Source organism: Typopeltis vanoorti, chromosome 15, assembly GCF_054136105.1.
Source record: "Typopeltis vanoorti isolate ZY-2024b chromosome 15, IOZ_Tvanoo_1.0, whole genome shotgun sequence".
Taxonomy (NCBI): domain Eukaryota; kingdom Metazoa; phylum Arthropoda; class Arachnida; order Uropygi; family Thelyphonidae; genus Typopeltis; species Typopeltis vanoorti.
Genome location: NC_143563.1, coordinates 63,400,606 through 63,644,398, shown reverse-complemented (window position 1 = coordinate 63,644,398; position 243,793 = coordinate 63,400,606). Strand labels below are relative to the sequence as shown.

The 243,793-nt window shown below is 35.3% G+C and overlaps 2 protein-coding genes across 4 annotated transcripts; one reads left to right on the top strand and one right to left on the bottom strand.

The window, feature by feature from the left end:
• Positions 1-2,264: 2,264 nt before the first annotated feature.
• Positions 2,265-105,938, top strand: DPCoAC (dephosphocoenzyme A carrier). Of its 3 annotated transcripts, none has more exons than XM_090405863.1 (8): positions 2,265-2,293; positions 27,313-27,431; positions 38,221-38,323; positions 58,709-58,817; positions 68,045-68,234; positions 87,370-87,486; positions 94,028-94,179; positions 104,461-105,938. In XM_090405863.1, the coding sequence occupies exons 2-8, from the start codon at positions 27,406-27,408 to the stop codon at positions 104,772-104,774; spliced, it is 1,011 nt and encodes a 336-aa protein (XP_090261989.1). In that variant the 5' UTR covers positions 2,265-2,293; positions 27,313-27,405; the 3' UTR covers positions 104,775-105,938. The 3 variants fall into 3 exon arrangements, with proteins under 3 accessions (XP_090261989.1, XP_090261990.1, XP_090261988.1); XM_090405864.1 differs by having other exon boundaries at positions 2,280-2,388; positions 38,221-38,290; XM_090405862.1 differs by having other exon boundaries at positions 2,280-2,388.
• An 836-nt stretch (positions 105,939-106,774) lies between these two features.
• On the bottom strand, positions 106,775-200,678 carry LOC150098817 (uncharacterized). Its single transcript, XM_090405759.1, has 7 exons — positions 200,603-200,678; positions 193,680-194,630; positions 179,589-179,668; positions 151,330-151,436; positions 146,566-146,834; positions 110,481-110,635; positions 106,775-107,985 (listed from the first exon to the last, which is right to left on the bottom strand). Exons 1-7 carry the CDS (start codon positions 200,676-200,678, stop codon positions 107,827-107,829), a joined length of 1,797 nt encoding a protein of 598 aa, XP_090261885.1. The 3' UTR covers positions 106,775-107,826.
• Between the last annotated feature and the right edge of the window lie 43,115 nt (positions 200,679-243,793).

Sequence of the window (243,793 nt, the reverse complement as noted above, 5' to 3'; positions counted from 1 at the left end):
CCAGGGATCGACTAACTCGGGAACTAGTCGAAAAAAAGTTCAGATGTCCTCTATCGACGACTAGATTTGAACCCCAAATCTTTCTTCGTGCGGTCAAGCTACGTAAGTGCAAACGGCAGGCACTTCTACTGAGCTACACAGGCTACTGTGGATAGCTTCTCAAATTCTGTTGTGGCATAGATGCTTGTGAATATTTTATTTATTTAATATACGAGGGAGCCTGTGTAGCTCAGTGGAAGTGGCGTTTGCACTAGAACGTTTTCTATGTTTTTTTTTTTTTAGACCGGTTCCCGAGTTAATCGATCTCTGGCACGGGAAAGCGGGTTTTTTCCTCCTGGAAACTCGGGTTTTTCATACCGTGTACAGACAAATCGGCCTTCAGAAAACACGCATTACAGACAAAAATATTGTTGTTGGTGATGATGGCGTTGATAGTAATAGTGTCGTTGTTGGAGAATTAAGTAGTGGTGGAGAGGATGTTTGTATTTATTTAGCGAAGTGGAGTAGTGTACCCTCCCATGATGAGTCCTTGGACTCCCTAGAGGTGTCACGTAATCTAACTGATCATATTTACTGAAATTCGATATTCGAATCCATATAAAAATTGGGCCAATCTATCGTTTCAATGGGACTATTTTATTTTTATTTTATATTTCATTTATTTTTTAAAATATGTAGTGCAATAACACTAGCTAGATGGCCAGACTAATTTCCTGTTGGTTAATTGAAATCATTTTTGAAGATATTAATGTTTATGGCTATAAACATTAATGGTATTTTAAAGACATAAATTAAGAAAAATAATTAAATTAAGATTAATTAAGAAAGATTAAGAAAATAGCCATAAATATTAATATAAATTTTAGAGGAGTAACATGGAATATTTCTAGAAATAATATTTACATTTTTGAAATGCTGCCTTTAACAAAACGCGAAAGATATCGATTCCTTTTTTTTTTACATGTATTTCAGAGCTAAGAAATATTGCTTTATCATCATATTTTGTAGAATATTCAGTGACCAATGATTTCTATAATCAAAACTTACGTTTATTTCGCAAATCAGTCATCCTATAATGCTATGATTGAAAAGAATGGGGCAGCAAATTACAAAAGCTGAATTTTTATGGGAAAAATTTACAGTTTTTACAAACTGTTGAACATTTAATTTCGATTATGATTTTGAAACGTATCGTGGGCATTATTATATTAAAAATTTTAAAAACAAAACCGCCATTATATTACATTGAAACTATGTCAAGCGAATACAGTAGTTCCGAAAAAAAGTGTGATTGTATAGATGTCCTTATGGATCTTCAACAGATGAGCAGATTGTCCATTTATTTAATTTTAAACAAGCATTATTAAAATTCCGGGAACTCATAATCTCGGTGCTCTTCTAGCTCTGATCGTTTAACTAATCATCTGTGTACTGTACGTAGATCGTCCGCTGCAGTGTTCAGTCTTTTTTCGCATTATGAATGCTACATGTAGATACATATATTACAGAATATTGTAATATAATTGCGCGTTATACTGCAGTGCAATTTTTTAAAATTGTATTCACAAACTGTATTATACATATTCGAAATGTGGACTTATTTTCTTTCCAAATTTTCTTAATGAATTTCAAGCATTATCTTTGCCTGTATTCAATATTCCAATGAAATATTGAGACAATATTAATATATTAAGTACAAGCGTGTGCTCGGTATTCACATAAGCAAAGATTTCTTAATATATTTTTTCGTCATCCTTGATTCCCAACTAAATTCGTCCCAACGAGAAAGGCAGCATTATATCGTAATCCTATGTCTTTAGCCAGTCTTTTTCAGTATACGGTCTTAGCCTGAATTTTCTCGTAGAAAAAACGAATTCTTCAGCATATCCTTCAAAATGCATTCTTTGAGGATATTTTGTGAATCAAATCATGTATGTGCTGTACGTAAATCGCCCTCTGCAGTGTTCAGTCTTTTTTGACATTGCTACATGTAGATACATATATTACAGAATATTGTAATATAATTGCGCATTATACTGCAGTGCAATTTTTTTTAAATTATATCCACAAATATGCAATTATTTAAAGTATCCTTTTCGGTTTCTTTATCCTAAATTTTGATTTCCCTCATAAGTTCACTGCTGAACTTACCAGTGTCAACAACCTTCTTTTCGAAGTTTGGTTATAAATATTCTTGTCGCTAGATGGCACTACCTGATGAAACTGTATTGTACAGTTATGTGCGAGTTTTCTGCAGAGTTGGATTTAAATAGCTGTAGGGAGGATTTTTGCTGTAAGTACTTCGCTATTTGGAAAACGTTAGTATGAGAGGTGATTAATGTCGCGGCTTATTTGATTATCAAGCCTGCTTAATGATATTATTGAAAGGTGAGATTATTATATGTTGTTTTCTTTATTTTAACTGTTGCATATTATGACGTGTTTGCGCACATGGATTAGTGGCAACAGATTCAGAAAATGCGACTTCAGGAGAAAGTTTTTGCACTCTGATTTTATATTTCGTATAAAGAGGTTGTTTAAATGAGCCGCTTTAAAAGGTTGATTTGTATTCTTCTGTAATTGCTGTTTATGTAATTATTCTTCAACAGGATATGTTGCCATTTCTCTGTTTGATCAAGATAAGTGTAACCCGAGCTCTCTCCCCCCCCCCCAGTTTCGAAATGCCGTATCCTATCATCCGAGGAAAGTAATGGATTTCGCCTTGACGAAGTTACGGAATCACGTTATTTTAATACAATTAAGCCTTTTAAAAATAATGCCTATCATGGAAATTGCGCAATACTCGGTGTTTAACTGATTTAAGTTTGCTTCCGGGAACAGTTTTGCATGTGTTTAAGCTTTGGAAAATTAGTTTAAAGAGAACATTTATTCATCTTAATTTTTTAATAAAATAAAAAAAAATAGGCATGGCGACATTTACTAACGAAGGAAATAACTGATTTAAAAACAACAGCAAAAAAAAAAAAAAAATTAAATTTCTTTCAAAATAATAGATTCCGAATCTGAAGCAACACAACATCCTTTTTTTTAGAATGTAAATTTCGTCCCTGAACATTTTATAACCTGATGTTACATTATCCATGTTTACTTATGTATGATTTGAAATCTGGAAAAAAAAAAATAAACTAACAAAATAAACTTTTGGTTACAAGTGTCAGACTCGCCCCTCAATGAGTCTTTGGACTCCCTGGAGGTGTCATATAATAATAATTTTGCCAAAAGCGTGTGATTGACAAAACATGGCAAAAAGTATAATACACCTCCTTCATTCTAATGCAAAGATATGAAAAGGTCAGTCAGTGACTGCATAAAGAATAAAATAAAATTCGTATTCGCCAAAAGAGTGTAAGGTGCATTTTTTTTTAGTCCAAACGTTATAGAATTTTTGGACTAAAAAAATATTCTAGAAAAACATTCCAAACATTACCAAACATTCTAGAAGATACAAAGTGGTGTTCTGCACCTCAACTTATTTAAACATATTCAAGTGTTCAATGCGGTCAGTTTTTCCAAGTTCTGAGAGCTTCAAAAAAATCGTCAGCTATCAGGTGGAAGAAATTAGGAGATAGTTTTTTCCTGTCATTAACTGGAATCTAATTTTCTGCAGACCTGGTGTTACAATGAGGTTATGCAGTTTTTTTTTTAAGGAAATCTGATGCTACATTGATATTGAACTGATCTCTGATCTGATCCTGTGGCTTCCTCTCTTGAGAGGGTTGCAGCTGATTAGTAGGGAGATAGTGATGCAAGGTAGTTTCCATCTCTTTTCTTGCCGTATTTATCACTGTAGCCTGTGTGTTCACGGGTCCTATTTGCCTGCTTGCGGGATGAAAAACCCCAGATTAACTGACAGAAAAAGCCCTACTGTCCATGCCCAAGACCAGCTAACTTGGTTATGGCTGAGGAAGATCCTTAAGCTCCTCACGTCGTCGACAGGAATCGAACCTAGGACACTCCTTCCCCAGGCATATGGTTGCGAAGCGCAAAGACATTAGTCTAACCATGCAGATGATATTGAACTGAATAGTCATATTTATCTGGTATAGATTCTAAATAAACCTAAGTAATTTGGCATAGTATGTAGATGGAGAATTAAGTAGTGCAGGTTGTGAGGAATTGCAAAAAAAATGCAATATTAGCACATGGTAAAAAAATTTGTTGAAAAACAAAAAAGAGCAGATATTTGATGTTGTTTACTTGTTTTTAATGGTAGAGGATATTTATCAAGACCATCAATGCAAGCACTGAATGAAAAGTAAGAAATTTTTTTAAGAAACAGGATTGGGCAAAAATTTATTAGCTTTTGTAAGAGACTAGAAAGTACAATGAAAGTATCCTGATTTTAACCATTTAAGGATCTGCTTGGATGTGTTGATGTCCTTGCAGCTATTTCAGGCTTAGTATAAAAACAGAAACTTAAAATAAGTTGTAATCCAAGTTAATTGCAATATCATCATCATCCCATAGTCCACAAAGGACTGTAGAGTAGATATTAGGAAATGTTCCTTACAGAAATATTCTGCACAGTCCTTCATCGACACTTTGCTTTCAGCTGTGTAAGTGAAGTGCTGGTCAAACTTTTTATATTGTCTATCCAGTTTATTCTAGGTCTGCCGCTTTTTTGAGTTTCTGCACTAAATCCTTCAAGAACTTGCATTAATAGACTATTTGATCTGCTAATATGGCCAAGCCTCATAGGCTGTTTCCTTCGAATCTTAGTTATGATGTTCTCTTGGACTGGCAAAAGAATTGATTCTTTGTCTTTCTTCAAAATTTGCATGTGATCAGTGTATGATATCTTTATGAGTCATCTATAGCAGTGCTTCCCAAACTTATGGATGCCAGAGTTCCCTTCGGAAAACTTAAAATATTTCACAGCCCCCATCGGAAAAAAATCGTAATATAGACATATATTATTATAATATTTATTGTATTTATATTCAATACAATTTATATTCAATACAATTTATATTCAAGATTTTGCATTTGTAATCTTTTTTTTATGTGTTTATTATCAATATGTTTGAAATGAAACTTATATGAATAAGCATATATTTACTGATATTCATTAATCACCAAAATACGCAAGAAGCAAAATTTGTGAACCAACACCAATGTGCGATTTTTTTTTTTCCATTAAAATATAAAAAAGAACAAAAAAGAAATAATAAATAATAAAAATTAAATACGTTTCTTTTAAGATTAAAAAAAAATCTACTTAGTCTTAAAACATTTTAAATTTGTTTTCATTATTTCATGGTTTCCCCCTCAACAATACGGCCTACAGTTTAGGAAGCACTGGTCTATAGCAGCTCACAAATTTAGTACATCCATGTGTTGATAATGACTTTATACATTCCATTAAGCCTCCAGCATCCAGCATGACTTGTATAAGGAATTAGCTAGTATGTCAATAAGGCATAATCGGTTTGTAATTGTAAGCTTGTTATCTGTCCATAGTGGTTTTAGTTTTTGTAGTGCTGTTGTTGCTTTTGCAATTTTTATTCTAATATTCTGTTTTGATCTGCTATCTTTATTAAAGATTTTGCCTAGGTATTTAAACTGATGAATTTCTATAGGTGTATCCTCAAGTAGGATTTTTTCAGTTTCTACTATAGCACTTCTTCTTGGTCAGAAGCACAGATAAGAAATTAGAGTAAGTGGAATGAGGAATTAGTTTCCATGCCAGCAAGAATTATTTCAGTGATATTTCCACTGCAGATGTTTGGATCAGAAAACTTATAACCAAGAAATGAGTGCTTACCATGCCAGACAACACATGGATGAGTGACAGTGATTCAACGTTGCTCCTTGAGAGAAGAAATCAACATGAAATTGTAGTCTGGGTTGCCTAGAGAATTATTGATATATGGAGAATTTCAGTCAATTTGTGCAAATTCTGATCTCAATAGTGTCTTTCTCACACCACTACTCAGTCCCTCTAAGTCCATCTAGCAGTAAATAGGCAGCAAGATTATTAATACTTAATCTGGATGCCTCATCTAAGCAGTTGATGTGGAGAAATCTGTTTTAACCACGTCGCCGTCAATATGGATATAATACATCACTCCTCTACACTTCGTATCCATCATATATTTCAATGTGATATCAATGGTATTACAATTTTAATATGCACTTCGCATCCATGGTAACCTGGACGTATATATACGTCCTGGCCGGTTAGGTGGTTAAAGGCTATATCCTTTAAAAGAAAAAGTTGTATTGCATATTGAAAGAAATGGGGAGGGAAGGAAGGTAGTCAATTTGGTCTTTACTCTTGAATCTAAACTTTGCTTTTGGCCACTTTCATTAAACACAATGATGGTATTACACTGGGCATACCACATAGCAAAGTCTAATACTATAAGGCTTTTCCTTTGAGTGATAGGACACAGCACAAGAACTCCTGCCTACTTTAGTTCATTTCTCAATAGTTTCCTCTAGTATCTGTTCTAATGTTTGTTGGTCAGGGGATATATTCCACTCTACTAACATGCTTATCTATTTCTTTATGTTGGAATCAGCATTTTAGACTTTGATGTTTACTCCTAGGAACCACAGTCATGCAGTTTATCTTGGCTAATTTTGAGACGAGCATTGTTACCTTTTTGAGCTTAATCAGATTGTTAGCATAATTTGCATCCTTTCAAATTTTGAATATGCATATTTTTAATTTGTAATATTGGAATCTCTCTAATCTGTGGAAGTAGATTAAGCATAATTGTTTTAAGACAGCTTTATTAATCAATAAATGAATAATATTTTATATTCAGCACTATTTGTAAAGCAAAACCAGAGAGTTTTTTTTCTATTCGTGAATTAACCACGTCACCATCAATATGGATAAAATACATCACTCTTCTACACTTCATATCCTTCATATTTCAATGTAATATCAATGGTATTACAATTTTAATATGCACTTCGCATCCATGGTAACCCAGACGTATATACACGTCATGGCCGGTTGGGTGGTTAATAAACCAAGCATTTCTTAGGGATAACAGAATATATTTTAAATTACTTAAATTTCAGTGTTGTCATAACTTGCAAAAATTACACTATAATTCCAAAAAATATTTCATATTCTTCTGAAATTATGAAACAAAATTTATGTTTAATGGTAAACTACAACCTCTCCCCCCTCCAATCTGAAAAATTCAAGATATTCTTAGGACATATTCTGTCATCATAATTTCAGCCTTTGTTATAATGCAATGGTTGTGATCCATTTTTTTATAAAAGAATGGAGGGTCAGAGCAAGATACTTCAGTAAGTATCTAGCTCTGATAAGTATGTTAGCACAATTGGCAGAATATTACTATTGCATGCTGAGCAATTATTATGGAGGGAAAACTTCAAGAATGGGGATATAGAATAGAGGAAAGATGTGACTTATACAATTACTAAGGAATAATTATTTGAAACAGCATGTGCATGGAGGGGACCCAAGATTTGAGAGTGCTGGATCTGGTAATAGCATCACAAGATACACTGGCTGCAAAGAAGTCAATGAACACCATAGTGTGAGGAACAAACAGCCATGGCACCCACATCAATAAGATGTAGGACCTCCTTTTGCTGTGATGATTGTCACAATCCTTCAGGGCATACTTTCCGCAATTGTACTATAGCAATCAATTGGAATTTTGGACCATTCTTCCTGTAAGCATGTAATGAAGTCCTGGACTGTTGTGGGGCAAATGCCCCTTGATCTCACCTGATGCACCAGTTCACTCACACAGATGTTTAATAGGGTTGAGATCAGGCCTCTATGGAGGCCAGTCAAATGTAATGACATTCATGTCCACAAACCATGCAGTTAACAGCAACAGCCTTATAACACAGTGCATTTTCTTGCTGAAAGAGAATTGTCAGTTCCATAGAAATGCCACAAAGTTGAAAGAATTACATTGTCAAAATATTCAGATAACTTTTGGAGTTCAATGTTTATGGCATTACAAACAAAAGTCTGAGGCCAAATCAGAAAAAACAGGACCATATCATCACATCGCTACCTCTGAATTTCATAGTTGGGATTACGCACTCTGGTAAGAGATGTTCACCGGAAATCAAGCTCCCAAATCTCTCTGAACATGCTCTTTGCACCACAGAAGGTGATAATGCATGTTGATTCAGGTAATGTGGATCTTGCATATTGCAGTCCTACCATGGAAACCCATGTTGTGAGCTTCAGTTCTGAATGTTTTTTTCAGATTCATGTTCAAGTCATGTTCCCATTTGCATTGAACAAATGGGAGTTTTTACATAGTCTTGGAAAGTTTTTCCACTTGGTTATGTTATAAATTAAAGATGCCAGGAAATTATATTCTTTTGAAACTGGTCTGGATAGTGACCCTTCCCATAATGCATAGCAATATACAAGTGCAAGCAAACTTTGTTTGCTTGCACTTGGATAAAGGATGAAACCAAGAATATAATTTCTTGGCATCTTTAATTTATAAGGCATGATATGATGAGCTCTGTGTATGACAGAAAGGGCCTCCTAGATGGGTCTGTGATTACATGGTGTCTTAGGATATTAATAATAAGGTGCAATGTACATCTTTTTTTTGTTCTTCATCTACACTCGCAATGTTGTTGGTTACAGTAATTTTTTATCCTATGTTTCTGGGGAAAAAAAGTTCTCCAAAAAGATTCATACAAATCCAACTTAAATCATACTCTTAAAGCATAGGGGTTTGACTCTGGTCAACCATGAGCTCAGCTTCACTTTTAATTCTTTAAATTCAATATCGCAGTTACCATCCAAAAAAACTTATTACTACTTAGTTGTCTCCATGGAGCCCACCCTAACATTCACACAATACCTAACAAGAAATATAACTGGCAAAGCACTCACAATCTATTTGGCAACCCATTCTTTTGCCACATTTGCAAATATGCCTTCTAAACTCCATCTCTCCACATGGATAGGCTTATGTGTTCATCAGACATGTTGTAATAGGTTTCATGGTATAATAAGAACACAGATGGTTAAGAAAATAACTATTTATTAACTTAAAGCTAATATTTTGCTGGTATTATATCCAGCATCTTCAGAGCACACAACACAAAGTTTGTTACAAATGTAAGACAACCACAATCCGGTGTAACAGTGGGGGCTAGTATAAGTGATTGCAGTGTGCAACACAAGACTAAAGTCCTAGTATGGTGCCATCTAGGTTAAAAAAAAAAAAAAATTCAAATTGAAAAAATATAAATTAAAAAATATTAATTTGGTCTTAGGATGACTGTCTCCCAAATCTTTGGCAGATTTATACAGCCATACTTGTTAAGGTTTGGAATATGTTTTAAGGCTTCTGTTGATTCCAGGAATAACCTCTCTGACTTGTAGAAGCTTCTGTGCATTACTTTTCTTTCTTTCCAATTGATCCTGTGTGTAGGGGTATCCAAAGCATGGTCTGCCAGACCCGATTTACCATAGCGAAAGTGTCGGATATATTTTTTGTGTTCACTGAGGCGGATGTCCACATTTCTTCCTGTCTGTCCGTAGTAGGCTTGATGGCAAGAACAGGGCACTTCATAGACATACTATCACGCCTACTATGGACAGACAGGAAGAAATGTGGACATCCGCCTCAGTGAACACAAAAAATATATCCGACACTTTCGCTATGGTAAATCGGGTCTGGCAGACCATGCTTTGGATACCCCTACACACAGGATCAATTGGAAAGAAACAAAAGTAATGCACAGAAGCTTCTACAAGTCAGAGAGGTTGTTCCTGGAATCAACAGAAGCCTTAAAACCTACTCCAAACCTTAACAAGTATGGCTGTATAAATCTACCAAAGATTTGGGAGGCAGTCATCCTAAGACCAAATTAATATTTTTTAATTTATATTTTTTCAATTTGAATTTTTTTTTTTTTTTTTTTTTTTTAACCTAGATGGCGCCATATTAGGACTTTAGTCTTGTGTTGCATGCTGCAATCACTTATACTAGCCCCCACTGTTACACCGGATTGTGGTTGTCTTACATTTGTAACAAACTTTGTGTTGTGTGCTCTGAAGATGCTGGATATAATACCAGCAAAATATTAGCTTTAAGTTAATAGTTATTTTCTTAACCATCTGTGTTCTTATTATACCGTGAAACCTATTACAACATCTCTCCACAATCACTTCCATATCTGTAGCCATTACACAGCTTGTAATCTAATTTAATCTTTTCATCCTAAACCTTATGTGCCAAGTATAAGGTTTAGGATGAAAAGATTAAACCTTATGTACCAAGTATAAGGTTTAATCTTTTCATCCTAAACCTTATACTTGGCACATAAAACTGGCAGCCAGATACTGTCAGTCTCTTTAAACCTGCGGGATCCCTACACCACTTCTTTTTTTTTTTTTTTTTTAACTATTGTGCTACCCAGTTTTGCATCCTCTTCAGCAAATGGATATTTTCTGTTAAATCATTTCCTATTTCACTCAGGTACAAATTAAATACAAAGCCAAATACAGAGCTCTCTGGCACATAGCTAGTCACTTGCTTTCTCTTGGATTCAACCCCCTCCCCAAATACTGCTATTTGATGTCTGTTCATCAGTCATCCTCTGGTTCCAGCTTCATATTCCCATTTGCTTCAGTTGATGTAATAGAGTACTAAGTGGTATATTGTTCAGTGCTTTTGCAAAATCCAGCAGCAGCAGGATCATGTAGCCATTTGCTTTATCCAATTCAAATGTCACTTTATTATAAAAAGTAGTAAATTACTAAGACAGGACATGCCTTCACAGAATCATGCTTCTCCCCACTATAGGATATCATATTCCCATCCACCCATTCCTGAATTTTGTCTTTGATCATCCTCTGTAGTAAATTAACCACCAATTCTGAGATACCGATTGGTATTTAATTTGCTATGTATCTTGGGACCTCCTTTATGCCATGAAACTATATTGTTCTCTACTCTTGGGACCGTAACAAAGTGGAGACTTAGCCTTGTCGAAGTACTGCCAATGGCTTTGCAAATATGGTAAATGAATTGGAAATACTCAGGATATTGCAGGATCTAAGTACCTCCAAGTCATCTGCATCTATTCTCACATCACTTCCTCTCATCTGGCAGTGCAGTATCTCCACATCGATGGTGCACACTTGCGAAGTGATTACTCAATAACTACTTTTGTTAACTTTTTTTTTTTTTGCTATCAGCACTTAGTTACCTTTTTATAGTTATTCTTTCTTTTACTTGTCATGTAGTGATAAACTCTTTGGGATTTCATTTGTCAGTGTAATTTTGTCATTCTTACCATATTTGGTCACCATTTTGATTGTGCTTTATACTGCTCATGAGCTTGCTGATCACCTTTTTCATTATATAACTTCCACAAATTTTTGCAGCTTCTGCTTGACGCTGTTCATTCATTAAACACACACCTGATTTATCCTCTTAACCAGATATGCAGTCTGATGCTCTCTGAAACATCCCTTGATCATCCATGCACTGCCAACATCTTTCCCTTGCAAATTATTATGCCATGGTTTGTTTTTTAATCATCTGAATTGAAGACTATTTGTCAACCTCTCGGGTTAAACCACATGATCACTTCCCATTTGGAGATGATGTGGCTGGCTGTGTTGACAGATCCTCTCATGCTATCACTAGATCTGGTACCCACAAACTCCTGATTCTCCTCCATCACATACTGTCTCAGGTAATTTTCTGAGTAGCTATATAAATCCCCTTTCTTTCCTTCCGTGTGATCTTTCTTCCTCCAGTCTATCCCCCATTGCTGAGCCCCTTGATTATTCACCCTGCTGATTTGTGCTAATTTTCTGGTCTGTGTGTGTGTGTGTGCATGCATCTATCCACATCTTCTTTGCACCCCTGGCCTGTAGTAGCAACATGCTATATATTTTGTTGATTTTTATCTTGTAATAGATAGGTGTCAGAAGTGCACTTGAGGCTATCTCCAGCAGAATCCTTTTTTGGCTGCATTTCTGTTATTACACCCCCCCCACACACACACACATACACATGCTGTTTTGTTACTGAAAATATTATTATTGTACAAGCACTTCCATAATCCAAAGACTTATTGTGTGTGGGGGGGGGACAAACTATCTACATAATCTATCATACCATAATCATAATATATCATATAATCTAAAGACAAAGCACTCACAACTGACTGACAACCTCTCGGTTAATTCACAGTCCATTAATTCACAGCTCTTCTAAGCGAAAAATCTAGTCCTTATGCCCCTGCTAACCACACCTTGACTCAACTTCCAGATCTGACCTCTTGTTCTGCCTTCTCTAGCTGTGTGCTGCAACATTTTCCTATACATTAATCCTATAAAAACCCTTTAAGTGACTTGCATGTTTCTATCATATCTCCCTCCCTTTTTTCACCACACGCCCTCAGTCTGTCCTCATGAGGCACATTCCATTCCACAGATGACTTACCATCTTTGTTGCTTGCCTCTGAATTCTCTCCACCACTTCCTCATAGTAATTCAGCTGTGGTGTGTATCAAGGGCTTATAAAGAGAAATACCTTCCTTATCTCTACTTGTTAGTGTGTTCATTTCCCAAATAATCTTATGAGTAACCTTAGTAATATGCCCTCTAAACTTCAACTCTCTGTCTGCCCCACTCTCCAGATCCCCAGCTTCATCTATTTCCTGAAGTACAGTTCCATCATTGTGGTACAGAGCTTGTAATTGATTTATTCTAAAATGCATGCACATTTCTCTGCATTATACTGATACCTGTTATCTTTTGCCCATACTGATAGCCTATTTTGATCATGCTATAAGCTTTCCACATTACCTTCATTAATTATTATTCTAGTCAATTTTGCACCATCAGCAAACAGATTATTTCTTATATCATTTATGTACAAGTTAAACAGTAGTGGTTCTAGCACAGAACCTGAACCTTGTCACTCCATTAATCACCTGGATTCTGCTCCTCCATATACCACTTTTTAATATCTGTCCAGCAGCCACCCTCTTATCCAAATAACAAGTGTCATACCCATCCCTCTTTGTTCTAATTTGTGTAATAGTTCTATGTGGTATTCTCCCAAATGCCTTTGCAGAACATTGTGTAGTCATTTCCCTTTTCCAACTCAGCTGTCACTCTATTATTAGTGAATTAGTAAGGCATGAACGATCCTTCACAAAGCCATGTTGTCCCTCATAGAGTATCATACTAGATCCATCCATTCTTGAATTCTTTTTTTTTTTTTTTTTTTGACCAATTTTTTTCAGTACTTTTACCATCACTCCTGAGATACTAATTGGTCTATAATTTGCTACTGCAGGTCTTAAAACCTCTCTTATGCAAAGGAATTATTTTGCCCTCTTTCCACTCCCTTGGAACTCTACCAGAACTGAGACTTAAATTAAAGAACCTAGTCCAAGGCATTGCCAGTTCCCTTGCACATTTTCGTAAAACGTGAGCTGATATTCCATCTAATCCCACAGCTGTGTTTACATTGAGATTTTATAATATCCTAAGAACCTCCAATTCATCCACCTCTTCCTACATCATTCTGTCATATGTCACAGCGGTAACTTCATATGGATGATATACCCTTGCAAAGTGGTCACTCAATCTATTACTATATCCCTTTATATTCTATTCCTGTATCATCCTTCAACCAGATTTCACTAAAGCCTAATATTTCGGGCCAAGTATAGAACTATGGCAAAAACTCCCGCTTATTCCGTATGCTTCTGGTATTAGTATACATAAACTCAGTTTTATGAGAAGCAATAAAATGATTGCGGCAGCAGACCTGTAATGCTTGTCAATAATAAAGGTCTGCTGACTGACGTTTGTTTTGCTAAGTCACTGTAGCACATCTTAATATTCCCAGAGGTCATTAGCTTGTTAAGCCGTGTTCCTATTTAAAGAATGACTCAAAGTACGCAGAAAAGCTCAACGACACTGGCTTTTCAGTATTGGAAGGCAAGTTGCATGAACGACTTCCTATTAGTATTAGTCATAATATTTACTACGTGTGGAATGTTTTGAATAGTTGGAGATAAGGATATTAAAATGGTTATTTAAATTACCATGTGAGACTTATTGCGCGATAGGCCTGTTAGCTTTATGTAAACAGCTTATGCGGTGCTTTTGGGGAACTGATGAGAGAGATTACTTATTTCAGTTGACAGTAGCGAGTTATTTTGGGAAGTAATGTCATAAATATATATTGCATTTTGTTGGGTTTGAATGGAATTTTATACGTAAGTATTGTTAAATGGTTTCCCGTCGTTTAAGCATGCACGTAAATAGCACCAGTAAAATATATGTTGGGAGATGATATGCATAATCTGGATTAAAAAAAAAAAAAGAATTGCGAATCAACGGGAACCAAGAAGAATTGAAACTTGGGGGCTTTCTTGGCTGCATGATCCGGTAAGAAAGACGATCAGAAAGAATCCAATAGGGGAAGTCAACAGTGCTACTCAACAATCGGGTCTGAGCGAAGCCAAGTCGCATTTATTTTTGCAGCCAGTTGCCTGTAAACAACTTTCCGATGTCACTGCACCCCCCCCTACTTAATTAAAATGGTGTCAGAACTGATAAGGTTAGCAGTGAATAATAATATGCGGAGGGGGATGACCATTCTAATTTTCGTAGTGCATGAGATTTAAATTTATGGTTTTGCAAGATAAACGAAAGAAGTTTAAATAAAATAAAAATTGGTGTTGCCGCATCTTATGTTTTCGGCGCTATTAAAACGAGTTTAAGACGTAAGCTGCTGATTATCACCCTTATCTTTTTTTCGCATGTTTAATTCTCGCCCATCCAGGGAAGTAAAGATTATACTAAATGGACTGGCAGAATTTTGATGAATCCAATAAGAATAAGGATTTAAATGATTTTCGGAGGAAGAATTACGTTGGGTGTTACATAATTGAAATAATTATTTAATTATGAATTGCATAATTAATGGTTATTCACTTCAAAATTTCTTTGAACAAATGGGTAGGCCATAAGAAGTTACACCAATAGAGAAATTATAGCCAAATCAGAAAGTTTCTGCATAGTTTTTGTACTATAACGAACACAGGACAAATGTAAGAAATTAATTTATAAAATTTTCATTACATCTTTAATCAGTGACCAGTAATTTAATTGTACTGGTGCATTGCATTATAATATTATTATGGATAGCAAACTGACTCTGCAAGCTGAAAATAACACTAAAGAATTCTATTATTGTGTGGCAAGTAAAAGAAAGAATGAATGTGAAAGAAAACTACTCAATGTAATGATATGCGGAAGACAGATGCAGAAGTCATTCAACCGAGTGTCCATTTTGCTAAGAGTTATCAACTAAGTGTAGGTAAGTAACATTGAGCTCAATGCTACCTCTTCACTGGATGAAAAAAAAAAAAAACTTATATGAGGAGGAAGAGAATAGAGCTGTTGCATAAACTGAATAAGAATTTGACAATAGGGACTAATGGGATATCAGCATGGATGCTATGCCTGTTCAGCTGAACTGGCTACACCTTTGACCAGACTGTATAATTTTAGTCTCAGGACAGAATATTCCACAAGAGTGAAAAGAATGTGCGATAATCCTATTTCATGAGGGTGATGCAAAGACTGATGTGTCAAACTTACCTGTCAGTATCTCTGGAGTGGTTTTGAAGATTTTGGAAAAGTTGGTAGAAGTTTGCTTACAGAAATGGGTTGACAGTGAATCTGTACTTTGCAAGAACAGCATGGATTTATTAAGGGAGTTTGAGCAATTTATTCACATTGTATAATATTACCCTTGAATTAGATAAGCAGAATGGATACACCATGATACTTTTGGACTTTGCTTAGACTTAACAGTATGTGGCATGGAAAACTGTTGCCTAAATTGGAGGAGCATATGAGATTGGATTATAAATTAATAGTTGAATAAAAGGAACCATGAGAACTGAAAATTTTAATATAATATATAGTGGAGCTAACAGAGACTAAAGAGCACAAGCAGGTGTTATGATTTGGATTCATAATTCCCTTTCAAAACAGCTAAAATATTATAAATTATGGAATGAACAAATAATAGAAGCTAGAATAAAAATAGAGGTTATTTAACAATAATTGGTTTATATTGAATTTTATAATCAATTACAAAATATATATAATAAAATAAATAAAAATTATTATGTAATATTGGTAGGAGACTTAAATGCAAGAATTGGAAACACAAAAATTAATAATATAGGAATATATGGAGAACATACTCTAAATAGGGATGGTAAAAAACTGATAGACTTTGTAGTTTATAATAACCTTAAAATAATATTCTTTCTATAAACATAGACATGCATAAATGTACTTGGGCAGCAAGAGGATGAAAATCAATATTAGATTCATTTATCTTAAATGAAAAGACCAAGTTCTCTTTGGATATTAGAGTTTACAGAAGATATGAAATAAGTAGTGACCACTTCCTCATGAAAATAAAATTAAGGTTACCACCTAAATGGCTACAAATAACAAGAACAGAAAGAAAATTTTAAATATTTGTTTATAAAACTAGATTATTAAATGATACAAATATACAATGGCTATATGAACAAAGAAAATTAACCAATATTTAGATAAAATAAAACAAAATTAAGAAATAGAAATATAATGGCTTAATATAAAAACAATCCTAAATACAGCAGCAAATGAAAGCTTAGGAAAGACAAAAAAATTTAATAAAAAGAAAAAACTGAAGTTATGGGACGATACAATTAAAGAAATCAAAATGAAAAAAAAACAAGCGTGTCATAAATGATTAAGCATAAAATATTACAAGATGGAATAGAATATAAAAGAATGAGCCATAGCTTAAGAGAAAAGTCAGAAAAAGACATAGAGAATCATGGAACAAATTTGTTTCTAATTTAGAACATGATTTCTATAAAATAAGACCCTATGTACTTAAATGTTTCAAAATCTTATATACATAGGGTCTTATTTTATAGAAATCACATTCTAAATAATGATACTAAAAGTGTAAAATTAAACACTGAATTGAAGTTAGAATTTCTAAATTACAGAATTGTGGAGTTAATAACAGATAAATATTTCAATAAAGATAACTGGCAAACATTTAATGAAAAGGAAATAACTAAAAAAGAATTGGAAATCAGCTGAAAGAAACAAGAAATGGAAAATCACTGGGAAAGGATGTTAGGTTTAGAATTATATAAATATGAAGGAATAAGGTTCAAAGAAAGACTGTTTTATTTTTAAATAAAATCTATTCAACAAGTAACCCACCAGTAGAATTTTAAAAAAAGCAATAATGATCCCTATCTTTAAAAACGCTAGTAGAAATGACCCTAAAAATTATAGAGGTATAAGTGTCCTAAATTTCTGTTACAAAATATATAGCAGAATTTAAATAACAAACTAATAAAATATTCTGAAAGCTTTATTTATTATTATTATTATACAGGCCTCCATGGAGTCAAAAGACTCATCGTGGGAGGTCCTTCCTAAGAAACACAAAGTCTATCAAGACTCATCGAGGGGAGGTTCCCCCCTAAGAAACACAGTCTATCATGCCACTCATTGACCGTTCTCACTCTCATCACCCCCCCCCCCTCTCTCTTTACTGAATGAAAAATCTCCTTCACATGAATCTGGTAATAACTCCTTACCAATATATCTCAACCGTATCCCCTTTTTACTATTCATGAAGCTCTGCAAATTGTATTCTCTGAACTCATCATCATATCCCAGATTCTAAAGAGCTGATGCTTACTTAATGAATGTTCTCTGATTTCATTTTCGATTCATTACAGAACAAATTCCCTCCAGATATCATGGTACTCTTTGCACATGCATTATGTTCTGGTTATTTTGTATGGCAAAACACTTTCTACATACAAAAAGAAGGCACAGCCATCGGCTCACCATTATCCCCCCCCCCATTGCTAACTTTTACATGGAACATTTTGAGCAACTTGCTTTAGGTTCCTCCCCTTTAAAACCTAAAGTCTGACTTGGATACGTTGACGATGTTTTCGCGATCTGATCCCATGGTCACTAGACACATTCCTTAGCCACCTAAACAAACAACACAAACACATATAGTTCACAATTGAGATCGAAAAACAGAACACACTTCTGTTTCTAGATACACTTGTCACACGTCTTCCTTCTGGCAATCTTTCTTTCATGGTTTACCGAAAACCAACACATACTATCCAATATATACACATAAACTCCTACCACCACTACCCAACACAAAAATTAGGTGTCATCAATACTCTAAAAAACCGGGCTCTGAAAATCTGCTCCAGTGAACAGGCACTGAAAGATGAATTTAAAGTGATCAGCAATACTTTCCAAAAAAAATGGGTACAGCCAAAACACTATTAGCAAAATTCTCTACGAAACCTCAATAAAAAAAAAACAAAGACAAACCAGACTACAACAAAACTATAACCATTCCCTACATTAAAGGGACTTCAGACCAAATAAACAGAGTACTACAAAAATACAACCTCAAAGCCACCTTTATTTAAACCCTCTGCAAAATTAAAAAGCTTATTCAACTCATCCAAAGACACCCCCCCCCCCCGCTGGCCCACCCTGGAGTATACCGTATCCATCGCACCTGTAACATACCATATATAGGAGAAACAGGTCTCATAATTCTTATCAGACAAAAAGAACATAAACGACACATTAAATATAATAATTATGGTGAAGCTGGCCTTTCTGATCATGCCCTGTGAACACCTTACATAGAATTGACTGGAAAAGCACTAGTTGTCTACACCAAAACATGGTATGAACGCAAATTTAAGGAGGCCTGTGAGATCATTATCAACCACCCCAATCTGATTAATAATGAAGGTCTAAAAGCCACATACATATGGAAGGCATATATTCGATCCATGGAACCTTCCTCTCTAAGAACAACTATAAACAGGACTGTAGTAAATCCATGATCCTAAATCAAAAATAACAATTGTAATACTAAAGATAGGACATCATTGTTACTGAAAGAAAACTATCTATAAGAAAAAATGTTTATTCATGTTATTTTAAATTAAATCTAGTTTGATGTAATTTATAAATAATTTTTTTTTTTTTTCACTAGAGGTCATGTCAGTAGAATAACGTGTGATCAAATCATTGTTTCTCTAGCTTATGGTTTGTAATGTAACTCAGCTTGTCTTGTATATTTGTGTATGCTCCAGATGATAATCTTGATATGAAGATCGAAACTTCGGGATAATAAAAATAGTTAGTTATAACATGGTTGTAAAATCCATAATTTCGAAAATGAATGCTGATCACCGTGTAACACTAAAAGAAAGGAAAAGAATGTGTTCTCTGAATTTTAAGATATCCCCATCTCGAAAAACCACGTTACTAGATCTGTATACAGTAATCCACATAACTTACTTGCTATTTTGTTAGTTATCCTCATTGCTATGATCTGACATGTCTTCAGTTTTAGCAGTGCAACCTCTGAACTTCACCCATCCACCACCACTCCCAGATTTATCTCCTCATTCTCCTTCAAAAGTTCCTCATTAATTGTATACTTTGCATCCCATTCTTCCCTACAAAATTTCAAGACCTTACACTCACCCACCCACTTGCACAGTCTATTCAGATCTTGTAGTTCGCCACCACATTGGCTCTATTCCTCATAGTTTTTCTCAACTCTGCTTGTCTCCACATATGCATGTTTCAATTAACATTGAATTATTCCATTGTTCCTTCCTGATTTATATTAATATAAACCAGGAAGGTTTAAGACAATTTTCCTTATTTCAGAAAGCATTAGAACAGAGATTCACTGCTATTTGTAGTCTTTCCATTAAAAGTTGCAGACTGGGTTTTGCTTCATTGAACTTTGAGTGGTAGAAACTACATGCTGAGCAAGACAGTGTCATGTATTTAATATAATCTTTACATTCTAAGTAAACAAATGTTTACCTCCTTGTTTGACTAGAGTAAGAGGCCACATGATTAAGGTACCTGGTAAAGTCCATGTGGTAGTTTACCATAATGCCAATGTGACCTTTTACTTAGATAAAACAGGTTATCAGTGTAATTCTTAAAATTACATTGATACCCCCATTGATCTTTTAATTGTTAATGTAATTCTTAAAATTAAAAAAAAAAAAAAAATCAAGCATTATATTAGATACAAAAAGATCTTGCAGATAGCACGAAACATACTAAAGCAAGTCCTTCACAAAGCTGACCTTGAATCTAAAGATCATAAAGAGCTGTGAAACTCTGCTCAAAAACAAATTTGGTAATGATTGCCTAAAATTGGAGTAATTTAAGGCAGTTGTTACTTTTTCTAAGAAGAGCTCCATGGCTCTTTGAATGTAAAAATTACAAACACCATTGCTATTAATTTTTTTATTTAATAATTTGACATGACATTTGTCCTATTGGACACCTAATGACATATCTGACTTCGTTTACTCCCTACAAAGTGATTCATGTTTTGAGTGTTATACTTCAGATATTCTCTTCCACTATTTCTGTGTGTTGAACCAGTGTGCTTTGATACTAGTCTGCAAAATATAATTTAAACTCACTTCATCCTGAGTTTTAATATTCTTTATTCAGTTGTGGTTTTTCCCATTGCTTATATTTTCTTAATACTAATAAAGTAAGTGTGATTTATTTATTCATGTAATAGGAATTCAATTTTAATAAGAAAGAAGTTAATATAACATAGAAACAATCCACTTTAATTTACACTTTAAAAATGTGTAAAATTAAAAGCTTTGTATGGTAAATACTATTATAGGATCAGTGAGATCGATTTGCTTAACTGATATGTTTGGTAATAAACGAATGTAAGCAAGCAGTAGTGTATACATTTCAAAGTTTTACATGGTTTTAAAATATTATGCACAAATAAATGCTATGTAGAACATATGCAATAGAATTGCATATGTTCTACATAGACTATGAGAAATAAAGGAAACAGATTGATGTGCAGTTGCTTGATCATTTGAAAGGGAGAAAAATAACAGTGTCAGATTATATTCCTAAGATTAGGAGGATAAAGTAGTGATGAAATAGATGATACATAAAATTATGCAGGATCTATTTCACCTGAGAAAGATGTTATGGAGGAAATATAAAGAACTGAGTACCTCTCAGCAGCATGAGGAGTATAAGGTACATGCTAGGAAAGTGGGATGTTGTGAGGAAGGAGAAATTGGAATATAATAATACAGGATGGAAGCTCACATGAAAATTCTTGATATTCAATTGTAAAATTTTTGCTTATGTTTTATAAAGAAATAGGACGGCAAGTAATCATCTATTTCGTACAGATTAAAAAAAAAAAATTGAAAAAAATAGAAACAAAGTCACCATAGAAGCTCCTAAGTAAGGTAGCAGAAATGGTTAACATTTTTCTGATTAAAAGTAAATATCTAAATGTATTTAATAATTAGCAGATTGAAAAGGTATTAATCTTCATAAGCGAGATAAATGCAGGCTTTTTGGATCTATTTAAGTTTAAACAGTGGGATAATGTTTCACAAGTTTATTTATAAAGATATTCCATAAGGAACTGGCTAAGAGATTAGGAAAGATTATGAAAGATAGTACTTTTTTAATTATATATGCTACATTGCACAATTTTTGAAGATATTACATCGGATAATGGCAATGATGTGGAGGACCCTGACATGCAGAAATAGAGATTATGATGCCATTGTATAATGTCTTGATCAGTCCTCATATGGATTATTGCACAGATTTGGCCACAGAGTTTCATGGTGATGAGATATGTTGGAAAGGGTCTAGAGAAGATTCACAAAGTGGTCAGTGGTCTTTGTAATATGGAGTACAAAGACAGATTGAGAGAATGTAAGCTGCAAAGCCTTGTGAATCGGAGGACGAGAGGTGGGGATTATGATTGAGACATATAAGCTAGTCGGGAGTTATCAGGTTGACATGGAAGAGACTTCCCATAGAATGGGAGAGGGGGGAAGCAATAAGGTCATTGCTGGAAACTGTAAGGAGGGTGTGAGGAGAAGGTTCTTTGCATGGAGAGTTGTCTGGCTCCCACTAAGACCTCAATTAAGGTCAAAACTGGTCTGGGTAGTGGCCTTTCCCATAAAGCATCACATTGTACACACCCAAAAGGATGTGTGCTTTGCATTATGGGATACTAAGGCAGTTAATGCTAACTTAGTACTCTATATATACTGATAGCCTAGTTGCGAAGAAACTTCATGCACAGACTTTGCTTGTACTTGAATAGGATATTAAACAGGAATATAATTTCTTGGCATTTTAGTAAGTGGAAAGCATTGCTTAAGTGTGTCTTGAATGTAGACACATTGAATCGGTTTAAGGCATGGTTGGATGAGCATTGTGAGCAATAGCGTATGCTTCCCACGATGAGTCTCTGACTCCATGGAGGACAGATGATGATGATAATATTTATACTTATTTTTAAGTTAGGAAAGTGTTGATCATTTCTGTTAGCTTACTTAGCTACCATGGTTGCACATTTAAAATTTTTTATTATTTGTACTTGCTGTTCCATTTCTGCACTGAAGATGCCTGTCAAACAGGTGAAAATTTTGCAATTGAATATCAAGAATTTTCACATAAGCTTGTCTTATATTATTAATAGTATGGCATATGAAAAGAAATTGACTGAAGCAGTAAAGCAAAGTCCTAGGTAATCTAATTATGTTGTTAGTAGAAGAAAGGGTAAATATGGAAGATTAATTTTAGTTGCTGAATGTAAGAAAACAAAGTCTGTACAGACTGTTTTCTTGCACTTAGATAAAGAATTAAACAAGAATATAATTTCTTGTCATTTTTAATTCAATTTATAGCCAAGTGAAAAAACTTTCTACATTCAGCTCTAATTCAGAGTATTTTAATAAGGTGTGACACCTTTCCACTCTGTGCGTGTCTTTAATTATATGGCCTCTCTCACCTATGAAAGGACTGCAGGTGGGCTAAGGATTTTTTTGCTTTTTTATTGTTGTGTGTGTTTGTATTTTTTAACTTATTTTTGTAGTCTGTAAATCCTGTTCTAAAGACCAGACATAGAACTTTGTCACTTCAGCCTCCAAAATGTGGGGTAGTGGTTTCACACTGGGCATTGAAATTTATCTCTCATTTAAAGATGATCACAAACATCCATGCACATGGTAGATTTGAACCTGCAGCCTGTTGAAGAGTGGATAAGCTAACCACTTGGTCAACTAGGCTAGTAGATATGGGATATATATGACTTCTGCATTACTTCAACTGTGGTATCTCTTCTGTGTGTGACTCCCACTGATGAGACCTCAGTTAAGGTTGAAACTGGTCTGGATAATGGCCTTTCCCATAATGCATCGCATTATACACACCCAAAAGGATGTGTGCTTTGCATTATTATTATTACCACCCTAAGACCTTATGGAGTCAAAGACTCATCTGGGAGGTCCTTTTATCTCTCTCTCACACACACACACACACACAGCTCATGATACCATGTTTTAAACGCATTCAAACTCTTTGCAGATACCACATTCACAGGCAAGGCATTCCAATCATTCACAACTCTGCACGAAAAAAACCTGCCTCTCACTCCCCTACTCACAACCTCTTTATACAGTTTCCAGGGATGACCTCTGGATTGCTATTCTCTGTAAAACTTCTCCAGCATTGATCCTATAACAACCCCTTACAACTTGTAGGTCTCTATCATATCTCCTCTCTTCCCCCCCTTGTCTACCAGATTCTGCAAATTACATCCTCTCAATCTTTCCTCATATTCTACATTCCAGAGGTCAGAAACAACCTTAGTAAGTCTCCTTTGGACCCTTTCCAAAATCTCTTCGTCCTTCTGAAAACCCGGTGACCAAATCTGGGCACAATAGTCCATGTGTGGCCTAATCAAAGCCTTATACAACGGAACAAGAATCTCCCTACTTTTACACATCAGTGTCCTCCGCATCATTCCCAGAAGCCTTTGTGTTGTCCACAATTTTGGCGATGTGTCCCCTAAATTTTAGATCCTTATCCACTATCACCCCCAGATCTCTTATTTCCTCTACCTCCAACAATATATTCTCACCAAGCATAAATTCTGCATCCTATCTTTGTTTTCCAAATTTTAAAACCTTACATTTTGCAACATTGAATTCACATCCCCATTTCCGTGCCCAATCACTCAATCTATTCAAGTCTTCCTGTAAGGCCACAACATCTTCACTACACTTCATGGTTTGTCCCAACTTTGCATCATCTGCAAACAACTGAATATCTCCATCCAAATCTTCACCTATATCATTAATATAATGGACCTAAAACAGACCCCTGAGGCACTCCACTAGTGACTTTCCTTTTCCTGTGTATCGTTCCCCCATAGACAACTTGTTGATACCTATCAGATAGCCAGTCTCCAATCCAATGCACCAATCTAATATCCAACCCCATCTGCTCTAGTTTGACTGTCAACCTATCATGAGGTACTCTGTCAAAAGCCTTTGCAAAATCCAAGTATATTACTGTGTATCCTTTTCCTCTGTCCAAGGAAGCAGTCACTTTATTGTAATAAGTAATTAGATTACTAAAACATGACCTTTAGCAAATCCACGCTGTCCATCAAAGATAATACCATTGTTATCAACCCAACTCTGAATTCTAGTTCTCACAAGCCTCTCCAACAACTTAACCACAACACCTGACACACAGATAGCCTATAGTTTGATGCCTGAGTTCGATCACCTCCTTTATGAAGTGGCATTATGGGATACTAAGACAATTATTGTTAATTTAGTACTCTCTATATACAGATAGCTTAGTTGTGAAGAAGCTTCATGCACAGACTTTGCTTGCACTTGAAAAGGTATTAAACAGGAATATAATTTCTTGGCATTTTGAACTTGGTTGCTGGAGAGAGAATGTAGTTCTCATCTGCTGCAGATCTGGTGAAAATGCTTAGTGAGTCTTTTGTTAGTGTATTTTATTTGGGGGGGGGGAGTAGGAATGGTGTTGAATAAAAATAAAAAAGAAGACTTCTCAGTTTAAGAATGGGAAGTGTTGAGAATTAAGTAACTTTGATGTTAATAAGGCTGTGTGACTAGATGGAATATCACTACATATTTTGGGAACTGCAAAAGAGCTGGCGGTGCCTTTGACTTAGTTGTTCAACAGAAGTCTGGCAATAGGAACAGTTCCAGAAGAGTGGGAAGAAGGAGTTAGAGACAGAATACAAACTTGGATTGATGAGAATGGAAATATTTAGAGAACAAGTTTTGTTAGGTGGGAAGTCTTGCTTTAGTAACCTGGTTAGTTACATTTTATAATATGGTGACTAAAGTATTTGGAGGAGATGATTATATGGAGACTTATCTGGATTTTATTCAAGTATTTGATAATTCCACAAACTGCCAAATACTTTAGCAAAATTGAACTGCTGTTGAAATTGAGCAGGATGGGGATGAATAAGTAGTCAGTTGTTTGCTGATGCTAAATTAGGAAGAGCAATGTCAAAGTTTTGATGCGATGATGATGTTGAAAGGGAATTTTAATAGGTTGGTGCTTTAAGCTGAAAATTAGGGTGTAACTTCAATATATTAAAGTGTAAAGTTATGCATTTTAGCCAAAGATGGAATGCAGTTTATCATATAGGAGGAACTTTGCTTCTGGAGGCAGAGGATATCAGTGATCTGGGGGATCTTGGTAGATAAAAAACTGAAGTTTTAGAGGACATGTTGCAAAAATTACCCTGAAAATTGATGATATAATGCAGAGACCCCTGATGAGTTCAGATAAGGAGGTGATTAGTTCCATTGTATAAGGCACTAATCAGACCACATCTGGATTTCTGTGTAGATCTGATCACCTACTTCAGCACTTCCCAAACTGTGGGCCACAGCCCCTTTGGGGGGCCATAGGTTTTGTTGAGGGGACCATGAAATAATGAAAACAAATTAAAAATGTTTTAAGACTAAGTAGATTTTTTTAATCTTAAAAGAAAAGTATATAATTTTAATTATTTCTTTTTTGTTATTTTTTATATTTTAATGGAAAAAAAATCACACATTGGTGCGGGTTCACAAATTTTTGCTTCCTGCGTTCGGCGCTTAATGAATATTAGTAAATATGTGCTTATTCATATAAGTTTCATTTCAAAGCAGAAATCTAAGAAATGCAGTTCCAAATATTGACTTTTTGTGTAGCAGTATTGAAACATCCATCACATTAAATTATTATTAAACATTATTTAAATTAAGGGGATATAAAATCCCACATTGTTTTAAAACCGAATAATTCATGGCGATATAAACATTAAATAATGTTTATATCGCCGAAATGAAGCCTGTTGGCTCTTTATATTTAAGTTATTATTAAACTTTTATGTTTTTAATTCTTTCTTTATCACTAATCGTTTTATGCTTCATGTGCTTTTACTGCAAATGTACAATAACAGTATATCTAGCTATATAAAAAATATGAGATAATGTGCCATGTGAAATGTGTGTGTAAGATGGTAAAAATGTAATATTTGCATTTGATTTTTGCAATATTCGCTGTGTATGTTTTGTATTGAATATAAATACAATAAATGTTATATATGTCTATATTAAGATTTTTTTTTCGAGGGGGGGGGGCGTGAAATATTTTAATTTTTCCAAAGGGGGCTCTGGCATCCAGAAGTTTGGGAAGCACTGACCTATTTATTGCCAATAGTGAAGAGAGAGTGAGTGTGTGCAGAGGGAAATAAGACCATCTCAAGAGTCTGGAATATGGTGTGCAGAGCTTAATAGATAGGAGGAGAGGTGACATGATTGTGATGTGTAAGTTATTAAGAAGGACCTATCAGAATCAGGAAGTATTGCCTAGGGTATTGGATGATGGGAGAATGAGATCATCCCCTGAAAACTGTACAAAGGTCATGTAAGTAAGGAGATCATTTGCATGGCAAATGGTGAATAACTGGAATACATTGTTAGAGTAGGTGGTGAATGCTCCAATGCTTAATGTCTTCAAGGCAATGTACAATAGATGTTGTGGTTTGTGTTTGATCTCCTGTAATAAGTAGTACTAATTTTCCAGTTGAAGGGTATAGTCTATTATTTTTCTATTTGTGCTGCATATATGCTAGAATAACATCAACCTTTAATATTACAACAGGTAATATTAAAGGTTGATGTCTTTAAATATAATATCTTTAAAAAAATAAGTTTATATTATATTTTACTTTGTACAAATCTTATTATTGTACCTTTCTTTTTAGTAGTGTTGGCAGTGATTGGAAATAGAGTAAAATTATTATTTGTGTGTTTCAGAACAAAGATGTACTGAAATGGTTTTCTTGAACAGTTCTTTAAGAAGAATACTGAACCAGCAAGTAACATCAGCGTTTAATATTACACAGAATTATGGCTGGTCCAATTATGCAGAGAAGGTTTGTAGATTTTTAAAAAATGTTGATACACTTAGTTACACTAAAAAAATTAGACTGCACTTCTCTTCTGGCTTGGCTATCAAAGAAATCCAGTTTTAATTAAATTATTGAAATTATCTGGGCAAAATAATCGGTGTAGGTTATTGAAGGGGTGGAGTGAAAATTTTGATTTTTGCCACATTCTTATTTCATGTAAAGTTTTTATATGAAATAAGAATGGCACTTGTAATTATAGAATATATATTTCACTTGGGCTTGATTTATTTTACAGGCTGGTTGCCAAAAATCTGACAGTAAGTGAATAATGGGAGAGAAAGTTGTGATGTGCTAAGTTCTTGATAGATCTACAAGCAGTTTATTGACTAGAAAATGATAGTGTTATCAACTAGGTCCAAAGTAAAACTTAGCAATTTCATTGTGAGTGCTGTTAGTGAACTTTATAGTATTTACAAATTATACATGATTAAGTAAATAAATTTACTTAATCAATGGATTACTTAATGGATTAAATAACAGCTGGCACCTAAAAAAATTTTTTTATGGCTATACATATTAATTTCTAGTCATCTTTAAAGAATCTCTGCAGTTCTCAATCACCATAGCTGTATAGAAATACCGTGTACTTCAAGCAATAATAATAATAATAATAAAAGAGGCTAATCAGTGGAATGCTTGCATGGAAGGACAAGTCTTAGATGCCTTGTTATATTCAGAATATATATAGGTTGTCAAAAGCACTACAAGAGAAATGTTTCTCCTTCATGCAGTAATGATTGGGATTAATCAGTCAACTTTATCCAGATATCTTTTTAATGTCTCCTTAGATTCCATATCACAGGGCCTCGAGAGGTGTGCTTTAGGCATCACAATATCTACTGCTTCATAAACTACTACTATCTTACCTCGTGAAAAGGAAGGGGAAGCTGCTACTGATTTTTATTTGTAACTTCCAGGAATGCTTCATTGTTCCTTTTTACCTTCTGCAAAATCTTCCACATTTTATATCCAGTAAATGCTTTAACTTATGTCTCAACTATGCTACTCTTCTATCTTCCAAACTCTGTAGATTATTTTTGCAATCTATCATAATTGTTCCACATTCCTGATGTCATTTTTGTTACATATTCGGATAACTTTATAAATTTTCTCTATCCTCTTGAAAATCCAGATCGTAGTCCAGATTTAGCCTGATCATGGCTTTGCATTGTTAGAGTACACACACACACAATTTTTGTGTTTTTTTACTATTGTAGTAATTCTTTGGATTATCTTTGCATTCTTCATTGTATATGTATTAAAAGAAAAATTATAGAGACAACTACAGTCTTACAGTAACAATTTTAAAATATTTGATGTTTTGACTTAAATGTTAAGGCCATCATCAGGAACACATTGTTCAACAATTGGTTGTAGCCTGATCTCTGCTGCAGGATAGAGGAAAAAATAAGACAGAACATTGAGCAAAAATGAAAAATCAATAAATACAACTTCTATTGCTCTTAGTTTTGTTATTGAGTTTTTTGTTTGAAGAACAGTGATTTAGTATTGTTCTGTGATCTCATTCTGCTAATTCTATATTAAATATCTAGTTATTTTGGTAATTGCTGGAGTTCTATACCTTTTCTTTTATTATTCTTGTTACCAGATCTTATGTTAGTTGCTGATAGGCCATTCCTTGTCTTTGGGACTTTTATCCATCATTCTTGTTGAGGTTGGGATGATGGATTAATATCTTAGTCTTCTTTGAATTTTTGTTTATACCAGCTTTATTAGTGTGATATAAGGACCTTTCCAATGAATTGTGTTTCAATGCATAATTAGAAAGGCCTCATTTTCAATAATTGAAAATTTGTGTCATTATGTTTTTTTCTTCTTTGTATTGTGTATTCTATGTAGTTTGCCAGAAACATACTGGTTGTGGTAGTATACTAATATGGGAATTATTCCTATTTGAATATACCTTGACCACTAATTCTTACTCGAGGATTGTTTTGGACCAGGGATTGTTTTGTAAGATGGAGTCAGGTAGTATTGTCCTACATGGTGACAATGTAGTACAATGAACCTGGACTCTTCCATTAAGACCAATGGCTTGAAAGTTCCTGTGTCTGACATTATGCAAGCATGGTTTGAAGAGCATATCGGTATATCCAATCATCCCCTGGTCACCTAATTTTTCCTGATTTGAATCCCATCAAACATTTGTGGGATTATGCAGAATGCAGTATCCACCAGCCAGTGCATTGCTCAGTTGCTGACCTCTGGTATGTTATTCTGTCTAGTTGGTCTAGTGGAGTCAGTGCCAAGATGGTTTCAAGTGATTATCTTTGGCCTAACACACTAACTACTAAGTGGGTAGTAATAACAACATTCTGGCTCATAAATGTAGGTGCATTGGATTTGGTGTACACCAAATGCAGTGCACCAAATATACAAACTGAATAACCTAACTTTGTATGTTTGAATGAGCCCTTAATATTGTATTTTGGTAGCATTTCTGTTTTGGATATTTGCTAAATTTCATGTAATTTTAGTCTTTGAATCAGTAACCAACCTGCAAAGAATGACCATAGTAGCAACCAGCCACCAACAAGCCATGTTAAGAGTAGCCAGCACCAACTCAACCTGTATTGCCACATCCTCAACAATGGCGAACTTTTGTTTCTTTCCAAAAAGCCTGACCTATGTAATTGCATTAAGCTTAGTCAAACTTGCTTTGCTTTTATCTACTGCATTGAGAGAGGTCTAAAATTGCTTCATACCAGTGTAGCTGATAAAATAAGATTTGGAAAATCCTACATTGCTATTTAGTGATTTTACTATTGTTTAGAATGTCACTAAAATGGAAATAGTAGCCATTAAATCTCTAAAAACTAACAAATATTACCTAAGCCAACAAAGGCAATGGTACCACTTTTCTAAACCACACAACCTATCTTAACCAGTAAAAAAAATTTTAAGACTTAAATGAAGTGTTTGTGGTATTAGACAGCCCTTATTTTACTGGCCTAGTTGGCTGGGTGGTTAGCATATCTACTCTGCAACACCAACGGGCTGCATCTTTGAATTCTGATATTGATGTTTGTCTTAAAGTGGAAGCCTGAAGTGACTTGAAAACAGTTCTATGTTTGATCTCTAGAGCAAGGTTGTTGGATTATGTAATAAATAAAATACATAAAATTAATAATGATTGATAATAAATTAATATCAATATCATCACTCAGAATCTAAGTCTAATTCTTTAAGGCTTAGATTCTGGAAAAAAAAAAAAAAAAACTCATGGTGAGCATTGTAAAATTGTCCCATCTTCCTTTTTATATTAGGCGTAATGGTCTCTCTCAGCCAAGTGCTTGGCATCATAGAAACTGGATTATTGCTCATGGTAGGGTGGTTGATCCTGTCTACATTGTCTGTAAATTGCATATGTTCTTCTGGCTAGTTCATGTTTTGTAAGATGAAAAGCCCAAGTTGTCTTGAGGGGAAACCCTGCCAGCTCCATATGAGACTGGCTAACTCACCTATATTCTTAAAGCCCTTAGAAATTTTCTTCACTTCATAGATGGATTCAAATCTATGTCTTTCTAACCAAAGGACATTGTCAATACCAATTGAGCTACAAAGGGTCTTTGTAAATGTATCTAGTCATGTAAAATTTATGGGACAAAAAAAGCACCTTAAATGTATCCATTCATGTAAAATTTTTTCTAATAGGAAATCTGATGTAACCTTGCATCACTAAATGCAAGACTACATACTGCTCACTAGACTGTCCATAAACTTATATTTGGTTCCATTAATCATGCCTCACCTAGCCTATAGTCTAGACTTGGCCCCAAGTTTTTTGTAATCTTTTTTGGAGCTGTTGAAAAAAATATATCCAGAATCAAGGTGGATAAAAAGAAGACTAGAATATCAGTGACTGGTATCCTTTAAGGTTTGTCTATGCAATTAAGCATTATTTCTGGTTTTTATCTAGAAACATATATTACTTCTTACCTTGTGCTATTTGTATGGTTCTAGAAGGGATAATGCTGGGTATAGAAACAGTGGCATCTATATGCTTTATACTAATGCCAGGAGTATCCGGAATAAGGGAGAGGAATTGGTGGCGCAGATAGCATCAGCCTGGCCAAAAATTATTGCGATCACTGAGATGTGGTTGACAGAAGGGGATATAACAACAGGAATAGAAGTTGCTGGGTATAGCATTTTTCGTCAAGATAGGAGGGGAAAGCGTGGTGGTGGGGTACTGCTTATGATAAGTGATGACCTATGTCCTCTAAGAGTGGAGGCTTTCGAAGGCAGTGAGACAAATGATTTTGAGAGCGTATGGTGTGAGGTAGAGGTAGGCAAGACAGGATATTTAGTGGGGTGTTGCTACAGACCCAGGAGCACAGAGGATAGGGACCAGGAGATGTTTAGACAGCTAAGTTTGGCAAGTGCAAGAAGAATGATTGTTATGGGAGATTTTAACTACAGTAATATAAACTGGAGAGAGGAAGATGCATGTAGCAATAGGGGAATGGAATTTCTAGAATTCTTGAGGGACAAATGTCTTAGGCAACATGTAACAGAGGGAACAAGAGGTTCAAGGGATTTGGTTATAGCATCAGAAGAGTTGATAATAACTGAATTGACATCTCTCCCACCAGTTGCAGAGAGTGACCATATGGTTTTGACTTGGAAAATGAATAGACATGCAGGAGTATCAAAGAGATGGGAATTTATGTGGAATTATAATGCAGGTGATTATAATAGTCTTAGACGTCGACTTAGGGAAGTTTCATGGAGGGAGGAATTGGAAGGCCAGGATATCATTAGTGCGTGGGAAATTGTGAAAGAATATTTGTTAGCAGCAATGGTAAGTTGTATACCACGAGTGAAGAAGAGGACACAATTTGAGTAAAGTGGATGACAAACAATATTAAACAGGAATTGCATGCGAAAAAGAGGCTATGGAAGAGATATAAGGAGACAGGTGAAGAAGAGATGCATGAAGAATATAAGACACAGGCCAGAAGAGTGACTAGTGTGGTAAGGAAAGCGAAACTGGAATATGAGAGGAGATTGGCCCTAAGATCCAAAGAAAATCCTAGAGAATTTTTTAGCTATGTGGCCAGTAGGAGGAGAAATGACTGTGGAAGAATGATATTGTGGGATAAAAATGGGAATAGAGTGACTGATGCAGAGGACATAGTAGAATTGTTCAATGAACATTTTATTGGAGTATTTCATCCTAGAGGAGTCAGTTTTAATGCTAGAAGGATAGGGCTGGTTCGAGGTTTAGAGGTACAGGAGGAGAGTGTGTTTCAGATACTGAGTACTCTGGATGTCAGTAAACCTGTGGGACTGGATGGTATTTCACCACGAGTTTTGAGAGAATGTGCTAGGGAACTGACAGTGCCTTTAACCTGACTTTTCAATGAAAGTCTGGCTTCGGCAAAGGTGCCCAGGGAATGGAAGGAAGGTAAGATAGTGCCATTGCATAAGGGTGGTAACAGACTGGAAGTGTCTAATTATAGGCCAGTCTGTGTATCATCAGTAGTTGTTAAGATCTTGGAGAAAGTAGTGAGGGACCGTATTCAGCATTGGGCAGATGAGGGTAATGTTATCTGTGAGAGTCAACATGGATTTGACAGGGTGCCACATGATAAGCTGATATTTAAGTTGCAGCACATTGGTCTGGATGTCAGATTGGTCAACTGGATTGAGGATTGGCTGTCTGATCAGAGTTGTGTATGGTGGAGCAGTTTCAAGGAGGCAGAGGGTTACAAGTGGGGTCCCACAGGGCTCAGTACTAGGACCTATATTGTTTAACCTTTATATCAATGACATTGCCAGTGGATTGCAAGGGGATATTCAGTTGTTTGCGGATGATGCGAAGCTGGGAAGGATTATTAGTAATAGTGCAGATGTGGTAGCCCTGCAAGAGGATTTAAATAAGCTAGATAGATGGGCAAATGAATGGGGGTGTCAGTTTAATGCAGCAAAATGTAAGGTCTTGAGGTTTGGGAAACATTGATGGGATGTTGCATACTCTATGGGGTGAGTTATACTGAAGGAAGTTGGGGAGACAAGATATCTGGGGTTGATGATTGATAGAAACCTGAAGTTTAGGGGACATATTGCAAAGGTGGTGAGGGTAACACAGAGGATTGCTGCAATTATGAGAAGGACACTGACCTGCAGAGATAAGAGGGCTATCATTCCGTTGTATAAGTCTCTGATCAGACCACACTTGGATTACTGTTCTCAGATTTGGTCTCCAGGATTTGAAGGGGATAAATTAACTGTGGAAAAGATACAAAGACGGATGACAAAGATGGTTTCAGGACTGTACAAGGATAGTTATGAGGATCAGCTGAGGATATGTGGACTGCAGAGTTTGGTGGATAGAAGGAGAGGTGATATGATTGAGACCTTTAAACTGTTGAGAGGTGGTTACAGGGTTGACACTGGGGAGTTCTTTCACTTGGTTGAACAGTGGGAAGGAGTGATGACAAGAGGCCATCCCTGGAAGTTACGAAAGGAAACTGTGAGCAAGAGGGTGAGAAGTGGTTTCTTTGCGTGGAGGGTGGTTGAACCGTGGAATGCATTACCTGACGGAGTGGTGGTGGAGGCAAGAACTGTCAATGAGTTTAAGGAGTGGTATGATAGACTTTGTTTTTCTTAGGGGGGACCTTCCCTTGATGAGTCTTGACAGACTTTATGTTCTTAGGAAGGACCTCCCACGATGAGTCTTTTGACTCCATGGAGGCCTGAATAATAATAATAATTTACTAGACTTGGCATTTAATGGAATCTGAATATGATTTATGAACTTGTTCACAATAACTGATGCCTACTCCTCCTGAAGGATATTGTAGTGCAATAGCAAGTATGTTGTAATAGGTTTCACGGTATAATAAGAACACAGATGGTTAAGAAAATAACTATTTATTAACTTAAAAGCTAATATTTTGCTGGTATTATATCCAGCATCTTCAGAGCACACAACACAAAGTTTGTTACAAAGGCAAGACAACCATGATCCGGTGTAACAGTGGGGCTAGTAAAAGTGATTGCAGCGTGAAACACAAGACTAAGGTCCTAATATGGTGCCATCTAGGTTAAAAAAAATAAATAAATAAATAAATAAAAATAAAAAAAGTTCAAAGTTTTGAAATAGTAGTCCAAATGATAACACAGATGGTTAAGAAAATATCTATTTATTAACTTGTCTTGCCTTTGTAACAAACTTTGTGTTGTGTGCTCTGAAGATGCTGGATATAATACCAGCGAAATATTAGCTTTTAAGTTAATTAATAGCTATTTTCTTAACTGTCTGTGTTCTTATTATACTGTGAAACATATTGCAACATATCTGACGAACACATAAGCCTATCCACGCAGTAGCAAGTAGTTAGTCACATCTTCATTTGACCTGATGTGATGAATGGCTCTGAATATCAAAGATAATGTCTGATTCTACTTTAAGTGTAGGGTAGTTGCCAGTAATAACAAGGATAATTACTTTCGGCATAATTAAACGTTTTTATGATCTAAGAACTTGCAAAAACTCTTGTTTTTGCAAGTTCTAATGTTGGTGTATGTGCTGTATTACTTTATTTCAGATCAGTACTAATAACCAATACATATGAAGTTCATTTATCTTATGTACTGGGCTTCTATAAGGCCTAAGTAGAACCAACATGAAGGTATAAACAGAGAACTTTATCTCCTTATACACATAGGTGGCAGATGAGATTTGTTGTCCCATGTAATCCAACTACCTTTTTTGGTTACTTCAGGCTTCCAAATAAGCAATGTTTACATTTAGAAGAAAAGATCCTTCTTGTTCTTTCAGCTTGTAATTTTCAGTTATATTAGTCATCTCAGAAATTGTGACATCTCTTTTTGAGAACACAGCTTTAAAATGGTTGTTCTGTGAGTGAGGAGCTACTAGATTTTATACTGGACCAAAATAACACTTCAGGAAGCTGTTAAGTCATCTAACAAATCTTACTACCACAGTTGTTGTACCAAGTGCACATGAAGAGGTCTTCCCAACCATTCTGAACTATTAATTTTCCTTTCTTTAAATGTTGATTTTTCTCCATTATACCTTCTTAACAGTGAGGTCATCTTTAGAATTTTAAGATTCAAAACCAGTTACCTTTTCTTTTCAACTACAGATCCAACAGGGGTAGAGAATACATGGCATTGACTATCACCAATGATAATCTTCTGCAAATTATTGATTGCCTATCAGAATACTAGGTAATTCCTCATCAGTAATCTATTATGTATTTTTCCTTTATATTTGACATTGAAAGATGGTAAATCTATAGTACATTAGCAATGTTCATAGACTAAGGTGTTCTGTTTTTATTAATTCTATTTTTTTTGTGTATTTTTGCATAATCTGAATCCAGTGATCAGCAGAATCTTCTTGCTTATGTCATACCTCTGCACAGATGTCATGGAAAACTTTTGAGAAATCTTAAGTGGTGGTGCTCTTAATTGTTTTTGGATGGTGTTTGGCACAAAAGCTTATGTCAAACTTCTAACTTCTGCCAACCTTTGTGGATTGATCTATTGTTTGGATCCTTACTCTGTGCAACTATACTAATGTTCTGTAAAGCACTGTTCTTTTTCTTTCACCTACTCTAGTGACCTTTACATCAGTGATCAAAAGTTCATTTTGTCAGCATCAATCCTTATTAATTTGAAGTTTTAAATGAGTTCAAATGATAGGATATTTTTACTTTGCCAGGAATAGCATATTATGAACAGATTTAGATTGCTGATGATTCATTGGGGTAGTCTGTGTTGGATTCTGAATGAAGAGAAATTTAAATTATTAATACTCTCCTCAGAATCCAACATAATCCACCATGGCAAAGGCTACATTTGTAAATATTATTTAATGTAAATCACTTGTTTATAATTTAATATTCATATAATTACCTTTAATTTTATCTAATATTTAATTATTTAATCAAGAACGTATGTATTAATAGTAGAAAAACTCTGTGATAAAATATTATTAAGCTATTTTATTTATTACTATGTTAATATTATAAGAATTTGTATTTGATAAATTAACTGCGTATTATTTGAAATGTAAATATTCCTTATTTATTCCTGTTTGTGAAAGTTTAACGTTATGCAATAGCTCAATTTTATTATTTTGTTTTGTTGTCATGGAAACATATGTAAGTGAGCAAGTTTTGGAACACCACGTGAGGTTTATTGAAAAGAGTTTTAAAAAGAATGACGTGAGCAATTTAGGGGGGAAAAGAGATATATAAGCGACGAACGCTGGAATAATTAATTAATTAGGAATTAGGAGCATTAGAGATTTATTAGAGAGAGATTGGCATTAGGTTGGAATCAGGCATTCGGAGCATTCGGCAATCACAGTGCGATAATAGCGAGTCGGCAAGTCACTCAAGCAACTAAATAAAGTCTACAAGTTGAGAAGCAGTTAGCTAATATGTTTCTGAATAACAAATAAAGCAACGGAAGATAGCTGAGTGACTACTGAATGACTAGCAATATTTTAGTTGAGATTTATTTTCAGGGCCGACCTTTCAAGGATACACTGAAACGTGAAGCATAGTAAAAAGTAACTAGAGAATAAATAGAGGCAACAGAGTTGTGTTTAATGATAGCGGTGTTTAGAATTATAGTGCCTAAAGAATTATTTGAATGCCGGAGGAATGAACATCTGTACATATAAAACCCCAAGTTAAAGAATTATTGTGTATTGCCCTATTAACAATATGTATTATTGTTAAAAGTGTTTACAGTTATAAAAAGTGTTTGTGTGTATGTTGATGAAGGAAGAAAATTAACGGTAAGATTATTCCAACTTTAATATTTCTGTTCAGTGAAGTGTGTGAGTTTCATCTTAGAATTCCCTGATGGTAACAGTAACTATCGTGGAGAATTAAAAGAAGCACAAAATTAAAAGTGTCTGTTTATGAAGAGGTATTACTGCAATTTTTATTGTATTTGGAACTTAAAGAACTATGAAAAGACTGTGATATAGTGATAACAGATTTATCTTGTCAGAGTTTGATTGTACTTATCGGAGAAGCTGAAGTGATTGTGATATCTTAATTACTGATTTGAAGTTAAGTGTAAAATTTATGATTTTAAAATTAAATGTTTGTTTTTGTTAATGAAAAGTTGTATTTTGCCTGAATCTCTTTTACTGCACCATTCATAAAATATTCGAACCAAAGCGGGAAAATTAAGTAAGTTAAATATACTCGGCCAGTATATATAATAACATCATATAAAAGAGGATAGTTGTGAGTTGGTTTTTCTTCAATTCTTGAACTAATTCAGATATAGAGTGGCGCAGTCTATAAATATAAATTTTCTCTATATTGAATTGAAAATCAACTAGCAACTTATAATTTTGTTTAAGAACATCATAGTGACTAACATGTCGGATCCAAAGTATAAATTAAGAAGTAGGATCCAACATCTGTAAGGAAATTAATTATTAGAATAAATTTCTGGAAACTGGGAGGGAAATACTTTTCTTGACAGGTATTTTGAAAATATTAATGTAGCATTACTGGTATATTTTCATCTGGTGCTTACATATTTTTTTGTTTTATTGGTTAGGATATAGAATAATAAAGGGCATTTTGCTCTTGAGGATTCTAATGTTGGTGTATGTGCTTTATTACTTTGTTTCAGATCAGTACTAATAACCAATACATATGAAGTTCATTTATTCATATGTACTGGGCTTCTTTAAGGCCTAAGTAGATTATATTTCTTCCTGTAGGGATGATCTACCCCCAGCTGCAGGACATCTTGCTACGTCTATAGGACATACTTCAAAATTGGCTATGGCTGTAAGTGAAACTACTGAAAATAAAAGAAAATGGGTAAAATATTTTTCAGATCATTTGGCAGTAATATTTATACTTAACTAATCCATTTTTTTTAAAAAATTAATATTCTTTTTCAGTTATCTAGAAATTCATTCTAGAAAATCTTTTCTAGATCTGAACTTCTGTAGTAATCATTACACATATGACCTGTTGTTTAAATAAAAATTAAACCATGTATATTTCCATTATATTTGACTCCTACTCATTTAAAGATGAAAAATCTATAGTACATTAGCACTGTTGGTAGGATAAGGTGTTCTGTTTTTATTAATTTTATAATATGTTTTCTAGAGCAGGATTTCTAGATTATGTAAATATACAAAAAATATTTATTATAAACATTATTATAAAATTAATAATAGTAATATTATTATCAATTTTATAATAATATTATATAATAATTTTATAATAATAATTATAATAAAAATATTATTATAAAAAATAACTCTTTTTCAAGCTACTTTAGGCTGGTACTAATAAATGGCAGTAGCCTCACACTGGGTGACGAAATTCATCTCCCATCTAATGCAACATTTCCTTTAGAATTTTGTCTGGTGTTCTTTGGTAAACACAATATAATTAATAAGAATTTTTTGCCTACAGAATAGAGAAACACTTCTAACACAATATATCACAGATACATATATTTCATAGAAAGTAGTAATGATGTAGCTCCTTAATTCAGCTAATCTTTAAAAGCTCAAATTTTATTTAATACTCAAAGTATAAAATTGTATTTCAAAATTAAGTTCAGTATAAATTCTCTTTAAATTTCAGATATATAACCAAATATAATTTGAAAGTGGATTCAATATCCACTTAAATTGAATAATTTGAAACTCCAAGTTTTCTTTTTTTAATTCATGTCCAAGCTTTAAGATGTATAAGCATTATTTAACCAAGTTGCCATTGTCTACACAATAAATGTGGAATATGTTCATAATCTGCATTTTGTCAGAAATTCTAGATTTTCCCTTTCTGTACTGCTAGTGTGAATAGCCTTCCTCTTGGCATATATAATTCCAGATGTACTATAAAACTTATTTTCCTAATTTCTCATATATCTTAAAGTAAAAATCTCACTGGTATTTGGACTAATCTCAGCTTATTCTTTTCAGTTTCTCTTTCACCTTGAGCATACATGAATCTTTCTTAGAATGCTCATTTAGAAAATTAATTCCTCTCTCTTATGGAGATGACAGGATTTCTCCTCCTGGGAAGGGGTGGGGACTTTTCATCTCACAACCAGCTAACTTACCCAGAATAATGCAATTAACAGAAATAATCAGATCAGATTACTATGTCAATGGAACTGAACTGCAGTAAATTGATGCTGGGGGATTTGGGTGATTGTGATGAAGTTTAGAGGGCATATTGTAAAGGTGGCCACATCAGTACATCAGATTATGGAGTTAGATAATAGTAATTCCTCTATCCTTGCTCGTCATCATGTTCTTTATAAAGCTTAAATAAGGGCACATTTGGACTGCTGTGCACAGATCTGGTTGCCTGGATTCCAAGGGGATAAGGAAGTGGTAGAGAGGATTCAGAGATAAATGTCTAAGATTTGGCAGATCTGTGGAATAAACTTGAAGGTTTCTGGGCTTCAAAAACTAGCTGATAGTCAAAAAAAAGAGGGGACATGATAGAAACATGAGTCATTCTTCTTTTCAGCCATTTTCTGTCCACTGCTGGACAAAGGCCTCATCCAGTTCTTTCCACCTTTCTCTGTTCATGGCAATGGTTGACCAATTTTTCCCAACAAATTTTGACAGTTCATCACTCCACCTTCTTTTAGGATGTCCTTGGCCTCGTTTCCCTTCTTTTGGAATCCAGTTCATTACTATAGTGGTCCATTGCGCATCTTCTCTTCTGGATAGATGTCCGACCCATTTCCATTTTAGTCGCTTATGGTGAAGAATGATGTCAGTGATGTGAATCTAGCTTCTTATCCAGGTGAATGATATATGCACGTAAACACAGGAAAGATATTTAATTAACCAAATATTTCGGTCTGGAAATAGCAGACCATCCTCAGTGGTATTACAAGAACAGTTTTAAAAAATAAATACAAGCTAGAATACTAACAATAGATCGTTAAAAATAGAACACGCCGCGTGATGTTATATCACTAAGTATGAAACGGAATATTATGAAGTAGAGACATGATTGGAAAAAAAAAAAAAATTAATGAGTAATCTTGATTAGACTTTCCCAGATTTTTGATATAGAAATACAGTCCAGGACTCGCCTCTTGCATAGATCTGGTTATAGGTTTGAACATTTGTTCAAGGAAAGCGTAGAGGCCTTGCTCCATCGTCCTAACCTGAATCGTAATGACTGTATTTCTATATCAAAAATCTGGGAAAGTCTAATCAAGATTACTCAATAATAATTTTTTTTTTTTTTTTAATCATATCTCTACATCATAATATTCCGTTTCATACTTAGTGATATAACATCACGCGCCATGTTTCTATTTTTAACGATCTATTGTTAGTATTCTAGCTTGTATTTATTTTTTAAAACTGTTCTTGTAATACCACTGAGGATGGTCTGCTATTTCCAGACTGAAATATTTTGTTAATTAAATATCTTTCTTGTGTTACGTGCATATATCATTCAGTCTTATGTCACAAGTATCCTTAAAACAGCAAATTCTTATCCAGGTTGTTTCACTTATCTTTTAATGTGATGCCTGGCATCAACCTCTCCATTTTTCTTCGAGTTTGCTTTTAGCTACCAAATTTCACAACCATATGTGATGACTGGAAGTATACACTGGTTAAATGTCTTCCTTTTTAAACAGAGTGGGACATCATTGTTTTAAAAAATGCTTTTCAATTTTTTGAATGCACCCCCAGGCAAAGTTGAACTCTCCTATTTATTTCCTTTTGGAGTCCACAGTTTAGATCAGTGAGATGACCTAAGTATGTATATGAAGAAACTCTTTCCAAGAAATTGTTTTCTATTTACAAAATGATTAAACATGATTTTAGTTTTTTCTCTGTCTATTTTTAGACCGACTTTTCTGCTTTTATGATATAGGTCTTCTATCATTATATTAAGGTCCTCTGGAGTGTTTGCAAAAATTATGATATCATCTGCATATCTTAGGTGTGTTAAGTTTCTGTTATTAATTTTTATACCAAGGTTTGTCCAGTTTATATTATTAAATATTTCTTGTAAGACTGCTGTAAAGATTTTTAGTGATAGTCTCCTTGTCAGACACCTTTTTCAATTGATATTTTATTGCTACTTGTGTGAAGTTGGATTGTTGCAGTGTGGTATATTTCCTGGAGGAGGTCCATATATTCTCCAGGAACTCCCTAATTCTGGAATGCTTTGATTATTGCATTAGTTTTGATGGAATCGAATGCTTTTTCATAATCAATAAAGACTAAACAGAGAGGCAATTGGTATTCTTCTGCTTTTTCTATTATTTGTTTTACTGCATGAATATGATCAATTGTGTTAAAGCCTTTACAGAATCCTGCTTGTTCTACTGGTTGATTTGAGTAGTTAGAGTAAGAGGGGGTTAACCTGTTTGGTATTACTTTCGTGAAAATTTTGTATGGATTGGAGAGAATACTAATTGGTCTATAGCTCTTTACTTCTTCTTTGTCCCCTTTTTTAAATAACAGTATCAGAGTAGTATTTTTCCAGTTTTCTGATAATGCCCCTCTTTTAGGCATAGATTTAGTAAGTTTGTGACATGGTGAAGGATATTATTTCTTCCCCATTTAATTAATTCTGTGTAAATTAGATCTTCACCAGGACATTTTTCATTTGTTTTAATGATTGTTTTATTTCATCTGAAGTGAATGGGGGGATGAATTCTATATGCGATGGAGAAGAGTTATTTATATTTGATTTATCTATTGAAGGATCACAATAGAGTTCTTTATAAAATTCTTCTAGCCTGCTTAGGATTTGTTCTTGGTTCCTTATTATAGTTCCATTCTTGTCTTTTATTGCAGTTATTTGACTTTTGCCAACTGATAAATGTTTTCTTAGTATTTTCATATTTTTATTGTTTTTTCAAAATTTTGGGTTATTTGGTTTGGGATGATGAGTTATTAAAGGGTTAAATAAGATTTACACTGAAAACTTTGCAATACTAGTAGGAAGGGAGTGCTCCCAGAAAGTGAGTGTAGTCGACAAGTTTTAGTAGATTTTTTGCTTGGAGGATGGAATGGTTTGCCAGAGATAGCTGTGGGTGTCTTGTAGGTGAATGTGTTCACACAATGCTTCTGTATAAGCATTGTGTGAACAGTGATAGTGGATTTCCTATAATCATTCTTTGACTCTTTTGATGATGCATGAGAAATATTATTATACAGGCCTCATAGACTTAGTTACTTCGGTCATAATCCCATACAACCCTAACCTCTATTTCTCACATTGTTTTTATTTCCTTTTTTTTTATAAATGGATATGAGACCTCTATTCCAAATTATCTGAAATTTAATCTTATGGCCATGCCTTCTGAATTATGTAATATAACCACTATAACATCTGCATGTGAATATCATCCAAGAAGGGTTCTAAACCTATAATCTCTGGAAGCTACTCTAGACCAAGTAAAAGGTCTTTGATAAGCATAGTGGTAATCTTAATTTGAGTAGTGAAATTCATCTTCCAAAAGAAAGACATTTACAAACATCCATACCCATAGCGATAAATGTGTAATTCAAATCCATAGCTGTTGAGAAGAGATCATCTTTCTGGCCAACCACTCTGAAAAGCATTTTAATACTTTTGAATTTCAGATGCCATATCTTTTCTACCTCCAAGACTGACATGTCATGACAGCACATGGATATTTTCCACTGTTTTGTCACTACTGTGATTTAATTTTTCAAAGTAATTCTCTGGGATATCTATAAGGTTTTATATTGCATATATTAACTGTTTGTGGTACAGTGGAACCTCGGTTGTCAAACATAATTTGTTCCTAAAGGCTGTTTGGGAACCGATTTGTTTGAAAACTGAAATCATTTTCCCATACGAATTAATGTAAAATGGATTAATCCGTTCCTGAACCCCAGATGATTGGTTATTTAAACCTTCATAACAGTACTTTATGCATAAAATCATATTCAAAAACAATGAAAATGCATAAAATCTTACACAAAAATAATAAACACAATAAATAGATAAGATAAAGACAAAAATTTATTATGTTTGATATGATTTCTTTTTTCACCTCTATTATGGTTCTAACAATCTTTCTTTTCACTTTGCTGCTATCACCATCCTTCTTCGGTTCCATGGTGGCTTATTTAATAATGATTAATGAAAAAAACAACAAAACACAAAGAAAATCAAGAAAAGGAACTGCAAATTTGAGCAGGTGTTGGCACTGAGCAGAGGCTGCCGCATAAGTGACACTCTCCCGCCTTACATCTCAGTCCACGGAACACGTGGTTGCCGGTTTGCCTGTTACCGAGATTCTGTTCAGAAACCGGTGCGTTTTTTGTTGGGGAACCGATTTATTTGAGATGTGAGTCGTTCGACAACAGAGATTCCACTGTAGTTTCTTTATGCATGTTTTTCAGTTGTATCCAGAATTTAGTTATCTGGGTATCTAACATTTCAGTTGTATCCAGAATTTGGGTATCTAACATTTATATTAGAAATTATGGACTTTACAACCGTGTTATAAATAACTTTTAATTTCCCGATGTTTCATTCTTCATATTAAGACCATCATCTGAAGCATATACAAATATACAGGACAAGCTGAGTTACATTACACACAGTAAGCTAGAGAAACAATGATTTGATCATAGGTTATTCTACTGGCATGACCTCTAGTGAGAAAAAAAAAAGAAATTTAAATTATTTAGAAACCACATCAAGATAAATTCTATTTATGATAACATGAATAAACATTCTTTCTTATAGTTTTCTTTCAGTAACAATGATATCCTATTTTTAGCATTACAATTGTTATTTTTGATTTAGGATCCTGCATTAACTACAGTCCTGTTTATAGTTATTCTTAGAGAGGAGGTTCTGTGGGTCGAATATGTGCCTTCCATAAGTTTGGGATTTTTAGATCATCATTATTCAGATTGGGGTGGTTGATAATAATCTCACAGGCTTCCTTAAATTTGCATTCATACCATGTTTTGGTGTGATGTAAACAACTGGTGTTTTTCTGGTCAATTCTGTGTAAGGTGTTCAGGGCATGATCAGAAAGGCCAGCTTCACCATAATTATTATATTTAATGTGTCGTTTATGTTCTTTTTGTCTGATAAGAATTGTGCGTCCTGTTTCCCCTATATATGGTATGTTACAGGTGCAATAAATATGATATAGTGGAGGGAGTGGATCTTTGGATGAGTCGAGTAAGCTTTTTAATTTTGCAGGAGGTTTAAAGGTGTCTTTGAGGTTGTATTTTTGTATTATTCTGTTTATTTTATCTGATGTCCCTTTAATGTAAGGAATAGTTATAATTTTATTGTAGTCTGGTTTGTCTTTGTTTTTTATTGAGGTCTTGTAGAGAATTTTGTTAATAGTGTTTTGGCTGTACCCATTTTTTTGAAAAAAGTATTGCTGATAATAACTTTAAATTCATCTTTCATTACATGTTCACTGGAGCAGATTTTCAGAGCCCTGTTTTTTAGAGTATTAATGACAGCTAGTTTTTGTGTTGGATGGTGGTGGTGGTAGGAGTTTGTTTATATATTGGCCAGTATGTGTTAATTTCTGGTAAAGTGAAGGAAAGATTGCCAGAAGGAAGACGTGTGACAAGTGTATCTAGAAACAGAAGTGTGTTCTGTTTTTCAATCTCAATTGTGAACTGTTTGTGTTGTTTGTTTAGTTGGCTGAGGAATGTGTCTAGTGTCTGGCGGCTATGGGACAAGATCGCGAAAACATCGTCAACGTATCTAAGCCAGACTTTGGGTTTTAAAGGAGAGGAATCTAAAGCATGTTGTTCAAAAGTTAGCAATGGGGGGGGGGAAATAATGGCGAGCCCATGGCTGTGCCTTCTTTTTGTAAGTAGAAAGTGTTTTGTCATACGAAATAACCAGAACATAATAAATGCGCAAAGAGCGCTGTGATATCTGGAGGGAATTTGTTCTGTAAAAGAAGGATTGTGTCATTGATTGAGACATTCGTAAAGAGGGCAGAGACGTCAAAACTGACTAATAAATCATCTTTTTCTAATGTAATGTCTTTGATAATGTTTATGAAGTGTTGTGTGTTTCTGATATAGGAGGGGGAATGACCCACCAAGTCCTTGAGTGTTGCTGCTAATTTATTGGCTAAGTGATAATTCCGACTATCGGCTAGAGTGGTGTGTTTTCTTTGTGTATTTTCGGTAGCCCTTAAATTCTTGGGGAACGAGTGTAGTGCGGAAATAGTTTTTTGACCATATCTTCGGGCCATGTGGTAATTGACTTAAGTAGTTTCTCTGTTTTCTTTTTTATTCTATTGGTTATGTTGTAGTTAACGAGTTGGTATGTATTATTGTCCGAGACTAGCAGATTCATTTTTTCTAAATAAGTGGTTCGGTTTAAAATAACAGGAGCACTTCCTTTATCAGCTCTAGTTATTACGCTGTTTGGATTTGATTTTAATGATTATTATTATTATTATTGTTCCGGGAAACTCCAAGGAGTCGACAGACTCATCGAGGGAGGCCCTAACATCATGTCAAGAACAACTATTCAACATTCACACAGTATCTATCATACCTTGCCTTGAACTCATTCATGGTCGTAGCACCCACAACAGACTCTGGAAGCTTATTCCACTCATTCAACACTCTCCAAGTAAAAACCTAGCTCTAACACCCTTGTCAACCACGCTCTTGCCCAGCTTCCATGCATGGCCCTTAGTCCTCCCACCACCAGTCATATTTTCAAAAATATCTTCTGGATCAATCTTATAAAAACCCTTCAGTAATTTGAATGTCTCAATCATATCACCCTTCCTTCGCCTATCGTCCAATTTCTGCAACCCACAAATCTTCAACCTATTCTCATAAGGTTCATTCCACAGACCTGCTATCATCTTAGTCACTCGTCTCTGGACCCTCTCCACTTCCTCCTCATCACGAAGAAACCCTGGTGCCCATAACTGGGTACAGAAGTCCAGATGGGATCTTATCAAGGCTCGATACAGAGGAACAACAACTTGTTTGTCTCTGCATGTTAAAGTATTTTTCAGAAGCCAAGTGATTTGGTGAGCTGTTTTAGTCACTTTTGCAATGTGCCCCCTAAACTTCAACTACCTATCCACCAGCACTCCCAAATCCCTGGCCTCATCAATCTCCTGGAGTACGGTTCCACCAATGCGATATACTGCTGCTATTCTTTTCACCCTAAAGTGCATAACCTTACACTTTGCCACATTAAATTGACATCCATTTTCCCTAGCCCAGTCCTCCAAACTATCCAAATCATCTTGTAAAATTTTGACATCCTGTGCACTCACAATTGCTCTACCCAACTTTGCATCATCAGCAAACAAGTGAACACTTCCTCTCAAATCCTTTCCAATATCATTAATGAACAAATTGAAAAGCAGTGGTCCAAGAACAGAGCCCTGTGGCACTCCACTAGTCACAAGACGTCTTTTAGACTCCACTCCTGAATAAACCACTCTCTGGTATCTCTCCTTCAACCACCCTCCTATCCATCTCACCAACCCTATATCTATCCCCATCTGCTCCAGTTTACTGATTAGCGTTCCATGTGGTATCCTATCAAAGGCCTTTGCAAGGTCCAGTAGTATCACTGTAAACCCATTACCCCTATCCAGTTCAGCCGTCACTGTGTTATAAAATGTGAGCAAGTTACTGAGGCATGATCTACCCTTCACAAAACCATGTTGTCCCCCATACAGTATCCCATTTTCATCTATCCAATCCTGTATTCTTTTCTTGACTAATTTCTCTAAGACCTTGACAATGATTCCTGATATGCTAATCGGTCGGTAATTTACAACAGCAGTCTTGGAACCACCTTTATGCAGTGGAACTATTTTCCCCTCTTTCCACCCGCTCCGGACTAACCCAGACCCGAGACTCAAATTAAACAAAATGGTCAAGGGTACTGACAATTCTTTAGCTGCTTCTCGTACAACACGAGCTGGTATACCATCCAATCCCACAGATGTATTGACATTGAGGTTATGCAATAGACTACTCATCTCCACTTCATTCACCACAATTCCCATATAATCTACTGGTTTATTCGTTTCTGCAATGTCACCACCTGGATGATATATTCTTGCAAAGTGCTCACTCAGTAACTCAACTATCTCAACTGATTCAGATACCTACCTACCTACCATCGGCATTCTTTAAAATCATTCTGCCATGTACATTTTTTGTTGTTGAATTTCAGAAGTTGAATTTCACAGCAAAAGACCAATTAAATGAACCATATTGCTCGAGACACACAAACTCTGGTTGTCGTGAATACTGTGCACTATTTAAGTTTGTACTCTGTGTGTGTTCAGAGATGGTATGGTTCCGGTTTAATTCTAGTAGTATTTTATTGGGTTCGAGGTTATATCGTAGTGAGTAGTGTTCATGCAAGCTCCTGATAAGATAAGTATTATTTTCAGTTATCGTTAATAAAATTACTTAATATTGCATAGTTTTGTTTACCTTGTGTATTTTAGTGCATCTGTTTGTGTGTTTTTGGTGTGTTATAACCTATAATTTGATAAAACACGTTGCAAATAAGTATGGCATCTGTACGAAGGAAAATGGCGGCCAGTAATGATGGTTCGCCATCTTTATCAAAGAACGGTAGTATAAAAGAAATGAGTCAGTGTACTAGCTGTGAAATGTATGCTTTGCGGAGTGCAGTCAGAGTGTGGTTAGAAGATAATAAAGGATTGAATGTGTGTAGAAAATGTAGGGAGAATGAGGAATTGAAATGTATTTCGGATCGTGAGTGTGATATTTTCATTAATAATCGCCCTCCTTCCACTCATTTCTTCTATTTGCTTGTGCATACTGTCACCACTATCTTTTCCATCACCTGGTCTATAGCAGCACCCAATTGTATATTTAGTTCTGCTAGCCACAATCTCACACCAAATGGCCTCAAATGTGCTCTTTTCTCTATCCTGCAATTCAACTTCTATTCTCCTTGGCTGTAGCTCATCAGCTATCATCAACAATACTCCTCCCCCCATTTTATTCTCACTGTCATTCCTGAACACACTATACCCATCACATTCAGTCCCACTGGCTATATCATCTACAGTCAGCCATGTCTCACTAATACCAATAACCTGTGGTCTGGAAGTGCCAACCATGGCCAAAAACTCTTCCTTCTTGTTCCTAATACTCCTAGTATTAGTGTACATGAATTTAAGACCCCCATTAGCCCAACCCTACCTTGATGCCTTATATTAACTATCCCACTCTGGTTTGTTGTCCTTATTTGCTCTGGCATATTATATTCATTCTTACATTCAACTGCCTCCCTAAGGACTGTATATCTACTCCCCCCCCCCCTTAACAAATCTAGTTTCCCTGAATTGGCACATCCACTACATTCAGCAACACTTTCTCAAGTCTTCTTACACCGTAACCATTCAAATGCAAGCCATTCATCTTATACAGATCCTTTCGCCCATCAAACTCACTCCACACATCCACAAATTCCACACCACTCGTCATACATAACCCACGCATAAAGTCATTCGCAATTATGACCCTCCTTTTAAACATTTCACTGTCATACCGTGGCAAAAGACTAATCATTCTAACTCTCTCACTCTTTTCTTTTGCTACCTCAAACAATTCATTCAGGTCTTCTATCATTTCCATTTTATCTCCTTTCAAATCATTCTACCTGCCACAACAATCATTTCTTTCACCCTTTCCTTTTGCTCTCTAATAGACTCAGTTACATCCTTTATGGTCGCGCCAGGTTGGTACGATTTTGTCAAATCCTCTACTAACACACCTCGTACTAACGAGTCTCCATACAGCACTCTATCCTTCATTTTGTTCATGTTCACATTCATACGTCTATTTTTCCTGACATACCTTTTATTATTGGTTGGTTCATTCAGTCGACTTTTGTTCATGCACTCTAGCTGCTGTTTTGCCCTTTCTATCGCACCATTCAACAACGCGATCTCACTCAATGCATCTATCTCATCTTTTTTTATTCTCTGGGAAATCATTAACACTATCATTCACACTTTCTATATCACACTCTCACAATTCTCATGTACAACCTTGCCGTTTCTTGTCATATCCCTATTTTCTTCATTCTGAAGTTTGACAAAAATTACTTGCTACATATCTAAAAAAAACTGTTTAGGATTCTCTTTAGCCTGCATGGCCAATGTTCTTTCGTAATCCTTTTTTTGCTTTTCTTACCACACTCGTCACCCTTCTGGCCTGCGCTTTATACCGTTTTGTGCCTGCCAGTCATGATTTTACTGCTGTTAATTCGTGTTTTGTTAAGTTGCTTGTTATTGTTTTGTTATGATTTAAAATGTTGGCAGTTTCTAAACTAATTTTGTTTGCTATGTTCTTTGGGATGAATCTTAAGCCTTTTTCAATATTACAAATAAATTCCAGTTTGTTTATCGATCTGGGTGCTACGGCAAAATTTAGACCTTTGTTAAGTACTGAGAGTTCATATTTGTTTAAAGCGTGGTTGGATAGATTCGCTACATTACCGTTACCTGCAGGCGATTGGTGACTCCTGTTGTTTCTTGCTTCTGGCTGGTTGTTATCGTTCATCGTGGAGAAATTGGAATATGGCCGTTCGTTTTGTCGATCTTTTAGTCTATGAAATTTGGAAATTAGGTTTTCTTTCTTCATTTGAAGGATATGGTTTGCCGTGTTGTCCGTAATCTTTTCCAGGATCATCCCGATATCTGTGTTTAAGTAGCTTTGAAAGTTCAGATTTTAAATTTTGTAGCTGGTTTTGAGTAACGGCTAAGTTCTTTCTAGTAGCCTGGATCTGTTCTCTGAGTAGTGCTTTCTTCATGCAGCGGTATATTCGTTGTGCCTTTTGTTGAGGTGAATTTTTTCTTTAGTTTGATGCAATTCGGAATGATATTGCTGTCCCTACACCGTTTTAAAAAAAGCCAGTCGATTGATCAAACCAGAAACATGAATCTTCAGCTTACCATATTGATTGCATTGCTGGTGGGGCGAATCTCCATGAATTATCATAACACTTTCTTTTAGTGTTGCACGTTGATCAGCATTCATATTAGAAATTATGGACTTTACAATCTTGTTATAAATAACTCTTTTAATTTCCCGACGTTTTGATCTTCATATTAAGATCATCATCTGGAGCATATACAAATATACAGGACAAGCTGAGTTACATTACATGCAGTAAGCTAGAGAAACAATGATTTGATCAGGGGTTATTCTACTGGCATGACCTCTAGTGAAAAAAAAAAATTAAATTATTTAGAAACTACATCAAGCTAAATTCTATTTATGATAACATGAATAAACATTCATGTATAAACAGGACTGTAGTTAATCCAGGATCCTAAATCAAAAATAACAATTGTAATGCTAAAAATAGAACATTATTGTTACTGAAAGAAAACTATCTATAAGAAAGAATGTTTATTCATGTTATCATAAATAGAATTTAGCTTGATGTAGTTTCTAAATAATTATTTTATTTTTTATTTTTTCACTAGAGGTCATGCCAGTAGAATAATCTATGATCAAATCATTGTTTCTCTAGCTTACTGTATGTAATGTAACTCGGCTTGTCCTATATATTTGTATATGCTCCAGATGATGATCTTGATGTGAAGATCGAAACGTCGGGAAATTAAAAGAGTTATTTATAACACGGTTGTCAAGTCCATAATTTCTAATATGAATACTGATCACCATGCAGCACTAAAAGAAAGGGTATCTAACATTTGGTTTGTGTTTTCAACTTTCACTTTTTTTCGAATAATATTTCAGTTTGGAATATTTATTTGGAATAATATTTCAGTTTGGAATATTTATTTGGAATAATATTTCAGTTTGGAATATTTATTTGGAATAATATTTCAGTTTAGTCATAGTTGATTCAACTGCATCTTTAAATTCAGGAACAGATATGAAATTTCCTATAAAAAAGGGAGTTAGGGAGATGTCATTTCACCTAAATTACTTATAGCAACCCTAGAAGAAATTTTTAAAAACCTGGATTGAAAAAATAGAGGAACTGAATTGAATGGACAAAGTAAAAAGAAAGGAATATAAATATACACAAGAACAAAATAACAATAATGTATAATTAATACTTTACCAAAAAGCCAGTACAAATTAAACACCAGGAAATTGATACAATAACCTCCTATGTTTACCTAGGGCAAAAGATCACAGAGGGTGACTAAAGAAGAAATTATACATAGAATTAAACTTGGTTGGATAGCTTTTGGAAAACATCATGAAGCACTCAAAGGAAACATCTCAATTTGCCCTAAAAAAAAAAAAATATTTGACAGTTGTATGCTTCCAGTCATGATGTATGGAAGTGAAATGGATTTTGGCTAAAAAATTGACCAACAAGAGCTCAGTCTAGGGTGAGAGACAACAGCCATTAAAAGATTCAAATGGTAGTGGGCAGGTCATAATGTAAGAAGTAGCACTCAAAAATGGACAAAGGTGATATTGAATGGTATCCTAGAGATGGAAAGAGAGCTACAGGAAAACCAAAGAGATGGTGAGAGGATGAGATTAAAGAGATGGCAGGAAGCTTAGTGGCATAGAAAGGCTGAAGATAAGAATGAATGCAGGACTTTGGGGGGGGGGGAAACTTTTCAACAGTAAACAGAAAATGGCTGATGATGATGAGTTTGAAGACAGGTAGCAAATTACAGATCAGTCATTATCTCAGGAGTGGTTAGGATACTAAAGAAATTGGTAAAAGGCAGAAATTAGGAATGAGTTGACTGGAATAGGATTCTCTGGGAGAAGGCATGGTTTGTGAAGGATAGGTCTTGCCTTAGTAACTTACTCACTTTTTATAATCAAGTAATGAGTTAGATAAAAGAAATAGCTACACAATGATACTGCTGGGCTTGGCAAAAGCATTTGACAGGATTCACATGGAACTGTTTCATAAATTGGAGTAAATGGTAATAAATATAAGCTGAGAAATAATGAATAAGTGATTGCTTATTGGACTGACATCAAAGAATAATCCATGGTGCAAGGGGGGGGGAATTGATTTCAGATGAAGGTGGGGAACTATTAGTGCTGTATCTCAGAGCTCTGTACTTGGACTACTGCTATTTAGTTTGTATAACAGTGATATGAGAAATCGTTTAAAGGGAAATATCCAGTTGTTTGTTGATGCAAAACTGGGAACAGTGATAGTTACCGAAGATGATACATAGCAATCCTCAGGATGACTTGATCAGTGTGAATAAAGGATAATAGTTGCCAATTTAATGTAGCAAAGTGTAAGATCATGCACTTTGAGATGAAGAGGTCACAAGCTATAGATTTCAATGATGGCAGTGAACTGTAGAAAAATTGAAGTCAAGGATATTAGGATAATTGCAGATAAAATTTAGATGGCATATTACAAAAGTGGCCAAAATAGCTTATTGGGTTGCCTTTGTTGAACACACAAGGGATAAATTTGAAGGTCTGTAGGTTACAAAGCCTAGGTTGATAAACAGAAAAGAGGAGATATGAAAATATAAGTTTATTAAAGAGGTTTATATGATTTGACACACTTTTTCACTGCATAGTAGGAAGGGTAAGAACAAGTGATCTTCTTGGCATTTAAAAGTAGTTAGCAAGGTTATCAGGAAATTTTTTCCTTGGAACATGGAGTGAGCCAAAGACAACTGGGTGTTTCATTGGTGAAAAATTTCAATGAGCAGTATGATAGGTGTTGTTAATGATTTATGGTTTTAATGGTGCAAGGATAGCAAAGGTTATAGCAGTATACAAGATACGACAATCACAAACATCCATGCCTGTAGTGGAATTCAAACTGTGATCTGTTTGAATTCCACTGGTTGGAGAGGTGGGGGGGGGGGTACTCAGCTAACCAGGCTAGTGATAATCTCTAGGCCTGTCATGATGAGACTATGGAGATGCTTGAGAAAATAATTCCATATCTAAGAATTGTTAGTCTTTTTTTTTAAAAAAAACACTTTCTCTATATGTTTTACTTTTCAGCATTGATGCTCATTTTATTATAACTGAGCACTTTATGATCATATTATCATAACTGAGCATTGATGCTTGCTCAGTCACTTCTTATTTCAGATTCTCTACACTTTTGTATCCTGAACTGGCCTGAATACCGTATTTACTTGGATATAACTTGCACTTTTTTCCCCCAAATTTAAAGTTAAAAAATCAAGGTGCAAGATATGTGCGGGGATTGTCGGAAATAAAGTTTTTCAGGAAAATATTAAATTAATGTTTATAATTAAATTCTCAATAGTCATAATTTACGATTGCTCACATTATTTATAAAATGAATGCATTTAAATTTTAACTAACATTATTTATACGATCAGCTGCTCACCTTCATCACATGATATTTGAATCTTTAGTGACAATGCTTCTGTAATTAAATTAAAACAGTTTTATTATTGTTTGTCCTTTTATCATTTTGGAATCATAAGATCATCATGATTCCATCTGTAGTAATTGCAAACATGATTGCCCATCACTGCTTTTCACTTCCAGTTGTGCACATCATGTTTTTTCATCTTTTTGTTATTGTTTGCAGCATGTTGGAATTGAGAGGCGATCAGCATTGGCTGTTTGTGATAACACAGTTATTGCTCTTCCTAATTTGAATCATATAGCGATGAAAATCCATCACTTTATCCTCAAAATCTTTCAGCATTCTTTGACAAAGGTATGTCCTTTGATGAAGGGGAAACACTTTTCCTTTTCATGAATGTATGTGAGGTATATGTGAAACTTTAATTTCTTTTTTCTTAAAGTAAAATCAGGGGTGTGAGATATACGCAAGGGTGAGTTATATTCGAGTAAATACAGTATGTTGCACTCAGCTATAACATGATCAATAATTGATACAGCAGATGTCATTTGCTTCTTGTGTGTGAGAAATGTCTACTACTCTTTAGTTCCAGTTTCTCCATAGGCCATTCCTTTGTGCTGTTCTTTATTTCCAATAAATCTTAAACTGCCAAAATGAGCTCTGACCAGCAATTAAACTGTGTATGTGTGAGAGAGAGAGACAATTTAATTTCCAGAATGGTCACATAGTGTTGCCCATTTGGTGATTTGGTTGGAGTCAAGTGAGTAATTGTCATTGTACACGTTTTAACTAATGCTTGCATAAACCTCAAGCTTGATAGAGCCATATGCTAGTTGGTTATTGCAAAAACAATAGAGATCTGCATGTAAACTTTGAAAAAAAAATGTGTGATCGAAATTGGAGCTGCATGTTAACATCAAATTTTGTGTGAAAATTGGCAAAACTGCTACTGAAATGTTGGAGCTGTTGAAAGTGGCATATGGTGTGGATGTTCTGAAAAAAGTAAAGTGTCTTTGAGTGGCATAAGAGATTCAAAGGTGGGTGAGAAGAAGTGAACGATGACCCCAGAAGTGGGCAGCCAAAAACAAAAATGATGGATGCAAATATGAACAGAGTGCGAGATTTGGTTTGGTCTGACATACAATTAAGTGTGCGATTAATGACTGATGAATTGCAAAATAATCGAGAAACGGGGTAATTTTAACTGTAGAATTGGGTATGCAAAAGATTTCTGCGAAGTTTATGCCGTGGATCTTGACAGACAAACAGAAGCAGTGGTGGCTTCAAATTGCGACTGATCTTTCTGCACATATTTCCAAGAGTAATTACAGGTGACGAAACCTGGTGATCGTACTGCTTCCAGTATGATCCCAAAACAAACTCCAGAGCATGCAGTGGAAAACCCCAAGTTTACCATGTCCAAAAAAAGTACACGTCACATTTGCAGTTCAAGACCATGCTGGTGTGTTTCTTTGATCGCAAGTGGATAGTCCACTATGAATTCACTGAACACGGAAAAACGGTCAATCAACAATGCTATTTAGATGTGCTGAAAAGATTACGAGATTCTGTTCGGAAAAAAAGACCTGAATTGTGATCTGACAAGTGGATCATTCATCACGACAATGCACCAAGCCATAGCACGCTCATCATTAGAGAGTTTCTGGCCAAAAAATCGATTACCGAATTAGGTCATCCTGCTTATTCACCCAACTTAGCTCCCTGTGATTTCTGGCTATTTCCAAAATTAAAGACTGCGCTAAAAGGACAAATTTTCTGACATCGCTGATATCCAACATAATGTGATAAAGGAACTCGTGTATTCTGGAAAAAGAGTTCCAGGCCTGTTTCCAAAAATGTGAACACCATCTAAACCAGTGTATAAATGCACAAAGGGACTACTTTGAAGGCAACAGTAGCTACTAATGTATAGTTCTGAACATAGGTTTTTTACAGGTGCATTCCTGGAATTAAATTATCACACCTCATATATATATATATATATATATATATATATATATATATATATATATATATATATATTTATAAAACTAAATTTAACTGACTAGAACCCGAGAAAGTATGACAAAAACCTTTAATACATCACAACTAGTTTCATCGGTGCTCCGACTTCTTCAGGTGAGAAATAAAAACATAAGATATAAAATAACACGGTAAAAAATGAACTTTACAGCTTAATAAAAAGCAGAATAATAACAGTCATATTTGAATAGGTGACCGCGTGCTACCGTTGGCATGAGTAGAATGTGTGCGACAGCTAATTTTTGAGCGCCAGTACTGGATTACTGCGCTATGGGAATCAGGTAGATTGTAGCTAAGATTATTGTTTAAATGTGAAGGGTCCAGAACTATTTCTTTTGATTCGATGATTCTTCTTTCGAATTCATCCTTGCAAATATATAAATTAGTAGTGCGTTCCCAATCAACTTCATGTGGCTGTTCTTCAAGGTTAGAGTTTGCCGAGAAAAGGACATGACTGGAAAGGGCGCTCGCTCGTGCTCTACTGTAGGAGATGTCACGTCTATGTTCCTCAAGACGAAGTGAAACAGATTTGTCTCTCTGGCCAAAATAAGGTCGACCACAGTTGCACAAAACTTTATAAACACCAGGAAAATGCAGATGGTTTTTTCTAGAAGATTTTGAAGAGAAAGCTATTTCCTCAGCTACTTTGAAACCTAAACTGTGGTTACGTTACATTGATGACGTCTTCCTTATTTGGGGACATAGTTTAGAGGAACTGCAAAACTTCCTAAACCATTTAAATAACCAACATCAAAACATTAAATTCACATCTGAACTAGAGATTAACGGCGTTCTCCCCTTCTTGGATCTAAAGATCAGTAGATTTCCTAACTGTCTTAAATTTTCTATTTTTAGAAAAACCACCCACACTGATAGATATTTACATGGTTCTTCTCATCACTTCCCACCTCAGAAACTGGGCATCATCTCCACCCTCGCCCATCGAGCAAGATGTCTCATTTCCACAGAAGAAGACCTTCAAACAGAGCTTAACTTCCTGAAAAACACCTTCTTAAATAATGGATATTCGTCTCGTAACATCACTAAATGTTTGAGACCACGCCAACATCCTCGACAAGAAGATGACTCCAACCCTATCACTCATATACAGTTACCTTTTATCAGCACTCTTACCCTAAAACTAGCTAAGATTTTGAAAAAATTCAACATAAAGACCGACTATACTACGCTGCCAAAACTTCGTTCTTTTCTGAGTCGACCAAAACCAAAACACAACCATCTGCATTTTCCTGGTGTTTATAAAGTTTTGTGCAACTGTGGTCGACCTTATTTTGGCCAGACAGACAAATCTGTTTCACTTCGTCTTGAGGAACATAGACGTGACATCTCCTACAGTAGAGCACGAGCGAGCGCCCTTTCCAGTCATGTCCTTTTCTCGGCAAACTCTAACCTTGAAGAACAGCCACGTGAAGTTGATTGGGAACGCACTACTAATTTATATATTTGCAAGGATGAATTCGAAAGAAGAATCATCGAATCAAAAGAAATAGTTCTGGACCCTTCACATTTAAACAATAATCTTAGCTACAATCTACCTGATTCCCATAGCGCAGTAATCCAGTACTGGCGCTCAAAAATTAGCTGTCGCACACATTCTACTCATGCCAATGGTAGCACGCGGTCACCTATTCAAATATGACTGTTATTATTCTGCTTTTTATTAAGCTGTAAAGTTCATTTTTTACCGTGTTATTTTATATCTTATGTTTTTATTTCTCACCTGAAGAAGTCGGAGCACCGATGAAACTAGTTGTGATGTATTAAAGGTTTTAGTCATACTTTCTCGGGTTCTAGTCAGTTAAATTTAGTTTTATAAATGTATACATCCCGAGTAAATCCTAATTTCAACTATATATATATATATATATATATATATATATATTCCTGGAGCTCTCATTATCCAGTAATGCTGTTGGGGTGGGAAGTTTTTCTCCCATATAACAAACATAATGATGAACAGTGTTTACAGACAGTAATATTCAGAATCCTGCTGTCATTCTGACAGCAGATAACTGGGATGTCAGTGGTGTAGCCCATTACGTAGTTGTTTGGCTGATTGGAGCACTTATAAATCTTATTCTACTTTTGATATTTTTTTATTTACATATGCTGGAGTAAAATATGGATGAACAGAATGGAATAATTTATTGTAAAATTATGATATACTATCCAGTGTAGTGAAAAATATGCTACAACTATCATCATGATTCTAGTCATGTAAAAATAATTATTGAAATATTAAAATTCATTCTCTTATAGAGAATGAATTTTAATATTTGAATGAAATTTCACATTTTTTCATTCTCTATAAGAGAATGAAAAAATGTGAAACTTAAGTTTCACAATCGATCCAAGTGTTTGTAAGAATACAGTCATTTGCATTGGAGTTGTCTTGTTATTGCATTATTTTATTTCATATAATAATTCACATGCCAGCTGAGAGTCCACTCATAAAAAAATAAAACTTTCTGACATTGCTGAGGATTATTATCGGTTTAAAGTTGTTTCTGCTTGGTCTCTGAGAACCAACAGTTCAAAATGGTAATCAGCCCAGTGAAACCTTAATCAAATGTATTAAAGGCAAACATATTTGCTAAGAAGCCAAGCAGAGTTTGTAGTCTTTAAGTAGTGCAATAACAAGGCAACTCTGAAACTGACCAGAGAACTAAAAGTTCTCTGGTCACTTTCAACTATTTGGCTGCGAAAGAATAATGGATTTTAATATCTTTTTAATTCGATTGCTTTGATACAAATTGAAACATTCGATGCACTCATCAATAATAGTATTTTTTTTCCTTAATTTTTTATTAGATTTTAACTAGAGATAAAGTTTTGACTTCATTAATTGCTGGAGCTATGGCAGGTGCTTTGGCTAAGACAACAATTGCTCCTCTTGATAGGACTAAAATCAATTTCCAGAGTAAGTATAAGAAATTGAATTTGTTTGATTGTTAATTTGTGCACTTTTTTATTTAGCATAAATTAATTTCTGAAGAAATTATGCAAATAAAGTATTGACTAATATTTCTGCTTTCCAGCCTGTAGGCTGAGTTTTAATCTCACTGTGGCATGGGTAATTATTTGTCTTCAGTTTACCCTGAAATAGCTTGCAAAAGTTTACAAAAAATTCAGACTTGAAAATAAAATCTTCAAGTTCGAGCACTGTCTGGCATTCTGGCATAATGGGTTTACAGTGATACTGCTGGATCTGGCTAAGGCATTTGACAGGATACCACATGGAATTCTAATCCGTAAACTACAACATATGGGAATGGATATAGGGTTGGTGAGATGGATAGGTGGGTGGTTGATGGAGAGATATCAGAGAGTAGTTTATTCAGGAGTAGAGTCCAAAAGATGGCCTGTGACTAGTGGTGTACCGCAGGGTTCTGTTCTTGGACCACTGCTGTTTAATTTGTTCATGAACGATATAGGGAAGGATCTAAGAGGAACAGTTCATTTGTTCGCTGATGATGCAAAGTTAGGTAGGGCAATAGTGAATGCAGAAGATGTTAAAATCTTGCAGGAAGACTTGGATAGATTGGAGTTGTGGGCTAAGGAGAATGGATGTCAATTTAATGTGACAAAATGTAAGGTTATGCATTTTGGGGTGAAAAGATTAGCAGCAGTATACCACATTGGTGGAACTGTACTCCAGGAGATTGATGAGGCCAGGGACTTGGGAGTGTTGGTGGATAGGGAGATGAAGTTTAGGGGGCACATTGCAAAAGTGGCTAAATCAGCTCATCGACTCACTTGGTTTTGAAAAATACTTTGATGAGCAGAGACAAGCAAGTTATTGTACCTCTGTATCGAGCCTTGATAAGACCTCATCTCGACTACTGTGCCCAGATTTGGTCACCTAGGTTTCTTCTTGATGGGGAGGAAGTGGAGAGGATCCAGAGGCGGGTGACCAAGATGATAGCAGGTCTGTGGAATGAACCTTATGAGAACAGGTTGAAGATTTGTGGGTTGCAGAAATTAGTCGATAGAAGGAAAAGGGGAGATATGATTGAGACATCCAAATTGCTAAAGGGTTTCTATAGGATTAATTCAGAGGATATTTTTGAGATCAGGACTGGTGGTGGGAGAACTAGGGGACACCTATGGAAGCTGGGTAAGAGTGTGGTTAGCAGGGGTGTTAGAGCTGGATTCTTTACTTTTAGAGTGGTAAATGAGTGGAATAAGCTGCCAGAGTCTGTTGTGGGTGCTATGGTGAGTGAGTTCGAGACAAGGTATGATAGATACTGTGAGAATGTCGTATAGTTGTGTGGACATGATGTCTAAGGCCTCCCTCGATGTGTCTAAGGACTCCCTGGAATCGCCCATAATAATAATTCCTCCTTTAATGGCGTCTAGAAAAAACTGCACAATGTTTCTTCTTCAAAATTAACTTTTTTCTCTCCTTTACAAAGGATTTCCAAGGAAAAGTTATCAAACACTTAAAAATCAACTCGCTGTACTATTCTCTAAAACAGCTGATAAATGATTATTGCACTAATGGAATCATTAATATTTGATAAACATTTCTCTTCCTATATGAGAAACTTCATTTATTAATTCATAGTGAAGAATTTATGGAGACACAACACACGTGTTAGAATAATTACTTTACTTAACATTAATCAAGTAACAATCGACGTTTCAACCTCTATATTAAGGTCATCATCAGGAAAACATAAATATGTACGATATACAACTACATACCACTGCACTATACAAAAGTAAAATCAATCTAAATGTTTGTTAATCATTTATCCTAGCCTGACTTCTGATGAGAGAAAAAAATGGAACTACATTAAACAGTTTCTGCAGTCCTTTTGTATTGAGATTTTCTTCTGTCTGGGGTTGTTCTGGTTGCTATATGGGTTGAAGATGGGTTCTCCACATTCTTGGAATAATTAATCTGTCATTTCTGTTTAGATTTGGATGATGATTCAGCATTTCACAAGCTTCTTTGAATATTCTTTCAAACCAGGTTTTGGTACAGTGTAGGACTTAGTGCCTTTCCAGTCAAATCTGTGGCATGTTTAGAGTGGAGTGTGGAGTTCATTTATTAAGTTCCAATGTTCTTATGAATTTTTTCCACAACTGTTGTTCCATTTACTTTTGTAACTTAACAGCTAACTAACTTTCAAAACATCTTTCTTTCTGAAAGACTGCTACTAATGAATCTTTTTCACTGGTTCCAAAAATGCTTCCCTATCTTAACATATCTGTATCTCTCTCTCTCTCTCTCTCTCTCTCTCTCTCTCTCTCATAGCTCTAGTCAGCTGTTTTCCAATTACCGTGTTTTCACTTGTGCGTGCTCCAGTGTGCACAATACTTCGCTTTCTGCTTCAATCATGAAGTGAGACAAGATGCTACCATTACATGTTTCTTCACAGTTCTTTTTTATGTGATTCCCACTCCAAAGATACATTAGTACTGTGAATGGATTAAGGATTTTTGTTTTGTATTTTTATTTATTTTTTACATAGTCCACAAACTCTGCTCTAGAGACCAAACATGGAACTTTTCAAGCCACTTCAGGCCTCCAGTAAGGTTTCAAGGTTAAAGTTGGCCAAGTTAGGTGACAAGGATCAGCACATTGAAGTTCCTTCCTCTTGTTTATGTTTTATCCTTCCATGTGAAGTAACCAGATGTTGAACCACTTATTTTGAACACCACCTGTAAGAAAGAATCCTCTCTCTTGATCCAAAACCAACAATTTGACTGTGGTAAATTGATGGCTTTGCAGTTCGGAGCCATACAGAACCAGAACTCTACTCATTTCCACAAAAAATCAAACCCCAAATCCTCCTATTAAGAATCTAGAACTAGAAAAAGAATCATCAAAAGGTATTTCCTTTCTAGATATACGCATCCAACATAAGCAAGATGGATCCATTTCCACTTCTATCAAAAAAAACAATTTTTTGTTATATCCACAATACATCAGCCCACCATTCATCTCAAAAATATGGCATCACAAAATCCATAGTATCAATGCCCACAACATTTGTTCTTCCGATGATACTCTAAAACAAGAACTGAAAACTATCAAACAGCATTAATAAATAGCTATAATTCAAGAATAATTCAAAAGATGATTAACAACTCTCCTTTGCAGCAACCCAGGCAAGAAGCCCATGGGAATCCTGTACCATATATTAAAGGCATCTCTGAACAGGTGGCAAAAATTATGAAAAAATATAACTCATTGCAACCTATAAGCCCATCTATCAAATTCATAATCTGCTACCTTTTCCAAAAGACAAACTCTCACCACATGTTACCTGGCATGTATAAAGTACTGTGTTCATCCAACTTGTTTCACTATGAACCAACAAGAAGATCTGTCAGTAAACCTATCTCTAAACATCAAGACCACATCTGGCTTATTAAACCTCACAAATCTGTCCTGACAAAGCATGAGGATTGAAAACATGGGTCACAGGATCTGATGAGAAAACACCAAGCTAACTACATAGATCCATACATGAACATGAACGTTTATTCAATGAAAATGCTGAAGCCCTACTTCATCCACCTAACTTCAATGTGACTGTATATATAGAGATATTTCGATTTAATGCAAGCTCTCTGTTTCTTTATTCAAATTTCTTATCCTATAAGAAATTTGCTCCCTATAAGGACAGACTTTGTCTGTCCTTATAGACTGGAATCTGGGTGACCAGATGTGGTTATTAAAGTGGCATAATAATCTCCTTATCCCTATTTGTCAGTGTCTTTTCCCATCCAGGTAATTTGAGGTATTTTGGCCATACTTGCAGTATGTCCTTTAAACTTCAACTTCCTGTCTGCATTAACTATCCCAAATCTCTGGCTTCAATTTCCTAGTCCAGTCCCATCACTATAGTATGCAGCTTGTAATCTCATCTTCCAAAGTTCATCACCTAACAGTTTGCCACATTAAACTGGCAGCCATTCTTTGTCCATACTGCCAGTCTATTTTGGCTGACTTTCATAGAAATGCTGGAGTTCAGTTTTATTTCTTGACAAATATTTTGTTTCATCAGAGATTAAAATATTCTGCAAAGAAAATTAAAATTTGCCAGCTTCTGAGTTTCAATGGGTGGTACATCATTTGAAAAATAATCATTACAGATGATTATGATTGCACTTCTAAAGAATTATAGGCAATATAGATGCATGTGCTCTGTGTACAAGTCTTTTGATAATACCTGTCTTCTGATCCCTTTCTGGTTAAATAATGGTTAAATGAAACTATCATTCAGAAAATTGATAGTTATCATCCATCAACCAATTGTGTGAGAATTTCCACACTCCCCCCAATAAAGGAATGCCTAAGCAGATAGCATGGATTATTTGCAAATTCAATCTATATGCTTCCTTCAAAACAGCTTGAAGCTATTTTCTTTCTTAACATTTACCAATGACAAATTACCACCTCTCCTTACCATGTCTATTAAGCACTCTGTTCATGTCAGCTTTGTTACTTTGGAGTGTTAGTATTCTTTTTGTCTGTAGGTAGTGTAGCTATTGGCTAAATTGGCCACAGAGAAAACTATTTGCTTTAATAATACTACACTCACTACAGAACTCTGACAAACACAAAACATAATGTTTTTAGCCAATGGCTACACCAGATTAAAGAAGAAAATGGTTATACCAGATAAAAAGAATACTATCCCCTCTCCAAACATAGATTACAGCAAAATCCATCATAATGCCATGTGTTTGTGACTACTCTCAAAAAGTGATCATGATCTTAAAGCACAGCCTTGTGACTACTTACATATTGCATCAAGTTAGCATCTCTTACCTGCTTTACTAAAGAGCAGCTGCAACCTCTGGATTTACAATGAGCCTACCAGGTACTCATACTATGGCCCAGCAGGCAAGACAGTCAATATCAGCACACCCAGACTACATCTATTTCTGCTACTGCAGATGCTTAGGTTTGCCAGGTCCATACTCTGGATACAAAATCCAATGGGAAAAAAGTCACTATGTTCCATCGAAGCAAATATAAATTTAAGAGGATTTTACTCGAATCTGCTTCTGTTCTAAACAATTGCATCAAACTATCTCTCATGTGGGAAACTTGTCTGCAGACAATCAGCCCAATGGCCAAGAATATCCAACCAAAGCCAATGGTGACGGTTTTAGGATTATAGGCCTACCTGTATTTCTCCTGTTATCTTTTATTGAAGTGTGCCTTCATGCATGTGGTGATATAGTCCAACCACAGAAGTGAGAGCTATCATTGTCAAACTGCCAAGAAGAGTCAATTCATGTTGAAGGGGAGAAAGAAATAAGGCGATATACGAATTGGTCACCAACACGAGAAATCAGGTGCTTTATATGTACAATTTTCCAACTTCTATATATTCAAACTATATATTCAAACTAAACTACCATGATCCTAAAAGAGAAGTTAATTTTCCGAAGTGTAATAATAAACACTCGTCCCACAATACGGATTGATTACCCTATTATCGGAACGGATTCTCCTTCTTTTGACATGCACAGAAGTGTTGAAGGGTCTCGTATCTGTGGGTGTACTATTGTACAAGTGTATTAATCCATTGAAGATGTCAATTTAACTTTGGTGAAATATTAGAAATAACTAAATTTTTAGTTTAAGTTTTTAATTTCCTGAACCATCAAGTGGAATGGGAGGAGAAAGATTAATAAAGTCTGATGTCGGGAAGAAGCTCCAAATCTAGATGAATCGATGCTGTTAAGTATGTTAGAATTATCTACACATAAACACAAGAAGTATTATTTATTAAATATACTGCTAAATATTTCAGTTTGAAACTAACAAACTCATCAGTGTCCTGAACATTTTTTACAAGGTAGAATGCAAACAATTGAATTATTCAAAATAGTACTAGCTGCGTGATGTTAAATTGCTAATAGCATTATGCTTCACTGAAGAAAAGGTTAATCATAAAAGTGATTATAAAATAATTGTATAATTTATATTATCATCAAAAAAAATTTTTTTTTTAAATAATTTATAATATCAAACTAAACAGATCATTAGATAGATGAATATCCAGTGGTTTCTTAATCTTCCATCTTTGTAAATATCATTATTGGCCTTAATTAAAAAAATAAATAAAATAATTTTATTTTTTTTATTTTATCCCATATTTTTGACAAGGATTGGTAGTCATGCTGATTCGAGTTAAGGTGGTATTCCATATAACACATTCATATTTTTATTTTATTTATTTTTTTTAATCAAGGCCAATAATTTTTATCAAGATGGAAGATCCTAAGAAATGACTGGAAACTACATCTCTCTAATGATCTGTTTAGTTTGATATTATAAATTAATTTTTTTGGGGTGATAATATAAATTATATATCATATATCGGCATATAAGACTACTCTCAAATACTACAGAAAACCCCTCGAAATCATGAGTTGTCTTATATGGCAAGTATAAAAAAGGAAGCTTAATTTCTTGGATGAACATTTAGGTAGTTACAATGGTTTTGTTCAAGAAGACGTCTAGTGGTTGCAATATAAAAGTTAAACCACCTGGTATAACAGCAATTTTTGTGTTATTTTTTTCTAGAAGACTTTTAGTATTCTCAGTTAAATAACTATAAAACATAACCCATTCTAATAAACTGCATTTCTTCATTATACCTGGTTGCGTGTTCCAGGCATTATTTATCCATAATTTCACACCTTTTTCGTCCATCCTTTTTCGTGAAAATGTACAAAAACATCTGAAGGAAATTTTATCTTAGGTTTAGTTTTACGTTTGAAGATGATCATTGGCTTTAACTTGGTTCCATCAGCCAAACATGACAACACAACCGTAAACCTTATTTTTTCATGACCTGTACTTCGAACTAGCACACTCTTACTACCTTTAGACTCCACTGTTTTATTGCTTATCATATCCAAGCTCATAGGAGTTTCATCCATATTTCCAATATTTGACAATAGAAATTTATGTTCTTGTCTCAACTGAATAATAAATTTATGGAAACTGGTAAGTTTGTGGTCAAGAATTGCTGGTAGTTTTTGAGCAATTTTCATTTTTTGTCATATTACCAGAATTTGTCTGTTTATAAAACGATTACACCATCCTGAAGTAGCTTGAAATTCTATACTTTCATCCGGATTCAATCTTGACCATTTTAATGCATGTGCTCTAATCATATTTCTTGTAACAAGATAACCATTCTGCCTTTGTTTGGATACCTATTCTGCAACATGATTTTCCAGTTGCGGCCATTGGGTGAGCCCCATTCTCATTGCACATTTTTTCTTTGGCAATTTTTTAAAAATATCTTCTTTCTTCCTCCATTATCTTACCATCTTCTCGGTTATGTCAAACTTTCTTGCAGCAGCACAGTTATTAGTTTGCTTTGCCATTTCAATTACTCTTATTTTAAATTGAGCTTCATACTTAGTTTTGTTGCTGGTTCCATGATTTTAAATAACAATTTTAATACTCGTAGACAGGCTTATACATTGGTTATGCATTTCTAAATCACTTAGGAAATTGAAACAACGTAGATCCGAATATAAATTAAATTATACTTTAATAAATATTTCCGATATTTCGGCAACATCACGTTGCCATTTTCAAAAGGAACTTACAAAAAGGCACGTGCACGCAGGCACTACAACACAGTAACTGACAATGACGCTATCATTCTTCTAGAAGTCCTGATGGTGCCCTCTAGCGGGCTAAGTAGGTATTCTTGGCCGTTGGGCTGATGTATGCCTCCCAAATTTGGGGCAGTCGCATACAACCAAATTTGTTGAGGTTTAGAGAGTTTCTTAGGGCTGAGGCTGATTCCATAAATAGTCTTTTGAATTTGTATTTGCTACGGTGTATTACTGTAGCTTTCTTCCGCCGTATTCTGTGGCGTGTATCCAGAGCATGGTCTGCAAGACTAGAATGGCTGTACTTGTGAAACCGGATGTAGTCCTTGTGTTCAGAAATTCTGATATTCGCTGTCCTGCCTGTTTGGCCAAAGTACGACAGTTTACAACCGCAAGGGACCTGGTATACACCAGGTAGGTCTAGGGGAAGTGGTTGGTCTTTGGTGGAGCAGATAAGGGATGCCAATTTTCTGTAAGGCCTGTAACAGGAGGTGAGGTCATGTTTTTTTAAAATTTTGATAATTTTTTCCAAGGTGCCTCGGATGTAGGGAATGGTGATGGATTTAGAGTAATCTTTGTTGTGTGTGTGGGGGGGGGAACAATTTTAATAATCCTAAAATTTAAAAAAAAAATGCAAAATTAATAATATTTAAAATTGGGGCTAATCACTTTTAATTAGGTTAATTCGTGTAAATGCTAAATCCATGCTATGTAAAAAAGTAACAGATATGCATAGATGTAAAAATAACAGATATAACAACAATACCTAACGTTGCATTAATACAAGAAAGAAGAAATTGGGGGGGTCGTCTTATACGCCGACATATATGGTAATAATTATTTTATAATCACTTCTATGGTTAACCTTTTCTTCAGTAAAGCATAATGCTGTTAGTGATTTAACATCATGTGGCTCATACTATTTTGAATGATTCAATTGTTTGCATTCTACCTTATAAAAAAATGTTGTTCAGGCCACTGATGGTAGTTTGCTAGTTTCAGACTGAAATATTTGGCAGTATATTTAATAAATAATGCTTGGGTTTATTTGTAGATAATTTATGATATTATGGCACAAGTTTCCCTCAAAACTAAGTATGTTAGACTAAAATGTCGACACATTAATTTAAAGGAAAATTGTCAATAGTAATAATGTAAGCTACTGTACACACACCCCTTGAGAGTACATATGAGGAATTGATAATGAAAGTATAAGTCAAATTTGAAGTCTTCACACTACTTCCCCTTCTGTGCATCAATGGTATTTTCTCAATTAAAGGAACTGTTGTACAAAATGTTTCATCTATTCATTCAGTTCTTAGATGGTAAACATATCTTGTCATCAACCTGGATTTTAAAAATATCTTCAGAAATGTTTTTAAAAGATATAAAAATTTTGTGGAATTGCAAGATTGAAAGACTAATTTTGCATTCAAAAACCTTTTTTATTTTTTTTAAATCAGTTAATTCAGTTCAGAATGAACATATTTATACTAATATCTATTACTGAAATATTTTACTATCTTTTTTTTTTTTTAGTACAAAATAAGCATTTTTCCTTCCAAGAGGCTATTCGTTTTTTGATTAACAGTTATCGTAATATGGGATTACTTAGTTTGTGGCGTGGAAATTCTGCTACTATGGCCCGTATTATACCCTATGCAGCTATTCAGTACTCTTCTCATGAACAGTGGAAGCATGTGTTGCATGTAGACACAAATGAACGAAGGTTGGTTTAAATTTTGTAATTAGTCTGTATTATAAAGTGTTTTTTACATTAATCTCTAAAGAAAGCTACAACTTGAATTTAGTTATGTTTTTGACAACTTATACAGAATTTTCTTCTGATGCACTTTCTTCCACAACAAACTGTAGTTCTGTGATCTTAAATTTTTCTTCCAGGTGACAGTGTATAATAGCTTTTACTGTGCTCTCAACACAGTTATTAGTGGCATCAATAGATTAACCCATTGATGACACTAATAGTTCTCATGACATGATTATATGTCATGTCATGACATGATTATATGGGGGGGGAGATCCCTGTTGGCTTCAAAATGTTTCTTCAAAACGTTTTGGTTTTTTGTTCTGCAAATAATTTTAGGTATGCTTTTTTGAAGCTGACAGGTGATGCCACTATTGCTGTTTCCCAAAATTTTAGTACTTGCATACCCCTTTTTAAAATTATAGTAACACCAGAGTGTACCCTCTTTTCTCTCAGGCAAAGATAGTTTAGAAGTTATAGTAATATTTCACTCAAACATGAATAATTACGAAAGTATTTGTTTTTCAACGTTTGCATTATTATTATAATGTTAAAATATTACATTAATTACAAACATATGAAACTTTTTTAAATTATTAAATACTAGTTCAGTTACACAAATCCAGTTTACATACATACATACATACAGTAGACTTAGAGAAGAGATTCAATGAAATTGAACTCTAGTGGAGAGTCTGAACTACATGGAATGAAGTTGTGCCTCAACCAGACATGGCCCAAATGGAGGTCAGTCAATACATGCCACGAAACACATTTTATTTAAAAGTTCCTTTAGATTTTTTAATTATTGAAAAATGAATTATATCATAGACCGTGACGTTCTATTTTCATGTTGTGTTCTAATTTACCATCTTGTTTCGAGTCACTCTTATAAATAAAATAACTAATTGCGAATTGATCACCGATCCAAAAGTAGGGAAATTTATAATTATACTGCGCCACCCTATTTTTAGATTAGTCTATATAAAATAGTAGGACCAATTCTTAATTAAGTTAGCAGTCTCCTCATTTATTTAGGCCGAATTATTTACTATTCCACTTGGGGTTCCTGCAAGATTCGAATATTTATGAACGGTGCAATAAAAAGGAATTCAGGCAAATACAATATTTAGATTAACAAAATAAAACATTTAATATATGATATATATATAACAAATACAAGAATTCTGCTTTAAAATGAAACAATACAATTAACTTAATACATCTTGCTAAGTCACTCATGCCAATTCAATGTTCTAAACTTTCACATACAATTCACAGCTTCAATAACACAAGCTTTCTTAACTCAAGTTAATAAAACGAAACTTCTTATTTAATCAGTCTCCACATATCCACCAGCTGTACTTAATATTTAAATTCACAGGAAACACTAATCAAGGTAGACAATATTCCAAGCAATCTTATTTCGGACCTTGAACTTCGAAGATATGTTAATGTTAGAATAAACAAACAAATATGACTACTCTTACCAGATACAATCTTCAATACATCAATTAATTGTGAGCACACTTATGAATTAACTTATTTACGTTAGCGGAACACATTAATAAAAATTCTCCAACGATTTAACTGAACTACTGTTAATTGCGCTTCACTACTCAAGAAAAACACATCAATAAGGCACTGATATCTTTCCTTGTTTACTTTTCTCAAACTAGTTAATTCAATATAATTCTTCTCAGGGCAACATAGAATTAAGACATAATCCTAGACTAACTGGAACTAATCAGAATTTTCCATTGAATGTCCAGTTCTTTATTTATCCGGATACGGCATTAATTTTCCTTTTTAACACAGCTGACTTCACTTGCAGCTAAGTATATGATTCACTATGTTTTGGCTCACTTCTAAACACTATTCTCATGAATTTCTGCCCTAGAGAACTTATAATTTTCTTCCACTTCTTTTGCTTGTATCTTACCTTCCTTCCCGCTCCGCAAAAACTTCCTCTCTTCCTTCTAATTAAAAATCTTCTCTCTATAATATCTTTTGTTCTCCTTTCCGTCCGAAGGTCACGCTCTATTCGACTCGTGCTTGTTTATTTCATGCGTCTCCATGACAACAAATAAATGCAAACATTTCGCTAATGTAATACAATGCTCTACTACTACATGAGTGATTACATAACGTTAAATTTTCACAAATAAGAATAAACAGAATATTTGAGTTACTTAATCAGCTTTTTCATTACGTATAGAATTAATTATAATAATGCTTTTCGTTACATCATATATATATTTTAGTTATCATAAATTCTACACATATTATTGTTTAATAAATTAATAGTAGGTTAAGTTTAGAATAAATATTTAAATAGTAATCCTTAATTAAGGAATAATAAATAATTTTTATACAAATCATGATTAATATATAATAAGCAATGTTAAATGTGAATGAAAAAAATTAATTACACAACATAGTTTCATTCACAATTTAACAAATTATATCATAGACTTGCATTTATCTGTGATGTACAGTGACAAAAATATAGAAGTAAAAAAAAAAAAAAAAAAAAAAAAAGTGCCTCATACCCCATAAAGACCTTTTGTGTACCTGTGGGGATATGTATACCACACTTTGTATGTAACCCATAGACAGCCACTGTTGTGAATGTTACTGTAGCAAAAAATCAACATTTGTTTACTAATACTATAATAGTTTCATGAGTTTATATTAACTGCTTTTCAAAGCATGTTAGCATGGGATATTGAAAGCAGTAATTGAAAATTGGCATATAGCCATGAATTGTATTATGAATCAAAGCTGATGGTCTAGATTCTTAGTTCATAGTTGTTACTAGTAGTACCTTGTGCCTTCAAATATGGTTACCTTGCTTCAGAGCAGATGAAGGGACAACTGAAAAGATATCAGTCAGAGGCAGCTAAGATGATATCTGACCTATGAAATTGTGCATGAAAAGACTGCATGAATGTGCTTTTCAGGGCTTGAGTTATAGATGGAACCAGAAATATGATAAACATAAGTAGTTCTTAAAGTATAGATACCAGTGACATTTTAAACACTTAGATGTGTTTGACTAAAATACTGCTAGTTTAGTGCTTTCACTAATTACCCTCTTATCCCATATAAATTTATTTCCCACCATTTTTCAGCATTGCTTATTCTGTTTCTATCTCCATATTTAATTTCCTATCTTCACTAAAAATTATTCCTAAATAGCTGAAATATTTGACTTCTATAGGTTCTCCATTTAAGATGCAGTAGATATTTTTCTATGTTCCTTCCTGTCTTTCTTTTAGTTTTCTTTATTACTAATTTTCATACTAAATTTGTTACTATTATTATTATGTGACACCTCCAGGGAGTCGAAGGACTCATCATTTGAAATAAATGTAAAAGTAAAATAACTGAAATTAACATCTCCAATTTTGATATCATATCAAATTTAATTCTAGTGCAATTCATGTGTTTACTCTTGTCTTAGATTCTTAGATCTGCTGACTTACAACTTAAATATAGACCATATAATGTTCTAAGAGATATCCAGTTTTGCACCATAAGTTTCCACCTTATCATATGCTTTTTCCAGATCTACAAAACTTAAATATAAACTCTTGTTAGAGTTTGTATTTAAGTAAAAATCAGATCCTGATCCACCCTTATTTTTTTATTTATTTATTTATTTTTTTTTTTTTTTATGTTGAGTGCATATGGGTAGTGGGTTGGTAAAGGAGAAACTTGTTTAATTTGATTTAAAAGCCTGTATATTGTATTCCTTGAGAAACACATAAGGGGAAAGATTGTTCCACAATACAGCAGTAGCAGGGATGGAGGAGGAAAAGAAACTTTTTCTTTGGGTTTCAAGGTGTGCTGTGAAAGGATTATTATTTCGGGCAACTCCAAGGAGTCCACAGACTCATTGAGGGAGGCCCTAATATCATGTCAAGAACAACTATTCAACATTCACACAGTATCTATCATACTTCACCTTGAACTCATTTACAATCATGGCACCCACAACAGACTCTGGCAGCTTATTCCACTCATTCACCACTCTTCAAGTGAAAAACCTAGCTCTAACACCCTTGCTAACCATATTCTTGCCCAGCTTCCATGTATGGCTCTAGTCCTCCTACCACCAGTCCTATTCTCAAAAATATCTTCTGGATTAATCCTGTAGAAACCCTTCAGTAATTTGAATGTCTTAATCATATCACCCCTTTTCCACCTATCAACCAATTTTTGCAACCCATAAATCTTAAACCTGTTCTCATAAGGCTCGTTCCACAAACCTGCTATCATCTTGGTCACTTGTCTCTGGATCCTCTCCACCTCCTCCCCATCAAGAAGAAACTCTGGCACCCATATCTGAGCACAGCAGTCTAGATGGGGTCTTATCAAGGCTCAATATAGAGGAACAATAACTTGTTTGTCTCTGCTTGTTAAAGTATTTTTCAGCAACCAAGTGATTTGATGAGCTGATTTAGCCACTTTTGCAATGTGCCCCCTAAACTTCAACTCCCTATCCACCAAACACTCCCAAATCCCTGGCCTCATCAATCTCCTGGAGTACGGTTCCACCAATGTGATATACTGCTGCTAATCTTTTCACTCCAAAATGCATAACCTTACACTTTGCCACATTAAATTGATATCCATTTTCCCTAGCCCAGTCCTCCAAATCATCCTGCAAAATTTTGACATCCTGTGCACTCACAATTGCTCTACCCAACTTTGCATCATCAGCAAACAAGTGAACACTTCCTCTCAGATCCTTTCCTATATCGTTAATGAACAAATCGAAAGTAGTGGTCCAAGAACAGAACCCTGCGGCACACCACTAGTCACAGTCCTCATCTTTTGGACTCCATTCCTGAATAAACCACTCTCTGGTATCTCTCCATCAACCACCCTCCTATCCATCTCACCAACCCTAGATCCATCCCCATCTGCTCCAGTTTACTGATTAGAGTTCCATGTGGTATCCTGTCAAAGGCCTTGGTAAGGTCAAGTAGAATCACTGTAAACCCATTACCCTTATCCAGTTCAGCTGTCACTGTGTTATAAAATGTGAGCAAGTTACTGAGGCATGATCTACCCTTCATAAAACCATGTTGTCCCCCATACAGTATCCCATTTTCATCTATCCAATCCTGTATTCTTCTCTTGACTAATTTCTCCAAGACAATGACAACGATTCCTGTTATGCTAATCAGTCGGTAATTTACAACAGCAGTCTTTGGAACCTCCTTTATGCAGTGGAACTTTTTTCCCCTCTTTCCACCCCCTCAGGACTAACCCAGACCCGAGACTCAAATTAAACAAAATGGTCAAGGGTACTTGACCATTTTGTTTAATATTTTGACAATTCTTTAGCCACTTCACGTACGACACGAGCTGATATACCTTCCAATCCCACAGATGTATTGACATTGAGGTTTTGCAATAGACTCACCCCACTTCATTCACCACAATTCCCGTATAATCTTTTGGTTCATTTCTGCAATGTCACCACCTGGAAGATATATTCTTGCAAAGTGCTTGCTCAGTAATTCAACTATATCAACTGATTTGGTTATCTCCCTACCATCGGCAATCTTTAAAATCATTCTGCCATATACGTTTTTTCTTTTACTTGCAACATATCGAAAAAACTGTTTAGGATTCTCTTTATCCTGCATGGGCAATGTTCTTTCATAATCCTTTTTTGCTTTTCTTACCACACTCGTTACCCTTCTGGTCTGCGCTTTATACCGTTCATGTGCCTGTCGGTCACCTTTCTCCTTAAATTCCCTCCATAGTTGTTTCTTTTTTTTGCAGCTCAAGCTTAATGGTGTTATTCATCCATTTAACCCCTACTTGGTTTATTATTCGGACTCTAGGTATACAGTCAGCCATTGCTTCATGCAAACACTTCTTGACTGCCTTCAATGCACTATCAACTTCTAGCCCTTGCAGTTGTGAACCAATCAATCTCCTAAGCTTGTCATACTTACCAGCCTGATAATTCCACATGTACCCTGTCTTAATTATAAATTCCAGACCTTTAGCCACCTCCCAGGTCAAGACCCTATGATCACTCTCACCAATTGGTGGCAACTTGGTCATATTCGTTACAGCCAAATTCTCAGATGCAATTACCAGGTCAAGCACTCTCTGACCCCTAGTATTTTCCATTACATGCTGTCGCAGATAGTTATCCCTTAATAACTGCATAAAATCCAATTCCTTCCTCCCATGTGTCCTCTCCTCCTTCCAATCAATGTTACCATAGTTGAAATCTCCCATAATAATTACACTCCTTCCACTCATTTGTTCTATTTGCTTATGCATACTATCTCCACCATCTATTCCATCACTTGGTCTATAGCAGCACCCAACTGTATATTTAGTTCTGCTAGTTTCGATCTCACACCAAATAGCCTCAAATGTGCTCTTTTCTCTATCCTGCAGTTTCACTTCTATTCTTCTTGGCTGTAGCTCATCAGCTATGATCAATAACACTCCTTCCCCCATTTTATTCTCCCTGTCACTTCTGAACACACCATACCCCTCACATTCAATCCCACTAGCTGTGTCATCTTCTGTCAGCCATGTTTCGCTAATGCCAATAACCTGTGGTCTGGAAGTGCTAACCAAGGCCAAAAATTCTTCCTTCTTGTTCCTAATACTTCTGGCATTTGTATACATGAATTGCAGAAGCCGATTTGTCCCATCCCTCTTTTGATGCCTTATACTAATATCCCATTCTTATTTGTGGTCTTTCCTACTCGCTTGGGCATATTACACACATTCACATACTCAACTGTCTCCCTGAAATCTGCATGTCTACCCCCCCCCCTAATAACTCTAGTTTCCCCTGATTCTACACATTCACTTCCACTACACTCGACAACACCTTTTCAAATCTCCGTACACCAAACCCATTCAAATGTAAACCATCCATTTTATATAAATCCTTTCGCCCATCGAACTCATTCTACACATCCACAAATTCCACACCACTCATCAAACATAATTCACGCATAGTCATTAGTAATTATGGCCCTCCTTCTATACTCTTCACTGTCATACCGTGGCAACAGACTCTCCATCCTAACTCTCACTCTTCTCTTTTGCTACCTCAAGCAATTCCTTCACATCCTCACTCATAGCCTTTTTGTTTCCTTTCGGTTATCACTATCAATTCTTTCACCCACTGTTTTTGCATTCTAATTGACTCACTTACATTCTTAACATTCGCACCAAGTTGGTATGATTTTGTTAAACTCTCAACTAACACACCTCTTACTCAGGAATCTCCATGCAACACATGCTCTTTCATTTTGTTTACACTCACTATCATATCCTTATTTTTTCTATCATACTTTGCCAATTATTAGTTAGTACGCTTGGTAAACATTTTTGCCAACGCTCCAGCTGCCGATTTGCCCTATGTATCGTTCCGCATAATAAAGCGATCTCACTCATTGCGTCAGTGTCATCATTTTTATTCTCCGATGATTCATTCAATCGTTCTGTATGTTTACCTTCATTCTCACTTTCAATGCCACTCTCACAGCTATCAGGTACTACCTCGCAAATATCACCATTCATACCTCGAATATCACTGTTATCTAGATTCTTACTTTCATCAACGATATCACTCGCACGACCTGAAGCACTCTTTAAATCCTCATTCTTTACACTTTTTGCATACATTCACTCCACTATCGTTGTTTAACCAGACTCCAACCGCTCTCCTCAATGCATACATTTCGCAAATGGTACACTGAATCAAATCCTTTAAATTAAGATTTTTAGATAAATATGGCAACCTGGACACCATCTTTGTATTCCTCTTTATGGGAGCCATCTGCATAGATAATCGTATCTATCAATTTACTATTAAAATACTCAAAAAACACACAAAAATCACCCAGACTTGCTAAAATACTAAAAGTAAACAGTACTATGTAAATACTATGCAAATTCATCAATTTTTACTAAAAATATCACTTATCTGTTCAGGAGCTATCCACAAACACGACATACCATATAGCCCTCTAGTGGCTATCAAAGGATGTTGGGCATCAGCTGCACATGTTCCAACAGACTTAGTATTGAGTAGGGGAATCATTGATGTTGTTTCAGATGAACATTTGCCATGGAAATATTTATAGAATACACATATTGCAGAAATGCCTGTGCAAAAGTGGGAGTGAGTTGGTAAGAGGCGGGTTATTAATCAATCTAATTGTCCCTCTCTGTATTGAGTCAAGCATTTTGCAAGAACTCTTAGGGGACCCACTCCAAATATGAGAGCAGTATTCAATAGCTGAGTGCATTTGTATAAGGTTAACAGCTGTTCAGAGGTGAAGTAATGTTTTGAGTGAAAGAGAAATCCTAGTCTTTTAGAAGCTGAGGATGCAATGGTTGCGATGTGTTTATGTCAGAAGAGGCTTGATATCAGGGTTATTCCAAGAAGAGAATCCTCATCTTATCAAGAAATTTGAGTGTTGTTAAAGAAGACAGAATTGGGTTTACTAGCATAGAAATTGATGTGGTTATCTTGAACCCATTGGAGGATGGCTTGGAGATCAGAATTGAGGGCAGTGATGCTGATGTTCTTGCAGGTTGAGGTGATTTGTGTAAAGTAAGGTTAATCCAGTGAAAGGGAGGAGTGCAATGTGTTGTCATCTGCAAAACTGTATTGGGTTGGAGGTCAACTGAAGTAGGTCACTGATATATAGAAGGAAGAAGGTGGTGAGAGAACAGAACCTTGTAAAAACCCATCTACAAGATTCTGTTCTCTCACCAACCAGCTTGCTTCCTAAGTTTCTCTTTTATAATTTTTCTTAGTCTCTGCTTAAGTATACTTGTATACATTTTTCCCTTAAGCTCACTCTTGTAATTCTTGCATTCAGTGTTATTTTGTACTTTTGGATATGGGAACTGAGGTCAAATTCCGTTCATCTGAAATTTGACCTTGAGATCATGCTGCTTAATATTAAATGTTATTAAAATTGGAATTGTTAATTAAATTTTGCAAACATTGCAGAATGAAAATTTGAATAGCATTATATCATGATCATTTTCTGGGATATGGCTTTTTGAGGTATGTAGCACATTAATAAGTCCAAAATAGTACAATTGACTCCTTATGATTAACTTGTAGGACCACAGAAATAATTTGCTATAGTGAATTTCTTTCAGAGGATTGTATCTGAATCTTTAGTTAGAACTTCTAATTAGTTTGTTATAGTGGTGTTTGTTAATAACAAGTTGAATATATTTCATGACTACTACTTCTCTCTCTAGTCCTAAATGGACCATTGGGCCACTCATGGCTGGTAGGTGATATTCTTTGTTAGCCTCCTCCGATCATCTCAGTCTCTTGCTCTTGATCTCAGTTGAGAAAGGGAGGATTTGTCCATTTTTTTGATGTTATCAGTCCATTTTAATCAAGGTCGGCCCCTAACCCTTGATCCTGGAATGATTCCTTCTAGTGCTTGCTTTGGAATGTCATTAGCCCTCTCCACATGTCCGAACCATTTCATCTGTCTTCTTCTGATGACTCTCAGAATATTTTCCCTTTTTCTCCAATCTATTGAATCAATCAGTTTTCAAACATTTTCATTGGTTTTGTGAGTGGTATGGGGAATTTTCAAAGGTTTTCTGTAAGTTTTCATTTCAAAAGACAGGAGTCTCCTCTCATCTTCCCTCAATAAAGTCCAGGCCTCATAACCATACAAGAGAATAGAATTCACCAAGGTGTCAATCAGCTTATTCTGGTTGTGATTGCTATTCTGTTATCTCCCCATAATGGTTTTAACTTCTGTAGGGCCACGGTTGCCTTAGCAATTCAGTATTTAATGTCGGTTTTTGAGCTACCATCTTGACTCAACGTGCTTCCTAGATAAGTGAACTTGTTTACATTCTCAATTTGTTTATTGACAATTTGTATCTTTAAGAATTCAATGTCTGATTTTGAGGTTATCATTGTTTTTGTTTTTTGTAGGTTTATGTATAATCCATATTTTTTTAATATTCTGAAAATGCGGCTAGTTATCTCTTGTAATTGTTCTTCACTTTCTGCCAGAAGATCGATATCGTCTACAAAATGTAAGTTATTTATTCTTAGTCTGCCAACTACTATTCCAGTGTCATATTCATGAAGAGCTTCATCTATGACATATTCCAGAAAACAATTAAAAAGAAGAGGGGACAAGATGCATCCCTGTCTTACCTCCCCTCTGCTGTAATTTTTAATTTCAATTCTCATATCAGATGAGGAATAAAGAGATTTAATAATTCTAATGATTTTGTTGTCAATACCATAATGTTCTAAAATTTTCTATAATTCTTGTGCCATATTGAGTCAAAAGCTTTTTGAAGATCTAAAAAGTTGTGACAGATTATTTTGATATGTTCTATGTATTTTCACCTAGTATGTGTATTGTAAAAATATGGTTGATTGTACTTCTGGACTTCCAGAAACCTGCTTGTTCATCTGATAGTCTGCTTTCTATTTTCTTTTCGATTCTTGACAATAGCATTTTTAACAGGATTTTGCATGGATGACTAATGAGGCTTATTGTTCTATAGTTGCTACGTTTATTGCTGTTTCCCTTTTTAGGAAGAGGTACAAGGACAGAAGTCTGCCAATCAGAAGGCCAAATCTCTGTGTTCCAACATCCTGGAATAAATTTAGCAAGGTGTCTATGATGATGTCACCTCCTTTGCATATCAGTTCCATTGTAACACCATCAATTCCTGGTGATTTTCCTATTTTTGAGGAGCTAACTGCTGCAATGATTTCTTCTTTTAATATCGGGTAATCTCCTTCCTCCAAACCTCCTGGCAAAATTCCGTCCAAAATATCGTCAGTCAGTTAAGGGTCCTTTTGAAAAAGCTTGGTTGTGTAACATTTCCATCTATCAACTATTTTCTGGTTATTTGTGATAGGAGTTCCATCTTCTTCTTCTATGTTCCAATTAATTGCAGTAAAAGGTTTGGTAACTTATTGATAATTTCAAAAGCACTTTTAGGATTATTTCTATTTAAGTCCTCTTCTATATTTTTGCATATTCATCTAGTATCCATAAGTTTCTAGCATGTTTGATTTCTTTTTTTAATAATCTTAGTAATATTTTTATACTGTTCTCTATTATCACTGCTATTAATATGAGATTTCAAATATCTTCTTTCCAAATAGGTCTAAAATATTTTTAGTTATCCATGGTTTATTGGCTATCCTTTTGTATCCAAGAATTTCATCAGCTGTCTCAGTTATCTTTTGTGAGAAGTATTTGGTTTTAGATTCAATATTATTATATTCCTTGAAGCTTGTGTCAAAAATTTGTTTTAATTTGTATTTATATAGTGTATTTATTTGAGGGTTTTTTAATTTCATGACTAGTACTTCTAAATAACTTTATTCTAGATTGTTCTATTAATTTCCAGGTCTGATTTGTTTCAGCTCTTACATATATATAAATTTATTTATGTATCTTCAAAAGTGCTTCTAATATTAAGTGCTAGAAACATTATTTTTGCTTGAAATAATTCCATTCTATTTAAAACTGCAGTTGTAGATCAAGCTCTACTTGAATATTAACATCAAGGTCTATCCTGATATTCAAATTTTATGCACTTCTATCATTGATGCCATCTTGTCCCATTCCTAATTTTCTGAGGTCCATTTTAAAATTGGTTTGGATGCTTCTTGTCTCTATACTCATAGTTTGATCTTTTGACTGATTTTTCTCTTTCTCCATACAATCTTATTCTGCTGGTGATCAGGAATATCATCATCATCAAATTCCTGACATATACCCTCAAGGGGTGTACAGGATATGATAGTACTACATGAAAAATTTACATCATTACTAACTTCCTATCTACAATTTTCCTCCAAATCAGTCTGTTACTTGTCAAGACTCCAACATTATCAGATCTTATATTTCTCTCATCTAAGGCACTTTGTACCGTATCAATCCACCTATATCTTGGTCTTCCTCTGGGTCGTTTTCCTGCCAACCTGGCAGAGAACACTTGTTTTGCAAATCTTTCCTTGCCCATTCTTTTTAGATGACCATACCACCAGAGATTAGCACTGCTAACGCATTCCTGGATGCTGACAATGTCAAGTAATTTCCTAATATCCTTGTTTTTAATATGATATTATCATTGATGCCATCTGTTCATGCCACTAATCTTTCTCAGGACTTGCATATCTGCGGTCTCTAGCCTTTGGTCAAGTATTTTACTTCTGACCCAGCTCTCAGATCCCTAAGTTAAAACTGGTTTGAACACTGTCTTGTATACAGCTAATTTAGTGTTCTGACTAAATTCTCTCTTATTCAATTGACTTCCTACCATACCAGCTTTGTTGATTCTGTTGTCTATTTCCAAATTCAATTTACCATCTTCACTAAAAATCGTGCCTAAGTAGCTGAAATGTTTTACTTGTTCCACAGGTTCTCCGTTCACAACGCAGTTGACATTTTCAACGATTCTGCCTATTTTCATTGTCTTTGTCTTTTTATTGCTGACCTTCATTCCATATCTATTACAACAGTTATTCAATTTAGTCAGAGAATCTTGCAGACTTGTAGTGGATTTATTTAGAAGTATAACATCGTCCACACAAAGCAAAGAGTTGACATTAACATCTCCAATTTTGATATCATGTTTAATACCACTTTCCTTCATAATGTGATCCATATAGATAATGAATAACAGAGGGGATAATGTACATCCTTGTCTCACACCAGATTTAACATTAAACCATGAGAATATAACAAAGATCTTATATAGATCTTTGTTATATTCCCATGCTTTCTCAACTATTTGTCGTAAAGTAAAAATCTGATCCTGACAGCCTCTATTTGGCCTGAATCCAGCTTGTTCTTCACCAAGCTTTTCTTTCGCAATTCTTCTCAACCGTTTCTCAAGTATACTTGCATATATTTTGCCAGGAACACTCAGTAATGAAATGTCCCTGTAATTCTCACATTCAGTTTTATTTCCCTTTTTATATATGGGTACAATGAGAGCTCTACTCCAATCATCAGGAATTCGTCCCTCTGTCCAGGCTTTCTGAACTATGCAGTACAGCCACTGTAAGACTTTTATATCACCATACTTCAGCATTTCTGGTTGAATATCATCTACTCCTTCTGCCTTTCCACATTTCAGGCCTTTGATGGCTTTTTCTACTTCAAGTATGGATATGTACTCCTGACTGCATGCCTGGTCAGTGTTTTTTACCACTGTGCTGTCATCACTGCTTCTTTCATTTAGCAGATTTTTAAATAATTACTCCATACTTCAAGGATATCTTTTTCTCCCGTTTTCATGCCCCCTTTATCATCTCTAACTCCTTTTACAGTACTCTTTCCTCCATTTCTAAGCTTCTTCAACAACCTCCAGAATATTTTGCCACCTTCTTGATATTTATTTTCTATGTTCTTGATACTTATTTTCTATGCCAAAGTCCTCCCATGACTTTTGTTTAGCCAGTTTTACACAGTGTTTAGCTTTCTTACCTTTGTCTCTGTATTCTCTAAGAGCACAAGCGGACTTATTTGCCAGGAACTTTTGATATGCTTTCTTCTTTTCCTTCACTGCTTCTTTAACTTCTTGTGTCCACGATGGAGTTCTGATTTTTCTATCCTTGCAGATTACCTCACCACATGCCTCTCTGGCTAAATCAATCGGGGTTTTCTTCAAGGCTTGCCACTGAATCTCCAAGGTTTGGTTCCTGTTCTCAAACTGTTTCATTTTTTCTTCAATAATGTTTGTGTATTTTAGTCTACAGTTCAATCTGAGAGCTGCTCAACTTTTATTCGCTTTAAAACTTTCTTACATGTTATTCTTTTCAATATGATATTCAATTTTATCCTGCTCAAGACTAAATAGTGATCACTTCCAATTTCAAATCCTCTGTGCACTCTGTTGTCCTGCACCACTGGGAAAACATCACTATCAACAATAACATAGTCAATGAGACTTTTCTTCTTCTCTCCATGTGAATTTGTGCACAGTTTTATGTTGGAACATGGTGTTAGTAATAACCAGTCCATGTTTAGAGCAGAAATCCAACAGGTATTTGCCATTATTATTAGCTTTACTCTTTTCTCCAAATTTTCCCAAAATATTTTTGTATGTCTCACAATCATTTCCTACTCTGCTATTTAAATCCCCAATAAGGACCAACTTTTCCTTTTTCATTGTGTCAGTTGCTTTTTCTAAAGCCTCAAAAAATTCCTCCACTTCTACCTTAGTAGAACCTTCTGTGGGACCATAGGCACAAATAAGTCTTTGTCCCGTTCCCCATTCTCATATTTGCCCACATTACTCTACTTGAGACTGACTGCCATTCAAGAAGATTAGCCTCGTATTTTGTGTTGAATACTATGGCTACTCCTTCTTTTCCTTGATTGTCATTGCCTAAATATAACATTTTGTATTTATTGCTCAGAAAGATCTCGCCAGATTTTATCTTTTTTGTTTCAGTCACTCCTATTATATCGATCTGGTACTTATCTAATTCCTCAGCTAGCTCCATTTCTTTGCCATTCAGGCTTCTTATGTTGATAGTACCGATCTTTAACTCTGGTGATGTTGATTTGGGGTGTGTTTTCAGATTTTTTTCAGGAATATGGAAATGGTAATTATATTGTGGAAAGGAGTAGGCCAGAATCACCTGTCATCTCAGTTGGCACATCTTTATAATGCTAATAGATACTAAACTGAGAATGTCTAGATGAAAGATTTTCTGTAGTAAACTTGGATGAAGTTATGGTATGAGTTACCAAGCAGAACTGACATGAATAATGTATTTGGAAAGGGTCAGTAAAGAAAAGGTCAGTGGTATTAATAAGATGGCAAGTAGATGAACTCTGTTAGGTTGTTGCTAATTCAGATATTTTGCCATCCCTATCAACTTGATCATTGGAATTGGAGAAGGGAAGCTGAGTGGAGATTGAAATGCAGGAAAAGATGACCTTACTGTTTAGGTATTTTTACTTCAGAAAATCAAGTTTTAAAGATAAGTAGCCAGAGATTAGAGTAGTTATCAGAATATGAAGAGCAATAGTGACATCAAATGAATGTAATTAATTTTGGTAGGGAAATTTTGAGCCAGTAAATAAAATGGTAGGATTCAGGGTTTAAGCATTCTCTGAAATGAGACATCACTTCTGATGAATGCAAAATGGCACCCCTTGTGATAGAAGGAATTGTCTTAGGTGTTTAAAAGCAGTGGAAGTGGACAGTAATTGAGGTTGTCAGCTGAGGTACTGTTAAGAATAAAGTCTGGTTTGGATAAGTGTGAGTTAACGAAATAAAATAAGTAAATTCTTCTTGTAAGATTGTGTGTGTACATTTACAAATATTGAAATAATGCATAAATAACATCATAATTCGTGATTTGTATTTTGCTCCCTATGCTGCAGCCATTTATGGATTTATCCATTGTCTCCATGGTAGGCACAGATTAATGAGTGATAAACCATTTATCTTCCCAGTGTTCACTCTGTGCTCTTCTCCTTGTAGGAGGAATACTTAATAATTAGTTCTGTTTTTTAAATTAGTCATTTTCTTTATTGTATTTAAATGTATTTTATTTTAATCTGTCTGAATAAATGGTTGCTTGACTCTTCTTCTTTGTCTAGTATGTTAATTTTTACTTGTTAGATATTTATCTGAGCATTGATTACTGCACTTCCCCACCCCATACACACACTGCGAGAAGATGGAATTTGTTTCACATCTTTTTCCATTAGAGCATATACCTGCCTAATCACTTCCTGCATCCTCTCACGATCCAAGAAGCCATCACGCTTGTCTTCTTCCTATTGCATGGTTCATAACAATGGTTCTTCAGCAATTCATTCTTCCTAATTTCATGTGCTTTTTCCAGTCTTTTTAACCTTAGTTCAAATCTCGCTCGTCTTATTTGTCTAGCCATCACATAGTCTCCCTCAGTCCCTAGGCAAATAGCAACATCCTGTTAAATACTATGCTTTCTCTTGTATTTATCATATAACCTTAATCTGTTTAGATTTCCTCTTTGACAAGACAATTCACCTGTCATCAAGAATTGGAACACCATATTTATTCTGTTCCTGTCAAGTCATCCTCCTCTGTTAGCCACATTTCACGTATGCTTATAATTTTGGATTACTGATTCCATTCCACAACCGATCTAAATATTTCTAATAATATTTCTAATAATCATAAATATGCATAATGGGCTTTATAGGTGGCTTGTATAACATATTCATTGAATTGTGATTAGACTAAATCAAAAATTGATTCAGACACAAAACATAAATATTCTCAAAAAAAAAAAAGTATATGCTATACAAAACCACCTTTTGAATCTATTATAAAATTAGTTATTACTTTGATCTCCCAAAAGGACCTGTACCAGCAAAATATTTATGTATAAGGTTTTTATGCAATTTTTGCAAAACTTATATGGAACAAACCAGAAGATAAGTAGAAATTTGCTTCAGAAAAATAACATTTATCATGTTGCCAGAATTGTTCTTTTTTAACTACAGAAATGAGACAGACTGGAATAACTAACATTTGTATCTTTTTCAGAAGTATTTAAGAGGACATTAGTATATGTATAGATTGTCACATTTGCCACTATTCTTGGTTGAGTGGATGGTCTCCACTTCTAGCCTATAGGCTGTAGTTTCAAATCCCACTTTGGCATGGATGTTTGTAATGGTAATTTTCACTGCCTGATATGAGACCATGACTAGAAGTATAAAGTGGCTTGAAAAAAAAAAAAAAAACATATTTAGTCTTTATGGTGATACACATTTCCTCTTGGCTACAAAGTAAATTATACTTCATTTTATTATTCTTTTTAGTCTTTTACCCAAGTGTAAGCAGACGGTTTGTACAACAAGGTTACTTGTGTAGCTGTAGACTTCACATCAGTATCATAATGCACAGCACTCTTTCTGGCGTGCTTGCGCACACAATATATATGTATATATATGTATGTATAATAAATTTTTTAACTTGGGGATATTGTATATTAGGATAACCAAGTTATTTTATAAACTTGGCTATTTTAACTCCTAATCCCAAGTATGCAAACAATTAAGTTTACACCTTAAACAAAGTTCAAGTCTAAAGATGGTACAACACCAGGGAAACTCATTGTAAAGGTGGGTAAAGCTCTGATCACTATTCTTAGTATTTTCCCATAATATAAAGCACATCTCACTAGAAGATGTATACTGCAATGCATTATGGGTGGGATCACTACCCAGACCGGTTTCAACCTTTTTTGTGCTCTCCTCAGTGAGTAACTAGACCCTAAATAATAAGGTTATAGTAATACAGAGCCTTATCAACTTTACCTATAGAAGTTGCAACAAGGTGTTTTTATTTTTAATAAAAATCTCTGGAGGAGATATAGATGTAATAAATTTTTTAATTTGGGGATATTGTATATTAGGATAACCAAGTTATTTTATAAACTTGGTTATTTTAACTCCTAATCCCAAGTATGCAAATAATTAAGTTTGCACCTGAAACAAAGTTCAAGTCTAAAGATGGTACAACACCAGGGCAACTCATTGTAAAGGTGGGTAAAGCTCTGATCACTATTCTTAGTATTTTCCCATAATATAAAGCACATCTCACTAGAAGATGTATACTGCAATGCATTATGGGTATTTGCAGTATGTTTCAAAACTGAATGTATGGTGTTATACATTATGGTGGAAGGTCACTGTATAACATCATACATCACCTAGGAGATGTGCTTTTACATTATGGGAAATACTAAGAATAGTGATCAGATCTTTACCCACCTTTGCTACGAGTTGCCCTTGTGTGTACTACGTGCTTTGGCTTACGCTAGTATCCGCTGATACTTTATAGTTTACTGTATTTGGCATGAAACTCTTTTTGATTCTGATCTTTGAGTTTCTTATTTGGTTTTGAAACAATGTGGGATTTAATATCCCCTTAATTTAAATAATGTTACATCACCAAAATGAAGCCTATTGGCTCTTTATTTAAGTAGTCTATAACCATATTATTAAAATACTGTAAATCAGAGATAGTTGTAGGAAGTTTTTTTTTTTCACTTGTCAAGTATGATTTATTTTGAAACAAAATGAAAAACTTTTTACAAATGTCTGATCCAGAGTATTTTAATGATATGGTGATATACCGTGTTACCACATGTATAGAGAAAATGTCTGCATTAATTCATCCTCAGTATCTTCTTAGGTCTAGTTCGCAACTGATTAAAACCTTTATTGATGTCTCAGTACTTGACCACTCAACTTGAGTAAAGGATTAAACAAGAATATAATTTCTTTTACATATAATTTACTTTGTTTGGGATTAGATAGTATATGCATGGATTTTTGTTACTTGTTCTTGGATGTTTAAATATATTTTCTGTGTAATTCTCTGTACTTAACAGCATCTAAAGATAATGAAAAATTATGGCAAAATATACATACATACATACACCAAAAAAGTTGGATAATGTCTCAGAAGTGAACTGGAGTATTATTCTAAAAAGTAATTTAATAGACATTTTAGATGCATGAAATATAGGATGTCTAATCAAAATATCATTATACATTCTCCAAGAACCTACTCTAGCTGAGCTAATAGTTACACTGACCTGCTCATAAAAGGCTATGGTCCTGAAACAGCACATTTCTTATTTGATCTTGCTCATAGCCAGAAGTTGCTGTCAGCCTTTAACTGTAATTCTGTTGATTGTTGATTTCAGGATGTCTCGGTAGCCTAAATTTAGCGACAATAATATAAAACCACTGGTAAAACTTTGCTGTGATAAAATCTTCAGACTGATTTTGTGTTGCTGCTGTTTTAAAAAGGTTCTGTTTTCAGATAACATTTTAGAAATGTATAGTCTTGTTCTTTAAGTGCCAACAGTGTATTGCATAACAACATAGATTGTAGTGTCTGAACTTCTCAGACAATAAACTGTTGCCATGTGTTTTTTTCTTCCTCTCCTTTTTGTCCATACTATTATTAATGAATTATGAAATTTTTGTCCATACTATTAAGTTTAATGAATTTATCAGCTCAAATCTTAGTGTCAATTCTTTTATAGGAAAGTTTATCCAGGAAGAACTTTTTTAGCAGGCTCATTAGCTGGAGTAACTTCAAGCACGTGTACATATCCATTGGATCTTGCAAGAGCTCGTATGGCAGTTACTCATAAGGAAATGTAAGAATGGAAAATTTTCTAATATTTAGGATAAATTTAAGAAATCAGTTTAGTATAACAGCTGTAGAGAATGTGCTCCTTGGTTGTTTCCTTAAAATCATGAGGACATATTTGAGAGACTGCAATATTTTACACATACACCATAGGAAGCTAATGTATTGTTGTAATTTATATTATTCTACATAATTACCAGAAATACTGTGGTCAGTACACTAATATTACTTATGTATTTTGAAATGTGGGATCTTTTTGTTGGATCTTTGCAATTTCCTAGGATGTTTCCTGAAAAATGATGGTACTTCAGAACAATCCAAGAGTTCATTACTTAATTATATCAACTGTTTTCTTCTGAATTGTTATATTATTTCAACATTGCCTATTATGAAACAAAGTGTTGTTTCACAATAGGCAGTGTAAAATTCGATGCAGCAGAAGTTCCTTTAATTTAGCATTGATTTTTATAGAGGTCATTCGTATTGTAAATAACTGTAGAATACTCATTGCAAAAAAATTTTGTAAACCTTTGTGGGTATCTGGAAAATGCAACAGCGCAAAACTGCTTGCGGATTGTGCATGTTATTTAATTCTCAGAATTGTAGAGATGACCTATTTTTGAAGTGTTTATGCCCCGAGCGAAAGGAATTAGAGGATTATGTATATGAAAGTGAACAATGGATTGAAGGTCATGGCCGCTAATGTCAGAACGTTCGCAGGATATTTGGGGGGGGGGTTCCACAGTTATTGTTGCCACGAAAAATACCGCAGTAATCGAATCCACGATAGTCGGGATAAATAATGCGTGTAAAATGGGTGATCAATGCCAAGGATTTTTCAAATCTATTAATTAAATTTTATATATATCAAGTAAAAAAGAATTGTGTTAAATGTATTTAGTAAAAAATGAAGGTTCATTAAGAAAAACAAGATTATTCTTTAATTTTTATTTATATATGAGAAGTACATACAATTATTCTTCCTTGGATAAAAATTGGTGTAGAATTGTCTGGTGGAATTTTTTCTTTCTTTTTTCTTCGTATAAAACTCGGTAGCAATGGATGGAATTTTCAATTTCCCGACGAACTTTCAGTGATTGTTTGAGATTAGGATCGCCGTTCAAGATTTTTTTCTTTAAAATTTTCAGCAATTCTAAACATTTCGTCCATTTCTTTGAGGGTAAATTCTTTCGGTGCCAAGTCAATTTGTTCATCATTATCATCGACTTGAGCATCGTAAGCACATTCTCTCTCGTGGTTAATTAGGTCTTCATCATCCAGCTCCTTATGTGACTGAAGCAGGTCCTGAACATCATCTTTTTCAATTTCTTTTAGTCCTAGATCGAAGCCAAGCTTAGTTATGTCATTGATAACACGGGTTACTTCATTTTCAAATCCTTGAAAATCATTTGCACAATGAGGAATAATCTTTTGCCATGCCACTCTCAGGTTGCCAGACGTTACTTCACTCCATGCTTCCTTGACATTCTCAATGCAATTTTTGATATTGAATGCCTTCCAGAATTCTGTCAAAGTCATAGCTTCATCTCCTGTAGTCGTTTCTATTGCTTGTGAAAAAGTTCTTCGTAGGTAATATGCCTTAAAGGATGCGATTACACGTTGATCCATTGGCGAGATGATGGAAGTGGTATTAGGTGGTAAATAAATAACTTTTACATTTTTGCACAAATCATTCAGTGCTATTGAATGACTAGGTGCATTATCTAATATCAACAAGATTTTAAAATCAAGATTTAATGACTTGCAGTTACTTTTCAGCTTCAGGACAAAAACAGTTTTTAAACCTCAGAAATAGTTTTCATCATCCAAGCTTTTCTGTTGAATCTCCAATGAACAGGGAGAAAATTTTTATCTAAACTTCTAAGCGGGCGAGGATTTTGTGAACGATAAATAAAGAGAGGTTTCATCTTGTAATCTCCAGCAGCATTGCCACATAGTAAAAGTGTTACATGCTCCTTCAAAACCTTGTAGCCAGGCTGTGATTTTTCATTTTTTTCTAAAAATGTTTTAGTGGGCATTTTTTCCCATAATAAACCTGTTTCATCAGCATTAAATATCTGATCATCAGTATAATTTCCTTCTTCAATGATATGTTGCAATTCACCAGGAAAACTAGCTGCTGCTTTTTCATCGGCACTTGCAATTTCACCTTGTACATGAATGCTCAATCGCTTTTTGAACCAATCAAACCACCCTGAACTTGCAGAGAAAGTTTTTACCACTACTGACGCCGAATCATTTTCACTTTCTAATTGTTTTCTTTTTAAAGTTTCAAACAAATTCAATGCTTTTGTTTTTATAGTCATTTGACTAAGAAGAATTCTCTTTTGGTTACAATCTTCTATCCACACTGGCAATAGCATTTCCATTTCAATCATAAGATGGCTTCTGTTTCTCGTTGTTTGGGACACAAACGAGGTCGATGTACTTTGTCCTAGTTGCTTATGGTTTGCAGCGTGGTTTAAAATATGGTGAACAGTTGATTCATTTAGACCACACTCTCTTGCCATTTTGACTTTGGTTATGCCTGCTTCATGCTTATTTATCATATGCAACTTATCTTCTAAGCTGATCACTCTACGTTTCTTCTTGATAGCTGTAGACTTGAAATCATCCTTATTTCTTTTAGCATTCATTGTAGGGGTAAATAACAAGAGAAATAAATATCCACATGTACTTCAGGCAAGGACAGATAGTTACTGCTAAGTGGTGAGAAGGCGCCGTCGGATAAAAACGAAGCGCTACAAGAGAGCAATACCTGGAGAGTGGCGACTCAAACTGGTTGCATATGTAGTAGGCTACATCTCGCGGCCGTGATAATTCGAATTTGGAGCGCAATAATTGGAATTTTGGTATCAAGTTATAAACCGTGATAATAGACGTATTCCTGTAGTTTTAAACTGGTCTGTGTAGTGACCCTTCTCATAATGCATAGTAATATACAAATCTGGAAGGAAATGTGCTTTGTATTATGTGATACTAAGTTAATAAATGCAAACATGTACGTATATTGTTAAAGATCATAAACAAGTAGCCTAGTCATGGAGATCATCACATGCAAACTTTGTTTGCTTACACTTGTGTAGAGATTAAACAAGAATATTTCTTTAAGTATAATTCACTTCATAACCAAATGAAAAAAACTTTCTATATATGGCATCTGTTAGTGTTTCATGATTGGACAGAAACCCAATGATGTACTGCTGGCATAAATTTATACTGTTCTCTTAGACCTATAAATTAAAGAAATATTGCATAATATACAGTTGAAGTTTAAGTAAAAGTTATGAAATTTATTTGCATACAGCTAATTTTGTGTTTGAAAGATTCTTTATCCATAAGGTAAAAATTTTTAATTTTAATCACCTAAATTTTTTTAGCGTATGTGTGATTCATTATGACATTGATTTAAGCTAATGTAACCTTTCAAAATTTAAACATTAATTGCAGATTTTTATAATTTTGTGCTCTTCTATTCTTTTCTTAGGTTTTTCTGTTACTTTTTTTTTTTTTTTTTTTTTACATTTACATTTGTATTTTTTCATGTGGTCATTTTGTGCTTTTCTATCCCTTTAACCTTTGCTGTAATTTTATTTATATATATATATAGATAGATAGATACTGCATTGCTTAACTTAATTTTTATATATATTATTTACTAATTTATCTTTGACTATTAATGTATTGCTGTAACTGTTGACCTTGTATACTGCTATGACCTTTGCTGTTCTAGGCCAATAAACCATAAACCACCCACCAAATCTCTGCCATTTCCTTATCATCATCATGCGTATCAAGGATTTAGGCCTAGCATGGCCTGTTCTGGCCTTAGAAGTCATCGTTAATGAGGATGTCTTTTCTTTTTCCTAATGGCCATTTCCTTATGTTTCCCACAATTTTCTTTTGTTATTTCCTGCCATTTCTTTTGTCTTCTGATTGTGATTCATTTGTTAGGAAATTCAGTTTGCTGTTTAAAAAGTGAACTTAAAGTAGCATTGGTTCTATGATACTTGGCTAGGATTTTTTCCATAGTAAGATTGCATTATGGTAATTTAATTGGCTTTTTTTTTTTTTTTTTAACTGTGTTTAAGAATTCCATACTGCATCATTTAGTTTGTATTTAAGTTACTTTGTCATTAATAACACAGTGGTATTAGATCTTATTTTCTTGGTGCTGTTGAATGTCATCGAGTTATGACTTGCTCTGCTTAATGTTTCAAATTAAATGCATTTTAATGCCCTGAGGCCGGCCTGGCTGGCCAAGTAGTTAGCATATCCACTCTCCAGCCAATAGGCTGCGGGTTCGAATCCCGCATAGGCATGGATGTTTGTGATTGTCTTCCACCTTCATACCTTCACCCCAGTATAGATACACTCTCCCAATATGGACTGGGTCACCATGGGAGCAGTAGACTCAAACCTCCAGCAATGGGAGAGGCTTTCACCCTACAGTGGGTAGAAAAATAGGCTGTTCATCATCATGTTACACACATCATTCCAGTAGAGTAGCATTTGCTGTATAGTGTCTGATACAGTAAAAATGTGGAACAACTCTCTGATGTGAACTGTAGACTCAAACAAACGTTATTGGGAAAAAAATGAAAGTTTGAAAATAAGAACAAAACCTTACTGAGTGAATGGCAAAATCTGAATAAAAGAGCAGCATTAAAAATGTAATCACAACTTCTTGACTAGTATACATGGGCCTGAAAATATAAAAAAGCTAAGTTATATGTAAAATTAACTAAACAAAAGTTATGAGATGATTTTAAAAAGAATGTAGAAGATAAATATCATGAGTCACAATGTTTGAGGTTCATAAGATAGCTTCCTGTTGTGGAGCTCTTTCAAAGATCAGAAAGATATAAAAGTGTATAAAAACTGAAGCCAGTTATTGTAACACCTCCACTATTGTTATATTTTTCCTCTGTAAATTGTGTTCTGTGCTTGTTTATAAATTATTGTGGGGGAAAAAAAAGGTCATTAATGGACAGTAGAAGCACAATACATTAGCCTCTTCTGGACATTCTGCCTGACTTCTGTGGCACATTATGAACAAAGGCATGCTGCAAAGTTAGCAAGCATTCCTACTGCAAAATATCTTTCCAGGTGGAGGAAATGCAGACCCACAAGGAAATAGGTAACCTTCACTGCATAGTGATTAGAGACCTGAATGATGGATATCATGTTTAGTATCTAGTGCAGGGGTCTTGGCTTCCTTTTTCCTCTTTCAGGAAGTGTGAATAATGCCTTTCAAAAAGGCATTAACAAAACAAATACTGTGAAAATCCAGAACCTTCTCCATTTGAGGACACAGCCAATAAAGCAGTACATGATGGTAACATCAGGTCCATTTCCTGATTAGCTGATACATAATCCTGTTGCCATCTACTTTCCACACCATGCACGAGGAACTCAAAGTAGAGTGGACTATGACATCTAGTCCCCTGTTTCTCTCACTAATGTAACCTCAATAAAGGTCAAAGCAGTGTGGGTAGTGAATCTTCCAGAATGCATAGCATTAGAACACACCTCCCAAAAAAGGATGTGCTCTACATTGGAGTATACTAGAACACTTGATATGAAGTCAGTTGCTGCCTGTATAGAAGTAACCTAGTAATGAAGATATTTCACATGCAAACTTTTGCTTGCTCATGCATGGGTGGGTAAAATGACAATGAAAACAAGAATATAATTTCTTGTTTTATTATTATTGCCAATTTGCATAGAGTAAATAGCTAAGCTTAGTATCTCCCTATTTGCATATAAGATTTAATATCACATTTCCCCTTAATATATATCTATACTAGATTAACAGTGAAGATAGTACAATTCTGTCTAACTCTTGAACAATTAAAACATCTTCCTGTATACACCTCAATTCGAACTGCTAAGTAGTAACTAATATGAATTATTGTGTTATCCAAAACAAAAACCTCAAACACTCGTCCCTTTTTTTTTTTTGTCTGTTTGCCAATCTAAGTGCAAAATATGAGATAGATCAGGATTGTATGAAATAAATTTATAACTGCAAACATATATCATTTCATCCATTGTGACTCAAGAAAATTTCTTTCCAAGCATGGTCATGAACTGGTATATCTGTTAATTTATTTTTTAGAATGAGCTTATTCATGACTACATACTTCTAAACATTGTCACTCTTTACTTTTCACAGTGACTTTTCCATTAATAAGTTGATCTTTCATGGAATTGGAAAATGCCCTTTCTCATCCCTCTGTGGTTGAAAAGCTGACAAATATCATTTTCGTAGTTGCAAACAAAGATAAACGTAAAAACTTTTAGGAGAAATTTCTTCTCTGTTTCCTCAAACATTTCATAATTTTGCCTGATAAAAAATGCTATGCATTTAACATTTTTACTGTGTTCAGTTTTAAATACTTCATTTGCTTTTATTTATAACTTTCCTAGTAAATAATATATCATAAGGTTGAGAGTAATGTTACTTTTATTTATATAAATTTGAAAACTAAATTTTCAGCATGTTTCATTTTATTTCTCCATAGGTATAACAGTTTGTCTCAAGTTTTTATTAAAATTTGGAAGAAAGAAGGTCCTTTGGCATTGTTTCGAGGTTATACGCCAACAGTGTTAGGAGTTATTCCATATGCAGGAACTAGTTTTTTCACTTATGAAACCCTAAAAAGATTGCATTATGGTAATTTAATTGGCTTTTTTTTTAACTGTGTTTAAGAATTCCATACTGCATCATTTAGTTTGTATTTAAGTTACTTTGTCATTAATAACACAGTGGTATTAGATCTTATTTTCTTGGTGCTGTTGAATGTCATTGAGTTATGACTTGCTCTGCTTAATGTTTCAAATTAAATGCATTTTAATGCCCTGAGATAGGTAATATTCAGTTTGACTTATATGAAAAAAAAATTTTTTTTAGTGAAGTTAATGATCATCTCAATTCATCTACTTTTTCCATGTAAGAGCTTCCTGGATCAATTTTTCTATATTAAGAAAATGGGCTATGCTAGCACTTCAGGTCTTTGAAACTCATATTTTTATTTTAAACAGTATTACATCCTATGGGTGTACATCTTGCATTCCAGTTATTGACATTAGAGCCTGTATTACTTGGTTTAGCCAAATTTTTTACATATCAGTTTAGTGCCACATTGTCACATCAGACTGAAAACTTTCATAATGTGGTCTACTCTGAAGGTCATGAAAATATTTCCATGCTTTAAGTGAAGCTTGAACTGTCCACATATCTTGTATGTCACATTTGAATTTATAAGATTGATGTGCTGTAAGTTTTGCAACCTTTTATATGGGGGGGTTTGATGATAAATAAGACTTCAGACTGCATGTGGGAGGTCCACATAACCATTATCTGCACAATATATCATACATCTCCTTAAACTTACTTGCTGACAAAGCACTTGACTCCTACATGACAACCAATTCCACATATTCGCCACTCTCCCAGCAAAAATATCTAGTCCTTGCTAGCCATGCCCTTACACAACTTCCATGGGTTGGCTCCTTGGTCTCTTTTTTGTTATATATTGAAAAATTTCATCTTTATGAAGCTTATAAAACCCTCATAACTTATGTCTATTATCCCCTCTTTTCTGCTTGTTAACCAAATTCTGTAGTCTAAAAAAATCTTGAGTTGTATTCATAGGGTGCATTCATTGTACAGATTATCAGTCACCATATAGGTCACTTGTCTCTGGAGCATTTTATCACCCTCAAGAAATCAACAACCAGCTCTGTGCATGGCCATGTCAAGGCCTTATATGAGAAAGATAATGACCTTAACTCTACTTGTTGGTGCCTTTAACGTCCAAGTGCTTGTAACATTGATGTTATTTCCCCCTTTGAATTTCAATTCATGTCCATCACTCCCTAACCTCATCAGTTTCCTTTGCCCAAACTATTTAATTGTCTTGTGGTATTTCTAAATAACATTTATCAACTGTTACCCTCTGTAGTTTTGCATTACCAACAAAGAACTGGTATTTAGACTCAAATTATTCTCAATGTCATGAGTGTACAAATTAAATGTCAGTGGTCCAAGTACAAGCTCTACTGCATACCAGCGATTACCTATCTTCTCTTTCTGGATTCTGCTCTCTATCCATGATCCCTGTTGTCCCTCTCACTATCTTCACATCTAATCCTACTTGCTTCAGATTACATAGTAAGGTTCTGCATAATATCCTGCCAAATACATTTGTAGTTTAGTAATATCATCATATAGTCATTTCCTTTATCTTACTTGTCACTTTATTACAAGTAAATTATTCTGCTCTTAACAAACTTTTCTAATACTTTAATTACCACTTCCACTCCTGAGATACTGACTGGTCTGTGATTTTTGTGTTATCTTGATTTTCCACTCCCTTGCTTTGGGACCCTGCCAGTTTTCTTTCACTTTCTCATAAGACCTCTTCTGATCCCATGGCTGTATTCATATTGAGATTTCTTAATATTCCATACACCTCCATTCTTCCTTTTACTCACCATATAAGAAAAGAACTCTCTGGATTTCCCTCCAGTCTGCTCAGCTAATTATAGTTAAACACTGCCATGTGGCTGCAACATTGCTTAAATTGCAATAAATCAGATTTAGAATGTTAGAGATGGACTTTGGAGCAGATAATCTTACTACAGTTGGTTTTCATTAGATCAATGATCGGGGGACATCCTGGTGAATGCTATGGGGTAGGACTGCATCAATCTATCTGGAAAGTATGATAGCTGAAATGGGATAATCTGGGAGTGTTTCTCATGGTATGGATTATCCCATACCATGAGAAATACTGGTTTGTATCAGTATTACTATTCTGGACAATGCTGCACTTAGGAATTTCTGTGGTGAAATGTCATACTGTTTTAGCAAGACCCATCACATGGCTCTACTGTGACTTGGAATGGAATAGCCTAATCATCCTTTGAGGTACATCACTGATGGTCTCATGCAAAGAATGGGGGTTAATTTTTCATGAAAATTGTCCAAGTACATAGAAAGTATATCACAAAACATATAGGTAGGTTGCTACATCTTATTAAAAAGTGATATTTTGATCTTTGTGCTTTTCTCAGGTGTTTCAGTACTTCTAAGAATATATAGTTCTCTTTGAAATTGGAGAATGACCTCCTGCATGTGCAGTATGACTGGGATATGCACATGTAAGCAACAAGTATTAGTCATTAAATGTTACATTTAGCATCCCATAAATGTATAACTTCAAATAAATTGTAGCAATCAATATCCATTGTAGAACAACAAAATTATACAACACAATAACCACAGTAATAAACTTTAATGAGCGTACAGATATTTCATTATTGGAAACCTACATTTATTGGCAGATACATTCATCAAATGTCTACTCATCACATCTCCCAAAAAATTGATGTTATCAAGTCATTAATTAATGGAACACAGTATGTACTTCTCTCCCTCAAGTTTAAAACAAGAACTTCTCATTATCAGAACTCTAATGGGAGTAAATGGTAACAGCCCTCATCAAATCTAACAGATAATTTACTATGTTCCAAAACACCTAAGGATTCTTCGACAGATTGCAGGGTTCCAATCCTTTATATTTCTGGTATCTCTGAACCTATTTGTACAATTTTGAAGAAGTTTCACCTTAATCCCACATTTTCTTATCAACAAAATTTCTCATCTGTTACCATATATAAAAGACTGTTGCCTCTATCTTTAAATGATATTTATCAGTTCCCTTGTGAATGTTATTTGACATACTTTGTGCAGACAAGCCATTCTCTGTGTGGGGAAATAACATCATTGTTACATTAAATACATGAAACCTCAAAAGTATGGTTTGGTACAGCATAGTATTGACATTAAGTGCAGTATCCTGTGGGATGAAGCTAGTCTTCTTCTACATAGAAACAGTCTTAAATATGCATGGCTTTTCAAAGAAAGTTGCGAAGGCCTTTTACATTAGCCTAACCTGAATCAGAACGATCGTATCTCTCTGCCCTAAAAGTTTGGTAGCTTTTCATTTTACGTAAACATCAAAAATGGTTTTATTTATTAATATATTGATATCTAACTTGCGGTAACCATTTTTAATTTAAATTGATTGTTGTATGTACTTGTATTCCTGTTCGATTTTCTTGTTTCCACACACCGATATATCTTTATTTTCAGTACAAAATATTTGGACTTTCATTAAAGTTTATTACTGTGGTTATGTGTAATTTTGCTGCTTTATAGTTATGCCACAGATACCTTTTAAAGATTAGATCCATTGTAGAAGTTAAAATGTACATCTTATTATAAATGTTATTAGATTTTGATTTAAATTCATGTTTTTCTCCATCTTTGGCCACTGTAGTTGTGCTTAGTTATAAATTTATTTGTTCATACAAACGATCTGTTTTGAAATCTTAGAGCTGTGTTAGCAAATTTTATTAGAAACAATGGATTCACTATTGTACTTCCTTACATTATAAAAATAATTGAATAAACTTACCTCAGTGTGTAACCTTATGAAATGAAGAACTCCCATAATTTCTGGTCATTTCATGGTATATATATTTAAAAATAATAAGCCTGCCTGTATCATAATTTATCATATAAAAACGAGTGATGGTAGTAACAAACAACATTTGGACTCAAGCAAAACTGTTTTATTGAATTCCTAAGCATTTGCACAACAGAAAATGATAATGGAAGATGCATGTAACAGCTGTTTAAAAGCAAACAAGAAAAAAAAAATTCCTTTAGTCTCTATGACAATTCATTGGAATTATTAAAGAAATAAGTTATTTTAAAGAATGCCGATGGTAGGGAGGTAACTGAATCAGTTGAGATAGTTGAGTTACTGAGTGAGCACTTTGCAAAAGTATATCATCCAGGTGGTGACATTGCAGAAACGAATAAACCAGTAGATTATACGGGAATTATGGTTAATGAAGTGGAGGTGAGTAGTCTATTGCATAACCTCAATGTCAATACATCTGTGGGATTGGATGGTATACCAGCTCGTGTTGTACGAGAAGCAGCTAAAGAATTGTCAGTACCCTTGACCATTTTGTTTAATTTGAGTCTCGGGTCTGGGTTAGTCCCGAGCGGGTGGAAAGAGGGGAAAATAGTTCCACTGCATAAAGGTGGTTCCAAGACTGCTGTTGTAAATTACCGACCGATTAGCATATCAGGAATCATTGTCAAGGTCTTAGAGAAAATAGTCAAGAGGAAAATACAAGATTGGATAGAAGAAAATGGAATACTGTATCGGGGACAGCATGGTTTTGTGAAGGGTAGGTCATGCCTCAGTAACTTGCTCACGTATTATAACACAGTGACGGCTGAACTGGATAAGGGTAATGGGTTTACGGTGATTCTACTGGACCTTGCCAAGGCCTTTGACAGGATTCCACATGGAATTCTAATCAGTAAATTGCAGCATATGGGAATGGACATAGGGTTGGTGAGATGGATAGGAGGGTGGTTGACGGAGAGATATCAGAGAGTGGTTTACTCGGGAGTAGAGTCCACAAGACGGCCTGTGACTAGTGGTGTGCCACAAGGATCTGTTCTTGAACCACTGCTGTTTAATTTGTTCATAAATGATATAGGAAATGATCTGAGAGGAACTGTTCATTTGTTTGCGGATGATGCGAAGTTGGGTAGGGCAATAGTGAATGCAGATGACGTCAAAATTTTGCAGGATGATTTGGATAGATTGGAGGTCTGGGCTAAGGAGAATGGATGTCAGTTTAATGTGGCAAAATGTAAGGTTATGCATTTTGGGGTGAAAAGATTGGCGGCAGTTTACTGCATTGGTGGAACCGTGCTCCAGGAAATTGATGAGGCACGAGATTTAGGAGTGTTGGTAGATAAGGAATTGAAATTTAGGGGACACATTGCAAAAGTGACCAAAACAGCTCATCAAATCACTTGGTTGCTGAAGAATACGTTGACAAGCAGAGACAAGCAGGTTATTGTTCCTCTGTATCGAGCCTTGATAAGACCCCATCTAGACTACTGTGCTCAGATTTGGTCACCTAGGTTTCTTGATGGGGAGGAGGTGGAGAGGATCCAGAGGCGAGTGACCAAGATGATAGCAGGTCTGTGGAATGAACCATATGAGAACAGGTTGAGGATTTGTGGGTTGCAAAAATTGGTTGATAGGCGGAGAAGGGGAGATATGATTGAGACATTCAAATTACTGAAGGGTTTCTATAAAATTAATTCAGAAGATATTTTTGAGAACAGGGCTGGTTGTGGGAGGACTATGGGACATCCATGGAAACTGGGCAAAAGTGTGGTTAGTAAAGGTGTTAGAGCTGGGTTCTTTACTTTTAGAGTAGTGAATGAGTGGAATGCGCTCCCTGAGTCTGTGGTGGATGCTGTGACAGTGAATGAGTTTAAGGCGAGGTATGATAGATACTGTATGAATGTGAAATAGTTGTGATGAATATGATTTGGGGCCTCCCTCGATGAGTCTAATGACTCCCTGGAGTTGCCCGTAATAATAGTAATAATACATCGTAATTGAAAGATGTCGCTTTGTGTGTTTGGTATGCCTAGTAATTTCGATTTAGCACGTGGAGTTGTTAAAAATATTTCAGATTTAAAGTAATAAGAAATGGCATACTTAGCAGTTTAACTAATAAACAGTTTTAATATAATTTAATCTAATATGTTGTATTGTTTGCATGCGAAATATTATTTTCTTTCGTTAACGTAGATAAAGATCGAGATGCACTATCAACTTATACTCTTCTGTCAATTAGCAGTTTGAGGTTTTTTTGTCGTTAATGCAATTTTAGTTGTTACTGCAGAAAAGAATGTGTTCTTTTCAAGAGTATGATGAAAGTACGCTTCCCATTTGTGAATGTAGAAATTTAAGAACTTCCAAAATCTCGTAAGTATTTTAATATTAATGCCAGTATCAGTCAAGAGGTTACATATAGATGTCAACAAAACCACGTGATAACAAGTAACAAAGCATGCAATGAATTGTGTGTATATGTATGAATGCAGTATCGGTCGAGAGGTTATAGATGTCAACAAAACCACTCGGTAACACGTATTAAAGCATGAAATTGGTTGTGTGTGTACACACAACCACGCACTATATATATATATATATATATATATATATATAGCAGGTCTATGAAATGAACTTATGAAAATAAGTTGAAGATTTGTGGGTTGCAAAAATTGGTTGATAGGCGGAAAAAGGGTGATATGATTGAGACATTCAAATTACTGAAGAGTTTCTATAAGATTAATTCAGAGGATATTTTTGAGAACAGGACTAGTGGTGGGAGGACTAGGGGCCATCCATGGAAACTGGGCAAGAGGGTGGTTAGCAAGGGTGTTAGAGCTAGGTTTTTAACTTGGAGAGTGGTGAATGAGTGGAATAAGCTGCCAGAGTCTGTTGTGGGTGCCATGACTGTGAATGAGTTCAAGGTGAAGTATGATAGATACTGTGTGAATGTTGAATAGTTATTCTTGACATGATGTTAGGGCCTCCCTCGATGAGTCTAAGGACTCCTTGGAGTTGCCCGTAATAATAATAAAAAAGTTGAATAGAAGGGTCCAGTTTAAAAGGAATTGTTCCTTGTTTACAATTAAAGAGATAAACAAATTTGAAAAAATTGCTCTGTTGTGGAACATTTAAAGAACTCTGCAAATAAATAGGATAAAAGAAATTGAAATATTTTAGAAAAGCTAAACAAACTGTCTTTTACAAATAGAAGTGGATATAATAAAGCTATTTAGTAAGAATGAATTTTTCTGTTAATTTTCAGAATCTTATTTTAATGAAACTGTAAGAATTCATCTCAAACAAAGATTTGTTTGATATTGCAGGCATGCATATGAAGTATCCATATGTGACTGACAAAATTGTCATGCAGTTGATTTGGATTAAATCCAAAAATGCTTTGGGGTACAGCTGATGCTGAGTGAAATTCTGAATGTTATTGGAAGTATGGTATAGAAAGAAATGTATTACCTTCAATAGAAATACTGAAAATGTTTCAGTAAGTATATAGTAACAAAAGCAAGAACCTATTAGGGTGAACAGTTCAGTATAATTTATTTGGACAAGAATTATTGAAGCCTTTTGGATCTGGGGAGTGACAAGCATCCTATCAGTGATTATTTCTGGTGATTTCAGATGCTGATTTCCTTACATCAAAAAGAATTCATTTGGAAGTTCTGTTATGACCTAATCTGTTTGTTTCTGGGCATTGTTGATTGGAATAGAAGAAACTAATTTGTGCCTGTTATGTTGTATGAGGACTGCCATTCTTCATGCATATATAATATGAAAAAATATGGAGAAAAAATGATTAATTATTGGGAACAAACTTCTAGCTTGAGCTTATAGACAGGATGAATCTATCTGATATTTCACTAAAGCTTGAACAACTGCTCATGATGAACAGGCAATAGCATGTTAGAAACAGTTGAAATTGTAATGGACACAAGAACTAATTTGGCAACTTCTAATGTTGGATAAATAAGTTTTTACAGTTGTTTGGGTGGGAATTGATTTTAAAATGATGCTCCTAAATTTTAAGTAAATGCAGCCATGCTTACTGATATCAGGAGAGTTTCATTTGCAGTTGCTGACTCTAACAGTAGTCTGACTTGTAACTATTTTGGTATAGTATGTTAGTTTCCTTCCATCTATTCAAGCAGTTTGTCTAAAAACATTTCATAATCAGTATTCTCTACATTCTCTGGCCTATAACAGCCTGTGAATTGCAACTTCATACAAATTCAAAATCTGCACATGTATTATCAACTTCCACATTTTATGGACACAATGCTTCTGCAATTATTAATTCCCCCCCCCTTCTTTTCACCTTCTTATCCTTCCAGAAAAATTGTATATCCTTCCATTTCTCTTCCTGACATTGCATCATCCTTGACAACCAAGTTTCACTTCTACCAATTATTTTTGGACACACTGACTTAATTCATGCAACAAACTCAGCTCTCTTGTATGAATAAGTGCAAGGATCACTGTACTTTAGAGCATAAAGATGACTGTATACTGTAATGGAGGAAATGTATTTCAGGAAGTGGATGAGATTCAGGATTGCAGAGGGGGGGGGATTAATGTTTTGGGCTGAAGTTCAGAGGGAGCATGTATTGTAAAGACTGTATATTATGCTGCTGCTATGATCAGAAGTATGTTGACAAGTAGGGATAAAGAGGTGGACTATTGTGCTCAGATTTGGTCACTCTTTTTGAGATTTGGAAACAGTATAGAGGATCCAGAGATGACTGACTGAGGCAATATCAGCACTGCAATGTTGGTTTATATAGAGGTTGAAGTGATGTAAATTGCATTTAGTGCATAGGAGCATAATAGGCAAGAGATGTTTGTCAGTAATGGGATTTTATTAGATTAATACTGAGTAGTAATGTGAGAGGGAAACACGAGACCATTCCTGGAAATTGCATGAGAAATACTTACGTGCAGAGTGGTAGGTAAGTGGAACTCATTTCACAATGCATTTTGGCAATGAGTTTAAGTTTCAATATGATAATGCTAATTAGTGTGTGTGTGTGTGTGTGTGTGTTCGCATGTACTGACTTCATGAAGGTTGTTGCAATAATAAATAGGTTACTAGTGTTTTACCAGTAACTTATGGCCTACTGTTAGTAACACAGCAACTTATTCTCAGAATAAGCAATGGAGTAAGATGTCATTGTATTTTTTAGCAATAACCTGAAATTGTACCATGGAAAAATGCAATATGCACGACATTGTTATATAAATACTAGGTTGTGTCTTATATTGGAAAAAAAAAATTATTGCATGTTTAGGGGTTGGTGGCATGTCAAAGTTTGTGCATTGAAATAGCATAAGAAAAAAAAGTAGCCCATTTTACAGCCTAGAAGGTTTCAGCAATCTGGGTAAAGGCAATAATAATGCAAAGTTTGAAAAACGTGTGTTGTTGACAGTCAAAGGCATGTGTGGAGAATGGGAAAATTTTGCAGAGAGAGCAAGAACAAATTTGGATCCATTAATAAAGAAAAATGAGTGGAAAGAAAGATCTCTCTACTGCTAAAGCCTTGGAAATGATTAAAATTCCAGAAGACAAGGAATTCCTGTTGGCACAGAGAAGGTTGCAGAGGGAAAATGGGAATCATGGATAAGACACTTGCAAAGAAAGAAGCTGCAGAGAAGCAAGAAGAAAATTTAGAGAACTTTAGCTGGTTTCCACAGACAAGTTGGATGTGTTTGTCATCTGAAAATAAGGGAAATGATTCTTGTAATGAACAAGTTAAGCAATCAACTGCCAGATCGGGGCCAAAATGTGGAAGAAAAATTGTGGATGGTAGTTTGGCAGCTAGCCTTGACAGTTGACTACAGTGTTGGTTGGAAGTTTTGGTTCGGAGGATTGGAAAACACTAATTGTGCTAATTCCATCAATTAAGAATTTAGGCCATAATCCTGCAGGATGAAAATCAGTCCCTCCTTCAATTGCTAACAGCATATAAAATAGAAAGAAAATCGCCAGGGGTCTAAAAGCAGCTATTCATTTCATGTCTTCATTTTTCTTATTGCGAAAATAAACATGAGCAGGTGTCTCACAAAACTTCAAAACATTTAAAATTTGCTATTTTTAAGAAGTACCTGCAATTGACATAAAAATAAGTGCTTATTTTTGATATGCACAACACTTTCATTCTAGTTTTTTCTTGTTAACCTCAGTTTATTAAAGCTGTCAAAAAGTTGGATATCAATACCATACATGATATTTGCATTTTGTAAGAATACTGAAATTCATAGTGTAGTAAAACTATACCCATAGTTCTTTTACAGTGGAAAATATATGTGCATTAAGTCTTATGAACCTTGTAATAAATTCATTTATCAAATTTTAACATGCCAATATATATATATATATATATAAATAAAACTGCAATTCTTTTTCTCTTAAGACTTCAATGTAATTTTTGTTTCAGAGTATACAGGTAGAAACCAACCATATCCATTTGAACGAATGATATTTGGAGCATTAGCTGGGTTGTTTGGACAGTCTGCTTCCTATCCTTTAGATATTGTCAGAAGGCGTATGCAAACTTCACAACTTACTGGAAATGCATACCGTTCTATTCGAAGCACTCTGGTGAAAGTATTAAGAGAGGAAGGTATTATTGGTGGTCTCTACAAAGGATTGAGTCTTAACTGGGTGAAAGGACCAATTGCTGTTGGAATTAGTTTCACAACATTTGACATTATGCAGAATTTTCTGAGGCAGCTTTCCTTTTTTAGTTAGCAAAATAAAAATTCAAAGAAACTAGAAAATAAGAATTCTGTGCCTGTCAGTTATAATCAAAGGGTGCTTTCTCAGCAGTATTTGAGCTGATCATTAGTGCAACTTCATTGTACAGAAGCAATGTTATTTATCCTTGTCGTCGTTGTGATATGACTAATGTGCATCATTAGGATAAATTAAAAAGGCTGTAGAGAATTAGAGCAGCACTAATTACAATAGAAAGACATTTATATATGTGAATGAGAGCATTATTTTTTATTTTATACCCATTTTTTCTGAAGTCTCCTGGGCATTTGTAAACGTTTGTAATAGTAAATACTTTTTTTTTTTAATTATTAGAATTCCTAAACCATAAGGAAGTGTAATATCATTCCTTAGTGATAAAGTATTTTTAACATATTCTTAATAAAATAAATACAAAGATAAATATATTTTATGATATTTGCAATAGTTATATATTTCCCAATTCATATGAGTTTCAGCAATGTTACTCACAATGATTGATTTTTAGATAAGAACCTTGAGAAGACATTCAGCTGTGATTTGTTATATAATTGATTTACTACTAAATGTGGGTTTAGGTTCAGTTCCCATGGCTGATAATTTATCTGAATAGTAAAAATTAATTTTTGGAATTCCTAATACTCTTTTGATAAATCCATCATAGAAAATCATTAGGGTTTATTTGCAAAATCCAAATATTTTGTAATGAAATTTAAATTTTTTAACTTTCACAATTTTTTATAAAAAAAAACTAAAAAAAAAACCTAAACATTTCTGAAGTTTTCTCAAAAAAGCAATAAAGAACTTTATAAGAAAAAATGGGAGGAAAAAAGATACAAAAGTTGAATGATTTTGCTTGACTTATTTGATTTGTATTTGATTTAAAATCTTAAAGAATATACTTTATTTTGGAAAAGTTCTCCATTCATTCTTGTATTTTATTATACAAATCATGCATATTCACTGTAGCAAAATAAATATTTACATACTAAAGCATTAGCTACAGCAATGTACAGTAAAATATCGTATGAACGATTTAGATAAGTCGAATTTAAAAGCACAGGGTTGCTTTAATATGTATAGATTACAGATGTTTTATTGTAGAGTGTAAATTCTAGGGGTGGGTGGGTGTAAATAAAATTATCTTTTGTTTTCAAGTTATGGTGGTGTATTTAATATAGCAAATTTAGTGAAATCCTTTTGCTTCAAATATTTGTGGAATATGTACTAGTATTCTGGCATTCATTTTTTTTTAAAACATTTATTATGAATTCACATAGCTGTCATCTTAAACATGCTGTATCCCATGGAAACAATTACACCTGAAAGTGACATTCAATGGATGTATCAATATTGGCAGAAAAACAACTTAACCTTTTTTTGTTCACTTTAACTGAATGGTGATCAGCTTAATAAATAAACAAATAGCTGTTTGAGATAAACAGTATATTCACCATTATTCAACTACATTTCAATCTTGTATTAATTCATCTCAGGAGTGTATACATGGAGAAAATAACATTGCACTATGGTAAGCTTTTATGAGGCTGAATTCATGTAAATTAGCCTAATTGCTTGTGGAAGATAAACAACAAAAACCAATATGATATGATAGAGAAATTGGTTTGATATCTAGGATTAACAGTTCAGTCTTATTGTAATCTGCCATGGTGCAATCTTGTATACCTGTGCTCTACAGGACAATTTTGATATAAAAGTTGATATATAGTTATTAAATTAATTAAACCATAGTTGTTCCCAGAAGTCTGTTATAATGAAACACCAGCTCATAGGAGTATTATCCAAAAGTTTTGAAAATTTGTCTTCATTGAATTTTCACATTGTCTTGTTTAGAGCTTTTCTTGTAAGGAAAGTGATAAAGTTATGTTTAATGCTCAAGATTTTGTCATTGATTAGAATGAATGGAGAAAAAAATATTCAATAGCTTGAACCTCACCATATTTAGTCAGACATATCTACAAAGCTTTTAAGCCAGAATACTGTGAAGATCACTAATTTTTAAAAAAATTAGACCAATGACTTCTTTAAAACTGTCTTTGTTTGGGATAGCTCCTCTCATTTAAGTCACAAGTACTGAAGTTGTCAGCTACATTTCAACAGATTCCACTTCTTCAAAGTGGAATCTGCACTAGCTTGGCATGCCAACAGAAACTGTCAGATTATTCTGTGCAAAATGATCAAAACAAGCTTAGAATTATCCTTTTTTAAAAAAAAAAAAAACTGCTTGGCAGATTCTAGGGAAGAATAATTATATTAAATTGTTACCTGTATTATTTTGAGTCTGAACACAAGTTCAATGAATCAAGCTAGGTGAAGCAGCACTTCTAGTCTCAAAAGGTGGTCAAATTCAAGAACAAATCATGTTGCATCTTTGCTATAAAATTCTAGTTCATTTCAAGTCTGAGTGTTTATTAACATAATCTATTCTCATCTAGAGTACATGCTCTTCTGCCCTGCTTTCACCTGAAAGCATGCATTTTTCTAACAAGAGAACATCAGATTGCACACATCCAATTTAAATGCAAGAGTGGAAAAAATCAAGGAGCTAGAGATAGACCTTCTCTCCTAACCAACACACACGCTCCAGATGTATTATTTTATCGCTTGTTCTGAACAGGAGCTTCCTTGATGGATGTGTTGAAGCCAAATGTTGTTTGGTATCATGAATTAGACTACTGATGGAAAAAATGCCATCATAAAACTGCTAAAACAGAACTATTAAACAGTTATTCTTGATTTGTATAGGTGTATTACATGAGACCTATAGAGAGATTTTTTAAATTAAATAGAAAAACGGCTGCATGACTAAATATCCTATGGGAAAGGAATATAGTTAATTTGTCTAATCAGTAGTCCACTAAAATATCAAATACACATATTACGTGTTTGTCAGTTTTGGCTTTGGCACAAGGGTCAGCATCTTGATACCACTTTCTTCTTGTTTTGTATAGCTTAATTCTGATCAGATCCAAGATCAGCATATGGTACTGGATATCTATTTTGAAATAGTTTTGCCATGTATAGCTGTTTAGGTTATGTTTTCGAGAATCCAGTCCTTATATTCAGATATTCTGGTACAAACTCCTGGCATGTTTGGTTCAGCACATCCGATACCCCATGAAATGATACCTGCTAGAAACCACCGGCCATCTTCACCTTGGATTTGGAGTGGACCGCCAGAATCACCCTTTAAAAAAATAGAAATAATTGTTAGAGAATTTAGAAAACATTTGTGTAATGAATTTTGAAACCAGGAAGTTAACTTATCAAGTAGGCTTTACTTTCTGCAGCATAAGTGTGTAATAATACCCAAATAGTATTTTAAAAAAATAAAAATTACTAGATGAAGTTTAGATATGGAAAAATAAAGTGGAATAGTTAAATGAAATGAGATTCAAGTATTACATTTTAAATTATTGGATTCTTTAAGATTGCAGAGCAAAGTGGAATATGTATTGCTTTGTGCTATTTTAAAAAAATAATTTTCTATATATAAAATAGAAACAATAAATGTAAAAGAAAAGGCTTAATTTGTCTTAAACTATTAATAAGATATTTTTAAGCAAAACTGCCTAACAGATCTGAAAATTAACTTAAAATAATTTTTACTGAGTGATTTGATGGGGTTTAACTTCTCCCCTCTGTCCATTTTTTTTTTATTTTAAGAAATATAAAAAAATCTTGAGGAAAGTTCCACTTACAATTTTTTTGCAATATACAGTATACCTACATTTGAATAAATGGATAACAGTGGTGCAGCAACAGATTTGTTGGTGATTGAATATAACAAAAAAAAAAAAAAAGAGAGGAAAGAGCCTATAAACAAAAGAAACAGGGCCCACAGAACTGATATCAGACGGGGAATTTAAAAATCTGGTTTTACATCACATTTGATTTTTTCCTTTTTGAGTAACAAATTCTGTAAGTTATGTTCAATTAGGAAATTCTCCATTAAATATGCAAAAAGGAAAGCTAACAATGGAAATACCCGGAAGGTTCAGGATGAAAGAATGCAAACTTTTATCTAAATTGGGAATATTGGGATGACTGTTACAAGAACTCAAAAGTAGACTATAAGACAAAATGGTATTGAAAAGAGGTTTTTAGATTTTACCCACAATGAGAGGTTATGTAAAACAACTCCCTGCTACAGAAACTAATTGGTAGCCCATGGCATAAGGTTCCTGAGTTGTTGAAAGTTAATGATCGCAAGAATTTCTAGGTCTTTAGATTTAAAAAAGTATGCTGTATGAATGAAGAGAAGCGCAAAAATAGTAAACAACTTTTTTGTACTAATCAGAAGAAAATATTGTAAATATAAAAATTAGCATCTTCCCTTTGACACATGATTATCTGCAGAAATTTTCTATCATATTCTGTTATATTAATATCCATTCATTTATCTTTATTACTGAATTCTTCTGAAATCAGTTTAATAGTAGTTTTGGCTGGAGTACAGTGTATTATGTCAAACTTTATCATACATGACTGCATTTGAAAAAAAAAAAAAACATCAAAAGTTCATACACTTCATCCATATTAGCTATTTGTGAAAGTTCAAGATTGTCTTGTTTTCTAGCATTTATGATGAATCTGAAACTCAATTTCATTTTCGAATTTGTCTGGCATTTTTTGTGCATTTGTTTTTGCATGCATTCATAAATCTAATGCACCATGATGGTGACCCTGTAAATCTATGATATTTCTCCAAATTAAGTGGATATTGAATCCAACATTATTTCTTAGTCGAATAAGAAATTCAAAGATAGAAAATCTAAGCGTTCATGCCGAATATAGAAAACTATAAAAATTCGGCGAGTCCAAGCATAAGCCAACAGTAGTACATGCTTTGATCGCTGTCCTTAGTATTTTCCCATAATGTAAAACACATCTTCTAAATTCACTTCGTCGAAGTGAAGCCTATTGGCTCTTTATCTCAGTAATTCATTAGTGCACCTTTTGGCGACTCGTACAATAAAGAAACGCATCTCCTAGGAGATGTGTTTTACATTATGGGAAAATACTAAGGACAACAATTGAAGCTTACTCCACCTTTACTACAAGTTGCCCCAGCATGTATCACCTATTGGCTTACGATTGGACTCGCTGAATTTTTATAGTTTTCTATATTCGGCATGAAACTTTTAGATTTTCTATCTTTGAGTTTCTTATTCGGCTAAAAAATGATTCAATATCCATTTACTTTGCCGAAGTGAAGCCTATTGGCTCTTTATCTCAGTAATATGATATTTCTTTCTGTTGCCATTTTGCTCATTGAGTAATCATTTCTGCAGATAAGCAGCAACCTGATCTTTAATCCATTATCCAAGTTTTTAATTAATTTTCAATTTCTGGCCATTTTGCCAGTTTTCTGTGGAGATTGTGTTTTTTTAGAATTTGCTTCTTTAATTGCTACTCTTGTTTCCTCCAAATTCGTTACCATTTTTCTGTAGGCGGAAGCCCAAAGTGCTGCTCTGTTGCCATACTCGTATGTTTGGTAGAATCTATGGGTTGTAAAAAAAAAAAATTTAAATACAATAATGTAATAGATTAAATGCATGACCATTAATGACTAACTATTCAAACTGATCGCGCTCCTTAACTGTGCATACATAAAAAAAACATCGGTGTATATATTGAAGGCAAAAAATATGGTAAATTTTATTTTATGAATATTCTAACCTGACATGAGTCTCTTCCACCTTCTGCAAAACCTGCACACAGAAAGATATCTGGTATATATTCATTTCTTCCAGCTGCTAAAAACATGCTTTTGCATTTATCATTGCTGAGAATTGGTACTTGAACTTCTTGGAGAACAGAAGGTAGAATTCCTCCTGAAAAAGAAAATTTTTTAATTTGCAATGAATGTTATAACCTTATGGAGTTATGGTATTAAAAAATATTCTTTTGCCATATTCTTAAGATTTTAATTCTACTTGAATTATGATTTTTTTTATTCATTGATACATATGGAAATTTGATAATCATTTGATCAGAGTTTCACAGATTATTTCATAATCTGTAACATAAAAAATAATTTCCCAAAATAACGTTCGGTATCAGCTATCATTTAGTTAACCCAATATGAGCCAGTGTTTTTAATCGTGGAGTAAAATTAAAAATGAGACCGATGACATGTAATTAACATTAGTCACACAGTATATATACTAACTACATGAGGTGTCAAATTACGTGAAAAGTAACAAGTGTAGAATGAGAAAGATATAAAATAGTAAAAAAACCTCCAAAATGTAATTCAGAACACAAACGAATAAGATTACTTAATCATTTCAGGCAATTTCAATGCTAGAATTGGATCAAATTCATTTAAAAATTTAATAGGTAATCAAGGAGAAAATAACATAAGTAACAATGGAAGAAAACCCAGGAAATTTGTGGCCTATAATAGTTTAAAGAAGCTGTTGAAAATCACCAAACATAAATATACATGGGAAGCCAGAGGATATAAAAGCATCATTGACTATATAATAGTGGGTGAAAAACTAAAAAAGTTGGTAAGAAAGTGCAGAGTATACAGAGGATGCAATATTGACTCAGACCACTATTTATTAATCAGTACTATTAAGATCCCAAAACCAGAGAACAACTGAAATAAAAACAATACAAGAACACAAAAGCAGGAGCAATTTAAGATAGAACTGTTACAGCAAGATAGTATCAAAGAAGACTACGAATCATACAAAGAAAATAAATGAAGATACAGATAATGAATGGCAAAACATTAAACAAATAGTAAAACAAGCAGTATACGAAGCCATAGGAACAAAACTGTGAAGAAAAAAGGAAAGAACCCAAAAATAGAATCTTTAATAAGAAAGAAAAAAGAAATCTACCTTAAATGGTTAAACGACAGAACCATAGGAAATGAAATAGAATACAAAAGAAATCAGAAGACAAGACTGGGAAAAATTTGTATCAAGATTAGAGCATGACATAATGCCCGCCTGGTTGGCCGAGTGGTTAGCGTCTCCGATCTCCAGCCAAAAGGCTGTGGGTTCGAATCCCACCGTGGGCATGGATGTTTGTAATTGTCTGTGAAAATACTAGTGGTGGTGGTCGGCAGTAGATGCCGTTGGTGTGGTGTGGTGCGGCTCGTTGTAGAGTAAGCCCTCCCTGGAGATGTTTAATAATAATAAATGGACCTCAACTAAAGACCTATAAAATCAAATGTAGGATAATCTACATTTAGAAGGCCCCTCCACAAAAGAATGGGCCAATCACTAAATCCAGCTTCTAAACAACAATAAGTCAAGAAACAGATGAACCAAAACGGTTAAATGATCTAAAGAAAATACTGGAAAAACTAAAAAAATAGAAAAGCTACAGGAGAAGATGGAATAAATTCAGAACTATACACATACAGCTCTAAACCATTTTAATTGTGATTAATCAAATTTCTAAAACAATATAGGAAGAAGGAAAGAAAGGATTGTGGAAACTACAGAGGAATATCCTTATTAAATACATCTATAATTAAAAGTAAATTAACATCATGGGCCAAGGAAATTATTGGAGAAAAACAATGCAGCTTTAGGAAAGGAAGATCCTGCACAGATCCCACTCAAACAAATTCTATGAACCTGCCAACATATATGGCCTTCATAGATTATGAGAAAGCATATGATCAAATCAACATACTGTATGAATTAAAAGCTCCACCTCAAAGCACAATAGCAAATGTAATGGAAGGAAGCAAAATTAATAATGAAACTACTGAAAAAATTAATACCAATAGAGGTTTTATTTTCATTCAAGAAAATGGATTATCACCACTACTCTTCAATATATATATATATGGAAAAAATTTCAAGAGAATGGAGGAAAAACAAAGAATATTAACCAGCCTTTTGTATGCTGAAAACTAAGACTAATTACAGAAAAATCTACACGTGTTGAATAGAACATTATGACATGAAAATCTCATTTAAGGAAATTACAACGTACTAGGATATACATTAAAATAAATTTTAATATATTTCAATATTTCGGCAATGTTACGTTGCCATTTTCAAGAACTTAAGTACAAGACACGTGCCCACAGGCACAACAAAACAGTAAGTGAGGAAGAAGTAGGACACTATTATTTTCTAAAGTCCTGACTGTGCCCTCTAGTGGGCAGTGTTGGTATTCTTGGGCTGAAGGTCTTCTGATGTAAGTTTCCCAAATTTGAGGAAGTTCATGCAACCAAATTTGTTGAGGTTTGGATTGTTTCTTAGGGTTGAAGCTGATTCCATGAAAAGCCTTTCATATCTGTATTATCCTGGCTTTCTTCCACCGTATTCTATGGCAGGTATCCAGCGCATAGTCAGCAAGACCAGAGTGGCTGTATTGGTGAAAACAGATGTAGTCCTTGTGTTCTGAAATTCTGATATTTGCTGTCCTGCCTGTTTGGCCAAAGTAGGACAGCTTACAGCTGCAAGGGACCTGGTATACACCAGGTAGGTCTGGGGGGGGGGTCTTTAGTAGAGCGGATAAGGTATGCCAATTTTTTATATGGTCTGTAACGAGAAGTTATGTTTTTTGTGATTTTTTCCGAGGTGCCTCAGATGTAGGGTATGGTGATGGATTTAGAGTAATCCTTGTTGTGAGGGGGTTTGTTTATTGGTTTCAATATTTTTTGGATTTTTTTTTTTGGGGGGGGGGGGGTGGCCATTGGCTGAGAAAGTGTTGAGAATGTGGTTTAGTTCTGTGGTTAGGGCATTGTCATTCGAGCAGATAAGTTTAGCCCTGTTGTGTAGTGTCTTAATGACTCCATATTGTTGTGGGGGGAATTGTTGGTGAATGTATCTGCCTGTATGGGTGGGTTTTCTATATACTGAGAAAACCAAGGTTCCATCAGGCTGGCGGGTGACTAGTGTCTAAGAAAGGAATGCAGTTGTTTTCAAAAACAGGGCTAAACTTATCTGCTCGAATGACAATGCCCTAACCACAGAACTAAACCACATTCTCAACACTTTCTCAGCCAATGGCTAACCCCCCCCCCCCCAAAAAAAAAAAAAATCCAAAAAATATTGAAACCAATAAACCACAACCTCCCCCCCCCCCTCACAACAAGTCCTGATTGTGCCCGCTAGAGGGCACAATCAGGACTTTAGGAGAAAATAATAGCGTCCTACTTCTTCCTCACTTACTGTTTTGTTGTGCCTGCGTGCACGTGTCTTGTACTTAAGTTCTTGAAAATGGCAACTTGACGTTGCCGAAATATTGAAATTTATTTTAATGCATATCCTAGTACGTTGTAATTTCCTTAAATTATATAGTGAAAATGCATAACCAATGTCTAAGCCTTTCCACGAGAATGAAAATCTCAATAAAACAAAATCAATAGCATTTCCAGGTAAAGAAATGAAAAGATGCAAACTAGTCATCCACAACAAAGTAATAGAACAAGTGAACAAATTTAAATATCTAGGAAGTTACATAAGCCCCAATGGAGAAATCGACATTGTATATAAAAAGCAAAAATTCTTAGTAGTCATTGGAACTTTGAATCTGCAAACAGATGTCTGGAACAACCCCAATAAAACTATATAAAATAATAGCCAAACCAATTCTGAAATAGGCAGTGAAACATGGACTTGGGGAGAAGAGATAAAATACAAGTGGAAGCTGCAGGCTATAAAAGAATAGACAAGAAATAAAACAGTTATCCATAATTAACATAACAGAAAACATCACAAACCATAGAAAGAACTGGAAAAACCCCATAGAAAGAATGAATGAGAACAGATGGCCAAATATTGCTTGGAAATATAAACCAAAGGGACACCGATCAAGAAGACCCAGGCGATGGGCAGAAGACTGTTTAAACGTTACAGGCAAACAATTGCGTAATACGGGAATCCAAGAAGAAGATAAAATAGTTACTGCAAGATAGAAGCAAAGAGTATAAAATATATTCGGTATTAAGGTTGTGCAGGAAGAATGGCTTGCAGTTTGTAAATGTATGGAGTGAGTTTGATAAACAAAGATTTATGTTTGATTAGTCTGCACTTGAATGAATGTGGAGTTAGATATACAAAGAAAGGTTTGTGGGATGACAAAATGGAAGTGTAAAATAAGGTAAACTAGGACTGCGGGAGGGAAAGGTGAATGAATGGGACAGTAATTAAAAGATGCAAGAATAGTTATGGACTTGAAGGAATAATTTAGTTCACATATTTAGTTGGTGAATTGAGTAGGGGAGACAGAGGTGTAGAGCAGTGCCCTCCCTCGATGAGTCCTTCGACTCCCTGGAGGTGTCAAATAATGATAACATCTATACCAAAAGCATTAGGGCATTGCTTAGTTTGACTTTGCCAAAAATTATTGGCATTAACAAGACGCATGTGGGAGGGGTGCATTTATTTTTACTTACTCCCTCACATTCAGTGTTTTAAGTTAATTTCAACACAAAAAGAAAACAAACAACTCTGAATCTAACTTGTACACAAATTTGTGTCCTAAGATATCACATAAACAGATTCCGAATTAATCCAATAACCATTAAGAGATCTCTTTATTCTCTTTTTATGCGGATTTGAAGTTATGGGGTGCACGCCCACACCTTTCGACACTTCTGTGCATGTCAAAAGAAGGAGAATCCATTCCGATAATAGGGTAATCCAGCGTTTCCCAAACTTTTCCTATGACGGAGAAACTTCACAAATCCTGAAATTTTCATGCAACACTTTGGTTATTTTTTAATGTATTCATTAACATTAATAATTGATCATCTACTCTATAATATATAAAATGATGAGCTTTTTTTGTCAAGTTATTTGAAACTCGGGCTACCCTGAGTGTCGAGTCATCAGAATTCAAGGAGAACCACCGGCCTACCACTCCGCAACTCGTGGGTGGGGGGGGGTACCGCAGGCGCCAGGGGGGGAAACCCCCTCCCTCCTTTCGCGTCTCAAAATGCGAGTCATCAGAATTCAAGGAAAACCGGCCTACTACCAGTCCGGAACTCGGGTGGGGGACGTCATATGCGTCGGGGGGATCCCCCCTAGTTAATAATTAAATTTGGCCCAATGGAGGAAAAAAAACACCAAAGAAAAGCCGTATCTTTGGCAATGAAAATTGCAATTTTAGATCGCTTAGCTAAAGGAGAGGGTTATACGGTGATCGGTAAACAGTTTAATTTAGGCGAATCTACTATAAGAGCAATTAAAAAGAATGAAGTCGCAATAAGAAAATCTGTCAAAACTAAGTACCAAATTATCGTATTCAAGAGATGCTTTATTAGAAAACATGGAACGAGCGCTCATAATTCGGAATGAAGAATTAACTCAAAGAAGAATTCCTATAAGTAGTTATTTAATTAAACAAAAAGCTCTTCGGTTTTATGAACAGATGAAGCAATTGGAGCCTTCTACTTCCGCTTCCCAGGCTGATAAATAATTTTCGGCTAGCAGATGGTAAACCGGGTTTTTAAAAAGGAATGTACTTCATAACGTAAAGATTACAGGCGAGATTGCAGCAGCCAAAAATTTTCAAGAGAAGTTAGCCAAATTTATTGAAGATGGTGGATATTGTCCCGATCAAGTGTTTAACGCTAACGAAACAGTATTGTTTTGGAAGAAAATGCCTAGTCGAACTTACATCGCAAAGTCTGAGAAAAAAGCAAGCAAAGATCGAGTAACGTTGTTACTTTGTAGCAATGCATCAGGAGACCGAATGTTGAAAACCCCCTCCTAGTAAATTGATTTCTAAGACCACGTGCTCTAAAAGGCAAAGATCTAAAACAGCTGCCTGTATATTGGATGGCTAATACAAAGGCCTGGGTAATAACTGCTGTATTTACTGAATGGTTCAATAATTGCTTTGTACCAGAAGTGGAAACATAAATTAAGCAAAAAGCTCTCAATTTTAAAGTTTTATTAATTGTTGACAATGCACCAACTCAACCGCATTTAGAACATCCAAATGTGCAGGTAGTGTTTTTTCCACCCAATACAACAAGCATTATTCAGCCATTAGATCAAGGCATAATTGCTACTTTTAAAAAATATTACGTTAAGCACACTTTTCAATCTATATTGAATAAACTAGAAAATGAATCATTAACAGTAACTGACGTTTGGGAAAAAAAATTTCAATATTTTGGACTGCTTAAATCATGTTGCATTCTGCTATCGAAGAAATAGGACCACAAATTTTAAATACTTGCTGGAAAACAGCTTGGCCTGGATGTATTGCAACCATTTACATTGGCACATGAAATTGGTGGAGAAGGTTTTGATACATTTAGCCAGAACGATGTAGACGAATTGCTTGTGGATAATGCCTTAAGTGACGATGATATTATTGGATATCGATTAACTTTAGATATCATCGAAAATCCAGAAAACGATAGTGAAGCGGAAGAAAAACCTGTTCCCCTCACTGCAAATATAATTCGAGAAGGTCTTGAACTGTGCAATAAATTGGAAAATCATTTTCTTGTTGATGACACAAATTCTGAACGAACCTTTAAATTAATTCCAACATGAGCTGAAGAACTGTACGTCTGGATCAAAAATTAGTGAAATCATCATTGCAAAGTTTAATCACCGATTACATTGTCAGAAGAAAAAAAATCTCTGGTGATGAAAGTGATTTTGCACCAGTTCGCAAATGTTGCCGAATATTGTTTAATAGCGATGATAATTCTGACAAAATGTTTAAAATTTTTTTTTTTTACTTTTCAATAAAATCAAATGAATAAAACTTTAAAACAAACTTAGGCATTCTTATTTTTGAATTTTCATAAACTTTTTTATGCGATTTTAGAAAATTATGGAACGTATCCCGATTTTTCATATGCGGTTTTCTGTTGAACGTATCTACCACATAAAAAGAGACCCGACTGTGTATATATAAATAACATATACAGTAATATACAACATAAAACTCAGTATAACTTACACAAATGCCAGTGTATTCTTCACATCACATCCCATCCCAAACATGAAAAACGCTAATTACACAACTTCCCTTCAATTATACAATATAAGCCAAAAGTTATTATCCTATATGGACAAAACTAATGGAATTTGTTTCTGCTTCCTATAAAAACTTTTATTCCTTCTTGAATGAAATACAAAGAAAAATAGCGGCAGAACGTTCATGGAATGAACGTTCTGCCGCTATTTTTCTTCGTATTTCATTCTGCCACTATTTTAATTTGTAGCGGCAGAATGACGAATAAAAGAGGGGTGAAGTGAAAAACAATGTGGTTTTATTGCTTCCACCTTTCCTCAGATTTGAAGTGAACATGTGTTGTCCACATTTCAACCAATTGCTTGTTTATTGATTTTTATTGTTGAAGGTTTTCCTCCTTCAACCAAGGCTCAATATATCTTCAGAAGTACTAAGTAATACTTAGACAAAACGTCTTTTGAGTTAACTCCAGTATTTATATATTTTTCGGAAATCGCGCGAAAAGCAAACTGACAATTGAGTTGAAATGCTAACTCTCTTCAACCGAATTCCAATAATATGTGAAACTGCCATAACAGCATTCATTATATATATATATATATATATATATCTTTGTTTTAACACTTTCGATTGAATTTTATTGCTGCCGAGCGAACTCACACAATCTAATTAATAACAATGGATTTTAGTACTGTGTTTGCCAGTGCAACATATGGTTTAGCTTGAGTCTATATATATATATATATACAGCATCGTTTCTCTATGAGGAGACATGTGATTCATTAATTACTGTCATTTTTATTCCAGTTGTGTCTAATTACACTAAGTGTTGAGAAATATATTACACAGACTGCTTATACCTTATTCACTGACATAATAAAAGTACTTGTTATTCTTGCCTCTGCAATATAGTGGCTATTGGTGGAGGGCGTGTTGTTTACCACGGAAGCAAGTTACTATCGCCCTGCTCTGAACGTGTTTCAGCTTTTTTCATTTGCCAGGTATATGCGAAACGTTTTAATTTCTTTTTTCGAAAAGTAAACTCAGGGGTGAGAGTTATATGCGAGTAAGTATACGGTATTTCAATTATGGATAAGTAGATCGGTACGTCCTTTAAACGGAAAAATATCTCGGATGACAGTGATAATACAAAACGAGTTTGTAATGACAGTTTGTGTGTAGTTTCTGAAGAGAAAGAGGCCTGTAACGAATCCACAGAAACACAGAATTCCCATCAGTTGCAATGCGATAATATTAATACGCTGAACGAAAGGAAATATTTGCTGATTCGCTGGACACTCGACCAGTGGATCGCATTTAAAGATAAATACAGTTGGTTATTTTGTAGGAACATTTTTCTGTTTTGTGACTTCTCTCCCTTTACGGTAATTATGCCTACATTCAGGGCCGGCGGAAGCGAGCATGGGAGCGCTGCTGCCAGGGAACGGTTCATAAGTTAATTTTTAAGAAACAATTTTTATCATAAAAACAAAAAAATCTTAGAATGATCAATATTAAAATAAATGAGGCCGTATACACCGAATAAAAATTTAAAAAAAAAAAAAATTATATTGCCGCCTCTTTGATCAGCCGGCTGTTTACAGTTTTGCAGCCAGAGCAGGCTAAATGCTTGCCTGCAGAATGTTGTGTCTACTGCAGGCTATCTAAAGTGAAACGGTGAACAGTTTTTATGCGCAGAAACGAATTTTCGTACAAAACATTTGTTGCTAGTTAACCAGTCATGTGGTATGCATCTCAGTAGGCTACTGACAGTAGCGCAGTGCAGACTATTATTTCGTCTCTGTGTCGTGTTGTATAATAATTTCCTGTGGGTATAAAACAGAAATGGAATCAAAAATATAAAAAAAAGTTATCCGGTGCACAAAATCATAAGCGTCACGCTGCGAAAGAAGCGGATATTAAGAAACAAACTGGGACTCTTAATAAATTTGTTAAAATATTAAAATATTCTGATGCAGATTGTAACCAACTCGATACATCAGAAATCAGAGTTGAAGAACAGTGCACATCATCCAGTTTGCATGAAGGTACTATTGCAACTATTGAACAAGATAATTGAACATGATTTAAGTGAAAAATAGTTAGGATTTAGTCAACTACAACAAGATTTGGTTGTAATTGACCACGAAACTAACACATTGTTAGTCTCTGTGAATTTAGAAGATCCAGGTGAACGAGGAAATATTGATGAAAAATGACGAGTTGTTTTAATTGAAATGGGGCCTGTTCAAAATAAAAATATAATATATCCCAGAAATACATACGGTCGTAAATTTGGCGACACGTATTATAATAGAAAAATGGAAAACGGGAGCTCGTGCCAAGAACATGGTTCATTTATTCTGAAACTTTAAATTCTGTTTTTTGCTTTTGTTGCACCTACTGAATCACCCACTGAGTCTTGTAGAAGGTTATAACGATTGGAGAAATGTAAATACAACTTGACATAGACATGAGACTAGTTTAACTCACATGAAAAATTTCTTTAAATGGAAGGAACTTGATAAAAATTAAAAAAAAAAAAAAAACTACTGTTGTTTTCCAGACTCAAAGCATGTATGAAAAGGAAAAGAAACATTGGACGAGTGTTTTAGAACGCTTGATTGAAATTATAAAAAATTCCTTGGTAGCCGAAATTTAGCTTTTCGCGGATCATCTGATAAATTATATGAAAGAAATAACGGCAATTTTTTAAAATTAGTCGAACTGTTTGGGAAATTTGATCCCGTTATGGAAAATCATGTTGAAAGGGCCCTACAACGAAACAATAGAGTACACTATTTGAGTAAAGACAGTCAAAATGAAATATTGGAAACTTTAAGTAATGCAATCAGGAATACAATTTTATTATCAATTCTAAAATCTAAATATTATTCCATAATTTTAGACTGCACACCCGATGCAAGTAAAACAGAACAAATGACCATTATTGTTCGCTTTGTTTCTTGTGACAATGGAATTGTCAAGATCAGGAAAACGTTTTAGGTTTTGCAGATATATCAGATTCCACAGGACGTGGTGTTTATGTGCAACAATAATGGAACAACTGGAAAAACTGAACATTCCCATTGAAGACATGAGAGGTCAAGGGTATGACAATGGGGCAAATATGGGCTCCAAAATTTGCTTTTGAACAAAAATCCTTTAGCTTTTTACGTGCCATGTGCTGCTCATACTCTAAATTTAATCATTTACGATACAGCCAAAGTGAAACAGCCATCAGAAACGCGATGGGATAGTAAAATTAATGCAATCTGCCCTCTATGATATCAGTTAGGAGAAATTTACGATGCACTTTTTGAAATTTTAAATAATGAAAATTTTAATAAAGAAACTCAGCATGAAGCACAAACATTATGTGCTAAAATAAAGGCTACAAATTTATTTGGTCTCTTATAACTTGGTATGATTTACTTAACAGAATAAACCCTGTGAGTAAAATGCTTCAAGCAAAAATATGAACATTACACTTGCTTTAGAATCTATCGAAAACTTAAAAATATTCTTACAAGAGTATCGATCAGATACAAATTTTAAAGAAGTTCTAAAAATGGTAAATTAACTGCGTGAAGAGGTGGATGGAGAACAAGAATTTAAAACTGGTATGGAAGTTCGACGACGAAAGAAGACACGGCAATTTGACTACAACCTCATGACGAAACGCCACAATCGCCAGAAGATAAATTTAGAGTGAATGTGTTTTATACACTTCTAGACGTGCAATGTGTTCGTTAATAGAACGTTTTGAACAACTAAAAGATATGATAATTTCAATTTCTTGTATATATTACTACAAATTAATAACGAAGATTTAGAGATTCTCTTGAAGGACTGCGACAATAAAGACGTAAATGCAATAGAACTACAGTATATGACGAGTTATGTGCTTTCCGGGATATTTTTCGAATGGATAATTTAAATATTCAAAAGCCCTTTCGATAGTCGTAATTTTATTGTGTCCAATAATTTATCTTTCCCTAACTTTTGAATTGCTTTAAGAATACTATTAACCTTACCTGTTAGTGTAGCGAGCGGTGAACGTTGCTTTTCCAAGTTGAAATTGATTAAAACCTACTTAAGAACAAGTATGTCACAAAAAAAGGCTTGTTAGTTTGGCGTTAATAGCTTTTGAAAATGATATATGTGCGGAATTAGACGTTAAGACCATTATTTCTAATTTTGTGAATATGAAATCAAAAACCTTAAAATTTTAATTAAAAAAATTTCAAGTATATTTATGTAATTTAATTTATTTTCTGTTATTGTGTAAAGATATTATTTTTTGAGTACTTATATTAAATGTTCTAGTTATTTCTGAATTATTTTATTATTTTCTCATCTATCTTGAGTTTCTTTTAATTTCCTAAAAAATAGTTCTACTTATAAAAATTATTACAAGTTACTAAGCATTTAGTAACTTGTAAAATACAAGAATTTTTTAAACTTTAGTTCAAATAAATTTTAACTTTAATTAAAATTCATTTTAATGTTGTTAGCGATTCGGGTCGGTGAGAAGGCTATAATCCCTGTATCATTATGTTCAACGATTAAAGTGAAGTGGCTTTATCAAAATTTGCTTTAACTTTTGAGAATTTTTTGAATATACGGGTTTTTAACGACTATCCTGCCTACTCAACACCCCCGGTTCGTTATATTTAGCGAACCAACGTGTGGCTGTTCTGTCAAAATTTATTTAAGAAATTTCGAATAATTTAAATTTTTATTATCGTAAAAGAACCACACACTCCCGGATCGTTACAGGAGCGCTTAGATAGAAATTGCATGCGGGCGTCAAAGACCCTAGCGCCGGCTCTGCCTACATTATTGTATTATTATTATTCAACAATTGTTTACAGGTTTGAATGTGTATATAAAGTCAATATCAACAGTAGCCTGATTACGAACGCGTGATGAAAGGGACGGGGAGGTTTGGAGCTTCCCCGTATAGTATTCAAAAGGTAAATACAATTGGTTAATTTGTATAGGGCCCCAAAACTTATTAGTTTAGAATTTAACCACTGGGAAAGGGTTTGTGTCCACCTCAAATCTCTGAAACAGAATTTGGAAACATTTTCCGAATAACTTTTGATAGAAATTTCTGTGATTTCACGATCCATTTCGGGTTTGCAGTCACGAGAACGACCTTTCGTTATCGAAAAAAAGAGCAGCTAATTTGAGCTTTCAAGTGACAGTGGGCTTAAAATGAAATTCCGTGATCGCGGTTTGGCTCGATTCAAGATCTCGCCTTCAGTGAGAAGTGAATTTCCCGAATTATTTGAACAAGTCGAAAATCGTCATGCAGTTTTCTACAACCTATCTTTGCGAGAAACGATTTTCATCGCTCCTTCAAATAAAAACAAAATACAGAATTCATCTTAGTGTGTGTGCCGATCTTCGACTGAAGTTGACCAATATTGAGCCAGATATCCAGCAACTCTGCAAGGTCGAGAAGCTCATCCATCTCATTAAAAGTAAATAATTATATCATTTTATTTATTTGTTTAATAAAAATTAAAACTATGTTTTAATTTTTATCCACAATATTTAATTTTTTATCTATATATCCAGCCTAGTTGGCCGACTCTTCAACCAAAAGGCTGCAAATTCGAATTCCGTATTGGGCATGGATGTTTGTGATTGTCTGTGAAAATACTAGTGGCAGTGGTCGGCGGTAGATAGCATTGGTGTAGATGATGATTGTAGTTGTGGTTGGTGAAGACGGAGAGTTGTAGAGTAGGTGCCCTTCCTCGATATGTCTTTGGACTACCTGGAAATGTTATGTAATAATAATATCGACAAGCTTTATATGTTCATTGTGCATCACATAGTTTGAATTTGGCACTTGGAAATGCTATATCTGTGACAAATAAGCAATTGCATTGGCATAATTGAAAAGGTAAACAATTTCTTCAATACCCCTAAAAGACAGGCCGTCCTTGTTGTTTATAATATTATTATCTTTTAAGATTTATAATATCTTTATTTAGCTTGCAAAAAATATTTGCGTTGCACCTTACCATTGTCTAAAATAATGCAAAAATCTGACAGTGACCTCTTAATTGCCCTAAATTTTGTTGATGTTGTGGCTCAATTAAATACCGTTCGTGAAACACCAGATTCTTCATTTAAAGATATTTACGATGAAGCATGGATAAAAGCCAATAAGTTTAATATTGACATTAAAAAGCCAAGGACTTCATCAAAACAAACATTAAGGTCCAATGTTCCAGCCGATTCTGTAGAAGAGTATTTCAGGAGCACCATTTCATTCCATTTACTGACCAAATATTGACCCAACTTCATTAACGTTTCACTCGGCACCGCAACATTTTGAAATATATTTTTTTTCTCTTCTACCAAATGGAAAAGATGCTCCACCAGCAAGTGCAATGGAAGATTTTCGTCAATTGAATGAATTTTATGCCGGTGATTTGCCTTGTACAAATCCAGCAATTTTGAACGCCGAATTCAAGTCGTGGTATAAGAAATTTGAAAACCCGTTTGCAATAACTCCATGCAAAAATGACGTTGATGCAGTTTCAAAGTGTGACAAAATGATATATCCTAACATCTGTAACTTATTAAAAATATTTGCAATGCTTCCGGTAACAACATGTCAGTGAAAGGTCATTTTCTAACTTACGCCTTTTAAAAACCTATTTAAGATCTACAATAACACAGTTACGATTGAACGGACTGGCTTTGCTACACACACACACACACACACACACACACACACACACACACAGAGAGATTAATGTAACCACGATTGAAATAATTCAAGAGCTTTGTAAAAAGAAAAGAAAACTGGATTTTATTCTTTAAATACATTTTTATAATTACCTAATGAATTTTATTTAATGAATGAAATTTAACGAATTTTAGTTGAACGGATAAAAATATTTTTAATGCAAATTCATTGTATTAAAAATATTTTTATCCGTTCAACTCGCCCCCCCCCACCCCAAGATTAAATCCTGGGTGCGCCACTGACTTGGCCCATTTCTATATGAACTGGAGAGCAATAAAATTCCTTTCAGCTTTAACTGGAATGAATCCTATATGGATTAATGACTACAAAAACTTCACTTATCTCTCTTGAAAGGATATCCTCTCTGTCTTCCATTTTCTTCTTCTTCAGCACTACAGCCCCATGTAGGGCCTTGGCCTCCCATTTTTGGATCTCATAACTCACTACAAGGTGGGGTCGTTACCCCCATGCTTAACCATGTGTAATTGTCTGTGACGTGCTGCGTTCTTAAGACTGGTTTGCCTGCTTTGCAGAAGGAAAAACCCTGCAGTCCACGTCCGACTAACTTGGCTATGTCTGAGAAAGATCCTCAAGCTCCTCATGTCAGCGACAAGAATCGAACGCAGGACACTCCTTTCACAGGCATATGGTTGCTGAGCGCCTAATTACTTGACTAAGCGCACGGACTTCTGTCTTCCATTTAACTCTTCTAAATTTTTTCATCTTCATATATTGAAGAAACAGAAACTTGTGCTATCTTCCATACCTAATTTCCCTTATAGCTGAACACCTAGCAATGTTCCATAATATTCATTGTGGAGCATGCTCCGAAATACAGTAGAGTAACTTCTGCTCCATTCCACTATTGTGCATGCACCACTATTACTACTCTCAGCATTTTACTTGAAATTATAAGAGTTCTTTTTTAAAGTACAGGAAAGTTAATTTGATTATAATTTCAAAATGAAACTATATTTATTCCTTTCACAATTTTTTATGCACTGAGGTAAGCTCGTTTAATGACATCTGAAAATACAGCAATAACTTTCACCTCCCTCATGTCAACATATTTTGTAAACATTTGTGTAGATAACAAGCACTAATTTATATTACATCTAAGCAAGACTTTAGTAGCCAAAGACAAAAATAATATCTCAATGTCTTGCTCATGACATTCAAAAAACAAAACATATGTTTAAAAGGATTGCTGTCGCAAATGGAAATAAACTTGACCAAGTTTTAAGACTGGATGTCATTATATATAAGAAGAAATGAACAGCAAGAATTCCATACATAATGAATGTATAATTCTATACAGGAAGAATTCTACTTATAATGTGGATACTCTTATTGGAGATGACAAGTTAATAAATCTAGATAAGGAGTTGGAAGGTATTAAATGGGATATAATTGGAATACGTGATCATAGATGTAAAGGAAATACAATCCAAGATCTAAACAATGGGCATTTATTAATAAGTGGAAAACGAGATGAAAGCAAACATGGCATTAGTTTTTTGTATAACAATAAGATGTAAAATTTATATCAGAAAGAATTTTTCCAAAGAATTTTATAAGACTAAATAGAAGATATACCCTAAGAATAGTGCAAATTTATCTACCTCCAGGTAGCTACACAGATGAAGAAGTACAACATGTTTATGACCAAATACATCATCTTCTAGAAAATAGCAAATATTATTTTAAAATTTTGATGGGAGATTTCAAAGGTAAGAAAAATCCAAATGAAGCATCTGTGAGAATTAATAGTACTGGCACTAGAAATGAAAGGAGAGAAATGTTAGTGGAATTTGCAGAAGAAAAAAAATCTAAACTTAATGAATACTTTTTTCAAAAAGAAACCTCAAAACAAATGAACCTGGAGACGTCCAAATGGAACTAACAAGAATGAAATTGATTATACAAGGTAGCCATAATTAAAGAGGAGGTGTTAAGAGCCCTGTAGTGAAAAATATTGGACGATATTCGACCAAACTTGGTGTAAGTACACTCGAACATGGGATTTTGATTTACAAAAGATAAAAAATAGTATAAAATTCTACCACCAGAGGACAATTGGTGGTATACGTGATTTAGGATTAATTAAACAGTAATGACTAGAAGAGAGAGGCAACAAATCAATTTTCGTGTTCATATCATATATAAATTACAGATGTGACTCAATACGTTCTCCTTTCAGATGTTCTAAGAAATGCATTCTGTGAATGACATTTTCTACAGATCTGCATTGATTTGCCTCACATGCTGCATTATTCTGTCTTTCATGGTTGCTAAATCAGGAACATGTCCTTCATACAGCATGCGTTTTAGATGGCCCCACAACCAAAACTCACAGGGGTTGAGATCAGGTGAACGAGAGGGCCATGCTGTGGGAAATGCACGACTAATCACTGTTCTGTGAAGTGTTTTTTTCGTAACATTCGCTGTGCTGGCAATCCAATATGAGGTAGTGCTCTTTAAAATAATTAAAGGAGGAGGTGTGTAGAGTCCTGTAGTGAAAAATGTATTGGACAAAATTCAATCAAACTTGGTGTAAGTATACTCTGAAAGATGGGGTTTTGATTTACAGGGGAAAAAAAAGTACAAAATTCTGCCACAGCAGACAATTGGCACTAGAATCGCATGATATTTGCATAGTCTCATTGTTTCTACTGATGAGTTGGTGTATACAAGGAAGAGAGAAACGAATTCGAATCACAAGACTGAAGTGTTACAGATCTCATCTTACTGAAATGTACGTTGTTGGTCAAGCTCGTGCCGCGATTCGAGAATTACAGCGTTTGAAGGATAGGAGAAAGATCCAATGACAATAACAAATCCTAGAAAAATGATTTTATGATTTGAAAATAGCAGATCTTTAGTAGTGAGGCAAGGACGAGGGTGCAAATTAATTATTCCTCAACAAGTTGACGAAGTTGCAACTGCCATCGTAGAACACAGAGTGAATAACGCACAAGGGCGTAGCAGTGCTAGGGCAACATTAAGGCAACTGGACATGTCACACTCAACTGTGTGGAAAATCCTGCATCAAATGCTGAGGTTTTTCTCCTACAAGATCTCTCATACTCAAGCTTTGCTTCATGGTGATGCGGAAACTTGACTGCAGTTTGCCTTGACATTCTTAGCTCCAATGGCGGTGGATAATGTATAGCCATGGAAAATCTTGTGGAGTTACAAGGCACATTTTTATCTGAACAGTAGTGTTAACTCACACAATTGCCATATTAGGACTGTGAATAGCCCTCGTATTCCATCAGACCCCTTTATACTCACCGAAAGTCGCAGTGCGGTATGGTTTCACTGCATCGTTTATTATCGATCTGTACTTTTTTGAAGAACTTCGCCCAACAATACTAGTGACTTGTACCATCTCTGCTATCAGGTATTGAGAGCTGTGCAATGCTGTTGTTCTGCAACTTCAGCAGCGAAGATGCCTTGACTCTACCATATTCATGCAGGATGGAGCACTACCTCATACTGGATTGCCAGTACAGTGAATGTTACAAAAACACCAGAACACAGAGCGATTAGTCGTTTACCTGATCTTAAACCCTGTGACTTTGGGTTGTGGGACCATCTGAAAAGCATGGTGTATGAAGGACATGTTCCTGATGTAACAACCTTGAAAGACAGAATAATGCACGTGAGGCAAATCAATGCAAATCTATTGCATTCCACTGTAGAAAATGTTATTCACAGAATGCATTTATTAGACCACCTGAAAGGAGGACATACTGAACCATATCTAAGTTATGTGAACACGAAAATTGAAAATTAGAACATGGGACTCTGAACAGTTCTTCTTTAATTATGGCCACCCTGTACTTCAGAACAAAAACAAATTGAAAAAACTCAAAGACAGATTGAAATAGTGAAGTCCTACAAATATCCTGAACAAATCATTACAGACAACCATAAACTGGATAATAAAATTTCAACTAGAATAACAGCAGGAAGGAAAGTTTTTAACCATTATAGAGAGATATTTAAAAGCAATTTATCAAACTGCCTAAAAAAAGATCTACAACCAGTGTGTACTCTCAACAATGACCTGTGGTAGTGAAACCAGGAATATGACTAAAAGACACATAGAGAAACTGAAGACAACACAAAGAAACATGGAAAGAGCCATTTTAGAATTAACCTGGTTCGATAAAAAGAATAATCCTTGGATAAGAAAGCAAACAAAGGTAATGGACATTGTTTTAGTAATCAAAGGTAACAATGGTTACCTTTTATTAATTTTATTACAACAGATGGACACCAAGAACTGGTTATTGGAAACCAGGTAGGCAAGTAGTAAGATAGGATGATGAGATAAGATGTTATGGGCATTTATGGTGAAGAAATGCAGAAGACCGGTTAAAATGGAAGAAGCATGGAGAGGCATTTGTCCAGCAGTGGACTGAAGAAAGCTGATAACGATGATGCTACACTTGGTTGAAGGAGGATAGAATGTAAAGATATAATGCTTTGATGAAGAGGATGGAGAGAGTGGTATTGCTGATGTTAGCGGAGGACATGCAACCAACAAGAGCAGACAGGTGAGAGGCAATACATTTGAGGCTATATGGTGTGAGATAGAAGCCAAGGGGACAAAATACAGTCGGTTTTGTTACAGGCTGAGGGTGCATAAAAAAGATGCAAATAGCATGTGTCAGCAAATTACCTCAATGAATACAGAAAAAGTAATTATTATGGGAACTTCAAGCATGCATTGGAAATGTTAAATCTTGAATGAAAGGTTTAAATTGTCAAAAAACATTTCATTTGGGATTTAACTAGGATACAAATAAATTTTCCTAAAGAAGTATTTGTATACAGGTGTAAATGAAATTGTAAATAACGTATTAGTCCTTTGTTTTGTAAATTCCTCTGTTTTGCTATATTGTTAACTGTCCCATGTATAACCGAAAGGAACTGGATTTTTGTGAGAATTATATTAGAACAGGAAAGCTTAGATCGAAGTTCACATTGAAGTAATCGGCTTAAAGACATGACCCGAGGCAGTCGCGAGGTCCGAGGTGCACGCGAGACATCCACGTGGAGAAGATAAGTACCGAGTGCAAGGGACTTAGGTGCCGAGCGGAATCAGTGACGTAAGGGGAGAGCAGAAACGTGGGGTATAAGAAACTTAGCAGCGCGGACTTGAGGCTTTTTTTCTCTTCATCTCCCTTTGGCTTTCGGGTACCGGTAGAAGTGGCACTCAGCGGCGGTCCAAGTCCAGGCATATCTACGGTACAGCTAGACAGTCAGTGAAAACCGAAACTTCATGCCGAATCACGAGGATCTGTCGAGGCAGAGCAGTCTCGCCCACATCGGCAAGAGGGTGATACATGTCACTAGATCAGTGTTTCTCAAAGTGTGGTAAGCGGACCCCCCCGGGGGGTTCTCGAAAGGTCTTCAGGGGGTTCGTGGCAATTTTCGGCTATACATCATTAACGCATGGAATAATATTTAAGTTTGAGATCGTAAAACATTCCTATTGTATCACTGAATAAGGTACAGAGACATCTGCAGGCTGTGTAATAAGTTTCTCAACAAACATTGTAATTAGCAATTAGGACTGGGATAAAAACGGAACTAATGAATCGCATGACCCTCCCACATAAAATGCTGTATAGTAGACAATCAAAACCATATGGTGCACCGGCAACATATGGTTTTGTTTGAGTGAACGTGTTAAAACTAAGAAATATATAGCGAATGTGTTTCAGATGTTATGGAATTCGGTTGAAGGGAATTAGCATTTCAACTGAACTGTCGGCTTGTCTTTGTCAATTAGTAGCGCGATCTTTTGTTAATACCGCACCAATCATGTGAACGTCTTCACAGCTGCTTTATCTCTACTGGCCTGCCATTGCTATCTGTTTCGAGTTCTGCTTTCACTAGCCATTTGTTGAAGGACTGTTTGTTAAATACGGTAATATTTTTAGCCTTTCAAATTCTTAAGTATGAATCACTGGTTAAAGACTGGATTTTTAAAATGCCCAAAAGAGAGGAACATAGTACATACAAGTAGCTGTCAGCAACAAGAAAATGTTGATATTGTATCTGGATCAAGTGAAATTGACATCTCTAAAGAACCAACTAGGAAGAAGATGAGAAAACTTCGTAAGTACGATATAAATTACTTGAAATGTGGATTTTCATCGACGGGAAATGAAGAGGAACCTATTCCATTATGTGTAATTTGCGGTGAAACTTTAAAAAATGAAAGCATGAAACCATGTAATTTAAATCGCCATTTTGAATCGAAACATAATGAACGCAAGGACAAACCTGTCGAATGTTTTCAAAATAAACTAAAAAATTTAAAAGAATCTCAAAAAGTGATGTCGATCGTGTCATGTGGTGAAAACAAGGCTTTAGAAGCTTCATATCGTGTGTCGCTATTAGTAGCAAAAAGTGGTGCAGCGGAAACAATTGGTGAAACTTTGGTCAAGCCTGCAGCAAAAATGATAGCGGAAATTATGATCGGAGATAATGCAAAAAGATCTTTTGATCGGATTTGCCTTTCAAATAGTACCGTTCATCGAAGAATCACCGAAATGGCTGAAAATATAAAACAAACACTGTTATCCGATATACGTAAGAGTCGTTATTATGCGTTACAGGTAGATGATTCCACCGACATTACACATTTTGCAAATCTTCTAGTGTTCGTTAAGTACGAAAAAAATCAAAAAATTCATGACGACCTTTTATATTGCCAACCCTTGCCAGAACATACGAAAGGAGAAGAAATATTCAACATATAAATACCTTTATGCATGAAAACAAGCTTGATTGGAAAAGTTGTGTTGAACTAAGCACGGACGAAGCGAAATCCGTGGTCGGATCTAAAAGAAGGGCTTGTTTCAAGGATTCTTCTTTTCCATACCGATGTTCGTTGACTTTCTCGTGGAAAAGTCCTTACTCATTTATTTGAACTTCGGAATGAACTACAAGTGTTTCTTGATGAAAAGTTTGAATTAAAAAAGCATTTACATAATTGGAAATGGCTCATTCAAGTAGCATACCTGGCAGATATATTTACTGTATTAAATAGTCTTAATTTATCTTTACAAGGCAAGGAAATTTCTATATTTCATGTCCAAGACAAACTGAACACCACGTTGGCAAAAATGAAGTTATGTCAAAAGCGGGTTGGTAATGGAGAATTTGACCCGTTTCCATCGCTTCATGAATTGTTCGCAAGTTCAAATGAACAAATTGATGATGATGTAAAAATTACAATCATGCAGCATTTAAAAAGCTTACAAATGAATCTAGCAAATATTTCCCTGAATTGAACATTAATGTTGAGTGGATAAGATACCCTTTCAATAAAAACAAATATATGCCAAAGAGTCTATCGTCAATATAAGAACAACAACTTTTAGAACTAACTTCTGATGGTTTCCTAAAAAATAAATACAGCGAGAATACGTTATCATCATTTTGGCTACAAATACAGAATGAATTTCCTGAATTAACAGATAAAGCTCTAAAGTTCATTTTTCTATTTCCAATTTCATATCTGTGCGAAGTTGGATTTTCGGCCCTTGTAGATATTAAGACGAAGAAGAGGAATCGCATTATAGATGTCGAACCGCATCTGAGATTGAAATTAACAACTATAGAGCCAAATTTTGCTGAAATTTTATCTCACCATAAGCAATTTCACTCCTCTCATTGAGGATAAATTATTTCAAGTAAATAAAACTTTATAGTATCTTTATAAAGTTTGTACTATTAAAAATAAATCATATTTCTTGTTTACATGAACATATAAATTCAAATAAAATAGATATTTAATTTTTTAATATTTTTAATTAATTAATTTTAATTTATTTGTTTTAATTAATTAATTAGGGGGTACTTCGTAATAATGAAAATTTAAGAAGGGGTCTATGATCCCACAAAAGGTTCTACTAAGGTAGAAGTGTTGGAATTTTTTGAGGCTTTAGAAAAAGCAACTGGCACAAACTGAAAAGTTAGTCCTTGTTGGGGATCTAAATAGCAGAGTAGGAAATGATTGTCAGACATGCAAAAATATTTTGGGAAAATTTGGAGAAAAGAGCAAAGCTAATAATAATGGCAAATATCTGTTGGATTTCCGCTCAGGACATGGACTGGTTATTACTAACACCATGTTCCAACATAAAAATGTGCACAAATTCACATGGAGAGAAGAGGCTAGGAATAAGAAAAGTCTCATTGACTATGTTACTGTTGATAGTGATGTTTTCTCCCTGGTGCAGGACACCAGAGTGTACAGAGGATTTGAAATTGGAAGTGATCACTATTTAGTCTTGAGCAGGATAAAACTGAATTTCATATTGAAAAGAATAACATGTAAGAAAGTTTTAAAGCGAATAAAAGTTGAGCAGCTCTCAGATGTGAACTGTAGACTAAAATACACAATAATTATTGAAGAAAAAATGAAAGAGTTTGAGAGTAGGAACCAAACCTTGGAGATTCAGTGGCAAACCCTGAAGAAATTATTGATAGATTCAGCCAGAGAGGCATGTGGTGAGGTAATCTGCAAGGATAGAAAAATCAGAACTCCATGGTGGACAGGAAGTTAAAGAGGCAGTGAAGGAAAAGAAGAAAGCATATCAAAAGTTCCTGGCAAATAAGTCAGCTTGTGCTCTTAGAGAATACAGAGACAAATGTAAGAAAGCTAAACACTGTGTAAAACTAGCTAAACAAAAGTCATGGGAAGACTTTGGCAAGAACATAGAAAATAAATATCAAGAAGGTGGCAAAATATTCTGGAGGTTGTTGAAGAAGCTTAGGAATGGAGGAAAGAGTGCTGTAAAAGGAGTTAGAGATGATAAAGGTGAAATGAAAACTGGAGAAAAACATATCCTTGAAGTATGGAGTAATTACTTCGAAAATTGCTAAATGAAATAATCAGTGGCAGCACAGTGGTAAAAAACGCTGACCAGGCATGCAATCAGGAATATATATCCATTCTTGAAGTAGAAAAAGCCATCAAAACCTAAAATGTGGAAAGGCAGCTGGAGTACATGCTATTTGACCAGAAATGCTCAAGTATGGTGGTATAAAAGTCTTATAGTGGCTGCACTGCATAGTTCAGAAAGCCTGGACAGAGGAACAAATTCCAGACGATTGGAGTAGAGCTCTCATTGTACCCATATATAAAAAGGGAAATAAAGCTGAATGTCAGGATTACACAGGTATTTCTCTACTGAGTGTCCCTGGTAAAATTTATGCAAGTATACTTGAAAAACAGTTGAGAAGGATTGTGGAAGAGAAGTTTGGTAAAGAACAAGTTGAATTGAATTCAGGCCAAATAGAGGCTGTCAGGATAAGATTTTCACTTTACGACAAATAGAGCAGAAATCATGGGAATATAACAAAGATCTATACTTAAGTTTTGTCAATTTGGAAAAGTCATATGACAAGGTGCCAAGAGAGAAGCTATTCGAAACGCTATGGTTATATGGGGCATTATATCAAGCAACACTTAGTCTTTATTTGAGTTGTAAGTCAGCAGTTAGAACTGAAGGAAGTACAGGAAGATGGTTTAATGTTAAATCTGGTGTGAGACAAGGATGTACATTATCCTCTCTGTTATTCATTATCTATATGGATCACATTATGAAGGAAAGTGGTATTAAACAGGATATCAAAATTGGAGATGTTAATGTCAGCTCTTTGCTTTATGCGGACGATGTTATACTTCTAAATAAATCCGCTACAAGTCTGTAAGATTCTCTGACTAAATTGAATAACTGTTGTAATAGATATGGTATGAAGGTCAGCAATAAAAAGACAAAGACAACGAAAATAGGCAGAATCATTGAAAATGTGAACTGTGTTGTGAATGGAGAATCTGTGGAACAAGTAAAACATTTCAGCTACTTAGGTACGATTTTTAGTGAAGATGGTAAATTAAATATGGAAACAGACAACAGAATCAACAAAGCTGGTATGGTAGGAAGTCAATTGAATAAATTCATATGGAATAAGAGAGAAATTAGTCGGAACACTAAATTAGCTGTATACAAGACAGTTCAAACTAGTTTTAACTTGTTGAAAGTTTATTTTTCACTTGGGTAGAGTATAATAAATTTAGTTTAATCCTTTATCCAAGTGTGAGCAAACAAAGTTTGCACGTGAAAGTATCTTCAAGACTGGGGTTAGGTAGCACAACACGAGGGCACTCCATGCAAAGGTGGAGCAAGCTACCAACATTCCTATCTCAGCATCTCCCATAATGCAAAACCCATCTCCTTGAGGATATGTCTAATGTTATGCATTAAGGGAAGGGCCACAACCCAGACTAGTTTCGACCTTTATTGAGGTCGAATGGGAGTTCATGTCTCTCATCATAGGCCTTTGGAGAATAAAGCATGCTGAGGGTCAGCAAACAGTAAGAGAGGAGAATAATGAAAGATAGAGTAGGATAGTAGGAGGTAAAAGAGGCCTCAGTCAACCTGTTTAGCCTTATATGGCTAATTGGTCTGTGACACATATTCTCAATTTATCTGTTAAAAAAAAAAAAAGAAATTTAACCATAAAAATTTTGACTAAAGTTCACTTATAAATTTATCCTTAATAATTTCGTAAGTTATCTATGAAGGAGATCCATTGACCTTTTTTGAAAACAATATTTTCAGTTAGAACATTTTTTTTTTTTTTTTTTTTTTATAAATTACATAAAAATTAAAGAACTTAAGGTCTGGTCAGTTGAGCTGAAAGGGAATAAAATAAGGAACTTACAGACCTGGTACCACTGGGACATAGAATGCGGTAGAAGACTGGCCCAGGAGATGCCGCTCACAAGGAGCAGCACCGCCTCGCAGTAAGCCTTCGCAGCCCGGGTTCTCAGATCTACCCCCTTATTTGGAGTAAAGGAAACCGTGCCAGCGAAAGCTTTGTGGCGAGGAAGAACAGAGTGGTTGTTACTTTTCCTAGGGAGAGTTAGGTGGAGTTTTGGAGATACTAAAGAAATATACAGGGCTTGATTCGTCCCTGTATAAGAAAGCATATTTTTGGTGGTTTGCAGTATTTGTTCACAAATTTAAATAAAGAAACCTTTCCTTATTCCTGCGTACATTAAATTTGCGTCCCGTACCTGGGAATTTTTTCCGTACCTTCCAGATGTGATACTTTAAGACGTTAATTAAAAAAGTGGCGAATTTTTGAGTCTTGTTAACTGGTGGCGGGAATTGCAGGTGTATGACCTCTTCTAGTGATAGCATCGGGATTCCCAGTGCTGTGCTCAGTCTTTGCCAGACGCGTTGGGCTGGTGGGCAAAAATAAAAGAAATGCTCCACCGTTTCCACGTCCCCGGCAGACATCACAAAAGGGATCGCACGGACTGGGTACGTACCTAGATTTAACCTGTTTCACCGGGAGCTACCCATAAGCTATTCGCCAGCCAGATCCCGATGAAAAGGCTGTCCCCAGCTATTCCTGATGTTTTTAAAGAGAATTTCATTGTTTGTCCCGAGGTTTGGTGTATCACGCCTGGAGAGTTGGAAGAAATCCCAGTATACTGCTTTCGGTTTGTGTGTGAGGATTTCTGTTCCTTTGTCTCTAAGTACTGTGAGTGATTTTACTAGTGTGCGGTACCACTTGGGCACAACCCTTGCACGGAGTCCAGCATAGTCTGTGGTTCCAAAGAGGGGGAGGAAAAGTCCTATAAAATATCTAATTAGGAGGCCTGAAATGTGGTTCGAGTTTAAGGCCTTCCGTACGGTTTTGAATGTATTTGCATAAAGCAAGCTTTTGAGATCAGGCAGAGCATACCCCCTTCCTCATGTTTTAGTTGCAGGTATTGTTTTTTAACCTCATGTTTTTTTTCATTCCAGAAGAAATCTATGAGTTTTTTGGATAATTGGTTCTTGTAGCAGTGTGATGCCTGTGATATTGACTGTGTGCATCAGCATTGGGATAATGATTGTTTTTATCACTGTGGCTCTGCCATAAAAGGAGAAAAAGGTCGGTTTGAATAGACTTATCTTTTCCGTACTTATTTCCTGTAATTTTTTAACTGGTAAAGCTAGCGACTCAGAAAAGGGAACTCCTAGTATTGTTAGCGGCTGCGTATGCAGCGCTAAACCGTAGGGAAGTCTGGTGTTATGGAAATTTCCAAAATTTTTGATTTTGGTTTTTTGGGCATTAACTCGGAGACCACTGACTATGCTGAAGTTTTGCAGTATGTCAAGATAGATGCAGATGGACTCAGAGTCTCTGAGTGTGGCCACTACATCATCTGCATATGCTACTATTTTGTACTGTTTGGAGACTTGGGGCAGTGGAATATCATTAATTGCAGGGGTGTTCTCTATTCTTTTGATGAGGGGTTCTAATGCTAGGGAAAAGAGAAGGGGACTTAGTGGACAGCCTTGCCTAACCCCTCTCTTTATACGGATTGGTTCTGTCAGAAACTCATTAATAGACAGTTGTGTCGAGGCCTCCGCGTACATATGTTTAATTGTACGCCGAAGTCTCGGGCCTATGCCTACTTTTTTTCGGGTGTCCTGTAAGTTCGTGTGGCTGACGCTGTCGAACGCTTTTTCCAGGTCGGTGGAGAGAAGTGCCAGGGGGTATTTTTTTTCCTTGGCCAGTCTGATTAGGTCTCTTAGCAGGAAGAGATTAAATTCCATAGATCTACCTGGGATTCCATAGACCTGTGAACTTGTTATTATGTTTTCTATTCTGCCCTTAATGCGTGTACAGATAATTTTTGCAAAAAGTTTATAGTCTAGGTTAGTTAAGGAGATGGGACGCCAGTTATTTGATAAGGTCCGATCTCGGTCTTTTTTGGGGATAAAGATTGTATAGCTCTTAGCGAATTCCTCGGGGATGTTTCCCGAAGTGAGGAATTCGTTAAAGATCTTTACTAGTGCTGGCAGTACAAGGTCCCAGATAGATCTATAGAATTCTATCCCCAGTCCGTCTGGCCCTGGGGTCTTTTTTGTCTTCATCGTTTTGCATGTGGCTTTTATTTCAGCTGCAGTTATCGGCCTGTCATGTAGGGTGCTAAGATGCTCGGGAAAACGTTTGACGTCCCACTCACTGAAGTCATCCGTGCCCTGCTGGTCAGCGAAGATGCCGAGATACTGCTGGTGAAAGTGACGGAGTATTTCATGGGTTGAATTTAGAATCTGGCCTTTCTCCTCGATCTGGTAAATCGTTCTTTCATCGTTTGCTGCCACCCGTTGTTGATTGTAGAATGCAGCGGAGGGTGTTTCCAAATTTCTGAGATAGAGTCTCGTGCGAAAGTCGCGGTCATCGACTCTACTCTGCCGCTCTTGCTGCAGCTCTATTTCTACCTGTCTGATAAGATGTCCGCAGGGAACTCCGCTCCGTTCGCTTGACCAGTACCAGCCGAGTTCCCTCAGCCGTTTACGTTGTTGGTAGACCCTTTCGCGCCCACATTTTTGAAACAGTTCCTTAGCCTGCCACTTAAAGTGCAGCCAGTTTTCCCAGTTGATGTTTGTTCATTCATCACAGAGTTTCTGTAGCTGGTCGCTAAAGAGACTGGGATAGGTAGGAGGAAGCCTCCAAGGACCTCTGGCTGTTTCCATAACCTCTGGGAGTGTAATTTTTAAAATGACCAATTTGTGGTCTGTTGACATGTTGTGTGCTGTGGTGTGACGTGTCCTTCCAAGTTTTGGGACACGTACACCCTATCTAGTCTCGTCGATATCTGGCTGCGGCACCATGCTGTTTCTACCTTCGATGGGTTATTCCTCCTTCAGACATCAACGAGGTCTTTTCAGTGCGAGCCAGGCCCAAGTGGAGATACCAGGCAGAAGCATTAGCAGGTCATCTCTACCTATAGGAGTTGCCAAATGGTGTGCCACCCTTTTTTTAATAAATTACTCTGGATTTAGAGAAAGATGTTGAAAGTTTATTTTTCACTTGGTTAGAGTATAATAAATTTAGTTTAATCCTTTATCCAAGTGTGAGCAAACAAAGTTTGCGCCTGAAAGTATCTTCAGGACTGGGGTAAGGTAGTACAACACCAGCGCACTCCATGTTGGTAGCTTGCTCCACCTTTGCATGGAGTGTCCTGGTGTTGTACCACCTTACCCCAGTCCTGAAGATACTTTCAGGACTGGGGTAAGGTGGTACTAAATTGTAAAGTGGTACTAAAAAAAAAGGGTAAGGTGGTACTAAATACTAAAACTAAATTTATTATCCACTAACAACTTTCAACATTTTTCTCTAAATCCAGAGTAATTTATTAAAAAAAGGGTGGCACACCATTTGGCAACTCCTATAGGTAGAGATGACCTGCTAATGCTTCTGCCTGGTATCTCCACTTGGGCCTGGCTCCCACTGAAGAGACCTCAGTAAAGGTCAAAACTAGTCTGGGTTGTGGCCCTTCCCTTAATGCATAACATTAGACATATCTGCAAGGAGATGGGTTTTGCATTATGGGAGATACTGAGATAGGAGTTTTGGTAGCTTGCTCCACCTTTGCATGGAGTGCCCTGGTGTTGTACCACCTTACCCCAGTCCTGAAGTTACTTTCAGGTGCAAACTTTGTTTGCTCACACTTGGATAAAGGATTAAACTAAATTGATTATAGTTTTAACTTATGGATCTGAGAGCTGGGTCAGAAGTAAAACACTTGACCAAAGACTAGAGACTGCAGATAATGAGAGTCCTGAGAAAGATTAGAGGTGTGAACAGATGGCATCAATGGCAATATCATATTAAAAACGAGAATATTAGGAAAGAACTTGACATTGTCAGCATCCAGGAATGCGTTAGCAGAGCTAATCTCAGGTGGTATGGTCACTTAAACAGAATGAGCGAGGAAAGATTAGCAAAACAAGTTTTCTCTGCCAAGTTGGCAGGATACCGACCCAGAGGAAGACCAAGATATAGGTGGATTGATACGGTACAAAGTGCCTTAGACAATAGAAATATAAGATCTGGTAATGTTGGAGTCTTGACAAGTAACAAACTGATTTGGAGGAAAATTGTAGATAAGAAGTTAGTAATGATGTAAATTTTTCATGTAGTACTATCATATCCTGTACACCCCTTGAGGGTACATGGCAGGAATTTAATGATGATGATGATGAAGTTAGTAATTATGTAAATTTTTTATGTAGTACTATCATATCCTGCACATCCCCTTGAGGGTGCATGTCAGGAATTTGATGATGATGATATGCTCTCTCTCGCCATTCAGATCTGTTCCCAGCCATATCTTTCAGAATTTCCAGTCGCATTCTAGTTGCTTCTTTAACTCCATCCACCCATCTAATTCTTGGTCTCCTGCTTCCATCAACTTTAGCAAGCATCATCATCATCTTCTCCAGACTGTCATTTGCTTGTATAATATGCCCAAAGTATGTCAATTTTTGGTTGATGATAATAGCTTCAAGGGAGCAATATTGCTTTATTCTGTCTATCACTGATTTATTGGTTTGCTTTGCAGTCCATGGTATCCTTAGTGCATCTCCAACCTCATAATTCAAATGCATCTATCTTCCTTCTTTCACTCTTTTTCAGGGTCCAATTTTCACATCCGTATAGTACCACAGGGAATACCATTGTATTCACAATTCTGAATTTTGTTGCGAGACGAATATCTTTTTTTTTAGAGATCTTGCTTAAATTGTTCGACACTACTGACTTGGATTCTCCCTTGAGCAGTGGCATTATTTTTCCTTCTATCCTTTTCTAGTACAGTTTCTGTTGCCAGACTTCTGTTGAACACCCAAATCAAGGGCACTGCCAGCTCTTTCACACATTCTCATAATAAATCAGTGAGATTCCCAATCTCACTGATTTATTAACATCAAGGTTATTGAAAATTCAAAACACTCCCTATTTATTTTTGAACTGTCATTTTTTTGTATTACTTCCTATTGTTATTCAATGCTACTACTAATTACTCTCCCACACACATGAAATATTCATTGAACATTTCCATTACATCTTTAGCAGATGTGACCCAATTTCCATTTTCAGCAACTGGTCAGTCTTCCATATTCACCCTTTCTTCTACTAACAACATAACTGTAGAATTCTGTAGGGTTTGCTTTACTGCTTCGGATAATTTCCTTTCATATGTCAATTTCTTTTTCTTCACTATATTATCACCTTCCTAGCCTGCACCTTATACTCCTCATGCTACTATTCTTTATATCTCCTCTGTAACATTCTCTTTCTTAAAGGCTCCATAATTCATCCATTTTATCCCTACTTTATTTATCCTCCTAACCTCAGGGATACAATCTGACATTGTCATAAGTAATTGATTCCGGAACAAGTCCAGGCACTGCTGATTTATTTCTCTTTCTCTCAAATGAACAAACCACTGCACATCACCAATCTTTTTCTTTAATTTATCATAGTGCCCTATTCTGTAACTCCACACACACACACACACACACACCCCTCTCTCTTTCTCTCTAATTCTGTGAACCATAGCCACAACTCACATCAAAACCACATGATCATTCTCCCTAACTGGTGGCATCATGGTAACATCTCCTAAGTGTTGCTTCAACACTAAGGAGATGTTACTACTACCAAGACCTAAATGTTGGTAGTAGAGGTTCGGTGTAGTTGTGGAAACGGAGAGTTGTAAAGTAGATGTCCTCCCACGATAAGTCTTCAGACTCCTTGGAGGTGTCACGAATAATAATAAGTGTTGCTTCAACTACATGTTGCATAAGGTAGTTGTCCCTAAGTAGTTCAAGAATTCAATCTCTTTACTCACATATGCTATTTCCTGCATCCAGTCAATGCTTCCATTGTTAATATCGCCAATTATTATCACCCTCCTGTTACTACCAGTCTCATCTGTCTGACCATTTCAGAATCGTCTCCCTCTGCTATTCCTGATCTATAGCAACATCCCACTAAATAACCTAAAATATAAAATATCTCAATTCCTCACCAAATAGCCTCAAAGCCATTATCATTGTTGCTTTCTTCAAATTCCACATAGAGAGGACAAAACTGTTCTGAAATCATTAGTAATACCCCTATCTTCTCTCTTATCTTTTCTGTCTCTTCAAAAAATGCTATAACCATCATATTCTATTCTATTCCTGTGAATAAATCATTCTACATTAACTACGTCTCACCAACTGACTAACTGTATCCAGGCTATCAACTCTCCACACTTATTCCTAATACTCCTTGCACTGGTGTATTTGCACAATAACTCTCCCCAATCCTCCTTCTTTCCTTACCTCATCATTTGAGTCCTTTGACTCTGCCATTCCCTGTGAGGCCATCCCTGCAACATTATCTTGTCTTACTTTGTCCTTTATCTCACATCAATTCTGGTATCTTGTACTCACAGTCCCACTTCTGATTTTGCTGATTTTCAGAAAAAATTTAGACAGTGGGACTGTCTAGATTTTCCCTGACTGGCTGCATATCCTCCTCCTCTCATCAATAATCTACCCAGCTTCACACTACTACTGCTCTCACTTAAATACAGACCATCTGTAGCAAACAAATAGAAAAAAACTATTATCATACTTTGGTGGCACACTCATAGTTCTCTGATACTCTTCCTCTTCACTGTCTCTAGCAACACTCGCAAATCCTATGCTACCTCATTCACACTTCCTCACAAATCATTTGTTCTTACCAGCACAGTCAACTCCTGTGCATTTCCTCTCCTTTTCACAGTCATTCTTCTTATTGTTGCTCCTCTCAGATTTACTTTTGACACCTGCTCCATTTTCACATCTTTCACCAAGGAGTCCTCCATACAGCACTACACTACTTGACACTGTAATCATTCATCTCTGACTCACCTGCCACAGGCACCTTTCTTCTTACACTTCCAACTATCACTCTCTTCTCGCAATGCAGAAGTCATATAAGAAGTAGAAAAAACAAGTATCCCCTTTTATTAAATATTCTGGATGAAAGATAGCTGTGAAAAGTTTTTCCAATTGGTGGGTCTGGTTCCCACTGTCTCAATAAGCAATGCAACTCTGGGTTGTGACCCCTCCTATAATGTTTTTGCATTATATGATACTAAGACAATTGATATGAAGTCAATGGTCTCTATATACAAGTACACTAGTCACGGAGTTGCTTTATGCTTACACTTGGATATGGGATTAAAATAAGAATATAATTTCTTGTCATGTATAAAATATATACATGTATATATCATGCAGTACAGTCCATCAATGTAATGCACACTTGTGATCTGCGGTCAAAGTTTGTAATTTCAATATAGTATATATACACCCTCTGTCCAAAAAGAAACCAAACTTTTGATAGAAAATAAAACACAGGCCAATTATAATTATTCAAATCATTTATTTCAATCAATTTACTCTCCTTCAGCTTTGATCCAGCGTTTTGCATGGTCAATTAATTCATTAAATGAGTTTTTTTATATCGTTTTTGGGATACTGTTGAGGGTCATGGTTACTACCGTTAGAACGTTTTCAATGGTGTCGTATCGCTTTCCTTTCATCGGCAAATGAAGTCAGGGGAAGAGAAAGAAGTCGCAGGGTGCTAAATCAGGTGATTATGATGAGTGATCCAACACACAAACTTGGTTTTTGCTCAAAAACTGTCTTGCAATGTTCAAATGATGAGATAGTGCAAATCGCATCAATTTACAAAGAGCCAAACTTTCAGTCAAAATGTTGTGCACAGTTGAATTTGGAATCCCTAATTCATCTTCAATCAATCTCACGGATGATTTCGGGTTTTCTTTCATGAAATCACACATTTTTTGGATGTTAACTTCGCTCAGTACAGTTTTTAGACGGCCCGGCTTTTCGTCATCCACAAGCATCACACAACCACTTTGAAATTGCTTAAATCACTCATAAACTTGAATACAGGATAAGCATTCATCACTGTATGCTTTTTGAAGCATTTGATGCGTTTCGGTAAAACTTTTAGAAAGTTTAACAGAATTGCAGCTCTCTGTTTGAAACTCATTTTCTCACCGTTCGTCAAAACACGCTGTCACTCTTGGCACTATAACGTGGCTTCTAATGAGGCAAATGTTATAAACAGTTGACACAACACTAATGAAGGTTGCCGCTTTCAACAGCAAAAAGATACAACAGGTGGAGCCACTAGTTTCTTCTATTTTTGAAAAGTTCGGTTTCTTTTTGGACAGAGGGTGTATAGGCCTCAATGGAGTTTACAAGGCTCATTGTGGGAAGCCCACCCTAGAAAACACAGTCTATCATACTACTCTATCAGGCAACGCATTCCATGGTTCAACCACCCTCCACATAAATAAATCACACCTTACCTTCTTGCTCACAACTTCCTTTTGTAACTTCCAGGGATAGCCCCCTTGTCCTCGCTCCTTTCTCCCCTGTTCCACCAAATGAAAAACTCCCCAGTGTCAACCCTGTACACTAGTCACGGAGTTGCTTTATGCAACTCCGTGACTAGTGTACAGGGTTACTAGTGTAACTAGTTTAACTTTTAAACTGTTGAGAGGTAGTTACTAGTGTAACTACCTCTCAACAGTTTAAAAGTCTCAATCATATCACCTCTCCTTCTATCTACCAAACTCTGCAGTCCGCATTCCCTCAGCCTATCCTAATAACTAACACTGTACAGTCCTAATACCATCTTTGTTATCTGCCTCTGCACTCTTTCCATGGTTAATTTATCCTCTTCAAATCTGCAGGACCAAATTTCAGCACAACAGTTCAGGTGTAGTATGATCAGGGCTTTATACAATGGAATGACAACTCTTTTATCTCTGGGTCAGCATCCTTCTCAGTACTGCAACAATCCTCTGGGTTGCCTTCACTACCTTTGCAATATGTTCCCTGAATTTCAGGTTTCTATCAATCATCATTCCCAGATCCCTTACCTCCTCCACTTTCTCCAGTACAGTTCCTCCAACAGAATATGCAGCCTCTCATTGATGTATCCCAAACTTCAAGACTACATTTCGTTGAATTAAACCGGCATCACCATTCATTTGCCAATCCCATCAGTTTAGTTCAGTGTTTCTCAACCTTTCTAAGCCCAAGGACCAGTACAGAGGCGTAGCTGGGGGGGGGGGCGTCTGCCCTGGGCAACACTTTTTTGGCATTTAAGAAATCTTGCCATACTGTCTATGGCAATAAAACTATATTCTGGTTCACTTCACCCCTCTTTTATTACTGACATTTTGCCGCTACAAATTTAGAAGCAGAATGACAAATAATGAAAGAGTGGTCAAGTGAACAACAATATAGTTTTATTGCTTCTGCCTTTGAACATTCTGATGCTACTTGTTGGTTTTTTTTAAAAGTCTCTATTTGATTTCAAATAATTGTTACTTACTTATTCAATTTTAATTTGTTTTTTTTTTGATAATTAAAAAATATATATTTATTTAATTAATTTGTCTGCCTGCGGACTACCTGTCCCATCATCACAGACTACCTGTGGTCCGTGGACCACAGGTTGAGAAACACTGGTCTAGTTTATTCAAATCCTCTTGGAGAGCTACCACATCTGCACTATTACTAACAACCCTTTCCAGCTTCACATCATCTGCAAACAACCGAATATCCCCCTGCAATCCACTGACAATGTCATTGATATAAAGGTTAAACAATACAGGTCCCAGTAGTGATCCCTGTGGGACCTCATTTTCAGGATGAATGCCGGTCTTGAAATACATGCTTGCTCTTGTTATCATTCAGGGAATGAGAGGTGTGATTGAAGTCTGATTAGTGGAATAACGAATTACTGACCATTTAAAACTATATATTTAGAAATTTATGTGTACATTTAATCATACAACCACAACATTTATTTTACAAATGATATTCTTTCTTTTTCAATTTAGCTGACCTACTTGAATACATATTCTGCCCTACGGTTCTTCTTTATGAACTGGTCAATAACATCGTCATAAAAAGTTGGCTGTAACTTAATTTTCCCAAGCAACATGCACACTTGTAAAGGCTGGCTGAAGCTCACTGGCTAGAGCTACTTTGACTGCGTATGGCCTGTGTTTAAGCAACAAAGTGAGAGACGACATGAAGGGAGCGGAAATTGCTACATGCATGCATGAAATCACAGTGCTGCAGTGAGGACATGGAAGCTCCTACAACTGAGCAAGCCAAAGTATCTTTGACTAGACGAGCAAGCATCGGCCTTCAATATACAATGCAAAGCTCAATTATTGCTGTGCAAGCTGAAGACATCTTCTCTCTACAAAAATAAAAGCTTTAATGGAATGCTTATAAATGCATGCATTTATTAACAAATAAATATTACTACTTTCTCAAGTAATGAGCTTGCGCAGCAAGCATGGAGAATTCGCCCCTGCTCATTAACTGCTCCTCCCCATACACAAATCTCTGATACCTATCAGATAGCCAATTCTGAATCCGGTGCACTAATCTGACATCTAAACCCATGTGCTGAAATCCACATGATAAGCTGAAATATCAGCTTATCATGTGGTACCTTTTCAAATTCCTTTGTGAAATCCAAAAAAGAAATGGTAGAATATGCCTTTCCCCCTCATCAACTGCTCTTGTCACTTTATTATAAAAGGCAATCACATTACTTGACACATAACAAGAACACCCCTTAACAAATCCATGCTAACTCTCACAGATAACATTACCCTCATCTGCCTAACACTGTAAATGATCTTTCACTAATTTCTCCAAGATCTTAACAACTACTGATGAAATACAAACTGGTCTATAGTTTGACACTTCCAGTCAATTAATATGTTACACTATTAATTATATTATTAATCTGCAATCTCTGTTTTGGATCATCCTTTATGTAATGGAACCATCCTCTTCTCTTTTCACTTCATAAGTCCCTACAACCTCCTGCAGCTTAAATTAAACAACCTGGTCTCAAGTAATGTCAATTCTCTCACATACTCTTAAATATATGTTAACATCTATCTAATTATACTATTATACTAACGTCAAATTTTGGCAACATCCTATGTACCTCTAGTTCATATTCTCACATATATGAGTTTGATGAGATAAATTTATTGTCAATAATAAATTATATAAAAATATGTATTTTTCTTTATTATGATAATGGAGGATAATGAATTAGATATATATTTACCTTCACTTAGGCGTCCCCATCCAGTCACTGTAGCATTTCTACCAACTAGGTCAGCATTATTAGATGGTAAACAGATTGGGGAAATGTGAGGTAAAACTCCAACTGGCTCATCCAGCTGCACCAAAGCCAGATCATTCTCATAGCTGAAAAAGTTATAACGAGGATGTACTACCTTTTTCTTGATTCCGCGTTCAATATATGGATAAGGCTCCATCACACTGGAAAAATCATATTCGCCAATCCGGATTCGAATTTGAGAAAGAAGAAGGCTATTTCAGGAAAAAGAAAGGTAGAAATAAATGCATTATAAAAGTACATGTTAATTACATAAAATACATATATATATAAAAAATTTTTTTCATCACTTCACATCTCAACCATGATTTTATTCTGCAAATAAAATCATGGTTGAACAAATCAACAAAACTACTTTAAAATTCACTTCAGGAATATGCATGATCACAACTCTACAAAGTTTAGAATGAAGTCAATTGCCATTTACAATCTTCTAAATCCTACTATTCCACTGTTCCTATCTAACTGGATAGGAAAACCATCATTTTCTTAAACTATCACTCATTTCACTTTGTTTTTACATTTTAAAAATTGCTCATATATTTGCATTGCTCAATCATATTTCTTGTCTTCATAATTCATGTCAATATTTTAAACCAGAATCATTCTTTGATTTTCTTTAATTCAAAAAAATTTTCATTCCCATCTGTCAAACTCATTTACTGAGTAGATAGCTTTCGTAACTATAGCTTCTTCTAACGCGCACTCTAATCATTCCAGCCAGGAGAGACTAGGAAATAATTGCCACCATCTGAGCTTTAAGCACATAATGGTTTAGAGTTACTAAATTTTAGTTATATTACAGGCCACAAAAAATAAAGAAAGTAAAATATAGGGTAGTGCCATTTAGTATATATATTAAGAGGAAATATACAGTCATTTGCCAATGTTGCAAAGTTTTAAAATAAAAATAAAAGACTGATATAATATCCCTCCAGAATAACTTGAAACAGACTAAGAGCATGGCAGAGGAAACAGCATCAGTTTAATTTTACCAAGTAATTTTAATTTTAGTTTTTTTTTTTAATGTTTAATTTTAATTTAATTTTTTAATTTTATTGGCTCTGCATTTCAAACAGGGAGTTGAAGTTCAGGAGTCACATTAAAGGTAGTAAAGATAATCCAAAAGATATTTGCTATGTTAAGAAGGGCAATGGCATGTTGGGACAGAAAATTAAATCATAATGTATTCAGAAGTTTACAAGTTGTTTTGTTTTCATGAAAACAAGAGCATATTACATCCTTCATGAAGTATCCAATACGAAAGTACCTTACGAATATGCTCATCTTCTCTGAAGGTAAGCATATTCCTAAGTTACTTGCTTATTACTACATAATTATTATTATCATCACCATAGAGTCAAAAGACTCACTATGAATGAATAAAAAATACTTATCTGGCTACATCTTAAGCTGATTTACTATTTCTGCACATTCTCAGGCAATGCATTCCACTCACCACCACACTAAATAAAAATTTGCTCCTCACATCCTCCATGTCCAACCATCAAGGATGGTCTCTTGTTCTACTCTAGTCTCATTTCATGCTATAAAAAATCATTTCAACTTTAATCAGATACAAACCATTCACCAGTCACATCACCCCCTCACCCTCCTGCTATCCACAAAGTCCTGCAGCTAGCATTCTTTCCACCTGTTCTCAAACTCGCCATTCCAAAGATCTCATATCACCTTGTCACTCCTCACTGGACCACTTCTGAAATTTCTTCATCTCCTTTAAATTTTGCTTTGGTGCCATAAAAATAAAGCGATATGTTTGTTTGCATCAGTTTTCTACTAAATGCAAATCTTGTATTCAAATTCTTCTAAATATATAAAAAAAATCACTAAGCAAAAAGCTTGCATAATTCCAAAATATTTTGAATTTGCTAACATACATACTGATCATGCCTTTCAAAGATTACAATATGCTTGTTAATAGAAGATGAAGTATCTGTTGGATCTTGCTAACCTAGATGTTTAATATGGGTACTGAGAAGACTCCTAATAAATCCAAAGCCATTGGGTAAATAAAACTGTAAAAATCTCACATAAATGATTTGCTTATTATTATACAAACACTTCCTGGAGTCAAGGCTCGTCGAGGGAGGCAATAGATGCTAACAGAGATAATGTTTACCATACCTCATCTTAAATTCAAAGTTCATGCCCTCGCCATCTCATTTGTCAAAAAATTCCACTCACCAACCATTCTGTGCAAAAAAAAGTCATGCTCCATTCTCTTACGCACCATACCTTTATACAACTTCCAAAAATGACCTCTTGTCTCTATCCCCTTCCTTCCTTCAACCGTTTGAAAATTATCCTATTTCATTATGTTATTTAGGATATAATATTTAGGATATAATATTATCAATTTAGGATATAATATTATCCTATATTATTATGTTCGTTTTTTAACAGCTTTATATATGCTTTGTGAAAATTTTATTTAATGAGGAATACAATTTGTTATGTGATAAAGCAATCTAAAAATATAGAGAGTAGGCATGTGTTCGCATTTAGTAATGCAGTTATATGCTTAGCATTACCGGAGCTGGCATGTGGTTAAGCGGAAGCGTAACGAAAAGAAACTTAAATGTAGTTACGCATCCGCTTAAGAATTACAATATGTGGTAAGTAGTAAACTTGCTTACCACATATTGTAATTCTCAGGAAACAACACAGAAATGTATGCATATTAAAAATTATTAATAGTTGTTTACCGTAGTGTTTCTATGTCAAGCACTCATAGCACACGAACATCGTCGTAACAGGAGCCACGTTTTCACTTGAGTTTCGCTTTGAATCTCGGTAACGGACATGCGCGTTAGTCGTTTTTTCAGAACAGCTGTTGCTGGATAACAGGAACGCTACGAAGCAAAGAGTAGGCACTTCTTTCCAGATCTCCTTCCGGGCAAGCAAGGAAGGAGAGCTGGAAATTATTATTATTCCTGATAATAGGAATAATAATAATTTCTATAATTCGGACCCTTCCAAGGAGTCCGAAGACTATATATATATATATATATATATATATATATAGTTTATTAAGTTATATATATATATATATATATAACTTAATATATATATTAAGTTATCCTTTGTATCACAATTTAATTTTCCAAGTCTCTCACTATAGCCCACGAATTTTCTATTGGATTAATTATTATTATTATTTGTCACCTCCAGTGAGTCCAAAGACTCATCGAGGGAGAGCATCTACTCTACAACTCTGTCTCCACCAACTGACCGCAACCACACCAACACCATCTATCGCCGACTACCACCACTGGTATTTCCACGGACAATCACAAACATTCATGCCCATGGCAGGATTCGAACCGGCAGCCTTTTGGCTGGGGAGCGGACACGCTGACCACTCGGCCAGCCAAGCTGGCTAATGTCAGGGCATTCACTAGATGTTCTGTTTTTTGAGGAACTCTCACTTTTTTTGGAAGTGTGGCATGGCGATCCTGTTGGAAGATGAATTCGTTGTCTTTCTGGAGTAGGGCCACTCTTTTCTCCAATATTTTTATGTATTGGTCACTTTTCATCATGCTCTCAACAGACACAAGTGATCCTGGACTGTCATGTCTAAAACAACCACAGAACGCGTGTTTTAGAAGCTTGTTGAAGGGGGCGGGAGAAGTCTTCTCAGCCGCTGATTTGCAAACATAGGGTACTCTCTCTTCTTGGAAAAAGAAATAACAATATGACCTTCTTCCACTTTTCAACAACCCAATCTTTGTACACTTTTGCCCACTGGAGCTTCATTTTCTGCATAGCCTTTCAACAGTTGTTTTTTCTTTGGTCTGTGGACACTCCTCCCTGCTTTCAACGATCTTCGACGGAATGTCATGTCAGAAACATCAATCCCACTAGCTGCAAAGTCTCTATTTGTCTGCAGCAGACAATCATTGATTTATTTTGCTTTTCCTAACTAGTAGTGTTTTATCCTTTCCTTCTCATCCATCCCTTAGGATGGGTATATTCATGACTGTAATCCGTGTGTGTTCACGGGGTCGGATTGCCTGTTCTGAGGGACGAAAAACCAGAACTTCTGGGTGAAAAAACCCTAACCTCCATATGAGACTGACTAACTCACCTTTCGTCGAAAGAGACCAGATAAGGGTTCTTTAGGTTACTGACGGGAATCAAACCCTGGTCTTTCGGACTAAAGGGAGGCTCCTAAATAAGTGTAGTTTCCTTTTTCGTCCACATTTTCCTTTCCTGGAAGGAGAACAGGTGCCCAAAACATCTTTAAAATCGCATTAACAGTATCCAAACCAACACTGCACTCATTGGCAATTTATCTTTGAATCATGGATGTGTGCTGAGAAAAGTGCTCTCCTGCAATGAGTTATCACAGGCATCACGGAATAACAACTATAATATCAAGCATCTTTTCAAATATTTCATTTCATGAAGAACTATTGTCTTTTGTTCTTCCCAGTTCTATTCCCAGGTTCTTAATATAAAATATGCTGACAAACATTTGCTGAACATTTCCACTATATCTTTTATGTATGTAATCTGTGTACCACCAGAAACTAAAGTCAGTCTTCCACACTTTCTTCAATTAACCACATAATGGTAAAATTCTCTAGGATTTATCCTAAGACTTCACAGATCTGAAAGAAAACTGTATATCATCAATCTACAAACCTTAAAATATTCATAACTTACTCTTCAACACAGTGACCAGCTGTTGCAATCCACTGCCTATTTATCATTGCTCCTCCACATCGATGAGCACTTGAAAATCCAAAAAATGAAGTACGCCTCACTGAAGCCTATTAAAAAAAAAAAAAAAGGAAATAAAGGCATTTTTTTAAATTCTAAAAGTAAACATCAGTGGAGAACTATTTTCATTACACATAATCGTAGAACATAATAAATTTAGTTTAATCCTTTTTTCCAAGTGTAAGCAAACAAAGTTGTGCCTGAAGTATCTTCAGGACTGAGGCAACTCGTGGTAAAGGTGGACCAAGCTCTCATCACTCCTTGTCCCAGAATCTCCCATAATGCAAAGCACATCTCCTTGCGGACATGCATAATGCTATGCATTAAGGGAAGGGCCATTACCCAGACTGGTTTCATGTCCACAAGAAGATGTGCTTTGCATTATGGGAGATACTAAAAGGAGTGATGACAGCTTGGTCCACCTTTACCACGAGTTGCCTAGGTCCTGAAGATACTTCAGGCGCAAACTTTGTTTGCTTACACTTTGAATAAAGGATTAAACTAAATGTATTATAGTCTAACCAAGTGAAAAAAACTTTCATGATCTTAGAACAGTTTTGATTTCATTTTGAAATAAGCAAAATAAGTAATTGATTATATCATAAATAAATAAATCCTCTAATGTTTTTTATTCTGCAAATATATATATATACAGGGTGTTCGGGATAAATTTGACAGTTTCGTAAGGAAAAAGAAAATCTTCTTTGTATCTATTAAATTTAATGAATTGACAAAAAAACATTACAGGCAGAGTTAATTACAATACTATCAACAAGATTTACTCAAAATAACCACCATTAGCATCGATCACAGCTTCAATTCTGCTTCGGAACCTCGAACAAGCTGATGCTACAGTCTCCCTGGGAAGGGCCGCAAAAACTGTTTTAATTTTATCCATTAACTGGGCTTTTGTATTACTGGAAGTGCGATTGGTGTCTTTTTCAACTGCGCCCCATACAAAATAATCCATGGGGTTAAGGTCTGGGGAGTTTGGAGGCCAAACATTTGGACTGGTGAAGTCGTAGAAATTTTCAGACAACCATTTTTGACTTTTCCCAGAGGTGTGGCAAGGGGCCGAATCCTGCTGCCATACATACGGCCTACCATTGGCTACCCTTGTTATCCAGGGCTTGACTACAGTTAGCAACTCCACGAACAAAGCCCGAATTCCAATGCCAGGGTTCTTCAACACCTGTTCCTGCAGATTTGCGAGGAATTCTGCTGTACGAACGTAATCAGATCGTCTGCTAGGGATCTTTCTTCTTGCTACATCCTCGTAGTCACCATTGCAAGTCTCTAGTTCATGCCTGATTGTTTTTACTGTATTCAGGGAGCATTGGGCAGCAGTCGTAATATCCTTATTTTGATGGCGGGCACGAATCATCATGATACAAGTTATTCTCTTCCATGATTCAGGTGGGTTCCAGCTATCCATCCTTTCTGACATCTTGTATATGAATGAAGAAGGGTCCAAACTTTTAAATGAAGAGAAGTGTGTGTTAATACATGTAACTTACGGAAAAATATAATTAATTATAAATATGTCAAATTTATCCCGAACACCCTGTATATATATATATATATATATATAAAGGTTTTAATATAAAAACACGACTAGTTTCCGCTTGTAACAGACTTCATCAGGTGACATTATAAAAGAAAAAAAAGAAATCTGTCGAATTGCATAGGGAAGAACACATGAGGGACATTACTTACAAGAGACAGCGAGCCAGTGCATTATGAAGTCATATCCTTTTCTCGGCTAATCCTAATGATGAAAGCCAAAGTCACAAAGTCTGCTGGGAAAAATCTACCAACATCTTCTGTTGCAATGATGAACTAGAGAGAAAAATCGTGGAATCTAGAGAAATCATCTTCAATCCTGTTCATCTGAATAATAACTTGAGCTACAACCTCCCAGATAGTCATTCAGCTGTAATCATGTACTGGCGTTCACGAGATGCTATTAGCACGTACTTTCCCAACAATACAACTAACGAAAGAACAGCTTTAAATACAACCACAACGATTTAATGTCAATTATGTATAGAGACTCTTTATGATGTTCATAGTTTATTTAAGCTTCAGTGTTTTTTCTTTTTTTTTTCTATTATATATATATATATATATATATATATATATATATATAACCGAGACTAGAATAACTATTAAATTTATTCAAAACGCAACATGTTTCATCGGATTGTCCGACTTCTTCAGGCGTGGGAACATAGAAAGAAAGTAAACACTATAAGAAACATCGTATCACTATGAAACGACTATTATAAAATTCAGTTAGCTTTGAATTGTAGCTACAGTCCGTGTTGAAGTTCTATTGTTAAGTAGTTGCGTGCGCCTGATTTCACGCGTGTGCCAATATCGGATAGCACAGCAGAGAGAGTCCGGTAGATCATAGCTAAGGTTATTATTTATGTGATGAGGGTCCATAACAATTTCCTTAGACTCGACTATGCGTCGCTTTACCTCGTCACGGCATATATGAAGGTTTGGGGTTGGTGTCCAGTTTATCTCATGTTGACGGCCTTCATCATTTGTGTTTACTGAAAACAGTACATGGCTTGACAGGGCACTTGCTCTAGTTCTTTTGTAGGCAATGTCCCTCTGGTGTTCTTCCAGACGTAGGAGGATGGATTTTTTCAGTTTGGCCATAGTATTGTTTCCCGCAGTCACACGTGATTTTGTACACTCCTGGGAATTGTAGATGGTTGTGAGCTTGTTTGTATTTGCTTAAAATCGATCTTAGTTTAGGAAGAGTAGAGAAACAGGTTTTTATGTTGAATTTATCAATTATAGCAAGAATTTTTTTTAATGTTATACAAAAAATAGATACATCATTTGCTGCCTCAACTTCACGTTGGGACATATTAAAGAAATTTGTTAAACAATTAACTCCAAAACCGTTATGTGATACAAGATGGGAATGTAGAATAGAATCAGTTAGAGCTGTACGTTTTCAAATTCCAGAATTTTTAAATGCACTAAAAGAATTATTTAAAACAGCATCAGATAATACTATCAAAGTAGAAGTGGTTTCAATATATGTGAACAAATAGATTCATTTGAGTTTATACTAAGCCTTGTAATTTGGTATGAGCTTTTGTCAAAAGTTAATTTAGTAAGTAAAGTATTACAAAACGCAAAAATTCCCATAGACGTAGCAACTAAGCATATTAAAGAGTTAGTGCAGTACAGAGAATATCAGGATTTGATAGCTGTTTTGAGATTGCTAAAGAACTGTCAAATCTATTAGAAATAGAAATTAAATTTAAAGAAAGTCGAGTACATCGAAGAAAAGTATTTTTTGATGATGAAACGCCTGATGAGTCACACACAGGTGATAACAAAGATAATTTTAGGATAAATTTCTTTTTTGTAATTTTAGATACTGCTCTACAATCTGTCAAAAAAGATTTGAATTGTATGAAATTCAGAAAAATCATTTGGATTTCTTTATGATATGAAATTAATAAGAAAAATGACAGAAAATGAATTAAAATTTTGCTGCAAACAGCTGTATCAAAAATTAAATACAGATATTGATGAATCTGAATTTTACAATGAATTAATTATTTTTAATTAATTATCTAAATATTGAAATATTGTTCCAGAAGATGCACCCATGAATATGTTAAAATTCATAATTGCAAATAATTTGTCGGATATTTATCCAAATATTACTACGACATTTAAAATATTATGGACCAGTCCAGTTACGGTCGCATCAGCAGAAAGGTCATTTTCCAAATTAAAATTAATAAAAACCAATTTGCGATCTTCTGTCACAAGAACGTTTGTCGTTCCTGGCAATAATATCTATAGAGCATGAAATTGCAAAAAAAATTGAATTTTGATACCGTTATAAATGATTTTATTGATAAGCGCATTAGGTTAAATAAAATTTAATATATTAAGATTTCTTTTAAATCTTATAAGTTGTTATACATATATTTCATTCTTTATAGTAAAAATTGATTTTTTTGTCATATTTTTATATTATTATTTATATTATTAAATAAATCATTGTTCTGGCGTATTTATATGATAATGTGTACTTGCATAATAAAATAATATATCATGTATATACAAACAGATTTATTTTTAACTAATTTTTTCCCTTTATTTAAATTGATGCTAAAGAGCATACTTGTTTATTTATGTGCATAAATATTTTTCATATTTGGTTTAATTAATTAATTAACAAGATATTCTTCCATTTAAAATTTCCATAAACGTTACTAACTTTCAGGGGCTCCCACTTTTCCATTTCGCACAGGATCCCGCAAAATGTAGAAACGGCCCTGGCTGATTGATAAAATGATTCCGAAAAACTGAAAACGTAGAAAAACCAACCTTCATATGGCTTGGATAAATTATAAAAATGCGTTTGATTCGGAGCCTCATAGTTGGATTTAAAATGCACAGAACTATTCGGTATTAGCGAAAACGTACAAAAAGTTTTGCAATTCAGCATGAAAAACTGGAAAACAACGTTGGTTCTGAATAGAAAAGAAATTGGAGAGGTAAACATCAAAAGGGTATCTTTCAAGGAGACTCATTATCTCTTCTATTGTTTATCTTGTCATTGATCCCCTTAACCAGAATTTTAAATAAAACTGCTCATGGTTATCAAACTGCGCAAAAAAGTGCAAAGATATCTCACCTTTTATACATGGACGATCTGAAGTTGTACGCAAAATCAGAGAATGAACTCGGATCATTGCTTAATACTGTGCACATATTCAGTCAAGATATATCAAGGGATTTTGGCTTAGACAAATGTGCAATTGCTGGAATAACAAGAAATTCTGTTTGGAAGTTTGAAATTCTGAACAAAATCGAACTGTTCAATGGTGAAATAATCAAGGCAATAAAATACGAAGATAGCTACAAATATTTGGGAATTTTAGAAGCATCAGAAATTTTGCACAATAAGATCAAAGAAAGAACTAGAGCAGAATACATAAGACGACTAAGAAAACTCCTTCAGTCAATGCTTAATGCTGTAAATTTGATAAAAGCAATTAATACCTGGGCCATACCTGTTCTGAGATATTTAGCAGGCATTGTTGAATGGACCCAGCTAGAGATGGAAGATTTAGACCGAAAAACTCGAAAATTAATGACAATGCACCATACCCTCAATCCTCGCAGTGACATTGATAGGCTCTATCTCTCACGCAAAAAAGGAGGCAGAGGATTATTACAAGTAAAGCAAGTTATCGAAGAAGAAAAACGAAATTTGAATGATTATCTGCAGCAAACAACGGAAAAATTTCTAATTGAGGTAAGTAAAGAGGGTTTATTTAAACCCATGGAGACAAAATTGGAATACAAAACCAACCAAGTAAAAGTGAGAACTGAAAAATGTAAAAATAAGGCATTGCATGGAAAATACCTTCACAGCATAGAGGACAGCACTGACAGCAACTTGACCTGGCAATAGTTGAGAAATGGAGCACTAAAGAAAGAAAGAAAGAGTTGATAATTTTTGCAGTACTAGAACAGGCTATTAAAACCAATGTTATGAAGGAAAAAATACAAAAAATTCAAGAAGACAGTAAATGTAGATTGTGCAAAGAAAAGGAAGAAAAGGTAGACCACATTATAAGTGGGTGCAGCAAAATTGCACAAATTGAGTACCGTAAAAGGCATGATAACGTAGCCAAGATAATTCACTGACATTTATGTAAAAACTAGTGTCTAAAGATTATTAGAAGCATAAAGTCCACCAGAAAGTGGTTGAGAATGAAAAAGCTAAAATACTCTGGGATTTCAAAATTCAGACTGACAAAAGCTTGGAATGTAATACACCCGATATCACAGTGGTTGAAAAAAGTGAGAACAAGAGTGTTCAGTTTATCGAAATATCAGTACCAGAAGATAGTCGGATTGATGACAAAGAAAATGAAAAAATTGCAAAGTATCGCGATTTGCAAGTCGAAGTTGAACGAATCTGGCAAAAGAAAACGAAAGTTGTTCCCTTAATAACAGGTGCTTTAGGTGCCATCCCTAAAACATTGAAAAAACATCTAGAAGCACTAGAGTTAGATGGATTAAAAATTGGGCAGCTGCAAAAGGTCGCTTTGTTCGGCACAACATTCATATTCAGAAAGTATTTCCACAACTCATAGGCTCTTGGGGAGGGCTCGAATTAGTGGAATATAACCAGCCTTTTACTTAAGACTGAGGAAGTAAATCAAGCTTTGATGAATATTACATATATATATATATATGTAATAAATTTTTTAACTTGGGGATATTGTATATTAGGATAACCAAGTAATTAACGGTCTGGGTAGTAACCCCATCCATAATGCATTGCAGTATACATATTCTAGTGAGAAGTGCTTGACATTATGGGAAAATACTAAGAATAGTGATCAAAGCTTTACTCACCTTTACAATGAGTTGCCCTGGTGTTGTAACATCTTTAGACTTGAGCTTTGTTTCATGCGCAAACTTAATTGTTTGCATACTTGGGATTAGGAGTTAAAATAACCAAGTTTATAAAATTACTTGGTTATCCTAATATATATATATATATATATATATATATATATATATATATATATATAAATGACAAAGGTTTCTTTGTCAGAAACTAGAATCGGGCTTATAATCATCTTTCTTTAGGCAGCCTAGCACTGTGGAAACAAATGCCACATCCACAGAGCTACAGAAGGAACCAATTTATAATCACTGTAGATAATTTAATTTCTAAAGAACATAAAACAAATGACATTCATCCTTCAAAAAATTATATGTTTAACAGGAGGAAAAGAAGCTGTTAATCAAATGCATGTAGATGAATAAAGAAATTTATTCGTGTAAGCTCATGAACAACGTACCTTAGGAAGAATTTGCCAAACTTCTAAGGTTTCCTTAAGTAAATTTTAAGAAAAGTTTGCATTATCATGAGTTCCAGTTTTGTAGATGTGGTCATTTCATGATTCAGTAACTGATGTGATATGAATATGCATTTATGTATGGTCTAGTTGCATGTCTAGTTCTAGTATGAGTTCTCAGAGCTTATTTAGAGTATTATTATTATTATTTGTCACTCCAGGGAGTCCAAAGAAATTTCTGTCCAAAGACTCATCGAGGGAGGACATCTACTCTACAACTCTGCTTCCGCCACTCACAATCCACCAACTGACTGCAACTACACCAACACCATCTGCCACCGACCCCCACTAGTATTTCCACAGACAATCACAAACATCCCTGCCCACGGCGGGATTCAAACCCGCAGCCTCTTGACTGGAGAGCGGACACGCTAACCACTCGGCTATCTAGGCTGGCATTAGATTATATGTTATTGGATTCACTATGTTTAACTGTGTTGCCAGCTAAGTTTTCAAATAAACAGTATGCTGGCATCGACTTAACAAGTCTAAGAACGTCCATAGCAGAGCTGAATGATGACATGTGTCCCTCAATTGGAAAAGACCTGAGTTTGACTCTCTCGTCATGATGAGAGGAATCTTTATATGGGCGCTTTGAACTGAAAGTGGATTAGTTGTCTTATATGGAAGTAGTAGGTTTTTCATCATCCATATAACAAATAAGCCAGAGAACAAAAGTAATTCACAGGCAAAAATACCGTTAATGGGTAGTTGATGATGTAGTTTGTAGATGATATATTAGGTAATGTATCATGACCTCTAGCAATGACACCTTATACTCCATGGAGACTATCACAATAATATAATAATAATAATAATAATAATAATAATAATAATAATAATAATAATAATAATAATAACATGAAGCACTGCATCAATAATTTGGAATTCTGCAGAGTATATTCAACCAACCAATGATAAAAAGAACAATGTGGGTATCAATATAAGGGCTAGTAGTTGTCAGATGCAGCCTTATGTGCCAGTAGGCACGGAAAAACTTGATGATAATGATGAGTTGTCAGACATTTTGAGCAAATATAATAAGGGATTTACTAGTGTTCACTTCTTAAAATGACTCATTTTTCGACTTAAGAATAAAGATGATATTAAAGAGATAGCATTAAAACACATAATCTTCAACTGAGTCTCCATAGATCAATCAATAATGGTGATACTTTCCATTGAAAAGACCTAGGTTCAAATCTAATCTAGGAGAAAGAAGCTTTTCAACTTAAAACAAGTTAGCCTATGAACATGGTCATTTTGGCTGTCACTTGTCACAGATAAGATGTATTTAGACCAGACATTTGGTATTTGGCTTTAGTTATGCTCTAGACTTGGTTTTCTGAAGTCCACTCTCCTCTATAATAAATTATCTGCGTCATTCTGCTATGACCGTACAATCTTGAGTTCATGTGTATTATGCACCCAACGGCACAGTTATACTGTGAGTCCCAGACACGGATATATAATTTGAATAATTTCTTTCAATAAATCAGATTGATGACTGAAAGAAATTTCATTTTAGTGATTAGATGTTGTCGGATATTAAACATAAAAACTGTTTTAATCATCACAAGAAGTTCAAGTAGTAATCAAACAGACACCTTTAATACTTGTCATATAGTAATATAACAGGCATTAGAGGCTGGTTCTATATGCATAACGGAAAGAATGTATGGTAATCCCATTGCACAAGGTGGTGGTGCAAAGACCGATGTATCCGACTATCGACCAATCAGTATCTCAGGAGTGGTGATGGTGAAGATTTTGGAAAAGTTGGTTAGGGTGCATAAAATGGGTTGACAGAGAATTGCTGCTGTGCAATTAACAGCATGGGTTTACTAAGGGAAGGTAATGTTTTAGCAACTTGCTCACATTCTAGAATAATGTTACCACTGAAGTAGACAAGGGGAATGGATACACAATGATACTTTTGGATTTTGTTAAGGCTTTTAACAGAATACATCATGGAATACTGTTGCATAAATGGGAGAATATGGAATTGGATGGTAAACTATTGGCATGGATAAGAGGATGGCTGACTGACAGAACAAAAAGTGGTATGAAGGGGGAGGGGAGTGAACCTATAAGATTCAAGGTAACCAGTGGTGGGCCTCAAGGATCAGTCCTTGGTCCATTGTTATTCAATCTGTGCATTAAATCGGGAAGGATTTGACATGTGACATACAGCTATATGCTGATGATGCAAAGATAGGTAGGGTGATCAGGAGCGCTGCTGATATACAGTACTTGCAAAATGATTTGAATAGGCTGGAATGTGGGCATGTGAAAATAGCTGTCATTTCAATGTGAATAAATGTAAAATCACGCACTTTGGTGTAATTAGATATGATATCCAATGTCGTATTATATTGGTGGGATTATGCTTCAAGAAACTGATGAGGATAGGGATCTTGGAGTTTTAATAGACAGGAGGTTGAAGCTCAAGGGTCATAATAGCACAGATTGTAAATAGAACTCAAAGAATAATGGCAATGCGGAAATGAACCTTGACATGTAAAGATCGAGAAGCCATTTTGCCTCTTTACAAGGTCTTGATAAGACCTCACTTATCAAGACTTACTGTGTGAAGGTCTGGTCTCCCAGTTTCCATGGTGATTCTGACACAGCGGAGAGAGTGCAAAAGAGAGTATCACAAATGATATCAGGATTGTGGAATACACTTTATGAACACAGATTGAGAATTAGTAGGTTGTGGACACTAGCAAACAGGTGAAAGAGAGGTGATTGAGGCTTACAAATTTCTGAAAGGGTTATATAGAATTTCAGTAGATGAAATTTTTCATTTTATGGAGGGTAGGGAAAGGACGCAAATGCATCCATAGAAGTTGAGAATGAATGCTGTCAATGGGGGGGGGGGGGTAGATTTTTCTCTCATAGAGTAGTGCGTGATTGGTAGGGTTGCAGTTGGATGTTGCGTGTGCAAGTAGCGTGAATGAATTCAAGAACAGGTATGACAGTTGATGCAAATAGTATGGCCTTCCTCAATGAGTTCCTGACTCCCGTATGTCTCTTAACAATAATAATAATAATAATTACAAATACTGAAACGAACTTTGACGTGTAAAGATAATTTTGCCTCTTTAGAAGGCCTTGATTAGACCTCGCTTGGGCTACTGTGCGCAGATCTGAGAATGAATGCTGTTAAGAAGGGGTGAGATTTAGATTTTTCTCTCATAGAATGGTGCATCATTAGAATGGACTGGCATTGGGTGTTGTGTGTGTGTGTAAGTAGTGTGAATTAATGATAATAATAATACCGAGCATCGACAGGTTTGGACTATTGATATCGCAATACCAGTGACATTTACATCAAAGAACTGAAAAAAATGACCAAATATCGAGATCTGGCAATCGAAGTTGGCCGACTGTGGCTTAAACATACCAAAATCATCCCAACAGTTATCGGTGCACTTGGTGCAATTTCAAAGATGCAATCCAACTATCTACAGCAATTAAACATCAAGAAGTGACTCCATCTGATCTACAAAAACAGCATTACTTGGGACAGCCCAATATTTTACGACGACGCTACCTGACAGACTATTCTTAGATTCTTGGGTAGAATCTGAATTGTTCTGTATCACTACGGTGACGATACGTCCTTTATTTCATTGCTCTGTCCTTTAGGTTTTTTTTTTTTTTTTTTCCAAACTGGCCATTTTGTTCTTTATTTTGTGAAATGGGTGCGCCAATATTCAATATTGGCGCATTTGACAGTTTGATGGGTTTTTTTTTTTTTTTTTGACATTTGACATTTCACTCGCTAGTGGCGAGACATATTGATGTGCGTGTGTACATTGTACACTGCTCAAAACAATTAGGGGATATTTTAGTTTCTGCGGGACATTGGCGCACCTAGGGAGGAGGCCAAGGGGCACTGCCCTCCCCCCCCCCCCAAAAAAAGAAAATGGGGGGAAAAAAACACTAGAAAAATTTCCAAAAATCTTTTCCTAATCAAAATTCTTTTTTTTTTTTTAATTTATGTTGTGTCGTGTCATCCATTTCTATGCTACTTATGAATTAGTGGTCACATAAGGTGGGAATACCGTATAGCTCTCGGGAATCCTGGCCGCTGTGAACGCAAGGGCGAACGAAGTCTGACCAAGCGCTACTTCGTTTGAGCCGAGCCAGAGGAGATTACAGGTATCATGTATTGGCGATGACTGCAGATACTCAGTCATAGCTCGCATGCAATGCGTAGTGTGTATTCTCAAGTCGTCTACTCAACTCGCTCCCCCCCCCCGAGATTAAATCCTGAGTGCGCCACTGCTGCGGGATAATTATAAATTTCTGCAAATAATTATAACTATTATGTACTTGATACATGAATAAAGATTTGTTACTTATGGATGAGATATAATTGATGAGATATTGTTTATTTAATCGATATTTCAACAATATCTGATTGGTAATTGATGAGATATTGTTTAAATAATCGCTATTTATTACAAATTGTGTAAATTATTTTTATAACTTTATCATTTACAAGAAAACCGAAATATCCCCTAATTGTTTTGAATAGAGATATTCAAAACAATTAGGGGATACTTCTATACTAAACACAGCCAAGTGTTTAGTATAGAAGCTGTGTGAAGTTTTGCTTATGCCTCCCTGGATCTAATGCCCCCCCTCCCCCCACTGAACGAGTATTTTCATTAGTGAACAATATGTGGACCAATGAAAAAACCCAATTAAAAATCGAAACATTGAAAGCATGCACTCATACCAAATGCAATTTTGTCATGAATTGTATACAGTTTTATGAATATTTAAAACACAAACCTGATTTATTAAAAAAAAAAAGTTCATTCTTGTGAAAAGTATCAAAATGAAAATTTTTAAAGTAATAATACAAATAATCGCAACCTGCTTTTTCTTATTATGAAACAATTTCCGATTTGTCCTTTATTTTCTCCAAAAAATATGGTAGCCATATGTATCACCAGTCAAATTGTTATTTAAATGATATCTTGTTTTGACTGTGTATCAATTATGTGAATAAAGTAATATTTTTATTATTATTATTATTATTATTTATTTATTAATCGAATGTAAATGTAAATGTTTTTTTTTTTGGCAGGCACAGTGTGAAAATTATTTTTATTTTTCCGTTTAATTATTTTATTTAAAAAAATTTGATCCCCTGCTCTTAAGGTTCCCGATGCCATGCTTATCACTTCGAGTCAGCTCTGGTCATCCAGTGTGCTCATACGTCAAAACATCATGGGCGTCTGATTTGCATTACCAATCGTGTCACTTTCTTAACTGTATAATAAACAGTCTGGAAGGACTTTTTTGATGAGGTATGACATTGCGGTCGTGAGGTCAGTTTACTGAAATTAAAATAACACAATAATGTCAAACATGTTCATTCATAAAATCTGTATAACTAGGTACCGACCGCCGTGACGAAAGACTTATGACTAATGATACTTAGGAGCACTATTTTAAAGGGAGACGAATACATCAGGGCTACGTAATTACACGTATCTATTACCACAATCGTACATTGTAATCCCCTCCCCCTTTCTTAGTAAGCTAAAATGGATATAAATTGTGCGTTTTATACTGGGATTTTAAGGTACCCAAGAGGGTAAACAAAACTGGAACTTCCGGCACATGAGTTTTGGATTTTTAAAACAATTGACGAAATAGTTATACCTATGAACATCTTGAACCCATACGTTAATTTCGTTTTTGCCGTCTGATTACCAGAATTAAAGAATGAGCTATTACAGTTTTCGATGAATGAGTAAGGCTATGGGAGTCGTTTTCCTTATTCTATCGCCTTTCTGTTATTATGTGCAAGTTCTGCTTGGTGTAGCGTTAATCTTTAATTTGATAGGTCTGAATCACTAACGCCTCTCATGGTTGACTGTCTGTGTGGGAATACCAATTAGTGGCGAACTGCGAAACTTTATTGACGGAGGAACCCACAATTACAAGCTTGTGTAGAGTCCATGAGCGAGTTCAGCGGACCCTCATATACTTTCAGTGGACTCATTTCGGGTTCGGTAGTTCTGCACACTGGTCCTAATGTCTTTTCCTCATTGGGATCCAATTTTCCATTACAAAAAAAAACAATTATTAAATAATAAAATTATTACATTAAACAACAACAACAACAAACAAACAAACAAAAAAAAAACTAGGCTACTTTCGACAACAATATACAAAATAAAAAGTATAATTAATTAACATTAGATGCAATAAATCAAAATACAGGTGGCTCTTACTTCGCGAATTTTTTTGGATCGGAAATTTTTATTTTAAATTGTGCGCAGTGAAGGCGATAATGGGCTTGTACGGGGAATTACGCAGTATGTAATGACGTAATGATCAGTTAGAACTAGCCTCAGTCACTCAAGCCTTGGCGACGCGAGTGTGTTATTCGTAGTTTTCTTCAATTACACCTGATTTTTTATTTTGTTTTCTTTTTAACCCTTTCACTTTTCCAGCAATGTCAAAAAGAAGCAACAGTGCAAAACTAGAAAATGAGCAAACGAAACAAAGAAAAGCAATTACGTTAGAGAAGAAATGCGAAATTATTACCAGCCATCAAGCGGGACGCACTGTTAAAGCTCTTTCTGAGAAATTTTCTTTTGTCCCTTCTACAGTTTGCACCATTTTAAAGGATAAAGAAAAATATCTGAAAGTAAAAAATGCGCAATCTATGCAGTCAAATCTATGGTTGCATAATAAAGAAATATAATTCCTCATATGGAAAAACTGTTAACTGCTTGAATAAACAACCAAACTCAATGATTAAACATGGCTATTGCCTATACAACGATTTGTACTAAAGCATTAGCCATTTTTAAAATGCTGAAAGACCAAAAAGAGGATGATTGCAAAGAAACTTTTCTGCAAGTAGTGGGTAGTTTGACCGCTATAAAAAGTGAACTGGTTGGCATAACATTAAAGTACAAGGTGAAGCTGCAAAATCTTATCCGGAAAAATTAGAAGAAATGATGAAAGAAGGAAATTACTCGCAGATTTTTAATGTCGACAAGACGGGCCTTTTTTGGAAACGGATGCCTGCAAGAACTTATCGCAAAAGACGAATCCTCAATGCCAGGTTGCATGAAAAGATCGCATCATTCTATTAGGAGGAAATGCTGCTGATGATTGCAAGTTAAAACCCTTATTTGTGCATCGATCAGAAAATCTAAGAAGCTTAAAAGGAATTAATAAAGATACTCTCCCAGTAATATGGAAGCAAATAAGAAGGCTTGGCTCACAGGTTCCCTATTCGAAGATTGGCTTATGCATTACTTTGTTCCTGAAGGTGAAACTTTATTGTGAGGAAAAAAACAAATTCCATTTAAAGTGCTTCTGATAATTGACAATGCACCTGGCCATCCCTCATCAGTAGCTTACATTTGCTCTAATGTAAAAATAGTCTTTTTACCTTCAAATACGACTTCTCTTTCAGAACCAATGGATCGGGAAGTAACTGCAACGTTTAAAGCACATTATCTCACAGAGACTTTTGAAATGTTAATAGAAGCAACTGATAAAGATGGAAACTTTTCTATCAGAAAGTTTTGGAAGAGATTCAACATTTTAGACGCAATTCAAGTAATGCAGAGCGCCTTTCATAAAGTTTCCGAGAAAAACTATGAAAGGAGTATAGCATAAATTTTGTCCTCAATTTAATGATAATTTCGAAGGATTTGAAGACTCAACAAAAATTATGAATTCTGAAACTCAAACGATCTTAGGTATGGCTAACCAGTTGCAAATGAAAGTTTCGGAAGGTGATGTTAATGAGCTGCTTCAGTCTCACACTATGGAACTCTAACCAATGATCTCTTTGAATTAGAGGAACAAGAAAGAAACCAAGAAGAAAAAGACAAAGAAGATAACAAATATGAAGCTCCAACACTCGGTTTTTCACCTTAAAAGGCCTAGAAGAAGCATTTAAACTTCTCGAAAAAGCTCAAGCAATCTTTGAATCACAAGACTCAGACTTTGAACGATTTCGTAAATTTTCCCGCGAAATGTTCTGCTTGCTATCGAGCTATTTTAAACGAAAAGAAGAAAAAGTCAACGAAGAAGATGACACTCGAGGCATTTGAAAAAAAAAACGATGCACCGAAGTTTCCTAATATATCCCCTACTACCTCGACCGTTGCCGATTCACCCGGTGATATAGAAATGAGCTAAGTTGTTTCAAATAATCCTTTATAATTTAATATTTTTTTTCTTATGTTATTTTTTAAATATGTAAATCTTTGGCCAGTAAAGTCTTTTCCTATCATTTAATATTAATTTTGTATTTTTATAAAATATATAAAATATATTTTATATATAGTCTCAGGGGCTCACTTTAGTGAGTACGAGCGTGGCAAACCCGAGGTACCTGATGCTGGACCATGCCTTACTTCATGTAATATACATCTGTTATATTATCTGTAGACTGATCCCTCCTCTTCCTCCTTTGCTTCTTTCTTTCTTCTCTTCTTGCTCCTTCCCCCGAATGCTATTAAAGTATTCGAGGGGAATCTTTCCTATTTTGCTGTGTCATTTCGTCTTGTGTTAACAGGACATTATCAAACACTGTAACATGATCAGGCCATCAAAAAATGTTCATACCGCATCGTCCGTCGCGCGGGTTACCAAGGAACGCGTTCGGGTTTTAGGCAGAGGGACCCGTTCGAAAAATATGTTAGTCTCCCTTAGACACCACTCCTCAGCACTCTGCTAGAGGAAACTCCATCAATCGGCCCGCTACCCGTTTGGGGAGGTGTTTAGGGGCAGCGCAAAGAAATGGTTCTGCAAAAGGACGGAAATGGCAACGACACCAGACTATGGCTTTAAGCAACTGGAACATCTTCTCTCTGACAGGGAAGGAGTTGGAACTGGTCGAGGAAGCCAAGCCCTGCCGGCTAGACTTAGTCAGGCTTTCTTCGACCAAGAGCAGAGGCTCTGGAACAATCGACCTGGATAAGGGGTGGAAGCTCTACTACTCTAGTGTGAGCCTGACAATGTCTGCTCAGGCGAGTGTGGGGATACTCACAAGCCCCAGCTGTCAGACTGTGTTGCTGAGTGGATTCCATTGGGGGACAGGTATGTGTGTTAAGGCTTCAGATGAAAAAACATGATTTGGCTGTGGTGCAAGCCTATGCACCTAATCTGGAGTCAGAATACTCTGCCTTCCTAGAGGAAGTGGATGCTGCTTTTGACAGGGTGGCAGACATGGAATCAGTCCTGCTAATGGGTGACTTCAATGCACATGTTGGAACAGATGACCAGACATGGTCGCAGAAAGCGGCTCGGCGTGGCAACGGGTAGTGAGAAAAGGACACCTTGGTGGAACCAAGAAGTCCAAAAAACTGTCCGGGCAAAAAAGGAGTCCTACCTAACATGGCTTAGGGTCAGGTCACCTGAGATGCGTTTGCGGTATGCTGAGGCACGAAAAGTTGCTGCTAAGGCAGTAAAGACAGCAAAGCGGAAGGCTTGGGAATCCTTTGGAGAAAGATTAGACTCATCCTATGCAAATGCAAACAAAGTATTCTGGCAGACCATCCGCCGCCTTCGAGAGAGGAAATCGTGCACAGCAAGGGCAATTAAGGCCTCTGATGGTACACTTTTAACAACCGAGAAGGATCCTCCACAGATGGAGGGAATACTTTGAGAGCCTTCTTAACCCGGGTGGCACAGCAGTTGTGGACATCCAAAAGGTGCAGATCGGGGCAATGACTAGTCTCACAGTAGAAGAGGTCCATTTAGCAATAAAATCGCTAAAATCGCGCAAGGCTGTTGTGATGGTGAAATTTGGCCGGAAATGCTAAAAGCCTTAAATCGAGACGGTGTTCTCTGCCTGACACACTCGAATCGAGAGAAGAGAGACCAGAAGGATTGCAGTAACTGTCGTAGCATCCCTCTGCTCAGCCTGCCTGGGAAAGCATATGCTAGGTGCTTGGAAAGACGGTGTAGGAGCACAGTTGAGTCATTCCAGGAAGAACAATGTGGCTTTCGTCCTGGTAGAAGCACAACTGATCAAATCTTCACTTTAAGGCAAGTCTTTGAGAAATCTTGGGAATATGCCAAGAATGTCTACACATGTTTTGTGGACTTGGAGAAGGCATATGACCGGGTTCCTCGGGAGAAGCTTTGGCAAGTAGTAGAGGAGTATGGAGTGGATGGCCAACTATTAGCTGCCATCAAGTCCCTGTATGAATGCCCAGTTTTGTGTCAGGGTAAACAACACAAAATCTGAACCTTTCACAATCTCCATTGGCCTCCGCCAAGGGTGTGTTCTGTCACCCCTCCTTTTCATAATATTTAAGGACTGGATTGATAGGCCCAGCCGAGGCAGTGAGTGTGTCAGAATTGGAAGATGTAGCATTGGACGTTTGTTTTTTGCAGATGACCTAGTTCTGCTTAGCTCTTCCACAGATGACCTCCAGCGGACCCCGGATAGGTTTGTAGCTGTTTGTGCAGACGCCGGAATGAAGATCAGTGTGGCCAAAACTGAGACATTTGTGGTCTCAAGACAACCATCCCAGTGCACTCTACATGTAAGTGGAGTCCCAATGAGGCAGGTGGAGAAGTTTAAACACCTTGGATCCATATTCACGAATGATGGAAAATGGGACGTAGAGCTAGATACTCGAATTGGCTTAGCAAGCTCAATATTGCAGGAGCTTAGCCGTTCGATAGTATTGAAGTGGGAGTTAAGCCAGAAGGCAAAGCTGGCTGTCTTCAATACAGTCTATGTCCCCATCCTCACCTATGGTCATGAGAGTTGGGTAATGACCGAAAGAATGCGGACACGAATCCAAGCGGCTGAAATGAGGTTCCTTCGAGGGGTTGCGGGGATGACAAGACTCGACAGAGTCAGAAGCTCTGCAATTCGGGAAACCTTCAATACTCAACCGCTGCTTCTCCGTGTTGAGAGATCACAGTTACGTTGGTACGGGCACCTGGTCAGAATGCCACAAGAGAGGCTCCCTCAGCAGGCCCTCTTTGCCAAGCCAGAGGGTGAGAGGCCACGTGGAAGGCCAAGGACTCGCTGGATAGATTATATCCAAAACCTTGGGTGGACACGTTTGGAAATCCCACCAGAACACCTGAGCTTGGTGGCAGAGGATCGTGACCATTGGAAGTTCCTCTTGCAGCTGTTGCTCCCACAACCCAATTAGGAAAAGTGGGCCTTGAAGATGTATGTATTTTATATATTCCTTCTTACGAACGTAACTCTCGTTTATAGCATTATATCTAAAGCAGATAAACTCCCGCTTTACGAATTTCCGATTTACGAACAGTCGCCAGGAACCAATTAATTCGTAAAGGCGGGAACTACCTGTATATTTTTTAGTTTTATTGAAAAAAATAATAATAATGGAATTTTATTTGATTACTTTATTATTATTACATCGCCAGCCTGGTTGGCTGAGTGGTTAGCGTTTCTATTCTCCAACCAACAGGTTCGAATCCCGCCGTGGCCAGGGATGTTGGTGATTATCTTTATATGGGAGATGAATTGCGTCTCCTGGTGAGAGACGACAGCCCATATATGGGGCCTATATATATATAGATATATACAGGATGATCCAATATTAGTGACAAAATTTATAACAGTATCTTTACAAAGGCAAAAATCAATAACATTACTAAAGCAAATATTCAAAATGAACGTCTCGTTCTTGAACGCAGGCACGTGATCTTTTTACCAAATTGGAGGCAACTGTTCAAAGTGTGGAATTACTGATGACTGCTTCAGTGATGTTCGTCTTCATTTCATCAGTTGTGTGAGAATTATTGCTATACACCTTACCTTTCAGGTAACCTTATATAAAGAAAGTGTAGGTGACAAATCTGGCGAGTTTGGGGGGGGGGGGGGGGGGAAGTCCTTTAGATATCAGTCTGTCACCAAAAAAAAAAAAAAAAAACTGTTGCAAAAATGGCATTGGTTTCATATGATGTATGGCAAGTGGCGGCAACCTGCTCAAAACAGCAGTCACATTCTTCAAATCTCAAGGAAGCCATGAACTGGGTGGCGATGTCTAGCACAGTACGCTATTCAATGTCGCCTCAAAGAAACTGGGTCCAACAATGCGTGATAGTGCACACCACGCTCCGATTTTCAGAGAATGCAAGAGCGTTTCATGGAAAACATGAGAATTTTTGATGACCAAATTCTGTTATTTCGACTATTGACGTATCCACTTAGTTGGAACCCCGTTTCATCACTAAAGAAAACATTGACCAGCTCGTCAACTCCATTTTCTTCACAAATGATTGAAACATCTACAGTACATAACACATTTTTCTTATCTAGTGACTTCACTTCCTGAACTAAGTGAGCATAGTATGGATGAAGCTTTGTTTATCGGTCCTGCAAGTACTGCCACATGACATAGCTGTCTGTGCAGAAAGTTTTCTAAGATTCTTAGAACGTTGCTACACGTCGTGTACCGCAATCACTTTAGTTTCCGTCAAAATGGAAGGTCTTCCATGCCGCTCTTTGTCTGCAACTGATCCAGTTTCCCGAAAGCTTTTGATTAATCACATAACTGTCAAATTTTAAGCAACAGAGTCGGGATACTTCTGACGAAACTCTTACACAACATTTGCTTAAGAACGACAGGCAAAATAACATTCCAAAATAATAATTCGTTGCTCCTAGGAAATACCATTTTGCTTTCCTCATAAACAAAACTACGTAATGGACGCCAAATGCCCGACACGTGGTGGATGGATTACAGGATAGTGGCCAATAGTCCTAGGGTGCCATCTATAGGCGAAACGAATAATTAGAACTTAAACACTTCGATGTAGCTCAGCTTCAACTCTGATGTACGCCACTTTTGGATCATGCTGTATATAGGTTGTATTCGTTGAAAAACTAGTATGGGAAAGACTGTTCCAAAGATCAGAGGCAGATGGAATGCAGGAAAAAGATGAGACGTTAGTTTGATATATTTGGAGTTGGATTGTGTATGAGTGTTAACCAGCGGCTTCTCTGGTTCTTACATGATTCGAGGAAAGCTGAGAGATGGTGGGGCCAGTTCGGTGGAGCAACGCCCATGAAAGTGCCTATAACAAGTATAATACAGAAACAAAGCACCAATAGCGACCGGCGGCAATCTGTGGGAGATGGAGTCACCTATTAGGCAGATTGCTCTCTTCTGTATAGAATCTTTGGGCGATTTTGGGAATACCCCCTAAGAATTCTTGATGTGAGTCTAGTGATGGTCGGATTCGGGATTGATTAAAAGTGAGGAGCTGAGCAGGAGACGGAAGCAGTATTTTGAGGTGGCTATTGATGTAACATGTTTAGACCAGGATAAGATGAATGTGAAAGTCAGCTCAAAAAGAAAAAACTACTCTTGAAAAGAAATTGAAACATCATCAAAAGTAAGAGGGGAAAGAAGTAGGAGCTTTCTTCCGGGTTGGGGGCCAGTTTAAAGATTGTGTTCTAATGATACTGAAATTCACTAATTTGTCTTTAGCCCACTTGAGAAGATGAGGAAATCAATGCATAAGACACTGGTTATCTCGAAGTATTGATAAAATAATAGGATTTGAAGTCAGAGAGAGAGAGAGAGAGAGAGAGAGAAATTGATGTATAAAAGGAAGAGGATGGGTATGAGTATAGAACTTTGGGATACTCCAACACTGATAAAGAAATCTGATGAGAGGAAGCCATCTACCATGGCTCACAATGAACGACCAGTTAACATGGTGATAATCCGATCACAAATAGCAGGGAGCGAAACCAAAATATAGTAGCTTATTGAGAAGGCTTCGATGCTATACACAATCAAATGTCTTGGAAATATAAAGATTTTTTCCAAATCTTTTCATGGCTTGTGTCCAAAGTGGATAAGGTTAGCAAGGCGGTCTGCTATAAAACGAGAACAGAATCCATATTAGTGACTGCTAATTAACTGACTGGTCTGCATGCAATGAAGAAACTGGTTGTCAATGATGATCTCCAACACTTTTGATAGTACTAAGGTGAGAGAGCAACAGGACGATAATCTGGTTGACTTTTATCTCTTTTTTTAAGAAAAAGACTGAATAACGGCTTTTTCATGATGTTTTTTTTTATGTTGAGTCCATACACGACAGGTTGGTTAATTGGTTAATCAACCTATGGCACGTTAGTACTGTGTATGAGTAGTAGGTTGGGAAAGAAGAAACTTGTTTACATTTGATTTAAAAGCTTGTATATGTATATTGTACAAGGGGGGGGGGGACTGAAAAGGTTCTGATAAACACCTAGAACAAAAATGAAATTAAAGCAAATGATATAACCACAAGAAAAGTCCGCAGCTGAGATTCACCAAATTTTGTGTGAGACTTTAGGGGGCTGTGCCTCAGCATATCCAACGGTGGCCAAGTTTAAAACTAGGCAATCTGAGACAACAGATGCCCCCCCCCCCCCAAGATCAGGAAGACCTACCACAGCGATAACACCTGAAAACATTGACAGTGCATGCCATGATCCTTGATGATAAACGAATACCAGCCACAAATATTGCAAAGACTCTGGCGATATCAGGGGAACGATCTGGGGTCATTATCCACCAACATATGGATATGCAGAAGCTCACAGCGAAGTGAATCCCCAAATATTTGAATGTCGACCAAAAGAGAAAACGTGTGCTGCTATCTCAAGGGATTTTGGATCATTTTGAAAAATCAGGCGCAAATTTTTGGCATTGTGACTGTTGATGAAACATGACCTCATCACTATGACCCAGAGACGAAACAGCAATCAGTAGAGTGGAGACACAAAGGTTTTTCCACCGCCAAATAAGTTCCGAATCTAAAAGTCAGCAGGGAATGTTTTGCCATTGTAGTTTGGGATATGGATGGTGTAATCCCTACCAAGTACTTCAGAAAAAGTGAAACAGTTATTACAGCAGCAGTTTGTTCGAAAGCTCTGAAGGAAAAATGCTGGCGGAGGAACTGAGTAGAGGCTGCACCTGCTCAAACTGCTCATAAAACCCAACAGACAATACACAACTTGGACTTTCAATGGATGCCTCACCCACCCTATTCGCCAGACCTGCCCCATCTGACTATTTCGTATTCCCAAATTTAAAAAAATACTTGAAGGAACAAAATTTACCACACATGATGAAGTCATATCTGCAGCTCAGGATTGGTTTGTGCAACAAGGGAAAGACTTTTTTCTCAGAGGATTGCAAATGATGCAACAGTGTTGTAACAAGTGTATAACACTTCATGGGAAATATGTAGAATAATGTGTGAGTTACATGGTTTTACCTCAATTCCTTCATGGGGGAAACACATCAAGGGGAAGACCGTTCCATAATACAGCAGTTGAAAGAGGAGGAAAAGAAACTTGTTCTGTGGGTTTCAAGGTGTACTGTGAAGGGATGTTGGGTAGATGTATATGATAGCATATATAGGCAACACAGAATAGCTGTTAATTTTGCATACATTCTGAGCACACTAAAACAGGTAATTTACGGGTAGAGAGGTAATCTACAGCTAAAGATGAAGATTGGGAATTGCTTTGACAGAGTTAATTTCAGCTTGTTATTGTGTTTGTTTATTAACAGGATAGGGATAGTAAGCTATTAACATTAAAATGACAAAGCATTTTTCTCACAATTTTTAATTTCTTGTTGATGTATAAAATGTCTAATTACTCATCTCGATTTTGTTTGTTAAAAAGCAACATTATGCACCCATAATAATTCTATCAGGCGTTCTTCTCAAAATGATTTTCAATAAGGAACAGCATCTACAAGTCTCGATTTTGTTTGTTAAAAATCAAAATTAAACACCCATAATATTAGTTTTTAACAAACAAAATCGACTTTTATTTATCATCCATCGATTCATTGGACGTCATCAGATGCCATATGGTCACTCTGCTGTATGGTTTTTCGGAGGCTTCAACTATCTGAAGACCAGACACTCCAGATGCACCATCCATCAATCATCCATCTCATTGAAGACCTACCCCTTCTTCTTTTCTCAAGAACTCTACCTTCTATTACTGTTTTGAGAAATCCTTCTTCCATTCTTTCAATGTGTCCAACTATTTCAGTTTGCTTCTGTCATACATTTAAGGAGTCTTAAAGTTCTACCAATCCTTTCTAGCACCCATCCATCTGTCCGCCTTTCAGTATATGAGATCCTTAACAATCTCGTGTAATATCACATTTGAAAAAAAGGTATCCTTTTACCTAACCTAACCTATCAGACTTTTTTTTAGGTTACGAGTTTCCATCCATAAGTTGCTATTGAAAAAGCAGCTGCATCAAGAATTCTCAGCTTTGCTCCTATGGAGAAGATCCATCCTTCTAGATTTTAGTCAACTCTCTGACTGTTGTTTTAGCCATTTCATAAATTCTCAATCTGTCGTCATAATCTACACTCCACAGTTTTTATCAAGATGACATCCTGTGGAAAACAAGAGACCAGATCTGCATGAATTTCCAAGCAAGGTCGCGTCAAGGCCTTGAGAGGCAAAAGGACTTCCTATTTCTTACATATCAATATTCGTTTCAGAACTGCAGCCATCCTCTTAGTTGTGTTTGCAATCTTTGCAACATGGCTCCTCCTGAACTTTAACTTCTCGTCTAAACACTCCAAGCTCCCTAGCGTGGTGAGCTTCATCTAGCATATGTAGGATATTAACATGAACAAATACACTATTCGATATCATCACACCAAAGTGCGAGACTTTTACTAAGCTTTTACTTTTACTGACAGCTATTTTCACATACAATTCCAGCCTATTCAAATCATTCTGCAAGTACGGCATGTCCATTATATTCTTAATTACCCCATTTTAGCATCACCAGCAAACAGCTGTATGTCTCCTGTAAAATCCTTCCCAATGTGGTTAATGTAAAGCTTGAATAACAACGGATCAAGTATAAATCCCTGTGGTACACGACTGATCACCTTAAATCTTCCAGAATCCCCCCCCCTACATACACCGCTGTTTTTAATATCTGTCAGTCAGTCTTACTTTTATCCAAGTTAATATTTTGAATCCGTTGCCATATCCTCCAACGTAATTATATAACAGCTTTCCATGCCGGTATTACTGTCAAAGTATCATAGTGTATCCATTCCCCTTGTCTAACTCAACCATAATATTATTATAAAATGCGAGCAAGGGAAAAGTATCATTTAATCTTAGTAAGCCAACATAATAGTAAGCGCATTCAAAGAAGTTCCTAACAGCGGTATCATATTAATAAATTAAAATAGCGTGGAATGGAGTACACATTTAAATGGTTATTTTGTAAAATTCTAGCCTTCGAAGTCTGTACTATTCTCGTTGTGTTATTTCATATGAGCAACACTAAATTCAAATTACTTAATTGTTCTAATAAAGCTGGAGAAATCTTCATTAAACGTGTGCTTCACGTGAAGTTCATGCAATGAAGAGTATATGACTGATATAATACTTTTACTTCATTTCAATAGAACTCCATTACTAAATTAAATATCCAGATAATAAACAATTATTTTATCCATTTTAATCTAGGATAGATATGCAGATAATATGAGATAGTATTTTCAATAAATTCTATTACACAAAAAAAAAGATACTTTCGTTGGGTCTTCTTAAAATGATACTTCTCCTAATGAGGAGATAACATCTACAATATAGCAAAATAAGTTTTAAGAATTAATTTATACTTGTGTTCAGATTTTCAATGCCTTGTGAAGTGGCGCGATTTTCAGGTGCAAAATGCGTTATTTTATCTGCCCATCTATGTCCGCATTATTTCAGGACTAATCTGGTTGGACCAATTTTTATTAAAATCTGGTATTTATAATTAGCTACAAAAACTGTTTGAGTTTAATATTCACGTGAATTAATAAAATTATCTACATACCAAAACGGACACCAGGGTATACAATTTTATGATTGTCTATGATCATTGCTTACTTGTTGGAATATGTATACACTACACCAGTGGGGGAAGAGGGCTCTCGTTTTTTGTTTTTTTACCTGCTAATCTCTCTCCCCTATCCAAAATACACACACTTTAATGATTATAAGAAAAATGCGTTCATATTTGTTTATTAAAAATAAAATAAAATGAATATTATAATCCATAAGTAAGTACTACTACGTTCGTAATAGCAATTCATATCTGCTCGTCCATCCTATCCTAGGACGGGTTGATCCCTCCAGTCCCCCTCCCCCCTTCCGAGGAGCTTACAGCTAATTAATGCAACCGGATCGCCACTCCTTGCTGCATCCCCTAAAGACAGTATTTCCAACAATAGTCCGTGCGTGCGTGCGTGCGTGCGTGTGTGTGTGTGTGTGTGTGTGTGTGTGTGTGTGTGTGTGTGTGTGTGTGTGTGTGTGTGTGTGTGTGTTCATGGGGTCGGTTTGCCTGTTCTGGGTGGACGAAAAACCCTACACCGTATAAGACTGAATAATTACCTTTCGTCGAAAGAGAACAGATAAACGTTCCTCACGTCACTGACGAGAATCGAACCAGGTTTTTCCGACCAGGCTTCGTCTATACTGCCTGAGCTAATAGCAATTACTTTTGCTAAATAATTAATATTTGGTTTATAAGTAACTCTTCTGTGAAGTAAAAATCGCAGAACGTTACGTTGTCTTATTAATAAGACAGCTGTGCTTGACGATTCGCAATAAGTTGTCTTATTCGGGCTCAGGTTACTTAGTTTTATCCTTAGATCCCAGCATTCTAATATGTTTAGGCTTGTTTCTTGTTTTTCTCAATAAATTATTAATGACTGAATAGAGCATCTGCAAGATAATAACTGAAGAAAGTTAACAAAAATTAGTCCTGTGCAGTTCTCAATTAAGTTTATTTATTTCGCGTATCGTTATTATTTTAATGAGCAGCGTACAGATTTCGGTTCCGAATCTTTCAAATAACCTTTCTTGTAAAATAAATTCTACTTCAGATACGTTCTAGATATATATTTATATCTATTATTATTATTATATTATAATTTGCCCGTAGGCCCTCTTTCACGCAGATCGACGCCAGCAGGAAGGTCATCATCTATCCATTGGGGAATTTGTACTAAACATAATTGTGTTTTGCCTGTTTTTGTCAGTTACTAATACGAATGTTCTTTAAATTTCATCCAGCGTCATTGCGAATTCATTATCCCTTTGAATCATTCTGCCAATAAAAGGTATCCGACTTAAATCAAAATTTAGACTAGATGGAAACCTTTTGAGTACATCGTATACCTCAATTTTGATAAACATATCCAGCTAGAAATGAGTCCTCGCAAATATATAATTTTGTGACACTCGCTTGAAATCAGAGGCGTAGCTAAGGGGGACGGAGGGAGCGATCCGCCCAGGGCGACACTTTGAACCTTTTTTGAACTTTTGCAATTAATTCTAAAATACAGTCTGGAGAACTCATTTCCAAATATTGTAATACTACTGCGAATTTTCCTTACAATTGCTGTAAGTATTGCTAGTTGTGAGAGGAGTTTTTCTAAATAAAACTGATTAAGAATTACCTACATTACTATGAAACAGACTTCGCCAATATCATCGACGATTTTGCTAACAGAAAAGCAAGAAAAATGACATTTTAGAATGTTGAAATTAAAGTTTTACTTCAAAAATAAACATAGCGTTTTAATTTATTTCCCTATACGTCGTTTTGACTTTTTTGTAGTATTTTTGGTATGTATTGAGAGGGGCGGCAAACTCAAGGATCGTCGCGAGCGGAAAAAGCTCTAGCTACACCACTGCTTGAAATTGCAACTAAAAAGAAAAAAATTTTTTTTTTTAGAAATGCTGTTAAAATACCATAAAGTGGTAATTATTTGTGAATTAGGATTTCTTGAAGAGCTTGAAACGACGCGTAATAATTAAACATAATATCGTGGTAATGTGTAGGCTAGACTCTTTAATCTATAGCCATGAGATCTACGTAACTTGGATTCACGTGAATTCTGGGATATTCGGTGAGGCGGATTTTTTTTTTTTTTTTAATGATTCATCCACGAATCTCATAATATGTAGTATATCAAATACTATATTATTATATCTGTATTTTAATTTAACTTTAATTTAATTATTAATTAATTTTCGCTCATTCTTGATATTGTTATTTAGTGTAATTGGATCTCCAAAAGGAAACGTTCTACATTTGATATATCATTCTAATATATAGATATGCAAAAAATATTTGTACTAGGAACCTATTAAAAGAAAAGATAATATAGAAAAGATAAAAAAAAAACGTGTTTTTTTTTTTAGCCTTTTTGAAAAGAACCTAGAACATAAAAGATACAGTCTTAGACATGGGAGATGCCTTGGCATTTCCCATGTCTGACTTGACTTTAAAACAATAATGGATATTTATAGTCCTTGCTTTTACTACGATTTTAGGCCAGTTTTAGTGAACGTATATAGAACTTGACCATCTTTGCCCCGAGGTGTCTTGATTCGCTAGTTCAGAATGGTGCATATCGAGGCAACTTCTTCTGAAGCACTACCAACTACAAAATTCATATTGTTAGATCTTATATAAAAAAGTTTATATTACATTTATATTATTTATTTCATTTAAAAATCAAGTGATGCACTTTCAAATAAAGTGCAGGCTCTAATGAAACTGTTCGATTTCTTTCCTTATTCATTATTTCGTAAGATGGATATATTCTGTTTTACTAAATACACAGACCCATTTTTGTAAACGGCAAAAACAAACATTTATTTGAAAGCGCATCATTTGCGTTTTCAAATGAAGTAACTAATAGCAATGTAATGTAAACGTTATATAAAATTTAACTATATGCATTTTTATTTTTTTAAGACTGTTGAAGCAAATGCCCAACGATCTTTTGACGGGAAAATATTATTAATGAAGTGGTTATGATTTTTGAAGGATGAGAGGGGGGGGTAAAATTCAGCCATAATCATTAAAAAAAAGTGTACCTACATACTACTTGATAAACCCTGCCACCAAGTTATTTGAAATATTTTAGAAAAATGGCATTTTACTAAAATATGATATCGTATGAAGTTTGGTCCTCATTTGTCCCGAGTTGCTTTGGTATGGAACTGCTTAACGGGTAACACCGACAGCCAAGAGACATATCTGGGAATATCTCTGAATTCTTAAAGAAGTGGCAATCCTAGTCCGAGCATGTACTACATTGTAACTGAGTAGTTCACGTTTGCATAATTTTTTTTTTCTAAATAACATACACAGTGCTAAGATGCAAGAAAATGAAGCAAAGATTTCATAATGCATACAGAAAAGGGGTAGACTTTACCTGCCAAGGCCACGCACCAAAAGCAGAATTTTTTCCACCTACAACTTTCATCTGGGGTCGTACTGCTGGGACGCCACAGCCTAATTAAGAAAAAGAAATAATGAAATGGATAGTACGTGATCAACTGCAACAGCATAAAAACAATTTAACATTAATGTTGGTAATATAACAATGGATATTGATGGAAGTGAATGCTGAATGGAGAAGAATGATTCGCCATTATACGATTAAAAGGTATCAGTGAAAATAATAAAATCCTAGCGAGTAGATTCCATCACTATTACGTTTTATCATGGATTCTGTTAAGGCATCAAGTTAATTCTCTATTCCATATGCCTTCTTCTTTATTTTCCAGTAGAAGGCACGAAATATTTGTGTTGCTTTAAGACCTTCCCTTGGCACAATGATTTCTTTTTTTTTTAAATCTAAAATCCTCTCAGAAAGGGTTGGAAACCCTTACGACACTATTGTACATTAGTGCCGTAAGCGGACTGATGGCTACTATAATCCCAAATCCAGCTATAGATACCAGAGAACTTTTTCAAGCCATTCAATACCTCCAGTAAGTTCTGTGGTGGTCGTCTTACACCGGACAATGATCTTCATCTACCACCTACCTACAGACATTCATAAACATGCATGCCTGGAATTAAAACTCGCGGTTGGAGTAAGCCAATTCTTCCGTACCAACTTTTCGTAGTTTGGTCCCACGCAGAAATAGAATTACTACATTTTCTGGACAAAACAAAGGCCTTTTACTCTTTAATCAAATTCAGTGCTGAAAGTAAATCCAACAATCGTCTTCTGTTTTTGGATGCCTTAATAATCTGTGATCCTACAGGTAGTAATGAATTTTCTGTTTACAGATCACTTTTCTTTACTGGCAAATACAATCATCCGTCCTCAAACCACCATCAATCACACAAGATAGGTATTATCAAATCTTTTTACACAGAGCTTGTGCAACCTGCTTTTCCGATTCCCTTCTGTTAGATGACTTAAAGTAAAAATAACCCTAGTGAATAATGATTAAAACGAAACAGTTATAATCCCTCAGTCAGACTACAATTCTGATGTGAAAAGAATTTCCATACTTACTTTAAAGGATAGTCTCTGGACAGATAGCACAGATTCTTCACAAAGAATCCGCAAAGAAACAATCTATACACTTCCTTCAAACCAGCTCGAAAGCTGTCTGCTTTTCTACTATCTATCAAGGACAAATTAACGACTCCACAAATTACAATACTTGATAAATAGGTATCTATCTATCTATCTATCTATCTATCAAGTGCCTTGTTTCGTGCCGCTTTGCTACTTTGATAGACTGGCCATTCTGCTAAAATTAGAATCCGATAACATCGGGAATACATTGCATTTTTAAACATGACAGGTCTAAGTCTTACTTCCCATGTCACTGACACTAGACACAGAGCTCTTTGGAACCAGACTAAGGTTCTTCGTTCCTGCACATTTATATTAGATCATCTGTTCCTTGTGAAGCCTTACGAAATCGTCCGAACCTTAACCGCTCTAAATTGTATGCCAATTTCAAAGTTCTGGTAAGTGATTGCCATTAGCTGTTCATTTTAAAAAAATATTAATCATTATTTAATTTTAAGTTATAGAAACTATCTAACTTGTTCCTTTGAACTATAAATAGTGAATTCTCCTGTCAACTCAGGTGTGACCGAATACTAATGTGAAATTAGTATTTCTTATATATTTCTATATATATACATACCGCCGACCACCACCACTAGTATTTCGAAAATACAATCACAAACATCCATGCCAACGGCGGGATTCAAACCCGCAGCCTCTCGGCTGGAGAGGCGGATGCGCTAACCACTCGGCCAGCCTGGCTGGCGATATATAGCAAAATATACAAAAAATACTAATTTCAATTTATTCTATCAGGGCATGTTAATATATTGTATGCTACTACACCAAACTATTATGTTTTGGATATTATATTATAAAGATTTTTAAAAAAATAAAATAAATACGGAATCACAGGATTTAGGAGGGCCTTCATTGTACCATCTTAGGAAAATTCATCAACTAGCAATGAGAGAGATGGTGATAGTAGCATATATGCTGTAGAGAGGCGATAAAATGGTGAGTCGATGATTTTTAAAAGTGTACACACACTGATTGATATGTTAACATACAGAATACAATTGTTTCCAGCTAAAATTGACTTCTTTTATTAAATAATACATGAGAGAGAGAGAGAGAAACTGCATAGAAAAAAAAAACATGGTTAGATAAAATAAGGGCTATCCTGCATAAAGAATGCGAAGATTTTGATTAATAGACATATACTGGAGGAAGAGGTTTGTGTAGTATATGTATATATCAGTCATTAAAGATAAAACATAATAATAATAATAATAATTAATCTGCGAAACACACAGATTAAGTAGATGTCTTGCTTTAGGCTGGAAGATAACAACGGAGAGTGAGAGAGAGCGCTTTTATGTTTAATATAAGTAAACAGTCATTTTACATATTGTAAAGATATCAAAATGATTGTTCAGAAGTTATAAGTTATAAGAGTGCCTAAGAACATCACACGTGTTATGGTATATACACTGATACCAGAATAGTAGGAAAAAATTAATAAAAGAAATAGAATAATAGAAAAAGAATACCATTTTTGGAAGCTACAGCAATGAAAAAATTTTCACAACTACATACACGAGATTATAAAACAATGGATCCAGAAAAATCTAACACTACTTCCTGGATATGTATTACATGCATTAACAAGCCCTTAGTGTTCTTAAATGTATATTACTGAATATTATTAATTAATGAAGCAGTTATATAGGTCACTTAAACATACAGACATAATTAAATTTTGAACCTTTTATACATGAAACGGCAAAAGTGATGATTCTGGTAAGAACCTAAGTAGGCCATGCTTACTACGAGTGGTTAGCTTCTCTGCCAATCTCCTGGAACATGACTTCTTTCTTCTTCTCGAGAAGAGAAAGAGTATAAGATAGGAGATGTACTTCAAATTTCAATCTGTAGTTAGGCACCTAGCGTGTTAAGGTCATGTGATCTTAAACACAAAAAAAGAGCTCAAAACAACAGGCGAAAATAAATGTCCTTTGAATAAAAGAGCCATCTGAAGAAAGTACAAGTTACTTGGACAACTATTCTTATTAAGTGCCATGAGCTGCGCGCTTATAAACTTTTACATGACTTTTATGCCCTGAAATAGAGAAAATTCGAGAAAGTTTCAGTAGGACATAAGTTCTTAAAAATATCTCTGATGAGATGTATCCGAATGTATCTGATGAGATGTATCAGCAGATGTATCCGAAAAACAGCCCCAGACTGGTGAAATTGTAATCAAAAGCACCAATGAAAGGTGAACATATACGCTCCTAGAGATTTGTCATTTTTTAAAAAAAATATTCTTCATATTTTACACAGACATTTTGATTGAAAACTATTTAATTTAGCCTCCTGATTTTTTTTTCTCTCTGATCTATATAATAATACGGCCTTAGCATTACTACTAAAGATCTTGATTTGGGTTTTATAGTGATATATGGATGATTTCCATATAGTATATGGAAATCACCCATTTTCTAAAAGCCGTATAATGCAAAGTCGATCTTTGCATTATAATCTTGTCAGTTCCACCTTCAATATCTATATTTTCTTTCAAGTATGTAAAATTCCATTTTTCATCTTCTCTATTACGTTCATTATTTCATTTTTAGATATTGCTTCTAACGTAATATTTATACTTATATGGGGGGTTCTTCTACTATTGAACTTAGTAGTTCAATACTGGAATAGAACACTAATCTTCATACCTACACAGATCTCTAATCAAGAGAATTAGATGATCAAGTATTCCGATTAATAACGTATCATTATATTCCATTAATACTAGAATTAACACGGTGGAATGATTTCTTTTATAATCAATACCACAAATAAATAATTCCTTGTAAAATTCACATCTTTATAATCCATCTCTTGTTTGTTACTTGGTCCCTGGTTCATCTATTTCTTATTCTTCTGGTATTCCTTGCATGTGAAATTAATATGCGCTCGCGGGCGCGCACGCACACATCATAATGTTTTAGTTTCCTTTCAAGATCAAGTTTCTCTTCTTGAATTGCCTGCCACATCCAGTTAATTCTGGCAGCAACACTATTGTACGCCCACAGTTCATAGAACCGGAGCTGGCAGTTTGTCAAGAATAGTCAATTCATATTGAAAGAGAGAAAGAAATAAAGGATGTACAAATTGGTCTCCAACACGCAAAATCATGTGCTTTATACGTAAAATTTTGATTACCTTATTGCCGGAATGGATTCTCCTTCTTCTATACGCAGAAGTGTCGAAGGGTCTCGCATCTATGAGCGTACAGTACTCACATAGTCTTCTTAGCCTCTAAAAAGTTTGGTGTCCTGTTCTAAACGTTGCTTCTGTTCCTCTCAGTTCCTGATACTTTATAAGTCTCAGATGTAACCAACTTTGGAGTACTGTTCCCACATTTGAGGTAGAGCACCCAAGACAGGGGAGAATGCTGGTCTTGAAATTCACGCTTGCTCTTGTTATCATTCAGGGAATGAAAGGTGTGATTGAAGTCTGATTAGCGGAATAATGAATTACTGACCATTTAAAACTATGCCAGTATTTAGAAATTTATATACATTTAATCATACAAATACAAATACAACATTTATTTTACAAATGATATTCTATCTTTTTCAGTTTAGCTACTTGAATACATACATATTCTACCCTTTATGAACTGGTCAATAACATCGTCATAAAAAGTTGGTTGTAACTTAATTTTCTCAAGCAACAGGCGCACTTGTAAAGGCTGGCTGAAGCTCACTGGCTAGAGCTACTTTGACTGCGTATGGCCTTAAACAACATGGTGAGATGACGTGGAGGGAGCGGAAATGGCTATGCGTGAGCATGAAATCACTGCTGAAGCGAGGACCTGGATGCTCCCACAACCGAACAAGCCAAGGTAGCTTTGACTAGACGAGCAAGCATCGGCCTTCGATACACAACGCAAAGCTCAATTATTGCCGCGCAAGCTTAAGACGTCTTCTGTCTACAAAAATAAAAGCCTAAATGGAATGCTTATAAATGCATGCATTTATTAACAAATAAATAGCACTTCTTTCTCAATTAATGAGCTTGAGCAGCAGGCATAGCAAGCATGGAGAATTCGCCACTGCTCCCCTAAGAATTCTTAATGATATTCAGAAGAGGGGTAATCCGCTTAATAGACGACCCTTCCCTCACAGACTCCCTTCAGTCACTTTATCATAGGCCAGGGATGCACAAACTTGTTAAGGCCGAGGGCCGCATAGTTCAACTGTTACTTATGGGAGGGTCGCCAAAAAAAAAAAAACTTGAAAGTTATCTACCATATATTGTTTATTTTATTTATCCCTATCATAATTGTTACAAAAAAGGTAATAAAAAGTAAGTGAATTTAATTTGATGTGTGACATGTGACATTGCATTGATTTGGTATATTTGGTTCGCGTTTTGTAGTAGCCAACCGCTAAATTAATTCTAAATTTTCATCAGTCAAGCGGTTCCTATTTTTCGATTTGTTAATTCATGACTGAAAAAGTTTGTTCACAAATATATGTTGAGCCAAAGAGGCTTGCACATTTAATGCATTATCTAGCAACCATTTATAATTGTTTTTATCGACACAACGATAGAAGTTTAATAAATTGCCTTCGTTAAATTTATTTCGCAGGCTCTCATCGTTTTGAATGTCGATGAGTTCAAGCTGTGCTGATTCGGGTGCATTTTCGGGAAAAATGGCAAAAGGATTGCTAAATAAATCTAGCAACGGTTTCACTTTTTTAAAATCAGAAAACCGATCCTTGAAGGCTGATATCAAGTTATCAATCTTTTCAACATACACAGTTTTGAAGTTGACATTGAACTTTTCAGAAACTTTCTTATAATTAGGAAAATGGATGTAATTCCCTGACTTCAGTTGGATTTGAAATAGATTTAACTTGCGCTGAAAAGACAAAATGTGGCCGTAAAGTTGAGTACCGATTGATCTTTGCCCTGAAGTCGCGTATTTAACGTATTTAAATGATTAGTAATGTCCGGATAACCAATCCGGATTTTTTTTATGTCAGGGACGTTTTTGTTTTTTTCAGTTATGAAGATTTCAATTTCATCAATTAAATTTAGGAACCGCTCCAATGTTTGTCCGCGACTTAGCCACCTCACTTCTGTGTAAAAAATTAAGTCACCATATTTACTTTCAATGTCTTCAAAAAGTTTTTAAATTGTCGGTGATTAAGGCCACGGGATTTTATAAAATTAATCGTTGAAACCACAACTTTCATGACATGTTCAAATCCAAGTGTCTTAGGGCACAAGCTCTCCTGGTGGATTATACAGTGGAATTGTATCAACTCATCGTAGTGCCGTCCCAAATGCTGTTTCAATGATGTTACCAATCCAGAATTAGCTCCTATCATGGAAGGAGCTCCATCAGTTGTGATACCTGATATTTTTGTCAGATCTAAATCAATTTTGGAACACTGTTCCAAAAGTCCAGTGAACATGTCATTACCTTTCGTTTGATCTGACAATGAACTCATTCCAATCAGCTCCTCATTTACCATAAACTCTTGCGTTATTCCACGTGCAAATAACTGGGCTGTGGAAATAATGTCAGTTGATTCATCAATAGCTGAAAAATAGGCAAATTTCTTTGAATAAGATGTTAATTGGTTCTTTACATTTTTAGACATTGCAGTAATTCTTCTTTGCACGGTCATCCTGTTTAACTGAATTTTCTCAACATTTTTGGCTGATTCAGGACAAATTTTTTTAGTAGCTATCTCAAGGCAATCTTTAACGAATTCCCCGTCTGTAAATGGTCGGCACCTTTTTGCTATAAGGCGAGATATTTCAAAACTTATTTCTTTTGCTATTTCCGAATATTGAATAAGTTTTGTAAACATCACTTGCTGACCTGTCAATTCTCGTTTCAAAAATGAAATCTTTTGTTTACGTAGTTCTTCGGGTTGATTTGAAAATGTAGAATGCAGACTTTCATAGTGTCTCCTTATAATGTATTCTTTTGGTATGGCTACAGCACTTTTGCAAATCAAGCACACGATATTATTAAACGACTGCACAAAACCATATTTTTCGGTCCAGCTATCCTGAAACTGCCGTTTTTCATCCTGTAGTTTGCGTTTCCTACTTGGCCATGCTTTATCCATTGTAGAATTTATTTTTTTACCGTTTCCTAGGGGTGATAATTAATTGTAGCAATCGCACCTACGAAAACAAAATACTCATATGACAAATAGACGAATTATAAAATTTGTTAACATTATTACTAACCGATTATCGTAAGTAGACAGGCAATCGTGACGCCATAGCTACTTTGCTTTGCGCATGTACCATTTTTAAAAATTACCTATCGTGTAACTTGTTAAAGTTAAAATAATACACGGTGAGGCGGGCTGCCAGTAAATCAACGGAGGGCCGCGGTCTGTGCATCCCTATCATAGGCGCTCTGTTTCGGCTGTGTCTTTTCTATAGGTACTTTCACGGACATTGCTCCTCTGAAATGTCTCTTACCATTCCTCCACATTCTTCGAACCACAGAAGTAGAGCAGCCACTGGCCAACACCCATACACTGTCCAGCTTCGAACACATCGAACTAACTTCTCATCAGTTTCCTTCATTCCATCCATCTCTATTCTTTGGAACAATCTCCCCCTTACTGTTTTTTCTACTGAGTACAACCTCTCACTCTTTAAAAAACATATCAACAGGCTACATTTTTCTCCTCAATCACTGGTCCACACATGGCACTGAAGTGTTATAGGTCTTGTGACCTTTCATCTGAAGGGTCATATTAAAAAAAGAGTCCAAGGAATCATCGCTGGAGGATACTCTGCTCTACTCCGCTACACACATCTCACTGCCTCCCCTACTACTTAATTCACCAATACACAACGACGCCACTACCATCAACGCTATTCGACTTATTACCACCGCCAAGAGTACTTTTTATCTGTAAATTGCGTGTATTTACATGGCCGATTTGCCTGTACGCGGGATGAAAAATCCGAGTTTCAGGGAAAAAGAGAAAAAAACCCTGCTACCTCACCTTCAAAAGCTCATATAAAGACCCCTCTCGTCTTTTCCAATCAAAAGGCAACGTTCCGTTGTTCTTCCAATTACACTACGGAGGCTTGCATATCTTCAAATAGACATGTTTGCTTATCTCCACAATAACATGTTAACAACAGTATTGGGGCAGAATTCAAAATTTGAAACGGGACATGCCAATTGTTACAATTAAGAGAACTGTAGCTTCCATCTGAGGGGTCATAAATAAAAAAGAGTCCAAGGAATCATCGCTGGAGGGTACTATGTATCTTCTATTTCCAGAAAAAAAAAGTGTCTATTTTATAAACGGTGGGTATAATCAACTGAAAGCAGCGCCACGAGGTATTGCGTGTCAGTTTCAGTTTCTTCCAAATCAACTAAACATCCCTTCTACTTTTAACTCATCTTTATCTAAAAAACTCTTATAAATTTCCTTGCTTCATCCTAGACGCGATTGGAACCCAAGTCTTTCCAGTCAAAGGAGAAATGTGACATAGTTCTCATCACTTCAGCAGAAGCAATGGAACAACATTCTCGAGATAAATGGCCAAGATCCCCAACGCTGAATGGTTATTTGCTTGCTGTATTTGAAATACGAGTGTTTCTGCGATTTCTTTGAATGTCATCGATGTTTTTCCAGGTCATCTGAAGATGTATTGGGAAATGGTCTTTAAATGATGAAGCCTAAGTTGGGTTCATGTAGCAAATAGAAGATGTAGTTCTAAAAGGAACCGCCAGATTATTGTCTGTCAGTGCCGCAAAACTCAAGCGGTCGCTATGAATATTTGAAAAGGCATAAGATCACAGTATAATTGTGATATTTTGTGCTACCTCCGCACCTAGCTTGAATTCAATGGGCTATTTGAGACCTTGAGAATTCATGTTTATTGTCTGCTGCCTTTGTTTGATCTACTTAGGTTTTCGGGCATCCTACATTGGAATTTTGCAGGGTGGTACATTAGGTTTTTTTTAAAGAGGTAGTGATATATGAAAAGTATTACGTGCATAATGATGAACGACTTCTTTTTTTCTTCGTTAGATGTCTGGCAACATTACGCTTTTTTTTTATATATACCACCCTCCAGGTGGTATATAAACCTGTCTTTTAAGCAGTGCATATCAAACTAACTACGATGCCGAAGGTTATCTCATAAGCTCTCTGGTAAATTTTTAATACTTTTTTAAGTTTCTATCTATATTTCGCATAAAACATGGATGGATTCATAATATCTTCCATTTTAATAACTTATGCTAAATTGAAGTTTTTCGACTCTACTTTAATTAAAAACCAGACTTTCCGAAACTAATTAGAGAGGAGCAAAAAAAAAATAAAAATAAAAAAACGAATAAAAATTGCCATTAGCTACTAAAATTGAACTCACAACGAACGTTGCCCGGGGCATACACAGCTCTCCTCCTTTATCTCTATTGAAATATAAATAAATAAGATTTACAAAATGAAGTTGAAAGATAGGTTATGTTTCTTTCATCTTTCAAAACTTCAGCTCATGCATGGTACTAAAATACTTTTTTGAAAAAGAAAAAAAAAAAAAGCAACAATGAAACTTAAAAGGAAATCAACATCTATGATTCTATAGCCGTTGATATTTACATTTGCCATTCAATTTGTTGATTTTTAGGTATTTTGGACAATGGCAAGATGCATGCATTATCAATATAGATTATTTGAATTCGATAGATGATTTTGAGTCTAATACGAATTACATGTAGGATATAGACTGGCTATATTTCTCGCTGTGTAGATTTCGTCCAAAGTGAAAGTTCAAGTAGGATTCTACTCCTGTTCTTAGACAATATTATATATTTATGAAAAATGGGAAAAAAAAAAACTTTTCAATTTGGAGGGAGACGATCTTTGGGGGAGGTTTGCCACCCCACCCTCAAAAGATCACTTATATAATACACCTGTATAATTCTCGAATTAACCGATTGCTATTCTGTATCTAACTAACCTATATGTAACAGTACTATTACCAAAATCTATTAGTGAGGAGCAATCGAAGGAAAACAAACCACATAACATGGAATTTTTGCATATGATAAACTCTGCACTTAAAACTGATTTTGAGAATTATTTTTATTTAAAAAAAAATGCTCCAGAGACACAAAGTTATTTGAAAGTCTACATGAAGAGATCCGAGAATTTTATTCCTAATGGTGAAGGTCAATGAATTATATCAACAAGTTAACAAACTGCATTAAATTAAAAATAATAATAAGCTTTTAACTTCTTTTTTTTTTTTTAAATCTGGCTGGTAAGTTATAAGCCTACCTAGAGATTGCATTAATCTTAGACGAAGTTAGTACGATCTCTACGTATTTGTAGTCCTAAACTAGTATTATTGTTTAAATGTCGTCGTGGTGGGAGTTCTGTGGTAGATTTCTTTGAATAGCGGGGTTGAAAACACAACTTTCCGATGAAAAATCCTCCTTCCTGCACCAAAGATCGATTACCTTAAGAAGTTGCCAAAAAAAAAAAAAAAACTCACAAAAGTTCCTCTAGTCAGTGACTAGAATTCAGCCTATAAGATTTTCCTCAACCGATCTAACAACACGAACGTGACCACGCGGTTACTACAGAGGTATCAACATTGAATCAGTAAGTGAAATTAACATTAAATCAGCTATACAAACTGAAGAGTTCGCTTTTCGAATTCCTAATTAATTTGCATTTAATGTGTTGATTCTCTTTCAAATAAAAAAACTGATTATAATTATCATTACTATTAAATTATATAATTAACTAAATTATAATTATAATTCTTTATTAATATTATCATAATTAATTATTACATTTACAATTCTTACAGTTATTCAATGATATATAATTAAATTATAATTATATTTTCATTTATTTTATACCCGATCTGCTCTGGCTAATCTCCTTGCTAATTTTAATCATAATGATCCAATTTTTAGAAAAAATAAAATAAGTGTATTATAAAGAACAATCGGATATGCTTTTTTTAAATAATCTAAAGTTATTGAAATACCCACTCTATACTCCCGCAACTAATCTTTAGATGGTTCCTTGAAGATTTTAGACTGGGTCCTTTTAAAGCACTGGTAAATCCCTTTGGTCGGACGCTTCATTTGATCTGTTACCATTTAGAATCTTCCCTGTATTGAGGGGTTTCGCCGTAGGGTAGCTACACCATTAAACAGACTTACTAAGACGCAAATTTATCAATTTAATAAGAATGCAACGTCTTTTTAATGTATGTTGCTGTTGTTTTTTTACATTCCAGTTTTTATTTATTTTCATGAATTATACCAGTTTACAAAATCTACATAAAAGCAGCTGAATCCATTAGATCTGAAATCATTCGCAAGCTAACATTAGTTTAGCAATGGCATTGTATTTAAGGATGTTGACATCGGATGAATTATAAATGAAACGCCATTAATCCTGGCGGCTAACTCAAAATGAAGAGTTCATAGTCCTTAAACTTCGTCTGACCTCCTGTGAAGGGTGTTCTTCATGACTCACAAAATCATGAAGCTGACCTTTCTTGAAACGTGCTTGGCAAGTCAACCATTCAAATAGCCACTGTCATAACGCTATTCAACACAGCCGTTAACCTTCTTAGACCTGTAGTCTCTTAACCGACAATATTCACCATTTTTTTTTTTAGATAGTAAGCCCTGGATATGTTTAATTGTATATATAATATTCAAAAATAATTACTGAAATATATCTTCTATATTGTTTCTTTATTGCTAACTATCAGATTTCTGTAGCTTTCTTACCAAGGATAATTTCCATCTTAAACAAAAAATAAAAAATAAGATAAAACACGTTCAGTACTTTTTTAATTTCTGATTCTGGAACCAACTAATTCCCGGGGAAAAAAAAAAAAAGATTCTTCTGTTTTTCACTTCAACTACTCTTTTTTTTTTTTTTTTCGAACGACTTTTCTGCCTTCATTTATACCATTTTTGCGTGCACTGTTTTTCATTTAGAGTACACTCTCAAAACGTGAGGATTTCTCTGTATTTCATAGTGCATTGACTGAGTTTATCACAGAAGAAGCAATTTTTCAGATTTTCCTAGAGCTCTATTAGGATATCACGATATAAAGCAAACCATCTTATTTTGAAAATTTAATAAATCGGACTAGTTAATACATCCCATATTTCGCTTAGTTTTATCTAAGAGAAAGAGAGTTCTAACCCAAAATGATAGAAGAATTTACCTCGTACTGCAATATAAACAGAATCTAAACATTATAAGTAAATAAACCATGACATAAGGATTACAGGTCTGGATCTGTGAAGCATAATCAAGAAACAGTCGATTGTTAACAGTATTTTGTTGAATGGGCTTCTGTAAAGAGAAGACATAGAATTTTTTTTTTTTTTTTTTTTTTTTTGCCGGTATTAAAATACACACACACACACACACACACAACTCCCAGGTTTCTTGTGAAAATGTCAATCCTATTTACAAAGCTTCAAGTGTGTATTTAAATATGGTGCCCCCCCCCCTTGTAATAGTACAGTGTCGAAACTGGCAGTCTTCGAGTTACGACGGATAAAGAATGTGGAGAATTGAAAAACGAGTTAGGAAATATACGTTCCACATAACAATGTAAATGCATTTGTGACGTACAGTACATATACTTATGATATATTTACTTAACAACTATTACTTATTAAACAAAAGGCAAGAAGATTAGACTAGAAGGTGACAACGAGTTATGTTCCTGAGATACAGTATATAAGGGGAGATTAAAATCACCAGAATGAATTTACTCCGTGTATCACCAGGACAGTGAAAATATATTTTTGTCTTCAAAATTGCTTTACAATTTTTCCTTCAAGTTTCTTGGCATTTTTTACATCACCAGACAGATGAACATAGCCTGGTTTAGGCATAAACTAGACTAGAAAGGGCCTCATGTCATTACAAGGACCTCCGAAAAACTATTAAACCTAAAATGTACTCAACAGAAGGGAGAGGGAGCATTTCAAAATTATTGCTAAGGGAGCCACGGAAATCGGAGGACAAATAACATAAACCAATATTTATAAAAATCACTGTTGAAGAAGAGGTCAAGAGTATTTAAAGAGTGGTTAGGATACTATTACGATCTCATTCAACTTGAGTGAGATCGTAATAGTAAATGACTCAGCATTTCAAAGATAACTTCGCTATTAGAAACAGGAAATTTCAAGATTAAATGACTCAGTTTTCTCACACCGCTTCATATCCAATAACAGTTGCTCCATTTGCATTCAGGTTTGATAAATTGTCGTTCGATGAATTGTTTTTCGGCGAACTCTCCGGATACCCGCGAAATAGGAAGATCGTCTTAAGTATGATGTTGCGAGAAATAAATTCCACAGATTGCATCTAGATCGCAGTATAAATGCTGCAAAATGACTTCCAAAACATCTTCTATTTGATGTGGAAAGGAAATATTAATGTTATCTGTAGGAACTACAGGCATAACGAGATGATAACTATAGCACGCAGGACAATTTTAAAAAGAAAACACAAGAAAAAAATTGTGTAATAATAGTTTGCACCAAGAAGAAGAAGAAAGCTCGAGGAAAAAAGAATAACCAGTAGTTAAAATTAATTCGAGGCCAAGTAATAAATTATCGGAGTTGGAAAACTCTTAATATTAGCTTTGTTGCACTCATTTAAAAATAAATGCAAGCTAGAAATCCTAAAGGATAATTGCACCATTTAGTAATCAAAAAATGCTTTATTTTATTTTATTTTTATGATGAAGTGATGTATTAACTTTCTTTTATTTATTTTGTCTTATTTATTTATTTAATTTTTTTAATTATATTTCTTATATGTTTATAGAATGATGTGATTATATTATTTCCCTGAAACATTTACTTGCATACAGGATTTTACGAATAATTTATTCATATAAAAAACAACCAACCTTTATTTGATGGTTTTTTAGTCGTGGTGGCAGCATGAGACTCTTCTGAGAACGTGTTGTCCAAAGGAGGCGCTAATGTGTGCGTGAGCGTAACGCTTTCGGCAAAATCAACCTGTTCTGTAAATGAAGCGACACCTGCACCTGTTGAAGTGCTGATCTGTGACCAGTGAGGTTGATCTGTTGTAGTTTTCACGTGATTAAACGGCTTCCACGAAACTCTGTCACTGGAAATGACCTGGAACTGTGCTGGTGTGCTATTTGCTAAAGTCGATACCACTGTTGATTTGAGGGTTAGAGGTAGCCAGCTGTACAAAGCGGTTGCAATATTTGGTCTATTTGTTGATTTCCAAGTGGTACTATCTGGATGCGGAAGTGACGTAGGAATTATGTTGAAGGCATGTTCGTCTGTAGCTGCTGTAGATGTAGTCCTAATTGAAGGATGAGTCTGAATGACGGGAGGTCGTGCAGTCTGTTTCGGAGTAAACTTTATATCTGCAGCTTCTGTTTTTGGAGTAGTAACTACAGGTTCCCAAATAACCTGGTGAATACCATGTCCTCCTCCTCCTCCTACCACCAATGCAGGTGATAAGATAGCCATTGGAGGGCCCATGGCTGTCGTTGGAGTCTGTGCATTTTCAAGGTCCGATGTGGGTTTTGCAGAAGAATGCGCACTAAACAGCATGACAGGAGATTCCGTAGGAGTATGTACATTGAAATCTTCTGTCGAGGTGTTCTGGAAAACAGACTGGAGGACTGTTGTAAGCGACGGACGTTCCATCGTTACAGTCTCCGTGCTGTTGGGAGAAGCACAACAACTACCGAAAAGGAATCCATCGACGCACGTTCCAAGATGTTTCCCGTGATTTTTGATGCATTCCCATACGAACATACACGTTCCAATGTCGCCCAAAGTGGTGGTGCATGGCTTGGGACGAATTTGGAGTGTAGATACTGAAAAAAAAAAAAATAAATAATAATAATAAAAATAACACGAGGAATTAATAAACATCTCATCAGACCCTTCAGTGATAAGATATTTATTTGAAGAGAACGAAAACAAAAAAATACTCTTCAATAAGAGTGATTATTATTGAAGAACCCAAATGCTTCATATACAAATTAAAGAATGCTAAAATTAAAAATTAATAAATAAATAAAACTAATAATCCTGTGCTTAATATACAAATAAATAATAATAATCTGATGCTTAAAATAGATAAATAATATTAATTCTGAGCTTAACATATGAATACATAATCAAATATCCATTCAAAGGCAGTTTGTAATCAATTTAACTCGGAGTTCTTCAAAATATTTTGATGAATAAAAACGGATTACTACATATCTTAACATCGTAAAAGTTATAATTGAAATCCCTGAGGTCCACAGAACGTATACAAAATATCCAGACTAGACGCATTTTTTAATGTTTATCGCACTTTCGTTATTTTTAACGAAACAAGTAAGCTCGTATAGCTCGATGTTCATGTGATGAGCCAATAAAGCTATCGTCGACACTGAGTTATGAAGAGTCGAAGAGCCTTACTTAAAAGTGGTCATATTCCTTACGACAATCAAGAATGAAGAAAATCCTGTAAGTTAAGAAATGACAAACCTATGGAAAAAAGTGCTCAATTTACTTCGAAATCATCGACAAGTAATAGTCAGATAACAGAAGTTGGAATTTCCCGAGGCAAGGTTCCAACTATGTCTGTAGATAGATATGTGTGTTCACGGGATCGGTTTGTCTGTTTTCAGGACAAAAAAATCCTCCACTTCCATATGAGATCAAAAAGTCACCTTTAATTGAAAAGCCCCATTAAAGGTTCTTCGCATCATGAAGGGGATTCGAACTCTAAAAGAAAAGAGCTACGATGGCTCGATACATTATATACATTATTACAAAGCCATAACTCCAGAGTGGTGTTACGAGAACCTGCGCACCACGTAACGGCATAGCGAGGCAACTTCCGAATACAAACGTAGTTGAAGAAGATAGATTTTTCTCTGTTTATCGTTCTTATTCATATTTAGAAAATATCAATGCATTATGATTATAAAAACTTTCCACATTATTGTCCAAATAATATTCATGGCAGCCGTACAATTAGATTATACATAAAATGGCCACTGAATTAGAAACCTTTAAGCAGATGTACGAAAACGTCACTTACGCAGTGTATATGCAAAATACGTGGTCATTTGCGACATCATGTGGTCTAAGCAAACATTTGAAACTGCTGCTGGTCAGTAATCGTCAGTAGTGTTGATCATAATAGGGAGGAAAAAAAAAAAGGATCTCTCAGAGTTCGATAAAGGGCTTATTGTGGGTGCCCGTCTGGCTGGAGCCATGATTTTGAAAATAACAGAGCTGACTGGCTTCTCAAAAGACGAGATATCTCGGGTGTTTAATCAGTGGAAAATAACCCATTTTTTGTGTAAGAGGCGTAATTGTGATAATAAAACAGTCTGTCAGGAGCGAGATCGCCGGTCTAAGATGGCTTGTATGGACAAACAGAACTTGTGTGTGTAGCAACTGATCAAAGCATCTAATAAAGGATTTTCACGATCTGCTTCTCACCTATGCGCAGGGAATCGACGAGGATGATCGGTATTGACAGTTGCATGCCTATACAGAAACTACTGATTTCTGCAAAGAACCAGAAAGTTCATGTACAGTAGTGTCAGGAACACTGTGACTGGACACTAGAAGATTAGAAAAAAAAAGTCATGTGATTTGACGAGTCAGAGCACCCTGTTCTATACCGACAGAAGGCAGAGAGTTTGACGGGAACATCATGAAGCAATGAACCCAGTTTGTCTTGCTGTAATCCAACACTTTGTGGAATCTATGCCAAATCGTAAATGTGCTGTAATTCGGGCTAAAGGAGATCCAAATAAAAGTTTCTAATTTGGTGGCAGATATGTGTATTAGTTTTTAAGAGCATGGAAACTTTAAAATTAAAGAAATGTAACATAAAGAAACATAATATTTCTCTAAGCTGGAAAAGTACAAGGAAGCCTTTATTCCTGCTATTCCTTTATTTGTATTCCACATTTGTTTTCTTTTGCGACATAAAACGATGTGAAACATACAATAGTAATTGCACATCATCATCATCATCATCATCAAATTCCTCACATGTACCCTTAAGGTGTGTACAGGATATGATAGTACCACATGAAAAATTCACATAATTACTAACTTCCTGTCTACAATTTTCCTCCAAATCAGTCTGTTACTGGTCAAGACTCCAACATTATCAGATCTTATATTTCTGTCTTCTAAGGCACTTTTTACTGTATCAATCCAACTATACCTTGGTCTTCCTCTGGGTCGTTTTCCTGCCAACCTGGCAGAGAACACTTGTTTTGGTAATCTTTCCTTGCCCATTCTATTTAAGTGACCATACCACCTGAGATTAGCTCTGCTAACGCATTCCTGGATGCTGACAATGTCAAGTTCTTTCCTAATATCCTCATTTTCTATCAATATCAATGGCAATATCATTGCCATCAATGATAATTTCTCTCTTATTCCATATGAATTTATTCATATGGAATAAGAGAGAAATTGACTTCCTACCATACCAGCTTTGTTGATTCTGTCGTCTATTTCCATATTTAATTTACCATCTTCACTAAAAATCGTACCTAAGTAGCTGAAATGTTTTACTTGTTCTATAGGTTCTCCATTCACAATGAAGTTGATATTTTCAATGTTTCTGCCTATTTTTATTGTCTTTGTCTAATTATTGCTTACGTTCATACCATATCTATTACAACACTTATTCACTTTAATCAGGGAATCTTTGAGACTTTTAGCGGATTTATTTAGAAGTATAACATCATCTGCATAAAGCAAAGAGCTGACATTAACATCTCCAATTTTGATATCAGGTTTAATGCCACTTTCCTTCATAATGTGATCCATATAGATAATGAATAACAGTGGGGATAATGTACATCCTTGTCTGACACCAGATTTAACATTAAACCATCTTCCTGTACTTCCTTCCATTCTAACTACTGACTTACAACTCAAATAAAGACTAAGTATTGCTTGATATAAAGTCCCATTGACACCATATAACCATAGCGTTTCGAAGAGCTTCTCTCTTGGCACCTTGTCATATGCCTTTTTCAAATCGACAAAACTTAAATGCAGATCTTTGTTATATTCCCATGATTTCTCAACTATCTGTCGAAAAGTGAAAATCTGATCCTGGTCGAATATTATCTACTCCTGCTGCCTTTCCACATTTCAAGCCTTTGATGACTTTTTCTACTTCAAGTATGGATATGTATTCCTGACTGTATCCTGTTGAGTGTTTTTTACCACTGTGCTATCACTGCTTGTTTCATTCAGCAATTTTTCGAAGTAATTACTCCATACTTAAAGGATATCTTTTTCTCTGTTTTCATGTCACCTATATCATCTCTAATTCCTTTTACAGCACTCTTTCCTCCATTTCTGAGCTTCAACAACCTCGAATATCTTGCCACCTTCATGATATTTATTTTCTATGCTCTTACGAAAGTCCTGGCATGACTTTTGTTTAACTCGTTTTATTAGCTAAACAAAATTTCTGTATTCTGTATTCTCTAAGAGCATACACTGACTTATTTGCCAGGAACTTTTGATATGCTTTCTTCTTTTCCTTCACTGCCTCTTTAACTTCCTGTGTCCAACATGGAGTTCTGATTTTTCTATCCTTGCAGACAACCTCACTACATTCCTCTCTAGCTGAATCAATCAGTGTTTTCTTCAGGACTTGCCACTGAATCTCCAAGGTTTGGTTCCTACTCTCAAACTCTTTCATTTTTTCTTCAATAATTATTGTGTATTTTAGTCTATAGTTCACATCTGAGAGCTACTCAACTTTTATTCGCTTTAAAACTTTCTTACATGTTATTCTTTTCAATATGAAATTCAGTTTTATCCTGCTGAAGACTAAATAGTGATCGCTTCCAATTTCAAATCTTCTGTACACTCTGGTGTCCTGCACCAGTGGGAAAATATCACTATCAACAATAACATAGTCAATAAGACTTTTCTTCTTCTCTCCATGTGAATTTGTGCACAGCTTTATGTTGGAACATGGTGTTAGTAATAACCAGTCCATGTCCTGAGCAGAAATCCAACAGATATTTGCCATTATTATTAGCTTTGCTCTTTTCTCCAAATTTTCCCAAAATATTTTTGTATGTCTGACAATCATTTCCTACTCTGCTATTTAGATCCCCAACAAGGACCAACTTTTCCTTTTTCATTGTGTCAGTTGCTTTCTCTAAAGCCTCAAAAAATTCCTCCACTTCTACTTTAGTAGAACCTTCTGTGGGACTATAGGCACAAATAAGTCTCATTGTCCAGTTCCCCATTCTCTCTACTTGAGACTGCCTGCCATTCAAGAAGATGAGTCTCATATTTAGTATTGAACACTATGGCTACTCCTTTTTCTTGATTGTCATTGCCTGAATATAACATTTTGTATTTATTGCTCAGAAAGATCTCAACCAGTTTTGGTCTTTTTTGTTTCAGTCACCCCTATTATATCGATCTGGTACTTATCTAATTCCTCAGCTAGCTCCATTTCTTTGCCATTCAGGCTTCTTAAGTTGGTAGTACCGATCTTTAACTCTGGTGATGTTGAGTTGGGTGCTTTCAGGTTTGTTCCAGTAGCTGACTTTTCGCTGTTTGCCCTGGTTCCCTGGCGAAAACAATGGGGAGCCTTGTTTAACCAGGCGACGCCCCAGCCGGCATGAAATTCTACAAATCTATTATACAGTGACATTTGTGTGCAATATTTTTGTGATGTGCTCATTTTGGGAGAGAGAGAGAGAGAGAGAGAAGAAGGGGATCTTCCCACTTTATGGGCTTTCCAAATGCCATTATCGACCAAAAACGTTCACATTAATATCTGTGAACGTTTTTTGAAATGTAAAGGCGTAAAGTTAATTTAAGATATTAGCTCTACGATCTTGCCCTTCAATTAAGACAAAAAAAATATAAGCGTTTGCCCTAATAGGTAAACTTACAGCTCATGACACAACTCGCTATTACCGCCTTTCTCTCTACCGCGAAGAGAACGAACGGCTCGAAAGAGCACTGTGTTGTGGTGAAACTTTAAAAATGAATTAATAGAAGAGAAAATTTCATGCTGAAAGTCATCAGTATTCGAGACTGCAAAGCGGCAGAATTAACATCATAAATTTATATTATTTTTGCGTCTAAAGTAAAAGTTGGATGTATTCATGGAACTGATCTCAAATGGAATATGCTCTTTAGCCCAGCATGAGGCTTTTGCCCTTAATAGAAATATAATTTTATTTTTAGATTATGGATAATATCTTCTCTCCATTTTTTCTTTTTCTTTTTTGTTAAAATTTCGGACGCTAAAAGATTAAAAGACTAGATTGAGCATACCACGCCTGTGAACGCTATTATGTCCATGACTTTCAATTTCAGCCATCCAGGAACAGGAAGAGCAAGAAGGCACTTGTTCCTCAGATAGGAATGCCTCGGGCATTAGATACATATATACACACATTGAATGGGCCATTTGCACTTAAGAGATAGTTGTCAAACCTGACGTTCCATTTCTATTATGGGCCATCCGTCCCGCTAGTTAATTTGGTAACCTGACATTACCAGAGGGCATAAAGTGGCTCTGCTGTGTGTGTGTGGGGAATGACATGCTTAGAAAGTGTCAGATGCTAGCGAATACTTGCATTCAGGTCCACAAGAGCGCGTCCTTTTAAACTCGCCCAGCAACAAGGAAGCTGTGCGCAGGCAAATAGTTGAGTAGGTGCGTTAGTATAGGATTTGATTAACAAATTGAAATAAAGCACATAACAAAAGTTCAACTAAAATCTTGCAACGGAATGAGAGGAAGGTAAGTGGGGGTGGGAGACGAACTCACCTTGTTTACGGAAAGCGGCTGACTGCGTCAGGAAAAACAGGAATGCCACTAATAGCACTTCTAACTGAAGACCCATTACGTGGACCAACCTGTAAGGTAAACAGACATCAGTGATGTTTAATCCCTATTTCGTTTATATTAAACGGTCACCATGTGTTTTTTTTTTACACATGGTGACCGTTTACACCTAAAGCGTTTTTTTTTTACATCTGAAATATTAATAAGAAAAATAAAATAAGCAACAATAGTTAATTTCTCGCTGTCTTCAGGTTTCGCTCTCCTAATGCATTTATACACAGCACAATATTACAAATTAGTGTCGTAAGTTCAGAAATCAAGCATTAATAAGTAAATAATAATAATAATAAACGTACAGCATATTTGACTGCAGTCATAAGGAACCACGAAATCATTATGGAATCTTGTCTAAGATCGCCAGATTCAATCGCATGATAAAATTTTTTCTCTTGGATCCCAAACAGTGAAACAACACTGTTATATATTTTAAGCAATGTATACGAGAACTTTAAATTTAACTTAAAGAAATAATGAAAACAAACAAACAAACAAAAAACTCCAAGTGGGGGTAGAGGAGGAGACTTGCTGCATATTATTAAAGAGAAATCCTTGATTTCTGAGTGCAATATTTCTAGTTTTAATGATTCGGCTAAAGTCACAAATACACAGTCAATGACTGTGTATTAAATACTCAGTCATTAATACAAATTAATGACTGAGTCAGTAATTTGTATTAACTCAGTCAATACAAATTACTGAGTATTACAAATACAAATACTCAATAATTTGTATTTGTAAGTCACAAATACAAATTACTAAGCTAAGTAATGCGTATGTATTTTATTTATGAAAAAGAAAACAGAGAGAGAGAGAGAGAGATAAGAGCACTCTCTGTTTTTTTTTTTTTTTAATCTTATATCTTAGGTCACATTTTCACCTTTCTTTGTACCCTATATATCGAAAATGATTGATTTTATCCATTATTCAACCATGTTTGTTTTTCCAAAAAGCATTTATTATTATTATTATTATTATTATTATTATTATTATTATTATTATTATTATTATTATTATTATTATTATTATTATTATTATTATTGGCATTTCACAAGGAATCCATCTAGGATGACAAAGATATATAATTAACTTTTATCGGTAGAAACTAGGGACTTCTTTCTTGATCTTGTTGTCCTGCTTTATTTATTTTATTTATTGATTTACCCCCTCTTTTTCTTCCCAACAGCGATGCTTCTAAATCCAATTGATTGCGAATGTAGAATCTGCTCATTTTGATATATTTTTTTCTTTTTGGATTGTTGAATCCAGTATTCTTTTAAGATTATGTAGGATTATTGAAGTCTAGATACATAGATGTTTTTTTTTTTTTTTTTTTTTTGTGGGGAAGAGACTGTCGATAATTATTTTATTAATTTTTTAATTTGTATTATGATTACAAATGTATAGATATATTTCTTATTTGTTATTTAATCGAAAATGCAATTTTCGCACGATCACCCCTGAATTATACAATCTTGCAAAAGATACATCTGAGTATCCCATGAAACACTTTCTATAAGCAGTGGCGTAGCTGGGGGGGGGGGGGGGGGGCGGTCCGCCCCGTGTGGCACTTTGAACCTTTCTGAACTTTTGCAGTTCATTCTAAAATACAATCTCCAGAACTCATTTCCAAATATTGTAATATTACTGCGAATTTTCCTCACAATTGCTGTAAATGTTGCTAGTTATGTGAGGAGTTTTTCTGAATAAAATTGATTAAGAATTACCTACATTACAGTGTATGTAGAAAAGCAAGAAAATTAACATTTCAGAATGTTGAAATGAAAGTTTTACTTCAAAAACGAACAGAGTGTTTTAATTTATTTCCCTCTACGTCGTTTTTACTTTTTGTAGTATTTTTGGTGTGTATTGAGAGGGGGCGGCAAACTCAGGGACCACCCCGGCGGCTAAAGCTCTAGCTACGCCACTGCTATAAGTCTAAAAAGACAGACATGCCTAAATTATTTTCCTATCATTATTATTATTATTTAAAATCTCATTGCGTGAGTTCAATAGTATCAGAATCTTTATTTTAGAGCATGGAGAAACTGGCATTGAAAGCCAGTTTCTTTTTTCTAATTTCACAATCATTAAAAAAAAAAAAAAAAAAGATGCATCAAAATAAAAGTAATTGAATGTTCAACGCTTATACAATCTGTATGAATAGCCAGTTTCACTCTTCATTTCTTTGTATAGTTTCTTTAGCGAAGACTAATATGTAATAGTCTTCACTCAAAAAACTGACGGGAAAACCTGTGTTTAGATGAATATATTTTACAACAATTACCAGAAAAAACATCGGAAATGTAAAAGTTAAGAAAAACATACTTCTGTTTATACAATCTCTCTCTCTCTCTCTCTCTTTCTCTCACACACATATAAATTCGCTGTAATATGTTATAAACTATCTTTGTAGAATTAAAATATTACGGAATCTTTTTAAAACGGAATTAAATTATTAAATTTTAATTAAAATTGTTATTATTTTCTTTTAAAGGATCTTATGATAGTCGTTTCTTGATTAACTACACGATAAGAAATGTCGATCAATTCTATTTGATATCAATCATTTGACAATGGTCAACAAAATAGAAACCTCGTGGATCATTCGGATTTATTTTTAAAATAAACATACCTCATCTACTCGTAGTTTAACCACATGGACCAGTTTCCATTCTTTTCCTGGGAACCATACTACAGCTCCACCCTTCCGCTCGGAGATGTTTCGTGGAACATTATGCACCCTCCACGAGACACACCGTACGAAATCTTACACCGTTGACCACGCCTTGCTGATTGAATGGACGTGTCCACTCACATAATGCTGAAGCAGGTGAACTGGAGAATGCATACTCAGTCTGTAGCCCTCCGGTCAAACAAATCCCTGACCGTCAGTTTGTTGGTCTTGATGGACAGTGACGGCCCGTTAGCGTAAGTCCGTTAGTCCCGTTATCCTAGCCGTTCCGGCAACAACGCCAGCTCACTTCCTAGTGTGGTGCCGTCAACAATGCCTTCCGCAGAACTGCCGTTTCTCAAGAGCATCAGCTATTGGAAACCGGTTTTCGTGGCCGCTGACCGGCATCTTATATTGCCGTTGGTAGCCGACATGACCTGGAAGTACAGGTGATATTTACTGAATGCAGCTCGGCAAGGTATCTTTCTGGTGTAGTTGCCTCCGCGGAGAAACTGGGGCAACCCCGCTGCTTTGTTGGCTCTAGCAACATCCAGAAATACTCGGCGCCTTCATCTTTCCTTTTTTTCCTCCCTTGGCTAGACAAGGTGAAGAATCGGGTCAGAAGATTAAAAACTGGTTCAATTGAAGATAATAGCTCAGTAGGCTTCGTATTAATGTCAATTTGTCGCTATCTCACCTTGACCTTGGTATTTATCTTTCCAACAGCTGGAGGATGGAAGTCGAATCGAGATCTAACCTTAATCCCTAATTTTAGTTATTAATAGCGGGCTGATTCGTCCAGAAATAATATGACCTTCATCTCTTCAGGGTGTCCAGACAAAAACTTTTTCTGTAGTTGAAGTTAATGAAAATGGTCCAGTAATTGTTTAAGTTATTAAACAATTACTGGACAATTATTAAACAATTGAAAAACCATATATTAGATTATTCAAGTCAGTAAACGAAAACAGCACAGTCTACAAACGTCTAAAGTGGTTATGGACCAAGGATTTGAACCAATCGCCTTTCATTTCACATGATTCCGCACTACTGAAAATTAAAACACAAGTTAATTCAGCATTTTTATTGGATGTCAGGAGAACAACACACGCAATTTACACACAAAAATATACATTTAGAAAGAAGAGTAGTATGGTTATGAAAGCCATTCTGAGCAGGTCATGAACCTTAAGAACCTGTAAGTATCTCAAATACCGTCTATGCACGCACCACCTCATCCGACAATCCATTCCACTCAATAAAATTTATGCTCCGCTGTCTTAGCGACCACGGCATCCTATCCTTTCCAAACTCATTTTTGAAAATATTCTCTCAACAAAATATCCACACATACAGTTCCTCTGTACACGACTTTTTTGTATATTTATTAGAGCCAATCTCCTATCCATTGAACTGCACCAAACTCTTTTGCCACAACTTATATAGCAATCTACTATGAAGCAATTGCAGCACCTCAGCATGATTTTCACGTTCTTGTCAATGGCGAACTGACCGAAAAATTTCCTATAACAACAGGAGTTCTACAAGGAAACACCTTGGCTCCCTTCCTCTTTCTAACAACCCTATACTACATTTTCAGGAAGGTTGAGAACGAATTCGGTACAACGTTAACAACCAAAGATAAACAACTCTGTCTCAGTAACCCGCTATGCAGACAATACATTATTAATAGATTCATCTTCATCCAAGGCGCAACAACACTTTGACAAACTATGCCAAGTTGCAAAAATATTTGGATTGACAGTTAACCCAAATAAAACTAAAATATAGTACGAGATTTCACCATTACAGAACACAACCAGCCTTTAGAAAAAAGTAGAAGACTTACAATACTTAGGCTGAAATATATATGATATTGTAAATGACATAATATTAAGAAAACATAACGCTCTCAATCAACACGGGAATCTAAGAAATACATGGAAATCATCCCGCATTATCTTGGAAACAAAATTAGGGTTTACAAAGCAACCTCTCAGGCTATCTTCCTATATGGCAGAGAAACATGGAACGTTTCCACCCAAAAAGCAACAAAAACCATTAATAGCTTTAATACAACCTGTTACACTGTAACTCGGTTACTCTTGGAAGGATTACATTCGTAATTCCACTATTTTAGAAGAGGCAAACCAAAAATCCTTGATTGAAACCCAACGTAGACGTCAATTTGATTGACTTGGAAATCAACTGAGACATCCTCCTTCTCCATACTTTGACATCCTAATTTTATACTCCCCCTCGAATGGACAAAGACGGAGAGGAAGACCAACTAAACAATTCTGGCAGTATATATTAACCACCTGATAAGGTGGTTAATATATACTGCCATGTAATGGCATTAATATATAATGCCATAATATATGTTAATATACTGCTATTTTATGCAGATAATACTGATTTAGAAGACTTTGTTTAAGGAAAAGAATGAAAATCTAGTGAAGGTTCTGGGTGTATGTCTTTCATATGTATGCATGTCTTCAAGTTATCCGCCATGATTTCTTGAAGGTAAAAGAATATTCTGTAATGAACAACTTAAAACTCCAAAAACATAAAATGTGATGAACCACATCGAGTTTATATAGTGTACATAAAAACGACTTTTTCCTTCAAGGAATCATGGCGGACGTTTTGCTTAGAGAGTGTGGTGAATGAGTGAAATGGGTTGCAGTCAGTGTAAGAGCTGTCAGTGGAGGTCAAAACAAAAGATGACAGATATTGTGCAAATAATGGCTTCTGTTTGGTGAAATGTTAGTGAACTACCCGCGATCAGTGTACGAACACTATGAAGGCGCCCATAAATTTATTTATTTCCTCATAAGGAGTAGGCGAGGTTCTTTTAACCTTATCTATCTTTTGAAGGCCGAGTGGGCAAATCAGTCTCTACCAGTAGCCAATCAGAGATAGCTGGCCCAAGACCATCACTAGTTATAAGTGGCAACCAATGAAGAGACTGACAAACAAGTGCTGCATTCTAGTTACTCCTAAACCTAACAGGATATGTTATTTTCTGAAACAAGTATGGTTTTTCTTGAGTTTACGGGGCGAAAAATCCGAGTTTCCGGGAGAAAAAAGCACTTTTGCCTATACCAGAGATCAGTGGCGCACTCAACTTGGAGGGGGGGGGGGCGAGCACTCATGATCTAATCTTGGGGGGGGGGGAGTTGAGTAAACGATTCGAGAATACACACAACATTGCATACAACCTATGACTGAGCATCTGCAGTGATCGCCAATACATGGTACCCGTGATCTCTGGCCCGGCAAACAGACCAGGCAAACAAAGTATCGCCCGAGCACTACTTCGTTCGCGTTGCGTCCACAACGGCGTGATTCCCGAGAGCCAGAGGGTATTCCCACCTTATGTGACTGCTCATTCATAAGTAGTATAGAAATAGAAGACACGACACAACATAAATAAAAAAATATAAAAAAAAGAATTTTAATTAGGAAAAGATTTTTGGAAAAATTTCTAGTCTTTTTTCCTTTTTCTTTTGGGCGGGCCAGGCTTCTTGGATGCCCAATGCCAGAGATCGACTAACCGGAACCGGTCGTAACATTCTCGGCTATTCTATCACCCGCTTCGGAATGCACTTTTAAATTTATATTTCTGGGATTGAAACTCGCGGTTGACATTATGATTCCGGAACCTGTTTTTAAAAATCAGAATTTTGTTTAGAATTACTTCCAGGGCAGATAACTCATTGAGAATATTGTAATTATGTCTGTCCGTTCAACAGACAATTAGCCTGTCTCTGCTGAAGGAATTATTATTATTATTATTATTCCTGATACCTCCAAAGAGTCCGACGACTCATCGCGGGAGGATACCTACAACTGTCTCAACCACTACACCGAACCTCTACTACGAATCAACTCCATCAACGCCATCTACCGCCCACCACAACTAGTATTTTTTGTCTGTAAATTGCGTGTGTTCTGAAGGGCCGATTTGTCTGTATGCGGGATGAAAAACCCGAGTTTCCGGGAGAAAAAACCCTGCTACCTCCGTATGAGATCGGCTAACTCACCTTTGATTGAAATCGTCCAGATAAAGATTCCTCCCGTCGCGACGAGAATCGAACTTAGGCCTATTCCAATCGAAGGGCGCAATGTACCGTCGTTCTTCCAATTGCGCTACGGAGGCGCTAATTTCATTATATTTCATTATAATGCTGGTCACATTATAATGAAATAATGCAGTTTTTGTTTTTTATTAAAAACACTTAAAATTGGATTTTAACCAGTCATTTTAGTTCAGAGACATTTTTATTTGTTTTAGTCTAAAAAAAGTAGGAATAGATAGCATCTGGAACTTCGATATAAACAATGTTGGTTTGTTGTTTTAAGGATACTTGCGACATAAGACTGAATGATATAATCACGTAATCACAAGAAAGATATTTATTTAACCAAATATTTCGGTCTGGAAATAGCAGACCATCGTCGGTGGTATTACAAGAACAGTTTAAAAAATATACAAGCTAGAATACTAACAATAGATCGTTGAAATTAGAACATGCCGCGTGATGTTATATCACTAAGTATGAAACGAAATATTTTGAAGTAGAAACATGATTGAATTTGCTATTAAAAAAAAAAAAAAAAAAAAAAAAAAAAAAAAAAAAATTAATGGGTAATCTTGATTAGGCTTTCCCAGATTTTTGATATAGATATGCAGTCATTACGATTCAGGTTGGGATGATGGAGCAAGGCCTCCACGCTTTCCTTGAACAAACGTTCGAACCTATAACGGGATCTATGTAAGAGGCGCGTTTTGGCTCAACACGGGATTGAAACTGACCACAGCATCCTTTGGTCCAAAACGCGCCTCTTACATAGATCCCGTTATAGGTTCGAACGTTTGTTCAAGGAAAGCGTGGAGGCCTTGCTCCATCATCCCAACCTGAATCGTAATGACTGCATATCTATATCAAAAATCTGGGAAAGCCTAATCAAGATTACCCATTAATTTTTTTTTTTTTTTTTTTTTTTTTTTTTTTTTTTTTAATAGCAAATTCAATCATGTTTCTACTTCAAAATATTTCGTTTCATACTTAGTGATATAACATCACGCGGCATGTTCTAATTTCAACGATCTATTGTTAGTATTCTAGCTTGTATATTTTTTAAACTGTTCTTGTAATACCACCGACGATGGTCTGCTATTTCCAGACCGAAATATTTGGTTAAATAAATATCTTTCTTGTGATTACGTGATTATATCATTCAATGTTGGTTTGGTAGAAAGATCTTAGTTCAAATCCTGTCTGAGACACAAATATTCTTTATATAATGAATTTATATAATGCAAAAGCGGATTATGAAGGGAAACTAGCTGTACAAGCTAAAGAGAATCTCAAACAGTTCTTTCAATATGCTGCAAGCAAGAAAAAAACTGTACATGGCAAAATGATTTTAAGGAATGACGATGGTAAGGAGGTCACTGAATCAGTCGATATAGTGGAGTTACTGAGCGAGCACTTTGCAAAAGTATATCATCCAGGTGGTGACATTGAAAAAATCAAGGAACCATTAGTTTATACGGGAATTGTGATGAATGAAGTGGATGTGAATAGTCTATTACAGAATCTTAATGTGAATACATCTGTGGGATTGGATGGTATACCGGCACGGGTCTTGCGTGAAGCGACTAAGGAATTATCAGTGCTCTTGACCATGTTGTTTAATCTGAGTCTCGGGTCTGGTTTAGTCCCGAAGGCGTGGAAAGAGGGAAAAATAGTTCCACTGCATAAAGGAGGATCCAAGACTACGGTTGCAAATTACCGACCGATCAGCATATCAGGAGTCGTTGTCAATGTCTTGGAGAAAGTAGTCAAGGGAAAAGTACAGGAATGGATTGATGAAAAAGATACTGTACGGGGGACAGCATGGCTTTGTGAATGATAGATCATGCCTCAGTAACATGCTCAAGTTTTATAACAAGGTGACGGTTGAACTGGATAAGGGTAATGGGTTTACAGTGATACTGCTGGACCTGGCAAAGGCGTTTGACAGGATACCACATGGAATTCTTATCCGTAAACTACAACATATGGGAATGGATATAGGGCTGGTGAGATGGATAGGTGGGTGGTTGATGGAGAGATATCAAAGAGTAGTTTATTCAGGAGTAGAGTCCAAAAGACGGCCTGTGACTAGTGGTGTGCCGCAGGGTTCTGTTCTTGGACCACTGCTGTTTAATCTGTTCATTAACGACATAGGGAAGGATCTAAGAGGAACAGTTCATTTGTTCGCTGATGATGCCAAGTTGGGTAGGGGGACAGTGAATGCAGATGTCAAAATCTTGCAGGATGACTTGGATAGAGATAGATTGGAGTTCTGGGCTAAGGAGAATGGATGTCAATTTAATGTGACAAAATGTAAGGTTATGCATTTTGGGGTGAAAAGATTAGCAGCAGTATACCACATTGGTGGAACTGTACTCCAGGAGATTGATGAGGCCAGGGACTTGGGAGTGTTGGTGGATAGGGAGATGAAGTTTGGGGCGAACATTGCAAAAGTAGTTAAATGAGCTCATCAACTCACTTGGTTGTTGAAAAATACCTTGACGAACAGAGACAAGCAAGTTATTGTACCTCTGTACCGAGCCTTCATAAGACCTCATCTCGACTACTGTGCCCAAGTTTGGTCACCTAGGTTCCTTCTTAATGGGGAGGAGGTGGAGAGCATCCAGAGGCAAGTGACTAAGATGATAGCGGGTCTATGGAATGAACCATATGAGAACAGGTTGAAGATTTGTGGGTTGCAGAAATTAGTTGATAGGCGGAAAAGGGGAGATATGATTGAGACTTAATTGCTAAAGGGTTTCTATAAGATAAATTCAGAGGATATTTTTGAGATTAGGACTGGTGGTGGGAGAACTAGGGGACACCTATGGAAGCTGGGCAAGAGTGCGGTTAGCAGGGGTGTTAGAGCTGGGTTCTTTACTTTTAGAGTGGTAAATGAGTGGAATAAGCTGCCAGAGTCTGTTGTGGGTGCTATGACGGTGAGTGAGTTCAAGGTGAGGTATGATAGATACTGTGAGAATGTCATATAGTTTTATGGACATGATGTTTAGGGCCTCCCTCGATGAGTCTAAGGACTCCCTGGAGTCGCCTAGAAAATAATAATAATAATTATTATTATTTTCAACTGAAAGTGAATCACCTGGTCCTCATACAGAGGTTGAAGTCATTTTCTCCGAGGGGAGGGGAGGAATGACCCCCCCTCCTCAAGACTGTTCAGCCTATCAGGAAATACTTACCTAGTTAACAGACGTTACACACCATGCACATTGGATCGATCTTCATATTAGAGTATTAATATTAATAGGTTTCTAAAAGAGCAAAGTTGTGACTGGTCATCGAATCTAATGCGTAAGAAGTTAAGGATCAAAAACGACAATACATATCCTGTTTTTCAGGAAAGATTACTTTCATTTAATGCAACTACCTGAACATGTTTTCATCAGCCTATTCAATATATGACAATAGCCCTGTGAAACGTCAGTTGCATGCATACATAGCGCTAGGTTGCCCGAAGACAAACTGTTCTAAGTTCGATTCTAGTCCCGACTAGAGGAACGTCTTCGATCGGCTCCGTAGTTAGTAGTTCTCTTGCACAGGCGAGTAGGGTTTCCTCATAGAGAGAGAGAGAGAGAGATGGATTGAGGACCAGTTCAAAATAATTTTCTGTTGTTTTATCCTTATTTATCCAATTTATCTTATGGGTACTAAATAAGTGATTGTTATGGGTGACTTTAATTATCCAAACATTGATTGAGTAGAAGAGAAATCTCATGATAAGAAAGACGAGGAATTTATTGAATTGTTGCGAGATAACTTTCTCAAGTTGTCTCGCAAGTTGGCTTTACAGCGAAAATTCCAGTGATGATGGCTTCAATGGGATAAGAAATCATTATAGTGTAACGAAAAAAGCTAAACATGCAATCATTCTCTGTTAGCTCTAAATGCCGTTAATGAAACGTAACAAAGTATTAATTAAAAAGTATTATTAATTATTACATTTCTATGTTATAAAGATACATCCATGGAGTCTGTAGACACATCGCGGGAGAACAACTAAACATTTCACAATGCATTCGCATAACACCAGTGATACTTTGCTTTCAACTCATTCACTGACACAATTAATTTATATTAATTGTATCGGTGGATTAATTGCAGTAGGGCACGCCCCTTCCCTACACACAACTCACTGTGTTCACCACTTAATCTAGCAGTATTTACACACAATGCCATCTACCCACCAGTGGCGCACTCGGGATTTAATCTGGGGGGGGGGAGAGCACTCAAGATTTAATATTGGGCGGGACCGAGTTGAGTAGACGATTTGAGAATAGACACTACGCATTGCGTAATTTCTATACCTCGTTCGCCTTGAGTTCACAGTGGCCGTGATTCCCGAGAGCTATAGGGTATTCCCACCTTATGTGACTGCTAATTCATAAATAGTATAGAAATAAAAGACACGATACAACATAAATAAAAAAATAATAATTTTAATTAGGAAAATATTTTTGGAAAATTTTCTAGTGTTTTTTTTCCTTTTTCTTTTTGGAGGGGTCCTGACCCCCTGTCTCCCCCCTGAGTGCGCCACTGCTACCCACTAATAGTATTTTTGTGTCAGTAAATTGGGTGTGTTCTCCTGGCCGATTTACATGTATGCGGGATATAAAACCCGAGTTTACGGGAGAAAAATCCTGCTACCGCCGTATGAGATCAGATAACTCATCCTCCGTATTTGCTGGCATATAAGATGCACTTTTTTCTTTGAAAATAGGTCTGAAAAACAGGGTGCGTCTTATACGCCGATACTCAGTTTTTTATTACTTTAATTTCTGGAAATTTTCTCTCTTCTGAGTTACGCGATTTCTTTCTTGCTTCCTTGCGGTGTGTGAGAGCATTCCGGTTACGTAGAAAAGCGGGACTTTCATTGTCTACAAAAATGATTATTCATCAAGCGAAAGCGATAGCCGCTAACAGAGGGATCGCCAACTTTACTGGATCAACATCATGGTGTTCAAGATTCATGAAGAGAAACCAGCTATGTATGCGGACTCAAACAAAAATACCACAAAAAAATGCCAGCTGAATATGAAGAAAAATTATTGAATTTCATCGATTCGTGATTAACGCAAGGAAACGAGAAACTTTTGAACTTGCGCAAATAGGAAACATGGACGAGGTTCCGATAACTTTTGATGTGCCCTCAAACAAAACTGTAGATTCCAAGGGCACAAAACTGTTACTGTTAAAACTTTGGGGGGGGGGGGGGGCACGAAAAAAACTCACTACACGGTTAGATTAGGTATTTGTTGAAAGTAGACCTACTTTTGAAATACTGTAAATTGATTATAATATTCAGTGATAAAGTTTTTTTCCTAAAAAATTTGTACAAAAAAGGGGGTGCGTCTTATAGGCCAGCAAATACGGTAATTGAAAAAAAAAAAAAAAAAAAAAAAAACATAAATATTCCTCTTGAATGCTAATTCTTCTTCTCCGTAACGCAATTCTCCAATTGCGCTACGGAGGCGCTTATATAAAAGTATAAATCTCTCCGTCTATCGGTCTCTAACTCCATATTGTAATAATAATATTTTTAATACACAGTTTTATTAAAATTCTGTTAAAGCTTACAATAACATTAAGATTTGGATACAAGTCACATCAAAATCACGATTAAATTAACGCTGAAATAATTAAATTTTTATTTTTTTTTATTTTTAAAAAAATTAAAATAAAAAATAAAAACACTCTAAAATTTTTAAACTTTTTTAAAGTTTAAAATAATAATAATTGCTACGTAGCTCAGTGGATGTGGCGTTTGCACACCACCGCGCTAGGCCGCACGAAGGAAGTCTTGGTTTCGAGTCTAGTCGGCGACTAGAGGAAATTTTTCTAAGCCTTTTTTCGACCGGTTCCCGAGTTAGTCGATCTCTGGCACGGGCAAGCAGGTTTTTCCTCCCGGAAACTCGGGTTTTTCGTCCTGTAAACTCAAGAAAATCGACCGTAGAACCCCACATTATTTCAGACATTAAATATATTGTGTTAGGGTTAGAGACCACGAGATGGCGGCACATTTGAGCCGTCTCTCTTCACTGCGTACCGCTTAATTAGTGATAGCCTTGGGCCATCTGTCTCTGATTGGGTACCAGTGGAGATTGAACTGCCCACTCAGTCTCCAAAAGTTAGATAGGGCTAAATGGCCTCGCCTACTCCCGTATATACGGGAATAAAAAGGCGTTAGCTGATTTTTTTTTTTTTTTTTTTTTTTTTTTTTTTTTTTTATACCACAAATATTCTATACAGAATGCTAGGTAAATATCTTATTCAAATTGCATAAATAATGATATTAACAATGTGTTTTTACATTTTTTTTTTCACTTACAATGATCCATTTAAATTTACAATGATTCACTTTTTATTAAATCGATTATAATATTGACTTGTTTCTTTGGGTGACATTTCTGATTTCTTCCTCGAAGCCTTGCAGAGTTTATCTGAGGAAGATAACAGATGGCAGTTGTTTCTATCCCTTCGCAAGCCAGGTGTGTTGATTTTACTGCTTACATGTGCTTGGAAGCTTATATATGAATCAGTACATTCTCGTGATTCCAGTTTCTTGCCTGATCAAGGAATTTTTTTTTATTATTTCCCCCCCTCAATAATTAGAGATTACAATGAATAATTTAAGTAATCAAATTTTAAAACATTCTAAGCGCCATAACTCTAAATATTGGCTTGTAAATATAAATATAAATAAATAACTAAAATAAGTCAAATCCAATCTCAAGTCGACGAATCTGGAGCAGCCGATGTAAATCGACAGTATATGCCCATTTGAAGAGGTTCTAGTCACTATAAATAAAATATCTTCCACACTGCATATTATTTTTAAATGCATACTTATTTAATATTTTTTTGAATTTAAAATAATATAAGTTTTCGACCACCTTTAATATGTCACCTAATCGCAAATCGACAAATGTACAGCAGCCGATATAAATATATACACAACATTTGCGAGGTATTAGTAACTATAAACAAAACATTTGCTAATAATACGTATTGTTTAAATACACACTTAAATAATAATGACATTTTTTTTAGTTTAAAATGTATTTCAAAAGAAGTTTGGCATACCTTTAACTGGTTTGTCTTGCTCCATTGTAGTGTTACTTGGAGAAGTCTTGTAAACACAAAAGAACGAATTTTTTGCCACATAGTTGCTATATCCAAAATTCATCTATTAATAAGCATAACAAATATCTATCAGAACAAATGAAATTTAAAAAAAAAAACTAATTATAGTCGTTATCGAACTTTTTCATGTTTTCAATGTTACATTTTTTTTTAAAATTACCTGAAACCCTTCTAATAAAACTGTATTATAAGTGTGATGACTTAAGTATCGGATTGTAAATATAAATATATTGCGTAATTAAATACCGTATTTTTCGGATGATAAGACGCACCCCAAATTTATGAGACGATTTTTAGAAAAAAATATTTTATTATATAAAGATATTTACAAATTCTTACTTAATTTTTATTTATTGTTACAATCATTTGTATTAGCAATATTCAGTTCATCTTCACTCTCGATACTATCACTGGTCTCGTTAATGTCACCGTTCGTATTTCTTTCATCTGAACTATTGTTGTCACTTCCTTCAAAAACTGCGTCATCTTCGGTACCATCCATCGCATTACTTATCCCGCATTTCTTAAATGACTTTATAATCGTCTCTTCTTTCACAGCTTCCCATGAATTTTTCACCCAAGTATTGAAATTGTTGGCCGTTTCATACGTCCTGTTGCTGTAACATCGTGATTTGGCTTTGCCATCCATTTGTTCCACTCTTCCCGCATAAAATATTTGAATGGTTTATTAATAGATCAATCCAAGGGTTGTAATTGACTTGTAAGGCCTCCAGGAATGACAGCTAATTCTGTATTCATTTCTTTTAGAAGCTTCTTTGTTGATTCTGTTTTATGCGCTCTGATTTGATCCGACACTAACATCGCAGGCTTTTTAAACAACGCACCTGGACGTTTTGCCCATATCTTTTGTATCCATAATTTCATTCCTGTTTCGTCCATCCAGACTTTATCTTGAACGTGGATAATAATACCAAAAGGAATTTCATCTCTCGGTAATGTTTTTCTCTTAAAGATTAACATGGGGGGGGGGGAGTTTGGTTCCGTCCGCGCAACAAGCTAAAACTACAGTGTAGTAAGTTTTTTCGTGACCTGTTGTCTTGATCACTATTGATTTGGTGCCTTTTGAATCTACTGTCCGATTTGAAGGAACATCAAAAGTTAGAGGCACTTCATCCATGTTCGCAATTTGATTAAGCTCAAAGTTAAATTTCCTTCTCGCTGATATGACAAATCAACGGAATTCTATAATTTTAGCTTCATAGTCAGCCGGCATTTTTTGGGATAGAGTGGTTTTTGTACGCATGCATAACCCATGTATTTTCATAAATCTAAAGCACCAAGACGGATGATCCGGTAAAATCTAAAATTCCATTAGCAGTTGCCCATCGTTTCGCTTCAAACATTATCAGTTTGGAGAAACAAATATTCCCATGTTTCGATGATTTGTTACCCAATTTTTCATTTGTACTTCTAATTCTGGCCATTTTTCTAGGTGCGAACGGAATGTTTTCTTGTGTTTACACAGTTTTAATTGTTCCTCTTGTTTTCTCCCTTCGCGAACCATTTTTTTCTGTTGGCGGTGGACCAAAATGTCTTTCTGCTGCTCTGTTTCCATATTGTTTTGCGTAATTTATAACTCACGTTATATGAAAGTCTTTTTTGTTTTACACTCATTTTTTTCTAATTTGAAGATAAAAATTTTAACGACTTATAAAAAAGAATTCAAATGAACCGCACAAAAACGCATATGTTTACACACTAATGACTATTGACGCTCTAAATCGGTGATTCACCCACATGCACGAGATAACTTAGATACCTACCTTCAGTGGCGTACTTACTAATTTTATTAACATGTTGTGCCAGTAATTGAACTTCGCTAACAGCTTCGGTACAGTGTAAAGATTCGTATTTTAATGTTACCTTCGGAACATGAGACGCACCCCACTTTTCAGTCGATTTTTCTAAGTAAAAAGGTGCGTCTTATGGTACAAAAAATACGGAAACTAAAATAAGACAAATCCAGTCAAGCGTCGATGAAAATAAACAGAAGACGATATAAAATATGTAAGCATAATGTTTGCCGGAAGATGGTGCTGGTAGCTATAAAAATCATTTACCATATTATTTAAATAATAGATATATAAATAATAATGATCATAGATAAATAAATAAAAAGAACTTATATACTCTGCTATACGAGTTCTTTTCGCTATACACTTTGGTATTAATTGGTCTAACTACTCACTGATGAAGCCTCAAAAAAGGCTGAAACCGGTCTAGGTAGTGACCTTCCACCATAATGTAATAACAGCATACATTTCCTAGGAAATGTGTTTTTACATTATGGGAAATACCTAAGAACAGCGAACAGAACTTCACCACCTTTGCTACGAGTTGTCCGGTATTGTACTACGTACTAGGATCACTTGCATTAGCTCACGCTAGTGGTCGCCGAAACTTTATAGTTTACTATATTCGGCAAGAAACTCTCTGATTCCAATCTTTGAGTTTCTTATTCGGTTTTAAAACAATGTGGGATTTAATATCTCCTTAATTTAAATAATGTTTATATCGCCGAAATGAAGCTTATTAGCTCTTTATATTTAAGTATTATTTATCATATTATTTAAATATAAAATATTTTTGGAATTTAATATGTTTCGTAAGTTTTCGTCTACTGTTAATTCGTTTGCTTCTATGTAAGTGTAGCTTCGCAAGAGGCTTTGTAGTATTCTTTAAAAAATTTAGTACGAATGAATTTTAAAAATTGATTACAATCATTAATGGAATTTTTCATGTTTTTCAGAATTTGCTTAATTATGCTATAAATTGGAATTATGTATTATTCTTGAAAGCAATTACAACGCAGTGCTTCAAATTTCTCAGATTTATGCAATCATCACACGCTTTTTCATTGGGTGTACAAAGATGTACAACAATCCTTAATAAACTGACAGATACTCAGAATTATTTTGAGAATATCATTAAAAACTGGTTTCATGTAGACCTATAAGTTTAGCTATCAAATATAAATCTATTATTAATTATTATCCCAATGTCTATATTCATTAATTTTAATTAACGACAAGAATCAACTCAGGTCTTTTCCAATCGAAGAGCGCAATGTCCTCTGTTTCTTCCGATTTGGCTGCAGGGAGGTTTATTAATCATGCGAAAAATGTGATTTTCTTCTTGTATGACTTCTTGCATGATTAATAAACAAAGTGTAGTAATAAAAAAAGCAAATGTTTTGACAACACAAAATTAAAAACGATGCAACATTCATTATAACTAATGTCTATTGCAGTAAGGTACAAAATCTCAGACTACGTGTGCATACAAAAAAAAAAAAAAGTGACAGGAGATATATAGGCGTAAGACAGGGGGTATATCCTGCCTTACGCCTCATAAATATGAAGTAGGGTGGCTGCATATCATGGAAACAACACCTCAAAATCTTCAGATGTCAACTTTGCGGATGAGTGGCTTGATAGTGACGCTACAAAATATGCAGAACTGTTAGGAAAAATTGAGTCGCCAATATTTTAGAAAGCGACCATAATCGACTGAATTGAAATGAGGCGAAATAGAACCAGAACACCTTCAAATTGCTAACAGCCATAAAATATAAAAAATACGAAAATATAGGGGGAAATGCACCGAAATAGATCAAAGGATAATCTTGTTAATAAAAAAGGCAAGGTTCAGAAATATTATCGTATTTATCAAAATTTTATGGTTGACGAAATGACTGTAGGCTGGAATCCCATGGTTTTCTGAAAGCCTTTAAGTAGAAGACGGATTTTCACCGTCCGTTATGAGACCACTCCTCCTTCTAGAGCCCTTCAGGGTCTCAATAAGAAGGTCTCAACTTGAAAAAGTACTTTATTTAATCTCTTTGCTGATTATTGAAGAAGGAAACTATAACAAGATTAACTATTACAGTTACTAACCATACTTGTTTCGCTCTTCTATAGATTACTCCATCTGATGCTAATATTTGTAGAAATAAGATAAATGGTTGAAGCATCAAGGAAATCACCAATAGTGTAAACTGTTCGCGGAGTGTTGTAGAATAGTCAGTCGCAGCGCTATACTAGGGCTATTTTTCCTGCATGTCTCTTTTAAGTTCTAATCCCAGCAGACCATACCATAAAAGCTATAAAGTACTTATTATATGCGAGTGATATATTGTTATATGTCACTACACTAGCGTTTCCCAAATTTTTCCTACGACGGAACACTTTCACAAATCCTGAAATTTTAACGGAATAGCTTGGTTAGAGTCGCAGCATTTAAAACTTGCAATATATATTGATATTCCAGTACGATTGAGTACTGTGGAATCATACTTCCAGTTGTGGAATCATACTCTGGTTTTATCAACTGTCAATAGCAACTGCAGTCGCTATTGACATTTGTAGTTTTTGACTATATCTGACGCAGAGACCTGCTGCAGAAATTGGCATAAACTATAGTCCGTTTTTCAGCCTGGGTAACTAGTGGCTAGCTTTCCATTCACCGAGTGTCATGTCATAACGCAATTATCTATTCAGATATCCATCAATGCAGGATTGCTTAATTTCCTCTGTTCTCTTTCTGTTCCACATAAATGACCTTCTCCCACCAACGTTCGCCATAGTTTTGCTGGCGATAATATTTTCACTCATTTGACAAACCTTGCACAAGCATCCCAACCTTCGCGATCTATAAACGAATACATTAAGCTCTATATCATTTTTCAAATGGGACAGGACAACATAGTTATATTTATATTATCAAATCATACTAATCTTCTTTCCCAGAAAAAAATTCTTATTACTATTATAATTTAGTAGAGCTAATGCAACTATGATAAAATATTATTTCGCTGCCAACTACAGAACCCAGAAATACATACCGTATAATAAGACTTCAGACTAATTATATCACATATAAATATAATAATCACTACGGAAAGGCCACTCGAAGCTTCTACATCCCAGACATGCTAAATAAACTACCTTTTGAGTACAGGAGCCTTACAAACTACAATAGCCTGAAAAGAACCTTAAGGACATATGAACAAGAAATACGCACTCTTACAAACTTAACGAAACATGATATATTAGTTCAGGCTTCCAGTTCGGTGACGCGTCGTGACATTCCAAATTATCGCGCGCGCGCGTGTGTGTGTGTGTCGATGGTATAGCCTTTCGCTTAATTCATCTCGGTGTTTTATCAACTCTCCACCATCGGTGCACGCCATCACTCCATCATGCCAAAAACAAACAAAAAAAGTCAACACAAGCCCTCAGAAGAAAACAATACGAGTGGGAAATATTCCAGTGCCACCGGTGTCTTCCTCTCGAGAGAACAGAAGGAAATCCACTGATTAGTGATTATGCTATACGTCGTTTAGCAAAAAAAAAGGGGAATCAAAAAAATGAAACACGAAGTGAAAGAAGCAGTTCGCAGAGAAATTTTTCTGTCCGTGTTAGATCTCATTAAAGCCTCAACCGAATATGCAAAAAGAGTCACAATGAGGGTCGAAGATGTGCAGATGGCACTTGGCGTATCAAAAAAGATAATTTACGGAGTGTAAACCAAGCAGTACCTCACCAAATCCTTCTTCTTTTCAAAAATTCCTATGTAAACAAATTATCATTTCACAAAAAAAAAAAAAGTTTTCAGTTTTCTGTTTTAAGACTTTTCTGTTTTAATTGAGTTATAATTTCGATTGCTGAACTTAAATAAATTATCTTGGAACTGACTCGTGTTTGGGCATTTATTGCTTTATGAAATTCACTGGCGTATTTATTCATTGTTCTTTGAATGAGTTCTAGTAAATATTCCCTTTGTTGATGCACCCGATATTTGCAAACGATTCATGAATATAGAGTTAATAAGGGTAATCACTCAAACAGCTACTGTTATATCAAGCTGCTTAACACGGCTTTTGACGGTTCGATCAAAGGAGACGTTCTGAGAATAGGATTCCAATGGGAGCTCATAGAGAGATCGATTGAGGATCCGTTCAAAATAATTTGCTCTTGTGAACATTCACTGCCTCTCGTTCATGACAATGTTCCCCAGACCATTCAAATGCTTTAATGCAGTGGCTACATATTCGAAAGATTCGACCAACCAATTAAAAATGAGTTATGCAGGCATAGAAACATATGAGTCCTACAATGCTTAGAAAAGGCAGTGACATACAAATACGTGTTTGACAAACAGGCGTCAAACAGATGTCAGTTAAGGCTATTATTGTATACATGTAAATATTTTAAGATCAATATTATTATTATTATTTATTTATTTATTCACATAATTGATACACAGTCAAAACAATATATTATTTAAAGAGCAATTTGACTGGTGATTCAGAACAATTCAGATTCTACCCAAGAATCTAAGAATAGTCTGTCAGGTAGCGCCGTAAAATATGGGCTGAACCAAGTAATGCTGTTTTTGTAGATCATATGGGGTCACTTCGTTAACGTTTAATTGCAGTAGATAGTTGGATAACTTCTTTGAAATTGCACCAAGTGCACCGATAACTATTGGGATGACTTTGGTGTGTTTAAGCCACAGTCGGCCAACTTCGATTGCTCTCGATATTTAGTAATTTTTTCCAGTTCTTTGCTGTTAATGTTGTTATCACTGGGTACTGCGATATCAATAATCCAAACCTGTCGATGTTCGATAATTGTGATGTCAGGTCTATTGTATTCCAAATACCGATTCTGTATTCGAAAGTCCCACAGAAATTTTGCTATTTCGTTTTCCAATACAGTCTCTATTTTATGCTGTCACCAGTTATCAGAAGTAGGAAAGACATATTTTTTGCAGCACACATGCCAATGAATTATTTTGGCCACTTGATCATGGCGGTATTTATAGTCAGTTTGAGCTATCTTGCTGCAGGCACTGATTAGATGTTGTACAGTCTCATCTTTCTGATCGCATAATCTGCATTTGCTGTTATTATTGATGTTCAAAATTTTTGCTTTCATTGCATTAGTTTGTAATGCCTGTTCTTGAGCTGCTAGAATAAATCCTTCTGTTTCTTTTTTAATATATCCATATTGTGGCCATTGCCACGTCTTGTTCAAGTCAATTTTGTCCCGGTATCTTTAAGAAATGGCCATGCAAAGGTTTATTTTTCCAGCCCACATATCGATTATTTTGCTATCTTTTTTTTGTAATCGGATTTGTTTTTTGTTGCTTTTGGAAGAACTTCTTGTGTAATTGTTTGAAGCATTTGCTCAGGGCAAATGCTTCAAACAAATTGTAACTTTTTAAGTAACTTTTTAAGCTAATGTCTTCTTTTTCCACAGTCTGTCCCACTTGCAGCAGACCCCGTCCACCTATTCTCCTTGGTAGGTACAACCGGTCAACATCACTTCGTGTATGTAATGCATGATGCATAGTCATTAGTTTTCTAGTTTTGCGGTCCAATTTGTCCAGGTCTTCTTTTGTCCAATCTATTATGCCAGGTGTGTATCGGATTACTGGTATAGCCCAAGAATTCATTCCTTTAATTGTGTTTAATCCGTTTAGTTTTGTTTTCAGGATATTTCTAACTTTTTTTTGGTATATTCTGATGCTGCCTGTTGTTTAACTTTCGAGTGAAGAAATCACTGCTTCTAATATTACTAGGTATTTATAGTGTTCATCAGCTGAAATTGCTTTTATATATTTCTCTTGATCAAAATTAAAATTGCTAGTATCACTAATTTTTTCTCGTTTAATAGATAAAACTGCACATTTATCTAAACCAAATTCCATTTTGATGTCCTGACTGAAAATACGAACTGTGTTCAGTAAAGAGTATATTTGCAGGGCCCATTTTCCATACAACTTCAGGTCATCCATATAAAACAGGTGGGAAATTTTAATATTATATTTAGGAATTTCATACCCATTTCAAGTTTTGTTTTCTTCAAAATCATAGACAAAGGTATCAAAAAAAATGTTGAAGACCAATGGTAACAAGGAATCACCTTGGAAAATTCCACGTTTAATACTGATATCTCCGAATCGTTCATTATTCACTATTCAAGTTGTTTTCATAGCAGCAGCCAGAAAGGAACATATGTTTTTGCTAATTCCAAATATTTGAGTGATTTTAGGATCCAGGAGTGTGGAAGGGAATCGAATGCTTTCGTATAGTCCATCCATGCCATGTTTAAGTTAGTTTTTCGTCTTTTGAATTTCTGAGAATCATTTTATTAATAAGGATTTGGTTGGGGCGATAGTTACTTCGGTCTGCATCCTTATCCTTATCTTTCATGAAGAGAAACGTGAGCCCAGATATCATCAAATCCTCCACTTAGCCTTACTGCAACAAATAATTAAATTGTTCTGCCATTCGATCATGTAGACTGGTTAGATACTTTAACCAAAATCCATGTAGTTCGTCTTTTGTCACTGTAATTTTCTAGCTTGTGCACTGACCATTTCTTTAGTGATAATGGCATTTTGCATTTGTTTTTGTTTTATTTCTGATTCTATTTCCTTAATCCATGAGGCATCTTTATTAGGTTCAATAGGATCATCCCAGATTGACTTCCAGAATTTGAGTGTTTCTTCTTTTTCTGGTGAATGATTGTTTGCATTTGTATTTCTCTGGAAAGACTGAAAGAACTGACGCTGATTCTGTCGAAATTGCATATTTTGTACATATTGGTTTATTCTTGCTTCATATCTTGTACTTTTCTGTGCAGTAGCTATAATGCTTTGTTTTAGCTCTTTGATAATTTCAGCAATTGTTTTGTTGTTTGTTGTCAAATTATGTGTTTAATCAGTTTGTTGTTGATGTTATTATTTTTCAGCCGTCCTTCTTTAAAACTCTTTAAGTTGCTCAGCTCAGCTATGCATTAAGGGAAGGGCCACTACCTAGACCGGTTTCGACCTTTATTGAGGTATCATCCGGTCTGGGTAGTGGCCCTTCCCAGACCGGACGAGACCTCAATAAAGGTCGAAACCGGTCTAGGTAGTGGCCCTTCCCTTAATGCATAGCATTATACATGTCAGCAAGGAGATGTGCTTTGCATTATGGGAGATACTACGACAAGGAGTGATGAAAGCTTGGTCCACCTTTACCAAGAGTTGCCTCAGTCCTGAAGATATTTTCAGGCGCAAACTTTGTTTGCTTACACTTTGAATAAAGGATTAAACTAAATTTATTATAGTGTAACCAAGTGGAAAAAACTTCCAACATCTTTGTCTACTAAACTCCATTATCCCTAACTTGATCAGTTTCTTCTAGCATAATCCCACCAATATAATACGACATCTAATCACACCAAAATGCATCACTTTACATTTATTAACATTGAAATGACTGTCATTTTCACATGCCTACAATTCGAGCCTATTGAAATCATTCCAAAGTATGCATATCAGCAACACTCCTGATCATCCACCTATCTTTCATCATCAGCAAATAGCTATATTCCTATCAAATCCTTCTGAATGTCATTAATGCAGATTGAATAACAATAAACCAAGGACTGATCCTTGAGGCACACCTTGAATCTTGCAGATTCACACCCATCACATACCACTTATTTTGATATCTGTCAGTCAGCCATCCCGTTATCCATGCCAGCAGTCTATAATCCAATCTCATAGTCTCCAATTTATGCAAAATCCTTCCTTTACTTTCGATAATATCTTATATCCTCAGCCAAGATAAAATCAGTCTTCTTGGAGTAACATTTATCTCTATGACAAATACATCGCATATCATCCATAGCATTCCTAGCTTTAAAAAAAAATAATAATAAAATAAAAATTTAAAGTTTTTTTTTTTTCCCAAAGCACTTCAACTAATCTATGAATCTCACTATCAGAATTACTGCAAATGCTATCCCACAGACATATTTCTCACATATGTTTTCTACAGATAGAGAATTCTGGTTATTAATCTGCCATTAATCATTCCTCCAAGTTCCGTTAAGCCAATAATAGTATGTGCAACAGCAGCTGCTTAGCATCTATTCACAGTCCAACTGTAAAACTCCCAAACCTATTCTTCTTCTTTTATTCCATCTGTTCCTTTTCTCAGGAACAACTTTCCTCCTCAAAAATGTCTTGAGCTATTTAAAAAAAGAAACCAATAGGCTCTTTCTCTCTTTTACTCTAAATACACTCATGTGCCACAAAATTATGACGCCTACATAGTAGCGCTGTACCTCTTTAGGCCGAGATAACCTTTGCACCCGTCTTGGCATTGACTCCAGTAGATGATGGGAAGTGTCCTGAAGTATTTTAGACCAACTAGACAAAAATAATGTTTCAGAGATCAACGACCGAGCGAGGCACTGACATCTAACAGAGAATGGTGAGTTCTACATGATCCCCACAAATCTTAGATAAGCTCTTCGAATCATCCTTGCACGACACAAGTCTTGCTGGAAGAGTCTAGGTCCACTAGTTTGACATCTAGTGATGTCATTGAGAACATCTGGCTGTTTTCGGCCAACCCTTACAGTCCGGTTGTGTGCTACGAGTGCACCGAATCATGGCCTGCTCCTGATGGAATTTTTCCGATTGTTCCTATATTTTTTTCCCTCCAGAGTCGCTTCTTGTCACATTTTCACACTCACCTACGTCTTAGGAGTAGTCTATATCCAAACCTATTCCTAGGAATGGTGATAAACCTTCACCTTCTCGTCCCATTTCACTCATTACAATTTTTTCTAGATGGAGAAACCTAACGGTCAACTTCTACATTTCAGGAAATTTCTCAAACTAATTACCAAAACCAGTATGGATTCCTCCACTATCAATCGACAGGAGACATTCTTACTTAATTTACGGACCTTTGGTCAAATGCCACGGGAAACGTATGAGATTTGTCATAAAGATCTATTAAGTTTACATCTTACACTTTGTCTTCTAACTTTTGTAACTTGGTCGCCAGCTTTTTTTCAGATTGCAAGTTATATATATATATATATATCTCAGAGTGGCAGTATTTTTATTCTCAAGTGTTTTAATTATTTCCAGGATACAACTATAATCAGAGAGTCTTTCATTGGCATAAACAATTCTCAAATATCGTCTCCTCAACATCCAAGAAAATTTATTTTCTCTTTCGCTTGAGTAGTTACTCGACCTTTGAACAATTGTTCAAGTCTGTACATACCACCAAGGCGTCTCGTGTGTGAATACTGTTCGCACCATTTCGGGTGGTACTCTTAAAAGCAAACTAAAATTTCTTCAACGGAAAAGAACATTTAGATTTATCAGCAGTTCATATGTCACAAATTCGGTCCACTCTCTTTCAGAGAGATGTTTAGTTTCCGTTACTGGTTGGTCCTCGGCACTGAGCTCCTTACTCCTTTATTCGTTTTACTGCAGCAGATAATCACTGTCCTTCGCAATTCAACACCAAATCCGAAACAGATGCTAAGAAACTTCATCTGGGTCCTTTCACACTAACGGTACTAATGTACCGACAGGTTTGGTAGAACCGTTTTTAGCTACAAGCAACACATACACATACATGCACGCGCAAATAAATTAATAGTTTTCAAAAACTTGGGATTTAGTCAGTAGAGTCAAATATATTAATACCTCAATTTATGCGAGTAATGCGTTCTATCATAACGTCGTGCAACTCTAAATTCATGTAACTAGAAAAAATTATATTTTTCCCATGAATGGAAACAGGAATAGAAAAACGAAACATTTGGTTTCATAGAGGGATGATTTATCTCGTAAGCACAATAAAAATAAAACATTAATTTATAATGTAATTTTGTATGAAATCAAATTATGAAAATTTAATAGCAGAAAAGAGTACAAATAGTATACAAGAAAAGAGACATTAAACTGACACCTACACTGACTGATTCATCTTCAGTACATGTCTGGACCTGAAGGCCGGTACATTCTTATTAACATTGTCCGTGCAGCATCATTGCTCTCTGTGAACATCGTAACATACGTTTACATCCTTTATCAATCTTGAATCTTTCGTATTTTATTCTTCAATGGAAACAACGTTCGGCAGGGCATGTACTTACAAACCAGAGGGGTTTCATCTACGTTAAACAACATGATCATAATTTTTTAAAGACATATTTCGGACTTTTTCTTAACTCACTTGAGTAGAAGTAGGAACACTAGTCGAATAACAAAAACTCTTTCATACGCATGGCGCTTTTGTCTGATGTCGGTCTCGGATAACCAATAATAATAATAATAATAATAATAATAATAATAATAATAATAATAATAATAAGGCAGCAGGATATGAAAAACACGGTCAAGCTGTTTTTATTTATCTGATTTTTTAGCACTGTCTCTGATGGTACGAAGTGTTGATTCATGAAGTCATCACTAACTTTACATTCATTTTTTGCTCCCTTCTAATACAAAAAATGATGTAATAATTATTGGTGGCAAAAAATAAATAAATAAATAAATAAAAACAGCTTGGACTCGTGGAAAACTTGCCACAGTCTGAGATCGACATCAGTGATGAAGGAAATTTAAAAATAAATAAATAAATAAAGAGAGAGTACGTGAATCATATACAGTACGTACTGAACAATCTCTATTGGGATCAAATCGATAGGCGCAGAGCATGACACGTATGTGACGTATATTTGCGTGGGTTATGTTCACACTCATAGCTTATCCTCCTTAATTTTTCCCATTCTTTATTTTATTTTATTTTTAATTATTTTAATGTTTATTTTTTATTTTTTTACTTCATTTCTATTTGTTTAAATTATTTTTATTTAATTTGCAATTATTTCATTTTTGATTCTAATACGCTCATCATTTTTTTTAATTTTTAATTATTGTTTTATTTTAAGTTATTTTTTAATTTAAAAATTTATTTTTATATAAATATTTATATACCAACACATAATAACAATGCCGACATATTCGATATTGCTAACATTGCATTCTTTGGAAAAGGTACATAAATTCATCGCCTTCTATAACTAATTGCTAAAGATCGATCCACATATTTTCAACCTCAATATAGAAAAATAAACTAGAATATACGACGAATTATAATTTTTTTTTTTTTTGCTTTTTTTCCCCTCCAGAAATGCGGTTTTTCAACTTCTCCATCAAAACAAACAAACACAAGTAGTTAACTGGCAAAATAGTCTGGTGACATGATGGATTGTGTAACTGTGAAGTGACCTCCCGCGATGAATCTTGGTACTTCATGTAATGATATGGGCTAAGAGAAAATTAGAGAAATAGAGGAAGAAGTAGTGTAAAAGATCTCACTTTACCGATAAATATAGGGAAAAACCTTCAGTGTGCTAAAAAAAAAGTTTCTTGTTTTCTAAGATAAAAAGATCAGTAACGAAGTGACTGAAGACGTAGATTACACGCATATACATATACATATTATATGTATATTATATTACACCCATATACATACGCGTATGAAGGTCTCCGTAACTCAGTCGGTATAGACGAAACCTTTGGTCGGAAAGACCTGGGTTTTCGATTCCCGTACAAGACGCGAGGAACCTTTATCTGGTCTCTTTCGACTAAAGATAAGCTAGCCGGTCTCATACGGAAGTGGAGGGTTTTTCGTTCCTCAGAACAGGCAAATCGGCCCTGTGAAGACACACTTCCATAGGCAAAAAAAATCTCTCCCCAACCCCCAACGTCAGGCTCCGCGACAAGTGGGGTGGAATCGCGCGCGTAAGGTCGCATCATGTAAAATGGCTGACCCCAAATAGATGGGATAATGCACAAGAGGAAGAAGAACATGCATATGCATAAAAAAAAGAATGATCCAGTAAGTCCTCCAGTTACGCGGATTCGTAGATACTCGGCTGTGATACTTAGACTTAAGGCTAGCAACACCATCTATCGAGTACAACTTCTTGAACATAATAGATGCTATTAAATAGAACATAACAAAACATAACATCGGCAATAACGAATGCTGATAAGTCTTATGCTTATGTAAGAAAAAAACTCAAGATAGTGCATGCTATAAACTGATTTACCATTAAAATAAACAAAAACTGCAGTCGTACGGACTGAAGTTACATATTCATACTGAAAATGTAACACTTTTTGTATTAGTTTTGTTACAATTATATCTGGTTTTATATTTATGTACTTGATAGGATACTGTATACACTTTCCTTTTCTCAAAGTTTTCTTTACACAAGAAGAGCCTAATTAACTTTAGTTATCCTTTGAAGAGAAAAAGTATGTAAAAAATGCCTCGTATTTAGGTACCGTCCGTTCGCCTTTTAACTTGTGTGGAAACCTTCGAAACGAATGAACCGCGTCAGTTGAGAACTTACTGTATTATTATTATTATTATTATACAGGCAACTCCGTGGAGTCAAAAGACTCATCGCGGGAGATCATTATTCACACAATACGAGTAGCTTCAATACTCACACAATACTCGTACTTATCATGGAACATTCACTGACGAAGTACTCACAAGCACCTCTGGCAAATTCATTCACCATCCACCCCACAGGTCTTCAATCTATTCTCACAGAGATAGCATTCCATAGACCTGCCATAATCTTCGACACTCGTCTCTGGATCAACTCCACCACTTCATCCACACGGAATTCAGGTGACCAGATCTGCGCGCAGTAGTCCGAATATATAAAGTTTAAATACGATATATATGAAGGATTTTTATGCTTTTCCAAAGATCCTGCGGTTAGTAAAAAATTCTTGTTCTGCAAGAGCGGAGTTCACAGGTTGAAGCAAAAGCAATGAATTCCATACGTTCTGAATGGAGTCCTCAATACAAATGTCTTCAGTTTTTGACGATCGGTCTTGTCAAAAATAGGATAGGAAAACTGTAAGAATAAGGACCGTAGTAAACTCTGAGATACACAAAGGAAGATTATGTTTAGTGGAAGAGAGAATCTTGTCTGAAGGCTTCTTCTGCATTGCAAAATTACGTTTTTTTCATATAAGGATTTCAAACTTTGAATAAGTTTCTGATTGAATCTCAGAAACGGTCAAAATTTTTTTATGAAAAATTTCCGCGCTCCATGGTCAGTGTCTAAATTGTTCCTTGAGTCCCTACGGGCTCATATTGCTGACCTCAAAGTGTTAAAAAGGACGCACTTTGTAATGTTTGTTTTCATTCCATCCCTGATTCATGTAACTAGGCATTTGCTATGTGTACACTCTGATAATCTGATGAGATATCTCTATCACGATATGTAAGTGTTTTTGTATTAAAAAGGTTTATTATTTTTTTCCTTACGTGTTCAGTCAATTTATTATGACTTTCAATTACGTTAGCATTAATAATCATAAAATGATGAGATTACTGATGTCATAATGGCTTGTCTACTCACGCAAGTGATTAAGAGAGAAAACATTGTCCACCACCTTTCGTGCGATGTCCTCTTAACTTAGCACGCTAATCTCAAATTGACATGTTTCACGACTTTTAAAAAAAATAAAAAAATAAAAAAATATTTCGTTTGGTTTTGATACCCCCACTTGCCCCGTAGAATGACCTCACTCCATTTACTTTACGGATAAAAACGTATGTGATTAATATGACCCAAGAATGGAAATTCCAGAATGGTCAAAACCTTAGATGAATTTGCGTGTCGGCACGAGAGTTCATTAGCAAAAGAAAGTATAATTAACTTTTCCCTTGGCTAGTGATGCCGAAACGGATAGAGAATTATGTTTGGCGTGACATACACACATCAAATACGCTGAACGAACTCTTGCTGGATGCACTGTGCGTGAAAAACTTCCCCTTCGGCCACACCTTCGGTAATTAGAAAGCACAGAACTTTCTCTGAACACAGAGTACAGTCGAACCTGTTTAGCTACCTACGTTACTTTCTCGTTGTTTCTAACGTTACAATTATATAACTAGTTACCGCAGTAAGATACTGTTCCATTATGCAACTAGCCACTGCAAGAAGCCATTCCTGCGGAAAGAAACGATATCAGTTTTAGGACATTATTTCAGGATCATTGCAAATACATCATTGTCAAGCATTCCTTCACCTGCAGAATTTATCTTGTTGATAATGATTTTGCACAATACTGCAAAATTACTGCCTTTATTGCAGCACAATACTGCCTTTTTCCCCCCCTTAAAAATAGAAAATTGTATTATAGAAATAGAAAATCATAGAAAACTTGATTAGAGAAACGGAAAATTATCAATAATAATTATTATTAGGTACCTCTATGGAGTTGTTAAGGAAAACAGACGCTTGAAGACGCAGTTCCATAATACCAATCATACCTATCCGTGAAAACATCCGCCAAAGATGCACTTACGATATCCACTGGCAGCTTATTACATACACTCACCACATACCATCAAAAGACTATGAATCTCAGATGCTTCTTCACCACACCTTTACTCGGCTTCCAGGAATGAACCCCCCGCCCCCCCAGTCTTCCCCAACCTACCAGGAGCTGCAAAATTTCCGCTGTATCCATACTATAAAATTCCCTTACTAGCTTGTATGTTTCAATCATATCACATTTTCTTGTTCTATTTCTCAAACTTTGAAGACGTATTGTTCATATGTAAAGTTCCGCAAGGCAGTCTTTACGACTATTTCCTGATATCCACGGAACCAATGTGACTATATCGCAGTTCAGATGTGGTCTTATCAATCAATGCCTTGTAAAGGCGGAAAATAGTTTCCAACTATAGAAAACTTCCAATTATAGCATTTCATCTGGAAAATTATAGAAAAATTTTATCGCATATTAAAATTAAATTATATTATATTATATTATATTACAGTAACAGAAAATTATAAGAAACATTTAGTCTTATTGAAATGGTATTGCTCCCATAGCACTAGGCTGCCCAAAGAAAGATCGTTATAGCTTTGATTCCAGTCGCAGAGTAGAGGAAATTTTTCAAGGTCTTTCTTGGCTGGTTCCCGAGTTAGTTGATTTTTGGCACGACAAATAGGGAGTTTCTCCCAGAAACTCAGGTTTTTAGCCCACCATCTCAAAAATTGGACAACAGAACTCACTATAACAATAATACAAGTGGGTTTTGAAACATAAGATGGCAGCAGTTGTGTCCGTCATACTCTCTCTCTCTCTCTTCTCTCTTCTAAAAGCCACGGTTCATTGATAGTTTGGTTTAATATCAACAAAGGTTGAAGAATGGTGGCCTACTCGTCTTGAATAGTTTAGTGAAGACTAAAGGAGCTCCACCTGCTCTCTCCTTTAGAAGATTTATATATTACATTTTATATTTTTATTAGAGAAATAGAAAATGATATAAAACATTATAAGGCTAAATTTCTGTATATAAACTGCGCTTATTTGGAATACTGAAAAGTGTTGTACATAATTTTATAGATACTATCATTTTAAATTCATCCAACATCTAAACAAGTATACAATTTAAGCTTTAATTAAATTATTAAATTATTCTCCTGGCAATAAATAGTGCTAAATAATGCCATTACAATTTGTTATTTTTCTATTTCCTTTTTTTTAAATTAAGAATTAAAAAATAATAATTCGTTCTCTTTATGTTCAGTAATGTTTGCGAGCTATTTTTTAATATCAAATGAAACGTGAAACTATTTTATTCTCACAAATAGCTAGTTTAAAATAATTTCACAATTTGCACACTGACGTGGATACTATTAATGTAAATAATACTCTGGGAAAAAAATTCATATTTGTCTTAAATATATGTTATATTTTAAAAATTATACATATCCTCATTTCTGGGGAATTCAAATAAAACTCACGAAAACGGACAAACTGATTTTAGTGAAATAATATTTATAACTTTTAAGGAAGACAGTGTGTGTGTGTGTGTGTGTGTGTGTGTGTGTGTGTGTGTGTGTGTGTGTGTGTGTGTGTGTGTGTGTGTGTGTGTGTGTGTGTGTGTGTGTGTGTGTGTGTGTGTGTGTGTGTGTGTGTGTGTGTGTGTGTGTGTGTGTGTGTCAGGTATTGAAAAAAGCAGGAATAGATGGAGAAACAGTAGAGATTGTGCAGAGGACGTACCACGGATCTAGGTCTGCGATAATGATTGGCAACAAACTTTCAGAATTTATTACTAGCAAGGGATGCTGTATGTCGCCAACGTTGTTTAAGATCTATTTGGATGCTGCCTTGAGTGACTGGAACAGGCAATGCCGTTCCAATGTTGGAATGGGTGTATCTATAGCAGAACAAGCCCTACATTCTCTTATTTTCGCTGATGATCAGACGATCCTCGCACAGGACAAGCATGTAGAATACCAGATGAGAAAACTGTTGGATACGTATAAACGTTGGTACCTGAAAGTCAATCTGTTAAAAACCAAGTACCTAGTAATTGGAGATAATGGCACAACAGATCTTGATTTAGAGGTAGGAACAATAAAATTAATAGATGCCTTAAAGTATGTGGGCTTCATGATGAATAAGTCCGCCCAGTGTGAAGAAGTTGCAATGGCATTTCGAACAAGAATGGCACAATCAGCTGTAAGGTCTCAAGGAAAACTAAGAAGATGCTGTATCATGTGATTATAGAAAGTATAATGACCAATGGATGTGAGTTTTGGGCCCTCACTAACAGCTAGCGGAAACGTGTAGAAGCTGTGGAAATGGATTACTTCGGACGAAGTATGAGCGCCATCTGAATGGATCGTCTGAGGAATGTATTCGAAACAGAGGTAGAAGTTGAACAGTCTATTACGGAGAGGATAGAGAGGCAAATGCTTTGAAATAGTATGGACTCATCCAGAGAATGAGAGAAGAACGAAGGCCATTGAAAATTATGAATTGGTCCCCCTCCCCCCCCAAGAAGCAGGGGAAAAAAAGGAAACCCAACGTGGAGAGGGACCATTGTGAGAGAAAAGTAGTCTAAGAACAGGCAGCTGCTGACAAATGGAAAAGCCTGAAAAAGTAAAAGTAAGAGAAATAACTGTCAATAACTATCGGGAATTTTTTTTTCTTAAAATCAGACATTAATAACTATTGTTTCCCATTAATTTCACTACTACTACACAAGTGATGCACTCATTGAGGTTACCATCTGGCACTGGTGATTTTAAGTTCAACCACAGAATAATCCTACACTCATTTTATAGACTTCTGCTTATTACGTTATAAAATATAAAAACGTGACATTGACAAGAAACCGAAAAAAAAAAAGATCATAAATTGACAGAAAGGAGTAGAAGAGAACGATGAAAACGCCTTGCATCGATACAACGTGTATCGATGCCAGGAAATGTATAGGAAGTATAATATCAACCGACCATTACGTACTGAATGCCATGGCCTAGGTCACTAATGAAAAGCTGCTGCATATAAGTCAAGCAGGGTCCTAAATAATCAGTGAGGTCGACTTGCGCTGTACAAAGTTCAGTGACTGGACAATAGACCGTTACTGATACGGATGAATAACGATATACATTTTTCAAACGCGGCTGAAGGATAGGAATCAGGGAGTATTATATGATGGCGTTGACTGAAAGAGAAGGCAAATGACTAGTGGTGTGCCAGAGGACTTTGTACTTGGACTATTAGAAATAATTTGATGCGGAATGTTTAGGTTGTTTCTTTGCGATAAAAAAAAAAAAACGCGAGTAATTCAAAGGGGGTCCCGCGGACCCCCCTTTGAATTACTCGCGGACCACAGTTTGGGAAACACTGGTGTAAAGGATGTTCGCCCTAGTTTGGATTATAAAAGTCCTTGTTGTAATCCTTGAGAGAAAAAAAAATGACGTTGAACAGTGTGCTGTCTTTCCGTAGAAACGACGCAACTGCAAGGACCATGGCAACACAGTTTGAGAGAAGAATGCTTTTGCTGTCAACCGAACCAAAAAATTAACCAGATTCAAACCTTTTCTCTGCTTCTTAGTCTCAAATTTGAGGTTAAGTTACTGCACTGTACATAGGGATCGATATTATTTATATTATTGCAGTAGCAATATTCTGTTACTTCTAATAATAACATGTTCCTGATAATATTTATAAATAACTAGGTTTACTGTCGTAATAAACAAACAAACAAAAAACTAATGAAAGATAAAAAAATTCATAATAATCAGTTTTTTGTTTATTACGACAATAAACCCAGTTAAATAGTTTTGTTTCTTCCTAAAGAATTTGTAAACATGTGTCATGGAAGTTATTAACTCAAATTTTATTACCCTTTTATTAACTAATTACATTCTGCTGTTAAATAAATTACGTGAGTTAAGTTGTCGAGATACTTCAAGCAGCAGCAAATGATTTAATTTTTTATTGCGAACTTTTTTTCGTCTCGTCTGCCATTATTTTATTTTCTCTTGTAAAGACAATAGGAGGAAGAAGTGTCTATCAAGTTCTTATTTGCTAATAATCTATTTGCCAACTTCATGTCTTCTTATGTGACAGTCACTAGTGGCAATAAAGAAAGAAAGAAAAAGCAATTGCTACAAGGAAGTCAACTAGTGAACCGTTACATCTTGTTATAAGGAAAGAAGAGCACGATGTCGTTTGTTTTTATTACGTTTTACTGCTAATTGTCTCTGACCTGTACTCCATTTGTCCGATGTTCAACATAATAAAGAATTGCAATAAACGTGCCCTTCCCAGCACTTCCGGAAATACCATACGAGAACATTCGAAGCACAACATGTGCGTTTAAAATTTATTCTACACGTTAATTTCATGACAGTCACGCGAAGAGTGCAGTTCTCACAGATCCAAGCTATTCAAAAAAAGATTAGAAAAGGACGTCCATTTTGAACGCCTGTAATGGATAATCAGAAGCGTATCTAGAATTTTTAGGGGGGAGGAGGGGGAAGCAAGGGCTATTAAATTAAGAATTTATTGAACTATTTTGTGGTTATTTAAATGTATACAATACTGTCCATTCTGAATGGTGATTATTTTAAAATATTGAAAACTTGTACAAATATTTTGACTTACGTAAATCTACCCAAGAAAGGTTGTATGTGAGTACTGTATATCTGAATAGGCAAAGAGCTAAATAATTCGGAAATAATATTCTAGAGACCAAACATGAAACTTTTATCAAGCCATTCTAGGCCTCTAGTACGTAGGACGATCTACTCGTACATCTATCTAAAAACCATTTTAATTTCAACCGTTATTTTTATAATTAAATTCAGTTCCATTCTCCCAAATATATATATATATATATATATATTATATATATATATATATATATATATATATATATATATATATAATATATATATATATATATATATATATATATATATACAAAAATCAAGTGGATATTAAATCCAGCATTATTTCAAAGCCGAATGCAGAAACTATAAAAATTTCGTATGAAATTTGACCAGAGAGCTTCGAGAATACACTCGTCTGTATTTACGAGTTGCCCTAGCCGGACCTTATAGGAGACATACCCACTATGACAGCGTCCATATCTTCGCCTCCTATTGGTCCATTTTGATAAGATTTCACCGGCCTGACAACTGTTTCAATTCAAAAACCTTTTGGCTCTTTATTTTAGTAAATACCGAGAGTTCGCTTACGAAAAACACACCTCTCCGATGTTTCAAGTTGCTTACTACTAACAGTTTTTGCTCTCTTAAGGTTTTCTGCCTGTTTCTGACGAAAACCATTTCGAAACAGCTGTCAGGCCAGTGAAACCTTATCAAAATGGACCAATATGAGGCGAATATATGGACGCTGTCATAGTGGGCTAGGGCAACTCTTAAATACAAGCGAGTGTATTCCCGTAAGCTCTCTGGTCAAATTTCACACGAAACTTTTATAATTTCTATATTCGGCTTTGAAATAATGCTGGATTATTATCGACTTGATTTTTATAATTTTTGCATCGTCGAATTGAAGCCTTTTGGCTCTTTATTTCAATAATTTTTTTTTTTTTCATATGGATTCGCAATGAAATTTTCAATTTCATTGCAAATGAAAACTCGCGACTTTTTTAGATATTAAAAATTAAAAAGTTCCGTATCTCCATGAAAAATTTATTTATTTATTAATTTTTGAAATCATTAGTCTTACGAAAATATTCATTCAGCTGAATATTTTTCTTCCAATTCAAAATAGACAAATACAGTAAACCCCGAAGTTACGCGGTAGGCAGGACAAACAAAAAGCGCGTAAGTCGAATTCGCGTAACTCGCGGTATAATTTTGCATTTAATTTATATATACAAACATACAATTGGGACCAAAGGTTTACAAAAACACCTATATTTTTTAAGAAATATAATCATAATTGTAGTTTTTCGTACATAAAAAAAAAGAAAGTTATTTCGATGTCGATGGTTTCGTAAAATCTAATAGATTCGTCTGACGGCGTAATGTCTTTTTCTTGTCACGCAAAATTTCTTCATAGCAAGCTAATGATTTTTTTATTCCTTGCCTTGTAGCTACAATTCATTCCTCGTTAGAATCTATGTCCTCCAAAATCTGTAAACCTTTCTTTTATGATTGTTCTTATTGCGGGTTTCTTCTTTGCTAGCTCACAAATTTTCATTCCGCCTTCAAAATCCTTAATAATGTTGAGTTTTGTTTCCAAAGTCAATGATTTTCTTTTCTTGCTAGCTGTAGAAGAATCGGACTTGCTTCTTTTGGATGACATTTTATCATTTTTTATGTGATAAAATTTTTATCAAGAACATAACATTAAACAATCGCAAGGTTTGTGATTGTTTAATGTTTAATGTTAGTAAATTTTTATAGTCTACATTTTGTAGACTATAAAAATCGTGTATGAATGGAGACCGCGCGAAAGACGTCAGTGCTTGTTCACAGAATGTGCAACACTGGCGAATGCGGCCGGCGCCTGAAAGATACGACTAGTGGTGAGGCGTGAAGCGGGACAGGAATACGTACATATAAGAAACCGCGTAACTCCGGATTCGCGTAAGTCGGGGTATGACCGTGTTATAACAAACGACAAATAGTCTCCAAAAATAACATTACACCAGAGAATTAAATGAAGCATTAAAAGAAATGAAAAATGAAAAATCACCAGAAGATAAAATCCTAATAGAACATATAAAATATGAGGAAATAAGTTTCACCAAAGATTTATTACTTTAATAAACAAAATATAAAAGAGTGGACGAATACATACCCAGGAACCATGCAAACCATGATTCCCCACTTTAAAAAAAAAAAAAAAATGAAGTATGACTGACACTGACGACTGCAGAGGAATAAGTTTACTAAACGCAGGTTATAAGATATATGTCAAAATACTAAAGAACAAAATCAACCCTTCACTAGAAATAAATAAATAAATATATATATATATTAAATGAAGAACAGAATGATTTTAGAAAAGGAAGATCCTGCATAGATCCTATATTCAGCCTCAAACTACTACTTGAGAAAAGAAGAAAATTCAACTTACGCATCTAGCATTCACAGATTATAAAAAAAAATCATTTAGCAAGATGGACGGCATATAATCTTTGATATACTAAAAAACCACTTGCCTATAAATTTATTGAAACCACTCCACAGTCTGTAATGCGAATACAATAGTACGCATAAAAAGAGGTTAGAACGAAGCCAAAATATTTGAAGTAACAGGAGGTCTTAGATAAGGATGTTCTCTTTTGGAATATATATATGAATGAAATAATCCAAATAACGGAGGTTAACTAACAAAGAAGGAATTCATATAGAAACTAATTTTATCTTAGATAATTTACTCTTCGCAAACGACCAAGTGACATCTGGAACAACTGAAGACAATCTACAAGAAGCTGTACATAAACTGAACTGAATAAGAAAACAATATGATATGTCACTATCTCAAGGAAAAAAAAACTAAAACTATGGCATTCAAAGGAAAAATGCATAGCAAATAATTCAAAGGAAAAATAGTAATAGCAAATAATCAAACACGTCAACCATTTTAATTATTTGGGCTATAAATTAAGTTACAATGAAGATTTGGGCCTTTCTAACAAAATTAACAAATGATCCAAAGTAAATGGAATAATAAATAAAATATTAAGGCCAGCAATAATTACCAAAAAAAAAAAAGCAGACTAATAATGTATAATATTTTTATCATCGTCATCATCATCATCATGCATATCAAGGATTTAGGCCTAGCAATGGCCTGTTCCCGCCTTAGAAGTCATCGTTTAAGAGGACGTCCTGGTTTTCTTTTTCCTAATGGCTTGTACTTTAAGGCTTGTTTTCGTAATCTTTCTGTTTTCATTCTTTGAATGTGTTCCATCCATTTATGTTTATATTTTTAAATCTTTTCTATTACTGGTTCTTGGTTTAATTCTTTCATATTATCTTCGTTTCTTTTGTGATCAAATAGGATATACTTTGCAGTTTTTCTCATAAACTTCATTTCTGCTGTTATTAATCTTTGTTTGTCTTTTTGTTTTATTGTCCAGATTTCGCTTCCATACATTAAGATTGGTAGGGCTAATGTATTGTATACTTTCAGTCTGGTTTGTTTTTGAACTAGGTTTGGTTTAAATATAGAGTTAATTACACCTGTTATTTATAAATATTTTGCAATTTTTATGTTTATATCTTTTTCATTTTTATATGTGATCATACATCCTAGGTAGTTAAATGAATTCACCTGTTCTAAGATCTTATTATCTATTACTATTTTAGTTCTTACTGGACTTTGTCCTTTGAAGGCCATATTTGATTTTTCTGTTGATATTATCATACCATAATCTTTGGATATCTCATTTAGATCTAAAATAGCTTTCTGTAAGTTATCTTCAGAATTTTTAATTATTATTTGGTCGTCGGCAAAAAGGAGAGTGTGTAAGTTCACAGTAGGAGAAAGTTTAATACCCTGATAAAAAATTATATTCCATTTTATTATTATTTCATTTAAGTAGATATTAAAAAGAGTTGCTGAGAGGGGACATCCCTGTCGGACCCCTTGGTTTATCTCTCTCGTATATGATAGCTCGTTTGATTATTTTCATATATACTTGTTATAGCTTTTAGGATATTATTTGGTATTTGTCTTTTTTTCAATATGTTAAATAATATGTTTCTTTTAACTTTGTCAAATGCTTTTTCAAAGTCAATAAATGCAATATGTGTTTCTAAATTATATTCTCTTCTTTTCTCTATTATTAATTTTAGGCAAAAGGCCAGGTCTATACATGATCATCCTTTTCTAAATCCATTCTGTACTTCTAAAATAAAATTTTCAGAATATTTCATTAGTTTGCTATTTAAGATTCTGCTATATATCTTTATATTTTTATCAAAATCAATATTATTATATGGCAGTCCACTGCCTATAATAATGTTGAAAGAGATAAGAAACGAATTATTGTAGCAGAAATGAAATATATGAGAAGAACAGAAAGTTACACAAGACTAGATAAAAAGTGAAATGAAAACATACTGAAAGAACCAAACCAAGCACCAACAGAAACCATAGAAAAATAGAAAAATACAGAACCAAATGGAAAGAGTAACTAAAAAGAACTCCCCTGCACCCAACCCTCCGTATGAGAGCGGCTAACTCATCATCAATCAAAAAATTTCAAATATTTAATTGAAAACGCCAGACAGTCCTTCCGACGAAATTAGAACTTTTACCTGTCGAAGGGTGTTGTCATTGATCCAACTGTGCTACGGAAACATTTAATTTAGCGTAATTTAATTTATAACAATTTAAATTTTAATCATTATATATTATAATATAAAAAAAAAATCTAAATAGCATTCTCCCAAATATTTATTTTACGGATCCACATTTCAATTTTTAATTAAAATGAAAATATCTGAAATTTTTTTTAGATGTCGAGAGTAAATATTTTGGATATCTAAATTGAATTATTTGAAACTATTTCATATTAACGCCAGGGTGAGCGCTTTTCTATCCAATAGTGCACCACTTCGAAATCTATATATAAATATGAAGTAATAACAAGAGATATATAAACCCAAAATATAGTTAATTATACGGTTAAACTACAGCAATAAATAAATAAATAATAATTAAAAAATTCTACCTAAAAATGCTCCAAACTTACCTCTGCTGAAGACTAAACAGGGTTAATATAAAATCTGACAGTTGTGAATTGCGTGTCTGACAAGTTATGATTAAACTGTTCTAAGTACGGACATATCTGTGCCTAGCAAAAAAAAAAAAAAAAGCAATTACTTTGCAACGATGTATTTCAAAAACGATTTCAACAGTTACTGTGATGAACCTTATATGTAAACGAAAAGGCGCTACCTACAATTTTGCACTAAATATTTCTGTTTTTACAACTCCATTTAAAAACAAAATTACTGTTGTTTTAAACAGTAATTCTTGAAAACCTCGTTTTCAAGCTGCTATGGTTGGCCATGATAAAAGAATGTCTACAACATACTCTTCCAAGATATAAAAAGTTGTTTTTATTTGCCCTACACACAAAGGACTTGTTATTTGTGGAATAATGCAGACATTCTTTTATTTTTAAGCAATTTTTTTTTCAATTGTGGCGTATCGTACAAAAAAAAACTTTATTTATTTTTATTTTATTTTATTTATTTATCTTTATGACAACTTTGAACTGTACTCTGGAGAAGAAAGTATTTCACGCCACTTAACACTTTTAACAAGAAGTAGCTTTGCCATCAAAGTATATATATATATATATACTTTGATGGGTGGTTCAAAATTCCACGTACAAACTTTGAGGGAAGGTAGAGAACTCAACCATATTCACATAGGAAAGCATGACCGGAAACCAGGCCTGGTTTAGACTTGCTGAGGCCCTAAGCCATACAAAACCCAGAGGCCCCCTACTGTTTTAAATTACATCAGCTGGTCTCAGAAAAAATTAAAATATATACGCCTTTTTAATATATGAAAATATATTGTCTTTTAATTTTTATTAAAAAAATAATAAAGTATGCGTTTATTTTCTAAATAATGATTTTAAAAATTAATTAAAAATTATTTAGGTATTAAAGATAAAAATTTTAATTAATACGTTTTTGAGAGGAAAAAAAAAACTTCTTATGTTATATTTTGTATATTTAAAATTATTCAGAAATTATCATCGTGATATGTCTGACTTCATTTGATTGATTTTTCTACGAATATTTTTTTATCAACTTTTATATATATATATTTTTTTTTTATTATTTGAGGCCCTGGCAGATTGCGAGGACCTAAGCTGTAGCTTTTTTAGCTTATACGTAAATCCGGCACTGCCGGAAACCCACCCGAAAATGATAGGTGGCGCTGTTCGCCAGCGCTCCAGGTGAGCAACTGGGGCTTCCTCATTCAAGCTTTCGACGTCGTACGAAGAACATGCGTCGTTTTACGAACGCTGAGATGGCAGACATGCACCTCGTTTACCCTATTATGCATCCAACTACTATTGAACTGTTCAGTTACGCCTAATGAAGTTTTTTACACTACTTACTGCCTTGTGTTATTTCTGTATCTTTGTGTCCTTGTTAGAACCGGAAGGTTCTAACAAGGACACAAAGGCGTTTTCATGGCGTTTCCGGTCATGCTTTCCTATGTGAATATGGTTGATTTTGATGCTCTCTGCCTCCCCTCAAAGTTTGTACGTGGAATTTTGAACCACCCTGTATATATGTAAAATCAAATTTACGATATTTGAAGAAAACCGTATCTCTACGACTGCTGAGAAACATACACCGAGGTGTGTATCTGTACATTCTTCCAGCAACGGTTGCGATTACTGGAACATGTGTAACAATGCCATCTAACGACACGCTTTGGAACTGAATTGTTTTGAACAACGGTTTTGAAGCTTTTTATTTACGATTATTTATTTATTTTTTAATGATATATTCTACTGAAAATGTCCGTAATGATAATAATTATAGCGCACGTAATCAATCCAGTTAAAAAAAAAAACAGCAATAAGTATCCGGATTTTTAATTTTAGAAAAATAAAAAAACGTCAATAATTTCAGAACACGCAAAAATAAATAAATAAATAATGATCAAGGTATCCTTCCTTCCTGACTGATGGATTGAGAAAAGTAGCTTAAAAACAAAGTGAGCTACGAGTTTGATCTTAATAGGGCATTAATTATATGAATGAACAGTATTAACAGAACTTCCGTCAAAGAAAGTTGGTATTTTAAAATGCAAATATCTATTGTAAAAAAAAAAAAATGCAATAATTATTGTGAATCACAGTTTGGAGTGTCACTGTATTTTATTTATTTTAGAGCGACAACTTTATTTATTAAGAGTAAACAAATTTTGTTCAAGTGAACTGCATGCATAGTTCGATATATTTGTCGCGCAGCAGTTCTTGCCTTGAATACTCATTCCCAAAGCACGCAAAGTAATAACACCTATAAACGATGTGTTCACAGGAATTTTATTTCTAAATATTTGTTTATTTGTTTTAAATTCAGTTTGATTCGCTTATTTAAGAAACATTAACAGGTCATACATGTAAAAGGTGGATAGTTGCTTTGAACACGTCCTGCCTTACGGTTCGTGGCGTCCGCATGCTAGCGGCGGTATTTTGCAAACTGCAGTTCTAACCTGCAAAAATGCAGGTTAGAGTTGCACTTTTCGAGGCAAACAGATAAATTTGCTATTGAAAAAAAGTCGAAAAAAATACGGGACACTCCAGGCAGATATGCCGAAATGTCCCAGTTCGGCAAAAGAAGAGGACTTCTCCAACATACTTCTTCACTTAGGGAACAAGTGATAACTAGATGGCAGCCAACGTTTTCGTAAACTATCAAAATCCTTACTTCATCTGAAAAACTTCCTCTTCCATGTTAAATCAGCAATTTTGCGTTTCCTGTAGAACAAAACAAACTGGAAATCCTGCTCGGTACTCTGCAAGCCACTTCACAAAGGTGGTTAGGGGGCTCAGTCAAACTTGAACTACAATCAACTTACTCCTCAAGACATTGTGAAACACCTTTTCCCTACTCTAGAATATATTATTTAAAAAAAAAAAATACAAGAGGTCTCCTGCGATCCACAGTCCTCAGAACAGCCCAAGCACCAATACTTTTCAAGTTGTCAAACTTTTATCGAGATGGTATCCAGCGCCCGAAAAGCCAAAAATTGCATCATACACTGAAAGGGTCAGTCCTGTCAGCTGTCGGGAGAAGATATTCAGTGGTCTATGACCTGTCAATTTGAACACTGGATATTTCTTCTCCCGACAAAGAAATGGACAGGAATCAGAACTATCGGAGATATTCTAAGAACTTAAAGCGAAAAACCCTTGAACATCTGCTCGTAAAAAATTTCAAAGTAACGCAATACCAACAAGTGAAATTGGCAGTCACAAAA

Excerpts from the sequence above, each read along its gene's own strand:
- LOC150098817 (XM_090405759.1), bottom strand. The coding sequence starts at position 200,678 with ATGGGTCTTCAGTTAGAAGTGCTATTAGTGGCATTCCTGTTTTTCCTG. Across the intron at positions 194,631-200,602 it reads AGCCGCTTTCCGTAAACAAG|TATCTACACTCCAAATTCGT; the intron begins GTGAGTTCGTCT and ends TTTTTTTTTCAG. Across the intron at positions 179,669-193,679 it reads TAAAAAACCATCAAATAAAG|GCTGTGGCGTCCCAGCAGTA; the intron begins GTTGGTTGTTTT and ends TTTCTTAATTAG.
- DPCoAC (XM_090405863.1), top strand. The coding sequence starts at position 27,406 with ATGGCTGGTCCAATTATGCAGAGAAG. Across the intron at positions 38,324-58,708 it reads CTGAAAATAAAAGAAAATGG|ATTTTAACTAGAGATAAAGT; the intron begins GTAAAATATTTT and ends ATTTTTTATTAG. Across the intron at positions 58,818-68,044 it reads GACTAAAATCAATTTCCAGA|TACAAAATAAGCATTTTTCC; the intron begins GTAAGTATAAGA and ends TTTTTTTTTTAG.